The sequence below is a fragment of the Haemorhous mexicanus genome, chromosome 1 (genome assembly GCF_027477595.1).
Source record: "Haemorhous mexicanus isolate bHaeMex1 chromosome 1, bHaeMex1.pri, whole genome shotgun sequence".
Taxonomy (NCBI): Eukaryota; Metazoa; Chordata; class Aves; order Passeriformes; family Fringillidae; genus Haemorhous; species Haemorhous mexicanus.
The window spans coordinates 144244765-144525478 of record NC_082341.1 but is presented as its reverse complement, the minus strand read 5'-3'; the positions used below and the strand labels follow the sequence as shown (position 1 = coordinate 144525478).

General features: G+C 41.1%; 1 protein-coding gene and 1 long non-coding RNA gene across 5 annotated transcripts; one reads left to right on the top strand and one right to left on the bottom strand.

Moving 5' to 3' along the window:
- Nucleotides 1–63523: 63523 nt before the first annotated feature.
- On the bottom strand, nt 63524–88442 carry LOC132337297 (uncharacterized). Its single transcript, XR_009489143.1, has 3 exons — nt 88099–88442; nt 87433–87624; nt 63524–63708 (listed from the first exon to the last, which is right to left on the bottom strand). It is a non-coding gene; the product is annotated as an uncharacterized LOC132337297 (long non-coding RNA).
- On the top strand, nt 87913–272308 carry SAMD12 (sterile alpha motif domain containing 12). 4 transcript variants are annotated; one of them, XM_059865685.1, is made up of 5 exons: nt 87913–88029; nt 105869–106044; nt 133724–133853; nt 171244–171384; nt 272185–272308. In XM_059865685.1, exons 1-5 carry the CDS (start codon nt 88017–88019, stop codon nt 272298–272300), a joined length of 576 nt encoding a protein of 191 aa, XP_059721668.1. In that variant the 5' UTR covers nt 87913–88016; the 3' UTR covers nt 272301–272308. The 4 variants fall into 4 exon arrangements, with proteins under 4 accessions (XP_059721668.1, XP_059721695.1, XP_059721676.1 ...); XM_059865712.1 differs by lacking the exon at nt 272185–272308 and adding an exon at nt 255305–264210; XM_059865693.1 differs by lacking the exon at nt 272185–272308 and adding an exon at nt 249434–249519.
- Nucleotides 272309–280714: the final 8406 nt, after the last annotated feature.

Below are 280714 nucleotides of genomic sequence, written 5' to 3'. Positions count from 1 at the left end.
AAAGCCTCACATATTGCCACTGTGTTTAAAGGGAGTACAGAGAGGTCATATAAAAAAATTGTCATTTACCATTTCCCTCTGCTACAGAATGAGGCACCTACAAAGCCCTGAGCCCCATAAAAGCAGAACAGAGAATGGACGAGTGTCATTATCAAAAGCTCACAATTTTAAGGATCAGTGGTCATTCACAATACAAGACAAAGGCTTTGATGACTTCAGAGAAAGACTGTTCTCATGGGTTTTTTTCTTTAAACCATGTGAACAGAGCTTGAATAGTCAACATATTATTTTCCATTGTGTATGGAAAGGAAATCCATAAGCATTTAGCCTTGTATGACAAATACTCTTCTATTATAGATATGAGGATCTTAAGCAAAGAATGAGAAAGAGATTTCTGGTTGATAGGATAGGTGTTCATCAGAATTTCTCTCCACATAGCAAATACAAATGGGATACACTGATTTAAAATACTTGGGATTCATTTTTCACTGAATTCTCACATCACTTTTTTATCAAAAGGAATAAACTCCCTTTTAAATTTCACATACTATTGCATCTCATTTATTGGTGTAACTGAGAAATGGTGCTGAACATGAAAAAATTCCTAGTTTTGTGTTGATTCATTTGGGATAATTTACATACTTGCACAACAGAAAGTGGTTTTTTATGTAATTAAAAGATTATAGCAACAGACTCTCAAATTTGCAAAACAGATACCAGATGTTTCCATGACTCTGACAGGTGTGGAGGTTTGGGGTGTTCTAGGTGTTAAAGTGAGAATAATGATCCTACTGGCAACAAAATTAAGATCACACACAACTTGTAAACAATATCATCTTAATCCTTTCTACATATACAACAATTTTGAAATTGATAGTAGAGTTCCAGTATCAAGTAGCACTATAATTTAAAAATTTATTACAGAGATAAAGCCCTCTAGAGAAAAGCACGGTTGCTTCTTAGTACATGAGTTTTATTTTATACATCTATACTTCCATTTTTCAAGTAGTTATATGTAACTCTCATTGTAAACAATGCAGTGTTTGTGGTTCCTCAGGAATGGCAATAGTGAAGAAGGTGCTTGGAGCCAGAGCCTACAGTTTAAGCTGTAACTACCATGTGAACATGCTATGCTTCACTACAGGGGAGTATGGCCCAGACTGGATTTCCTGGGAAAATTTAACATTGAACTATAACCTGTGCCTTCAAAATAGAATTTTTTCCCCCTAAACACAAAGTTACACATGCTTAATTAATTATACCTCTAAAAGCTGATTCAGTTAATCAGTTGCCCATGCTCAGGTAGACACTTCTCAGCGAGTTTGTGCCTCATTTATGAATTCAGCTTCACTCAGCTGAAATGACTTGAACACATCCTGAGCAGGAGACATTTAAACTGTATTCCTTCCCCAAAGAGCCTCCAGCCCAAAATAGCCAAGACAAACAAAAGCAAGACCCAGGATAATGAGGGAGAGGGTGAGGCAAACAGAAAGTGGGAGGAAAGCTTGGAAAAAATGTGGGTTTGGGGGTGGTAGCTTGTTTTATAAGGAAGGCTGCAGGAGGAAGGTGTGCAATGGGCATCAGGTAGGAGAGGGGTCCCTGTGTCCCTGGCTTGGAGGAAATGCTGCTGTGGGGAGGAAAATGTGAGGTATGAGGGCTGGGGACAAACAACCAGAGCTGGGCCTTGGGGGTGACTTGAAGAGGGATTTTGTGCTCAGGGTGCGCTGACCTGCCAGGATTACAGTGCCTGCTCTCCTCCCAGCCTGGCTGCTGACCAGGCTCAGGAAGCAAATGTTTTGCCATCCTCTGGCCAGAGGTGAGGCCGGCCTTGCCTTGGGATGGAAAAGAGTAGAGGAATAAGGAAGCAAGAGAAGTGTGCTGTCTCTGCTGCGCCAGACAGGAGCAGGGATTGTCCTGTCCTGTCCTGTCCTGTCCTGTCCTGTCTGCCTCCCCTTCACTCAGAGAAAGGAAGCAGTTTTGGGAATATTTGAGGGAGACCGTGAGATGGGCTTTAAGGCAGGTTCTTTAGCTGTCATTTCCAGCTCTGCTCTCAAAGCATGGAAACAACCCTGGGCTATCAAAAAATACCATAGGTTTAAAGCACAGCCTTATGATTCCAAAATCTTTAACAACCCTGCTTTTTAAATGGTTTTTATATGCACTTGTCCTCCATCAAGGCAGTATTTTAAGTCCCAGAAAATGCTTTGGAGTATGGGGGAAATTAACGAAGAAACTAGACACTAAGTTCTGCAATAATATTTTTTTAAGCTCTGCACATCACCAAGCACACTAGACCCTGACCTGGTCCCTGACCATGGCCCAGGAATGCTCTTAGGGTAAAAATCACTAGTATAGTCTGCTATAGAATTAATGTTTTTAAAGCCAGGTATTGGATAGCTTTTTAAAAGTGTAGAGAACTGAATAATGGCATTTGAAAGTGGTGGCTGGGAATGGGCACAACACCGAAACCGAACACCACACACAGACTCACACACACCTTACACCAGGAACACCACTTATCCCTTCAGCACCCTGAGACACCCACCCTGCCTGTCCTGATATGGGTCAGACACCTCAAGGCAGAGGTGTCTGGTTTGTTCATGAATCGCCTTCAAAGTGCCCAAACTGTCAACCTTAAAGTAATTTAAAACCATGGCTCAGAAATAAGCAAATATTTATAGAAAAAGGTACCAGTAATTTCTGCAGACTATCGGAAACTATTCAATTTTGGACAAATGTCAAACATGGGAAAGGCCCACCCTTCAAAATATTTCTTTGTTGAAATAACATGGAGAAACAAAAATTGGACAAAAATAACTGAAAACAAAAAGTTTTTCATTTTTCTTCCTTTACCTTAGATGACGAAGCAATATTGGCAATAAGCTCAGTAGTGAGGACACAAAAAATATGTACAAAGCTGAGACTGTGGTCACTGTGCAACTACTCCCAGAAGAGTTCAAGGACAAATCTGTGGGAAAGGATTATAAGAATGGATGCAGAATTGCAATCAATTGAATAATTCTATTTTTATATTAGACTTTTGAACTGAACAAAACTTGAGACAAAATAAAGCAGATGAACACAATGTGAACGTAATTTATTCCACTGATCATCATCTTCATCCCTTGTATTTATGGCAAGTTTGCGTAGGATTCTTCTGTTTGTCTTTTTGCATTTAAAAAAAGTTCTTTCATACTACCAGGCTATTTTTTTAAAATCATCCTGACCTTTAGTACCTAGGAGGTTATTTAAAAGGAACCACATGATGAAAGTCTGTGGCTTTGGCAATATTTCTTCTATGAAGAAGACAGGGTGTGGTTCAATAATGGTGAAGACAGAACTTTCTGGAGAATATTTTTCTCCTTTATTTCTTTATCTAAGAAGGAAAGTCTTCATTCTCTTTTAAATAAATGAATACATTTTCTGGCAAGTAGGATATATATCGTTCTGGATACTCAGAACTTCGTCAGCAGACAAAACAAAATTTCTGTCTATTGACTGTATCGATGGTTTGGTATTTGGGGCGTACTACAGCTCTGTCTATGGCACTTTAGATGAGTGAAATGACACATCCTAAAGGATGATTAATTCCATTTAATACAATGGAAATTCAGTGTCAGTACGAGGTAGATCAGGTCTTTGCATTCTTTGAAGGGGAGACTGAGACATCAAAGACCAAGGTGCTTAAACACCAGCAGTTTTGCAGAGGCCTCTTTCTCCTGGCTACAGTTAGGGAAGACTAACATAGGCTCACATTTTTCGGAAGGGTGTCCACACTTGGGAGATGTGTCAATGCTCAAAGTAGGGTGTGTTTTTTGGATTGCAGCAAAACAAACTGAGAGTGGCTGGCAGGCTGGTGGAGCCATGGGGAAACTGGGCTATTCCAGTCTCGGGAGCTAGAGAGAAGTAGTTTGGTTTGACGCCACGTGGGTTGGGACCCAACACAGGGATACAAGGAGCGGGAAGTTACTGTAGAAGTGTTTTTGAAAGTCTGAGAAAACTGACATGTTGAAACCTCAAGAAGACAGAGGAATGATGCAGAAAAATTTTGCACTTTGTGCCTCAAAACCAGACTTTGTCTCTTGAAACAAACACAAAAGCCAAGTACTCAGAAAATAAGAGATTTCTTTGGCAGTTATTGACAAAGACCCCACAGCAGTATTAGGGTGATGTTATGTGGACAGAGGATGCTCACAGGCAAACAATGGCAGCATCAAAGCAGTTCAATACCCAGCTGTAGAACTGATGACCCACTGATGCTCCCAGGCTCTCTTTGTACCCTCCATGGACTTGACAATTTAAACGCAGCACAAGGGAATTCAGTCTCACCAAAGAAGCTGCTGCAAAGGTCTGTGTGCTGAAATTGGGTCCCTGCCTTCCCACCCCATCACTGTCTTAGTGAAACAGCCCAGTCTTATAGCCCGGCTCTCCCTTGGGGTGCAATCCAGCTGAGTGATTCCTTTGGGTGCAGATAATTGCTTCACTTTCCTGCCACTAAACCTCTCCTTGTCCAACAGCACACACAGAAGGGAGGTGGCACCAGGAGCGAACTTCTTCCTCCCCAGCCTCAGGGGATCCTACCCACCACTGCTGGGAAGGGGCCCTGACAGCCTGAAGACAGGGCAGGACACACCAGCCTCCAGCCTCCATCCTGGAATGGAGCCACACAAGTGGCTGAGTGCATATTAAACAGTCATAGAAAAATGGGCAGGCAGGAACTGCATTTGCATTAAACGGATAGAAAAATATGTCTGCTTGGACAAAAAGTGTCGTCCAGGAGCCACAACCAGGGAAGTATTAAAACCCTTTTGTACAGCTCTATGAATTCAAACTCTGAGTTAACTATTGTTAATTTAGTGTTCTCTTCAGTTAAACTAATTGCAGAGTATTTCTACATGCACAAAGAAATTAATTTCAAAAGGAACAGTATTGGGTGAAACACACAGGTCTGACTGCTCATGTCCCATCTTCCTCGCTCCCTTAAAACCATTCTAATCACACAGTAGCCCTATAACAGCTCTTTCTGCTTTCATGCTGCTTAGTTTGTTGATGCAATTCTTTTCCCTGCTATAGCAGAGAGAAAGGCTCTGTTCTTACATTGCATTTTACCCCTCTCCCATTCATCCATGCTGTAATCCTCACGTCACCATGCAGAAAATCTGCAAGGTACATACTAAGACTGCAAGGTGCAGCAATTAACCACGGAGCCACTGCACTCTAAATAACCAACCCTGCAAAAAATATTTTGTTACTGCAAAGGTTCCATCAGCAGTGATCAGGATGGCAGAGCACTTTGTTATTGCTCTGTGCTATGCTGTATTTACAAGCTGCTTTGGAAGTGCAGAAATTGCACCTATTCCCACAGAAATGTCCCTGCTCCCTCTCACATGATGATAAGAGGGTGGTTGTTGCAACATCCCACAGTGTAATCCTGAAGGGTATAGAACAAACTCAAACACCCACAGAGTACAAAGTAAAAGGACTCTGACAAACAAAAAGACTGGACTATACGTAGGGTAATGACTAGGAAAACCCTTATGCTAGGAGAATACATCCCTGTGAAGAATCATCATTGCTCCCACAGTGCAGGTAATGTAAGACACATGCTCCAGTTTTGCTGAAGCAACAATAAGTCTGACACGCACAAAGAAAGCATCAGTCCTGTTGCCTGGTTAGCCTTGCTTAAGGTTAAAATACCTACAAGCCCATTCAGTACAGTATGTTTTTAATCAGCAGTTTCCTGGGTTTGCTCTCATGCCCCAGAGATACCATTCCCATAGAAAGTTTAACTGTAGAAATAAATGTATATTTCCAGAGCTGGCTATTTATACATGAAATCAAAATAATTACAATAATAAGAATAAAGAAACTACAGTTCTTTGATAGCCATTTCTCTTCTTTCTCTGTAGGAGAATGCTGAGTTTGAAATTCAGCCCTGGAGATATTTTTCACTCTCTCTAGACTAAGTTAATGTTCAATCCAGAGATGCCTGAAGGGAGCTGCTTGCCAACTCTGGAGGAGGGCTTGGAGTAATTTCCCCACCTCCTGGGCAATTTACTACCTTCTTGGTAAGGTATCCTTTGGGAAGATAATGGGTCCTTGGCCATCATCTACCTAATGCTCAACGGTTGTTTTTGATGTTCCAAATGTAAGGTGTTTTCCAAAAAAATTCCCATTGAGACATAACAAGCTGGCAGTGTTTCCCTGAAAAATCCCAAGTACTGAATCTTGTGGGAAAGGATGCTGACTCACTAATTCAATACTGAGCCTTGATATGAAGAGTAAGGACAGTAGCATTATTCAGGCAAGAAGAAAGCAATAGAAATGAGAAAGCAAGAATGAGGAAAAGACAGTTTTATGTTTCTTATGAATGAAGTCATACTGTAAGAGTGAGGTTAGACTCATTTGTCATACATGGCTTTAGCTGATTGGCATGAATTTGTTTTATTCAGGTTCACTGTGTTGTGCCTAGGGAATACAAATTCAGTGTTGAATTTTAAATTGCAGGACATCTAACTCTGCTTTTATTCCAATCCATGAAAAAAGTATTCCTCTCCTTCCTCTCCACCAGACTCTGAACACTCTGTAGTACTCCATTCTCTGAGTAAAACCTGAAATGGATGAGAAAACCCTTCTTTAAATGAACATTTTAGAACTGCCCTTTCTGAATTCTGGCATCTGAATTATGGTATGGATTTATTTATGTATGATTTATCATAGCTTCTGGTGCACAGTTTATTCTCAAAAGTAAAAGGCAATCCTCAGGCCCACATCAGGCATAAAAATGTGTCTTACTTTTTATATTTCTTTTAAATTATGATTTAAGGTTTATGCCTGGAATTTTTCACATGTCCAAGGCTTACTTGTTTCTGTGGGATTTGTAAATGTTTTAGAAGAAGGACTACTGAAAAATTAAGTTTCCACAGGCAAGTAAAAAGAGTCACTGCACCACTGCCAGTGCAATTATTGCCAGCACAGTCATTGCTACAAAAGGAAATATTTTCAGCTACAGTGTTCAGACGAAGAATTATAAGGAAAAAATACTATTTTGGTGTTTATTCAGAGTAAGAAAATCTCCTTGCTTCTGGAAAGATGGGCTGAGAAGAAATGGATACAACTTAGTTTTAGCTCAGCTATACCATGCGGGATTACCCGAGCGATAACCGCAGGCACTGGGAGCCAGCCCAGCAGCCGACATCCTGCCTCGCAGCCTTCTCATCCCCCGAAGGCAACGCTGCGACTGACCAGAGAAATTCTTGTGGAAGCTCAGATTTCAGATCCACTGGCTTTTCACTTCTACCTCCCAAGCAAACATTGGCTAGTTGTGCCAGAGGGGAATTTTGAGTCCACAGAGACAGACACCTGATTATCCAAAAACTTTCTGGGTTATGCTAATGTGTCTGGTTTCAGACCGGTCTCTGCAAATATTCTGTGAACCCTGTTTGAGTTCCTCTTTTCTTGTGAATTTCTCTGACATTCAGAACAGAAATTTCAGTGGGTGCCTGGTCTTGCTCAGACTGATGTTGTGCAGCAGTATAGCTTGATTTGTAGCTTTTTTCATTTACTGACAGCATAAGTGAATGACCAGGCTCTGCAGCCTACCCCAGATCAACCTTGTCTTCTTGCTGCTAGAGCTCCACCAGTAGAAAGGGGCCCGGGGTAATATGAAAGAATAATGAATGAACTGTCTAATTCCTGGAGATGCATTTCCTGGAGATGCATTTCCAGGTAGAGGACAAATCAGGAGTTACCACTAAGGAGCAGCCTCTGGTAACTCTTGTTACCATAGCTTACCTGTTTCTGGAAGCAGCAGGAAGCTCAAGGAAAGGGTTAGTGCCTGCTTGCTGCTGGGTGATGGCAAGAACAGAGAATAAAAAGTAATCTCATTTTAAGTCCATGGGTCACTTCACCAGCTCACTCTGAGTCAACAGTCTGGTTTTCTTTTAAATGCTTGATTAAATATTAATATGCTACAAAGTATTTCATATTGTCTCTGTCAATTGCAGTGAACACTTCACATTTCTCTGCTCAGTCCAATGGCTTTGTGCTCAGAAAGATTTGGCACCAAGGTTTATTTGAATATGGCCAGAGAGGGAGTTTTGGCTTCAATGGTCACTAAGTGCATGTGTCTGGCACTCTGCTCTATTCCTTCCCACGGGCACAGAGCCACCTCACTCACAGAGCCCACTGCAACCACGGGTGGGCAGAGCCCAGAGGGGTTCAAAGATTTCATCTGATGTGAAATTTCCCCTTCCTCTGCCACCAGGGGTTGAGGGAACCCCAGCTGCAAGTCAAAGAGTTTAGATCATTCACACAGGAAAATTTGAAAGCACTTTTAAATTCAAAGCAAGAAGTGAAACTAAGCTTTCCCTTCTGAAAAGACTTATTTATTTGAAGTTAAACGGGTAATTCTGTCTCCCCCCCACCAAGTCAAACAAAAGCAAATGCAGTATGTTTATGCTTTAAAATGTTTAAAGCATTTTAAATTAAAACATAAGAGAAAAAAGATCAATTCTTTTGATAATCCTTGTTTTTACTTTGTAAGCATAACAGAGATGAGCTGAAGTGTAACATAGATGTCAACTCCACTTGACTGTAGTAAGTGGAGTGGTTTCCATTCACACAGAAGTTGAATTTACCTGTAAAATTGGTGGGAAAAATTATTTAAACCTTCAGAAATAATTAAATTGTGCATAAATTGTGTGTGTTTATGGTTATACAACAAGTGGTTAGATCTATTTGCTTAGAAGGCAGGGGGACCAAAAACAAAGTAGGATCTTACACAGTGTAAATATATTGTGGATATATTTTCTTATTTTAAATGGATACAGAACAGGTTTCCTTTAGCAGGCACTGTCACATACAGTTTATGGGACAAGAACAGAACTATTTAGTTGCTCTACACAAAAAGGACTAAAAAGTACTGGCCTAAAACTGCCTACAAAGAAGAAAAACTAAAGAAAATGGGGACTGAAGGTATCCCTAGGTTTCCGACTGTAGCTAGTCTTGTCTGTCAATTGCCTTCATATTCTGCCTGAGAGGACTGTGAGGAATAAAATGAACTGATTTACCCTTGGCTTAGATCAATTTATTTTTTTTACAAGCCCTGATTTTGTTGCATTATGGTAGGTTCGTTTGTGTAGGTCCCCTGAACCTGGAACAGCCTATCTTGCAGGCTGTTCTTTGTGGGATGCCTTGTACAGCCCCTTAATAAAGTCAAATTAGTGAATCAAACCCACTAACCATCATATCCAAAACAAATAGAGCCCAAAGTTGCAAAGTAAGAAGGATTTTGCCTGGACTCCTGAATCTCTTCAGAAGAGAAGCCAAACTTTCAACAGAGTTGGCAGAAGGTATTAAAGGAGCTTTTCTTACCAAGTGAGAGCAAAAACTGGGTGTTGATTACCTTCAAAGCAGCTCAAATACAGACATTCTTACATGTTTTTTTTTAACCTGGGTTATCCATTACTTTTTATTTCAGGTAAAATTAATGTTCAACAAACAGTAAAAGTGTCCTTTCTTTGCCATTGTGTAAGACTGTTTCTTTCTCAGAAGTGTAGCTGGTTTTTATTACAAAAATGAATAATTCTGGAAAGATCATGCATGAAGGAAATCAGTTATTTAGCCTTTTCTGGAAGAAAGGTCCTTCATTTTTAAATAACTGTTGATGTTTCTGCTTTAGCAGCCTATGTGCATTCACACTGTCCTGAATCAAAAAAGGCCTTTACACTTGAAGAGTGTAACTCGTCCTTCCTCCTGTGGCCCTGGAATAGATGATGAGGAATGATGTAGTGATGAAATGTTTCAGAAGAGCTGCCACACTGAAGATATTTGACCAGACCTATATCCTTGATCCAAGCTACCTTTCCATTCTGGCACACCTGTGATTGTGGTCCAAGCTTTCAGCTCTGCCCTGGTGTCTATAACCAAGTACACCAAACCCTCTCCCATCTTTTTTCTCCCAGCCATGCACTCCTCAGTGAGGCAGAAAGAAAATAACTATGTTTCCAGTCTAAAGCCTTACTGGCTTCATGGACATGGAGAAGCAGTCTGAAATGTGTCTTCTGCAGGCAGTTCCTCCAATTGTCCATGCTAAACAGCAGTTACATGGCTAAACAGTCTTCTATTACAAAATGTCAGAAAAGAAGAAGAGGTCTGAGGGAAGTGCAGGAGACTAGGACTGCAAGAAGAGTAGACAATAGTGAAGGAGCGAGGATAAAATAGGAGTCAGTATATTAAAGGAGCAGTTTGGAATACAATGCTGTGTTGTAGCTCTCACAAGGAGCATCTCATGTGTGTTAGAAAACCTCTTGGTCATAAAAGAGCTGTTCCAGAGGGGGCTGTAGGTGACCTGCATGCTTAGAGGTGACGACCGCAACTACAAACTGCACCCTGAGAAGGAAAGGAGGAAAGTAGAAGTGAACCACAATGACAAACTGAACCAGAATCCAAGCATAAGGAAGAAAGCAGCAAATTTCACCTTCTTTCACCAAAAATATGCAGGCTGAATATGCATTGACTTTACATATACTAATTTACTATATGACTCCAGACAGAATGTCCCAAGGGGTAACGGGCACAAACTGAAAACCAGGAGATCCCTTATGAACACCAGGGGTTTTATCTGTGTTCTCCTATGAGCATGAAAAAAAGAAGAAAAAAAAAAAAATTTTTTTTTTTTTTTACTGTGAGGATGACTGAACTCTGGAAGAGATTACCCAAGGAAGTTATGGAGTCTCCATCCTTGGAAGTATTTGAAACATTTTGGGATGCAGTCCAGGATGACCGGCTCTAGGTGGCCCTGTTTCAACAGGGGAGTTATATCAGTTGATCCCCCCCTCCCCCCGCCAGAGACTATTTCTGTCCCCAACCATCCTGTGATTCTGTGATTCTGTGAATGCCACGGTGTATCATTGTGCTATGCTGTGTCACCACGGTCCAGGTCACCTGGCACCATCTCCAGAGGGGGTGTGGCACATGCTTCACAGTCACTGGGGAAGAAACAGTGCAACAAGGTGTCAAACACATCTAGACTCCATTTTCCTCTGCTTCCCTGGGACTGTTTTCCCTCCCCAGGAAAGCCACTTGTATCTGCTTTTAAAGTCTCTACTTGAGGAAAAATTCATCTATTTATTCTAACAAAGGGGACCTGAAAATAAATGGTGTGCATGTATGCTTAGGTCAGAAGTGCACCTGCCTCAGATGATAATTATTCTGTATTTTTAGCATCAGGGTGGACAAATCTTTCTATTTTCTCCATTGAACATAAAAACAAACAAAAAAAATCCTTCCTGTTACACACCCAGTACTCACAAGGATTGTTATTCCAAAGGCACTGTCCACTTTGTTAACACATGCGCAAAAGTTGCTTTCAAGCAGACGGATAAATACAGCCTGGCTTTATTTTAGGCCTTTCATTTTTTTACTAATGTGACATTTCAGCTTGGTTGGAGTGATTGCTAAATTTTATAGTCCCTAATTCTTCATTTCAAATGCTAAAATTTTAATGCTGATCTAATATGTTTAGCTCAACATTCAGAAATAGACACTAGGTATATTCAGAATTGCACTATTGCTTATCTTGATTATGCTATTAAACTTTCCGTTTTAGTGAACACAATTTACAAGAAAATCCCTCATTTACTTATATAAAACAAGCTTAAGTAAATGTCTTTATACTTCTTTCATGTTTTCTTTTTCTGATTAAGATAAAGTAGTGATAAAAATGAATTAAGAATTAAACAATTTCTCACAAAAGACTTTTTTCCAGACAGTAGAAGCTTCCAGAGATTAAAGATGAAGGGATTCTACCTCATTAGACAGCTCAGTCTTGCCAATCTGTTTACATGGAGAACAAATGTAATACAAGAATTAAGATGGTTTCAGAATTCAAGTGAAACAGCTCTGCAAGATGCCAGAGAAAGCAATGCAGCGGAGCTTCTGTTGCAATTTCTATTTAGTAAGATATGATAAATCCATTTGCCTGATCATGAATCTCAAGATCTCCAGTCTGGTGGTAGAGATTTGTTCCACTTAACCAGCTGTAGCAAGTGTGACCTTGACTGGACTGAGGTATTCTACAATGGCTGTGAGACAGTGTAGAATGTCCACACTGCTTGTGCCAGTTTTTTGCTCAGCACAGGCAGACCAGGAGTCTGGAACTCTACTATTCTGTCTGCAGGTTTAGATATTAGAAGAGTTATATCACTTCCCTCTTCCCCTCTGTGTGCTGGCCTGTCCTCCATTTCTCTTCAGCACTCTTTATGAGCTGTGTTCAGTAACACTCCCAGACGGTTTTTAAAAACATGCTGGTTTAACATTTCTTCAAAAAAAAAACAACAGATTCCCATCAGAACTAATTTTGCAGTCTTATACAAATGTTGAATTCCCCTCATTATTCCTATTGACCTTGGCTTTACTTAAATCCTGCGGTTGTGCATTAGTGCTTCTGCATAATATAAGATCATTTCCCCTTAGTAAGATTTACACTGCAGTGCTTTAAAAATGACTAAGTATCTCCTTGCTCTTGCAAGAAAGCCAATAAGGTGTCTTTTACCTGACTGTCCATTCTTATTTGTTTCCAATTTAAACAGTCCTGTGATTATTTGCTCTTTGGTGTAGTGCATAGCCCATGAAGACAATTTCCAGATTACAGCAGAGTCAGGCAAGAGATGAGGAAAATGGACAGAAAAAAGCCAAGTATGGAGGAGCTGAGTATAGGAAGGGCTATGAATGACCACTGAAATTCTTCCTCAGTATGTTCTTTTGAAATAAAATTTGTTTCTGGGTTTCAGTGCATGCATGTTCCCCAATGTGAGTGGCAGGTAGCCTTTGGTGAGTGGGACAAGGAAGCAGAACAAAGAAAATTGGAGACAATTCAAAATTTTGAAAACAAAAAGAGACGTGAGGAAGATCTGTTGGCTTGTCTGATGCAGCAGGATCTAAGGATCTGATTACCAGTTGCAAATGGACAGCAAACAAATAAAGGTGGGAACAGACCAACACTGTATGTTGTTTTGTTCATCAGACGTGAGCATGAAGCTTGGGCAGAAATGTGACTTGTCACCTTGTCTTGCTGTCTGACCACAATGCTGTTGGCATGTTATGAATGATGGGTTCACATTTAACTTTTCTCTCGATTTTTGAGGTTGGGTTGGGGTTTTTTTCTTCTTCTCATTTTCTTGGGGTGCTAGGCACTGCATTCAGGCAAAGTGCACTGACATGAGCATTTCTGCAAGTACAGGACCAGCATGGAATTTTCCATTTTGTTAGAAAGTGTGTATTTGTCAAAAGCAACTCATTTCAGTGAGTGCTTGCATGCCAGCTTTCTTGGGAAGAATTTTGCAGTGTCTCCCTGGAATTTCCAGTGAAAACAGGCTGCTCAGTTTCCATAACTGTTTGTAAAGGCACATACTTGGGGTGTGAGAGATCTGAAGTCAACTCCTTGGCTCCCAGAAAGATACCACTGCTGGTATAAAGCAAAATAGGAGAGACCGAGAGAGTGTTATCCAAAGAAAGACAATAATGTGGTGTGAAGGCACTTACAGTGGGGAAGAACAGTCTTCAAGTCCATGCATTGAATACAAAATACAGACCTAGCTCCAGTCTGACACATTTTGTGTGTATTTCTTAGAGCTCCAAGGTGTTGAATTATGATAATCAATTTCAGTAAAGAACGTTGAAAAAATGTCAATATGCCCTATAATTCTGGATTAACTGACCTCCATGAACTAGCATGCAAAATAATGTCTCAGCTATGCAACATGATGATATTAACATGTCTCTATGTAGCTGAATAACCTTCCCCAATATTCCCTGATGGTGCTCACCATACACTACCACTCTGGGATCTTGTATCTTTAATCCAAGAACAGAACCCAAATGAGCAACAAAACAGATTACTGTTGAAACTATTCCTGCCTAAGAAGGCAAGACCTCAGAAAAAGCATATGCTGAGAGCCAAAAGATGCATTTGTGATAACAAAGCTTTTATGCCTACCTTGATGTTATTAACATCGTCTTTTTACTTAGGAAGTCCTTAAACTCTTCCACAAAAAACTGGCTTAAACTTAATTGAACTTAAAAACATAGTTCCCAATTAATAGTGATGTTCATTTCATTTTTATTGAGATGCCCTCAAGAAATGTACCATGGCCTAATTTATTGTGCCTATCTCAGTCTGAGCTGTTTGTGTCTGCATGTTTCTCATCTCCTCTCAAGATAAAATCCAGTCAGCTCTTATAACAACCAAACCATCTAGAGGCCATGACGCTGTCTTTCATGTTTTTACTGTTGGACTCAGCTCCCAGTAAGGTACTGGCTACTGTTGTCAAAGCACCAGAGGCCTGCAAATAGACCCAAGCTCGTTGCAGAGTTATTTATTCCAATAGCAAACCAGAAGTCTATTAAATCTCCCTCACAAGCAAATGATAATCCATCTAGTTATCATCAGAAAATTTTCTTTTAACATGAAGGGTTACACAATATGTTGTGACTGTGTCACATTTTCCACTCCATCATCTCATTAAAATATCTACACCTGAATGCTTGGAAAAGCAAGTGGGTCTTGCAGCCAATCATTTGGCTGAAGGTAAGCATCAAAATTTATTTTCCAAGAAGATTTAAAAAAATGGCTTGGAGTCTTTTGCAATTTCTTGCTTTCACTCATTTGTCTTGTTCTCCCTTTGCCACTTCTGGTTATCTCACCTACTTTGGCTCTTTGAAAGAACAGAACTGCTACAGCAAGAAGGAAACCAATAAAACCATTTTCCAAGATGCTGACAGTTCTGTGACTCCTGTGCACCTGGAAAAAGCTATCAGCATACTTCTTTGTCCTCTTGATAGTTAAAAGTGGTGAGCACAGTCTATACAGACTATGCCAGTCACTCTTGCATGAAGGTCTGATGACAATGTCATGGTTTGGGCCATTCTGCAAAACAAATCTCCCTTCTGCCAGGAAGAAAGCATATATTTATCTCTCGATCTCATATAATGCCCAAATCTTATCTTTGAAATGATACAGAAATGCATCTCTCTGGGAACAATTGGATCACACTGGAATTAAGAGTTGATTCTGGGACCAGACCACAATTTCTCCCACTCTGTGGCTCCCATCAGCAATGAAACTCAAGTTTGAATTAAACTTGATCAATTTAAATGGTATTTCAGAAATATAATGGAGATTAACACTGGTTTTCTTACTGACACATGAAAATCACCTATTACTAAGAATCATTTTGCAAGACTGAATGATATTCCTCGAAGCTGCATCCCCCAAACATGGTTAAATGCTTTCATTGTATGTCCTGAAGTACAACCCCCTTGTCCCACTTGGGCAGGTGTTTGGAGCATGTCCTGGCCCCATACAAACATGGTCTCTGGCTGTGGTGGCCTCTAAGCCATGTCCTAGCCTCAGCTGGGCAAGTACCATCTGGCCCTAAGCCATGTCCCAGCCCCAGCGGGCCAAGTACCAACTGGCTGTGACTGTCCACATGCTGGGGACACAACAAGCACTGGGAACAACCATTTACTGGTGTCCCAGCGCTATGGATTTCCCAAGCAGCCTGAGGGTACTCTGTATTTCTGGTGCCTTGGCTAGATTACAGAAGGCCTTGTGCCTCCCTCTACACATCTCCATTCACCCCTCCCACTCACACACCATTGTGTCTTCCTCTCTGGCCAGGCATGTCCCTGCAATGTCAGTCCTCTAGCGCCCCACATCTCACCACCCCCACGTCTTTCACTTCTCCCTCACACATTAGTTAACAACCAAATCCTTGGGCTCCTCTATCTGGATAAACTAATCTGAGTTTGTGGTAATAGTGGTGAATCAGGTGAACTAACACAAGTTTCCCCTCTAGTTCTATCTTTCCATGATATTTATCTCCCAGCTGCCTCCTCTCTCCTGCTGCTCCTTTCCCTACCCCAGAGAGAAGGATGCCCTCTGCACCACCACTGCAGACCCTGCTCAGCCCCACAGACTCTCCTGGAACCAGCATGAGGATGAGTGTCCAAACACCACCAAAGCAAACAGCCTTTCCAACATTCATTTCTCAACTGATCCACAACAGCCCCAGGTGTTCAGTGAGCAGGCTGCTGGGTGGGGCTACCACAGAGCAGGGCTGCTGCTTGGCCTTGCTCATGTCAGCTCTCCCCCAGTGCAGCAGGTCTCTATCCCAGCAGGCCATCTCAGGGATGTGCCTGGGTGTGTGAACACGTGATCTGGGTGAGCACAGGCACAGCCTGAATGGACATTTGGGCTGGGCAGCCAAAATCATCCCTTTCTGCTGAGCAGTGGTTATGGAAGCACTGGAGTCTTTGTGGAAAAGCTCACCTCTGCAAATCTGCAGGCCAAAATTCAAATGTTGCCCCTATCTACAGTTGTGAAAGCTCCCTCTTGTTTCCTGTGTTTTACAAGGGACTGAACAATTGCTATTTGGGTCAAAATTTAATCCCTGTGCTGCAACAATGGACCATAACAACCTGAAGGTGTTGGGGACTTGTTTTTTCTGTAGAAAGATGGACAGAGAATAGTGATTTTTCCTGGGGGTTCTCAAAGGAAAAATCAGATTTTGTTAAAGATGCCATAGAGAATGATTACTTCTTTCTCATTTTATTGCTCCACTCTGCAATGAAAAAATACATGAAACCCAACCACATATCTAGTCATATAACAGCAGTCAAAAGCACATTACAAATAATATATGATTTACCACAGTGCAATATCATTTATAATACAATTTTAATAATCCCAGAAAAAATGGAATTTTGCAGCCTATGAGATTTTCCTAACATGTGTGTAACAGCCACTGGATTATTTTTCATCCAGCCTTGTTTCCATAAGGCTGACACAAAACAATAGTAAGTTAATTCTGGAAGGAAGCAGGACTTAAGATTATGTGCAAACTGAGTACAATAAACTAAAGAAAAGTAAATTTAGAATAAAAATAGTATTAAAAGGATAAGGAGGCTTGACTGTAAATCAGAGATTTAGCAATTTTTGTATATTCAAACGTCTGCCATAGCCCAAGAAAATTAAAATCTAAAAGTGGTGGAAAGTGTTCATTTTTTTTTGCCATCTGGCAGGTCTGGGGTCCAAAGACAACTCTAGATTTTATTAAAGTCAATGCTCTGGCTGGATCATTGTCCAGGTACAACAGAACAGCCTGGGCAAAAACCACCAGAAATGAATCAAACCAGTTACTGATCCATAAATAAATAAAAATCCATGAGTTATTGGAGAAATGCTTTAGAAATCAGAATCTCTGAAATGCTTCATGTTTTCTTTGAACCAAGCAGTAAATTGAGACAACTCACTAATTGACATGTCTATGCTGTTCATTTCCCATGTTGGAAAAAAAATCATGAATAGGCACAATTTCATGGCTACGGGCCCATGACTGCATTTCAGCAATATCATACGCAACCTGTTGGTTGCAAAGGCCTGTACAAACTGGCTTTGAAAGTTAGGAAAGGCATGGCAGAGAACAATGGTTCCATGAGATGGACAGACAGCACAAGCATGTTTGAGTGCCCAGCTCTATGCACTGTCAGCTGTTTGCACCATTAGATATTCTGCCAATGATAGCAAAGTATTGAGCCACTTCAGAGACAAGATGCCTTGCAGGGGGATCTAGATACATTGGAGCTTTGATCTATGGTAAATGGGATAAAATTTAAGTATTGGACTCCACACTTAGGATGAAGTAATGCAAAGCACAAGAATAAATTGGGAGAGAAGCATCTTCTTCAGGAAAGGAAGTGAAGAGGGAGGTGATCATCTTTTCTCCCTAGTATCCAGTGATAGAACATGTGGAAATAGTTCAAAGTTGCAGGGGATGTTTAGACTAGACATTAGAAAGTACTTCTTTACTGAGGGGTGTTTAAACACTGAAATAGGCTTCCTAGAGAGATGGTCAATGCCCCAAGCCTCTGAGTGTTTAAGAAGCATTTTGGCAATGCCCTTAATAAAAGGCTTTAACTTGGTCAGTGCTGAATTGTTCAGACAGTTGGACTAAACGATTCTTGTAGGTCCCTTCCAACTGCACTGTAGTATTGAAATCTATTCTATTCTATTCCCTCTTTTCTATTCCATTCTATTCTACAGAGTCTGGTGAACTGGTAGGATGGATGAACCTGCTGTGTGTTCTACCAGCAGTGTGCAACTCCTCAGCTTGAACATTATCTGGATGCAGTGATTAAATATTAAACATGAAGGTGCTGCAAATTTTTTTCACTCTCTTCTTGCCAACCCAGCTTCTGCCACCCAGCCCTCCTGTTATCATACAATGACTTTGGGGGACAGCTGCTGGTGTAAACTGTGAGACAGGCTGTCATGGCAATCAGCTGAAAGCCAGGTGCTTGGTGTAAAGGGGAAAACCTGAAAGACAGACATGCTAAAATTGGAGAGACAGGGGAAAAATAACAGCAAAAGGGAAGACCTCCATGGAAAGTTGAAACATAGCTGACCGTTGTTGAAGATGGATCAATAGTTGCTATAACCTCTAAAAACATCTCAATGTGTTTCTTCAGGCTACAGCTGGATCCAGCAAAGCTGTCAGCATTTGCATGAGTGATGCAGCTGGAGCAAGGCCATGTGCAGGGCCATGTGGGTGCCAAGCAGGGATGAACCAGCAGGGGTAGGTGGGGTGACATTTCTGGCTGTCTGGCACGAAGGCGCCTTTTCATTCTTTGAGCCTAGGCCCATGCCAACCATGCTGCAAGGCTACCCGGAAAAGTATGTTTTGAAGCAAGAACAGAGCCTGCTTAATCCTCGTTAACGCAAAGCCTCTGTTAGAAATGATGTGCAATTTTTAAGAGTTTGTTTCAAGCTGGCTAAACCATGAAAAGGGGACATTCTTTATTACCACTTCTCTTTAAGTGGATTAATTTCCATTCCTCCTGAAGTGAGCCTTAGGGAGTGAGGAAGAATCACTTCCTAAGAGCTAATGGGGAAGGCGTTGCCTATATAACACCACCAAAAATATTCAGTTACTCTTTCTCCACAAAGCCACTGAGTAATTTAAAAAAATAAAACATCAGAACACAGGGCAGTTTGCTCCTCTGTAATTTAGAAGCATAAAAGAGAACTGATGCTGTAATTACAGGCTGAAAACCCAAAAGCCTCATTTTTTAAAGTTGTTTCAGTGGATTTTTTTAAAATTGGCATTAGCTCCTCCAAAGCAGGGACAAAACCTCCAGTCAAGGGCTTTGTTAAAATTTGAATTGACTTAGGAAAGGTGCTGGAGGGGACCCTGGCAGATCAGAGGAGCTTAGAGTGCCACAAGGTAGGGCTCCAAGCGAAGACTAGGATTTGCTACAGACAGAATTAAGTGCAGAAAAGGAGATTTGCCATGTTGATGGTATTTTCCATCATACCAGATAAGTATTCTCACTTCACAGATCAGACACTTGAGGCAAAGAAATAATAAGACTGATTAAAAAAAAAATGCTGCTGAAGAGACCAAAAAATTGGTATGCTAATACACCTTCTGTGTTTTTCTTAAACCTACTAATCCTTTGGGTTCAGATGTAGTTAGTGTATATACAGTCTAGTTAGCTATATATGTGTAGTATAGTTATATATGTGTGCATACATAGTACAGCTCAAAATTCGCTAATTCTAGAATTCTAGTAATCTTAGTATTCTCAAAATAAGCTAATTTAAGCTCAAATGCTGCAGGACCATCACAGCCTTTTGAGAGATCAGTTGCTATATCTTCAAACAAATGATACCAAACCTAGAGGGAAAGACAGATTTGCAGTGAATCTTTTCAGGGAAGCAAAGTTGGACAACATAACTTCAAGATTATTGTGTCTTTTCCAATGAAGTTCCCTGTTCTGAGGTAAGAGAAACCCACCTCCTGTACCTCGGTGCCCTTTCTCAGTAATTCAAGCTGATGTTGTTGGTCATTTTCTGTTAGAAGGTCAAAAGAGATGGTCTCCTCCCTCGCCTCAGGAACACACTGTCTCTTGCTTATGCCAGAACACTTTTTTAGGCAAGGCATCTGACTTTCTCATTTCCTTTCCTGTTTTGTTTTGCAGGGATTTTAAGCTCTTGGCTTCCAAGTTCTCTTTTGCCTTTGTTTATTGCCATTTAGATTTTAGTTGTTTTTGTTAAGATGCTTCAGGCGTGGATGCCCAAAAGTTAAAATGCATTATTATTATAATAAAGCTGCATCACTGCTGAAAGCCAGACTGGCCAACACAGACCTCTAAATAGGGGGCTAAGTGAGAAGTCAGATGGTATTGACCTGTACAACATGCAACACAGCAGAAAGTATCTAATCTGGGAGGTGGAAAATATGGAGAGGAAATGTACAAAGCGGTGCTCATATACACTTCTGGTGACCTGTAAAGTTAATCTTTGAAAACTGGGATGACCATGAAAACCTTTAAAACTTTCCTAGGAAACTGAGATGAATTATATGCTTATAAACCTGTGGTTGTTCTAAACTGTTGGGATTAAATGCTAAAACAGGCAGCATACTTTGACTCCCATTTCAAATGAGCCAACCAACTTAAGACAGCAGCGACTGTGCACTACCACAATTACAGGGAGAGGTTGCTTATTGCAGCAGCCATGTATGAAATGAAGAGTTCAATGATCGAATAAAACAGCCTGCTCTATTTTTCAAGCTTCTTTGAATATTCAAATAAAAAGTTTTCACTTCAGTGTTTAAGCAAAAATACCCCAGGTGGTTGTGCTTGTCGTTTCACTGCTGTGTTTAACCCAACTCATGGACAAACACTCAAAAACTTAGCAGTTCTCCTTGTAAGTGTGAAAACACTAGGTAGGAACCATCATGCACAAGAAGGGGCCCTGGAAATTGTGTTATAATTTTAGACCCTAAAAAGTAATTCTTACATGCCAAACTTGTCCATGAAGTAAAGGAAATGTCTCAGAAGACTTTCAGAACAAAATTCTTCTTTCTAATGCAGATGTGTGAGGAAGACCTCCATCCAGGGAGTCTTCAATAACTTGCTTCTCTCCATTTATTGTACAGGGAATGTTGTTCCCTAATATGTATTAGATTCCAAAGTTTAGCCACTAGTTAGTTGCCTAAGTTAGGTGACCTGGATTCAATGTATGAATATTTTTTATGTACATTTTTATTCTGGTGTGCCTCCCATATGGAGACCTAAAGGTATTTGCATATATAAAGATGCACCACACTACTATGAAGAAAACAAGTATTTCCATTCCCCCATAAGAAAACTGACCCCCAAAAAAGGGTCAAAATTACTTATGTTAGATATGCAATGCACACTTACAAACTCAAGTTCAATCTTGTCCTTTAATTTTCAGGATTGAAAAGGAATAAAGTCCAAACTGTAGTCAAATGCTGTCTGCAAAGGACTTAAAACTGGACGAATAATCTCCCAAGCTCACAGCAAATTTACTGAGAAAATACCTCCTAGAGCCTAAATTCTAGAACCCACAATCTCTCAGGTTAATGTGTCTTTTTAATTTGTAGCTTATTAGTCCTGTTCATGTTCCTCTATTTTAGGGAAAAATTGATGAGCTACCAGTAATTTAGTCCATCTGGTTGCCCTTAGGTCTGAAATGTTTTCTTACCATTTCTTGGCTGGTTTGATTTTTTAGCCTTTTCCAATTGAAACATTATGGGTTCTGGTTTTTGTTTGGTTTTGTTTTGTTTGTAAAATATCTGATGATCTAACAAACAGAAAAGCTTAAAAAAATGTTCCTTGGAAAGAAATTCTAAAAGTCATGTCCGATTTATCATAGATTTTCTCCTTGATATAAATAACATTTCTTTTAGCCAATAGGAATCAATGCAGCAGATATTAGAGGCTGATCTAAACCCATATGATAATGGCACTTGAATTCCTGCTACTTTGGAAAGTCCAACTTTAGGTTTTGCTAACCAGGAAACAGGAAGCACTACATAGTTGCCATAGTTGTTAAATTTCTGCATTAAGTTCCCTTTCTTCCTATTTTTAGCTGTGAAAAGGTACTCTGGCTTTTATGCACACATTGCTATCCTTGCATTGCTATCCAGAGAGTATGACAGTAAACATCTCTTTCTGCTGAGAAAGGAAAAGCTGGAGCATCAGTCCTTCACTTCAGGTTTTAAATATAAAAGCAACTGTGTGGTATCATTGAAAAATATATTAAAACCAGCTGAAAAATAGCACTAGCTTCTCCAAGGGAAATGAGCATCATGGCTGTTTTTATGGCTGCTCCTTCTGTTAAGTAGCTCTCAGCTGTTCCCCTCTAGATTTCTGTCAGAACCTGGCCATTGGTGCAACCTGAAGGGCCTGTCCTGGCTACTATAAACACTGACGCAAGACTGGTCAGCTTGCTATCTCACTCCCTCCCTCACTGCACAGGAATCTGAAATGTGCAGTAGATTCTGCACTTCAACAACTCCTCCTGTCTGGACCACTGCTCTGAGAGGGTCTTACTAGAAGTTGGAAGTCCTAGATCTCTCTGATCATGGCTCTGATCTGGTTAAACACACACAAAATTCACCAGGCTTCAACTTTTTATAAATATTTTGGGGCAATAATATTTTGGACCACATTAACTGAATCATCTGCCATGGTATTTTCCCCTTCTACTGAACTACAATTCAGTTATTCATACATGTTAATTAATAATCCTTCAAGAGCCAAAGCATTAGTACATCATTTATTCCTTGCTGCCAGGAAAATTATACAAGGGACTTTGTATTCATTGCTCTGTTGCCAGTAGAACTGTACTCAAAAAACAGAAAATCAGGGAGAGACAGACTGCCCATTCTGTAAAAGCATTGAAGGCATACATCAGACTTTGCTTATCGTGTCCTTGAACAAAAATACACAGCCTTGATGGTCAAATGGGAGACTTCAACAAACAAAGCTCATATAAACTGCCAATTCATGTGGGAAAACACCAAGTCCTCCCCAGGGCACTTTTCTTTCTTATCTGATATTGGAACTTTTTAACAGGTTACTTTAACCACAAGCCTCATTAATGAGGACTACTCAGCAATGGCTACATCACAGCTTTGAGATAAAGTCTCCAGCTGAGATTTAAGCAGGGCAAATACATCCCTCCTGCAAAGATAAACAAAGTGAAGCTTTCCCAGCAGTTTCTGTTCCAGTCTGGTGAAGAGGACATAACTAAGTGCCTATGACACTGCTCCTCTGCTCTAGCCACTTGTCTGACACAGCAGCTGAGCTGAGCGTGCAGCAGCCAGGGTGGTCAGGCTTGCCTTCATACACAGGCCATGGAGCTAACATTTAGGTCAGTTCCTTTAATTGTTTGTATCTCAACATTCTCCAAGAGTGGTTGGCTGTTTTCTTACATCAGTCTAAAGGACCTGTTTATTTTTTGTACATTTCTTCTCCTCGTGTGTCACTGCAAAATTATTCAAATGGAAAACTTGCATAAACATTTATTAAAATGTTCATTTTCATTCAGCAAAGCTATCTATTTATCAAATTAGTCTGTTTTCTCATGTGAAATGATCTTATCTGTCCACATGAGGAACTCTAAGAGATAATGAAACATAATTAATGTAGAGGTTGATGAATTCATGATATAAAATTCTTGTCTGTCTAGTGAAGAATGGCTCATCTTCATCCTAGGATGTTTATTTCTCCCTCTGTCCCCAGATAAGGGACAAAGATAGTATTTGTTTTGAGAAGGTTTTACATCTATGTCCAAGTGACGACTTGACTATATAAACACAAGGGTCATTCCTCAAGAAAACAGTTGCTCCTACAAGACTGCGTACTATTTGGAAAGCACCCAAGTAAGATCTTCTTAAAACTGTCTATTTTCTGGTGGTTTTGTCCTCAAACAAAACAGATGTGCTCAGGTTTTGCTGCCCTCCTCCACTGCAGGCACAAGTACTGTGGTAGGGAAAAAAAAAAATCTGGTAACCAAGCCTTTGATATAGAAAAACCACATGGAGTTGAGTCATAAACTGTGGACACAAGACAACTAATTATGGGTTGTGTTAGGCATGAGGAACAGGTTAACTGCTACATAATTACAATTGAGAGTGCTGTAGACACAGTCAAGGAAACCCAGTTAATAGAAAGAAGTAAATGAAAATGCACTGGTACCTATGAAGGAAAACAAGTCCTGTCTGTTTTCTTTAGGTTCTTCAGTGATTTCAGATGTTCTCAATGCTTTATTGATGCTTAAACATTATAGTTATGAAGCCTAAACAGAGGTTTATATTTCACATTCTGCAGGGAAGGAGCTAGCAAAGATTTTTTAATAAGGGTCCAGCACTGCCAGTTGAGTGAAACTCCAGAGATGAGTGACACAATACAAACTGGGAATCTGTGAAATGGAAACTCCTGTGAAATAGATCATCAAGTGGTGAAAAGGAGATGGGTGGTCATACCAAAAGTGCTGGTAGTCAAAAGGCTGTGGGTAAAGGAGGGGCACTGGGAAAAGGACACATTGCAGGATGCCATGGACAGCAGAGCCTGTGGCTGCCCTGGGCCTTCCTGCCTCAGCAGCCCTGCCAGAGCTAGGGCAGAGCTGTCTGCTCTGAGGCCACCCTTTGTGGAGAAAAACCTTCTTCTGACAACATCAAAGGAGTGAGGAAAGTGAGGTGAGCATCCAGACGGGCTACTTCCCTGAGGTTTCCCTGAAGGCCTGACTCAGAGTAGTTTGAAGGTTTCCCCATTTCCTCCTAGCTTGGTGGAAACTTTTATCCTAGTTCCTTGAACTCACCCTCTGAAAGTACACACCATTTCTGAGTATTCACCTATATATAGCCTCCTTCTGCAATGACACCTCACCATCACAGGCTGTTTCCTGTTGACACTAGCTAAATGTGGCATTGAAGTCTGAGACTGAGGGGTCTCTACCTGAGTGAGTAGGCAGGCAGCCAAATAGACACCCAGTGTGCTTGACCTTTCTGTGGTGTCACAACTTGCACAGTGGAGTTGCAATCAAACACTGTGGCTCTCTGGGTTTCTCTGTTTGCCACAACGTTTACACTTCTAGTACCACTGCGGGGATGCCGTGGGTAAGCCTGGGTGGTACTGTGCATGACAGCAGCACAGGGTATCCCTCTGCCACACCAGGCATTTCCTTCCAGCTCTGTGGCTGGGAATGTACTCTTGTGCAAGAGACCCAGTTGTGATCCTGGTCTTTCAGGCACTTGTCCTGGTTTTTGATCTGCAGCTGTAAAGACATAGGTCTCCTCTTCAGATAATCAAGGAGAATGTCACCATGTCCTTGAGATCTTCCATAAAAATTTTGGCATTTTTTGGGTCCTATATATACAGAAGAAGGTTTTTGTGTTTGAAGTACATTGACAGCAATGTATTTACACAAGTTAATGATGTGGGAAATTTCCAATGTGTACAAATCATTTAGCATCTCACAAACCTCCCTAGTTTTTATTACTGAAAACAACTTAGTCATCTGCAGACTTTAATTAGCTGGCTGCCAGCCTGCTCCTGCAGGTGATCCATGCCTGAGATACCCCCAATCCCAGAACAAATACCTGGCTTTATACTATGATTCATTTCTTTTTTAAGCCAAGGAACAGGCTTCCACTGTTTAACCATTTCCAAGCCTTTGCCAAGGGTTTCTTGCCCTAAGGTTACTTATGCTATGGCCATTTGTACTGTGAATATTTTGAGTGTCTATTAAAAATTATGAGGGGTCTTTTTTGAACACTAGTATAAATTGTATTTTCCAGATCAACTTTTCTACAACTTGCCTTCAGGCTGTACTATTCCAGTCACTGACAAACTGCTGTTTTTCCCCTCACCAAATCTGTGATTTAGAAAGACAGAAGCACTTCTGATTCCCCTCCACATGAAGAAACGTCTAGTTTCAAGAAGTCAGGAGTGAGTTATGAGCCTGTGGGGTTTTGCAGCCACTGTGTATTAGAAATAACAACTAATTATAAAATTGCAAAGCGAAACCTAATTACTAAGGAAGAGTATTTAAATGTCGTGTAGTTTATTTTGACAGATGAGCCTGTCTTGAAAATAAGGGATTTCCCAGAGGAGAAATAAAGATTCTCAGGTTATTTTTTGATCTAAAGGCAATTTCTATACTTTTCTTTTTATCACCTCCTTTAAAAAGAACCATGATGCAGTGAGGCACAGGGTTAAGTGTAGAATGAACATTAAAGGCTCTTGTCACTGCAACAAGACACTGGAAACCCATGAATTTTTTTGCTGTTTCTCCTGGCAATACTGTGATAGGACTGAAAGCAAATTTGGGCCCTGATGGATGACAAGTGCAGCTCCAAGAGAAAAAATAGAGATGATTTCAGAAAGCCTTCTATAACATCAAGCAAGGACTACATACATCAGGGTTCAGGGGTCCACTTCCTATTCTGACTAAGAGGAAAAAAAAAGGTAAAAAAAAAAGAAAACAAGAAAGCACTGTGCAGTACCTGGGAAATGTTAGTCACCCTGGCTACTTCTTGTACATGAAAGTGAAGGCAACAACTTTGCTTTCGTGATGTCTGTAGTCATTTCTGTAGCTGAAGTACGTGCTTTTGCATGTGTCTATCTGATGCTGGCTGGGTAAGTTATTCAAGGTTTTATAGAATGCAGGTGATCACTCCCAGCTGTGTGCTGTGCCCCTAACTTCAATGCTTTTCTGGGAAATGATCTTGAAATGACACTCAACCATAAACACACAGCTTTTATTTAATTATTTTAGGGACCTGAAGTTGTTTACAAGCCATTCCATGTCTTGGTTAAACTAGTATGTGTTGCAACACTAAAGTCATCTGATTGAAATAACCATCCTTAAACATCCACTGAAACTGAACTGTCTATCACTCCGAGATGCCACAGAGCAGCTCTCTCAAGACAGTTCACAGAAGTAAAGCTGGTAATTTCATATATGCTTCATAAATCCTCTCATATATGTTGCTCAAGTTTAGTAAGAATATTTCTGACACTCTCTAAGCATTGTACTTCCCTCTCTCTCCCTTTCTTTTTTTTTTACTTTCAAGTTTCTCTCCTTTTACAGTCTTATTTTGGTTGCAGGCACCCATTTCCTTCATGTTCAATTTAGGTACGGGCCACTTTCCCAGAACTAAAATGAAGGCATGAGTAAGGAAAATGGCATGCAGAATGTGAGCACTGGTGAGGAGTAGATGCTCTCCATTACTACAAGTGAAGCCTTTATTATCACCATGACAAGCCAATTCAGATTTACCATTAAGGCAGCTTTGTTTTGGCATAGGAGAAAATAACCAGTCAGTTCTTGAATTGAGTTTTAACTTTATAGACTAACACAGGGAGTGTGTTAGTCTATAAAGTTAAAACTCTTCATTTGGGCCAGACATGGAAAGTCCATTCATCTGGGTAGTACAGGTCTCTCATAGAGCATTGTTTAACTTTTAGGCTTCCTCCAGAACATCTGGAAATTTGTGGATTTGACTTAAGCAGTGTTTTTGGCCTCAACAAAATGTGGCCATTTTCCTTGCATGGAGCTACATCACATGATATTCACCTCTGCTGCCTCGATGAGTTCATCACCCGGTCTCCAAAGCCAGAGCGGCAGAGAAGTGTGCACCTGTATTTCATACTACTGCACAGAGAAGACAGAACCTGGCATGCCTTAAAAGTACCATTGGTTCTGCATCCCACAAATATCCTCCTCTGGTGATTTGTTTTCTCTGTGGGATATTTTTATTTTTCTTGCCATTAACCATATCACTGGGTCCAACATGTCCCTGATGGCCATTTCTGTGAAATACAGTAGTGGCAAATGTTGGAATTATATCAATGAAACTAAACTGCAATTTCTAAGGAAGCTGAGAAGTGAGTGCATGCAAATGCTTAGGGGCTGAACTGCTTTTTCATCCCATCATGGAGTAATATGTATCCCATTGAAATTCAATTATAAGGAGTGAGAATACATTAAAAAAAAAAAAAAAAAAAACTAATTATTTTTCCAAACCCATTTGCTTATTTACTAAAAGAAATGGGTAAAACTATCATCAGGAAAACACTGTTACATGACCATTGCCTGAAATGTATTCTTACCACTGGATCATAATTCCCTTTCTTTCCATTCCTTAAAAGTTCATTCAGTTCTAACTTCTACAGTAATGTTTATCTAGGGTACCTAATTATATAGTGCAACCTGCATCTGGAGTGCTGGTTCAAGGTTATTATAGTCCTCCACAGACATAACAAAAATATTATTTTAAACTTATCCATTGAGGAAAAATGGCTGCATTTTACCACTGATAGGAGCATATGAATGTAAAATAAAATCTTTGGTACTTAAGAAACATAACAGTGTTGTCTATTCAGATTAATTTTCTCCATGACACTTGCTGTCATAGAAGTATCTCCTTTTTATTTTTGCTGCAGACATAAGATCTGTCAAATTAAACTTAAAATAAATAAATTAAATGCATAAATCATGGATTATAGTGATAGGCAAATAAGAAAGGTGAATTTTTTGAATGCTTGTCAGTACGTATTCCTTGTTGGGCAGATTTGATAAGATTAACGAAATATGAATAATGGAGTAGAATAATAATTTGATAGTTTCTCAGTACTCAGTATCTGAAAAAGAAGCTTCTTCTTGACCTATATCATACTGATTATATGCAGAGCACCATTACTTTTACTACAAAGAAGAAAACTTTCTTTGGCAACAGTAGAAGGAAAGTGGGTAGATAAAACAAACTCTTTAATTCATATGTCCTTACTCATAGGTTTCCCGTCAAGCATGGTTTCGTCTTTATTTAGAATCAATACTAAGTAAGGAAAGGATAAATATATAAATCGCAAAACTCTTTCTGTGGGTGTATTGGTAGCCAAAGTAAATTGCCTGAGGTTTGGAGAGACCATGGGCTTGTTCTGTATTTGCTCTAAAATTCAGAAGTGATGAAGAAATATTTTGCTTCAATCCCTAGAATGAGGGCCACGAGCCCTGCAGGAGCACTGGCCATGTTTACAACATGCAGCATTCCCGACAGCGTGCTCACTCCCATAGCATCCATGGCCTGTGTGGAAAGGGTAAGGTCTCACACACAGCCAAAAATGGGAAGTCACGAGCCTTTGGCTGGAGCCCAGATATCATTTCTGCCATGCCAAGCATGCACAAGGCAGGAACACTATAGGCCCTTCTCCTAAGGGATTTAGAGTGTGGAAGTCTGATCTTGCTACCTCAGATAGTTATTAAAGTGCAAAGGTAAAAATAGTCCTTTAAAGTCAGCAATGACTTTAGATAAGGAATGTGATTAAAATTCTTTTATTGACAGTGGACTGAATTAATTGCACTCATACCAGCCCCCTACCTCACCAAAAAAATAATCACTGCTACCAGGCAAGTCACTTCTATTTTGTCCATGTCAGTGCCCTTATGTGAAATGGATGCAGTAAAAAGACCAGGTGATGATGTGATAGAGTTGTGAAAGTTCATATTTTTGGCATATCCTAAGAACTCCAGAAAAAAGTTAAGTAAGAAGTACAGAAACTCTGATTTTTTAAAAAATGCTTCTGGTTAGTTGCTCAGGTAAGGCAATCTTCAGATAATGAAGTCAGTTGGGAGAAATCATAAGTTTATTAAAGGTATGATTTAATGCTACTTGAAAGCTCCTGGGGCTTTATATGTGTGTCAATATTTCTTATTCCTTTAATGATCAGAAAGAGCTTTCACTTTTACTTGGGTAAAAATAGTATCAATATTAAAATAAGTTTGGGAACATGGGAATTGATACTTCAAGGTATTTGAAGTAAAGTAAGTTTAAAAAATAAAGAAGTATGAAATACATGTGTATGGCCTAGGTACTTCTCTCTTACTTTAAAATCAGGCGTGTTCACTCAACCATTCACGTAGATAAGCCAGGTCAAGTCACTGCAGAAAACTTCTTCACCTTTCATAAAAGATTTTAACACATGAGAGGTTAAATATCACTCCAAAACATCTGAGTGTAGTCATCTAACTGGTTGCGTAGTAAAAATTGTCAGAAATATCCTAAAGAATTATTGCTGGCATTATGTTAATGTACTGTTTGATCAGTCTTCCTTCCTTCCTTCCTTCCTTCCTTCCTTCCTTCCTTCCTTCCTTCCTTCCTTCCTGCCTGCCTGCCTGCCTGCCTGCCTGTCTTCTAGCATTCTGAAAATGGTAGGAAAATCATCTGAGCACTCAGGATGACCATAAGGCTTTACTGGGTCAGCTCCAAAGGAAATTAAATTACTTTGAGGAATTTTCAAATTTTGGATAAAATTAGCTGGATGCCAACCCACATGTTTAGAAGTGGGACAGATGAAAATTACTGTCACAGGAGATGTGGAAGGTCAAATGATCAGACAATGCACTCCTTGTGCTTGTGTCCAACAATGACAAAAACAGGAAGGAAGTGGTAACATAAAGGGAATTATCTGGGATTACAGGCTGCCAACACTGGCGAAGTGTTTTTGTTGCATATCTATCCATAACTAAAAACATAGTTCAATTTTCATAAAGTTGGTCCTTCGGCATGTACAAAACATTCAAATAAATGTATTTCTGGAATCATTTGGTTTCAGGGGAACTAACACTGAATTCACAGAATAATTTCCTTAGGAGAAAAAGTGCTAGTATATGATTGGAGATGACATGAAAGCAGTATTAGGGGTAGCTGGGACAGAGAAGTGAGTGGCTCAGAACTTGGGTGACAAATGTTCAAGAATTTGATTGCAAGATTTTGGAAGAAGGGTGGAAAAAAATCTCAGCCAAGATATATTATGGAACAAACACAAGGAAAAAAAGTGGTCATTGTAGAGTGGAAATTCTGAAAGATGGTGACATTTCCAATCTTGTTTTCATTGTTTATTTCAAACTTTAGAAATATTCTAAGTATTTGCTCTCTACACTACAGCCCACTGTACACAGAATAGGGCAAATAATAAGTATGACGATGTTTAGTCTAAAATAATACTAACAGTGATCTGATCTCTTGTTTGACATTTAAGACCACCCCCCCCCAACTCCTTAAAAGCCCTATGGGTCATAGGAACAAAAAACAAAGAGAAAAGTAGAAAGAGTTTGAAGCAGCAAGATTGGCAAGCAAAGGGAAGGTGGTGGCGTGTGTCTCTTCAAGCCTGGGACACAGTAAGTAGATTTCTTGGAGCTGAGAAAGTGCCTTATTAGAAATGCCAGGAAAGGAAGGAAATTTTACAGCCCAGAAACAGAGTATGGCTGGTGGACACAGGCCAGACTGGAGCAGATAGGATGCAGGAGCTAGGGACGAATTTTTGAGTGCAAAGGGATACGTGAAAGAAAACATTTCAGGCTGTTAGTCAAAAAAAGGTGGAAGAATTTCACCCCCGCCAAATAAATCATAGGAGACCTTGTGGTGAAATCATTCTTTACCTAGAGGGTGTGGTAGGACCTCAGCCAAGGAGGGTGCTTTCAGCCTGGGGCTCCATCCACAGAAAGACTGCCACAAAGTTGAGTGGTGAAAGCAGCCAAGCTGAGGCCAGACAGGTTCAAATTTGATAAAATTGTTTAAACCCAGAGATACCCCACATTTTTTCCAGACTATCAACAAAGCTATTACAGAGGTGATTGTGAGAACTGGCAAACTGCTGCTATGACACGAAACTCTTGCTGAGCCCAAGTGAAAGGAAAATATTTTAAAAAAAATTTTTAAATCCTTTGTTCCACTCAGAGTAGAGAAATCAGGGAAAGGTGCAGTAATCAATCCAATGCAGTACAATATCAAGAGTTCCCCTTAGTCTGAGAGAAAGCTCTACAATTCATACACTGTATAGCCATCAGTATTTTTTAAATTACAAGGAAAATAATTTTTCATATAAGATTTGCGCATGAGATAAATGTTCACACGACATCAAAATACTTCCAACTACACTAGGAAGGCTAAAAATAATTGCTTATCATCTGAGCTTCCAGAGCTCTTCCAGGCCTTCCTGCCATGCCAGCAGAGTGCAATAGATGTGATTTTTTTTTTGTGAGTTGCACTTTGATGTCTATCTGGCAGGTTTTAGAGTACATTCCCTTATTGTCCTTTTCACACCTACAGTCAAAAGCTCCTGAAGACCATCCCTGAATTCCAGTGAGTACAAAACAAAACAAAAAAAAAAACAAAAAAAAGAGATGAAACACCAGCCTTTTGTTTTCTGTGTTTTTCTATTTCCAATAATATCAAAATATGTGAGAATTGTTTGTTCCAAAGAAGAAGTAATGTAAGTGATTAATTTTATTCTACTTCAAGCTAGGGGACAACGGGATTAAGTGGAAAATTTGTCCCAGTTCCTTGTTTCTTCTTGAGTTCCACTAGCAAAAAATAAAAACATATTGGAATTTGTTTTTTCAATTTCAAATGCTTGAGAAGTTTTCACTCAGAAAACACAACACAAACCATAAAGCATGTGGGTACACTGGCAACCTGTTTGGGTTTTAATGAGCATCGTGTATATTTTTACTGGGGAGAAAGAAGTTCCTGTGTTTTTTTTCCAATATACCATGGCTTTAGTGGGATTCAAATGTGAAATGAAACCATGGTGTTAACCAAGAGGATACCAAGATGATAGTGTTCTTCAGTTGTTCCCAGCACTAATACCCACTTGAAAGCAGTTAGGAGACCTTATTTCCTTTTTGGGGGGTTTATTTTAGCATTTGAAATATGGTAGATAGCATAATTGGATTTTAAATATCTGATCCAAATTTATTTCAGGGGACTGAGTCAAAACAAATACAAATTCAAGCTTGTATAGTGAATCTAAAAACTGGCAGCACACGCATTTCAGGACCTCACCAATTACAGCACTTCACTTATTTCTGAAATATTTGGCTGCATATTATTTCTATCTGAAACCTGGTCCCACACTTTTAGGCTTAGTTGAGGATTCATAAGTGTTTGTTCTATTATTCAATCATATTATAAAATGAACCACATTTTCCAATAGCTACTTCATGTTCCCTATTTAATTTTTAATTGTGGTGTTTCTTCAAACATCAGTTCCCCCACAGGATTTCGGTTTTGGACCACTTCTGCAAGCCACTAAAAATGATGAATTCTTGAAGTTTGCAATCTGAGCTCTCTTAAGGTCCACATACCAAATTCTTATCCAAAACCATGTCAAAGAAGCCAGAACCAACCATACCACTTCCTAGGTCTGAGTTGCATAACAAATAGGTCTGAACCCTCCCAAAAAAAACATAGGTCCCCTAGCCTACTGAATTTTTAACACACAGAGAGTTATCTCAATATCCATGGTGCACTGTCTTGCACCATGAAAGATGAGCCTTTTGTCCATTGTATCTCATTTTTACTCTTGTATTTTAAATAATCTGATTTCCTGCGATCTGATGACACTATTTGTCCCTCAAATACAGAAAAAAATATTTTTGTGATGACTGACAGGGTAGTTTTTGTCAGCTAAATCACCTTTTAATCTTTGTTTTAATTTCTGAGTGTCCAAAACTACCAGATGCTTCTCCTCCTACACCCATACACAGTCTTAAGGACCCTCGTCTGCCCTGTGCTGCAACCTCTAAGACATCCCACACTCCCTCAGAGAAGTATATGGGTCTTTCAATGTGGTCCTAAAGAATTCACAGAAATACCTCAGGCTAGTAATTCAGCTTTCTGAGGAAAAAGACAGATCATTATTACAAAGTCCACATGTGAAGAGAACAATCAATAATAAATTTCTGGTGGAATTAAAAAAAAAAAAAGCTAGTGAGTATGAAGTTGATGCCATATGACTTATGGTGGCTGGGATCCAAGCAATCACCACATCTCAGGCAGGTCAAAAAGTACAGGCACCTCAGCTACATCTCCTATCACCATTCTGTTTGTAGCTTCTTGATGCACCACCAAAATTATCAAATTTTAATTTTTCTTCTATGTTGTAAAACTCTTTGACTAGAATTAGTTCTTTTACCTAAGTTCTCCTGAAAGGTTTTCATTCTGGGACCAAAATAATGAGTTTGTCACTGGGTTGCATTTGAAATTGACTCCAGGCTAAGATGCAAAGCCAGCCTCACATACTGCTGGAGATGCAGCAGACAGATCACAGAATCACAGAATAAACTAGGCTGGAAAAAACCTTTGAAATCATCAAGTCCAACCTATGACCTACCACCTCCTCATCAACTACACCATGGCACTGAGTGCCATGTCCAGCCTTTTTTAAAACAGGTCCAGGGATGGTGACTCCACCATCTCCCTGGACAGATGACTCCAGTGCCCAATCAGTCTTTCAGTGAAGAATTTTTTCCCTGATATAAGGAGCTGCAGCCTCTTCCAGTTGCCACCAATCACTGTTGGTTCAAGGGTCCTGTAACCCACTGAGCAGCATGTGGAGGCATGTAGGGAGCACTGATGGTGGCAGTGCTGCCCATCTCCAGGGTCTTTGAGCCTACTGTTCTGCACATTTCTGCCAGGTTCCTGCCATTATCCCTGCTGTGTCATGCATGGAGCCCATGTTTTGGTGATATCCCCGGCATCCAGGCTGGGGAGAACTTGTGAACAGTTAAAGAATAGAAACTGGGGAGATTTGCTGAAGTTCTAATATCCATCCAACCTGCTCCATATAGCAAAGCAAAAGCAAGTTTAGTTTTTGCTGAGCAAACTGAGTTTGCAGTTCATGTTTCCACACAGCACTTGAAACCCTTAGTCAGTACCTCTACCACTTTTCTACATTACAGTTACAGGCTTCTTAAATTTCCCTTCTGTCACACAGTTGCTCACCAAGCTTACCTCCTTACTGCACAGATCATTCCTGCCTCTTTCAGGCCAGGAATCCTCAGAACTTTCAGGAAGGTCAGTCAGAGCAACATGAGACTGTGAGTTTTGCTTTCATGTCCAGTAAGAGGTCAGATGCATTTCTTCCTACACTGTAATGAAGAATCTTTCCATCTTTGCTAATGGAAAGGCCTGGGCTAAATCCCTTTTTATCCCATTGAAAAAAAAAATAAATATCTCTTTTGGGAGCTGTAGTCCACAAACAACAGGTGAATAAATTTGCCTATAGGGCATGAATGAAACATCTCAGAATATTAAAAAATTCTATGTCCATTAATCTCAGCAGAAAGAAGATCCTTGTGCTGCCGCATGTGCTGCTCCCTCAGACAGGAATCTGTAGAGTCCCTTGGGACTTTTCACATGACCCTCCTCTGGGAGCATTGGGAGGGTCATGTGAAAAGTTTGTAAATGGAAGAAGTACAAAGGAAAAGCAAGAGAGTTGCTGAGTATAGAGAAACAGTTAAGGGTGGAGCTACACTCTGGTTCAGCAGTTAATTCATAACCTTTTAATACATAGCTCCATTCAAGCCTCAGCAGTCTTCACAATCTTCAGTATATTTATGACTCCTCATCAGAAGAGCATTACAGCAACCTCCTTTTGGGTGGCCAAAATGTTGATGATTGTTACAGGTTTGCATCTGGCAGAAAAAGTCATATGTGCCGTGACATGACCATAAAAATTGGTTCTGGACCGAGTTGCTCCTGGAGAGTCCAGGTATGCAGCTGGAATATGCTGAATGCTGTATTTCACCATGCTACAAGAGTCAGCTATGCTTTCTCAAGGAGGAGGGCTGCTAAATTCTGCCAACTCTTCTGGCTGCCTTCCTTGTTCTATTCCTCCTATCTGGCATGAGTCATGAGATCTCAGCCAAGGCTTAAGCTTCTCAGAGTGGTCTATCACTCATCATCCATGCCAGAAATGACAGTTATGTAGGAACTGAAGTCATCAGTGAATTGGATACACCAAAGTCAACATCCCTTCATAAACTTTCATATAAATGTCTACACAAAAAATTAAGCCAGAAACAATGGGATATAAGTTAATTGGGGACTACAAATTATATAGGTCCCAGCTCATCCCCTCTCCCAAAAGAAAGACTGGAGCTGCAGACCATTATCATGGGTACTTCCCTAAGATTTCCTTATGTTTACAGAGAGTCACAGTAATTCCATGCGAGCCTCCAAACACAGGTACAATGCCACACACTATAAGGGACAGTATAAAGTGAGTAAGATTGTTCTACCATGGAGTGCATCAGACACAGCATCTGGGCTGTGTCCAGCTGGGCAAAGGAGGGATTGTCCTGCTTTGCTCTTCACTGGGGCAGCCTCACCTTGAGTCCTGGGTCCTGGGTGCAGTTTTGGGCACCACACTCTTCAAAAGACATTAAAGTATTGGAGAGCATCCTGAGGAGAGTCACGAGGGTAGTGAACAGTCTTGAGGGGAAGCCTTATCAGGGGCAGCTGCTGTCACTTTGTTCAGCTTGGAGAAGAGGAGACTGAGGGGAGACACTGTGATCTTCAACATCCTCATCAGGTGAAGGTCAAGTATTGATGCCTTCACTCTCTCAACCAGTGACAGGACCCGAGGGAATGGCATGCAGTAATATCATAGCGAGGTTTAAGTTAGATAATAGGAGAAGTATTTTCATCCAGAGAGTGGCTCAGCACTGAAACAGGCTCCCCAGGGAAGTGGTCACAGCATTGAGCCTGCCAGATTTCAAGAAGGGAATTCTTGGGGTGTTCTGTGCAGGACCAGGAGCTGAACTTAATGATCCTAATGGGTCCCTTCCAACTTAGAATACTCAATGGTTTTTTATTTATTCTCTTTTTAATTATCTACAGTGCAAAGTTCCTTATGACTTCTATGTGCATATCTATATCTGGTTGAAAAACGTAGAAAATGAAAGCAGGAAATTGAATTCCAAGTAGAGCCATTCTGCAAGCAGCTACACAGAAGCACATTAAATTAAGATTACAGTTGGTATCTTGGTATCTGTAATTTTGATGCTTCTTAGCCTCTAATAAGCTGTCTTGCAGCAAGCTTTCTTTATATGAAGACAGGGGGGAATGTTGTTTGCAATTTTTAAGGTTCTTTGAAAAACCAGCAAAATCCTCTCCTCTATTCCTACATGTGGAATCTTATTGATAGCGTGGACCATTGGCAGGGCTGTCGCTTCTACCCAGAGAAAGTAAGACCAGACAGTCACCTTCTAAGTGGGCCAGCTTTCTAAGGGAGCATGAGAGGCAGTCCTTTTTTGTTTTTCTTTTCTCCCTTGGAACATTAATGACCTTTTTTGCTTTATCCCCTCTAATTCTTTCTTATCACAAAGCTTCTTTTACCTGTCTGTCTGCATGGGAAGTCCCATTCTCAAACACTATTCAGCATAACATTAAACTTTCTGTTGCCATCCACAATCTCCCCTGTTTCTGCTTCTTCTCCCAATTTCATTATTCTTTTCTTCTGTGTACATGATCCTGGCTCTACACCCAGCCTCACCACATTAGTTCTGTATCTAGTCAATCTGCTTTCCATACACTTTTTTCATCACCTAGGGTTCTTTTTTCAATCTTTTCTTTCCTCCAACCAGTTCTCACAATCTGCCATTCCTAATCCTCTCCTTAGGCTGCTCAGTCATCTCTCCCAAAGTCTCTCTTCATCCAGACTGACTTCTCAACTGCTCTGCTTTCTTTTGTAACTGGCTCTTCATTCCTACAGTGTCTAAAAGAGACCTATGTCCTTGCACTTAGCCTTCTTTATGGCTTTTCAGGTGGACAGCAGAAATTTCTTTATGCCTGTCTTTGTTCTGTTTTGAAATTGCCAGTCTTACCAGTTTTTCATATAGCCCATTCCTTCATACTGATTTTAGATTATGGTCTCCTTATCCAACAAGTTTATCCTTTTATTTTCTTTTTTACAAAGTCTACCAGCCCCCATGCTTTTCCAGCTTAAGCTCTTGGTCCTCCCTGGACATGTATCTGACATCCTGGTCTTTTCTCACCTGGACTGAAGAGTGATGGTCTCTTGCTCTCTGTGGACCTGGCAACGTGTGGGCACAGGAGGCACTAGTCACAAGCCTTGCTGCAACTTTTAAAAGCATCTGCAAGGAAATCCTGGGTTGTTAAGAATGCTGAAGGCATAAATTACTCTGTGGAGATAATGCAGTTGGCCTGCAAAAGGTAGCACATGCTCAGGACAGACAGAAATTCTGAGGAATTTATCTGCCAAACTCTGCCATATTACTAAAGAATAGGGTTTAAAACTCAGCCAAATATGGGCAAGTGCTTATGTGTCTGGCACCAGGGGGCCTCCAGCCTGCCAACCTCCAAGTCAAAGCATGGAGTAGCTAGAATTTCCAAAAAGGAATTCTTACAACCAATTCATTAACATTGGCAAAACAATGTCTTTTTTCATAATCTTTTTTCTGGGAAATAGTATAACTATTTTTGCTGAAACTTTCCAAAAAAAATTGAAACATAGGCAGACACCCAGCATAAAAATTCACAAAGTTATAAATAACCAGAATAGGAATTTATAATTAAAAGCATTGAACAAATTTGCAGTATTGGGTAGCATAGTATGGATAACAACTATTTTCACTACTGTAGCTCCAAAAATGCTGCTCAGGGACCACAGCTAAAATGCATGCAAACATGGAACAGGGATATGTCTGCAATTTTGTGTTTCCAAAGAGTTTATAACTCAAATTTTAGACAACAGAACACAAACAGATCCAGAGACATAGAGAGTCCAGGAAAACAATAAGAAAATTCTATTCAGTGTGACTGGCAAGTCATCCCAAGGTACCATCAGTCTATAGATTTCCCACTTATTTGGAAAATAAGAGCCTTTAAAGAGAGTGAGGCTTGATCAGACGACAATGAGGTAGTTTTGCAGATACATACAGAGGCATGGGGTCAGGATAGTAAGAAGTATGGGGGAATTTAAGTGGTAGTATTCAGTCATGCTGTGGACATATGAGACAATGACATCCAGCAGTAAGAAAGAGCCAGTAGGTAGAGGGACCGGGGACTGGAAAACAAGCTAGTCAAGGATGGCACCCAAGGAGTCGTCCTAATTATTGGGATTTCCACATGTGAGCATCCCTATGACTAGAAGGGACTGGACGACTTAAGGACTATAATTTTTCTTTCCTTTCACTTTCTTGTGAGGGAACCCTCTGCTTCACTCTTGTGTGCATTGGAAGGATCCTGGAGATCCTATTACTTTGTCCCCCAAGGGAGATTGGTTGGAGGTAAAATAAAGCCCACCTATAGCTCAAATTAAAGCGGGAGTTTTGGGGATAGAAATGACCTTATCAGCTTGACTCCGAAGCCTGAAACTCTCCACCATCCCAAGCGATGCTGCTCAGCGGGGCTGCCGCGGAGCCCGGGGGCTCTGGGCGCTCAGCTCGGCCTTCCGCGCGGGGCCGGCGGCGGGTGCCGGATGTTGGACCGGCAGGGACGCCGGGCCGGGTCACGCTGCGAGCGGCCCTCGCCCCAGCGGGAGCAGCCCGGACACCGGCAGGCAGCAACGGGGAAGCCAAGGGGAGCGCGGGGAGGATCTTGAGGGACGGGACCGAGGGGAGCGCGGCGAGGATCGTGAGGGACGGGACCGAGAGGAGCTCAGGCGGCAGCGCGCGGCGCGAGCGCCATCTGCTGGGCGGGGGTCGGCGCGCGGGGGCTCTGCACTGCCACCGCCCTGTGTGCCTGACACCTCCCGCCACCGCCTGTGACATGTGCCCAACACCGCCCTGTGTGCCTGACACCTCCTGCCACCGCCTGTGACATGTGCCCAACACTGCCCTGTGTGCCTGACACCTCCCGCCACCGCCTGTGACATGTGCCCAACACCGCCCTGTGTGCCTGACACCTCCTGCCACCGCCTGTGACATGTGCCCAACACCGCCCTGTGTGCCTGACACCTCCCGCCACCGCCTGTGACATGTGCCCAACATCGCCCTGTGTGCCTGACACCTCCTGCCACCGCCTGTGACATGTGCCGGACACCTCCTGCCCTGTGACATGTGCCCAACACCGCCCCATAACCTGTGCCTGGAACATTATTGGAGTAATGGTGCAGACTTCACAGGATTTGTTGTCTTTGTACTAGGTTGATTTCAGACTAAATTAAATTTCACAAAAAAAAAAAAAAAAAACAAAAACAAAAACAAAAAAAAACAAGAAAGAAGGAAAGGAAAAGTTGTCAAGTGGTAAAATATCCCACTGAGATTTTAAAGACTCTTACCCATGATTAACTGCTTTCTTAAAACCATTCAACTGCTCACTTCTGAAACCTTACCCTTCAGATCCTTCTCCATACAGAAGTACCCAAACCTCCACTTGCAATCTTTTTTTATTGATGTTCCTTGAAGCAACTTTTGGAAAATTTATGAATGGTAGTTTCAGACCATTTCTAATGATCTTGCTCTTCATCAGAGTCCCTGGATGCATCCTTCCACCATACTTTGAGATAAAATTGTGTTGCAAATCACTTGCAAATAAAACAAGACAGCAGAGGTGAAACTGAGAGCTTGAGGCAAAGGATAAAAACTGATGCTCACCTTGGTGGGGCATTCCTTCTCAGTAATAGAAATTAAAGCTGGCATGTAAAAGCTTGCCTTTTTCTGTTTTACTCCTCTTTTTGTTTTATTTTAAATAACGAGGTAGCCATGATTGGTACAGCTAACACAGTAAGGGGTTAGGGTTGGCAGAGCATGAACACTGCCCCTAACTGCTTGTTTTGGGTATGCCCATTTCCAACTTCAGTAATGCAGTTTGAACTGCCTACACTCTGGGTCCTAGCAGTAATATCCCTACTTTTTTGTGAGTCTGCACACCTAGAAATATGAAAGTGGGAAACCTTTCAAATGGATGTAAAAACATTGAAACCACAAGGTTGCTCTTCTCTTTCAAAACATGTCCTCCTGAAATCTTACATGGAAGGCATTATCCAAATGATAAACAGAGTGAATTAACCTAGACTTTGTCCTTGGACAGAGCCAGATCAATTATTTCTTGTTAGGAATAGAATGTTTTCTTACATTTGTCCACTTGCTCAGTGGTTTTGTCAACTTTGCTACATTTAGCCCAAGGCTATGGGCATAGGTGAGTACACTCTGACCTCCTAACTAGGTACAAGGAGACTCTCTACAGCTCCTTGTAAGGCCAGTTTTGAAAACAAAACCCTACTCAGGAAAGTAAAAAAACTGCCACTAATCTCTATGAGACTGTGTCTCCTCAACATTGGTGCAATCAACTAATTCAAATTCCTTCATTGTTGAGAACATTTTAATATCATCCTGTAGGGAGAAGGATATTTCTTTTCTACATCCTGGTTGCACTTCTCCTTAAGAAATAATTGATCTGTCTCTTCCTTTTCTTTCCCTTTCTTCCCTTTTCTGAGTGTGTTGAGGTAGTTTACCAAGTTTTTTGTGAATTACTATAAATAGTAATGTTAAAGGAACCTTTCTAATTGTCTTAATCCTGGTGCCCCGGACTCCTTGTATGCACACAGCACATACATTGATCCAAAGAGATTAGTCTAAACTGGATGTAGTGCATCTTTCAACATTTTTTTTTTGATTAAAAAGACCACAAGCTATTGTGGACCATGCCTGGAGCTGACAGGGGTGGCTTTGGGTGGTAACTCCTACCAGGGCAAGGAGTGATCTGGGAAGAAGGAGCCATCCTGATGCTCAATGCTCTGCACTTTTGACTACTTGGAACCATTAAGCAACCTGACAGCTTGTCCATAATTAAAGGATTTACTAAGACAGGTCTGTGATAGAGTGACTGCAAGGCTGAGATGCAGCAGCACTTTTTCTTTCTGCTATCATTTATATGAACTCCCAGAGGAAAATCAGTTGTGCTAATTAGGACTTGTAAGTCTAAATGCCAATATGTAACTGCAAGGTACAGAGGAAGAAGCTCTTCAGGAATGATTTCTTTCCTGTACAGAAGAACATGCAGCAAAACATTTTTGTAAAAGGTTAGTCTGAAGCCAGCGGAAAAGCAGGAAACAACCATTTAAAAAATATATTTGGTAACATTTATCTGTTGCAGAATGAATTTTAGACATTGCCTCTTCTTGAATAAACACTTGTTATTTGTTAATTTCAAAATATCCTGCAGTACATCTGAGTCCCTGTTGTTCATATCAATGAAGAAGGGAAAGCAAAAGAAGGTAAAAGACATTTTGACTGATTCTCTAATTCTAATGCTAAAGGTTAGACATTCAAGAACACAGAGATTTGCTTTTTTTATCTCCCTGAACTCTTACTTTTCCATGCAACTGAGATATAAAATAAATTACTTAAGAATAGTGAGATAAAAATAATTTCCAGTAAACTGCATTTTCATTAAGTGGTTGGTTAGCTATTGATGTTTAAACAGCTGTAGAAAGAAAATCAATAATGAATGCAGCAATTCTGAGGAAAGTTTTTAAAAATAGAATTTCTTTTAATGTCCATGGTGAAGGAAAAAAAATCAGTGATATTATTACTGGTCTAAAATAGCCAACCTATAGCTAATTTCTTTCGTTTGATTAAATATGATCTTGAACAAGTTATTTTTACTTTATTTGATATGACATAGCTTTAAAACAGTATTTATAGAGTGTGACAGCCAAGAATTGGAGGTACTGATTAAAACCAGCAGCAACTAAGGCCCAGGAAACAGGGTGAACTATAAAGTGCACAAACTCCCAAAAGCTGTACAACACAATATTATCCTACAGATTTGAAAAAAACCTGAGACCTACAGATTATTTGCAACATTTTTATGCGAAGACTCATGCAACTAGAACAAATGTCCCTTTAGCGTTATGAAAATTGGGATATACCTTTCTTGGAACACCCCTGACATCCATGAGTCTGCTCATCATGCCCACCCTTCACTGCCCACTGAATCCAGGCTCTCACCTGTGTTAGTCTTAGCCATTAATTTTCTCCAGTCAAGCATACAAAACCCACTGACCCCAGCCTGGATATGCTTTAACTCAAGATGGATTTAACACAGGGAAGAGCCTGCTAATATAGTTATAGAGACTGGGAAAATCCTAGAGTGTCTCAGCAGATAACACACCTGGACACTCAAGGAATGCAAAGCCAGCCAGGTTATAGTAATATATGTTGCACTTTGTTGTCCATTTTTATCTGGATTAACCTAGATTCTCAAAATTGGGTATCTGTCATACAAGCAAGAGCTAATGCTTGCTCTCATTCTCTGAAAATCATGCATTGTGCAACACTGCAAGAAAGGACTATGTTAGGAGATTTGATTCTCAAGAAAAATACAGGTTTGAAGTCTGTATATATTTGTAGCTATGACCTAACAAACCTATAACTTGCCAGATAGAAGTTTGTAATAACAATTTGGGCCTGAGCAAAGTGGTAACTTCCAGTTGAAACTATTTAGTAACAAATATTTTCTTGGCAAAATCAAAGCATTTTATGGTAAAAATAACAACTTCATGAAAAATAGAATTGTTTTTCTACTGGGCAGAAATGAAAATGAAGTATTTGGTTTCAGGTTTACTTGGATAAAATTGTTTTGTTAACCAACAGCATGTTCCAGCATCCATGCCCAGGACTCACAGCTGCCGACGTGCAAGCAGCAGCTCTAGTCATGGATGCCAGAACTCTGTCCCAGAGCAGAAGGGAGGTGTTTAATTCCACAGAGCAAGCACAGTGTTGAACATGATGTTCTCATTGTCGTTCCTGTTGTCTAACTTGTGGTCTCTTAACCTCCTTCCTCCTCTGTCCCATGCTGTCAATCCTATTCTGGGATTCTGGCTTCTTCCCAGCCCAAGTGCTCAAGCAATGCCCTTGGGTTTCTGAGTTCCTCCCAGTGAATGGGGCTTTCCTTGCCAGTTTGCATCCAAATCCCCTGATCTTTCCATTCTGTTTACTTACCCCAGGTTTTAATCTAACATTTTTTTCTCTTGCTCAATTTCCTGCTTGCACTTCTCCTCTTCCCTTGGCTGGTGCTCTGTTCTTTCCTCATTCTATTGACTAATCCTGCACCCATCTTTGTGCCACTGGAGAGCTTCACCCCATGTATGTACATGCCTTCTTCCAGGTCATCACTACACACCAGAGGCAGTCTAGCTGGCAATACTAATCCTGGGTAACTGAAGCTGGGGTTCAGTCTGTCAGAACTTACAGGACAGAAGAGTCCTGTAAGAGAGAGTCTTAAAGAGAGAGCTGACAGCAGGAAAGGGAAAGACTGGAGAACAAAACATCTCTTGAAAATACAGAGGAGAAAACGTTGGGAAAACAGTAGTGAGAAAATAATCAGTTTCAAAGTGACTTTGAAACCATGGCATGATAATGTAATGTAAAAAAAATACTTCCAAGTTCCAAAATTACAAGTCCTTTACTACTGGGGAGCCCATTTGTCTTTATGATGTACACTCCTTTAATTAGTTTGAGAGTCCCTGTCTTAGGAAGACATTAGAGATTTCTGGAGGTCTTTCTGTGCTCACATAAAGTTATTGTTGCCAAAAGAGTATCTTATATACAAACTATTGTCAGCACAAGAATTTTCAGCCTGCAGCAAATGTGTAAAATTTAATCTAGCTTAACCCTCTGCACTGAGGCTGACCTAATTCCAGTGGCTATGCATTTTTGGTGGGTTAAAATGAACACACAGCTGCTGTGACGAGGATGACATGGAGTGCATCATTCCTTGATTTACCATTTCCATGGATGTGTTTTGGAGAGTCTACAGGAACCTTGTCCAGGCCTTCTAGACTCAATGGTAACTTTTTCCTTCATGTGATTGGTCCTCAGGATCAGTCCAGCAATGACAAAAGAGGCCACTTTCTGTCTAATTATCCCCTTGCCAAAATACTTAATATCTTCTCATTGCAAATGTGAAATCACTGGGATGGGAGACTGCTTCCATTGCAAAGGTGATTGATATCACTAAACGACTTCTGCACGCTTGCACTCTGCCAGCGCTCTGCTGTCGATACAGGTCAATAACAGACTTATCACAAAATAAATAAATGACATGTGCCTGTGGTAAGCTGCAGCTCCAGTCTAGGTGGAGCAAGTAATTACAGAGGAAAACAATTTCTCCTTTAGAAGGTTTTTAAGAGCACAAAGAATAAGTCAACTCTGACACTGCTGATTTAGCAGGAATCTGGTGGACCTCAGTAGAGGAGAAATATTATCCCTTCTGCCTCTGGTAGAATTTTAACAAGGAGTTCCTAAGAGACCCCTCAAAGCACATCATTGCATGTAATTCATTAGCTCCGCTGCACCTGAGGTCTTGGATTTTCTGGACAGGGTGGGCTTCTGCAAAATGACTATAAAAAAATAGAGATCAGATTCAAGCACAAGTCTCCAGAGGAAGTCCAGATGGCTATTGTAAAAATGCAATCAAAAAAAGCCTCTGGCTTTGATAATTTGTAGACTGATTTGTAGACTGATTTTAATAAGAATTATCAGAGCATTTTCTCTCCCAAATTGTGAGAGGATTTTTCAGTACCAAAATAACAATCTGTCACTCAATTAAAATTTGTTTATGCCACAAACCACAGGGAACTCAGATGGTGAAGGATAGAAAGGTTGTCACTGACAACCCAATTTATCAATTTTATTCTTTTGGATTAGTTTATTCTCTTATCTTTTCTCTAGCATCTTTTAAAATATTTGACTAAATATTATGATAGTTGTGGGAAGGTTGGAGGAAGAATAAGTTTAACTAGATTTGAGGAAGTCAGGGCCTGAGTAATTAACACTTCAGTCGTGGTTGACCAAAGATACAATTTCAAAAATCTCAGCAGGTGCAAAGTGATGCTCCATGGGGAGGTGGTACAAGTCTTTGTTGCAATATTAGAGCATCTGAACACTTCCTAATGAGCACACGGGTAAAATTTGGAGGATATCAAGTAACAAATGTAGGCATATCTTTTGAGAAAAAGTTGCACAAGAGATTATTTTCTAAGGTTTGTGCACAGTGTAGCCAGCAAGAGCACTCTTAACCAAAATAAAAGGATTCATAATTAATGTCTTATCTTTCACAATGTATAATTAAACTGTGACACTCATTTTTACAAAATATTGAGATCAAGAGTTTAACAGCATTAAAAGAAAGATTATCTCTTACAAGGATAATACTAAATCAAATGGGGTGGAAAAAAATTCAGGTAATACACAACCTCCCTACTGCAGGCACAGACATCTCCTAATTAATAAGACAAATATTCATCTTGGTAGGTTATTCTGTAAGTGATCACCATGGAGATTCCTGATGCCCTCTCTCTCTGCCAAGAACAAACTCCCTGAGACAGTGACCACACCAGCAAACCACCACTGCATGCCCAGATGCCCATGTAGTTGAAAGGACTTCATCTAAAGAAGGGCCCATCAAAATTACTGTGACTTTAAGAGAAGAACAATGTCTCAAGCATGACCAGGAAATTACCTTCAGTTCTTGTATTGCCTGTTTTGTCTGAAAAATTAACATTTTATTCTAAAAAGAACCAAAGAAGATGGGTAACCACTGGTAGGGGATGGGATAAACAGTGCAAGGGATCTTGCCTCTACAAGGAGGCTAGCACAGAGAGAGAGACAGTACTCAGGTCTCTGAAGTGCTGACACACACACAGAGACAAATTGTTCTTTAGCTTCTTCCACTGTCACCCATAAGAAATTTGAGGTCATCTGAAAAGGCAGTGTTTTGCTTCAGATTGTCATGAAACATTCGTTCTATGGGAACAAAAATTAAAGCAATTATCAGTGAAATTTAATATACACAAAGCATTGTGCAAAGGTGGACTCTCACAAAGAATGGCAAAGGGAGGAGAGAACAGTCACAGTACATAAAATTGTGCTTTTGCTAAAAGCATCTTCTTCTGAAAACCAAAATAGCTGACCAAATATAATTTACTCGGGCATAAAAAAATTAAACAAAATTTAAAATGGAAAATTCCAGTGAAATACTTCCTTTAGCTCTGTGCACAGTTATGCTCACACATAAGGGGACTACTACTGAAGACAACAAACAAAAGAACATGCTGAGTGAGATGCATCAATTCAGTCTATGAGACCTGGTCTCATTTGCTACTCTTGATCCATTGACTTCTCCCATGAATACAACTCCTCCTTGATGCCCACGATCCTATCATGCCTCTAATTTACTTAGACTCCAGTTTCATATTTCCCCTATGATAACAGCATTATACTAAACCCCAGGGATTGCAGATGTAGCACGAGGCTCGCTGTGGAGCTGCCTGGGAGATGCAGTTGTGACAAGTAGTGCAGGAAGCTTCACTGAAGGATGAGACACTCCACGTGAGAATAAAAGCTAGGCCAGCAGCTACAGCTCAGAGGAGGACATCCAATGGGCCACAGTGCATCATAGGTGAGAGCGTTAAATTGGTTGCTAAGTGTGTTAAGAGAGAAATTCCCTTCTCCCATCCAGCACAGCCAAGGTGGAAGAATGAAGCAGCTGCCTACCAAAGACTGCTTTCCTCAGAAGCCTTCAGCATGCCCATGAGAAAGGCAGGAGTGTGGGCTTGCAGCAGTGTCCAGTGCCATCCAGTCCCAAGTTCAGAGCAAATACATCTGCCTCTTCAGGATGTGCAGGGTTTGGGTCACATGCAGCAGCTCCATGCAGATATCTCAGATGCTTCACTGAAAACCCCTTGAAATGGGGTGCCTGATGTTCAGGGACCCAGACTGAGCCCTGAGCTCCATTGACTGAAATAGGAGCTCAGACACCTAAATTTAGATGCAAATGTCATTTTCTAGAGAAGCAACTGGAACCTGTAATGTGTTGTCTGTGGCTGAGCGTTAACTGCTCTGTGATTAGAGGATATATGATGGTAACATATTAAATCCTTGCAAACCAGAGTGCAGGATCTCAAATGTCTTCACATTTTTGTGAAGAGGAACTGTAAATATTTGGTCTGTAAATGAGATTCTGGAAAAAGGAATTACAGTGCTGCTAAATATATCCTTTTAATCTTATCCTGTGAATCTCAGAAGACCTGAGTTGGCAGTGTTTTCTCAGTCAGAATTTCCTCTGCTGTTCATGGGATGATGTACTGTGGCTGCAAGTACCATTGTGGGCAGAGTGGGAAGCAGAGGTGAGCTCTTCCCATAGGCATGGAGCAAACCCAATGAGCATGACATTCCATCCATGTATGATCTGGGCCTCCCTGCCCCCTTTGGTTAAGGGGAATCTGCTCACACCTTACCATGCTGCAGAGACAAACTTTTTCTGCATCCTCTTCACAAGTTAATGGAGCACAAGGAATTAGATTACATTAACCTCTGTGTTCATACAAGGGAGGAGGAAAGACTCGCTTCCTTCTTCCTGGCTGCACAAGTCCAATGACATCCTCGCCCTGGGCTGCTGTCTTGGCTTGAGTAAACCCTGAATAAGCATGGACAGATCTGACTCAAACTACTACTACTTAAAACATTTTTGAAGGGTTAAAATAAGCAGTCTGAAAATCCCATATCAAAGACATAAGGCTATACATATGGAATAATGCAGAATGTTTCATTTTCAGATGGATTTGCTCCATTCTATTCAAATTCTGTGACCTTCAGGGAATCAAGTTAGTTCTAGCTTTTAGTTTATAGATTTTGTGTTTGGTATTCAAGGTTAACTTCTTGCTCGATTAGACACAGATGAATTCTTGCAGCTGCAGAACCACAGTGGAAATGTAGCCCTATACTGTATTTAGTCAGAAATGTCAAGAACCTACTAGTTATCTGCAAAAAACTCATTTTGTCTTCCATTAGAAGCAATAAAGTAAATTTAGTACTGTTTTTTTTTTCATGTTGCACAACATTAAAATGTCATAAAGTGGAACACATTAGATGATTTGAAGATGACCATCCCTATTTACACAAGGAGTACCATTCTGTTGTTAATTCATTATCACTATCAGAACAGAAACAGCAAATGAAAGTTCAAGCAATTTGGAAAACTATTTGCCAGCTGGAGGAGCCATGCAAACCATCCTGGTAACACTGTAAATGGATGCTAAAAATTCCAGAAAGTTGAACAAAATAAAATTCATATTATGTGGCACACAAAAACAGAAGAAAATAATCCAAATACACAGGAACAAGTCAGGTTCAGAAAAACTAGTGGTGTTGTGTTTGCCCTTGGATTAGTTGCTTAAGAATGCACTGGTGCTGGCAGAAGCTGGCCTGTCCAGACAGCTGCCTGTGCCAGTGTCTGCACAGAGTCTTGTAGGGACATGGTAGATGTCCTTTGGCCTCCTAATAGCTGCCATGGTTTGTGAGACACTTTTTGCAAATGCTGTGTCAGACACAAGTCTGCACCTCCTGAGATTATGAGGTGCTCCAGATGAGACCTGCTGTACCTGAAGCTGGGTGCTCCCAGGGGCTGCCAAGCTGAAGGCAGTCTCAGATCCAGCTTAAGAAAGTATATGCTCAAGACTGTTTTCAGGCTGCTTCAGATCTCTCTTGCCTTGGTAGCAGATTGTGACAGGGCTCTCTCTTCTAGGAGGGGGCCATTGCTGTGTCTGCTGATGGGCAATGACATGAAGCCAGGCCAGAAGAAATGGGTGAAGGTGTCAGGCCAGGCAGTGAGTGCCACCCATGGGCTGGGAGGGCAGCCCTGGAAGAGGGTCTAGTATTGCCCTTGGCAGATATCATTATCTTGCCCCAGAGACATTTCCCAAGGCCTTGCCTATGAATTGGTCTCCATTGTATAGTCATGTCAGCATTTCCAGGGAAATATCACTGTTATACAGCTGTTTCATGCTCCCAGCTCCAGTGTGAGCATCAGCTTCAAGTCAGACCTTTAACTTACAATGTTTTGTTTACAAATATTACTGACTTTATATCTGAGTGAAGAGAGACAAATTTAGTTTGCAGTGGAAGTAAACACCTTTGAAATGACCTTGGCTAGTACATGGCTGTTATGCATCAGTTTGAAGTGAGCTTGACAAGAGTATACACATTGGCTGCTTCTTTTGATGCACAGTTCAAGTGAAGACTTGAGAGCTTGTTGACTGGGAACATTTAGATATGGATCAGGGAAAGAATGTTTTCACATGCAGCTTCCTCCTCCACCTTTTATTTACTTCCTTTAATATGATTTTCAGATATTTCCCCAAGACATTGGCAATAGTAGTTGCTAGGTGGCAAAGAAACCCTATTTAGAGTTTTTACAAGCCATTCTAGATACATTTTCAAAAGGTATTTTGATGCTACAGGAATACAACTATTTTTCTTCACTTACTAAGTCAGGATTCAACCAGCTTTTTTATTTTTAGGAGTTGCCAGTGCAAACTAGAATAAAGAAATATAGTTTAATGCCTTGGTATTTGAAGATATCTGATCTTGCATCATTGCTGCTAAGGTGCTGAAATTTCAGCAAGGTAGATAAAAAGTACTCTTTGTAGGGAAGGTCCTAAAATTGTCATCAGAATTTCAACAGCCCTCATAGCTGTCTGTGTGGGCATGAAAGGGATCTTGAGACTCACTTTGTTTTTTGAGGAAGAAAAGGAAGGAAAATGTTGTGTAGAACTCCACTGTGGTGTGGCTATCCAGAAAATATCTGTAGCTCAAAATTGTCTGCAAGTCTCAGGGGGACCAAATAATATGCTTTTGATACCATATCTGAGACTGTCCTGTACCCATTGGAGGTAGTCATCAGTGGGGTTGGGTAGGCTGTAGGCTCTGAGATGTGAAGTACATGGCCCTTCTAAGACTTGTTCTGCCACTGTCTTGGACACACCCAGTTCAAATGTTCCCTTTTCCTTGTACTGCTTTGTCCAACAATGCCCTTCCCATCACTAAAACTATGAGTATCTCTCAGCTGTGGTGATTGAGGGATTTTTCCCCATTCTGCTGACTGAAGGTCTGCTAGATCAGACCCACCCTTGCAAGAACCCAGGGAGCACAGGCTGCTCCAAAGCAGATTGCAGAGCAAATGTAACCTGGTTATGTTGTACCCTGGGAAAGGTTAACTTAGTGCTGCTTCTGGGCTACTGTAATCAGCACTGGCCTCCTCACAATGCCCAGGAAAGCTGAACCTGCCTGTATTAAATCACTGTGCTGCTCTTGGTGGTGGGCTTAGCTTGTGCTCTGCTGAAAGCTGACAGCATGAATGGGGCCCTGACTGGGAGGGAGTGTTTGGGCAAACTCCTGTAGGGTTGGCTGAGCCTTGTGGCACTACATTTGCTGAGCAAAACATACAGTCCTGCTGTTGAATTGCAGCAGGAAGTAGTCCTCTAAAACACTGTGAAGATCCAGAGGAAGAAATACACCAAAACCCCATGTGATATGGAGGCTTCTCCCACTGGGCCATATTTATCATTCCCTGTGGAAGGGCCATCTCCCCATCATGGAGGGTTGGCTTCTCCCCTGGGCGCAAAGAACAGCTGTCATGCACAAAGAACAGCCACCTTCCTCCTGCCTGCCCATGACTCCCTTCTGAAAACAGTATCATACACAGTAGTTTGCAAGCAAATAAATCAAATCATTCTTTCATTGTAATCTGTGACAACTGTGTTGAACATGACAGTATTGCAGGTAAAGCAAAGCAGCAGCTTCCTGTCTTAGTGTTGTCTTAAATGACGGACAGGTGCTTTTAACCAGCATCAGCACAAGCTCATGCCACCATTCAAAACTGAGGGACACTCAAAATGTGTGTTGGTGATCCTGAAGAAGAAATATCTGAGTAAAGTGAGGACTAGGTATAAAAAAGCTCAAAGCGACACAGTATGCACAAGAAAGTCCAGATACAGAGTCAGGATTAAATGCTTGGGTTTCTGAAAAGCCTAAAGAAGAACCAAGATTTGGGGCTAAAAGCTAACAAAAACGAGCACAAGAAGACACATTATGCTGCATCATGTACTTCTTTTGGGAAAACAAGCAGGATTTGAAGATCAAATTTGCCAATGGGAATATTTCATGGCATTGCCTAATCCATGGACCAAAACTTTTTGGAGCATTAGCCTACAGTTGGTGGCCTATCATGTATGTTTCCTGGATGGCCTAATCTACTGATTTTGTATCTGGGAGCTCAACTGCATCTTGTTTAAAACATGACACTCAGCTCTTAGATCCAAGTGATTACTGGCTGATTCATATAAATGTTAATATGTATACAGAGGTGAGGGCTTTCCTTTCCCCACGGAAGGCTGCAAAATAAATAATAGATGCTAATGTTGATGTCTTGGAAATGAAAGCTAAAGTAAACTGCCAATGAGACTTATGTAAATGGCTCCAATAATTTTGTTTTGAAGAGAACTCAAACTCTAAGCATCTGCCAGCTGGCATGTAAAAAGTCTGTAAATATTAAAAGTTTTCTTTGGCAAGAATACCAAAATATTACTGGTATCTCTGGCATGTAATTCAAATAAAAATGAAGTCAACTGTAAATGTTAACAAACCTTAAATAGCCCTGATATCTACTAAATGGAGAGTTTCATTATGCCAGGCTGACATGGCCTCAAGTAGTGCTTGAATCATAAGGACTGTGTTGGGTGACTCCTGGGCAGGTGCATGAAGTGTTTAATGAGGCATGTTTTCTTAGGCAGCTTGGTACCTTGCCTTTTATGCGGCTGGCTCTGCAGTGATAATCCCCCTCCCCTCTGGCCCCTTCTGCAGCAAGCCCCAGGCTGCACTGCTGCATAGCATAGTTAGGTTTTCCTCTTTCTGGTCCTTGATATTTGAGACATCTCGAGCCTTTTGCATAAGACTAAAAAGCACACGTGCCCTTCAGAGAAGGTCAGCACAGCAGCACGTGCACTGAATGCTGATGCTGTGGATGCACTGAGGATTTCTGGATGTGCAGTGGCCCTTGATGGACATGTCCAGCCTGATCTATGAGCACTTGGGCAACTGCTTAGTGCATGGGAAGAGGCTGAGACATTCAGGGAAGAATTTCAATTAGAAATCCTGTAGAAATAGAGCAGTTGCCAAATTATGTGTGGAGAAGAATTGAGAAAGATGTTTCTGGAGGAGGCTGACTACCCATTAGCCTTATCCATTCCTGATTCCTAGAAAACATGTCTCTTACAGCCAAATAAGGATGTTGTACTTGTTACCTTCACTTGTGTTGATTAGGCCAGGTATATTTGCGAAGATGGCAGATGGCCCATTAATGCACAGGTCATTTCTCTAGTCTGAACTTTAGAACAAGCTTCAAAACACTGCTTGAAGGCTGTTTCCCAAAGATCCCTGTCAGTGGGAAGGAAAACCAGGAAATGTGATGGCTGCTGGCAGCCTGGGCTGTGATGTGTATTTCCTCATCAGCTCCAAATCTGCCTTAACTACATGAACAAGGGTTTGAGTCCATGCTAAGGTACTGTGTGTTCTAAGGTTCCTCATCCTTCTCCTCCCCTCAGCCCCCCAGAAGGGTAAAAGGAGAAAACTTGTGGGTTGAGATAAAGACAGTACAATTTAGCAAAGCCAAAGCCATGTGCACAAGCAAAGCAACACAAGGAAGTGATCACCACTTCCTATGGACAAGCAGGTATTTGGCCATCCTCAGGAATGAGGCTCCATCACGTGTGACTTGGGAAGACAAGCAGCACTACACTGAACATCTTCCCCTTCCTCCTTCCCCCAGCTTTAGATGCTGATCAGGATTCCATATGATTTGGAATGTTCCTTGGGTCAGCTGGGATCAGCTGTCTTGGCTGTGTACCCTCCCAACTCCATCTGCACCCTCAGCCTCCTCACTGGTGGGATGAGAGGCAGAAAAGATTTTATGCTGTGTAAGGCCTGCTTGGCAGTAACAAACACATCCCTGAACTATCAACCCTGTTTTCAGCACAAATCCAAAGCATAGCATCATACCAGCTATTATGAAGAAAATCAACTCTATCCCTGCCAAAACAGAACAGTCTGGAACTGAGAACCAGCAAACTAATAAAAGCATGGAGATGCCCCTTTGTTAGTAAGCCCAGAGACTGTGGCACTGTGGCTCATTGCATATGCTCCAACACACAAGCAGCTACATCTGTGCAGCAACCTGGCAAACCCCAGCAGAGCTCTCCATGGCACAGCACTTAGCCTGGGAAGACCAAGACCTGCAGGATCTTTATTTAATTTTTACAGCTCTATGGTATGGAATGATGAATCTAGCAGAAATTACAGTTTTGTGTTATTGTAAAATAAAAAAAAAAACAACAAACCATTAAGCAGAAAGAATACATTGTCAGGCACAATTATTTTTGGATAAAAAGCAATAGGAGTTGGTGTAAAAAGCAGACATTCATTTTTCCTGTCTTTTCAAGAATCAGCTTGGCAAAGGGTTAGGTGTATATATAATGCAATATTCCATGGCTATGTAGAAGAACAACCTGTGCAATATGGCATCATATTTTTCAAGGCTATATAATGAAAGAGGCCAAAACTGTGTCTAGATTATTTTTCTGCAAGTGAGTAATGTGGAAGATAATAAAATATTTATATTACATAACAGGAACCCTCTGGTTATGCTTTATTCTTGGAAATGTTAAAAAAAAAGCCAGGGTTTCTCTGAAATGAGCATTTACTAACTTAATGGGAAATGCAGTGTGGATTTAGCAGAAGCCATGAAAAAAGCAGCAGAGTGAAGTATCAAGTGGAGTGCTCTGGAGTTCTGTTGCATTGTACTTGCTGCAAGCCCCTGTCAAAAGGAGGATTATGTGCTTACCACATTTGCCAGGAGGGCAGTTTTTCTCTGTGTCCCCACAAAAATGTGTGTCTCATGTATGCTCCTCAGGCTTTTAACTGAGATGGGGTGTGTTTCCACCCTGCATTACCAGTGAGTAGTTTATACTCTGCCAGGGAGCAATACAAGAGAGGGAAACAGAGCTCTGAGCATACTGGAGTTGTCCACATTTTCCAAACAGGTTTGGAGGCTGGTTTTGCTGAACTATTGCAAATGATGAGGTGCAGGATCACCTGCTGCTGGTGATGTTGAGGTGCTTGTCTCTCCCATTGTTAACCCTGTGAGTGCAAAATAGGCTTTGACATGTTCTCTGATAACACCACATCATTACAGGCATACTTGGCCTTTTCCAAAATGATGCAAAAATACCACAGAAAGATAAATACAATGCCATTATCTACCTCCTGACAGGATATTATCCTAGGTAAGGGCTCAGGCATCCTGCTGATAAATTTGACAGATGCAGAAAAAAAAAGAAAAACAAAGAAAAAAAGAAAGAAAGAAGGATCACTTAGTGGAGAAAAGGTTGGTAGAGAGCCTGAGCCTCAAAATTCCACCTCTGTTGGTGATCAGGTTAGGGAGATTGGACTCACACACAGGCCTGTGTCATGTTACTGATCTTATTTATTCAATTACCAGTACTGAAATCAAAACAGCCTAATTATTTGTTACAAAAAAAGATATGTGAGACTCTGTTTTTTAGCACTGTCAGGATTTTTTCACCCCTACTTTAGCAGCTCTTTGTTTGAGGACTGATTGCACTAGCCTGTGACTGGCCACACTGGGACTGGTCATTGGGAAATCCAGATTTTGCATCTTCTCTGTAAATCCAGATTTTGCATCTTCATCTTGCCAAGTCTGTCATGCTAGGTACTGATAGCCAGGCTGTGCAGAGCTGCTTTTAGGGACCAAATTGGACAATGGTGAATAGACAGGGATTGTTGGTGGCTGCTCAAGGTTTATATTAGCTTTTTCCCCCATTCATATGTGGAAGTGTGTTCCCCAAAGCTGATGGTGACAATGTGGTTTCTTCCACAGCTCCTGTGTTAGAATTCAAAATATGGGGAAGATGAGTGCTTGAGACAGGAGGTTTTTATGGAGCTCTACACAGTTTGTGCTCACTGTCATCTGGAGAAGGTGCTGTTGATTTTCTGCTTATTTTCTGAGATCTGTGAGAAGGAAAAATGTCCACTGTAATCCAGTGTTACACAAGCAACACAATTCAAAGTAAACATCAGCTTGGATCAGGACAGTATGAGGTTCCCTGGGTCAAGGAGGAACAGTAGGATTAGTTATCAATATCTGCAAACTATTATTAGAGATGAAACTCAGAAAATTCACTGCCCCTGGCTGTCGGCAGATAGAGAGTGTGTGGCAGTACAGGGACAGAGACAGGACAGGGATAAGCCATCAGCTGCTGTGCTGATGGGAGCCATCACCCCACATACCCTCACTTCTGTGCAGTCACTTACTGCACTCACTGTGGCAGTGTCCCATACAAATGTTTCAAAGGCTGGTGGAACAAAAAACTCCAAGTATTTGACAGGCACAGAGGTACAGGGAGGAATGGAAAATTCTTACTAACATACCAGGTTGCCACAAATCATGCAACTATTGAAAAGTTGGGGGAGCAAGCTGCAAAAGTGATTAGCAGCATACAGAGTATGAAGATATTTAGCTGTTAGATTCAGCTTTCCATACAGCTTTCAAAGGCTGCTAGGCATCTCTGTGGCCATGACTATGTTGTTTTCTGATAAAGATATAAGTATTTGAAAAAAGATTAAGGAAATGTGATAGCAAGATCCTACTTTACATCTGCTACTACAATTCTGGGCAGCTAAGGAGAGGAGAGAGCCCCACTCTATCCAAATACATAGTGCACCATGTGGAGGAAACACATACTTAATTGGCAGGTAAGAGACAACTCAAAAGATCTCCAAGCAGCTGAATTTCCTTCTAAAATTTCCAAACCATGCAAAATCAGAAGAGCTTAGGCATGCTCTGTCTTTTCCCCAGTTTTCTGCCCATTGCCAGTACTTTCTATTTAAGACCATTCACATCCCAGTTCAGCCAGAGCTCTCTGTGTTCCTGTATCAGCAATGTACCAGTGTATGGCTTGAGCTTCACACAATTAAAAGTTTTAGAGGTCTGTGATACAGAAAGCAAGTTCCTAAATCAAATAAAAATATTCTTCATTTGCTTCAGACTGTACAATAATTTGTTCCAAATTTCATGCTCTCCATTGGTCCAATTTACACAAACTCACAGTAATTAGCTACAGAGATTCTTTTAAATTTACAAAAGCAATCATTCTCTGCGATAGCTTGATGCTATGCCCAACTCCCTCTGAATAGACTTTAATGACACAGTAACCATGGTTACAGTATATAAAATATGCAGCCATGAAATAGGGAAATGCAACAGTATAATATAATTTTCTCTGGAAAATAAAGGGGTTTGGCATATTTGCAATAATTAGGACATCACATTAAGTATTTCATGTTTGCATTCTTTACGAAAATAAAAGTCATAACAGGCAAAGTGATTTTTGAATTCTATTCAGTGGCATACAGTACCATTGGGAAAGCATTTTCCCCAATAAAATGGGACATTTTAACTGGACATCTATAAGTGCCATTCTGGTAAATTGAAGTTACAGCATGTTGGAAACAAGCTGAGAGATCCACTGCAACTGGAGCAGCCATATGTCACAGAGCTCAGGCTTTTAATCGGAGTGGCCACTGGGAGGAAGCAGCTAAACCCCTCGCCTGCACAGCTCAGCAGGTAACAGGACATCTGTGAAGCAGCACAGCAAATCAGCACTGGCTGCGTTGTGTTTTCAGGCATTCTGCTTTCCTGCTGCCATTTGCTATTACATCTGCTTAACTGGTATAAAATAATCTATAGCACACAAATCAAGACTGCTGCCAAACGATAATCTGTATATTTGAAAGCTGCAGCCCCCCCATCAATGCTTCATTTATCACACGACCCTCTTGCAAAGGGGCTGAGGATCCTGAGACCTCTCTTCTCCAGACAATATGTCTCTGCAGCAGACTGCATTGTACTGGTGGGCTAGATATAATCTGCAGCATTTTATCCCTCCAACTCACACCTTCAACATCTCTACTCTGGAGCTTTATTAGGAAAAGGGGGGAGGATGGCCATCTCAGGGCAAAGGGAGGGGCAAAACACAGCCCTGCTCTAACTTTTGCTCTAGCTGTATTTCATGCTACCATATACATGAAAAATGCAACAGGTTGGGTGCATCCTTCATCTCTAGTTTGGAACTGTAGAGATAATTTGAACCAGCTTAGCTGGTTAGCCGTGACTGAAACTCAAAATTTTACTTCCAACTGAGATGCTATCTGCTGCTCTGTCCTGTCCAGGGGACGACTTCAGTGTGGTCCTGACAAGCTCATCTGCTTAGTTGTACTTGAAGCAGAGATGCCATAACGAGGGGCAAACAGGCTTGAAGTGACAGTTTTTATCAATACAAAGGTAGTTACTTTATTTTCTCTTGAAGCATTCATCAAATGACATTAGATGAGGAATGTATTTATATAATCTGGTCTCTTCATGACAAACTGATTGCAAGAGAAAAGATTAAATTAATTGAAAAACATTGATTATGAGCAGGTCATTTATTTCTTGCCTCAAGCAAACCACTTCCTTATGAGTAAGGCATGGAAAGATGCTCTGAGTTCAGCTGTACCTCTTGTTCTCCCAGCTGCAGTCTAGTGAAGGAATCACAAAGGAAGGAAGATTAACCATAGAAAATACAAAAGGATGAAAGGTTGGTGAAAATCCTCCAGTTCCATTTAGGTCAGGCTGGCATTCAGCAACTACTTCTGTCCAATTAGGCAACTGGAGCGAATCTGCTTTTTGTCCCCATATTGTGCAACGTTATTGCAGAAACAGAACTGGAAGATAACATTTTTATTTCAGTTTCAAAATACAGCTATAATAAGATTCCATTCAGGGAAATGAGACAAGGTTTCTCTCTCTCTCTTTTTTTTTTTTTTTTTTTTTTTTTTGCTAGCATGTTATCTTTTTTTGTTTGTCTTTGATTACTTTTTTCCCCCACCATCCAGAGAAGATCACATAGAAAGCAATTAAGATTGACATGTATATGTTCTTTAAAATCTTGAACTCAATTTCCGAGATATATATTTTGTTGGTGCAGAAGGGACAAAAAGAGCAGGACTCCTTTCTGAATCTTCTGTGTGTTGAAAGGATTTATGAAATAGAGTCATAGGATGGTTTGGGTTGGAAGGAACTTTAAAGATCATCTACTTCCAACATTCCTGACATGGGCAGGTGTACCTTCCACTAGACCAGGTTACTCCGAGCCCCATCCAACCTGGCCTTGAACATTTCAGGGGAAGGGGCATCTACCACTTCTCTGGACAACTTGTTCCAGTATCTCACCAAACTCACAAGAAAGAATATCTTCTTAATTTCCAAACTAAATATATCCTCTTTCAGTTTAAAGCTATTCCCCCTGTTTGATCACTACATGCCCTCATAAAACGTCCCTCTCCTACTTTCTTGTAGTCCCTAGGGGTACTAGAAGCACTGGAAGGTGCTGTAAGGTCTCCCAGAACCTTCTCTTCTCCAGGCTGAACAGCCCCAATTTTATGAGCCTGCCTTCAAAGGAGAGGTTCTCCAGCACTTTGACCATACTTGCAGCTCTCCTCAGGATTTATTCCAACAGGTACATGTCCTTCTTATGTTTGGGGCCCTGGAACTGGATGAGTACTACAGGTGGGAATTCACCAGAATGGAGCAGAGGGGCAGAATCCCTCCCTTGTCCTGCTGGTCACACTGCTTTTGGTGCAGCTGGGGACACAATTGGCTTTCCAGGCTACAAGCGCACATCATGATGAGCTTCTCACTCACAAACATCCCCAAGTCCTTGTCTTCAGGGCTGCTCTCGATACACTCTCTTCCCAGCCTCTATTTGTGCTTGGGATTGCCCTGATGCAAGTGCAGCACCTTGGACTTGTTGAACTTCATGAGGTTCACACAGCCCCACCTCTCAAGCCTGGCCAGGTCCCTCTGGATTTCTCCCCACAGCACAGTGGGGATCTCCTTAAGATATTTTCAAAGCACTTGTCCCTATGGGATCAAAGCTAAACACCAGAAAAACAAAGGAAAACCTATTTTCTACTGCATGCTTCCAAAGAAAAAGAAGGACTAAGTAGAGCACCAGCTCCAAACTTCATTCTAGGTTTGAGCTCATTTCTAGCAAAAAGCACTATGGACAACCATCTTCCTTCCTCCCTTTCTTTAATGAACATTAAATCACCAAAGAAATCAAAGGACATTATTTGGGAAAGTAATGACTATGTACTGGTCTACCTAGTGTCATTCTGATAAAAAGCATGGTAAAATCCTAATCTCCATTGAGTCAATGCAAAAATTAGCATTGATTTAAATATTTTTTTTAATGTGAAAGACAGATTCAGCACTCTCTTCAACACTGAGACTTGACAGAAGTACTCCATGACTACTGGCCAGCCAGCCAGAATTGTTAGTCAGAGGACCAGAACTCATGATGGCCAGGAGTTCATGGCCTTTCTGAAGTCTCAGTGACATACTGATGGTGGTTCCTGCCCTGTCAATGCTGTGCCCACCTGTCCTGCTTCAGTTCTGCATCTCATAGAGAGTGATGGCAAAGGCACCTCCCACCCCTGTCTTACCCAGACACAGCACTGACATGCCCTGCTCGCTGAACAATGTGTCCTCAAACCTCATTCTGGTGTTCCCAATAATTCAAACCTACTATAAATAGATGTCATTTTAAAGAGTAATTACACACTATTATCATCCTTTGAAACTCAGAAAGTATATCAAATTATAGCAAAAAAGGGCAAAGATATAGAACTGTGAGCCTCTTCTTATTTTTTACTGCTATGTTTTTGAGCTATACATTTCCATATTCACTGGGTTCTGTAGCCAACAGCAATTTATGATATCCCATGGTATCATGGTTTCTTCTCCGGTCCCACTTCCATGCAAAAATGTCAGCCAGATACATCTCAGAAGCTGGCTGTTTGAAGACTAATACATGTTGTTTGACATTATTAATGTATGATACCTTTGTTTTATGATCAAAACCAGTACTGACCTCATCCAGGAACATCTCCTGATTAAGGGCTGCCCCACAGGAATTGACCCATGGCATTACTGAGGAGACTCTGAGATCAGCTGATGCAGTATACATCACATGCAGACCTGCAGTGGTGCTTAGGTTCTCCCTCCTCCCCAGCTCATGTTGAACTGTATTTATGCTTTTCTCGTTTTTTAAACAACTCTGCTGGTAGATCTTTTTCAGTTGCTTGGAATGAAGAAAGTCTTTGCTTAAAATTGCTGCATTGCAACATCGCTACTCCCAGCTATTAAACATCCCACGGCACGAAACGCCGAGTCCACACAGGCCTACCTCAGCAAGTGTTCCAGTCAAGCACAACATGAGTCATCTTCTGAGCTTCAGCTGGATGACTTGAGAGGAATTTGCAGGTGTGTGTGTTTGTTTGGATTACAAGGAGACTATTTCAAGTGGAGACAGAATGTTTCATTCCTGCTCCTCAGTCTCATATGCACATTATATTTGTCACTCCTGTCAACAAACATTTGTAAACTAAAAATAATGAGTTAAATATATGCCCTTTATTCCACTGCTCTGGAAGCCATTTCTGCTTACAACTTGAATTTCAGCTCTTGGCTGTCTCCTTTCTTTGGGAGACAGCACTCTCACTATGCCATTGGAAAGAAAGATCTGTCCCTCTACCCCCACCCATTTTCAGTTTAGGCACCCTTACTTCCAAATTTCATATTCAGAGAAGAGCAACATCTTTGAAAAGTCCAAAGGGTTTGTAGACAGCCTTGGGAAAACTGGCTTGAATGATTTTTCAGGGCAAATTTGTGAGACCTCATTTTCCACCAGTGGAAGTTACAGGCAAGCAAATGACAGCCTGACCAGGACCCTGTCAGGTTAAACAAACATGCTCATCCCTTCCAGCACAGGCTTTCCGTTTGCTCTGTGTCTATTCTGCTGGACAGCTCAGGCTCTCCTGAAATAATTGTCTCATTAGGTATACAGGATACAATTGTAAACTGCATTCTGTCATCTCACAAATAAATTATCCCCAAACAGCTACTGAACAGTGAGTGAGAACACAGTCTGGCACATCTATTTTGCATGCTTCTTGGAACAAGCAATATCTATATGTAATCACTGCCATTCAGATAGTAAGGTCAAGGTCAAATCCTTTGCATTGCCTGATCTCTTCCAAAGGCTTTGCAGAAGGGGTGCAATCATTATTCAGCATCACCTAACAATGCATCCAAATATTTTTATGAAAATCAGATCAGATCTGATTATTTACAAGATCTCCCCAGTGGCCTTTCACAGGTGCATGTGAGACAGGTAAAAAGAGAGGTGAAATGGGCAAAGTAGGAAAAGTGTCTATAGAAAACAAGGCAGAATCAAGAAGGAAAAAAGATAACTAGGTGAATGTTAACTAAGGATTCAAAATGGGATAAATATATAAAAATTCAAGCAAGAAAAAAAAAAGAAGTGAACAAGCACAGGATGCAAATACCACAAATTAAATAATCTCAGATGATTGCTACTATAGACAGCTGTCTTCTCTTCAGCAGATGCTCCAAGAATTTTGCTTCTGAAATAGTCTAACTGCAATTTAATTGTACTTCAAGCATACAACAAAGTGTCACAAGTGGAATAGAATACACAATTATTTTCATTTTTCTTAATTAAAGCAAAATTGCATTCAGTTTATACTCTTTTTTCTTTTCTGTAACACTTACAAAAAAGATAGTCAAAATAATTGGACCTTTTTGTCTTTCTTTGCATCTTCCCCTCCCAAAGAAGATAATTTGCCCCTAGGTGGTTTAAGTGTTTGATCGATTAGGAATCCCAGATGTAAAAACATACAAGAACTTCATTAACAGAACAGAATGAGAATAAAGGAATTTAGTTATGATTTTCCTGAAATGGACAGTGCTAGCAAGTGGTTCACAGGCTGTAGCAGGAGTGCTGCATCTTTTATAAATGACAGCTGTGCAATCTCAGGAGTCATACAGGAATATATCATTTTGCTCTGAGACACTGGTTCCACCTATCCATTTTTCTTAATGGTTCTGATAAGCCATTAAGACCTTCCCCCCCTTCCAGTCCTGCTCATCAAAAACGGTCACAGATCTCCAGTCACGCACTACAACATGGCATGGGAAAATGTGTGGGCATCCTCTGCTCTTCTCTCACGGTGCCTAAGGCAGATGTACTCTGATTCTGTGACTTGTCACCAGCTCAGTGCACATGTCACTCTTGCGAGGAAAGGGTTAAAACCAGAAGATTTGACAAAGAGGATGTAATAGCTTCTCTCAAACTGACCTTGCAGCTGGGAATGTTAAGAATGTCTGTGTGGGAAAGCTCTGTCTTTTATGGCTAGTATTGTTCTTCCTCTGCCTGTTTTGAGAGGTGCAATTCCTGTGTGGAGATAACTCTCAGAGTTACACTTGAGCTTCCTGCTGGGGGTGGGGGAAGGGGGGGAGAGAGAGAAGAAGGAGAAAGGGATCCTAAAGGCAGAGCCTTGTGATAAATTGCATGTGTGAGAAGCCCTTTGGAGCAGGCAGTTCCTACCCCTCTGCTCCACTGCAGCCTGCAAGGGTGAACTGAGCCCAAGGGAGCCCGTGTCCCCACGTGTGTCTGCTGTCCAACATTGTTAGCCAGGTAATGATAAAACCCCAATCTTTGTATCTCAGCTGCAGTTTGGGGTCACCATGGTTACCTGGATGGGTTGATTCACACAGTCACCGGGTGCTCATTAAAATAGTCTCAAGATATTTTCACTTGTTTAAACTCTCAAGGGAAAGTAATTTTAATTTGTTGTTTCTTTTTGCTTCAACTTGCTTTCTTAACACTTTTTTTTTTTTTTGTTAGGACAGATCAGTTTGGGATGGCACTAATGGGTTCCCTGATTCTGGCCAGACCACTGCTGTTGAAGAAAGTGGTTTTTTGCCAAACCAGAATGTAGGGTGAAGTTTCTGCTACTTTGAGGGGTGTGCACATTGCAGAGCTGTGGTCAAAGTGTTCTGGGTCTCACAAGTGCTACCAACAAGAGCAATGTGCAGCTGCAGAGATGCTTGTGAGATGCTCTTCATTACAGCCTGCGCCCCAAAAGCCAAACTCCTGTTGCTGAGTCTCTGCCATGGAGCTATTAGGGTTAATGATAAGAACAATTTTTCTTTGACTGATATCCTTCCATCTTCCTGAGGTATTTCTGATCTGTAGGAGGAATAAGAGGAGAAAGCTCAGGAAATATTTTTGTACCAAGCACCACTAGAAAAACACTTGCAGAAGATAATTTCTTTCAGCAGAAGACACATAATCTAGAAATAATGATTTGTAGTGCAGACTGTGCACATAGTTATGCAGAAAGAAAGAAAATTTTACAAATGAAAGAATGAAACTCTACTGCTGTGGGATTAATGGAAAACTCCAAGGAGACATTAACTCTGCCTGCAAGAGGTGGCAGACACTTAGCATGCTGAAAAGCATTTCGATATTATTCTAAAGGAGCGGCAAAAATACTGAAAAAATAAGCAAAAGGAATTGAAGATTAACTTTGACATGCAATATTCATAGCCAGAGAAAATAGCTATTATTATTTATGTAGGAAAGAGAGACAATATAGGATTCTTGTGGACATCCAGCAACTTGTCTAATAATGAGAACTAATTTCAATCTTGTTCTAATCATAGACAAAATAAATCCAAGTATTTCTAATACTCAGATGAAAAAAAATTGAGCAAACAACAGAAAAACCTATTTCACACATATACACCTCCTTCTGTATCCTTGTCTCCAAGGACTGAAAAGGTTTTGGTTTGTGACCCAGCAATCCAGCTGTATTTGGAGCTGTCCCTGGAGACAGCCTGAGCAGCCTGGGGTCACCCTAGGCCACCCCAGGCTGAGCACGGCATCCTGCCACTCTCCTCTCCTGCACTGTGGAGCCAGCAGGGTGGAGATCAGTGCTGGAGGGGCACGGTTCAGCCAAGGAGTCTGGATCACAGAGAAGCAGCAGAAAGAAGCTGTCAAGAATCTAGATTCCTGGGTCATTCTGTTTTAATGTCCACAGTCTTTTTTTTTTTTTTCTTAAGAATTTGGAGTTGAAAATTGGCTGAAGCCTTGTGCATTATTCCTGTTTGGTGTTGGTTTTTTATTCTGTTTTTTGTTTGGTTGTTTTGGTTTTTTAACCCCCAACATCAGTATTTTCATTTGGAGAGAAATCTTTACCTGGTGAACTCTAATCAAATGTGAAAGTTGGTTTATTTGGATGAGTAATCAATATAGATGCAGGAATCTGGGAGTGTTGTAGATGGTCATACCATGAGGCAGCTTTGGGAATCCCAACTGCTCAGGACGATGTAGTTTTAGGATAGTGCCAATCCTGTGATCAACAGTTCCTACCTTTGTGCAATTTGCATGCTTCTAAAAATCAATATTGTCATTGAGGGACATGGTTTCCTTGAGGGAGACATGCCAGGTATGTGGCTGAGATGCTAAAATGTGCTGTTGTTTTGCATCTGGGTGACAGGACATGATGCACACTTCAGCACTCACGTAGGCAAAGAGATGTCAAATGTGAAAAACTTAGGGCTGGATGAACTACTGGCAGAAAGTTGACTTGTAACTGAAGTTGTTTTTCCCACTCTTCCATGGAAATATTCAGTGGCAAGCATTGGTTGGACAGCAGAAGGAGTACAGAATGTGGAGAGATCAGAGATATCAATATTAAATATGTGTGTTCTGAGTACCAGGAATTGAAATTACCTAGCTCTGTTCATCGAGAGGGAGTAAATCACCATTTCTATGTTTGGGGTTTTATTAAATGCAACTTAAGCCCACAATGAAAACTCAAGACTGGCAAAGGCACACTTCATGGGTAAAGACCATCCCTGCTGCACTCGTGCTGGCCCTTTGGCGAGCTGCTGAGAGTGAAGCCCTTGTAAAAATCAAGTCACTTTGTTGGGTGCTTGAAATAAAGTTTTCCTTTCAAATCTTCATTTTACACCTAAGTCTGTGATAGATGAGAATATGGCTAAACATCCTTCCCACAGAAGGACTCTCTGAAAACATGTGAGAAGGGAAAGTAATTTTAATTTGTTGTTTCTTTCAGGCGATTTTTTAATAGATTGGTATCTATATCACAAAAACCACAAAAAAGTTTGATCATTTGATTTACTTAGAGCAACATGACTATGAAGTAAAATGGCTACTCCATCTAAAACCATGTTACTAGAGAAGGCCATCTATCCTGAAATGAAGAAATACTGTGAGAGTAAATAGGAATAGATTTTATAAAACTTACAGAAAAAATTTAATAGAAAATGCATGTTATTTTATAATAAAAATCACAGGTGATAGCATTTCATGCCAAACAAAAACCAATATTTATGTTAAAGCCTGAGAAAACAATGGTTTAGTGAGCCCTTTTGTGATATGTGCTACAAAATTGAACACTGATTATGTACAAGAAACTAACACAGGCTTATAGCAACAGCAGGGCTAGAAAAGTTCTCTAAAATTAGTGACATTTTGATTGTAAAAAGACAACAAAGAAAGGCTTTGGTTAAGCCAGAATATCTTTAGGAAAACCTCTATAGTAGAGGAAGCACTAAAAATACAAGATAAGAAAGGATAAGGGATTTCCTTTGAAAAGGCATTTTTAAACAACAGTATCAATTAAGTTATTTACAAAACAACAAGTGAAATAACTAATAGTGCAAATTGAATCAAATTCTTGACTTTCCCAACGTCAGTTGATTGGAAACTGCTAACAAAGGTTAGAACAGGGTAGAACACTGATTTCTTTAATAAATGCTCAATGAAGGACCAGGAAGCAGTGGTGATATGGACTCTATTTCAGTGGGTGTGAAGCTCTTGTAGAAAATGTGGCTGTAAAAATAACTATGGATAGGCTAAGTTCTTCATGTCAAATTGCAATATGAACAAACACAAATTTGTAACTAAATTAGAGAACCAGGGTTTCCAATGGAAAAAAAAACACCTTAGACCATATGATATAATAACATTTAGGATGTAGGAAATTCCTCTTCCACACCATTAAAAGAAATGGAACGTCAACTGTCAAGTCCAGTAGAAGGAACTTGGTGAAGCCATAAATGTTTTCTGAAAGGCTGCAGATGTAGTACAGATATCTTCAGAGAAAGATGAAAACATGATTCTGAGCAACACCAGCCTTTCAATGAAACTTTTACTGGGCAAAATTTTAGAACAGATTTTGGAGGAATGCATAAGTAAGAGCAGATTGGCAATACAAAGTAGAATAAATTGCAGCATAATGTTTTTTAAGATAACTCAAGACAGACTAATCTTTTTTTTCCATTTAATGTCAAATCAGTGAGTTACTACATAGAAGTGTACAGCAGATATAATCTAGATAGGTTTATGTGTTCATTACAACACTTTATAGGAAATTACTATTTAAGCTAAAGATATGAGGGATTAATGTGAAATGGATAAAGAGCTATTTAAGGGGAAAAAACTGCCCTAAATCATATTTTGGAAAAAGTTATTAGGCTGACAGTGGTTACTACCTCAATGCTCAGTATTGGGACCTATGCTTTTCATATTAGTGGCCAAGGAGACAGAATCAAATTATTTGCTAATGGAATTTACAGATGACACAACGTTGGGAGATATTATGAACAGCAAGAGTCACACAAGAAAATTTTTCTGCAGAAGACACTGAAATACTTTGGAATATAGTGTTCTATTCTCATCTATGTTGGAGAAATGCAAAGCAAAACAAAACTAAACAAAACTGGAACAAGAACACAGAAGGCTTTGGAAAATGGAGTTTTCATTTTATAGGGAAAAATGAAAATATTAGGTTTTATTTAGTTTAGACAAATGAAAGTTTGAAGAGGATTGACGGTTCCTTATATTCAGGGGAAATTGTTAAAAAGGGAAAAGAAGTCCTTACATGAATTAAAAATGCTGGTCTAATATCAAATGCTATAAAACAATAATGAGTATTTATTAGCCTAGAAATTTAGAAGATGACTTCTAAACATCCCAAAAATTAAATCCAGGAGAAGTTTTCAAAAAACAAAAAAGGTGGTGAGAGCCAGAATCTGAATTTATTTTAAGATGGAACCTGGCAAATGAATGGAACTGTTGTTTGGCAACCTAAGATGCCTCACTAAAAACTGAAGGTATATAAGTGTTAGTATTTGGTATATACGTCTTTGGTATATATGTATTAGTATTTGGTACTGGTATTTTGGGATCTTCAAGAGACTATGAAGGATGGCTTGCTGGTTGTTTGCATATTTACACTGTATCTACATGACATACATGTTATTCTATATTTAGATTTAGGTTATTTAAATTTAGATTTGGATTTATTAATATTTATATTTATTTATGAGGGTCATTCTTAGCAGAAGAAAGGAAAGTGTTGTTATCCTTGATAAATATCATCCAACTTCTGCAGTGGAATGAATGTGAAAGGGGATTATTTCATGTTTTCATGGAACTCTGGATGTTGAACAACCTAAGAGAATGTAAATGGAAGACAGTGGTGGTTCTAGTGTCATTAAATTCTTAGGTGATTGATTGATAGATTCTTTTCTTCTTATATTCTATATTCTTATATTCTGTTCTAATCCTCAGTGGTAAAACAAACGTCAGATTTGGAGTCATACTGGTGGTCTAGGGAAACTGATGTATTGCTCTTTCTTTTGTCTTCCCTGCAACATGTGAAAGTAGGCCACTTCCTCGTATAAAGTAAGAGTTTTATTTACTATTTGCCTTCCAGGGACACTGATGAGTTCTTGGAATTCTTTCATTTTTCCTATGGTCCATTATAATGGAGCTCATTCTTTATCTAATATAGGCTTAATGTTTAAGATGCTGGGATGCATTCTTATACTTTAGGCTATAGCCTGATGCAGATTAGGAATTTCACAAATTAACAGCTGTTACATGGTTTTCCCAGCTAGATAAAACAGAACTGTGTGACCCTTGTGGGTCATTACTATTACAATGCTATTATTATTTATTATTCTTTATTATTATTAATTATTATCAATTGTTATTATTTTTGTTTCTTTGCCCCACACTTCTGTAATTGGACAGATGTTCAGTCAGTAGTAAGGGGGACAGGTAGGTGGGTTAATCACTTGTGTTGCCTTCTGCTGAATCTTCTCCAAGAGCTCTGTGTCTCTCAAGTCCTGAGGAAACCAGAACTGGACACAGCATCTCCAGATGTGCCTCACCAGGGCTGAGTAGAGGGTCAGGACCACCTCCCCTGACCAGCTGGCAATGCTCATCCTGATGTATCCCAGGATATCATTGGCTGGCTCATGGACAGCTTGTTGTCCAGCAGGACCCCCAGCTCCTTCTCCTCAGAGCTGCTTTCCAGCCTGGGGTTATTCCTCCCAGGGGCAGCACCCTGAAGTTGTGTTTGTTGAATTTCAGACAGTTCTTCTCTGCCCATCTCTCCAGCTTGTCAAGATCCTTCTGAAGGGTTCACAGCACTCTGGGGTATTTGCCAGTCCTCCCAGCTTTGTGTCACCAGTGAACTTGCTGAGGAACCATCTGCCCCTTCATTAAAGTCATTGATAAATAAGTTAAAGGATACTAGGCCCAGTAGTGAACTTTGGGGGAAACAACTAATGAGAGGCCTCCAAATGGACCCTGTGTCACTGATTACAATTGAAACAAAGTAAAATATTATAATAATGATGATGATGATGATGATGATAATATTAGTAGTAATGATAATACTACTAATAATAATTGTGATTAAAAGGAGATGGATACAGGGAGAGAGACCCCAAGTAATGTAAGTGATGCACAATATGGTTGCTCACTCCTCCTCCCACCTGATGCCCAGCCTGTCCCCCAGAAGCAACTGGCCTCTTCCAGGTGACTCCCCCAGTTTATACACTGGGCAAGACATTCTGCAGTATGGACTATCCCTTTGGCCAGTTTAGGTCAGCAGTTCAGGCCATGCTCCCTCCCAGCTTCTGGTGCAGCTCCTCACAGGCAGAGCATGAGACACTGAAAAGTCCTCGACTCAGGGTAAGCACAGCTTAGCAACAACCAAAACGTCAGTGTGGTATCAACACCCTCCTGCTGAATCCAAAACACAGCCCTGTACCAGCTACTACAAAACAATGATATCTATCCCAGCTGAGACCAGGACAGCTTGCCATGCTAGGCACTTTCCATTCTGTATTTTCAGATCTAGACTCCATTTGTTCTTTGTCCCCAGACCAGTAATCACCAATGCTCTTAGCATGAAACCCACAGCCACATGCCAGATGGGTGTGGTGAGATGGGTACCATTGAGGCTCGTTGCATGCCAAGTCTCTTCACAGCTTTAATTACTACTGTAGGCTGTATCTATGAGGATATTTGCTGATATGATTAGTGAGAAAAACAATAATAGAAAGGTTAACAAAACTGGTCATGATGCTCATGTTATTATTATTGAAGTGGACAATTGAGAGGACAGATGTCCCAGTCCTACTTATCTTAGAAATTGTTAATAGGTGTTGGCAGTATTTCAGGATTAACCAGCTGGACAAAATTCAGTGTCTTTGCCCTCCTATCATATTTTATACTTCCAAATATTTGTTCCAGTAAACAAATTATTGGGTTTTACAAACATCTAGTTTATAGAATAGGTCATCTTCTGCCCACAGGAGAAGGAGGTGAACTTTGTGTTTCCCTAAGTGTCCATGCAGATTTTTGCTGGAGAAGTTGGGAGCATAGTTTCTCTGAATCTTACAGTATTTTTATCAGCAGGAGGTAATATGCTCTGCCAAACCCATTTTCATGCAAATCCAAAAGCCTAAAGGCAGAGATTTACAGAGGACTCTGTGAAACCAACTTTGCAATACTTGCCTGGTTCTGTACTTTATTAGCTTCTGCAGGAAATGCAGCTCATAGTTACTGCAGTATTAAAATAAATAATGGAGTTAATAACATAGCAAAGCATATTCAGAGCCCTATGATGCAAAATATATTAGATTATTTCAAAGACAAGACAATCTGAGTCTCTGGAGAAAACCAAATGTAATTAAAATTATTTCTACTCCAAAAATTCACTCCTCATTACAAAAGTTGCCATGGACTATTCCCAATGTAATTTTTATTCAGAATTAGAGATATTAGCCTTCCTGAAAACTGTGTTATCTCATAACATGTGTATGCCTTGCCCTGGGTGAAAGACAAAAGGTAAGTAGATGCTAGATTGTGTCAGATGACTTTCAGTCTCCACATTTTCATGTTCTTGGCAGGAAAATGTAGTATTTACTGATGCAGAGATGAGAGACAATCCCATGTGTCTTCAAAGTGCAATTATATGGTATTTAAGGAAGTTATTAAACATGTGGAAAACACTATGTAAGAAACAAACGAATCTAGTCATAAAAAGTGATGTCTGCTAAACAAAATCCTCAGATTACTTACCTAAATGAGAATACTTAATGATGTGGAATCAGGGTCAGCAGCAGCAAGCCATTTTATTTGACTTTTTTTTCATTCATTTACATTTTAGCTTCTTAATTTAAATATTCAGAGAAAGTGAGAATGAATTTAATAGATTCGTAGGGAATGTGAATATAAAATATATGCTTTTCACTGTTTTAATGGAAGACTTTTGCTGAGGAAGAAATGTGTGTATACCTTTTACTTGGACAGGATACTTAGCACTAGGTAGAAACACTACATGAAAAAACAGCTTTACAAACACTCACTCCTCCACAAATAATACATGGCAAATGCTTCCTCTGGGTGACAGGAACAAGATCGTGATTTCTCTAAAAGGAGACTAGAAAAGGAGATGTTGATACAGCAGGGAAGAGCTAAAAGGCAATAATTACAAAACAGTTGATACAACTATAATTGATATAGTTAAAAATACTTTGCCTCTGAGAACTCTGAATAAGCTTGAGATAGACATATGGCCGTCTCTAAAAACAAAACAAAAAACTCTGTTATTTCTAGTTAAGGCCAAGAGGTTTAGATTGTGGATGCTTAGCTGAAAAAGTGAACTATATCCAAATGTACTAAAAATACAGTATATTGATGCAGAGTGATGTCACAGAGCTCCTCACTGAAGAACTGGCAACAATCCAGCAGCAAATGTAAATATAGACATTAGCAAAAAGATTTGGCAGAGATCAAACGGGATTTCTATTTTCTTGCTCCCCAGCCAATCTTGTCCCGTCAACCACCTGCTCTCAGATTCTGCATTTCCTGACCATTGTCATTTCACTCCTAAGCAATGAGTAAGCACTATTTGCAACCACTTGGACAATTTTTCAATGAAACCCACAAAATTGCTTCCCCCCTTTCCACTTCTCCCTCAATCTCCATGGAACAATATGAAAAGACACTCCATCACCTGTAGAGACAAATAACTCTCACAGACACTGAAGCCCAGTAAGCACTTTGTGGTTCTACACTCCCAGTATTTCCATCCTCTTCTCCTTTATGGAGGAAGAGTGTGAGTGTGAAAGCCCTCCACTGTGATTAGAATCAGCTGCCTTCACTAACAAGCAGCATCCTTCAGATCAAAAGGATGGAAGTAAATGTTGTCTGGGTTCATTCAGCTTCTTGTAGAGAGCCAAACATCTTGTTGCAGGAGGATCAAAGCCTACTTTACTTTGTGTTTTACTGTAGCCTTCTAATAGCTGCCATCAGACATAAAAATTAGATAATCTAGGAAGATAGCCCAGCAGTTCCAGTTCTATGTGATGGAAAATAGTCATCTACTAAAAAAGATGCAGTTGGTGTTCCCCTTGTGAAGGGCATTGATCAGGCGCCCCTGGGCAGCAGGGGAAGGACAGACCTTTTCTCCTGACTGCCTTCTCTCCAGGTGTTTATTGTTCGATTCCTGTCTTGTAATTGCTGTGACCATGCTACATCAGTACTTTTACACATTTGGAAGAAACACTGTAAAACCTGGATTTACCTTCAGTCAAGATGCCAAATGATTTAGAAAAAAACAACGTTAGTGCACATACACCATTTCTCCAAAGTCTGAGAAATTCTTGAATTTGTGAACATTTGAAAAGTAGATACTTACAATACATAACATTAATCTTTCAACAGAGAAAAAGACAAATTCTCTCTGTGTATTAAGCTGGAATGCAGGAAAGAGGCTTCAATCCCTTTTCTTGGTGATAAATGTGATTTGGTATTGGGGCTGTTAGAGAACCTGCTGCTTCATGCATTGCTGCTTTTATGGCAGGTGGTTATGGGTGAACTTGCAAGTGTGGCACATGAAACACTGAAAGATCTGCTTGCAGAAGAGTGTCTCAGCTTTGCTGCAGAGAGCTCATACTGCCTGAACAAGATGTGACATGAAAGAACACTATAGTCATTGCCATCCAGAGCAAACTGATGACAGCACAACTAAGTGGGCAGGTGATTCACAGCTCACACTGTTCAAGCTGTAAGAGCAGTACGTGTTCTTACATGTAAGCAGTAAGGCTTACAGCCTGGCCAAGAGAAAATCACAATACTGCAGACACAACCCCCAAGCTCTGGGGAACACAGAGGCACAGCGGGAACCAGAGTGCTGCCAGCATCTCAGAAAATCTTCTTTGTATGACTTCACATTCTTGTGAAGAAAATTTAATGGGAACACTGCAAAAAACTGGTACTGACATGCTTGGGTGATACACATCAGTTAATGTTTGGCATTAGCACAGAAGCAAACTCAAATGCAATGAAGACACAACACCATGTCAGCGTTTCTGTTGTCATCAGGCAGACAAGAGGTCTATTTAATTAACATTGGATGTTGATTATTTACGTCCTGTAACATGAAACTGCTTACTTGGAATCTTTAAGACTTGCTCAGTTTGTGTGTAGACTGTTGCCCTAAGATGAAATTCCTGAGTGTGGTTGTTTGCATGTAGATGTGCTGGTAGGTATGATTTGTGTGCCTGCTGAATTCTCTACCAGAAAAGCACATAGGTATATGTCCAGGACTACCACAATAAATATGCAAACATGTAGTGGGAACTGCACTTCTTCACCATGAGATGTTAATGCAATGCAGAGCCCAGTCATTTATTATGAGCCATAGTTGAAGGAAATTCTGCTGAAGGATTTACTCACAAACATAAAATTTAGCCTAATCAGATACCATGTGACAGAAGTTACTTTAACAATAGGTTACAGCAAGAGATGATCAATCAGAAAAACTTGTGAATGACAAAATATGATCTGCAATGACAACAAAGTCATAGAGCACCAGATGGGACCTCTGTGAAACAGGGTTTTGGTATGCAGAGCTTGCAGGGCTGGGGGGGGGGGGGCGGTATTTGGGAAACTCTATGGTACAAAAATATATTTCAGATTGAATGAGTAAAACCAAAATATAAAGGTGTTCATGGCAAAGGACTGCAGATGCTGCTGCTTCACCATACTCTCACAAGCACCAGAGAGAGCCCAGGGTTTTGAGAGACAGTGGAAGGGTAAAATCAGGAAAAGGAGTAGGAACTGGAAAATGTCTATATAACAATTTAAACTGTATAAAGTCATCATTATCATCACTATTATTACTATTATCACTATTGACAATTCCTTTCTGTGTAAAATATTATTTTTAGTAGTTTTTCCTTTTTCTGAAATACTTAAATCTGAGCCAACAGTGCTTCTTAAATGAATCTATTAAGATTTCTATTGTAAAAACATACATTCCTGACTTTACATAAAAGGTGTGTTTCCTCTTTGTCCATAGACAAGCACTTAAATTTAACTAACTGCACAGCCTTCTGGGACAATTGTTTGAATGCTTTTCAGAAATAGTGTCTATGTTTTTCATTAAATTGTCTAGAATCCAGTACTGCTTGGGTGCAATTTTAATTTTATTGTATTTTATTTTATTTCTTTAATATACTCTACAGAAGAACAAGCAGTAGAGGTACCACTCATTTTATCCTGCACCAACTCAGCATTACAGAAGTTGAACTTTGCCAGATAACACTTCAGATGGAGAGAATCATCTTTTATTAGGAATGTAATTTTTCCAGCAGGACAAGAATTAAACCTTGACATTACAAATAGTTTGCAGGTATCAAAGTTTAGAACTGCCAGAAAAATAGCAGACAAACTGTTTTTCTGGCTTATTTCTTCCATGTTATTAAAGAAATTTTGTCCTTAACTCTGCAGCACAATTCTCACCTTATTTCATTTTGTGCTACTGCAGCTCTGATTCCTGATGCCTCATACCTCAAAGTCAGAACTCTTCTCACTTGAGCCCTTTGGGATAATAGTAAAGCCACTATATTTGATGCAAGAACACTTAATAAAACCAAGAGAGAGCATATTGCTCTTGAAAGACTTGTGTACATAAAAATAGAGGAACTGCCCCTCAAGCCATAGATGTGAACAGCATACAGATTATTTTCTTCTGAGAACAACAGAGGGATTCAAATGAACAGAGATATAAAATAGCTAATGGTCAGTGAGATGACTTGAATTTACAGACATAAATTCATATCTTCACTGAAATAAAAAGCCCATCAGAAACTGAACACAGGACAGATGTATCACCCATCTTTATTTTCACTAGGTACCTGAACAATGAAACCTAATTGTTGACAGTACTGCAATTGCTATTGCAATTATTTGAAAGAGAGTCCTTATCACATCTGATTCCACAGCAGTTAAGTGGCTTTCTGGCAAAAAGATGGCTTAACAACCTGAAACACCTTAATTTAAGATTGCCCAAAATGCAGTTGTGCAGTGTTACTCAATATCTTGTTATTTCATTAAACTGATACACAGAATGTCTACAGCTACACCTCAACTCATTTTCAGGAGAAAAACCTGACAGTGGATTGTGTATTGGATTCTCCATTTGAATTAATATGAAATATTAATTACTTACAGAGTTCCTAAGAAGCCAACAGTGACCAATATGTCCCTCTTATGGCCTGACTGACTTAAAATGTTCATCAAGGTGTGGTTGACCTGATGGGCCTATGAGCTGATGCACCACTGAAATGCAGCTCCGCTCTCCTCTGGGTAGGAAAGGACTAGAAATGGCTCTAAGGTCACAGGACACACCTGCTACCACAGCTCACTTTTCTTTCTGCTGTTTTCAGCCAGGAAGAAAATCTCAGAGAATCAACATCTGACCAAGGATCACAGGTCACCATCTTAGGATGTGAATTTCTTCTAAAGGAAGAAAAGCACGATGCAGGGGCACCATTGGAAGCTTACCTTCAGGAAACCAGACAACCTGAGAATGTCAGTAGAATTTGGAAAGAAATTATTTTCAGGAAAGCGGAAGGTCTTCACTGGAGACTTTCTAAAAGCTTTTTATGGCACAATGGCAAGAGGCATGTTAAGATGTGCTTGCCAAACATTTTGAAACAACCTATTCAGCCCTCAGTCAGTGAAAGAATCCTTGCTTCTGACATGGGGTGAACTCACCATGGGGCTAAAGGTCAGCACAGGGCAGCACTGATAGCTCTTTTGGAGGCCTTATTAATGGCATGGCTTGCAAGACAGAAGGATAGTTTTAATTTTGTGGAAGATACCATGTATTTGCTCACTGGTGAGAGCTATAGTACTTTTCTCACACCATACTGCTGTGTGCTGCATTGCCTTTCTGATACAGAGTCATCAGATAAGAGATTTGTAAAACAGATACACCAGTGAGCATCACCCATGTTGTGGTAGGAATCTTGCATCTACATTCTGCAGCTAATAGGTATTAGCTCTAAAGGCTTTTTAGTGTAGTTCTGGTATAGGCAGAGGTGAAATACAGAATAAAGGCCTCAAAATTTAAATTACAAAGACTTAAGAATTCACTTGGAGTATAAACTGCAGAAGCAACAGAGGAGCAGCTCAGAGCACAAAGGAAAAATGAAGCAGTGTTATGAGAGAAACCGAAGGAGGCAGATGGCAATTAGGTGTCAGTAAGTTCTCATTAAAAGTGGATGGTTTCCAGACTAGTTAAAAGAAAACTCTTTGAAAGCATTTTTTGGAGCAGTAGAAATAAAAAAGAAATATTAAACCCCTTGCAAGGCAGTTGTGTATTACAAAATATTTTGTTTTCACTTTCATTTGGGAAAAGAGTGAAAAAGTTATATGTGGAATCTGTAGTTCTGTCACATAACTCAGATTTCTGCTGCTATAGGCTTGCAAACCAGATGTGTTCAAACTAGTAGAAAAAAGGCAATAAAGTGGAAAAATAAAAGCATAGCTAAAAGATTGTTCTTTGTTTTCTTCCTGTGTGTTAAAAATAATGAAGTCGTTATAACTGACATTCCTAAAAATAACCTGCAGTAACAATCTTGTGGAGAAAACACAGATTTTTCACCTGTAAGACACAAAGTTTAAGACTCCTTTTGCCTATTATCCTCAACAAATAATGCTGTGAAAGCTGTTAGGCTCAGAGCATGGTTGCTTACTGTCCTCAAAAATCATATCAGTAATGTGACACCAGCTCAGGCTATGTGAGCTGAACCAAGAGCATCCACATGGATGACTGCAGTTTGCTCCTATTCTGCACACAAAATGTGCTCATCAGGGCCGAGCATGGGTCAGACCTGTGTCCCTGTGCACCTGACCTCCAGCAGGTCTGCCTGTGGCCCCACATGGGTCAGACCTGTGTCCCTGTGCACCTGACCTCCAGCAGGTCTGGCTGTGGCCCCAAACTGAATGCACACTGGGCATGTGCATGGCCTCCAGCTCCTCTGTCCTGCATGCTGGGAGGAGCGCAGGGTGACTGGCTGAAGGCTACCAGGACCTTCTGAAGGCTACCAGCAGCTTCCTCAGGGGGTGAAGGAGAAGAGAACTGAGCAGTTCCCAGCTCTCTGTTGTTCCTGGCAGGCATTTCTGTGCAGCTGGGACAACAAACGGGAAATACAGAACCGCTGGGCATAGCCTCTGCCCCAGGGCCCAGGAGGACAGTCACACATCTTCTGCTGCTCAGTAGGACACTGGACTGTGATGGAAAAGTCCACCACATAGTCATAGTCTATAATCATAGATGTCACTGAAAGAATCTCAAAGGACACCAAACACTTGTGTTTAGACAGCTGAGTTGATGCTGGAACCCCTACACACTAGAGTTACAAACACCACTTGAATTTCTGGGCTTACTGCATGTTTCAGAGCTTCTCCATTGCAATGTGTCAGAGAAGGGCACTTGGGGACACCTCCACTGGCTTTGGTACAGCTGCATAATGTCTGCAAGGGCACCTAAGTAATTTACTCAGCCTGCAGTGCTGCTTGGCACTGCTGTCTTCCATGATCTCCCCTCCCCTGTCCTCTCCCCCAGGCAGCTCACACAAAGCCAGTTGCCAAGACGGGCACAAAATAACTTAAAACTTATTTTCTGCTTATCTTTAGGATGGCAAAATCCAACTTTAGAATAGAATGGAGTTTTGCAGTTACCATAAAATGCTGGGCTAAGGAAGCAAAATGTCAGGGGATGGCAGGAGGTTTCACAGTCATACAGATGGAAATGGAAGAACTTCATGTTCTCTCATTAACAACACTGAAGGAACCTCCTCCCCTGTGCCCAAATAGACCATGTTCACCTTCAGATAATCTTGGGGACAGAGAGAATCAGTGGGCATCTTTGGGCAAAGGGAATCTTGAAAAGGGGCCAGAGAGCTGGAGGGACAGCTCCAAAGGGTCTTGGTGAGCTGGGTTTGTTGCTTCTCCTATTGGGCAATAATGGGAAAGGTGCACTTCCTCCCCAGAAACCAACACCTTTCACATCCCAATTCTTGCTGGGACAGCAGCAATGCCTAAGCTGCTCACATGGCTATGTGTGGTTCCCCAAGCCAGTCTTTTCTCCTTTTAGAACAGGAAAATAAGTATCACAGGGCATTATTTGGGTTATTTATATCACCCCAGCAGTCTGTGACCTATCCTTGGAACTGACAGCAAGACCCGTGTACAGCCAAGATCTCTGTTCAGCCAGTGTGAACAGAGATTTCTGTTCTCCTGAGCTGTGAGTCAACTAACCTGTTCTGGATACTTCACTTAAATACTCCTCTACCTTCTATGCCAACCTAATCTAAACCAACTCCATCTACTTTCCTGGGATGATGCTTTGCGTGTGTGAGAAAGTAGGAATTGAGGACTTGGCACTCTGAAAGCTTGTCTTCATTTGCAATCATTAGTTTAACTTAATACACCTGAATGACTTCATTTGTACTTAGCCTAGCTTTAGGGAGCACTGGCATCCAGGAAGCACCACTCCAGCTACTGGAGTGATTAGATTAGCAGAGTGGCTGGACAGACTGTTGATTACTTATTGTCATTCCAGATGATGTATCCCCACAGCACCAGCAGCTCATGCATTTGCATAGACAAAACCTGAGCATGCTTATGCTCCATGGTTTGTAATTCACAGCCTTGCCTGCAGCCAGTGCTTCTGGTCCCTCAGCTTACATGTCAGAGGTCTGTACCAGCTGCAAACTTTATTGTTAGCCTGGACTGGGATCATTGCATGGTGCTGAAAATGTCAGCAAGAGAAATTATTGGTTCTTTGTCATCACACCTGCGAAGACCTATTTCAGATTCTCTGGGTAATGCTGTTTCTGGAGTGATGTTTCTTGGCATGCAAAAGTGCCTCATTGCAGAATACTATAGTTTTTTGATGCTGTTACAAATGGCAGTTTTCACCATCTCTGAAGTTCTCCTATGTTCCAATTATGGCAAAAAAAGCTTCCTAGGAAATAACCCTAGCTTTAAGTTTGGGGTTCCAGAGATGTATGCGCTCACATTCTATTTGTGATCATTTCAGTTCAAGGACAAATGAAAATAAAGTGAGTAGGAAGTGAAAGCAAGATTTCTCTCTGTGAACCTAGTTCCCTGTTTAAGCTCACTGGTCACCTGGGCTGCTGAAGGCAAGCAAATTCAAAAGGCAGCATTCGAAAAAATGCTGCTTTTCTTCCCTTTGGTGTCTTCTAGGAAAAGCAGCTTTATTGAGTGCTTGATGCTTTTGTAGCTAAAGTTCAGTGAGATGGAAACAGACCTATGCTGCTGCTCCTCTGCCAAGAAATAGCAGACGTTATGTTTCTCCATATGGAGCAGCGTTCTGAACTATTGTGGAATTCCCTTTCTATTAAAAAGCAAACCAAAATAGCCTGTTCAGAAATAATTGAAATATTTTTAGGAATATGGAAGAGGTGTTTTACCCAGGATGCCAGAGACAATTTAATGTTCTGTTAGATTGTTATAAATTCCCTTGTCCCTACAGGTAGTTCAAGCATGTAATGTACAAAGGTAAAACATAAAGTAATGCTCTCATAAGGAAAAGTAGCATAAGAAAAAGCAGCTTTGCACTGCTCCTAGCAGTTGATTTTTGCACAGTAAAAAGATAAAATCCTGCAATACTGGACCTACACCTCCTCTGCACTGGGAATTTCACTATATGAGGTGTGAGGCAATGAAAAATCAGGGCCATAATATCCTACTGAGCTTCTGAGTCATCTTATTGCACCGAAGTAAAAGCACTTTAGAAAATACATGCCATCTGTGATGTTAAATGCAATTATCTGATTTGCCTTAATAAATGCTCAGAAATCACTGCCAACCACTTCAATTTTTCAACACCATTCTGAGTCATTCATAAGCAGGTAAAGGTCATTGTGCTCAGACCTTATCAACTCTGATCATTATCAAGTTATTATTTTCTGCAATAACACAACTGCTTCCCTCCAAATCCAGCACATAAAAGACCTTAAAAGGAGATGTAATTTTTTTTAGCTCTGTCCTGGTTTCAGCTTCGACCATGACAGCTCTGACATTCAGAGGCTCACACTAGGTATATTACATTGAAATGAACACAGTATTGGCTATTACTTATAGCTTCTTCCTACTGGCATCAAGGTAAGTGACAAACATTACTGTTGTTAAAGGTCAGATCCCAAGCTCTGTATTTCAGATTCTTCATGACTGGAGCTTCTGTACATTGGAAATTATCCAGATATGTCCCTCTTCTATTTTCACAATAATCCTGCCCAAGTGTGAAAGGGGCACTGTGACTGTACAAATTACATATTCTGGTTATAAGTGCATTATGCTCGGGATGTGGCAGCCCCATTGGACACATGCAGATCATGTTCTAGGCAGGCTCTGTACAGATGCACAAGTCCCACACTGCACAGGTTCATGTATTTCTTGCCAGGGAGATCTAGAAGAACTATGGTGCTACCTAAAGCTTCATTTCTCAGAAGTTATTTACACCTGTAACAAAAGTTACAAGTACAAATTTAAAAGCTATGTTGCATAAGTGTAAAAGTTTGCAGCTGGTCATCAAGAAAACCTGCATGTGTTACCCAAATCTGAGCACCCTGAGCACAAATATCAGGGCACACACTAGCCAGTGTCTAATGTGGGAGCGTAGCAGGAGTGAAAGCTCAACCAGTAAAAACCAGCATAGTAGCTCCACTACAGACCTGGTCCAGGGTCCTCAAAACAGCTGAGAAGAAAATTGTTATAATCAGGAGGAGACAATGTCCAAGCATGCAGAGGTGGTGTTAGGAATGCCAAAGCCACCTGGGGATGTGTCTGCATAAAGGACAACAAGAAGAGCTCTACATTTATGTTAAGAGGAAGACTGGGGAAAAATACAGGCCTGCTACTGACTGGATAACAGGCTATAGTGACCAAGTACATCAAAAAAGCCAATGTACTCAATGCCTTCTTCACTTCACCTTTACTGTAGGACCACCCTTCAGGAATGACAGGCCCCTAGAGCAGTGAGAACTGGCACAAGGAACACAGACCCTGGGGTGGATGAGGATTAAATCAGGGAACATTTAAACATACTCATTTAAACCATTACAGGGCTTGATGGTTTGCACCTGTCAGGTGCTGAGGGAGCTGGCAAACACCAGTGCAAGATGACTCTCAACTATCTTTGAAAGCTCATGACAATTTGGGAAGATTCCTGATGACTGAACAGAGCATATCTGGACAACTACAAGTCAGTTGGCCTTGCCTTGATCCTTGGGAAGGTGATGGAATGGAGAAACTAGTCTGGGAAACCATTTCCTGTATTTAGGATAGGAATGCCACTGTACTGGAATCCATGGTCAAAAATGGATTTGCACAAGGGAAATCAAGCCTGACTTGACATTCCTGACCTGAGAGCCTCCTATGAAGAAATGACTGGCTTTCAATTCTGTGTCCAATAACACTGTCTTAGAAAACTGATAAAGTACAGGCCAGGCAAGTGGTTGGTGAAGTGGACCAAAACTCTCTGATAGGCTGAGCTCAAAGGACTGTGATCAGCAGCACAAAGCCCATTGGGAAGCCAGACCTTAGCGGCCTACCTCAGGGGTTCATACTGGGGCCAGTACACTTCTGTCATTAATGAACTGGGATGATGGAACAGTGGGCACCTTCACCAAGTGTGTTGATAATCTCAGACTGGGAAGAGTGGCTGATACACAGGACGGTTATGTTGCCATTCAGAGGAGCCTGGACATGGTGGAACGTGTCCATTGAGGACCATGAAGATGATTAAGTAGTACCATCTTCAGGAGTAACTCTTATTCAAAAGTAGGCAAAGAGAGATGGGCCTATTCAGATCATAGAAGAAAAGTCTTTGGGGGCATCTCATCAATTTGTATAAATGCCTGATTGTGGGGAGTAAGGAATGTGGAAAGAGATTCCTCTCAGCAGTGTCTCAGAAACAAGGCAATGGCCACAAACTGAAATACAGAAAATTCCATTTAAATGAAAAAAGAAACTGAGGAGAGATCAAACACTGGAGCAAGTTACCCAGAAAGGCTGTGCAGTATCCACCCTTGGCAATACTCAGACCGAAATAGACATGACCCTGAGCTCTAGTTGCCCCTGCTCTGAGCACAGGTTTAAACTAGATGATCCCTAGAGCTGCCTTCCACCCCCAGTGGCACAGGGTTAAACTAGATGATTCCTAGAACTGCCTTCCACCACCAATGGCTCTATAATTCAGAACTTGCAGGTTACTTACACCACTGAATTGTTCCAGGCCACATCAAGTTGCAGTTCAGCAAACAACAGCATTAGTCAGAATTGTTTAAACAAGTTACCCAGCTGTTTGCCAACTGGTCACATGAAGCTGCTATAGTGGACTGCTTCTCTAGTTCTCTTTAAATACACATCCTCTATTAGGTATGGTTCTTCTACTTTTTATGAGGAACACTTATGTGGTAGGGTTCAGCAATTCACTCTTCCAATCATGAGCAAGGAGGGCACTCAGTGTGTTACTTTTCTCTGCAGGAAAGAGACACAAACACTTTTCAGGAGAGCACGAATCTCATCCACTGCTCTCAGATCTCCAGTACCAACTAACATGTCTGAGGCTATCACTGAAACAGCCAAATTCTGCATCAGTAACACTACCCTCTCTTGTTCCCACCTCACGCCACGCAATTCCTTGTGCTACCACACTGTTTGGGCAGTCACCAGTGAATGAGAACAGGTAACTCATGGGTGTAGCACTCAACAGGCTTTGCACTAGATTTCAGAATAAAGGAAGGCTGTTCAAGGTTAATGATAGCAGGAAGGTAAATCCACCACTTTAGAAAGAAGTACTGGTGCAGGTCAGCTAAAGGCATTCATGAGATCACAGCATGATTCAGGGTAAAAGGAAGAACAAGAGGTCTGTATCCCAATCTTCTGCTTCAAGCAGGATCAGGTGCAAGATCTGAGCAGGTTGTTTATGGTCTTGTGCCACTGGGGGCTTGGGAATCACCAAGGATGGTGGATGCAAAACTTTTCTGAGCACCAACCTGCTCTATAAATTACGGTCCACCAGGTGAAAAAGGGTTTCCTTATACATAGCCTGAACCTTTCTTTTTTCAGCCCATGCCCAGTTTCTCCCAGCCTTGCCCCTTTCACGAGTGGAAAAGCCTGACTCAAAAAGCTGCCATGTGAGGCAGTTACAGCTGTGGTCTCTGCCTGCAGCCCTGCTGCTGCTTTTGGACTCTACTGCTGGGAGAGTTGTCACAAACTTGCTTTGGGAGGAGAATCTGTGGAATGCTTCCACATTTGTATAAAAACTATCTGTAGTTTACCATAAAGCATAGAATAAGTCAGTACCATTCTTTGTGCATAAGACATAGGTATTATTGGAAGGTGGAATTAACTTCACACTTATAACAGGAGTGACGTTTTTATACAGTGCTGTCTGCCTCAGACATGTACTGATCATATTAACCCACCCACTTCCCTTCCCTGATCTTCTATCAAATGAAGTGAAACACAAAATCTTCTATGAATTTTCTGGGTATTTTAACACTCACATGCTATTTTCTTTCCTTGAAATTGAGAGCAGGGAACATGATTCTTTAAGAATAATTTATTTAAAAAAATAAATAAATAACTGAAAAAAAATCAGAGAAAACACCAGATAATGCTACAGTAATGATAAAACACACCTACCAGATATCTTGTGATGTTTTTTGAGTCTCCTACAAATCCCTAAATGCACTTGCTGTAGTATTATGGATTATCATGCAAAATACTTTTGACAATTAGGAAATGTAGGTGTGTAATATAAGCAATACTCAAAGTATATTTCAGCAACAGTACACACAAAGAATATTAATTATGTAATTAGACTACTACACTAGTAAAATCAGAATTTCATTGCCTTAGTATGTATTACATGTATTTTAAACATGTTTATCTACATTTTCCTTACCTAACAGCTCTTCTGAAATCATTCTCAGACACAAGAACACTCCTTCTGAACATTAGCCCTTACAGTTTGACGTCTACCATACCTTGGGTCATTTTCTGCTAGTAAGCCCGGATCCACACTAGCATAAGAATCTGCTTCCATGGATCAGAGCATGGGACTTATACCAAAAGTCTGTTTCTCCCCTTTTCTCAGTATATGCTTACATGGGTTAAAAATTTAGTAGAAAAAACAAACCAAACACCTATGCACCCAGCATTTTCTCCCTGTGCCTTCCATGTATTTGCATGCATCTCAGCAGGTTTCTTAGGAAATGCCACTTCCTAGAGAAAAAAAGAGAATCCAGAGAAACCCTCCTCCTCTCACTCCAGATCTGGCACCCACTATTCCTCAGGCTCTTTTTTCAGCTCTGTGGCTGATTCTGACAAAGGGAGGGGAATTGGAAGGGAATTTTCTACTCACTGCTTCCACACCTGAATTTCCACCTACCTCCTTCACTGTAGTGCCCACAAAACTTTCTTGTTTTTCATTAGCAAACAGGTGCAGCTCCCGGCCTAGGGTGGTGCTGAGAGTGTGAGTGAACCATCCACAGCCCTTCCCTTTTCTTCTTCCCTCCACCTACAGCCCTCCGAACTGGCAGAGGCATTGTAGTGGAAAGCTCCACTTCTCCTTCCCTATCAGTATCAAAACTGTATAGTCCTACACATATTCCTGCCACACCTTCTCCCAATCTCAACATACTTCTCATCAGTTACCTTTGAAATACACACCCAATTCCACATACTCTTTCCCAGCAATATGCAAGGCAATATAAGAGTCCAGATACTGAAATCTTAGGCACATGGTGTGGTCCTGTTTCTGTCATACTTGAGTTTGACAACAAACTTTGAATGGTTTTTATCTCACCATTGCAGTTTAGGCCCACTCAGCTAAGCAAATCACAGCCAAAAATATTCAGACATGGCTGTGCTGCTCTTCACTGCCAGAGACACGTGATGCCTGACTCGAGGTCAACAATTTTCAGATGTTTCTTAAACTGTTCCCGAAAACTTCTCCTGTGCATGTGGTTCGGGCACCAAAAATAATCATGTTTGAAAATCTTGTGTCACAATGATGTGGCAGAAGTACCTCAATAACAAGATCATCAGATGAAGATGAGTGAGAATTTCAGTGTTTTACAGAAAAGACTTCAGAGCACAAGGGGTTGCTTAAAGCTAAACGACTGTTGAATTTCTGAAAGGTGAAAGGGGAATAAAAAGAGAAAAATGATGATAGATGATGTGAAGTATACAAGTCTAACATCTTGCTTAGACTTCAGAACTCTTGCAGTAGAGCAATGCTGTTGATGGACATTCATCAACTGTACTTTCATCTGATGTTAGCTGAAGTCCTATTCAGAAATAATTAGAATGGCTAAGGAGCCTCTGGTCAGTATTGCCTTTTCATCTGGTGACCCAGGGCAAAGTACACAGCAAACTGACTGTGGCTATGACAAACCAAGTCTGTTTAAAGGAAGTTTGCTACACTTTTAGGAGAAAGTTTAGAAGAAATCTCTCTGAAGTGAGGCAAGGTAAAATGAGAAGCAAGAAAGCAAGGCAGAGACAGCAAGAAACAGCTCTTTCTGAGCAGAGAAATACAATCTTTTTCTACACTATAATTTAGCAGGGTGTTTTAAGAAGGTCAGCTCACTCTCACCTGATGCTTCTGAAAGCTCTTCTCAAAACAGATTTTACTTTACCATAGATTAATTCAATCAATTCCCACACTCCCTTGAATCAATTCACAGGCTCTTTTCTCTAATGAACAACATACCCTAAATTAAAATTTGTCTAGTTTTGACCAGAATTTGTTAAGTTTCTGATGGTTGTAGTTACTGTTAAATATTACATTTCATTAGCTATTAGGTATCACACACTACACCTTTTAGCATCTGTCATGCCTTATTTGCTATCTAGTCACAGCCACAATTTTGCTGTTCTTCAGCAGGCATGAAGTTGTAATTAAAAACTACAGGGCTGTTTAAAGGGCTTAGTAAAATTGATTAAATGATCCCCCCATCACTGGGGATGTCCTCAGGATCCAGAGCTGAAACGTAGTTACCAGTCAGAAATTCAGCATACTAACGGGGATAGGACTCCAGCACTTCATGTCCACGCCACTTTTAACTCTGAGCCTTGATTTATTCCCTCTATGGCTCCCAACTCACTCCAAACAAGAAAGCACTGCTTCACATATGCATTAGCCAGGCAATTACTCCAACATATCCCTAAATACTCTCACAGTCAAAGAAATGACTAATATTTGAATACATGAGCTTAATACCAAATGTTATCAAAATCACAGAAGATTACTATGCATTGAAGGCTGTATGTGTGTATTACATACATTTGAAAACTGGGATATTTACGAACATCCTATTTTCTCCACAGAAAACATGTGAGCATCAGTCCATTCTGCCAGCATATGGGATCAGGTGTGTGACTGTACTGCACTCAGGAGGACCAGCATATCCTCTCCATTTTTTTACTTATAATGCTCTGTGAGTGTGCCTATCATTTTGCAAACACATGAAAGACAAGGCTGCTGCTCCAGGACACTTGTATCTGGGCTCCTGTACAACACAAAGGCTAATAGTTCAGGTGCTTATGAGAGCAAACAACAAGTCAGGTCTTCAGGGAAAAGTTGGTTATTAGAAGGCTTATGGAAAAAGTTGGGCTTCAAGACATTTCTTATAGGCTCTGAGTTTCCTTCATAAAATAAATGAATACCCGATTTTTAATTGATTTAGATATTTCAAGGATGTCAAAATTCCTGGGGTTTGTGAAGACCATATTTCCTTGCATATTGTATATTCTTGTACTCTAATTTGAGGTTTGTTTTGCAAAAATAACCTGTCACAAACAAAACTTATTAGCCACAATAGCCACTACTAACAAAAAGAACATGTGGCACTGTCTTCGCGCCCTATCTGGGCTTGCCCTTGTATACTCAGTACTTTTGCTGTTATTCTCTTGATTTTAATGACATAACTTTGGTGAGTAGAGTAACTCACAGACTGTTTGTGAGTAGTTAATATTTACTGATACACTTAAAATGAAAAAATGTCTACTTGTGAATGGAAAAAAATCTTCAAAACCTTTCTGATATCTCAAAACTGAAAAGTGCACAAGCTGTTTTCCAGGACAGATGTGGAGGGCGGTGTTTGGTGTAAGATTTCTGGGGACATGAGGCAATGGCCCTGCTACTGTGTCCCTGATCTCCTTCGTTTTTGGGATTTGTTGTAGTACCTGCTAGAGTGGGTAAGACGGACAAAAGCTGAGGGCCTGACTCGAGGGTGAGGTGCTGACCGATGGTTCCCGGCGCTGTGCCTTTTTCTTTCCCTGCGGACAAACTCCTCCGGCCGGCCAGGGAGTGCGGTGGGGTGGGACGGGGACAGGTCGGGCTTATCCTGGAGCCGTCAGTCTGAGATCACTGAAATCCTGGAGAGAAACATCCCAGAGCTGTGAAATGAAGCTTCCTGGGGCAGGGTGCCCGCGCTGTCCCTCTCCCACACAAGCCCCGTGGGGGTCCCCAGCCCCGCCGCCTCTCGCAGCCCACGGCCGGCCCCCATGCTGCTCTCCCTGCCGCCGGGGACACGCGGAGGCGCCCCGGGGCCCCGCCGGCGGCAGGGAACGCCGGTGCCTGGCCGGGCGCCCGTTTCCCGGGACTACGTTTCCCAGGGATCCGCGGCGCGGCCCCGCCCGCTGTCAGCGAGCGCTGCAGGTTGATCGCCGCGGCTGCAGATGAGCGGAGCCCGCGCGGGCGGGGGGGCGGCCGGGGCAGCGCCGCCGGGGCCGGGTCGGCGGCCGGCGCACTATGCGAGGCCGGGAGGATGGCGGTGGAAGGTAAGGGCTTCGCGTCCCCTGCCCGCCACCCCCGGGGTCCCTCCCCTGTCTCCTCCCCCGGGCACTCACCTGTGCCGTGGCGGGGCCGCCCCGGCCCGGCCCGGCCCGGTCCGGCGAGACGGCAGTGTCCGCCGGCGGGGCCGCTCTGCCGCCCTCTGCCTCGGCCTCGCCGCGGGGCATCCCCGGCCCCCGCGCACCTCGGCCCGTTCGCCCGCAGCGCCGCGGCTGCCCCGGGCCAGGTGCCGTGGAGCCGGGCCGCGGCTGCCGCCCCTGCCCGCGGCAGGGGTAGGCGGCAGGGGCTGCCCGGAGGCTTCGATCGGCAACTTCCCGCCGGGCCCGGAGGTGCCGCCTCTCCCGGCAAGGGCGGCCGACCTGCGCCGCCTCCCTCCGGAGCGGCCCCGGCCCCGCGCTCAGCCCGGCCGCCTCCCCCGCCCCGCCGCCGGTCGGTCTCCCGCGGGCGCCGAGACGCTGCCGTCCCTCGCTGCTGTCCAGATCCCCGAAGTGCCCCCAGACCGCGATGCCCACGAAGCTCCAGCGTGCCCCGCTTGGACGCAGAGCTGTGCTCGGCCCCTCCTTCCCTGAGAGGGATGGAGAAGCCAAAGGGCCGAGATGCTCAGCTCCTGGGCAGCCGGGAGGTGAGGTGTTCATAAGGTGCCCGGATCCTGGGGAAGTACCCCGGTAACTGAGGAGATAGCTACCAAGACCTTGACAGGTGGATGCTTTGCTAGGTCTTCAATAAATGCTGGGCTCCCTTTAGCCTTCTAACATTGGCTGTGTTTTCCCTTTCCATTGGGTCTTTTGGGAAGTTGGAGGAGACAGGTGTATGAGCAAAGGCATATCTGCTTTGGTCTGCTTCCAAGATTCACTCGGTTTTCTAGTGCTTTAGACTGAGGCAGTGACAGTCCTGGGGTTTGTGCCTCGTCTTGCTTTATTTGGTGCCCTTGAGAAAATTTAAGAATCCTATGTAAACCAGCCATCTGACCCCTTCTGTGCTTGATTTAGTGTCTCCTGTGCTTAATTTAGTGTATGACAGTATTTTTGTGTGTTCGTCTTGTGACTACCATGAGTTTTGTTTCTCAGTTATGCTTAAATCTACAGTTCCATCAGAGACACTTGCTTTATTGCTGAAAATCATGCTGAAGCTGTCTTTTGCTGAGCAAATGATAGTCCAGCAAAAACTTAAACGTCCTGAAGGCAGTGGGGATCTTAACATCACTGAAAAACAGCTTCCTATGCAAATTTAAATAAAGATAAACAAGACCCCTCTGTCTCAAAAGGTGTCTGTCAACATCCCAAGGTGTTCATCCTAAGTGTAAGCCTCACCCTAAGGCAGGCATTTCTTAAGCACAGGCTGCTTTACCAAATGGCAGTTTTGAAGACTGAAATGATACAAAGAAGGAAGGTAGTGGTCCTGAATAAAAGCATTACTTCGGTGGCAAAAGCATAATGACATGAACTGGGCATGTGTGCCCGGTAGTGGGTAAGTAAGTAAATGAAATGGACTGCCATGCACCAGATGGTTCATATGCCAGCAGCAACCCCTGGTTCAGTGTGCTCGCTCATGTCATCCCACTTTATTTACCTGAAGTCCTTCTCAGTCTGTTTGCTAGATCTTTTCAGGTCTGTAATAATTCCTGTCATATCTGCAGTGCCCTCCATCTGAGAATCTCTAAAAGCTTTGTAAATATTAATGAAGGAAAGCTCTGCTAAAGCTTTGGGAAGCAGTGCTTTTCCCTTCTCCTGAGATGGAATTTTTTTCTTTAGCTCCTTCCCCCAGGATGCATCCTGCTGTGGTGTGTCAGAAAAGGCATTTTTGTCTGTATATTTTGCATTCCTCCTATTTTGTTTGTTTCTCCCTCAACTTTCTTGCCTTTGCACAATTCTGTTGCCCTCACAGTAACACAGCACTATAACTATTTCAGCACAAGTAGCCATGTGGCCATGACTGCTTTGTGTGTTTTGTACTGCATTCACATTTCAGGCCTTTTATTACCCATCATTTTATGTTGGAACCATACATGGAACCATGTTGTTTCCTTGTGTGATAGTGCTTGAAAGCTTGCTTTTCTCTTAATGCATCTTCTGCCTTGTTGGAGCCCTAGGTGTGAGCTGTGTTCTGTTCCTGAACTGTGACTTTTGGCAAGGAACATGTGGCATTACAGCTTCTGTTTGGAAAGCTGAGAGGTTACTTGTTCCTCATGACTCCGACCATCACAGTGCACAGACCCTGCTTTAGTCTAGAGTTGCCATTGAATCTTCTAAATAGATATTTTTGTACAAAAAAGTCCTGGACTCAGGAAGAGCAGACAGTTGGGATGTTTTGTTTTCTGTTTGTTTGATATGTTTGTTTTCTTTGGAAGCATGCTTTCCTGGTTTGCAGCTTGTGATCTTGAGAACATAACCTGCTGTACAACAGTTTTGGAAGCTTGGAAATAAGGTTTAAACTGAAGTTGTCTGGCCTTCCAGTCTCTGCAGTAGTCATCTGGAACCTGGCTAGGATGGACTTCCTGGGCTTGCTTTATAGACTGATGTAAGGCCTTTGAATGGTTGGGCTGAGTGGCTTCTTGTGCAGACTTGTGAGTGGCTCTGGGATGCAGCTGGGGGGAGTGGGAAGGTCCCTGGGGCACAGGGGAGGCAGGGATTCTGCAGCACGGGGATTCTGCAGCACAGGGATTCTGCAGCATGGGAGTTCCTGACTGGAGCCAACATCCGCTGCCCCACCAGCTCCACCAGGGCTATTGTTCTATGGAAACTGCCTGTTTGTCAGCTTCAGCCATGAACCCAGAGTCTTTGTTTTGTTTTTCCTTTCAGAAATGCTCTGCGTGGCTAAGGTGAAAATATTTTGTAGCTTATACTTTTTGGAAAATCTTTGAAAAATTTATTTTATCTAAAAAAATGCTGAAATCTTCTACAAATCTGGTTATTTTAAAGCTGTCTTAGCATGGTATGCTGGGGTTTAGCAATGTCAACAAATGTCCATCTGTTTACTTAAGGAAAATATCCAAACTTTTTTAATGGGATAGCTGACAGTGATAGACTTGTATATATGAAGTAGGAATTTGGGGAATACTGCAATTCTTCGCCATTCTTTAGTGCCCCTAAAGAGTTTTTGGGGACTGGGAGGTCCTTTGGGCTGAATAGTGCCAGTGCTTCCAGATTGATCAAAGGATTGGAGTGTGTGTATGAGGAAAGTGAGTTTGCAGTCCTTAATATGAGCCCGTTGAGATGGCAGCACTGCCAAGGTAAGTCTATTTTTAGACTTAACAGTTTTGACAATGTTCCTTTAAGTGTTTTTTCTCCTTCTAGTAGGAATGAAAGAACTAGGTCAGAGCCAGTAGAAAAAGGCTTTTGATCTCTGCAACAGTGTTCTCCTTTTTTTTTTTTTTTTCCAGTTTGCTCTTGTGCAGCAGAGGTAAAGGGGAAAAGAGAGAAATGTTGATTTCTTCCCCCACCCCTCAGTGTTTATTGCACAGGAAGGTGAGAGACTGACAGCACCCATCAGATGATGTCTGCATGCAGGTGATCCCACATGGTTTTGTTGGATCCCCTGCAGCTCTGATCTGTGGTGTTTTTGAGATTCCTTTGCAAAGAAAAGTACTAATTATTTTATGGAGTTCTTTCATGGTAAGTGTTTAATGAAATTTGGTCTAACACCTTTCTTGCTGTGTATAGGCTTTGCAAAGTGCCACAGAGATTTGTTGCAGGTTTCCTCCTGGAAGTTTATGTAAACTTCCAGTCTCCTATGGCTCTTCTGTAGTGGGCTTATGCTACTGAGACCCCGGATCTTCCTACGGGATAGTGTGTTTTACTAAGGAGTGGAGCCTTGCTGACATAAAATGACAATGACTGACCTTACCCCTAGGTAATCCTTAAGGAGTCTAAGACTCAAAGGAGGTTAGGGCATTATGTGGAGTGGCATCTAGGTTGACTGCTGCAGGGCTGAAGTTATTTGCACCTTGTAACCAACTTCTATCAGTGTGATCCTGTGCATTACTGCTATGTGATGTACCTTGGTTGAATGCCTGCAGTGCCTAGCAACTCCATGGATATTCAATTCTGCCATGTGTCTCTTCAGAGACTTGAAATATGGTGAGCTCATAGATGTGCTATGCTAACTCTGCCAAGAATGTCAAAGCAAGTTCAGGATCACCCAGAGGACAGCTTTGAAGCAGCTTTTAGTGTAGGTACCTATCATGCTGTTCCAGGGTGTGCCCAAAAGTACAACCCTTCTGACAGGTATTCAGTTACTCAACTTCATCTTATTTCTACACCCACTTTGAGCTCAGACTGGGTATGTCTCTATACCTAAGTTTCCAGGAAATGTGATCCAGTAGATGGTGTTTCAGCACACTTACTTGCCTATGGAGCCGTGTGATTCAAAAATAGCACATGCTTCCATCATGTTTTTGGTTTCTTCAGTAATTTCTAACTATTTCTTAGCCTGAGGGATTCAGTCATGTGGCTTGGAAATAGCTGCCAGTTGGAAGCAGGACTGAGAGAGACATCTCATTTCAACTCTCCAGTTGAAACAGTCACATTGGGTCATAGCAGAGGAGATGGATAAGACCAGTGCTGGAGGTGTATTGGACAGTGCGGCATAAGATTTGAACATCAGCCTTTGGTCTTGAGTTCTGTGTGTCACTTTCTGACCATTTATTGCAAAAATGCATCAGCAATCATGGGATTCCAGACTGGAAGATAAACCTCCTATCCACATTCATGTGGCAGCCTTCTTGTTGGGCTGTAACATCTACCCCGTTATTTCTTGCTCAACAACAGCTCAACCTCCTGCCCACCCCACACTGTGCATACAGCTTCGTGGTTGTGTGTGCTTCTCTGCTTTGAACCACTGCTTAGAGCTTTCTGATCTATGTTGCTACATTTGAAAGGGAGGCTGTGAGCCGAAGTTCAGAAGGTGTGCTCCATTGTGGGAATTGGAGGCCCCCAAAATGAAGCTGTGGCAACAATGAATCTCCCTGCAATGGAGGGTCTTTGGGTGTATTCAGCTTGAGTGGAGGGTGGGTGTTATGGAAGTTATGTGATCATTTTACCCTACCTGCTTTTACAAAGAAATCCATATTAGGCAGAGATCAAGGTACCGAGTATAGACTTGATGTGACATAGTGTTTCCTTTGGATTAAATTTGGTTGTAGGATAAGAGTGTTTCTGGAAACTCAGAAATACTTTCATATCAGCCAGTTTAGATACAGTTCCTTGAGTGTTTGACCTTACGCTTTAAAGTACTTGGAAGAGTTAGAAGCTCAGGGAAGACACTGATTAATATAAATGTACTGGTTCAGTACAATTGAATACCAACATAAGGTTAAAACTTGTCGGGTGGTTGTAATATGAAAGCAAATGGAAGGAGTGATGCTCTAAAAGTTTGTGTGCGTTCTCCACCAAGAAGGGAATGCAAGTGAGCAAATGACAAGAGTTAGACTTTGGATGCATTTCCTAATGTACTGCTGTAAAGTATTGACAAAACCTGTAGTGACATTGTAAGAGCTCATGTTTACTGCGTAAGTGGAAACTATAAAGTAGAACTGTTCTCGAGGGGTTTTGGAGGGTTTTTTTGTTTTGTTTTTCTGTTATGTCCAAGCATGGCAGGCAACATCCAAGGAGGTTGTGTATCTTTGTTCTTCTTGTTTACAGCTGAGTGTGTGAGGTCAGGGCAAGCTGCTCAGAGCCAGACTCTAGTGCTTCACAGTATTGCTGTGTCCTAAGGGCTATGGCAGGAGAGCAGCAGGGACAGGCTCAGAGCAAGGCACTGTAGCTGGATGGTGTCAGAGTTGCAGGCTGGTGCTGGTTGTTGAGCTGATAAGTATGGAGAGGTTTCTGTCCAAAATATCTTCTGTGCAGGCTTGCTGGTGGGTGCAGAACGCAATATCTGTAGAGCACTGTAAGTTTTACTTTAGCCCATTGGTCTCTGAAAGTAATACAGCTAGTAATACTGCAGAGGCAGTAGAGCTGTTAAAAGGCTGCTTTTCAGTTCACTCAGTAATGAGTCTGTGGGTCTGTTGGGATACTGTGCCTGGTTTTGGAGCCAATTTTTTCTGTTGTCCTGACTGAGACAGCTTTACGTTCTTGTGCCCTGTTTTGTCTCTTGACTGTCTCTCCTTTTGTCCAGACTGTGTGATCTCTTATACAATGCTCCTTCCTGTGGGCAAGAGATACTCAGAGTTTAAAACTGAGCAATTCTTTTGTGGGTTATTTCTCATAAAAGCTGTTGCCTATGAATGGATCCAGGTATTTACCCTTGCAGATTAACAATTGAACAGCTCAGCCCTCAATTATCTGCTCAAAACATGCAGAGAATGTAGAGGGAGTAGTTCTGGAAGGTGTCAAAGGCAAAAGGGCTAAAAAATTGAGTAATTTTGAGGTCTTCTGAAACTGTCTGGTTGGTGCTGGTAAAAATAGCAAGTCAGATCTCAAGAACTATGAGGAGAGCTCTGAACAAGGCAAGGGAGGTCTTTGTTTCCGTATCATTGCATATTGCACTTGAATTGTGTATTGCTCCCTGCAGCTTTTGCTTGCCACACCCTAAAAGAAGGAAAGGACTGGAAAGAATACAGAAAAACCAGTCAGCCAGTGAGAGACATGATGTGTTCTCTGAAGGAAGGTTACAGACTCTATCATTCTTTAGCTTGGAAAAGAGATGGGCAGGTTACAAAAATTCTGATTCTTTAACTTGGAAAAGAGATGACCATGGAGAGAATCCTTAGGCCTTGATGAATGGTGTGGAGAAGGTGGAAAAAGGAAGTAGGTCACAAGGCAGAACAATGAAGCTGTGAGGTTTTGTGCTTTAAATTAAAAAAGGAAATAGGTTTTCATATAACACAAGGGTTCCCCAAGTGCACTTTTAACCTTGGAGGTTGTTCTTAATGTGCCAAGGCTGGATCAATTCATGTATGCCCTGCTCTCAGGCTGTTCTTTAAGCAGTGGCATAAAGGGCTAGACTTCTAGTTTGACCCAGCTTGATGACTTTTATTACAAAATCTAGCTCATCTGCCCTGTGTCTAGAACAATTCCACTCACCACAAGAATTTGATTTGCGTTGAGTAGCTGAGACAGAAATTTGGTCAGGACAACCCAGAAACAGAGAGGTGGTGGGGAATTAGGCACTGAGCTATAAAAATATTAACAGGCAGGGTCATGATGTATAAGATATGTGCTTTCTTTTTCTTAGTTTATAAGAACTGATACTGCTCTGGAAGAGGAACTGTGTGCCTTGTCTAGTCAATGGGATTTGGGGAAGGAGAGGCCTGGCGTTAGGCTGCAACTGTAGAAATACCATCATGGAAAATACTGATTCTCCACAGCAGGTAGGGTTGGAAACACCTGTACTGACCTCTCTAAATGAGGTAAAGTATGATCTGAGAGAGATGTTCAGGAAAACCTGAAGCAGATTAGATTGGCAGATGTCAGCCTTAGTGGCTTCTGCCTTGAGAAGGTTTGATGTTCTCTCACCTTTGCACAGGATCCTCCTTCTCTCTCCAGAAGTGCCCTGTTGCAAAAGGAATACAAAAGGAGTGAGGCAGTTTCATGTTCTGTGTGCAGCATAAGGTAAACTTGTCATTAAAGAGCAGCTTCATTATTTGAACCAGTAAGAATTCACCCTAGTTTGTGCTCCTCCTAGATGAAGCAAGGAGGTGTGCAGGAATCTGAACTTGGGCTGAAGTGAACCCTGCATTCAGTTACAGGATCTAATGTGCTTGCAGGGAGTATGTGATTGACAGAAATTAGAGTGTGAGGAAGACAGTGTAGATTTTAGTTGGTCTTTAGTGCAGCCCTGTCCATCTCTATATGATGTGCTAGCTCCTGTTCTTCAGCTGAACATTCAGGTTAATACTTCCCTCCATTCCCCCACTCATTTGCTCCCCTCTGCCCTGTCTTTGTGACTCTTTTTAAAAAAAAAAATTTTTCTTGCCCCAGAGGGGATTTTGCTTGAGTTGATTTTCTTCTCTGCAAATAACCTAGTAAAAGCAAGAAAGAGACTTTTAATAATGCTGTTTCATAAACATAAAGAAAGAGAATTGTAATGTACATCAATAGAAGCTTTCTCTCAGATTGTCCTCTGCATGCTCTTGGCTGACGGTTTGTTGCTACACAAATCATCTAGGGTACTAGAGTGAGTAGGATACAGTGGTATGAGCAAGCAGTAGGAGGTGAAGAATTTTACTGGGGGAAGGAAAGAAGGCATTTCCAGACTCTGCAGTTAAGTGTACAAGGGAAGGGATATCCTTGAGCAGTGATAAAGGAAGTAACTTTTGGCAGTTGAGAGAAAGCCAGGACTGAGAACAGAAGTCAACTGCCAGATTTCAAGCTAGTTATGCTAGTGAGGATGAATAAAGATATTTTCCTTTGCATTTTGTAGACTGTGCCTCATCCATGGGACAAGAAATAAAGCCCAGATCCACAGCTAAATTGCAGCCATTTCTGTGCCACATGTTCAGCAGACATCAGCTTTCATGAGTATGGCAAAGGCAGAGATCTGTGCAGCCTGTGTGGGACAGTGCACATCTGATGCCATAATAAAGACTTAAACTGTTTGTGTCTGAGCTGTTCTTTGTGTGCTGGATAGGCTCGTTAGTGTTTAAAAACAGCTTTTGATGTAATGTTTGCTGAGTATAGAATTGAATAGTAGTACTCTTAGGACTTGAGAAAAGGCAGTCTCAGAAATGTAGCTTGTGGTGAAGCATGACTATCCAACTTCCTAATCAGTGACTGCAAGACAAGTTTCTTCCAAGATCAGTGGAACTAATGAAGACTCATTGCATACCCAGGTGTGTTATTACTCTTTTTTATCTCTCCATTTTCTCTGCAAAATCCTTAGGGCGACAGTGGTACCTGGTTTGGAGTTTGCCTAAGTTGGTTGGTGACTGACAGTTGTAATATATGGTGAATACTTTTCTTTGTGAGAGAAAATTATTTTAGGTCTCTGCCTCTCTATCTACCAATAGATTTTCTTTGTTTTTCCTTCATACAATTCTTATCTGTTGTAGCACCCTCTTTGCATGCAATTTTGTGCTACTCACAATCTTGAAATCCAGACTTCCTCACTATTCAAGAGAATCTCTGTAGATACTTGTACAAGCCTTCCTATTGACTAACTAGTTTGCAAAACAAATGACCAACTATTTTGTATTTTAATCCATTGCTTAAATTGTTTTCTTGTGTGCAGGTGATGCATGTTACTTACTGACCTTTATTACATTGTTCACTAAGGATCCATTTTGCTCTAGGTTAATTGCATTGTTCTCTTAGTCCCCTTATGTGTCAGTATTCTCCTGTTCATCTGTACCTGTTCAGGATTTGTGGTAAGCCTTATTTATTCACTGAATAGGTAAATTTTTTAATGAGTCTCTGTTGCTAGTGTGAATTCAAGAGCTGCTTGTACCAAGTGTACTTTTATTAAAACAGAACGATAAAATGCTTCAGAAATAATTTTGCTCTCCAGTCACTGTGTCTGCTTTTTATAATGAAATCTTGTTGCTCTTATAAAGGCTGAACTTGCATTACTGAGACACCAAGGTCTGTCTAGCATAGTGATGACATGCAGTCTGTCTCCTGAAGAGCAGGTGTAAAAGAAACTGTTTACAGCATTTGCTAAAGTCTGTACAATAAGAGATAGTAAGTGGATATTGCCATACATAAAATAAATAGTTTCCAGTAGGAAAACTGTAAAAAAAGGAGTAAGGAAGTTTTTTAGCTGAAGAAACTTAATTACATACATATCCTGGTGGGATGAGGGTCTCAGAAGGCAAACTCAACACACAGAAGAAGAGAATTTCTTATTCTGGGCTTAGTTTTTCTGTTCGGTAAAGAACTAAGGGGTTTCTCCTCTCTACACGCAAGATTTTTTTGGCCTTCAACCAAATTATGAGTTTGGTTTGATTCCAGATATGAAAGTGCTGAGTTACTAATTTGGATTTTTTGATATATTTCTGTCATCGTACAAGATTTTATACCATCTTACAGCTAAAGTTTGTTAGAGAAATATATGTGAAGTGTAGTAGCTTGTCTCAGAAAACATACATTTTCTGTGTTCTTCCTTGGCTTTAGTTTTGTGTATTTTTTAATTGTTTCTGGAGAGAGCGAATGGCTTAGAGTAGTAATTGGCTCGATACCATGGGATGACTACCCCATGTCTAGCTAGAGATTTTCAGGGATAATTGTCTCAGGAATGCCATTACCTTAAGTTTTCTTGCTAGTAGTAATTCTAAAGAGGTAAAAAAGGCGGAAGCCCAACAAGTCACAGTTACAAATTAACATGGCTGCTCCTCCTCTGAACGCTTTATCCCCTTCTGCCTCTATCCACTTTCTACACCTGTGTCCCCTTTGCTCTGCCCTTCCTGCCCTCTTGACCTGGCTCAGTGTCCACTTCCTTGCTGTTGGGATGTCACCTATCCTGCCCAGCTGTTGGGCACGTCCTCCTGCTTTAACAGGGGTATTGTAAAATTCATATCTTGTAGGAAGCCAGGTTTTTGTTTAATTGATTAATGATTAGTAGTCATTATAATAGAAGGCTAGAAAGACAAGCAACTCACTGGAGGGCCCTGCAGGTACAGGTGTTTGTCTGTCTGCCAAGCCTTGCTGCCTATGTCTGTCTGAGCTTTGTATGCAAAGCTCCAGGTACAGCTCATCAGCAGCAGTTTACAGTGCTCTCCACAGCTCAATACTGGCTTCCCTGTTGGCACAGCATGTTTGGAATTGCTTGATGCTGCTTTTTGATGCTGACCAACAGAAGCAGATAGCTAGGCACTAATATTATGTCAATTAAGTACTTTGGGATTTCAGCCTTACAGGAGGTTTGTGATAAATTGATATGACTTGTAATTAATTAGAAAAGGTCCTGACTGATCTGCTGGGCTTCTTTGCTCTGTGTTAATGCTGCTGATTTGGTGGCTAATAGACAGAGAGGTTTGAGCAACATAGTGGTCAAAATTTTGAATTTATTTGCTCAGCAGGTTGCCAGCAGTATTTACTAGGTTGCAACATAAGCAGCAGATTGTATTAATTGAAACTTTGACTGCATTTTCAGCTGATTCCAAGTGATGTGTTGGGGGAACTGTGCAAATTTACATTAGGTGGAGAGAGGAATGTATGGAGAAGTACTTCTGGTTGGCAGAAGCCAGACAGTTTCTCAAAACTAGAAGCTGATTGATGAGGCAGATGGACCATCCATAGGAGTTATAGAAACTCATTACTGTGGAAGAAATTTCTGCTGGACAAAGTAGTCAAAATAGTCCTAAATTTTATAGTACAAATTGAAGCTATCTTTATTTGCTGTTTTTAATCTTGTTTTTTTACTATTGTAGAAATGGTAGTAACTGCTCAGGTCAGATATTTTTAAAATAATTCCATGTTTACTAGGGATATGTAGAGCTGCTAATGAAGTGTAAGCTTCTTGAAATACAAGAAGGGCTTTGCAGTGCAGGTCCATCTTGCTTATTTGGTCAGTGTGAGGAGGCATCTCAATCTGAACAAGGCTTCAGTGTTTTCAGTGTGAATGTCTCCTCTCTGACCAACCCAGGTAAAGCAGGTTGCGAGTAAAGGCAAGCAAAAAGCCTCAGGGATTCTGTCTGACTACTCTGGATTGAAGTGTAGCCTCTGGAAGTGTATAGAACTCTCATTGAAAATGCTGACTGCAAAATTTGATGTGATTGGAGGTTTTATTTGCTTTTGACAAAGAAATGGGCAGTGATGGAAGGAACAAGTCCAGTGAGAGCTGCTGTCCAAAGGTGTTTTTCTGTAGAAATACTCGATAAATCTTTGTGACTACTGAAATGACTGAAAAGATATTTGGACCCTTTTTATAAGGTCCCTGCTATGTCCAACCTGAGTTTGTTAATGTTCAAGCTATACGGATGAAGTTTTGTCTGTCCTTTTCAACAATGTGGCATTTTATGGTGGGAGTAGTAGGTGGATTGTGTGGATTTACCTCTTAGCATTGTGCAGCTAGTCTGTGGAAAGAATACATAAAATGGAGCTTGCAAGGTTGCCAGTATTTGACACATGAAAGTTTTGTAAGGATTGTTAGAGCTTGGGTGGGTATCTCCTGTGCCTGCTTTTTGTCTCTGAATAGCAAAAGCTAGCATATGACTATGATGCACACAGAACAGGGCACATGAGTAAGAAGATGCTATTTTTTACTCGATCACTTTTTAGAATAGAACAATTGTTATTGCATGTAACTCAAGTACTTGCCAAATACGCTTTAATGTAGCCTTAATTGATCTGCTTAAAGTTTTAAGCAGCCAGCAGTATTCCCACTGAAACACATAGTTATGAAAGGTTTGACACAGTAGGCAGTGAGTGCACAGAGGTAGCAATTGATCATAGATTTATCTGCTAAGCCTTGAGCCTACAGATGGAGAGACAAAGACTTTCCATCTGTCCATGCAAAACTTTGGATATATCAAGGCTGTGTTTTGAAGAATGCCTTCAGGCTTTTTTCCAGACAGGATTCACAGAGTACCCTCTAGGAAAAGACAAGGCTTGCCCCAGATGCCAGTAACTTAAGATTGCTCTTGGTGACTTCTGTGTACCATCAAGCATGCTCAGACAAGCTGTCTCTTGGCTGCTTGCCATCTGGGAGGCTGGCGTGCATGGGAGGAAGGTGGCTGAGGGGGGGCAGAGCATTCTTATTGCCCTGTGAGCTCCTTTTTGAAACTGTGTGTGCACCCTGGAGAGATCTGTGTGGGCATGGAACTGGCTCACATGGATGGGCCAGCTTCTGCAGGGCAACAAATTATCTTCCTCTGTAAACATGGAAAAGACTTGAGTTTTTGTTCCACCATATATGAAAAGTACTCCGTGTATTGCATCCTACTTTTTTTAGGACAGATGTGGGGTAATTTTTCCATTTTGGATGCTAATTATTTTTCTCTGCTAACTATTTTTCTTACAGAGCTTTTCACTCTCATAACTTGGCAGATCTCAGCAGTCTTTTTAGATGCTGGAAAAGTGGATATTTTCCATTAGATTCGGCTTTACCATTAGGTTAGGAGTACAAGAGCACTTAAGTACCTTTGTTTTAAATAATAGTTTGTTTCATAAATGTAATCTTTGGATCTGTGTTCTTGTGTATGCCAGCACCATTCATTATGTGCTTGTTGCTGTGCAGTCAGAGCTCTACAGAACATCCACCCTCCTTCCTCAAAAAGAAACAAGTTCCCACCACAGACAGCTTTCCATACAAGTTGAACAACAATTGCTGGGGGAGCATGAAGAGAGATTAATCAACTGAGATGGGGTTTTCAGCAGGAAAAGGAGAATATAAGTGATCTGAATCTGATTGAAGGGTTTTATTACTGAGCTACGGATGATATATGAATATTGAGATTGTATGAAAGAATATTGGAAGAAGTTCTGTTTCAAAATCTAATGATACTGCTGATAGTGGTATTAGGCTGATACTGAGCTGATTTGGAGGGTGTTTGTTGTCTTGATGTACTGTTAAAATTTGGGACTGATCAGGTGGATGAAGTTTGGTGGAATGAAGAGGTGCTGAGGCAGCAGGGTTATTGTCAAAGGAGCAGTATGGGGAAATGGTCTGAATGCAGAGGGCAGGATGAGCTGGTGTTAGCCAGTACCAGGGTAAAGAGGAGTAATGGTCTGAACAATATTTTAGCCAGAAACTACTTTGTCTGGAAAAGCATTTTTTTTCCAGATGAATACCATTAAGTCCTAAAAGAAATTTAAGATGTGTCAGCTAAGAGAGTCAGAGTGCACGGGCTGTGCTGAAGTTAGTGATTTGTGATTATTTTCTAAGAGCTATTTAGACTCAGTTCTATGGGATGTTGACCCTGGGTGCTGTCAGCCCACCAGGCTCCATTAGGTTTGAGAGTTGGTTCTGGGTTTTGAGCTGACCTTATCTAGGTAAAATTATATAAGATGTAGATTTAAGAAGATAATAAATTATTGACCAAACATTGACCTCTTCCGCTACCTTTAACAAATCTTGAAAGGGAACCATTTTGGTTTGTATTGACATTTAAAAGGAGGCAAGAACTTTACCTCTGTCTGCTACAAAGATGGATCTATGTATTCTGTGTGGTAACAGGAAATAGCAGATCCATGCAAGGAAATATTCCTTGCTCCTATTCTCTGTGTAGCTGAGAGTTGGAGGTAGCACTAGAAGAAAATAATAGAGCTGGCTACCTAAAGATGTATCGTGACAAAGAAAGAGAAGCTTTTCCAAGTGACTAAGATACTTATTCTTCTTAGGAGATAAATGCCCTTAGAAAATAAAAAAGTTCTCTTTCCCCACTTACCCCCCTCCCCCCTTCAATATTAGCAACTCTGGAAAAGTCCCCTAGGACAGCCTGTGGTTCTTTTAACCACTCACCTGTTTTCAATTAAAAGGCAGTGGGCATCTCTGTAATTGCTAACAGCCTCTTCCATTTTTTCTCTTTTGTATCCTGAAGGAGCCCAGTAAAAGGCATTGCTGAAAAAGTACTAGCATTCATTATTCTTGAATGCATGATGGGCTAAGAGTCAAGCAGCATCTTGCCAAGTGACTTATTTCATTTTTAAGCCATCCAGGTGCTTATAGATTTATAAAACCATTGAAGTTGGAAAAGAGCTTTAAAATCAAGTCCTACCCTTAACCCAGTACTGACAAGTCCTCCACTAAACCGTGTCCTCAAGTGCCATGTCAACATGTTTTTTTAAATACTTTCAAGGATGTTGACTGCCCCACTTCCCTGGGCAGCCTGTTCCAATGCCTGAAAACCATTTCTTCCATGAAGAAATTTTTCCTAATATCTGATCTAAACTTCTCCTAGCCCAACTTGAGGACTTTTCCTCTGATCCTGTCACTTGTTACTTGGGGGAAGAGACCAACCCCCACCTGGCAACAGCCCCCTTTTAGGGAGTTGGAGAGAGTGACAAGGTCTTCCCTGAGCCTCCTTTGCTCCAGGATAAACACCCCAGCTCCCTCACCAGACTTGTGCTCCAGACCCTTCCCCGGCTCTGTTGCCCTTCTCTGGACACACTCCAGCCCCTCAATGTCCTTATAGTAAGAGGTCCAGAACTGGACACAACACTTGAAATGTGGCCTCACCAGTGCTGGATACAGGGGGACAACCCCTGCCCTGGTCCTGCTGGCCACACTGTTTCTCATCCAGGCCAGGATGCCATTGGCCTTCTTGGCCATCTGGGCACACAGTGGCTCATGTCCAGTCGCTGTTGACCAGCACCCCCAGGTCCTTTCCCAAGGGCAGCTTTCCAGCCACTGTTCCTCAGCCTCTAGGACTGCATGGGGTTGTTGTGACCCAAGTGCAGGACCCAGTACTTGGCCTTGTTGAACCTCACACCACTGGCATTGGGCCGACACTCTGGACTGTCCAGATCCCTCTGTAGAGCCCTCCTACCTTCCAGCTGATCAGCACTCCCAATCAACTTGGTGTCATCTGCAAACTTTCTGAGGGTGTCCTTGATCCCCTCATCCAGACTGGTGATAGATATTAAATAGAACTGGCTGTGGAGAGCTCCACTTGTGACCAGTGACCAGCTTGATATAACTCCATTCACTACCACTCTCTGGGCCTGGCCACTCAGCCAGGATTTTGCCCAGTGAGCAGTACCCCAAACCAAGCCATGAAAAGCCATTTTCCAATAGATGGCTGTGGGAGACAGTGTCAAAGTCAAGGTAGACAACATCCACAGCCTTTCCCTCATCCACCAAGTGGTTGTGGTCATGTGGTTATACATAGAAGGAGGCAAGGTAAGTCATCATGCTGCCATGTTATTGAACATGGCACTATATAATTTGCTTCCTCTAATGCATGGTAAATTAGTGCCATAACCCAGAAGGGTCTCCTTGTTGATGCCATGCCACCCTTCTCCCTAATCTCTATTGTTTGGGAGCACTGGGAAGGGAGGAGGTGCAATTCACAGGAGACTTGCTGCTGGCATTGTTCTTCCAGGCAGTTTTAAGTCCCACTGTGCTACCTAATTTCTTTTTGGTGAGCCCTGGAACTGGGCTGACAGCCAAAAACTGCCTGCTTCTGAATGTTGCTGTAGTGTGTTAGGGTTTCAAAGGTGTCTCTAGGAGTCTTCCTATTCAGCTAGGGAAGATCCTTGCAGAAGGCAGTTGGAGGAATTTTTATGGATTGCATTCAATACCAAATGTCTTTTCACTGCTGATCAGCCCTTGCTGGAGCAGGGTGTGCTGGGAGTACCTTTACAGGTCTGTTAAGATATATTTACAACTTTTGTAGAGGGGGGGAATTAATTAGGTTACTAACAGAACAGTTTTTATTCTCAGTGTGCTGTGAAAATAGTCAGTCTTGGTGGCTCAGATGTATCTTTGTATAGTCTGGAGGATAGGCAAAGTTGTTGTTAGTAGTCATTTCTTTCGGGTAGGTTAATATGATCTAGAGGAGCTAGATAATAGTAGGTGGATATAATCCAGGAGAGAGAGAATTTTTTTGGTGTCTTGAGGATTACTGATGTAAATATAAACAACAGAATCAAATTTATTTTTAAGTTCCCACAGTAGGTGTTCCTGTCCTTGGCTTGCAGATATAGGTATTGTAGTGGTTGCAGAGATCACTTATCTTTTAGAAATATTTGGATGTTTTTAAAGATCCCAAGGGAAAATGGTCAGCATTTTGGCCTCTGCTTTAATTCTGTACCAAGGAATTCCTGTAACTCAGGCTCAAAGTTTTCAATTAAGACTCTAGGATTTAAGCTGAATAGATTTTCAAAAGGTGCTATAGTTAAAGAACCCTTTGCTTTCAATGGCAGCTTGAGCCAGTTTCCTGTGAGAGGCCTTCAAGGGCTGATCTGGGAGCTGGTAGAAACTGGTAGTTCTGATTTCTTCCCCAGCTCCCCATCCTTTGCTTCTAAGTCAAGCAAGAGTAAAAGGGCAGCTTTTATTTTGGCTGTACATTGTAGTTTAGGTTTCTATTCAGATCTGTCAAACACTGCACCACAGTATCTGAGCAAAGTTCTTTTGTCCACAGGGGAAGCTGGGACCATTAATTACAAGCAGTGCTAAAAGTAGCCCAGTTATGCAGGAATATAAATGCAAAAGTCAGTCACATAAAGGGGAAGTTATCTCAGGATCCACACATTTTTAAAATTGCTGCTCTGTGTGTGAGTGCTGAAACTGAAAATTTGGGCAGAAAGCAAGCTACTGCTATAGCTCTAAATGGGCATTTCTGTTGTATGCTTTGCATTTGCTTTATTTTTTTTTTCCCCTCTGGATGCTTTCCTTATTCTGCTGTCATTAGTCCCTATCTCATTATATACTCCCAGGGAGTACATCTCTCTTGCTTGTTAGGATGGTGTAGGTGGTAACTTGCAGTGGTACAAAGGACTGAAGGAGAAATAATCAGCTGGATAAGTCATTACTCTGTGCAGAGACTGACTTGCTGATTTTTTTGTGCACGGCTTACTTATCCCACATTCTTTAAGACCTAGAATGTTGTAGGATTTGAAAATGTAATAGAAAGCCTTCAACTTGTTTGCCTAGAAAGGAAAAAAATGTATGGTTGGATGATGAACATTTAGTAAAAGCTCTAAGTTGAGGGTCTTGGATGCTCCAGTAAATCCAGCAAAGCACAGTTCCGCATGGTAGCCTGCACTAAATAAATTTATCCAGTGTGCTGCATTCCTCTCTTTTTCTTTCTCAAGTATCTCACCTTGAATCCACATCAAAGTACAGATGGTTCATTTGCTGTGGTCTGACACAGCTCTGGTTACCGCATGGTACTGCTTCTCAGTAGTTGGTGCTAAATGTTTGAACCGTTGGGTTCTTCTTTCCTAAAGCAATGTTTCTCATATTTTATCCCAGCTCTAAAGCAATGTTTCTCATATTTTTTCCCAGCTATCCATTGCAATCTGAATCCAAATGGTATTGATCACCCTGTCCCCACAGAAGGCATTAACCTGCAGCTTGAAGGCGAAGAAGTTGATTCGCTTGTGGTTAAGAACACCGGTACTCCCAAAGGGCCCGAGTCAAAAGACACACCCAAGAGACAAGTGGAGCCAGAAATATCTAAGGTAGGTAGGATTGCCTTCTTATTTCTTTCTGTGAGTCTTTAAGAATCCAGGTTTCTGGAAGTCCTGGCTTCTGCTTAAAAACCATTTACCATCTTGTTAAAGACATATAAAGGTTTAAAAATAGCAGCCTGAGGAAGTGCTTGTTACAGAAGCAAGGTACTGCTCTGGAGTTGTAGCATACACACATCTTGGATATTGCACTATTCTGTTTTTTCTCTAAATGAAGATAATTAAAGTAATGGGATCTCTCTTTTTCAGACACTGTGGAGACTTTTTCCAAATGACTTGGGTAACAAGCAGAATGGGCACAGAAATGTTTTTCTTGAGTTTTTTGTTTGTTTGTTTGCATACTTTTTTCTTGGGGCAGGTAAAGGAGGAGAAAAGTTCTATGGGTATATGAATATGTGGATTTTTATATGGGTGACTGATTTTAATAATCTGTTAACTCATTTTAGGTAAAATTCCAGGCCAGTCTTCCATGTCTAATATGACAGTGAGCAAACGTAGTTTAGAGTTGAGTTCCTGAAAAAAAAAGTGTCTGTTCTTACTCATAAGTTTCTACTTCTTGTATGAGTGCAGCAGGCCTGACTACCAAGTGCAAATGAATGTGTGTACTCAAGATACTTTGGTATAGGACAGTAGTTTGTCATATTAGATACACTTTTAACTGGACTCACAGAATATTCTGAGTTGGAAGGGGTCCCACAAGGATCATCAAATCCAGCTCCTAAGTGAATGGCCCACACAGGGATTGAACCCACAAGCTTGGCATTGCTAGCGCTAGGCTCTAACCAAGGAAGCTGGTCTCAGGGTCAAAAGAAAGATAACATAATGTTATAAAATAATTGGGAAATGTTCGTTAAAAGCCTTATCAGTATTTTTGATTCTTAAAGGCCTAAAACCAGGAGTTCGGGGGTAATTTCTGCAGAGTGGAAAATTGAGTCTTTATTGAATCTGACACTTTGAGAGTTATTAGAGCAAATAAAATGAGTGTCTTTTTTTCTAACAGGTTCAAAAAGGCAATAGAAATTATTTCAATGACTGTACAAATAGGAGTATTTCCTACTGCCAACAGTACAATAAACCTGAAAAATAATACACATATGGTTGTGATGTATTTCACTTTTAGAATAAAATAGTATTAAATGTTTTGAGCAATTTCCTTGACAATTAAGGTTTGGTATGAATTCTCCATTCTATTTTTTATCTAAAATATCTAGTTTAAAGTTAATCCAATAAACTCATTCTGACTTAATGCATCAAACTAGATCCTCCATTACAGGCTTGCAGCAATTAAAAAACTCCTGCTACCTGCAGTCTGTTTGGTGGCCATTTATCAAGCACCTTGCTGATTTGTCATGGACCCTTGGAGAACAGGTTTGTGGTTACTGCTTTGAAGAATCTATTTGGTAACAAGACCACCAGATTTTGGATGGGTTTTGAGACAAAGCTCAGCAAATAAGGCATTTGCCCAGCTGCTCACAAAGGCAAGCTAGCCCTGCTCATGTTTCAGCATCAGCAGGTGGATATCTGCCCTGTATTGAAGGCTGAGGAGCTTTGTTAGACTTGGAAACCATACAAGCTTGGGAGTGAAGAAGCTAAATGGTGCAATAGGGCTCCCAATTGAGAACGGGCTTGTATGTAGCTGACAAGGGATACAGTCATATCAAACTTGTCTTTGCTTGCAAAAGACTTATCCTAGTGAAAAATCAAGTGAAATACATCAGTGATTTAATGTAAGCTGTCTGAGCTGTGATTGTTGGACTGATGAATATAAAACAGGCTCTCCTTGCTGGAGATGGCTGGGGAAGAGGGGAAGTATGGTGCTCTCGAAGTACTGAAATCCAGTATTGGTTTCCCACATCTGATTGCAGTAGATTTATTTAGAAAACTGGGCATGCTTCAGATTTAAAATCAAACAAACAAAATGAATTTTTGCTTAATGGAATAAGCTTAGCATCATGCAAATGGAATGGGCTATTTTCCTAAATTTATTGCTGCCTTGTTAATAACTTTGTTTTTTATGTGTGTATTAATTTAGTGATTTTTTTCATCTGGATTCATGTTATAGCCTGAGGTGGTCTGTCTTTTCTGGCTTGCTCTGCCCTAAATTTAAATATTGGTTTGCTTTGTCCTCTAAAATGTGAGTATGGAGTTGGACTTCAGCTTGTGTAGCTTTAGGAGTTGAATTAAACTGCCATTAGGAAACTTCATCCATGCAATCATATATGTACAGTGGGTAGAGGAGCAGGAATTCAGGAAAGTTTTGTAAATAAAACATTTTGAGCAGAGCTATTTGTTTTATATTTCCATTGCACAGGGGTTTTAAAAAGGATTTCTTTGCAGTCCTGTGTATTCAAATAATATTAACACATACCTCATATTCACAGTAGTGAGACCTGTGTTGCACAAAACAGTGCAATGTATTGAATATAATTTAAGATGCCTCCTAGGCTCTTGTTCCTGCTTTCAGCTTTCTAATTTGTCATCAAGATCATGTCCAGCACTTTAAACATCTGGTTTTGCTGTCCAAAGAAGCAAACAAAATATCCTTTCTACTGAACTATGTCCTTCCTTTTCTGTCTTCAGCTATGGGGTTAAAGAACAGTAGTAACTCATGGGTTAAAGACAGATTTAAAGTTCTTAAAGTTCCTTTTTTTTTTATGCAGCTACTGTAATGTAAATATGGGAGTACAAGTGTTTGTTTCTATGTTTGGGATGCAGACAGCAGAAAGCGTAGCTCCAGTGAAGGGTCATTCATTTATAAGTTCCTGATGAATATGGAATTTAGTATTTATAGGCTGACTGAGGTAAAATTATAATGGAAAATGGAACAATGGTCTTAGTCTCCCTCAGCTGGTTCCCTAAGGAACCACCTTGTTACAAATATGAGCCAGTCCAAAACTAGCAAGATTATTCATAGCTAAACGAATGTCTATAATCTAGTCAGACTCTGAAAATGTACAGAATAGAATACAAATTAAGGAAAAGATATGAAGTGTAAAAATGTTTCATTTTTTATTTATGTATATCAATATACACATTTTCTTGATCAGTAACTGATTTTTCAGCATTCCTTGTATGTGAAAACAATTCAGGCAGTTGAGTGGTCACTTTCACAGAGCAGTAAAAGTCACTGGAGAAAGCAAGGATGGTTTTTTAATATACATTTTAAAAATTAAATTATTTCTTTACCACCTATGTTTAACCACTGTTATGTGTTTTTTCTGGAATTCTTATTATTTTCATTGAAGTGTTACTTCTGGCTCCTATGTCTCATCTGTTTGGTTTTAATACCATAGTCACAGAGTAGAGCTCTGTAAAAACAAGCTAACAAAGGTTTTGCTATACTTTTGGAATCCTGTACTTCTCTGTGTATAGGCAGCTTTTCTAAGGAGATTCAGAAAATGATCTCTTACAGCAGGATTGACTTTTATCAAGTCCTCCCCCATGATGCACTCACAAAGCCTTGTTGATGGTAAGCGTGAGACTCAAATCTGGGCTGTCGCTCATTAGGAGGTTATTTATTCAGAGAGTTTTCTTTCCTAAGTAAGGTGTGCATACCTGGTGACACATTTTGTCTCATTATGTGGTAGCAGCAATAGCAAATAATAAAGGCTTTTTAATGGCAACTACTGCTGTTAGGCTTTTTATGTTGTGTTAGCAATTGCAGGGGTTTATTATTTGACTTGAGAGAAATTAACAGTCCTTTAAAATGTTCATGAAAACTATGAAAAGAAACTGGTAAAAGAAGTGAGAAGCTTTTATCTTGTCTTCTGTTGAAGTGCTTTATAGACATCAGTAGACTATGTTTTATTGCAGTGTAGTTCATTAGATCTTTTGGTTGCTTTTGCTTTCTTAAAAAAACCTTTTTTTTTTTAAATTATACTGAACAACACTGAAGGGCTGACTGAACTCAGTACCAAGAGGATAAGAATTCATCTCAGCTTACCGGGCTCAGTTCAGGACTGACTGGGGTGCACTGGGAAGGGAGTACTCCTCTGGCTTCCCTGGCAGGGTTATGCTCTGCTCAGCAAGTGTTTGGAGGGGTGGGGGGTGTCAACCATGTGGTGAAAAGTTGAAGCACAGAAGAATAAAGATTTTAACTAATAAAGGTGTTACAGAATTTCTAGAAATACTAAAATTTTGTCAGTTATTTAAATAAGAGTCTTGGTACCGTTCTCTAACAAGAGACTAGGAAAAGTAATTTTCTAGAAGAATTCTCCAGTTTTTTAATCAGTGGCTTCTGCTTCACAGTGTTTATCCTTTTTGGTCAAGCTTTCCAAATGGGTTGGATGAGAAAGACAGTGTTAGGCCAGTCTGGGTGAGGCTCTAAGCAATGATACCATGGCAGGGGGCTGGAACTAGATGATCATTATGGTCCCTTCCAACCCAAACCATTCTATATCCCCCCCACACCCCACTTTTTTTTTAACCTTTTTTTGCAGTTGAGAAACACCAGTGCCCACTGAACTGGGGCAATGAGGTTTTACCATTTTGAGTTGTCTTCCTATTATCTTCCTCTTGTGAGACTTCTGGTGGCCACAAGATATGGGAAAAAGAACCCAGATCCGACTGATTAAAGTTAAGAAACATTTTTCTGTTGAAATGAAGGTTCAGCAAAACCCCAGCTGGGCTGTTCAGTTCCTCCAGACTTTGCTTTAAAACTGTATGTCCGGGTGTTTGAATTGCAGATCTCTGTGTGTTTCTGAGTGAGGTACTGACCCTAGATGGGGAAATGTCACTTTATTGATAGATAGTTTGCTTTTCTTAGCTTTCTTTTGTGGAGAAGTAGTTAACAGATTTCCACTGTCCACATCAGATTTCCACTGTCCACATCAGACCACCACAATGAAAGTCAATAGATTAGGTGTGAATTTTTTTCCTCTCCCAACTCTGACTGAGATAGTGACAAAACACCACTTACTGCACTGGGTCTTCTTTATGACTAACAAAAATGGGCACAGAATCTCAGTGTAGAATAAATCTGAAGTGGGTTTAAAAACATTTGGTAAATGTTGCTATCACATAGCTGAAATAATTACACTTCAGGATAATGTGCCTTTCTAGTGTCTCATTCTGTGATTATTAGTAATACACAATAATTAGTGTGCCTGCTTCTATCTTAATATTCAATGCTCTTTTCATGTGTTGCATAGTTATAAGTATCCATGTATATTGGGGGCTGGAAGGTGTGATGTGTATGCATTCCTCCCTCTCTCAGCCTGTCATTCCCAGTTGTGACCCCTGGCTGAAGCCTGAAGTTTCAGAGCCATGCAGTGAGCAAACCTCTTATCCTGAGCTGTGAAACAGCAGTGCTGGGTGACTTTGTGCATTTCAAGCCACTGAGAGTGATGTTTCATTTATCATTCTGGGATTTCACAGGAGAGAATGAAGTGCTGAAGTAACCCTACCTGTACTGCAAAATGTAGCTGCTTAGTTCAGAATCCACGCTCTCACAACCAAGAAAAACAAGAAGCATCTCTCTCTGTTGGGGTCCTGTAAGCCAGCTTACCACAGGAGGACAAATGTCTGATTCAAAATCCAAGTATATTCTTGCTGTAGCATGATTTTTGCCATTGCTGTATCACCCATTCTTGCTATAAATAGTTTAATATGAAGGCCCACATTTTTACAGCGAGGTTTTTCCATTCAGCATAAAAGATCTGGTTTTTCCTGTTCATTCTGTTCACAATGATTGCATGCCTAGAGATTCTGATAATGTCATCTCCTCTGCTGACAGCATCCATTTGGAAGTGGGAGATCTTGACAAGTTAGAGGGTTGTGCTCTGTCCAGGACAGTGAGGGAAGGGCAGGTGGAAAGGATCGTTTGTGTCCTTCTCCTTTGCCCGTCATCTTAAAGTGGGACTATTTTCCTATTGGTTTTCTCCTCACAGGAAATGAAAATTATAGACTAATTCTTAGCTCTTATGTGGTGTAAGTAGAACAGGTGAAGTTTATTCACAATGACACTGTTGACTGACCTCAACAAAAGGCCTTTATGAAATTCACCTGTACAAGCACACTCTATTTACGACTTCAGTCCATCAGGTCATATTAGGAAGAGGAATTTGTTAGGATTTTACAGCTGGATTTTTTAACATTTGGACTGCTACTTTTAGAAAAAAATCAAGGATGAAAACATTTTGGGTAGTTGCATGCACGCAAGTGCTTGCATGTGGAGGACTTTAGGTGTTGGCCCCTGGGAAGCAGTGCAGTCTGTAACCCTGAGGTGTGCTCAGGGCTGCACAAACACACAGCAGTGAGGTGGCTGCTGCTGCAGAGAGACAGTCCTTGTATAGGGCTGCCTTGAGCAGATGGTTACAAAGAGGCAGCTGAGAGAGCATAAGGAGGGAAGTGTAGTCTGATCTGGCTCCTGTTGTCCTGTGAAAACTATCAATGTGAAATTTGTGTTCTTTCCCATTGCACTAGTGTGAAAAGGAGCAGCAATTGCAGTACATATTAGCAAACATAAGCAGTAAAAAGCTGTGGTAGTACTCTAGAAATAAATGGGATGTTTAATACTACAGATGCATGTAGATACAGACACCTTATTTAAAACAACTTCACTTTGGGGAAAAAGAAATGTAGATAAAAAGATGGAGTGGCTTTTAGAGGAAAAAGCAATTCCATACAGCATGTGGATGCATATTGTACTTACAGTGCCAGTTCTGCTGCTTGCCTCATTGTGAAGCTGTTTCACAAAGCCATCCAAACTCTCTGCTTCCACTTTGAAGCTACTTTAAGGGCTTCACAAATAAAGCAGTATTTTAATGACACAGCTGCATTGTTGGGGATTGAAAAATACAGAATTCCCTGGTCAAGAAAATAATAACATTATGATTAGAGGGATTACAAAATGTACTATGGAACCAATTTAGCCTTTAAAATGGAAAATGCTCCACTGCTGACACCAAAGGTCTGGAAATGGTGTATTTCACCTGAGTTATAACTCATTAATATAATAAGATATTTTCTTAATCTGCCTCATGTGTTTGCTGGCAGTTGCTGTAGTCACTAGAGAATCATAGAACCATTTGTTTTGGAAGCAACCATAAAGATGAACTCGTTCTAGCCACCCTGGCATGGGAAGGGACACCTTTCACTGGACCAGGTTGCTCAGAGTTCCATCCAACCTGGCCTTGAACACCTTCAGGGATGGGGCATCCACAGCTTCTCTGGGCAACCTGTGCCAATGCCTCACCACCCTTACAGTAAGGAATGTTTTCTAATATCTAATCTAAACCTATTGTCTTTCAGTTTGAAGCCATTCTCCCTTCTCCTGTCACTACATGTCCTTGTAAAAAGTCTCCTCCATCTTCCTTGGAGGCTCCTTTCAGGGACTGGAAGGCTGCAATTAGGTCACCCAGAGCCTTCCTTTCTTCAGGCTGAATAATCCCAACCCTCTCAGCCTTTCCTCACAGGAGAGGTGTTCCATCCTGGAACATCTTGGTGACCTCCTCTGGACTCACTTCAACTGGTCCATGTCCTTCTGTGCTGGGGACCCCAGAGCTGGATGCAGCACTGCAGGTGGGACCTCACCAGAGTAGAGTAAGGGGGGCAGAATCACCTCCAGCTTCCTCTACAAGTGGGAATTTTTGTCCATTTTGAAAAATAACATAACTGGGGAGAACTGGGAGTGAGAAGTGTCATAGTCACAAAAGGAGTGTGGGACTGTAGTAGTTTTGATAATGTGTGGGAGGAGTTTCTTGGGTTATCACCACTAAGAAGGGGAGGAATTTCATTAGAAGAGCCTGGAAGAGGGTGGCCTGGGGCAGAGTGAGGTCTGTCTTTCCATGAGTTTCCATGGGTAGAGTCAGTTTACTGATGAGGGTGACTTAAATTACATGTCTGTATGTAAGCTAGGTATGTAAACTCCTCTTACATGTGGTGGAATCTCTTACATTTGGTCGGCGTGCTCAGAGGAGTAAGAGAGGGATCAGGCTTGGTCTGAAGTGAGCACTGCTCACCTGAAGCTGTCTGCATTTTGGGGATTGTTTTGACACTTGAGTTTAGGTGTTTGGATCTCAAACTCAGTTCTTTCCTCTCCCTTACTGGCTAACCAGCCTCTGCATTTGATATTGCAGTGGTTATCCATGTCTGATGGAGGTGAAACCTTGCATTAGGAGAAGCTGTTTCAGAAGCTGCATTTACGTCAAAACTCATACTTGGAGCAATTAGGATAGAGTACTCACATATATATTGTTATGTTCAAAATTATATTCTGGCAAACAAATACCATGTAATCTGAAAAAGGAGTCTTACTTTTTGGATTAAAAGCAAATCATTGGAGTGTGTGTGTTTCATTTTTACCCTCTTAGTTTAATTGATCTTGGACTTTAAGAAGGCAGTTGCTCCTCCCTAGAAGTGAAGCTTTTGCTGTCTGGCTCAGTTTACCCAAATATAGAAGAATGTTGATAACTAGACCAGTTAAAACTATTGTTTCAGTAGAAATCTGAGATATGGAATAAAATTGCTAAAAAAATTTTGGCTCTTGCATGTGTATGTACAGTTGTTGATTGTTTAGGTCAGGCTGAGAGTAACAAATGCAGCAGCACATTTGCTGCTGTTCCCATTCTTCTCCATGGGACAGATTCTCAAGCTGTTTTCCATGGTGGGTAGTGGTAGAAGGTTGCACTGGTGCTTTGTCATGCCTTTGGTTTTGACTGGAAGTATTTGGTGTATGGAGACTGAAGTAAACTGGTGTTTTGCTCTGAGGGGCCTCTAGGCAGTGCACAAATGCCAACGATAATGACCTTTGATGTCAGGGAGGATTTTCAGTATTGTCTCATGTCATATTTTTCAAATACCAGTTCTTTTTAGGTGTTTCTGAATGTGGACTTCAGTCAGAAGTGTTTTGGTTTTATCTGAATTCTAGAGTCAACTGCAGATTATTGTGTTGCTGTTGTACCACTGCAGGGAGCAGGGAAACAACTCTCAAATGTGCATTTTCTATGATGCTGTGTATCATCCGTGGGGCAAGCAGAAGATAAATGTTGTGTTTTAAACCAAATGTTGTGTTTAATGAGAGACAATTCTTCCCTTTTCCTTTTTAGTTTTTTTGACCAACTCATTTGTAAGTAGCATGTGGTTTCCTTGGCTGTAATGCCATTAAGTGAAACTTTGATATAGTGATTCAGCCTGGGGATGGCTTTAAGTGCCTGTGTCCTACTTCCAGTACTTCTGTGCTTCTGGTATTGTTGATGGTGTGCTTTTATATTGTCATTAGCCGCTCTTGGAACTCACAGGGCTTGTTCAAAAATGAGAATGATGTCCAAGTATAACAGACTCTTGAAATGAAAGAAGCATTGCAGGTGCTCAGTGAGAGGGCAGCTGGAGTGAGGAAGCAGTACAATAGCATGTTTCTTTGAATTTGGGAGGTGCTAATGTGCAGTTGAGAGCTTTGGCACTTTTGGTGAGGACATTTTCCTATCTGACCATCCAGGAGCCACTCTGGGAGTCACTCTAGCACGACCTGAGCTGAGTCGGAGGCCCTTCACAGCCACAGCCCCCACACTGAAATGGTCATACCAGGTTTCTTTACTGTCTCTACCCTGTCTTTTCCATAGCAGAATCTCAGACATGCAGATACTTAAAATAATTTCATTATTGTGCAATAACAAAATAACAACTCGAGCTGCTGCCTCTTAGGAAGGAGCCCAAAGAAAGGAAACCCTGGGCTTTTGTATCCTTATGGTCTAAGCAGAGGAAAGTCTGGGCTCTTCCTGCTGAGTCACTGGCTCCTGCTGTGTCTCTGAGTCACCTGGCTGGTGCCACAGGTCCCTGGGCCCTTTGCTATGCAAAAGGTGGGTGCCAGTTCTCAGCCTCTTGCCTCAGGCTCCTGCCACCCAGAGCTCAATCTGCAGCTCTCACTGCAGCTGCTCACTGAGCTACCTGTACTGAGTGTATTCCTGAGCACTTGGAAAAGACAAATACTATTGGTGATAGTGGCGTGAAACATCACAAGTAAATTTCCTTTTGGAGATTAGGGCATGTGTATCCAATTCTATCAACAAATCCACAGTTTAGGAAGAGAAAAGAGATTACGTTTTAGGTTTTTTACTTACTTTAGCTTTTGAACTGTCTCCTGTTGTGTTTGTGCAAAGTTGTGATGCTTTCCTATTCTCTGAATATTCCAGCTGCCATCTTCAGTCTGCCACCCCTGTCAGACTGTACAGACTGACAGTAGCCATCTCCTGCCTGCCAGTTCAGTCTCCGCTTTACCTGCCAAGCTGATTTTGTCACCCCTAAAGCCTCGATGAGAAGTGTCTTTTCCCTCCCTAGCTGATGAGTGTCTTTTCTCATCTATACCCCTATGGAGAGCAAAGAGTTCATTTGAGTCAGGGTTAGCTACAACAGTTAAGACTAATGTAAAACTCAGTTTTGCTTTGCAAATTGTTGCCTGAAATGGGAGATGCTGATCCTCATCCCTGTGGTGCAGTGCTACAAAACCCCATCACCTCTGCCTGATTCAAAATGAATAACCAGCAGAAGGTGCTTAGGGCTTCCCAGCTGTCTGACAGTGGGTGTGCAGTGGGAGAAGCTCACCATGGGTTCCAAGAGGTAGCGTGCCCATCTCATGTCACTCAGCAGCTTACAGATGTGACCCTTCTTGCAACCTCAAGAGTTGCAGCAGTAGAAGCAGTGGGAGTGTGCAGCCCTGACTGCTGGGGAGAGGGGCAACTCTTTGGGTTACAGGAAGTGGTTATATCGGCCATTTTTGCTAATGTAAACATTTAATTTCCTGTTCACACAACTGCTAGCAGTCACTAAATGGTCTGGAGCATCAATTCTTCCATTTCTCTTACCTCCTAGTTCCTTGCCCAGAGATCATAGTTATTACTGGTAGGGGCTGTTGCCAGAAGATTTACTTGGTAGAATGAATATTTCTAATTCTACCAGTGTCTAGGAATTAATATTGTGATGAGGCATCAAGCTGCACTTCTGGGGTTAAATGTGTCTTTAATATGCCCATCTAAAAATAGAAAACCTTCAGCACTGAACAAGGTAGAGTTACTGCATATCGTGAGGCCTTTTTTCTATCTTTAACAAAGAAAATCTCGTTAAGTGGGTATTATGTTCTGCCAATTTTCCTTTTTCCTCTAATGTCTGTAAGTGCATCCATCAACTTTGCTGACCTAGACACCCTCTACTTTTTTTGCCTTTTCTTTCCTTGCTTTAAACAGAAGCATGACAATAGAGTCTGTACCTAATGGTTTTAGAGCTGCTATTAATTCATCTTTCATTCAAGGCTGATTGCTTTCAATCTTAGCAGCATGCTTTAGATTGTGAAAGATGTTGTGAATGTCTTTTCATTATTAAAGGACAAATGTGACTGAACTTCAGCACACCTATGCTGAAAATACAGTCTTTTATCTAAATAAAGCTTGTGATAGGTTTGAAGATGTTTTTTTAAATAATCAATATTCTTATTGAGTGAATAGAAAAAAATTTTCTGGAGGTAAAGGCTATCACATAGTATGCTCTTCTTCAGATATGACTGTCTCAAACTTACTTCTCTTTTAGTAAGTCAGAATTTTTGCATTTTTTTAGGCTTGTCCTGAAGATCAAATAGCTTGTCAGAATTGTCGACATTTCTGCATTAGGTGGTAATATGTGAAGTTGATGAGGAAAACTGAGACAGGATAAAAAATGAGCTAACCTGCAAGTGCACTAAACCTTCCTGAAGCCTTTATTGTTGATTGTAGAAGAAGAATCTGAAGTGCTTGTTAAGGTTCATGCTTATTTAACTGTTACCATGGATTTTTTTTTCTGTGGGGAAGGCTACTTTGTGGCTTGCAAACTGTAGTAAGTGGTCCATAGTGACTGGTAGCAGATTATTTTGGAAAAAATTTTGCCTGAATAATTATCAGCTCTGTTTTTCCTAGCTGCTGTTTCATGTTCGCTTATTCTATCTTGAAATAATTTAGTGTTGGAAGGTCTTAATTTTTAAAGACCATTTTCTAATGGGAGAAAAAAAATAAAGAACAGTGCCAAATAAAGTGCTTAGATCAGGTAAGTGTTCAGCATGCTGATTAAACTGTCAAATTCAGGTGAAATTCAGTTGGTTGTATGTGTCCATTGTACATACTGCATTGTCCATTGTACCTTCTGCTTTTTGCTCTGAAGAAAACAGTATAAGACAGTACCTACCTGTTTGGTTTTGGTTGTGTTTTTTGTTTTGGTTTGGGTTTTTTTCCTGTTGACCTTTTACTCCCTGCTCTGATTTTCAGATTCCAAAGGACACAAGAATGCTGATATAAGCCAAGAAGAAGTATAATTGGAAAGGAAGTTGTCTTAGCTTTTGAGTCAAAAAGAAGACTGTACAATGTAGTCAGGTTTTGTAGCAGGGCTGACTTTTGTGGGAAAAAACCCACATCAGAGTGCATGCTGTTATTGCTCTACAATATTTTATGCAAAGTGTAAGAGATTTCTAAAACCACAAAATAAACTGAACAGATGAAATTGAATTTGAAAATTATGCTAGCTTTTCTATGCAAGGCACAATGATGACAAAACTGGGTCATTGTTGATGAAATTCTTATATAACTCTTTTCTGCCTGTTCATCACCTTCTTCCTCCCAGAACCCTCTCCCATGGTTAGGTTTTTGTTTGGGATTTGTGGATTGTTGTGTTGTCATGTGTTGCCACAAACCTGCTTCCCTTCGGGATCTAACAAAGGCTTCTACAAGACTGGAGAGGAGATGATATGCAGAGGAAGTGGAAGTGTGTCCTAGCTGAACTAAGCTGATGATGGAGCACCCCATTTAATGATGTAGCACATTTCAGTCCCCAACCCCTACTTGCTGTCATTTTACTGAGTTGGCAGCTCAGCTCTGACTTCAGTGAGTTGATCAGTTTTTCACCTACTTGAATTATCTCATTTTGGCTTTTATTAACAATAGGGTACTCTGTGCTGATGGATCAAGAGCAACCAGTGAGAGCTGTCCCCTTCGGCAGCACTTCCTTGTTAATTTGGCTTATTTTAATCGCTTTGCCATGCTGGCAGTAGTTAAGGAGAGCACTGCTTTGCTGCTTTTGCTGCTGGGAGGAAACTCTGTGGAAGTGCAATTTAAATAGAGCTAGTGGATGACTAAATCAGATTTGGAGGACGAACAGGGGATATCAGTCTTAAGACAAGTAATGTTAATAACCAAGTATATTTTGATTTTACACTATTTCACCATCTTTACTAAATGCTTCAGTTTGTTCTAATGCAGAAGAGATGAGAATTGCATGATACAATGAAACTTTGCAAGTATTTTTTATTCAGAGAAATGTAGCAGCCCTCTGCATCCAGTGTTACAATTATGTGAACAATGTAGTGGGATACAGTGGAATTACCCATCTCATGCATGTCAATGTATGATTGAGCTCAAAATATCAAAAGAAAAAGCCAAGGGAAGCATAGGCTGCCTGCAGGGATAGTGGGTGCATGATGGAGATCAGGCAAAGTAGCAGGTTGTGGGCAGCAAAACGAAATTTGACTGCAGAGGATGAAATGTAGTACAAAGGAAGAATAATTTCTAGGACGAGTCTGAATATTCCACTGTATTTATAAATCTTAGAATTGAGGAGGAGGTGAAAACAGGAAATTGTTGCTGCTGCATACAAATACAGAAAAATAAGGCTGCTGTGCTGACATAAGTGAGTAGGACTATGGAACAAGGCAGGACTTGAAACTTTCCTACCTATTAGAAAGTTCCTCTCATAGATTTGTTAATTGTTATTAATCTGCCATTATATTATTAATTATGTGTGCATATATAAACAGATTGACTGCAGCCTCTCTCTTAGCAAAGCTCCAATCAGTTGTCTTTCTTTTAATCCTGGTCTAAATAGATTGGCAAGGATTATTGTGTAAGAACAGTAAATTGAGTTTCGTTGGCCTTTGGAATCAGCATGAAGTATAAGAATGTAAGTGATGAGCTTGAGGTGTGTTAAGGATGTTTCAATCAGTGAAGCAACACAAAGCAAAAACCATATGTGAATATTTATTCTCTGCTTTCACTTTTCAGATTAATTATCACACAAGGTTTTTGTGATTATTAGTGAAAGTCTTAAAGACCAGTGAATGTTGTTAGAAAAGTTACTCTTATTTCCTCTTTTTATGCACTTGAAGCATATTTATGAAGGATTTAGCTCTTAGACTGCAATGCGAATCTCACATGGTAAGTAATGGCAACAGTGCTAGCAAGTACTTTCAAATGATGTGCCAGAGTACTTCAGTGCATCTTTACTGTGTTTTATGCCTGTGTTTAGAAGTGATCAAGATGATAGACAGCATCCTAGAGGTTATTTCTGATAATATTAGCCAAGAGAATTTGTTGCTATTGATAATATTTTCTTGTCTGTCAGGAAACAGCCTTTTCTTATGTGCATCTGCTAATAATTTGGTGTAGTAAAATAATAAAAGGTTGTAGTACTGTGTTCAAAGTAATAAAACAGCAGCAGGATAAAAGTTAGGAAGAAACATCCATCTCCATGTAATCTTCTCCATGAGAAGGGTATTTCATTGCATGAAGTAAGCCTTTAAAGGAGGTGATTGCTTCTCATCCAGGGACAGTTCAAATGTTTTTGACTTAAGCGTGGAAAACCCTTGTTGACTAAGGAGGTTTTGGAAATGTCCTCATAAACAGCTGGTGATAGCATGATAGTTTATAATTGTAAGGTGGTGGTATAGCAGCTGTGTACAAGAGGTGATCATCTCCCTGTGGGAAACTTCAATCACAAGGTGAAATGAGGAAGAAACGGGAAGGTGAGCTACTGCATCTTGGAGCAGTTGGGCTCTGGTCAGCCACGAGCAGGAGAGCAGCTTAAATGTATTAGGTGAGACAGGGCAGGTGAGAAAATGTGAAAAGTACTGACACACCTCTTAGAGAAAGCTGAATTCCTAAAAGATGAAAGACAGTGGAATGCAGTGCCCAGTGCCTTGCAAATCTCCCTGGGGCTGTCAAAGTGCTGCCTGTCAGTAGATGGTGCTCTTTATATCAGCTATTTACTGTTGCTGCCTGTGTTTGGCCATGTTTTCATCTAAAAGGTCTGGTAACATTCTTTAACAGTTCATTTCTCTGAATTCTGATGTGTGGGAGATTAGAAATTGAGTTTTTTGAGGGACTGCCAAAACAAACAAAAATAAAAAAGTGTTTTCTAGGTGCCTTTGAAGCATCCTCCATCCTTGAATTTTTTCAATGACTTTTGCTTGTGTTTGTGTACTGTTTTGAATTTGGACAAATTCAGAAGCTCTCAGCATAAGACCCTTGAACAAACATTGTGGATTTGAGAATGTATAGCAGACTAATTCAATTTGGCAACTGACCTGTAAAACACTGCAATAACATGATCTAAAATAAAATTGCAAAGCAGATTTGTCAAGCCATTTGCGATTTTTAAGTTTTCTTTTGCACTTTTTTACTTTGTAGTTTTACCTGCTGTTTCTGGATAGATAAGAATAAGTTTATTTTTAAATTTAATGCTTCTTAGAAAGGTCTTAATTGAATCAGTGCAACTGTGAGTTTTACCTGGAGTCATTTATGCATCACTAATTGGATGGATATAAAAACCTGCATAAAAATGATGATTTCCTTATTAATGTGGTTGGAGTATTATTGGCCCTGTCTGTATATTTTATTATTCAGAAAATATGCCAGCTCTGAAGGAAAATGTGTTAAATGTGTTAACTGTTTAAAAATATCACTTGCCAAAGGCTGCTGTTGAGACAAAAGCCTTGATCTGGGCATCAGAACAGCATGGCGGACCTAATGGGAAATTTGAGATGTTTAAAGTTGTGTGTCTTTATGCTGTTTTCTTACAGAACATCAGCTACTTAGCCAAGAGTTAAATTTTGGCTTGTGAGATGAATTTGCCCCTGGAGTGAATCTTGAGAACTGCCTGCTGTTCACTGTCTGAGCTACTGGTCTTTCTGCAAACAGAAACTGAAGGATTAGTCTGAATTTTTAATGTAATCTTAAACTGCAATCAAATATTCCAGGAAAGAGAAGAGAACTGAGTTTTTTCAGAAATCTTATTAAAATACTTCCAGTTCTTATTTAGGGCAAGTTTGTCCTCCCTGGACATTAACTTAGTTATCCCTTCACAATCTCTCTCCAGAAAAGATTCAAATGTAGTCAACACATTAAAGCAGATGAATACTGTTCCTTATTATGCTTAATTTACCTTTCTTTAGCCCTTGTCTCACTTTCATCTGCTTATGTTGTAAGTTCCTCATATTGAGATCAGGTAGGCATAATATTTTTATTGAAAGCCTCTGTGCCACATTTTTGTGTTGTCTCATCTCACAGGTGCCTTCTCCAGGAAGATGTTGTTGGGACATTTTGGGCATATTTGGGTTTTATTTTTTAATGATACCTGGAACTGAAGATGCAAATCTTCACTGGCATTCCTGCCCTGCTTAGCCTCCCTGTGGTGCCAGCTGGATGTTCCTGGGTACATCCCATTTTCCCATGTGGGCTGGTTTCAACACCAGCAGGAAGTCAAACTCCAGAGCCATTCCCCATCCAGTAAAAGAGGGGCACAAAAGGAGAGACTATGGGTCTCCTATAGCAATATGCTAAAAGCCCAAAACAATGGAATAAGACATGCACAGTAACAACAGTATTAATAGCAAAAGGGCCTGGGCTTCATGGATCCCAGTGTGGGGGGTAAAAGGGTACTGTAGTGCTAAAGTTCTTTTTGTGAATATAGGACTTCATAAGGATGCTAAGCAAATACAGGAATTCCCTTATTAGGGAGAGAAGATTAGTTTCTCAAAAGTAATTAGCAATAAATTACATTGACATCAGAAGTGCTCTGCTTGTTTTGAAAAATAAGTGATGGATCTGCCCTGTAGATAATTTATTTGAGAAATCCATTATGACCTTCTATACAAAGGTATAGCAATGCTCATGCATGAATCAGATGGTTAGGCTAATCTGACTCTTCTGTCAACATCTGTCTTTTTTCCTCCTGTTTTTGCTAAATGTCTTATTTGGGAAGCAAGAGATTGACCTGTCAAGTCAGGCCCAGACCTTTTCTTACTTGTACTTACATACTATAGAGTTGTTCTCCTCAAAATGTATTTGGCTCAAGAAAACATAGTTAAGCATCAACTGGCAAAGCTTTCTAGAAAACTTTGATTGCTGCTGGGGTCTAAAATGCCTTGGCTGCTGCACCTGCCTTCTGCATATGAATGAGCCTATCCATAAAGATTGAAAGTTGGCATGGAAAGGTTATCCTACTTCTTACAGTGCAAGCCTCTTAATTGGCACATCTGCTGGAAGCAAAGGTGCCAAAAATGTGATTCACTTGGAAGGAGCAGACCTTGTAAGAAAGTCTGTCATTTAATAGGGATTAAGATCCTCTCAGGATACTGGATGTTCTCCTTGTACAAATGTACTGTTGTTGAGCTAATGGTGGAATCAACCTCACTACTTGCTAACACTGAAGTAACAGCTTTTATAGCTCTTCTCTTGTAGAAATGCTTCACTGTTTGTGTGTTTAAGATGAAAAAATGGACCATCTACCTCTGATATACACCAGCTATTAAAAAATACACAGTGTTGAGTATCTTCTCAACAGAATACTGTAATTATAAATGAAAGGAGTGAGGTGTGGCCAGTGCTGCACAGATTTATTATGCCAGGGAAATTCCATTAGTAAAGCCCCAAAATAAAAAATAATTAAAATTGTCAGAATCATTAATGACAACTCCCCAAACAAAGGTAATATTGCCTCAGCAAAATCAATATTATGCCATTGATGTGTAATTCTTTAAAAAGCATGTCACCAAAAACAACAAAACCCCCACTGACACTCTTAACTATATGTTTCTGAGGTCAGGCTTAGCTTGTATTTGAAAATATTTTGATTAGAATACCCTGAAGATTTTGATACTGCCAATGTTACCTGAAATCTCTGTAAAGACTAGGGTACTGCTCTGTACAACCTCTTTTTTCTCCCCCTCCATTAAAGACCTGTTTGTGTTGTAGCTGAATCCCTAGTAAAGGAAATTATTTTTATAAGCCTTAGAAAATTCTGCTATTAATCTCCACATCATAATTTTAATTGCCACATTTCAGTTCATAGCCATGATAATATGGATTATGTGAATATGAAACAAGTACATTTAGAACTGTCATGGTCCTGCTAGTTCTTCTCATTTTAGGGCAGCTTGTTTTGTGATTCATACTGCTAACAATTGGTCATTGAGCTGTAATTGGAAGGGTTCAGTTAAATGACTGAAGAACTGTAGATAAGGTATCATTAAATACATGTACTTATTAGTCAGATGTAGTCTTATGATTTACAAAACAAATGCAGGCTGACCAACTTCCTTGAACTCTTTTTACTGAATTTGCAAGTGTAAATTCAGGACTTTGTTCTGTCCTTCGGATCTCTACATTTTTAGGTCTTGATTTTAGCTGCTAATTTTTCTATAAGTAAATAAATCTATAAGGCAATAAGATTTTAGTGTATTATTTCTAAGTTTGTGCTAATTAAGCATTTTTCCAGTCTAGTTTGGCCAGTGTGTTTTGTATTTTAGGTAATAAATTCTTCTGTGTGACCATCTTTAAATAAGTGTGTGAGAAATTCTGAGAAAATCAGTGTACCTACTTATATACTTGTTTTGTATTTATTTTAATGGAATTCCTGATAAGCAGTCTTGGTTTAGTTCAACTGTAGATACAGCTGCCAAAGCTGTAACTTGCAGAGGTGCCAGAATTGGTTAAAAAAAAAAGAAAAAGTGGGAATGGAGACTCATTTGTAATTGTCAGTTTTGTAGTACAGGTAGATTTTTGAGTGTTTTTATTTATTTTAATTTTTATTTTATTCTAGACATGGAGAAAATATTTTTTACAAATACTGAACTTCCTCAGAATTGGAATTTCAGTTGCTGTGAAAGTATTTCAGAGTTCAGGAGAATCTGTTGGGAAATGGGGAGCTACATTTCATCACCATTTTAGTTATTGCATATTCCTCTTTGCTTTCCTGTATGTTCCTGAATGGATTTGAAGTTATAGCTCCATCAGGATGGGACACTCTCCTGTGACTAATCTGTGTCTGAAGAGAATATTCTGTGATGAAAACTTATGCCATGATTCTTCTTCACAGTGTGTGTAGTTCTTAGTCCTTGAGACAGGATAAAAAATGAGCTAAACTGCAAATTGTGTGTGCCATGTGGAGGATGAATGTCTCAAATTTTGATTTTTGCTGAGGTGGAAGGTCAAGTGCAGTAAAATCATGTGCTAGTAGTAAAATTAATTAATTGTTGTAAATTACTGTTCATCCAACACCACTAACTAAAATTCATTCTGTTTCTTCTTTGGCTGAATAGTTTTAGTAAGCAGGCTAGAGCAGGTCAAGGAGGAATCTTTTCTCTTCATAGCTGTACAAAGCAGGTTAGTTGGGCATCTGCTGTGTAAGCAGAAATTGTCTGTTCTCCAGATCTATGCAGGATACAGAGTAAGTTTCTGTTTGTAAAACAAGAAGAATTTGTATTTATTTGTGAAGACTGTAATCTGTGATATAAGGTAGTGGTGGTCAGAGCCAGATTTGGACAGGCTTGAATGGTCTGAGGTAGAGAAGGGGAATCAGAACCACATGAATGAAGAAGTGTCAAAGAACTGACATGCCTTGTGAGGTAGCAACCCCCACCTCAACAGAGCAACTCTTCCTCTCTTCCTTTTTTGTTTTCTCAGCAAATAGACAAAAGCAAATATTTAATTTTTGTGCTGGAAGAAAGCCACTGTGGTGAGTGAAAGGCTCTTAAATCTGACAAGATTAAAAATACAGGTTTTTTTTAATGAAGTGAATTTTAAAACATTATATACTTTGATTTGGATTTGGAGGTCAAAGCCTAAAATTGATGGTATTCTTGGTCCTACTTGTGATTTTGTTGTTGGCCTGTCTGTCCCAGTTGTGGCTTTCAGGATTTTTGATAGCAATTAGAATGATGTTAGGCTTTTGACAATGCTGAGGAGTGCTCTGTCTTATCCTTTCTCATTCTGACATTTCAGTTCTTCACAGTTTGCTGATAGTGCCATTGCCATTTTTATCAACACCTGTGTCAGCCAGCCATGATTCTTCCTTTCAGAGTGGGATATTTTATGGAAAGAGAGAGCTCTCATGGGAAATGTGTCACCTTATTTATCTCTGCCTGTTGTTTTGGTTCTGTCTTTATCCTGATAAAGGATAAAGCTCAGTGATATTATTTGGATACCTTTAGCCTTTCCTATTGGTGGTTATATTGGCGACAGCCTTCAGAGGGACTTAACTCCCTCTTACCAACTTCTTACTTTTCAGATGAGTCTTTTTATATTTCATAATTTGTTTCTCCTCCCCTCCCACCTCCCTCCCTTGCAGTCTGTTTGTAGTACACCTGTTTGTGGCACAGGTGCAGAAGGTGCTGGATTGGGTCAGTCCTGCTGTAGCTTGAAAGGCAGGGAAAGCCTCCCTCTGTTCAGTCCTTGAGAAGTGGTGGTGCTACATGGGTTTGGGACCCTGGGGTTTCTGCTTGTGCAGAGCTGGCTTTAAACACCACCAGGGCATTGTCTTGGCAGGGACAGCCCTTTATAGTCCTCTGGAGGCAACAAAAAGCAGCTGCTGGGTGAGTTGGGCCGTGGTGGTGTGAAAAGATAGAGAGACTCAGGAAGAGACAGGAGGCAGTGAGCCACTGCTGCTCATGTAGGAGGGAACCCTGTAGCAGTGGCATTTTTTTCTCTCCTTTTCCTTCAGGAAGAGGAAGGATAGGAACAGAAAATCTACTTTAGAGTACTTTTTACACTTTTCTTCTACCTTCCATGACTTCCCTGCCAGTCTCCAGTCTTTCCCCTACCTGGTCCTTTCTGGAGTGGTCCTGGTCCTGTTCACTGAGTGCTCAGAGCCCTGAGCTGCTGCTGCCCCAGTGTCCTCATCTCCTTCTCTAACTTTCTTCTTTCCCCCTCCCCCAGTACCAGAAGACTGTCACCATCTGTTCAGTGTCTGGATTTCTGATCCAATTCAAGTTTAAAACATTCAGTCTTTTATCAGCAATCTTTTAACATTCAATCTTATAAAAGACGAGCTGTCTTATAGTATTTTCTTTGTTTGTTTGTTTGGTAATAAACACATTTCCTTTGGTTTGTTGTTTTCATGTCTTCTTTGTATTAAAATTCTCAACAACATAGATGGGAACCCAATACAATGGAGATTTCAGTGGTTTTATGGCATTTCTTATTACTGTAATTTTCTTCTGTCTTTGCTGGAAAAATCTGTAAGTATAAACTATCTGACTATCTGAAAAATTTTATTTCTAAACCAAAATGTACCCTTTCCAAATTTTTCAATATTTTAAGATAACACATTCACAAGTGTGGTTCATTTTTTTTTCCTAGATGTAAAGCCACATTTATGTTAGCCATTGATTCTGAATTCTGTATAAGCAGTTTAATGTTGGAGAAGTAATTTGGAATATATGATATTTTCTCAGCTTTAGAAATATAACTCAAGCATGTTTTAAAATAAAATAATATTTTTAAAATTCTTACTTGGCATTGCTGCTCCTGCTGCTTCTTGTCATAAAATGATGAAGATATTGTTGTTAGTCTTGATTCTGGAGCAGCCTGAAAGATTTTCTAACTTAGATTGCTCCTGGAGCTGTGTAGTAAAGTTCCCTGCTTTATGTATCTATGTCAGATAAACAAAAAAATTTATTTTTGTAATTTTTAAATATATCATTGACCATTTGTACTTTGCTTGCAGGAGGCATTATGTTTTGGTTTAAGAAATATTTCCTTCTCTACTTGATGTATGAAAATTCCTTGCAGTCTCTTCCTCCGAGCACAGACATGTCAATGGTTTTCTGACCCATTTTAATGTTTCCTGCCCCAGCTGGCTCTGTATTATTCTTGTGACAGCCACCCATACTGCTCACTGTCCCTGCTAGGTCACAATGACCTTACTGCTTCTTTCCTTTGCTTGTCTCATATTGCCCCTTGCAACTGAGTCCCCTTTTCCCTCAAACTGCCTGACTGGGCTGACATAATGGTTCAGCATTGAGCAGTTGTGTCTGAAACACAGCTGGAAGAACCCACACTGCTGGTCTAATAAATTGTGGTCCTTCTCCTTGTAGCCTTGCCTTGCTTGTGTTCTGTCATATTTCCACCTGGAATAGACTTGCTTTTCTTCTTAGTCACTGGTACAGTGCTTTGTTTTGGATTCAGTGAGAGAATAATGTTGGTAACACATGGATGTTTTGGTTATTGCTAAGCTGTCCTTGCCCTGAGTCAAGGACTTTTCAGTGTCTCATGCTTTGCCCATGAGAAGCTGTAGCAGAAGCTGGGAGAGAGCATGGCCAGGACAGGTGACCTGAACTGGTGTGTTCCATAGGTTATCCATTTTTAGTATGAAAACACAGGTTTTTGTACTAAAAATGGATATCCTATGGAATATATTCCATTCCATAGGATATAATTTTTAGTATGAAAAGCTGAGTGGGAGTTGGCCAGTATGCTGGTTTCATCTTGGGTAGAGTTAATTTTCTCCACAGTGGCTAGTATGGGACTGTGTTTTGGGTTAGTGCTGAACACAAAGTTGATGATATTGAGATGTTTTTGTTATTGCTGAGCAGGACTTGCACAGAGCCAGGGCCTATTCTGCTTTTTATATGGTCATGATGGTGAGGAAATTGGGGGTGTCTGGGAGGCTGGGAGAAGACACAGCCAGCATGGGTGACCCAAACTGGCCTAAGGGAAATTCCAGACCATATGACATCATGCTCAGGATATAAACTGGGGGGAAGAAAGGACAAGGGAGGATGTGTGAGTGATGGTGTTTGTCTTCCCAAGTCGCTGCTACATGTGATTGGGCCCTGCTCTCCTGGAGATGGCTCAATAGCTGCCTGCCCCTGGGAAGCAGTGATATTAATTCCTTGTTTTCCTTTGCTCGTGTGTGTGGCTTTTGTTTTCCCTATTAAATTGTCTTTATCTCAACCCATGAGTTTTCTGGCTTTTACCCTTCTGATTCTCTCCCTGACCCCACTGGTGGGAGAGGGAGTGAGTGGCTGCCTGGGGCTTGGCTGCTGGCTGGGGTTAAACCACAGCAGCCAGAAGGAGCCAAGTCCTGGGGATGAGCTAGGTATTGCAGAGCAAGTGGTGAGCAGCTATACTGGGCATGGGGCATCACTTGTTTTACTGGGGGGTTATTTTCTTTCTCTTTCTTCCCTTCCTTTAATCACAATCATTAGTATCATCATCATTATTATCATTGCTACTATAAACATTAATGCTATTGTATTTTACTTTGTTTCACTTTATTAAACTCTTCTTATATCAGCCCATGAGTTTAACTTTTCTTATCTGGTTCTTCTCCCCATCCCACTGGGGGAGCAAGTGAGTGAGCAGCTGTGTGGTATTTACTTGCTGGCAGTCTAAACCGTGACAGTCCTTCGAACAACACGGCTGTAACAAAATTGGTTCTGCTTTGTCTTTTTCTAGTTAAACTGAAAACCCCAGAGCAGAGTCTCTCTAGATGTATATTGGAGCAGAATCTGCTCCAGTAATGCTTTCAGCAGTGCCTTTTTTTATCCATCTGTTTCATAAAAGAAACTGTGGGGTCTGACTTTGGGTAAATTTGAATGTAAATATGCATTGACCATGCTTACATGTCAGGATCGGTGTGTTGGCAAACCGGATGTTACAAACACTATGAGACAGCCTTATTCCAGCAAACCTGCAGCCCTGTTTGACTGGACACACTCATCTGCACAATCCCTGACTTTTGTAATCTGAGCAGGTTTGTAAATACACAAAATGTTAGAGTTGGAGAAGCACTTTCAGATAGCTTGTCTCAAAGTATGTAGTGTAGTTAAATTATGAGATTGAATCCTTTGTCACTCAAAAATACAAAGGCCCTTTCTTTGTGGAGTAAAATATGATAAATAAATACAAATAAATTCTGGTGAATAAATTGACCTTCAAAGCTAGCAGGCTTGGTAAATTGCACCTGGAAGGCTGAAGAGGTAACTTGTCCATCATTGCTTAGGAAGAGCAGGACTTGGTATACTGAATACTGAATACTGAAATACACTCTCTAGTAATGCACAGGCTGTAAGTTTTAGTTGTTTGTTTACTTATTTATTCTTGAGTTAGTGATGTTGAGTACTATCTTCCCTGCACCATGGAACAAAGAGAACATGAAATTTTGTCAAGTAGTAAATATGTTTTTTCTTCTTCTTGGCAGTCACTTTTAGATTTTGAGATACATGTAACAAAAGCTGGGTTTGGGCAATCTAGAAGAAAAAGTTTGTCACAAAATCCTGAAGAAACAGGTTTTCCTTCAAATATACAAGAAAATACCAGAATACAGAATACTGTGGACTTTTATTCTCATTACATCTATATCTGGCACAAGACTTGGCATAGCGTTTGGCAAGATTAAAACTAATACAGAGTTGCCAGCAAACAGTGATCTTAGGATGAGTTTATGTCAGGAAAATTGAAAGGAAGGCCAGATCAAAGGTATTTTTTAAAATACATTACTTTAATCAGTTTGGCCCTATTTATTGTCTGAGCTAATAAACAGAAATAAAAGAAAACATATTATGTTTTTCACCTGTCTAGGTAGTTCATATGTAGTTAACAGCAGGGGTGTCTTTTAGTAGGTATGTTTAGGGTACAGGTAATTTTCTTTGGATTTTGGGAGGTTTTTTTGTATGAGATCTAGCCTTCAGAGCAGGGAAGAAACTAAGCAATGAATTTTGTGTGAGGAAGGAATATTTTTAGGAGCCTTTCATTTGGAGCATCTGGTTAGAAAATATTTTGGGTATGATGTTCCAAAAATAAAAGTGAAGACATACTTTAGAACCATTGCTTCAAACCCCCTTTATTCTTCTAACTCATCAAGTCCTTAGAAAATTAAACCGAAAGTTTTTTATTGTCAATGTAAAAATGTTCTCTTTGGACTGTAGTTATAAGTGTAAATGTTTCTATCACAGTTCCAAACACTGAAGAAGTCAGCATGTATGCTTGCTGTGCAGTGATCTGTATATGGCACGGCATAAAAGCTACATTTGAAACCATCTTCCAGTTCTGCAGGCACAGGGCAATGTGTTAAATTTGTACTGTAATTGTTAATAAACTTGTATTTTGGATATTTAACATGACGGTGCTTAAACCTTTTAAGAGGACAATAGCTGCTCAACTGAAAAGTACAGCCTCTTGGTTTAAACAAACATTGGCACTGCTTGTGTACTTTCAGCTAGGAATAAATAGATTGTAAGTCCATAGCCAGCTGTATATATTTGCAAACAAATATTTATCATTTAAGCATTTTTGTGATGTACCAGAAAATCTATTAACCATTTATTTTTCAAGGACTGACAGACTAGTCTTCAAAAATTCCAATGCAAAAACAAAAAATCTTAACATTTAAGCAGTAACACATATAAAGATAGATAGTGAAGTCTTGAGCCTGTTGCTCAGGGATTTCTATGGAATCAGAGAGACTGCTTGTGTCACGTGGCTATTTTTGCTTGTTTATTTCTTTGATGTAATTTGTGGAGGACACCCATTTATATCTGTGGGTAGCAAGAAGTCAGTGAACTGATCACATAATATCGGACTCTTCACTGAAATTCAGTTTCTTCTTTGACTTAAATAGCAGTAACAAGAAGACCAGAGAAGTTTTAGGGCCCTTTGATCTCTTGAGTTGCATGAGGAGCTGGGGTTACGGGGCAGTTGCTCTCCTTACAGAGGCTTTGCCTTCTCCAGACCAGTGAGGGATCCTGTGTGTGTAGAAGACTGATGAGCTTGCTCAGAAAGGGCAGTGCTGGGGCGAGTGCTGTCCTGGTTTTTGTGCACCCTCAACACCTCTGGAAGTTTCTTTTTCTGTGAAGAGCAAGTCTGTCAGTCAAGCTTCTGTATTTTGGTGGGTGGCAGCAGCAGATGAGACCGATTCTTTGTGGTGGTTTTGTGCATTTTTATTACACCTCTAAATATGGATGATGCCTATTAGTGTGTTTAAAAGGAGATTCCTGTTTCTGATGAGTTTATTTTTCTTCAAACAAAAAAAGGCTGAGCTATGGGATGTGCATTGTATTATATATTCAACCATGATTTTCCTACTGTTTTTTCAACTTCTACACAAGCAATAAAAAAGAAATAGGGACAACTGGACATGAGAAATTCAAGGCACATTTGCCTGCTGGATTTTTAGGTCTGCCATAATCCCTGGCCCTAACTTACTATCTTTACATGACGTACTTTATGGATTTAATAGGACATGCAAAGCACTAGCTTGAAATTGCTTTGGTCTTTGAGGCTTCTAGTAATGAAAAATTTCAAAGCAACTTTTTGAAAGTCTGACAAAGTGCATCTGAGTAAATGCTGGGATAAACCCTGCCTGGTGACGTTGAGGGAGTCTGCCATGACTCCTAATGGAGAAGATGGGTTAAGATGACATAACTCAAATTTGTGCAGAGAAACTTCTCTTGAAACTTTTATACCACCAGGGAGCTGGAGGACAGTATTCTGCATGCATAGCATTGAAACAGACACTTTGATTTTATTCCCTAGACTCATTACTTGGCAAAATACGAAGTAAATGTATACATTGATGTTCACACCCACTTACATCAGCAGCGTCCAGTGAAACATTTATTGTTGCTAATACATGACAATCTGTTTAAAGTTTCTTTAGTCTTTTAGGCAGATCGTGTTGCAGGAAAAAAGAAAAAAGATTAAATCACTTAGAATTTTTTTTTTTTGTTTATTTTTTTGCCTACTTTGACAAGAGGTTTTAAATTCCTGCAGTTCAGGTAGCTTAGAACTCAGCATTCTTACACAGTTAAAAAAAGTGTATGAGCTAAAGTGAATTGTTTGATTAAATGAAATGTGACTTCATATATATAATAAGGCAATCAATTTATGAATATTTATTTATAAACTGGTGATCTATTAGAAAACTGAATTCTAAGGAAAGTATTAAACAGTGTTATTTTAAAAAATTATTACTTGTTTATAAGGGAGCAACTGATTGAAGTGGGAGTCCTACTTATTTCATGTAAAGGTGATTGTACAAAAGTTAAAGGTAAAAACAAAACAGAAAAACTATAGCTGCTTGTGAACATCATTAAATTAGGAATTTTGTCAGCTGAAATGTTCAGTATGAATCAATATCACCAGCTCCATGTCCATTGCTGTGTAGTCTCCTCTTCCCAGACAAAACCAGTCTTCAGGTTTGCTGGCACCAAAGGCCTTTGTTGCAAGATCTTCTGTCATTGTAGTTGAGGACCATGCCTGGCCAGAGGGTATTCCTGGTCTTCTGTGGTTATATCCAAACTGGGGCACAAATGTACAACTCTCCTGTGAGTTTGAACTACTCAAAGTGGGCATCTCTTATCCTTTGGCTGTAGTCATTGGTCACTCTTAAAACTATTTATTGAAGTGCAGTATGGTTCTGTGATGCAAGGAACATGAATGCAATGGAAAGTAATGTTAAAGAACATTCCACTGTGTGTGAGTCTTCTGTGAGGTACTTGAACAGCAGGGTCTTGTGTAATGGGATGGATGTTACTGGACATCTGTCAGAGCAGCTCCTGTTTTGCATTTAGTATTTTAATATCATATATGGAGTGACAGATTAATATTTCCAAAATTTGTGTGTAGACTAAACATCATTTCTGTTCTTCATTCTTTGTTCCTAGTCCGGGACTGTGAAGCTGACTAAGCCTGTGGCGTTATGGACCCAGCAGGATGTCTGCAAATGGCTGAAGAAACATTGCCCTAATCAGTATCAAATCTACAGTGAGTCATTCAAACAGCATGACATAACTGGTAAAGTATGCACTATCAGCAATATTTTACTTACTTAAAATGTGGTGAATTGTTTTACTTTGCTGTTAATAGATTGTGACTGTGCATCGAGGGCTTTTTGTTGAATGTGTGACTAGAGAGTTACAAGGTTTAGAGCAGAGGGAGTATTCCAGCTTTCAAAGGATATGATAAGTGATATCCTCATTTCTTTAAAATACAATTTCAGATAGTTCAGGGTCAATATAATAAGAAAAGAAATCAGTCTGTATGTGGTTAAAGGCCTCACCCTGTTCATTCCAAATAAAAAAAAAACAAAACCCAACCATTAAGAAACATCCTATGAGTAAAATGTAATTTATGTAAATTTTCTCTTTTACTGAGGTGTTTGACCTTGAATTCATATTCTTTTTTTTGTGCTTTTCCCCACTCTTAAAAAAAAAAAAATCTTTGTATTCTTATTATGTATTGTAGGAAGTGATGCCAGCTGAGCCCCTCCCTTAGACTGAAGCAGGATCAGTACAGCAAGTTCATTTCTGATGGATGTTTGTCTAGCTTTGTTCTGTAAATCTTGCAATGAAGCAGATTTTTTCATCTCTTTATTCCAGTATTTTATGGTTCTTAAAGTTAGTATTCTCCTAGGATCAATCTCAAATCAATCTGAACTATTATTTCCAGCCAAAAAACCTGATTTCTGTCCAAAATGTGGCTTGAGTACAGCCAGTCACTCTTTCGTACAGTCTTTCCTTCACTGTGCAGGGTGCTGCTTCTCAGTTGCACATACTTTCCTTCCCTTGTCTAAAAAATATTTCTTTGTTCTATCATGGTTACTCAACAAATACACATAGGACCTCCAAACCTTCAAAACTGGGTCTCTTTTCTTAAAAGACTATATTGAATGCAAAATTGTATTGTTTTCTTATTTACTTTGGAAATTGATATTGATCCTGTTGATCTGCTTGACTTACTAACTCCTGCTCAGTTTGCTGTAGTTGTCTTTTGGCTGATCGCTTTGAATTGGCATGAGTTTAGCAAATATAACTTGGGAGTTAAATAGCATTTTTGCTCATATACCAAATAGCAATTAATCTGCAATTAATTGTAAGTTTAATGTGGAACACTGACTTGTTCTCTGCAGTGGTGGTATACAAAACTGGAAACTGGCGTTCAGCCATTTAAGATTAAGCAGGAATTTGAGTTTCACATACAATCTCAGTCTTAACAATAAGTGTTGTTAACTATTGTGTGTTTCAGTCGCTGTTTGATCATGTACATGTGTACTGATCAAACAGTAATCCAATTTTGCCTTCATTCCTGTTGCTATTTTCTTTCTGATAATATGTGAATGATTGCAAACATGACAAACTGCCCATATTTGTTTACTATGTAGCCATGAGTACATGTACACAAATGTAAGAGGTGGTTTGTATTGGTTTGCTAGGTGTTAAGGTTTAGTACCATAACCATTGTGCCCATTTCCTCTCAGTCACCATCTGCTGAATGCAGTCTGTGGGAATTTAGTCTGTGTCTCCACCCATGTGTACAGCGCTGACTGCATCCAGAGCACTACCAGAAGAAAATGAAGCTATTTTAAAATATTTTCTAGTACTGCTCTACTATATTCTCTTTCTAGAATTAAGGCACTGTGAGATGAAGTTGAAAGGAAGACATTTTCATTTTAGCATAAACACTGATGGAAACTGTGGAATTTCATTGCAGATGTGCAAAACTTTGAACTTCATAGACCTCTGTGAAAAAGAGGAATTGAGATCAATCTTTCTTACTTTACACAAAAGAGGTATAGGGAAAATATTGGTACAAATCTGCAGGAAAGAACTTCAATTCAGCAACTAACAAAGAAGAAACACAATCAATATCTGTACAAATTTTATAAAAGTATATTGTGATAATATTGTGCGTGGAATCATTAACTCAGGAGGATATTTCCAGTGCTGTTGGTCCCCATGACTCTGATTTTTTGAAATCTGATAAAGGGAATGAACAGAGGATTTATGGCTCAGAAAAAGTAGAGCATGGAAGAAGCCTGGAAACTAATATGAAGATTAAGCCAAGGTAGTGTAACTGTTCCCAGATATGGCTGTGGAAATCTGATGTGATTGTTGAAAATTTCTCAGGAGTTAATGTGACTTTACAGGCTGTTCTGAGATGGAAAAATATTATGGAAAAGTTCTTGAAGAAAGTAACATGAAAATGATATTTAAACATTATTTGAAGATAAAATCTAAGGCATGGTCATAAGCCAGGAAGATAATCTTGAGCAAATATATCTAACAGTTGTTAATATAGATATTGAGAAGTGTGGCTTGTACTTGAGACTCTTGCTGATTACATTTTATTGAGTTGTGGACAAATATGAAACCAAAACTATCGTTTTTTTTGTGGAGATTTATACCTTTTGACTACTTTTGACAAGGGGCGGCTGCAGATGTATAAGAAAAAATTCTTCATCTGGAAACTTACCTAATAAGAAAAAAGATCTTCATATTAACAGTGATCTTGAGGACATCATGGGGTGGGCAGAGTGTACTCTCATCAGATTTGCAGATGACAGCAAATTGTGGGTACCAGTCTATAGATTCAAGTAGGGATAATCCATAGGGATCTGGGCATGGGGACCAGACACTGGCAGGAATGCATCAATAGGACCCTTATGAAATTCAGCAAGGACAATTGCAAAGTTGTGCCGCTGGGAAGGCTGAGGCTCTTGCAGCCCACTGAAACTGGAGCTGACTGGCTGGGAAGTGGCTCAAGTGAAGAGGACCTTGATAGTCAGGAAGACAAAATGAGCCAGTGTTGTGCCTTGCAGCAAAGAAAGCTGTCACTATCAACAGGAGCATGGTAACCTGATCAAGAGTTATTCCCTTTACTCTGTACTTTACGTAGACTACAGTTCTTAGATCCCCAATTCAAGTCGGGCTGAGGGCTGCAAAGATGCCCAGGGCTGGAGCTCTTGCCATGTGACCAATGGAGTGAAGGAGCTGGGCTTGTTCAGTCTGGGGGAGAGGCAGCTTGCCAGCATGGGATGGGGGCAGTAGCAGCAGCTCCCACTATACAGAAGGATTTGTCAAAAAGATGGAACCCAACCCTTTGCAGTGATGTATGAGAGACACGAGGCTGAGGCTGAAAATAAGGTGAAGCTTTCTTTCCCTTTGAGGACTTTAAAGCTTTGGAATGGGTCACTCAGTTTCTGTTCTGGGAAGGTTTCAAGCCCCAGCTAGATAAAACCTTGAGAAACCCAATCTGATCTCATAGCTGACCTTGTTTTAACTGGAGGTTGGACTAGAAATCTGCTGCGGTCCCTTCCAGTCTGAATTCTTCTATGGTCCTATGATTTGCTGAGTACTTACTAAGTACCTCAGAACCAGCCAGTGAAATGCATTTTGCAGCCAGTTAGGGAGAATTAAATATGGAATAGTCTAATAAGAAACTGTGAGACTTTTAATACATTAGGTCCTTGGATTCAGAGAGTGGAGTATGTGGTTTACTTACTCAGCAACAGGTGAGAAGTATTTTTAAGGTGCTGAACCCAAAGACAAAGTAGAAAGAATTTGAAGCAGTTATACTGAACAAGATATAAGGGCACCTGACAGGAATTAGCTGTGGTGGGAAAAATAAGAAAAGGGAAGAAAAGAAATGACGGTGGCCTGTACAACAAAGAAGGCAATGCCATGGAAGGGTCATGTCACTAGAGGCTCTACAATGGATTTTGGCATTTACACCAGTGTGAGGAGACATAAAAAGTTGCACTGACCTGCCAGTTTTTATACTGGTATATTCCTGGAGATAAAACTGAGAAAAGGACCTTGCTCTGTGTGCATTTGTGACTTTGAATTTGCTGGGCAGCAGTACTTTTAGATGACTGGTGAATTCTAGAGAGATGAGTTCTTTGATGGTCTTACACTGTACCATTGAAGCAAATGAAGATTTTTCCAATGTCTCAGCATTAACAGGAACAAGACTGGGCATAGAATGACTAAGGAATAACTACTTGGGGATAAATGGTCCATTGACAAAGTAAGAAGGCAGATGTCTAAGTAATTGTTTATGGATGTATGATTTAGAGGGAGGGAGGCAGGCAGGAAGGAAGGCAGGAAGGAGGGAATGTTCAAGTTTTGTTTTACACCATGTTCCCCAGTGTGCTAGTGCATGTCTTCAGAGTAAGAAGTTTTAATGCTATGATCATTAAACAAGCCTCATTCTGTCAAAGTAATACCCAAGAGGTACCTTGGTCCAATTGAAGAAATTTGGTAGGAGGTACTTGAAAGGACTTAAGCCTTTTAAAATTAAACTTTTAAGAAGGAAAGGAACAGGACTCAAGAAAATCTTATTTTAGTTTTAGAAGAGACCAGGACTTCTGAATATTCATTAAATACCAAATGGCACCTTGGAAAATGAAATATTAATTGATACTGAAAACCTGCTGCAAATAGTCTTAAAATCTGCTCATTCTAGATCTTCTAAAAATGCTTGCATTAAATGAGCTTTATTGACATAAATAAGCTTTATGACATGAAATTCATATAAAATCATGCTTTCAAAATCAGCATTGTTTAATTTTTTACTTCAGTAATATATTTATATATTTATATATTTATATTTATATTTATATTTATATTTATATTTATATTCTTTATATTTATATTTATATATGTTAGCATTTATCATATCAGATGAAATGTTCAAGTTATTTAGTGTTTTAATGAAGAGATAGTCTCATGGTTTAAGACACTACACTGGAATTTGGAGATATCTTGTCTCTATTTCAGTTTACTCTGGAAATACACTGGAAGTTTACTTTAGAAGCATACTGAATCCTCAGGGTCTAAATTATTCTCTCACTATACAGAGAAAGGGTTTTTTTAAATCAAAGTGTTCACAGATATCTTTCCAATTTTTAAAACATATATAATTTATTTCTGCCCTTTGTTTCATGGGCCTCAGGTGAGTTTTGTGGTGCAGCCAGTGCAGTGACTTGGGGATGAAAGGTGTACAGTGGACTGCAGGGGCCTGTGTTTCATTCCTGGCTCCAGGACAGGAAGGGTGACCAAAAGCAGGTGGGTTTATTTACTGTGGTGAGACCTCCTGAACATATTCATCGTTTGCTGTATGTTTTGGTTGATGGACAACAGAGATAAAGATTGCAGTGTTGTTAAATATGTTGTGATATGTGTATAAAAGATGCTAGTTGAGTCTGCCAAGCCTTCCTGTTAACAGGTCTGTTTCATTTGGAACAACTGCTGGTCACTTCCTGGCCCTTCCCTTGGCAAGTGATACCAACATTATCTTTCATCCTTCCATTATTGATGAGTATTACACTTACTCAAAATATCTCTTGTGCCAATGATATAACACAGCTAATGTGAGGCCTGATGCAAGAAGCAAAATGAGGTCTTCTGTAGTGGCCTTTGTAGGTGTCCCCCAGCTGTTTCCTTGAGAGTCTTCTCACAAATCCTACTGTTGTTACATTGCAGAAGACTGCATAAACCAGCACCTTTTCTTAGACTATCTCATTGGACATTGTTTTACTGTCCCTTAAAACCTGTCACAGCCTACTTTAGGTTGTTATTGGTAGAGACGTGTTTATGATCAGCTGGGGGACTGATACCAAGCAGTGAAGGTCCTGGGTCAGTGTGTTGTAGGAAAAGTACTTAAAGCTCCTTTAAAAAATTATTAAAGTATATCTTTGCTTTGTCCCAAACTTTAAAAAGTTTTGAGCATTCTTCATTCAGCACTGTCATATATCTCAGAAAGAACCTTCATTGTGTCTAAACTGAGGGTACTTCCAATAAAGTATTAGTTACCTTCCTTGTTTTGCATGTGACAGTCTCTTCAGCACAACAGATGTCTTCTGCCAAGCAGAGTTAGTCTGATAGTGGAGAGCAGAACCAACTTTCATCTCCAGCCATCTCTGTGAAGCCCTTCCCTTCTCTGTGCTGCAAAGTGTAAACCAGCCTTACCCTCAGTCCTTATTTATGCCACTTTTCCATGCTCTTTCTGTGAGGTCTTAACACCAGTGTTGGTTGATGGGCTGTCAAATCAATGCTGGCTACATCCATCTGCAGTTTAAATTAAAATCATGGCTTCACCCTGGAGAGAGCTTTTATTCTGCTGTCTTGGTAAGGTCAGGCCTATTTGCAGCATTCTTTGTAGAGCTGTGATGCTTGTGTTGGAAAATGTGAGGGACTGAAGAGTTTTCCCTGTTTCATACTTGGCTGCTCTCAAATTTTTAACATGTGGAACACATCAAAGAGTGATGAGTGTTGGGATAAGGCTTCTATTTGCATAATATGTGGCAACTGTTCTTTTTGCATGGAAGATATCAGAAATATATTAATGCAACCCTGTGTTTATATAGTATAGAATTAAAAGAAGTTGGAAAAGTAGAAATCTTTTTTCAATATTCAACCTCCTACTGACATAGAAAATTTTGTGTGAAAGTAATCTTTTCTCATGTCTCAGCAGTGGTTTCTGAGTCTGTCTTTTCAGTCAGGTGATAGCTCATAAAACATATGGCAGAATTCCACAGCATGAGACAAAGCTGTGGTGGCTGCTGAGAGATCTGGTTTGGCCAGGAAAGCTCACCTGCAGTTGAGAAGGGGGCAGTGAGGCATTCAAATACTTCACAGGGAGTTGTAACTTAAGTATTAACATAGTTTATTATTTTCTGATCAATTGTCTTTTCTGTGATAAATAATCTGTGGCATTCATCAATTAGTAATGAAAAAGATTTTTTTTTTTCTCCTCTGTGCACAAACCAGTGGGGAGTGTTTGGTACTCTTATTTGTTACATAAAATTCTGTGTGGAAGAAGTGATAATATAATCTGTTCTGTTTGGTAGAAAAGAGAACTTGATTAAGGACAATGGAGGCATTTTTGGCTTTGCTTGTCAGTGATGTTAAATTCCATGTCTGCTAAATTCAGAAAGAAGTTTCCATGCTCCTAATTCATTATCAGCTGTGAGATGTGCTGTGCAAGTAGCTGGTGAATGTTTTGCACAGTTTCCTGTCTTAGTGGATACTTTTTGGGTCCAGCAGCTTCTCCTTGGTACGCTCTATCCCCTTTACCTGGGAAGATCTCTCACGGTCTCAGTAAACAGTTGCTCTACAGCATAGTCAGAAGTGAATTGCATTCTAGCTGCCCCTTTTTATTTCCTTCAGTGTTCAGTAAAACTGGGGTAGCCAGATTTGCTGTAGCTGTTACTCCTGCCTGATGGAGAACACAGAATCCAAATCATCTTTGAACTGAAAAGCATAATTCCAGTCCTTCAGCTTTAGATCTGAAATTCCTTGTCAACTTAGCACAGATGAGTTCTTCTGTACTCTTAGAGTATGAGCATTTAGGGGAGAGAAGAAAAAGGTATATTGCTCTTCATTTGAACCAGTGTTTAATTGTTCCTTGGTTCTTACTCTTCATATGCTGTCAGATGGGGAATTAATATTTCATAATTATACATGCAATGATAATTGGATTACTCCTTTCCTTTAACACAAGGGTTTTTCATTTTTAATTTAATCTTGTTATATTTACTTTAGTAATTTTTTCTAACTAGAGATCCTATCATGTTTTACTGTATTCCTTGGAAAGATCTTTGTTGTACAGTCCTTGTAAACCCAGTCCACTGTATTCTCTACAGAACACTGATTCACATCATGTACAATGCACTGCCAGAAACTCTCACCATGGCAGCCAGTTTCAAAATCAATTTATGTTCCTTACTCAGAAGAGATCTAAAAATGTGAATTAGGGTGAGATATGGAAAAGTGTATCAAATGTCTTAGCAAAACCTATTTCAGGAATTCTCAAACTACATTGTAAAGCTTTGTGATATTTCCTAGTTTGCTGATAAGGCTGCACAGTGTATCTACAAGAAGAACTGAACACTGATTGTGATCCACTGACAGAGCCAAAAAGCATAAGAGCCACTGATGTAGCCTTTGGGTGCTTACCCATCTATCTTTGGTAAGTCAGGCATCCACCTTCTGTGGGATTTGTAAAACCAAGGGTAAGTGGGTGAATTACTGAAGTAGTAAGTGGAGAGGAAATGATTACCTTCAAGCAGATGAATTTAGTGGAGTTAATATAGCTAAGAGAAGATGTTATGAAAACAACCCTTTTATGTTCACTCTATTTCCTTTGTTCACCTTTTGTTTTGTATCCCTTCTCATGTTCTTCATGAGGCCTGTTTTTTATCAACTATTTTGTCTTTAGCTGCTTTACAGGGATATTGATTACTTTATTAAAAGTTTAACATTTTGGTCAATATCAAAGCTCTACCCTCTCATTTTATTTCTTAGGATTTTTTTTTTCTACATTTTTGGATCTATCACTGTTAGTTAGAGTTCTCATTTCCCATCAAGCCAGGCTTCTCTGCAACACTTCAGAAGTTTTGGATCCCATTCTGGTGTACCAGGAAAAGAAATGGGAGATATTGCAGGGTTTCCTTTCAGGTAACTTCTGCTGTTGTTTGGGAAGAAATATTTGTTGCTTTTGCTGTGCAACTACAACATCAATTTTATGGCTCAGTTGTAGGTAAGGAAAACTTAGATGAGGAAAACTAGACTGATTAAGTGGAGGAGTTGTTAGAAGACCATACAGTTCTTCATTTTGAAAAAGTGAATTAATTTGCTGCTTAGTGGGTGTGTGTTTGTGATATCAGTGAGCAGCTAGAGCTGGTACTTTTTATTTCAGCTTGTTACTTGCCAATGTGTGCTATTCATGATACAGTGATTTAGTTTTAGTGTAGTCTTATAATTATTTGGTAGTGTTCCTCAGTCTAATAACACATCCAGCCTGATGGTGAAATGCAGAAGGAAGCTCCTGATATCTGAACCTGGATGAAGCGAAAGCCATGGCTGAGAGTTTAACTTCTGTTTTGAACAAGGAAGAATTTCTTCACTGAAAGGGGGTGGTGAGGCATTGGAACAAGCTGTGCAGGGAGGTGTTGGAGTCCACACCCCCAGAAACGTTCAAGAAATGTCTGGACTTGACATTTAGTGCTGTATGGTTTTGTTGACATGGTGGTGGTGTTTGGCCAAAGACTGGACTTGATCTTGGAGGTCTTTTCCAACCTTAATGATTCTGTGATTCTAAGTGTGTATTTAATCTCTCTCATCCAGCTGGTCTGCAATATTCTGCGTTCCTTCTCTCACTTCTGACTTGCTGTTGCCTCCAGATGCCTTCCACCAGTTATGCTGTGATTCCAGCTTCTTCATGGTCTCTGATTTATAATATATATGTAGACAATGACTCCACTCTTGCACCAAGTCTCTGACAACTGGATTAACCACATCTGTCACAGCCCTATGTTTTCTGTGTTCTGTTTCCTCTGCCGAGACCCAGGCACGGCCCACAGGAATTGGGCTGGCTTCTGCTGCTGCCCGCTCCCGCATTCCGTCGCTGCGGCTGGGCAAATGGCCCCTGCAGCCCTGGGCACTTCCCCGCAGCACCTCCGCCCCTCGGAGCCCCCTGCAGCCCTGGGCACTTCCCCGCAGCACCTCAGCCCCTCGGAGCCCCTTGCATCCCTGGGGACTTCCCCGCAGCACCTCCGCCCCTCGGAGCCCCCTGCAGCCCTGGACACTTCCCCGCAGCACCTCCGCCCCTCGGAGCCCCCTGCAGCCCTGGGCACTTCCCCGCAGCACCTCAGCCCCTCGGAGCCCCCTGCAGCCCTGGGCACTTCCCCGCAGCACCTCAGCCCCTCGGAGCCCCCTGCAGCCCTCGGCACTTCCCCGCAGCACCTCAGCCCCTCGGAGCCCCCTGCAGCCCTCGGCACTTCCCCACAGCGCCTCAGCCCCTCGGCCGCTCCGGGCTGGTGTCGGACAGATCCGGGGCTGCCCTTGGGAAAGTCTTGCCGTGCACGGCCCGCGACCGCCTGCAGGGGGCGCCTCCGCACCGGGAACGGCCCGCGCGGGCTCCGCAACGTGCCGGGACGATCCCGGCGTGATCCCAGAGCGAATCCGGGGCGATCCTGGCGTGATCCCGGAGCGATCCCGGGGCAATCCTGGCGTGATCCCGGCGTTCGTGCACCTCGCTCAGTCCTGACCATTGCGCTTGCGAGGGCCGTCCTCACGCGAAGCCTCCCCGCTCCGCTAATGAGCTTGTCAGCTGATGAGGTTTGTCGTGTCTCTCCTTGATTCTGTTCTTGGAAATAGCCCAGCCAGCTGAGACTTCTGCAGAGAGCAAAGAGACTGGGGAAGAAAGTATTTCTTCCTTCTCTGCCTCCCCCATACTACAATAAAAATAAAATCCAGAGGTGTTTTGGGTTTTTTTTCTTTTCTTTTTGGTTGCTGAAGTGCTAAAGCAGCTGCCCTCTACTAAGTCAGGGTTTGCCAAAGGAATAGCTTTCGCTAAAAAGAAGTGCCTCTCGGTGCTCCAGTGGAAATTGTTTGATTTGATATAGTTAATTGAACAGGTTGAAAGTCTGACAGGGTCTAGGGCAGTGCACCTGACCCCAAGCTCCATCCTTGTTATAGCAGAATGCACAGGGCTGGGAGGTCACAAATACCTGGCTCTTCAGAAAACATGTAAGGACCCAGCTCCAGAATTTTCCTGTGGATTCTGTGGAAGGAGCTCTTTTCTTTTTGAAAAAAAGGTAAAATAAGGCTGGATTCCGTCCAAGCCCTTACTGCATAGTGAAATTGATTTTCATCCCTTCACCCAGCAAGGATCTGCACACCCTGAGAAGTGTTTATCTGATTCCTTAGATCCAAGTGGTGGCCAGCACTGAACTGATGCAGAAGAAGGCTTCCTGTCCTGTGGGCATCCAGACAAATGCTTGCTGTTCAGAAAGAGAAATCCACTGTGAGAAACTCATATCTTTTAATTGCTTTTGTTACCTGTGAACCGAAACCCCACACTTAGAGATGTGAGTCTACTGACACAAAACCTTGTGATTGGTCTGAAGCATGTATATGTGGATTTAGCTGTGAAACTTTTTAACAAGGTGGACTGAAGACATGGCTCCTTAAAAAAACCCACGACAGAATACAGCCTTCCCTCCCCTGAGGTTTCATTAATGTTACTGAGCCCCAAAGTACTTATTAGAGGCAAATTCTTGTTATTATAGAGCAATTAACACTATGTGTTTGGCCTCAGATAAAACTTGGGGCCTCCTATTCTGGTGGCTTCTTGTTAACTACAGCTACTATCTAACTTAATCCAATATATTAGTGCTTCATTTGATAGCTGTGTTGCTGCTGAAAATCAGGCACTCTGTTCTCTGTTGGCTGCAGTCTGCTGTGGATTTTAGTCTTTCTTTAGTCTTAATTTTCGTCTTTTAACCCTGAAGATAAGGATGGGGGGGAAAACCCATAAACAAACCCAAATTAAAAAAAACAAACCAAACCAAAACCAACAAACCAAAGAAGACCAAAAATCATGTCAAAACATGAGCTGTCCCACAGAAGTTGTCAGAATCTCAAGAGCCTGCAATCCATCAGGCTGTGCAGACCTTACCCTGCTTCCCAGTATTTCTGCTTGAAGCAGGAGGAATTCATGCCTGTCAGGTTGGTAAGAGAAGCCTCCAAGTTCCACAGACAAAAGTGTTGCTTCTTAATCACTGAGTAAAAAACCCAAATGCTCTCCCAAGGGGAATTTGAGGTTTTGTTCAGTTTTGTGAAATGCTGAACAATGATGCCCTTGAGGAAATGTGTATCTTTTGTCAGTGTGCCATGTGTTTGAGACAAGCTGTCAATGTAATCCCAGTCCTGTCAGCTGTACTGACAGGGCACCTGCATTTCACAGGGCCTGGTGACATTGTGCTGCGATTACGGGGAGGTCTTTTACTCAAATGTTTGATCCTTAAAAGAAGTTTATGTGTATAAGCCCCAGTCAGTCTCTCTGCAGGTTCTGTTGGGTACAGGGAATTGCTGAATTGAGATAATTTACCTGTTTGCAGGTCAAAATCACCAGATTCTGTAACTATTTTGGTTCAAAGTGTCCTTTTGAAACCATCTAGTCCAACCCCCTTGCTCAAGCAGATAAAACTAGAATAGATTGTCCAGGAGTGTGTCCAGTTGGGTTTTGGATGTCAGCACAGTTGTTCTATTTAATCAAGGTTTTCCTTGGCTACAACTTTGAAGTTACAGTTTTAATGTTTGTTGTGCATAGGTTATGTAGATTTTATCTTAACAGTATTTGTTCTTGATCTAAATATAACATCTCAGAACCTGAAGATGGATTAATAAGGTTATTCAAAAAACAGTGCCAAATGTGCAATGATCCCAAATGGCCTATAAGGAAATGTTGCATGTTCCCAATTTTTGCTGCTGTTTTAAGGTATAAACACTGTCTGGAGAAATGCAAGGAATGTGGCAATCTGTTATGAACATATCAAACCTATGAAGTACTGCAATCCAATCTGCTGTCAAGCTCCAGTTGAAGTGCCATGCAAAATTGCTCATGTCCATTGGTTTATGGATGCTCTGTGCATATAGATAAAGCTTGTAATATATTGGCTTATCAAAAACAAACAAAAGACAGCTTGATTGTGATGAATGTCACCTGTAACCATTATCCTAGGCTAATCTTCTGCTGAATTTGCCATCCACAGATGTGTGCAGTCCTTTTTTATGTCCCATTAAGCCATATGCAGACCCACATCATAGTGACTCATTCTGAGTCTGTCTCATGGAGAAAGCTTCTTTCTGTTAATAAGTGATGGTCTGCGATTTTTTTATTACTCTCAACACAAGGGAGCTACAGACCTGTTAGCCTCTTGCCAGTTCTGCCAAAAGAATGGAACAGCTAATTTGGGCTTCTGTCAACAAAGAATTGCATTGTGTAGGTAATACCAGTTATCTTGATGCTCAGCTTGTCAAACTAACCTGGCACATTTTTCTTTCTTTCTTTTGTTTTTTTTTTTCCATTGGCGAGGGTACAAGTTTAGTATTTAACAGCTACCATGCAGAATACATGCCTTTTTTTGCCCTGAAAGCATACAGCTTAGGATCACATGACATCTTAATTAAACATGTGCCTTTTAATTCCTTATGCTGCATGCTGGAATGAGGCTGGTTCATTGACAGATGCCTGTACACAGTAGGGAGACATTAATGAAAAGGGCCTTTATTGGTGTCCCCTGGTTTAGCTGGTTGTGCAGCATCGTTCAGCCTTTCTGTGTTGGTTGCCTAAGTGTAGCAGTTGACGTGGCAGCAAACAATCAGCAGGGTGTTTTAATGGTACAGGTGTGGTATAAATAATCCAGCTAAATGGAAATCCCTTTATCCTGCGGGTACAGCCTCCTCTCCCTTGGAAAGCAGGCTGTCAAGGAAAAAAATGAGTTGGGAGTTCGTGTAGGTAGACACATTATATGTACTCTAAATGAAAAGCTAATGGGACTAATGTAATCTCTTGTTATAAAGGTTGAATTGAATAGCAGGGATTGTTGTAATGTACACAGGTCAAGCTGCGTAAATCTACAAGGACACTGTGTCCAGTTGTGATGTTTTAATTCTAAGAGTAGCATAGAAGTAGATAAAAAGCAGAGCACAGCCTTCTCCCAAGCCTGGAAGGTGAGCCTTGTCTTGTTGTGTTACAGGAGATGAAGCTGCTGAAAGGAAGGTTGATAGGTGGCTTGATAACTGGATATAGGGGCTTAGCAGGACAACAGTGTGTGTTCAAAAGCTGAAATTGGAAGCTGGAGTGATTCAGTAATCAGAAAATGAATCCTGGCTTTGCAGGTCATTCAGCAGTGGAAGTACTTATTAGGAAAAAGGGTAGACTTTGACAAATTCAAGTTTTCAAAAGGTGAGAAAGGTGGGTGGAAAAATACATGGTAAGCTTGTGTACATGCAGTTCTCAGGCTGCATGGTTACAGTGATCCTTCAGCAGAAGTATCAGCAATCTCTAGATTCCAGTACACTCTGCAACCTCATTTTGTGAATTTGGATTGGGGATGATTTGTATTTGCAGTTTTATTTTTCTGCTTCTTGTGAGTCTATGCCTTTAGAAGCAAACCCCCCTCAGAAGCTCATATGAGCCTTGAATTAGGCACCCAACATAGCAGAAAAAACTAGTTAGCAAACTACAGGTAAAATAATCTACCAATTGTTCTTTCTGTGCTCTACACATGTTTTTTCCTCCTTGTTCAATCAGTATGTCAGACTAGTTCTAGGGTAAAACATCTGATACGCAGACACTTGAGGCTGAATGTAAGCAGTCCTGCTTACTCCTGGATGTAGCCCTGTTGTAACCATCATGTGTGGAGTAGGTACTTGTACTTAGGGAACTGTATGGTATTTTCCCAACAGCTCTCTCTTATATTTTCCTGTGTTTGCCTAGAGAGCAAGCTAGGCTAGATACACATACTATGGAAAATCTAAATCTGAGATTTGAAGTTCTAGTCTGTCTTCTCTTTGAATTGCCCTGTGACTTGCATTTTGCAAATATATATAAAATGTGATGTGCAAAGATGATGCCTGTAAACAATCTTATGAACCCAGTTGGATGCTGATGCATGCTCACATACCTGCCATTCCTTTAAATCTCTTCTTAGGCATTATTTCTGTACAAGCCTGTTAATACCATCTGTTTTCCATGTCTATGTACACATTATTCTTAGGGCAGATAAACATGTTTTGCTGAAGATGAATGTGATCCTCTTTTGCTAGGACAGGTACCAGAACTTGCAGTCTGGTAGGAGACTGACTTCTTGAGCTGTTGCCTGGGAATTTCTTTACATTTGCCACTACAGAAGTGGTTCTTGCACTGTCCTAAAAAGGATAATGGAAAATAACTATTGAAGACGATTTCTTCTGAAAGCAAAACCCTTTGAGTATGTTTTCTGATTCAGAAAATATGTGGCCATCAGCTAATGTAGCCTGGATCAGATCGACAGAAGGATTTTAGCCATGGAACTATCTTTGGCCTCCATATGCGACATGCAGTATTGCCATACTGTGTTGCTGGGGTGGGACTTAGAGCTGCAAAGTGCAGACATAAATCAATCTGACAGAAAGCAAGGTTCACACTGGCTGTGTTTGTTACATTTTTAGGCAAGAGTATATTCTACTTGTGGAAATGCTCTTGCTTTTTTTTCTGGGTTCATAGCTTCTTTAGGTTTAAATAGACTATATAATCTCAGGGTTTGAGATTTTGCAAAAGCTCTTGAGGGATTCAGATTGTGTAGTTTGGGTGTCTGTTCAGAATAGTTCAATGACTGTACTCTTCCAGGAGGTTTTACTTTGGGGTGTAAATTTTCTTTAACAAAAGCAGAAACAGTTAACCTACTCAGGTCAGAGAATATCATCCATAAAACTGTCCAAGTTTTTTTCTTGGTGATAAGGCTAAATCTTAAACTACTGCATAAATGGTTCAAAGAGAAATGGAATCATCTGAGAGTCTGATTTCCTGGACCTCGTATTTTACATCTGCACTACTGCAGCATGGCACAGCTTTGCCTGAGCACAGCTCTCAGGCAGAGAGGATCACATGGAGTATTCATTAGCAGTCTTCTCTCTGGCCTGTGAGTGAGATGGAACTTTGAGGCTAAGGTGTGTGATACTGCACTGGAGGAATGCATTCTTCAATGCACGTGCGCCTGCAGACTGCAGCTTCAGCTCAAAATGTTGAACTGCATCGATTCCCCCATTGCTAATTATCAGAGCTGCATTTGGTGGAGCTGTCCCTGAATCAGCTTACACTGATTACAGATGTAGGTGATCGTTTCCAGTCTTCTACAGGGACCAGTCACCGGAGGACAATGAGTGCTTTATTTTGCCAATGAATTTCGCAGCAAATGGCTGACGGTAGAGGAAGTATTGAGAGTCTTCTATTTCAGATACTGATTAATGTCCATTTAAAGCACTGATAATTCAGGATCTAACTGGGACCTTCCAGTGGTTTTTTGTCCTAGACTAAGGGGTTTTTTTTCCTTCTGTTTTGAAACTTTTTGTATTTCTGTTGAACAGTCTTCCTTTCCAGTAGTGGGAACCTTTAGAAGTACAGGCACAACAGTTCTTTCATTGTATCCAGCTCCACAAAGGCACTACCTGGCTTGGATGATTCCGTTCCTCAGCCTGGGGCTGGAGCATGCACAGTCTCTTGAAAGGCTCTTAGAGTGGGTCTGTTGAGTGGTTGCAGACTGAAATGCTTTTGAAGGTTCTAACATGAGCAAATTTACATTGATCTTGTGCTGAAGACAGTACATTGGCACAAAGGCTTACTACCACGTTGTACTTTCCTGTTAGAAACTGTGGGGTATTTTTCTTCTTCCCAACAGTTACTTAATTCTTTTAACTGAACTGCAAGTATTTTTCCTGACCTTGTGTTGAAAATCATTGAAATTTTGGTAACAATAATTAAGCCTAAAAAATCAGTTTGATACAAATAACTGACATGGAAGTTTTCAGTCTCAGCAGTTGAAGTTCAGCAACACTTGATGATTATGAAAGGTGTCAAGCAGCTATAATCATAGTCATCAACACCTGTGCTGTATGTGTGTACCAAAACATGTATTTGGTCTCCTTTGTAAGGAATATATGTAATGGCTCATTGTTGCAAGTCTTTCTATTTGGCTGCATTGCACATTTCTGTCTGTAAAGGGAATGTGTATTTAGAGAGACTTGCTATTCTGTGGATCAAGTCTATACTTTTATGGAAGCTTTCATTTTCTTCTCATATTGCTTTATTTAACAATGAGTTTTTCAAACTAGAAATGCACTATCATTCCTTATCTAGAAAATAATTAGCAGTAAATTGTATTTCTTAGCCTTAACATGTTGTATATGCAGTTTCTGTGTGTAATGATTTTCATGGATTCTCTCTCAAAACTAAGTGTACATGGTTTTCAGATCTGTTCCATATCCACATCTTTAAAGCACTGGCTTAGCTCTAGGTATGAGTGTGCTACATCAAGCTGAGGATGCATCTAGAGTAGAATCCTCTCTGTCCAAAGGTAATGCTTATGAAGGAGTGTGAGTATGGGACAAGCATATTTCCTCCTAATACCCTCCTGCCTTCCAACAGTTTGAACACATAGCCCAAATCTCAGTGGTAATATGTATGAGTAAAGGACACGGAACCTGAAAGCTGACATTTCTTGATTGCTGAGATCTGAGCAGTGCAGCTTTAGCATTGACTTTGTGTGTGCTGGTGGTGGTGTGTTTTGTAGTAGAAGAGAGGAATATTTAAAGATGCATGGGAGTAATAAGAGTATTAAAAAAAATTCAAACAAAACATAAAAACAAACAAAAACCCACCAGGCAGATAAATTAGAAAACTGTGTGCCCCTTGAGTTTGTTGTTTTTATTACTGTTTAGTTCGTATTTTAGTTTAATTTTTTTTTTCCTGGATTAGTTGATGGAACATATACTCTTATGTCCAGAAAATTCCCTGAATGAGCAGAAAATGCAACCAAAATGCTCCTATGAGTCTCTTTCACTTTTCATATATTATCTAGGTTTGTGGTGCTTGATTCATACAATAGTTTTGGTTGCAAGAGTCCCTTAAAGGTCATCCCATAAGGATCCCAAAAGTCCAACCCCCCCTGCCATGGCCAGGGACACCTTCAACTTGATCAGGTTGGTCAAAGCCCTGTCCCTTGACCTTGAATGTTTCCAGGAATGGCGCATCTACAGCCTCTCTGGGCAACCTGTTCCACTGTTTCACTACCTTCACTAAAAAAATGTCCTCCTTATATCTAGTCTGAATCTATCCTCCTTTAGGTTAAAAAACAGGCCTCACTAAAAAGTTCGACCCTGTCTTTCTTATAGGCCCCCTTTAAGTACTGAAAGGCAGCAATAAGGTCTCTCTGGAGCCTCCTCTTCTACAGTCTGAGCAACCACAGATTGAGATATTTCTGTCAACATTGATGGAAGTTAGCTTTGAAGAACTTGCAGTATTTACTTACAGATCCCTACTGCTGCAATACAGTTCTGACCTTCAGAGACACCACTTCTGAAGAGCTCACAGAGCCTTTTTATTTTGTTGAATTTGATGAATGATGCCTGACTTTCATTTCCCTGACAGACTGTTTATTTTCACCAGGTGTGCTTCAGGGCTGACTCTCTGTTTGTTTGTTTTTCTCCTTTATTAGAGAGATAGTTAGTCGTCAGTAAAATAACAATTACAGTATCTGCGCATTTATTGGGTGTTCTGGAATGCCAGATGTCAGAACACATCTTACAGAAAGAAGAAACTTCATCTCTTTTTAGTCATAGTAGTCTTGAAAATATAAGGCAAATATGGATATGGCTTTTTTTTACATTCCATCTGAGTGAATCCCTCAGTAGTAAGCAACTATTTGCATACTCTTTATGTAAGCAAGCTCTAGCTAAACAGCATCCACTAAATCTTGTGCAGTCTATTGCTGACTTGCAAGAATTGCTGGGAACTGTTACACCAATATGATCATCCATCTGGCAGAAAAACGCTGTAAACTGCAGTGCCATTAACACTTTTGTATAGCAGAAGCTTTGATGTGCTGGATCCATTCTGTACCTCGATGAATTACCCACAGTAAAAGAAAAGTATGAACAATTGTAGTCTGAAACATTCTCTTGTACAAACCTGCAGTTATAATTGGTGGTGAGAAACTGTGGGAAGCAGTATCTTTCAATGCTATCTCTCAAAAATATATCAAAATGATTAAACAGATTTCCCAAAGAATTTGAGGACATGCTAATACTAGACCAATATGTGATTTTTAAAAAAACCAAGCATGCAGCTTGCTGGTTTTCAATAATTAATGGCTTTCTTGAGTGCAGAAAAGTCAATTTGCCAAATTTGACCTTGGACCAAAATCAAAGCTAGAATATTGAACTTGTTTTGTTTTATGTAAACCACAGCGACGAGTCATGTACTTGTCCTCTGTAGGAGGTTTTTGAGAAGTCCTTAAACTGATTGCAATTGCAGTGACCCAACATGGACAACAAATTAGTTTAACTCAACTTCAGATTGTTTTGCACTAGCAAGCCCTGTGACTAAACTTTGAGTGTCATCTGGTTGTCAGCCCACACTGGAGTGGATTAACTTGGGTGTGGGTTGGATTTGCCCTCCACAAAGTAGGTGTGGATGCCCTTGTGTCCTCTTGCAATCCTTGCAAGCATACTAAGTGTTCCGAGTAGTTCCTTATAACTCACACAGCCAGAAATGCAGTAGCTCAGTGCAGACTGATGTGCTCTCTCCTGCACCAGGGGCATCAAGGCAGGATTTCATCTCCAGTTTTTAATATTGGTGTGTAACTGTGACCATCCCATGCAGTTCAAGTTTGTGGGGAGATCACATGTCTTTGTTGCCTCAGTCAACTGTATTGTGGTCATGTACTGGAAATGCTCAGTGTAATTGACCCCTGGAGAGGGGAATTTTATCTTTGCCAGGTGTCAGGCAGAAGTTTAACTGAGCTATAAAGTCAGGAGTCAGGCAGGTTCCAAACAAGGAGGGAGCCAGGGCTCTCTGCCTTTGTAAAATGGCAGAGCTGTGGTCACACTGTATTGACTATTGCCTCTCAGCAAAACAGTGAGAGGTGTGATCCTATAACTTAAAAATCTTCGGCATCTCTTGTTAGAGGTGCCATTTTGCTTTCAAATCTCGCGGTAGTGTGAATAATATAACTCTTATGCAAATCCATGTGCTGCTGCAATGTGGAGTCATAGAAATCTCTGGTGAGCCCAAATTAGAACAAGAAAAGCCTGGACTGTACTCTCTACCTCAACCAATAACGTTTCCAATTCCTGTAAGTATTTGAGACTATGTAGAAATAGAACTTAATGGAAGGAGAAATTATGTACTTAGAGCCTTCCTGCCCCACCACTGCTGGACTGAATGTACCATTTAGAGGTGATGCCAATTCTTTATTCTTCTTTTAGGGTGATAAAAAAGCTCAGAAAAGTTATACTTGTCTTTCCAGTGTGTGGGTTTTTACCACAGTCCAAAAATAACAATAAAAGATAAAAAATAACAGTATCACCTGATTGAAAGATTCTTAGGAAAGGTACTGGAGACAGCTCATGTGGTTTTTTTTTTTGTTGTAGAATCAGTGTGAGAAGATATAAATTTAATTGATAGAGAAATAATTTAGCCTCCTTAAGCAAATGCTGTTCCAGCTTTGGACAACCTTAGGACTCTGCAATAAAAATGTTTTAAGGGAACAACTGTGGTATTCAGAACTATTAAGGTTTTATTATTAAAAATAATAAATAATATACTGACATGTCATTTGATTTGTCATTTGATGGTTTTATACTCCTTTCTATTTTTGAAGCACAACTGCCATAATATCCAAGCAGGCCCTATAACAAAACAGAGAAGAATTATTTGAAAATAACTTTGTACATCACAGTTCATTAAAATTGTAGCTGTACAATATGAATGAGAGCGTGAATGCCTCAGTTATGAGTAACACTTTGTATGAGTTCACACTCACATAGGTAATCGTTGTCCTGGTTTTGGCTGGGATGAAGTTAATTTTCTTTTTAGTCACTGGTACACTGCTATGATTTGGTTTCAGTATGAGGGTAATGTTGGTTACACACTTATGTTTTGGTTGTTGCTTAGCAATGCTTACCCAGCGTCAAGGACTTTTGATTTGCACAATAAGATGGGAGGGAGCATGGCCAGGACAGCCATGAACTGGCCATAGGGATATTTCATACCATAGAACATCATGCCCAGTGTATAAAGTGGAGAAATTGGCCAGGAAGGGCCAGTTGCTGATGGGGAATGAGGTGGGTGTCAGTCAGCGAGTGGGGAGCAGCTGCAGTGAGTATCACTTGCTTTCCTGTTACAATTATTGTCATCAGTAGTAGTAGTAGTAGTATATTTTACTGTCACTAGTGTTATTATATTTTACTTTGTTTAAATTATTACATCATTGTTGTCTAAACTTGCGAGGCTTTTTCCTTTTCCTGCCATTCCACAGCTGTGTGATCCTGAGCTGCTAGCTGGGGTTAAACCATGACAGTGTATATGGAGCAATATTTTATTTTATCACACAAGTAAAATTTCATATCTAAGAACATGGATTTCCCATTAACCCCTCCTGGACTTGAAATAGCAGTCTCTCACTCTCTCTCTGTTTAAAATCACTTCATTTCATAGTGCCTGTTTCATGTAACTGAGATGATGTGATACTGCATGTTGAAGTGCAGGTCTCTCTCGCTTTCAAAAATTCTTGATTGCATTGCTGAAGTCAGCCATAGCAAGAAACATTTCTATGTTAAGAGCCTGGTTAGCTGCTCTCTGAAAGGCCATTTTCCTTGATTGTTCTGGGGCTTCTTAAGGCAGACTTGAATTGATTCTCTTTTCTGGGCAAGGGTTCAGTGGAAGGTTTTGCAAACTTGGGGAGTGCATTGAATGCCTGGCAGTCTGAAATGCTGCAAGTCCACACTGATCTCAGGAGAAGATCAGTATGGACTCTCTCTGTGGATGCAAATGTTCTTCTTGTCAGCATGTCTGTGGGTGTAAGTCAGGGTCTTTATAAAGTCCCAGCATTGCGGTACTTTTTTAACCTCTTTCACCACCTCTCCAGGTGATCAGAGTGTTGTTTTAAAGCTTGATGAAAATATCTGTGGTGAATCTAAAAACTTTGAGTGGAAAGTGGCAACGTTTCTTATTAACAGCTTTGTACCATTCAGGAGCACTGAGAGAGCTCCATTAGGAGCTTTGTTTTTACCACTTTTGTGACAGCAGAGTAGTTTTATTGTCTCTTACAGCGGTCCGGTAGCAGGTTTGCTGTTACCCAGCCACTCTGTTACAGGAGGAGGCCCTTGGCTAGCAAAGAGGAGGTCCTTTCCAGTACTGGGGAAGTTACTAAGCAGAAGGTGTTCAGTCTGCAGAGTTGTAGGAAGGTGATTAACTTGGATCACATAGTGTTTATCCCAAGACTGGAAGGATATCCCAATAATTACTGTGCTTAGGTAAAGACCAAAACCTGGTGACTCTCTCTAGAAGTAACAGATTTTTGTCAATCTTCCTTTCCTTTTATTGCCCTTGCTGAAAAGCTGTTCCTGTGGAGACTGTTCTAGTGATATAATTGTACTCATGGGTGGGAGGAAACCAATGGCATTTTTTCCATGTGTCCTGGCAGTGCTTGAGAAACAGTGCTGGCTTAGAGGTCAGGATTGCAGAAGATATTAAGGATGTTCCAAGAATTATGAGTGAACTGACATAGGCACACCCTACAACTATAATTAATGGTCCCTGTGAATCAGGCAGAATATATGTGTAAAAATCCTTGACAGCTCTTCTGACTTGTGCGATGTGATATGCAGCATGTTGCCCTTCAGAAGTAATCCAGAATTGGACCTGACATTACTGCTTTTTGGGCTCTTTTTCACACATTGTCTCTTACAGGACTTCACAGAAGTAGCATTCCTCAAAGAAATGTGTTGCTTTCCTCAAACATAGTATCCCAGTCTTTTACACCTCTTCTCTTTTGCCTTCTCATTTCTGGTATTTGAAAATGTTGGAACAACTTTTTCATAAGTAAGACCTGAGACAAGGCCTAAAGCCAGCAGAATTCTTTAAATGCCTAGAAGTAAAAATTAAATCTAAATGAAATTGCTACTTAAAAAATTTAACCAGACATCTCTTTTCCATTGCTTTTCATCATTTTCACTGTTGAGAGAACAAAGTCATTTAAAAGTTTAGAACAGGTAGAAAGAACAGGTGAAAAACAGCAGAGGAAATCCTTTCCAGCTGCTCTGGCTTGTGCCAAGGGACACACAGAATTCACAAGAAAGGAGGTAATTTTGTCTCTCCTCTGACCTCTGATTTCTGAGAAACCAGCTTATGCTTGTACTTTTCAGGAAGAGTGAATGAATCCTGGAAATCCTCTTGTCTTTTAAGATTGAACAAACCCTCATGCAGCAGATGTACTATGTTAGTAGAGCTGGTTGGGTTTTGACAAGAGAACTTCTGGCTCTGTAATGTTGCCATGTTGATGTCAGTGGTGTTTCTCAAACATCATTTGACACTGAGGCTAATAGTAAGCAATTATAACAACTTGTGCCCATGCTGTTAGGAGTTCTAACTCTTAAGGATAGGATGGTTGAGTTATGCCATCTGTGGAAAATAGCCCCCAGTCTCTGCTCATTCCTGAAATATACCTGGAAGTTTCTGAGGAACTGTTAAGGTGGCCCAGGTCAGTATCATGAAATCTCAGGGGTGATTTGATAGTACAAACAACTGAGTTCCAGCAGATGAACCTTGGTGGCAGTGGTTACTTTAATGGTGTGGACAGCAGTGGAGAATGCATGTCCTTGGAACCAGATGCAGTCCTCTTTTCAGAATGGGTGACATCAAGTGACCTTCAAAGGGCTGAAAAATCCCACATGTTTTACAGGCCTAATAGGCTCCATCCTTCTGCCCTTCTAACCTTGCTACTTATAGCATTTTCTTTAGAGAAGTCCAATGTCTGGATGCTGCTGCTGCTGAGGGATTCTGCAGGTGGTGTACATGTGCATCTAAACAATTTTGAGTGTAGGTAGGTATTTTTTCACCTGACTCCTTGGTTTGCACATCTCAATTGAATACATCGATACTCAAATTACGTAAGACTCTCATATTCAGTACCTGGTAGTTGTGACCTTGCTAACTCTTTTGAAGTTCAAGCTGCCTGATTTGCCCCTCTGTACATTTATGGAATAGAATCACAGTCACTGTGGTTAGAAGGGACTCTGAAGATCATCTTCCAACCTCCTGCTCAAAGCAGGGCCCACGAGAGCAGATTGTCCAGAGCTATGTCCTGTCAGTTGCATCTCCAAGAATGGAAACTCAGCAGCTTTTCTGAACATTTGTTCCAGTGTTCAAGCACACTCAAGAAAGGTTCTTTACAATTAAATGAAATTTCCTTTGTTTCAGTTTGAGGCCATTGTCTCTTTATTCCTTCTGTTAGTTGTTTATACATGTTGGAAAGCTCCCCCTGAGCCTTCTCTCTTCCTGTCTGAGCAATCTCAACTCTCTCAGCCTTTCCTTACCTTATAAATGCCCCAATCTATTAATCATCTTTGTGGTTTGTTGGACTTGCTCCAGAATGTTTATGTCTGTCTTGTACTGGGGATTCTAGAACAGGATTCTAGAAAGTATTCCAGGTGTAGCCTCACCAGGGTCAAGTAGAAGCAAAGGATCACCTCCTCGGACCTGCTGGAAATGCTATGTCCTACTGCAGCCCAGGAAAGTCTAGAATTCTCAGTAACCAGGGTTCCAACAGCTGACCTTCTTTGCTGAAAGGGCACATTTCTGGCTTACATTCAGCTTGGTATTCACCAGGATCCCAGGTCTTTTCTTGCTCACTGAATAACAAAAATGTTTCTTAGACCATTATGAATGGATCTTATGTGATCTGATCCTTATCACTTAAGTAGAACATGGCTGCTGAGAGCAGATACAAGGTCCTGAGGCCATGACTGGGAGTACCCATGTCTTACTGTATGTTGCAGAAAGAATCTTGGCTTGCCCATCTTCAGAGGTCATCAGAAAATTGCTTGGGAGCAGACAGGAAATACCTTGATTTACATCAGCTTCTTATGCAACTGTGCCAAAGGATTTGTACTTGATACTTCAATCTATAGACAGCTGTAATCCTACATACCATCCAGCTGATTTAATTCAGGGGTATTTACAGGAATTCATACTGTCAGTGCTCACATATGGCTTAACCAGGGAAGCTCTGTAGTCTGAGAAAACTGCAGAAGAGAACTAGTTTCAGTGGGAAGAAAACAGAAAAAAGCTGGTGGGGAAAAACCTAGCAAAATGGATGTCACAAAGGTGACTCAAAGGAGAACATTACAAAGAAATATAAGTGAATTGAGTGAAGAGTATTTACATATCTGGATATTTGATTTAGAATTTTAATTATGCACTGGAAGATGAAGTAAATAATTTATTAGTATCTGTTGTCACTTTTTTGGTTTAGATTGCTGCTGTTCAGCTCTTGATATCTGAATATTGTTACTTGCTGGAGTTTCACAAGACAAGTGTCTACAACCCAGGAGAGAGAGTTAAGCCTAAATGTTTCTTTATAACATAGAAACAAGAAGTTTTCTTTTGTGCATAATCAAAATCACATTTGAAACTAACCCTAAAATGATTTGGCTTTTGTATTGAAGACTGAGTGCAAGCTAATGAATGGAGATGAAGATAAACAATTTAGTACTTGACTGAGGATTCAATTTGTGGCTCAGTATTCAAAAAATATTCTCTAGACTCATGTGGTTTATAAAAGTTTTGCCAGGCTGTACATGATGTTTTCCTTCTCTGTTTTCTTTGTGTGTGTGTGTGTGTGTGTGTGTGTGTGTGTGTGTGTGTGTGTGTGTGTGTAAACCAGTGGAAAAATTATTTTGCATATTTGTGTCAGAGCACTGGTACGAGTGACAGCACCTTCATTCAACCTGTCAGAATAGTCCCTCTCTGCATCAGTAAAGCATCTCACCCTGCACTTAACCAGTGTATCACTGGTTCCTAATGCATATTCTGTGAGTGAAAGAGCTGTGCTTAAAGACTGTGACATCTGCTCAGTGTGTGAGGCTGAGATCTGCTCATCTACTGCAGTGTCTTAGTCTGCAGTGTTACTGTAGGAAATTTCTGTGATGATTGTTCCAGTCTTTTCCTCTATATAAATTATTACAGGCAAATTGTCAATAAGGGTTATAATACATTCACTAGCCATAGTTGTTGCTTTTTCTCTAATCTGATTTTATAGGTTGATTAGTGTTTGTTCAACTCAGTGCCTCTTTAAAGAAAGACTTAAAGGTGGATCATGTCATGCATTCAAATGTGTCCTCTCTATATATATTCTTTCTAAAAACAAGGTGTAACTGAAGGTTTATACATAATACAGTGATTTAATGTTTGCTGTTCTGTCTGAAAGGAAAAATTTAATTTATAGTAGAAAGAAAACCCACTGAAGCTATCAGAAAGCCAATATAATATAAAGCAGAAAAACACCCCATATTACCTGAGGTTTGGGAGTTTACTGGTACTTGTTTGATTTATATAAATTTCCTTGTCTTGCTTTTGCTCTTTCCCACGCTTTTTTCCCAAGGTTTTCTTCAATGTTAGAGCTCATGCAGAGATAAAGAGCCCTCCACTACTCCTGACTCCCTCTTGTACAGACCCCAATAACCTGAGCTCCTCTGAACAGTCTCTTCCAAAACCTCAATTTCAAGACCACAGGGACCTGAGAATCACCCATTTCACTGCTAGGTGGCTCTGATTGTGAATTAGCCTCATCTTTTAGCTAGTGTTTCATTTTAATTAGTTTGGGTTTACCTTGCAGCACTTTTTTCTTGTTTTGCCCCTTCCTGCTAAATCAAATCACATTGGAAATGGCAGAATTACTCTGCCATTTTAAAATGTTGGTGAAATTCCTCTCACAAGCAGCTCTAAGTATTGCTATAGTCACTGGAAGCCATCCACTGACCTTAGGCTCAGCTGTAGCTAAAATTAGTCCACTCTGGTTTTGTTAATTAGTTGCTAAATTACAAGCTTTTGGGGAATGAGAGAGTATTTTGTCCCAAGCTCTTTTTTAGACATCTGCTGCTGAACAGCCAGTGAGTGACACTCACAGATCCCATTATGCCTAACTCAGGTCCTAGGTACAATGCTCTGGATTGAAAAGTGAACTCCTAAATTATCATCCAGAATAGTCCCTTCTGTGGTTTCTGAAAAAGCCTGGAGGCACCTGAACATCTGGTTTCCCTTTTTATTTTAGCCATGGATTTACCTCAGTGCCTGCAGTCGATTCTTTATGCGTGCCCAACATTGTCCCAATCTCAGCAGGGAAGCAGAAGGGAGAAAAAGTCTGGCCTCCTCTTCAGACTGAGGGCTTTCAAATCCTGTCTCCAAACTATCCACCTGCCAGGGCAGTTGGCCCTTTCTCTAGCATGTAGGAAAGGGAGGGCTGGGGTGGGTTCTCTGCCTGGTCATGGAAAGAGGCTGGGGGTTGACAGAGCTTGGAGCCCTTGCACCCTGCACAGAGATTCCCAAGTGCATCACAGGAAGGTCAGTGCAGTCCCACCTCAGCAGGACCTGGGCCAGCCCCCTGCCTGGAGCCGGAACTGGGCTTCTGCACGTTCTGCTGGAAGTTTGAAGATGAGCTGTCTCCATCTCTTTGGAAGAGCTCCCTTGCTCCTAGCTATAGCAGTTATTTTATTAAAAAAGGTTCCACAACATTTTCCTGCATTTTGTAGTGGAAAACAAGTTTTTATTTTTGCTTGGGAGAATGGGACCCAAAGATAGAGCCGGCGGCTGGGCTGCAGCCTCTGGTAAGGCTCCTGCACATTAGTTCTGGATCATTATTGTTAATATTATTTTTGAGCCAGATTCTGGAGGTACAGAATACAGAGTTTAAAAAATAAGGTCTGGATTCTGTTACAGGGATGAGTTGCTTAAGAGCTAGCTGCAACAATTTGTTGCTTAGGTATCTGGTTTTTTTCTGATCCAGAATGACTGTCTCATAGTGTTCTACAGGTCAAGTGTAACTATGAAATAGGAGGAATAGACCGGCCAAATAAAATCCTTATGTCCTGATTCTCCTCACAGCTACAGTAATAAAAGCTGGAAGAAATGCAAAGTTTGGTGTACTACTGAGCCAGCAGTGCAGATTAGTGCCTGTGTCTGTAAGACTGTGCATATAATTGAGTAGAGGTAGCTTTTATCAATGGAAAATTATTTTTTCCCAGGTTATAAAATGGGCAGCATAGACAGTAAGGTTCAAGGCATATCAGAGGTGATGTGTGCCACCTGACAGGTGCCAAGCTTCTAATTAAAGCCCCCAAAGAAAAATGCTAGAGCAAAACATGCATCTGGAGAGATGTGGCTGGTTCCTCCTTCAGGTTAGGAGAGTTGAAGCAGTCTGCAGTGCTTAACCTATTAGCATGTTGCTTTTAATTTTCCATTTTTATTAGTATGAATTATTAACCAGATGAATATTAACAAAAAACCTTTCTGATTTTTTTTTAATTTAAAAAATTAAGGATAAAGCTAGTATGAGTGTGGAAGAAAGCATCACTTCAAGCTGCTTGGAGATAACAATGGAACAGGAGAGAGCTAGGGATATAGACTGGGAAGTGTTTTAATACTATATGTACCTCAGCTTTAGGATATGAGATCTTATTTTAATATTTAATAAAATTTAAATTTTTCTCTTTTTCTTTTAAACAAAGCTGTGATTGGATAATCTTATTAGCAAATGCAAGTTCTCAAATTCTGGTGTGCTAGAGCTTTGATGGCCCACAGACCTTCCGCAATGCAGTACAGTAAGCTGTCTGCTCACATTATGTCTGTCCTCCTTGCTTCCCACTAGTTTGGCATTAAAAGAAACTCAGAAAATGAATTAAACATGTTTCACATACTTCTTCTTTGTGTAGGTTTTTGCCTAAATGCTGTGTGGCAGTTAGAGTAATCAGGAGGAAGAAGGGATGGCTGTCCCCAGCAGAATGAGTCAGATGGTCCCCAAGATCTCCTTCCGAGGCGTGACTGTGGTGGGTTGATCTTCACTTGACACCAGGTGCCCCCCAAGTCTCTCCTCTCCTCTCCTCAGCAAGGCGGGGGAAGGAAATAAGACAGAAAAACCCTCGTAGGCTGAGATACAGGCAGTTTGCTAAAATAAAATGTGACATTCAGGCAAAGGAAAAACCCCAAAGATTTAATTCTCTACATCCCATCAGGAAGTGATGTCTGGTGACTTCCTGGGAAGCAGGGCTTCAGCACATGTAGTGGCTGCTCTGGAAGGCAAACATTGTGAAATAATGAATGTACTCCCTTTCTCTTCCTATTTCTTAGCTTTTATGTCTGATCATATGTCATGTGGTATGTAATATCACTTTACTCAGTTTGTGTCAGCTGTCCTGGTTTTGTCCTCTCCCAAGATTTTGCCCATCCCAAGCCTACAGGTGTGGGGGAAAATGTTGGAAAGACAGCCTGGATGCTGTGGGAGGGAGAACTGCTCAGCAGTAGCCAAAACACTTTGTTCTCAGTGGCTTCCCAGCTGCTGCCACAAAGCACAGGCTCTGAGGGATGCTGAGGAGAAAATGAGCTCTGCCTCAGCCAGACCCAAAGCTTGAAAATAATGTAGGATTTTGCTTATAAATGGATTGTCTTCTGTGTGATGTCAGGGATTTCCCAGTTCCATTTGGGTTAGTCACTTCAAGAATGATTGTTGGGGTCTTTTGGTGTGTATGTTTGTTTATGGTTTTCTTGTGGCAATCAATGATCCCTTTTTTCTGCAAGAAATCTGATTTTTGTAAGGTCCACCATTAGGAGTTACAGCAAAAGTTCTTGTCTGAGTTTGCTTTAAAGACTTCAGTCAATTCTAATGCTTTCCAAATCATCTTTCCCTTTCCTAATCTGTTCTGTGTAGAAGCTGTACATTATAATATATGAATGTATTTTTACTCCTGAATGAATTAACAAGACTTGCCAGCAAGAACGATCTAACGTGATTTTTTAAAAAATTAATAAAGAAATGGGATATATAGTGCATAATGTGATGCACAGGGAGCAACATTATATTAACTAGGAATTGAAGAACTGCATGTCCTGCTGATGCTGAACAAAACCAAATGTGTTGACAGATTCACTCACTCCATCATGAGCAGGAAAGACCTTGAGAATGTTTATTTGAATAGGGGGACCATAAATCTAGCACACAGGTACCAACAAACAATAGTCCTAGGGTTTTTTCCTAAAATATATGATGTGCAATATAATAAAAGCTCATCATTATATGTCATTATTATGTCTCTATATAGCTGTAGATAATATATAATTTTGTATGTTCAGGAAGTAGGGTGGCAGATGTATGTACAACAAACAATGTTGATTTATAGACTGCCTGCTAAAGGTTTACATTTATCCTTAATTTACTTTGTGCGTCCTATTGGGTCCTTCCTGAGAGCACTAAAAATGGTTGTCTCACATTTTACAGTACGCTTGAAAAGTGCTGTAATATGATTTGTGCCTGAATTTATATTTCAGAAGGGAATTCAAGTTATTACTATTTCCTCCTATTAAAATCATCAGGTGCTGAATATGTTCATCTGAAAAACAGGACCATCTAACAGTCTTTTACTCAAGACTTGTAAGAAATCAATATAGTTCCCATCAGTACAGTAAATTACCAACTGAACCACTTCCAGTAATCATGATGCACAGTCTCTCATTAACCCCTTCCCTTCTCTGTGTTGAGATTTGTATTCTAGTATTGTCTTAGAACAAAGATATTTTTGAATATATCTGTAAATCATTAGACACTAGAGTAATTAATTCATTAATTTCAAAAAATTTTATAACTAAGGCTCTTAGGTATCTCTAGCAGTTCTGCTTAAGACCTTCATTAATGATCTGGACAAAAGGATTGAGGGCATTCTTGGTAAGTTTGCAGACAACACCAAGTTGGGTGGGAGTGTTGATCTGATGGAGGGCAGGAAGGCTCTACAGAGAGATCTGGACAGGCTGGGTTGGTGCTCCAAGCCAAATGTATGGTTCAACAAGGCAAAGTGCCAGGTCCTGCACATGGGTTACAACAACCCTACCAGAGAAGATTCATATTGGATATTAGGAAAGATTTTTTGCCAAAAAGGTTTGTCAAGCCCTGGAATAGGCTGCCTAGGGAAGTGGTGGAGTCACCATCCCTGCAGGTATTTAAACGGCATGTGGGCATCTCTTAGGGCATGGTTTAGTGTTGGTCTTGACAGTGCTGGGTTACTAGTTGATCTGAAAGGTTTTTTCCAGCCTAAATGATTCTATGATAGAAGGATGTGTGATCCCACAAAGTACGCAATTAAATACTTCCTTGGAAATGTGTGGGTACGTCAAGAAGCAGGAATTGCTTGCTTTATTTATGGGAGGAGTTGGGAGTCAGGAGAATTTCAGTTCCAGAGAAGGATTGTTGTCTTCAACTTATTTTCAAGGTACCTGGACTCTTTTGACCTACTTGGCTGGAAGTATCCACCAGGGACAAAGAAGCATACTTTTAAATTGCAGTTCCTAAATTGAATATTCCAGATCCATGCTCTGTTAACTCACTGTCTTTCAGTGTTCTTACATGACTTCACCATTACCACAGGTTTTTTGGTTTTGTTCAGTAGCACAAATCCAGTGTGGCTGTGACTGAGGTGATGTGCATGCCTGAGCCTGTGTCAGAAGCACAGCATCCTCCAAGAGAGAGGCCTGGGGAGAAGCAGCTGGGGGCAGCTACCTGGGAGACATCCTTGGGAAGAGGCAAGGAAGACTGAGTGTCAGAAAAACATCTCCTAATTGAAATTTCAGAGGCCATCATTGAATGGGAGATACATAGCTCAAAGGACTGTATCAGAATTAAGAGAATAGAAAATGACAGTGGTATATGATAGAATATGGTGGGAATTGGGAAAGGCAGCACTAAGGTGAGAGGAAGTTACATCAAACTAAGTAATCTGAGTTAAATAGCTTGACAGATGCCACACTGACATCTTAGTAAGTTTGTCAGAAACAAATTTAGAAACAAAGCCATGTTTTGGTTGTTGCTAGTTTTATTTTTGATAACACAGCTAAGTTAAAGATTCTGTTGAGTTACTTTTCTTTCATATTCTGTTCCAGCTTGTGGTTCGGAAGTGTGGAGGAAGGAAGGATGGGATGGTGCAAGAAAACTCTGAGCTGAGAAGGGCTTTATGGAAATAAACTTGTTTTATTGTAGATTTATTGCCAGAAATAAAAACAGCCATCACTTCGTCTTGTCAGAACTATAAACAGACATCATGTTGAAACAAGGGATGCAGATGATATTCAGAAAGTGCCTTTGTTTACATAGCTGCTTCTTTGAGTTTGATCAGATGTTTATTGACCAGTATGACAGTGTTTTCTTTGAGAAACTCTATTATAGAATGGATGTCATCCAGATCCAGCAAATAATGAGTGAGAAAGAGAATCATCTTTGATGGTGCTAACAAATAAAAGCGGGTCCAAAGCTAGTTTGATACATGAGCAAATTGATACATGAGCCTTCCTATGGGTTCCTGTGCTTCCCCTGGAAACATACTGGAGTCATGGGCTTCTTCCATTCATGTGTCTTAAAGAAGGTAATTCTGTGGCTTCATAGAAGTTTACTGATTTTGTTAATAGGATGCTGGCTCAGATGTTGGCTCAGATGTTGGAGAATTTCCTCAGGTGGAGATCTTTAATATTCTTCAAGGTTAAATAGTCTTCTCTGCTTCTCCTGATCCCTATCATCAGAAACTATTGTTCCTTCTTCTTTATTTCTGTGCCAGAATCCCTTGTGTCTCCTGTCTATTTAAGCTGGTCCCCAGCTGAGATTTTTTCATCACATCAGAAGTACCAGTAGGTGCCAGTAGCAATTTTGGGAGCTGCTTAGGCTGGCAGCTGCTCTTACGCTAGCAGGTAGATCAATAAGGTGTTTTTGTTATGGTAAGTCTGATGAAAAATGAATCCATTTTTACTTTTGAAGCAAATAAGTCTTCCCTGATTTGTGACATATTAGATATCTGAAGAGGGACAAAGAGGATGGGAATGCAAGTTGTAGTTTGCCAGGGGTCTCCATTAGTCTTAGAGCTAAAATGATTAGTAAGACAAATCAGATCTAGCTGCCTTTGCGGAAATAGCTGTAGATTTGCCAGAAGGCATTGGTGACAAAGTGGCTGATGTGTCTGGTTGACTAGTGATGAGACAGGCATGAGGAGAGACAGGGTCTTAAATTCTCATGGGAAAGGCAGAAAATGTAGGACTGTAGAAGATCTGATAGGTTATCCAGAAAAGCATAATGAAGTCATACCAAGTTTGCTCTGAAAATTTGATTGATTTCTGGTGTGTGCTGTTTCTTTTAAAAGATATTTCTGAACTCAGCATCTTCAGTTGTAATCACACCCATTTGTTCTCTTTTCAAATCAGTTACCTAACATAGTCAGGGATTATATGTATTATATGTATTTATATATATAATATATATTATATATGTATTCAGCCCAATAGTTCTTCTCTTTTCCCAGTGTTCATCTCCCCCCACTGCCATCATGAGGCTAGTCTCATTCTGTAGATGACTGTTTTTTTCTTGCCTCCTCTCATAATTTTGCCATTCCTCACTATGAAATCATAGCCTCTTTCTCTGCCCATTCTTGTTTGCATTCTTTTCTGAGTATATGATGAGAGTTTTATACTTGTGTCTCACCAGCACCTGAACAATGATGTTTATGCCTGTGTCTCTATCATGGAAATTTCTTACATGATATGTCCAAGGCAACCAAGAGCAGCCAACAATCAGGCTGTTTAAGCAAGAGGAAAGCTGTGATCAGTCTATTTCAAGTAAACACAAAAGCACCACGTTTGAAAAACTGGATAAACCCACTACTATCTATTAACTAAGAATAAAATGGCATTTGCAGCATTTAAGTATAAACTTGAAAAATTTTTCATCTTACATAATTTAGGGGCTTAGTAAATCTCATTTTCCTATTTTTTTCAGGTTTTACAAGTAAGTAAACTGTAGATCTTGTCTTGACAATCAGGTATACCTTTAATACTGTACTTGGAAGACAAGGTGACCTGTCTTGGCCATATTTCACACTATCATTTGTTCCTACTTGTGGTTTATCATTTTCATCAGCTTTAAATTACTCATACTTTTTGTCAGGGTTTTGTGTCAGATCAGCCTCTCACTAGCTATCTGCTCTTGTTTCCCTGTATTTCTTCAGTTCTTTCCACATGTTAAATAAGCCCTTTCTTACCTTTCCCTTTGCCTGCATTGCAAGTGTTCTTTCAAGGCTTCTTGTGAGGTGTCCCTCTGTGTGTCCGTAAACTGGCACTTGGGGGAAGAGCAGTAGGATAGACCAAGGCAGGGAGGGCTGAGCATTTCTGATTAGGTACAGCAGTCTGTGCTGCCTTCCTTGCTCAAGGGCCAATGCCAGCCCCACTGGACCAGTGCTTATACTCATGCTAATGTTCTGTGGCATGCAATGTTTCTCCCTCCATTCAGATTTTCATCTAATCCCAGCTTGATTCAATGAGACCTGTAGCAGCTAAGTCATATTAGAAAGAATTAGGCCATCAATCTATTATTAAGCTGGAAAGTGTTTTATATTTTGTATTTGCCCTCAGGGTAGCTCAGAACATTCCACGGCTGATCTGCCCTGAGTATGAGAGGGCTGGGGTTTAGGTGTTAAAAGATGTGTACAGATACTGAGGGCGTTGTGGAGTTTTGTTTAAAACATTTGGTTTCCAGCTTTGCAAACTAGCCTGAACCAAGGCCTAGGTGTTTGTCACTGGGACCTTTATGGTTCTCTTAGTTTAGGTGCTTTTGAAAAAAATGTCCTGTTTGAAAAAAATGTACCTGCTGGGCAGGTAGCTACTACATCTAAGAGGTAGTGTCTGTTCTGTAGTGTTGGGAAATTTTCCTGCAATGGTAGTTAAGTTCATTCTACTTGTGTCTGAGCAAAGATCAGTGTATACTCTTAGAAAATGTATAGAATAGAACAGTGTATACTCTTAGAAATGTCCTGCTTTTGATAATATATTATATCTGCACTCTCTGAAAATTAAAAATCTACCCCCAATTTTTACTTTATAGCTGTCTCTCTGTTTAACCATGTTGCTTGATAAAATGGCCATCTTTTGTGTATTAATTTCCTTTGTTAATCTTAGCTTTTTAAAAGAAAATAGGTATTTAGATCAAGATCCTTCATGCAGGTTATTTCACAAAACAAATGATGTTGGAAGGCACCTCTGGCAATCATCTACTCAAAGCGGGGACAAGTGCGGCTCAGGACATGGTCAAACAGGTTTTGAATGCTTCCAAAGACAGAGACTCCACAAATTCTCTGTGCTGTTGAACATCTCTCGATGTTCAATAGCACAGAGTTCTCAGCACAAAATGATTACTCTTTCAGATATGCATAATACAGGAAGTAAGACAGGGAAGCATCCAAAATCATTAGGTGATTGTCAGGATCTTGGTCTTAGTGACTAATTGGCTTTAGTGACTGGTCCAGGCACTAAAAATATCTTTTCAAAGGCATGATTAAGTGTCAGAATGAAAATTATTCCACTTGTGGCTTGGATGTTGTTGTTCTAAGTGTTGAAGGGGAAGAAGGTATGAGGAGGGTTGAATTTTCACAATCAGGTCCCTTAGTGCATTCCTGAAATGCCGCATTTGGATGTTTGCTTTCTCACCTCATCACTGCCTCAACATGTCACTTTGGATTTGGTGCAAGAAAGGGGTAATTTAAGGCAATTTGTGCAAGCTGCTACAGAGAATATGAGTCAATAGCATCCTGCTTTGAGCCTAAGCTGCAGAAGAACTGACATGCCAAGAGTTGAAAAGAGACTCTCTGTTTTGTGCACACTCAACTTCCAAAGGCAGTGGCTGGGGTAGAAAAACGATTTGAATGTGAAGTAAAGAGTTGCCCAGAGGAAGGAAAGAGTAATGACTGTATCTATGGCCAAAAAGAAGTGGAGGGCATTGGAGGAGGTGCATGACCTCTGTCTGTCCTTTCATATTACTGTTGCTGACTCCCTGCCCTAAGATGACATATGTGTTGGCACTCTTTATACTGGTGTCTTGTATTTTTATTTGCTTTCAGTTGCTAATTTGACATTACAGATCATGCTCTTGAACTGGTGTACATACTTTATAAATTGCTTTAAGATATTTTAGTGTGATAAGACAATATAAAAATTGAAGTCATTATTGCTGCCTTTATCACCAGGAGAATTCGACAGCTGGCATTGATCTGCAAGAGACTTAATTTCAATAGTTTGTTATTACATTAACCCTTAGAATTCTTCTTGTTTGTGATTTCAAAGAAAGGTTTCCTACTCAAAAGGTCATCCTTTGTAGTGTGTAATGTTTGAGAGACACAGAAGGGCTGAACATCTATGAATGTTGTCATTTTTATCTGATCAATAACATCTTGCTTTATTAATAGTAATATCCCAGTATTTTACATTGTGTCATATCAAGAACTTATGGAACTGCTTGTGAGTAAAATCTAGCAGTTTGTGAAAGGCATACTGCTAACTCCTTGGTTTGGGGCAGATATTCTGTGCCCCTTTAAATTTTTGGCATTTATCTTAAATTTTTTAATTAAAATAATTATAAAAATTCTCTCCTCCTTGCTAGTTTGCAAGGAAAGACATTGAATAAGGGCCTTATCTTACTGTATTGAGTAACACTTTCTGATGAGCTAAATTGTACCATTCATCCAAAAGCCACAGTAATGGTAGCACAGAGGCTGCTGTGCTGCAGAGGGAATAACTTGCTCTTTGCTATCTTCTTCTGGTTTCAGAATAAGGCCTGAGAAGTCAAAGAAGGGATTTTTCATAATTAAAAAACAGAGGAGGTAAAAAGTTGAACCTATTTAAAAAAGTGAACCAAACATGTCATTTTTAGGGTAGTATCAATGTAGCTCCAATTTGATTTGTTTTTATTGGCCAGGGCACCTTTAGAAAGCAAATGTGTACAGTGGCAATCAGGAGTCAGTAGGGGGCTGCACAACACTCCTCCCTGTACTACCTCACAGCAGTGGGGAAGACCAAAGAAAGTAAGTTTTCATTTTCTTCCTAGGGTAAAATTCTGCTTGATGCTTTGGTTCTCTGCTTGTTTAAGTAATTCCTTATTGTTGGTTCAGCCAGTGTACAGCCTTGCTCCTGTTTATTTATAGCACAGCCATGCCCAAAAGATGGAGTCAGAGTTCCACTAGCAAAATCGTAGATTGTTTGATTTTTTTTAACATCTACAGTCTGCCTGGGGCTATGTTTCAGCATTAACCTAATACTAAAGATAAGTCACAAACTGGGAGTGAATGCCTGCAAAGACCATAGGCATATGTTTTTTTATAGTCAGACAAAATATTTTTTTTTTGAATGTTTTAGATATAATTGATAAGAAATCTCTGGGGTTTTTTTTCCATTTTTGCTGTGATAGTTTGCTGTTAAGAGGGATTTGGAAGGCTGAACTGTGAAGTACAGAGCCATCCTGGGAAATGGTGCTGCTAAACTATAGACATATCTGAATTGCAACAATATTCATCACTGATATAACTTAAATTGAGTTAATTTGTAATACCCACAGTCGTTGGTTTTCACTCATTTCTTGACGTGATGTTTGAAAATAGGTGAGAGTCTATTTAGGCACCTATGTCAGTTGTAGACTTAAAGGGGTTGTCCTACCCATGGGAGACCAACTGGTCCTTAAGGAACAGCAACTGGTTGTCTAAAATGACACAAGATACCTTTTTTACATGCCTGTATCTCACAAAGCACCAAAACAATACAGAAAAACAATAGAAAGGGGGGGAGTTGCACATAGGTCTCTAGCTGTAAGGGAGTACCTAACAGATGGAATAATATCTGCTCAGAATAAGGTATTTCAGGGCTGAGAATTCTTCTGTAGTGAATTATCATGTCAGAGTGAGCTTATTGCAGTAATGGAAATCCTTGGGTGATTTTTCTTCTTGGCTTTTTCTTCCAGGCCGTGCTTTGCTGAGACTTACTGACAAAAAGCTTGAACGAATGGGCATTGCCCAGGAAAGCCTGCGACAGCACATTCTGCAGCAAGTCCTTCAGCTGAAGGTGAGAGAAGAAGTCCGAAACCTCCAGCTGCTTACACAAGGTATGGAAAATAGTTTTGATATGGACAGTTACTGAGATCAGATAGGAGAAGTTTGCCTGAGGGCATGAAAGGTGACTTGATGTTCTTCTACAAGAAATGATGCGTGAAAGTGTCTCAAGGATTCCACATGCTTTCCAAGGGGGGATCAAAAGGTAAAACAATGCATAAATAAATAGAGATGTTAAGCTGCCTGCTTTGTGTGATGAATAGGCTCCATCTATCTACAATTTGATGGTGGTCCTTCTTAAGTGTCTGCTTATTAAGATGAAAATAATGATGTATATAGGGCACAGATGGAGGGCTTACTGTCTTTTAAAGCATTATCCATTTTGCATTAATTGTTTACTTTCAGTGTTAGATAAAACACAGTGTTCGATGAAACACTGTCGTTTCTGTCACCTGTTTTATGGTAAGAGCTGTCAGTGGAAAATTACCTGTTAGACTGTTTTTTGCAGATGGCTGGTTCCTTCTTCACGTTGCAGTAATTTTATTGACTTGAATAGAGTTGCTTCTAATTTTTGCTGCTAAGAATAAACAAAGCTGGGCTTAATATTAGGTCTAGATTAGAAGACAGAGAAGAAGAAGTAAGAAAAAAGGTTATATATATTTTCCAAATGAGGTTTAGATGTTTTATGATGACTTTTGGTGTTAGCTCTCTAGTAATGGCTGTGGTAACATGAAAGAAAAGCAGTTATTGTGGCAATGCTGTAAAGGAACATTTAGACATCCTCTACTATATATCTGCAATCCTTTCTCAGTGTTAAATGTTGTTTGGTAGTTCAATGGTATAAACCACATACTTCTGTGGTGTTTTGGTTCAGTGCCTGTTGTATGTCACACAGAGTTCCTCAGCACATGCAGTGTATTTTTAACAAAATGTCCTTCACACATTACATTATGTTCCTAATTAAGCCTTGCTCACTGTGCTCACAGGGAAAACTCCGATTAGTTGAATAAGCTGCATTTTATCTGAAAGAGCTGAAATCTCAACTGAATTGTTTCTTCAGGCTTGGTGTCTTGTGGATTCTGATGCAGAGTTTTAGGGTTCCTTTGTTTTTCCATGAGCTGTTAATAGAAGCTCACCTCATCTTGTGTCATGTCATGCTGAAGCATGAATGCCTTCCCCAGATGTTAGATCTCTTTTTTTTCCCCTTTATTCATTCATCCATTATTTCTACATCCTTTTCTTCAGTGTTGGCCAGGTTCTCTCTTCCACCGAATCTGGAATGTTACTTGAGAGTTTGATGGACTGCAAATTTCTGGTCATCCACCAACACTGTTATGGGCCTGCTTATGGAAGTTGGAATTTGATTGATATGGGACAATGAAGACACATTAGCTATAAATTTGGATCAGTTGATCACTGCTATCCAGATAGATTCCTGCATAGACTCGTATGTTACATTGAGAGCTATGTATTTCCTGTGATGTGAATTGTTTATCTCTGGTTCCCCTCTGGACACATAACTGGTGTATGACTTGGGCTCGCTTAGGCAGCAGTGACTCCCATTCCAAGGGATTCAGGGCAGCACCCTTTGATGCTGCATTCTTTGCCCATGCAGTTGAGGATACAAGTTTGGACTTCAGTAAGAGAAGGAATAAGCATGTGCTGGGCTGTGAAGGACAGATCAGCACTGGATGCATGGATGTGTGTTTCATGTAGTCTCTGTGCCGTGCAGAGGGAATGTTCTCACATACTCTGATCCCCTAATGGCAAGGCAGTGTGTGCTGTGTGAAAGGCAGCACAAGCTTGACAAAAAGCTGGAGGTCTGCAGCTCTGGCTGCCTTCTCCCACAATGGTGTTGGCCATTGTGCTGCACTTCAGAGCCGCTCCAGTATATCCTTGGGGAAATGGCTCAGTCTGAGAACTTCTGTCAGAAGAATTTATTCCTTGCTTTGCTGGGGTCTATTACAGTGTAACTGTGTGAGCCACCGCCCAGATGGTAGTAGGGTGGGTCAGCTCAGAGAGACAGAACATGCTGCATTCAAAGCTGTGATTTTTAGGGTTGGGTGGCCACTGGCGTGACCACCAGCCACAAGAGCTTGTGCTTGTTGCCCTGTGTTCCAGAGCTCAGCTGGGCATGACTGTGTGAGGGAGCAAGAGCTCTCTGTCCTTGCAGGGAGGAAAACAGTGGCGCTAATCCAAACTCATATCAGTGAAACAATACACAAATACCATTTTAATACACAAATCTGTGAATGGACCTGATGGACTGTAAACATCTTGTCTGAAAGCCAATAATCTTCATGTGTTATTGGTCCACCAGGGATAATATGAAAGCAGGCATCTCCCAGGTGAATAAAAACAGAGTGCTTGAGCAGACTCTTTCTTTCAAAAAGCTAGGGGAACCAAAACTCTGTTTACTTCCATCTTCCTAAATAGAGCTGAAGTTATGGGCAGAACAAGAGTTTATAAGAACATTCCCCTGTGCAGAAAAGCCATGTTCATTCTTTGATTCCAGGGTGGGGGAACAGTGAGTGACAGGATGACAGCAGTTCTCTGGTCCCTTATCACCTCATTGTCCACCTTCAGTGGATAAGCTGGAGTGTGTGTCCACTGTAAGTGCTTGATGGAAGTGCTATGCTTAAGATATTATTTCTCAACCACAGTACAACTTGTAAAGCTCTTGGTATGTCAGTTGTTCTCTAAAAGTGGTTCTGTCCCCATTCCCAGTTTCTCCAAACTGTGTCCATTCATATTCTTATTATGATTTATATGTTCCTGATCCAGGTTACTGGAATAGTTTTTTTCTGTAACTTTGTTTTGTTTTGTTTTGTTTTGTTTTGTTTTGTTTAACACTTGGAGAACATTTTTCCTGTGAAAAGCTGTTTCTGCCCTTTGGAAATTGCACTCACAAAGTCCAGATCACACTGTAGCTATTGCTATGCTGTGCTTTGCTGTCCTCCAAAAAGAGGGGAGGACAAGCCCTCTGTCTCTCAGTGCACAGCTCAGGAGACTGTTAGGTGAAAGAAGCTGTTAAAACCCATTTCTGAATTAATGTAGCACACAAGCTGGGTTGCAAGGAATGAGGTTCTAATTCAGAACCCATTGATGTCAGCAAAAAGGCTTCCACTGACTTTAGTACATACCCCAGTTGAAGCCGGATCGAACAGGGAAAGTTTTAAAAGAGCATTATATAATAGTTACCAGATATTTTAAGTGGCTTTGTGTTCTGTTGTCTGCAGAGAAAGTTAACCTCATTTTTAAAACTCAATAGCATTCTTTTCTACTCCTGTTTCAGAAAGTGACTTAAAACCATTTCATTCTTCTTCATTCAAGACACACCATCCAGTCTCTTAAAGCCAGAATAGTATGTGATTGTGTAATTGAAGTCTTGTCTTGAGTTTTAGGAAGACTTTTCTTTGGAGCAAGAACTGCCTGATTGCCTGATTGAGGCTATTATTGGTAGAAACACTATTCCAACCTCCACTAGGATAGAAGGGCACAGGCCCAACTACTGATCTGTGCTTTTTTCCCCAGACTTAGTGATGTTGAGGAACTAATTTGACAAAATATCTTCCAGTGTCTCTTGGGGAGAGCTGCACACTGTTGGAAAACCATTATTACACTGTTATCACTGTAAGCCTGAGTTGAAAGATCATTTTTTTATAAAAAGCCTTACATAACTACACAGAGAAGGAAGAAGTTATTCTGAGATTTTTCAATGTGAGTCCTGCTTTGGGCTAGCAGAGAAGAGACTGTCCTCAAAGTGGTACAACAGTGCTGTGTGTGTTTCTCTGCAAAGCATCCACATACAGCAATCTGCTCATAGGGCTGAGCTTGAGAAGCATTTTTGGATTTGGATTAAATGATAACCTGCATTTAGGGTGATGTTAGGCCCCCTTCTAAGTTCCTCTCTGAGTTTCATATAGGGCAGAAATGCTACTTGATTATCCTGCCAGGATAGTAGTTCTCCTAGCAAAACATGTTAGAATAAAGCTTTGTGCCTCATTGAAAATCATCTCAGCAGTTGATACCTGTTGAAAATATTTCTTCACTAAGTTTTCTGTTCATCCTGCACTGACACTCAGTTACTGAAATACACATGTGCCCAATGGGAGTCACAGTAACACTGATTCCCTCCCTCCCTCCCATTTCCAGCATAGTCCTATTCAACATCTGTTAAGGTACCCTAGCACTGTATTCTTCCAGAAGCGAAATTAGAGGGCCTTCAGAGTTGCATCTCATCTGCATCTAAATTCAGGAGTGATGTATCCCAACAATAAAGAAATCAGGCAAAAAATGCCATAAGGCCTGCATGGATAAATGAGGAGCTCCTGGGCAAACCCAAACACAAAAAGGAAGCCTTACAGAGACTAGAAGCAAGAACAGATAGCCTGGGAGAAATGTTGAGAAAGTAAGAAGCAGGAATCAGGTTAGGAAAGCTAAATCTCTGATAGAATTAGAGCTGGCCAGAGATGTCAGCAGCAACAGGAAAATCTTCTATAGGTGTACCAGTGATAAAAGGAAGACTAGGGGGAATGTGAGTCTTCTCTGGAAGAATATGGGAGATATGGTTACCCAGGACATGGAGAAAGCTGAGGTACTCAACAAATTTTTTGCCTCAATTTTCACTGGCAAGTTCTCCAGCCACAGAAGGCAAAGGCAGGGGCTGGGAGAACAAAGAACCAGTTGTAGGAGATCAGGATCAAGGAACCTGAAGGTGCACAAGTCTGTGGGACCTGATGAGGTGTATCCACTGGTCCCAAGGGACAGATGAAGTGGCAATGCCACTATCCATCGTATTTGAGAAGTTGTGGCAGTCCAGTCCGGTTCCAGTGATGGAAACCCTAATTTTTAAATACAGAATAAAGGAAGACTGGGGAAACTACTGGGTGGTCAATCTCACCTCTGTGCCCAGCAAGATCATAGAACAGATGTTAAGGAAACTTTTCTGTCCCACCCTTCTCAGGCAGTCACACTCTTGCTACCAGAGATTTCAGTGCTGGAAGCAAAGCCCCTCTACAGTGGGTGTCTCCAGGCTGATGTGTGCACAGCTTGACTCCCTACACACACACTACTCTCACAGGCAAACAAGGATTCCTTACCAGCTCAGCCCAGGGTTTCCCATAGCAGAGTCTCAGATCACAGAATTCTTAAAATAGCTTTATCATGGTACAGCAACAAAATAAGCTCAAGCTGCTGCTTTGGAACAAAGGAAACCCTGGGTTTCTGTATCCTTATGATACAGAGGAAGGTCTGGGCTCTTCCTGCTGAGTCACTGGCTCCTGCTGTGTCTCTGAGTCAGCTGGCTGGTGCCACAGGTCCCTGGGCCCTTTGCTATGCAAAGGGTGGGTGCCAGTTCTCAGCCTCTTGCCTCAGGCTCCTGCCACCCAGAGCTCAATCTGCAGCTCTCACTGCAGCTGCTCACTGAGCTACCTGTACTGAGTGTATTCCTTAACACAGATCTTTCTGGAAACTGTGCTGAGGCACACAGGAAGTAAGGAGGGGATTTGTGTCAGCCAACATGGCATCACTAAGTCCAAATTGTGCCTCACAAATTTGATGGCCTTCTATGATGAGGCTGCAGAGCTGATGGGTGAGGAAAGAGCAACTGGTATATTTAACTGGATTTGTGCAAAGCATTTGAGACAGTCCCACATGACATCCTTTTCTTTAAATTGGAGAGACATGGGATGGATGGATGGATGGATGGATGGATGGATGGATGGATGGATGGATGGATGGATGGACATGGTTTTGATGGATTATTCACTGGATAAGGAATTGGCTGGATGGTCACGCTGAGAGAGATGTGGTCAATGGCTCAATGTCCCAAGTGGAGACCAGTGGTGAGGGTCATTCCTCAGGGCTTGGCATTGGGACTGGCACTGTTTGACATCTTTGTCAGTGGCATGGACAGTGGGATCCAGTGCACCCTCAGCAAGTTTGCCATAGACACCGAGCTGTGTGGTGCTGTTGACACTCTGGAGGGAAGGGATGCCATCCAGAGCGGCCTGGCCAGGGTGGAAAGGTGGGCCCATGCAATCCTCATGATGTTCAGTGAGGCCAAATGCAAGGTCCTGCAGCTGGGTTGGGACAATCCAAAGCATGAATGCAGGTTGGGTGGAGCATGGATTGAAAGCAATCCTCAGGAGAAGGGCTTGGAGTGTTGGTTAATGAGATGCCCACCGTGAACTGGCAATGTGCACTTGTGGCCCAGAGAGCCAAACATGTCCTTGGCTGCATCAAAAGCAGTGGGACCAGCAGGTCAAGGAAGGTGATTCTGTCCTCTGCTTTGCTGTCATGAGACCCCACCTGCAGTGCTGCATCCAGGAATGGTGCCCTGAAGAAGAAGGACATGGACCTGTTGGAGTGAGTACAGATGAGGACCATGAAGATGATCAGAGGGATGGAGCACCTCTTCTGTAGAGACAGACTGTGAGAGTTGGAATTACTCAGCCTGGAAAGGTTCAGGAAGGACAAGACTTTACATCAGCCTTCTATAGTACCTAAAAGTGACCTACAAGGTGCTGAAGAGGGACTTTTCAAGGGCAAGGATAGGACAAGGAGTAGCGGCTTCAAACTGAAAGACAGTAGGTTTAGATAGTATATAGTATATAAGGAAGAAATTCTTTATGTGTAGGTGGTGAGGTACTAGAACAGGTTGCCCCGAGAAGCTGTGGCTGCCTCATCCCTGGAAGTGTTCAATGCCAAATTGGAATCTGGTCTAGTGCAAGTTGTCCCTGCCTATGTCAGGGGTGTTGGAACTGGATGACCTTTAAGGTTCCTTCCAATCTAAAATATTCTATGATTCTATAACTGAGCAAGTAACAAGTAAGGGCCTTGTGTTCTAGTGTTGGGTCATTGACTGGGTTTTAGAGGATCTTTGTAACAGAAGCATTGCCTTCAGGATATGTGTGGTGAGCAAGTCAGGACCATGAAACCCTCATTTACAGAAGTGTTTTCCTAGGATTTTGGCAGCATTATCAGCCTGTTAGTATTAAAGGCTGGCTTGATGAAAATTTGGAACCCTCCCACTCTATCAGAAACATGATGCCACTTCCTTTTCGCCCTATCTGCTTTGTCCATATGGATATCAGAGCTGGGAGGAACCTGAGCACTGTCATACCAAGTTTCATCACTACCATGTGAGATTTATTGTCATTTTCCATAATCAAAACTTTAGAGTACTAGACTCAGTCCCATCTTCTGATTTCCCACATAATAAGACCTTTCTTGCTGTGGTGGGTCCAGTAAACAGCATGAATGATTTGGAGTTACAAACCTGACTGAAAAGGGGCTTGAGTGGTCAGAAATTTTGAGAATATGGGAACTTGCCAAGCACAGGACTAGAAGGTCAACTTGTTAAGAGAAAGCAATTGCAGCTTGCTGTCCCCCTCCTGTAGACTTTATGGGTCCTGTGGTGTCTGAACAGTTATTGCCTACTGTCCTTCAGGTTCCTTGAAGAAATGTTGCTTGAGATCAGCACAATTCTTTGTCACCCCTGCAAAGAAGTACATTCTGTGTAGTATATTCTGGACTCAAGATTTTGGCATCCAAGGAACCTTAGTTTCATATACCTGTGGTGTTTCAAGGCCTGCAGCATTTGAAATCTCGACTGTCTTCTTATCAGACATCACTTCTTTTGTTTTCATTTTTTTGATCTTACCTTTTTCTTTCACCTAACCCTGAAGCTTCCAGCTAGTCAGGAAGGGCCTTTCTTCCCGGAGCACAGAGTACTATGCAACTATTTCTTGCATATGCTGCATGCATGGCATCTGTCTAAGGCACAGAAAAAAATACTTGCTTTTTCAGAAGAGCTTCAGCAAGCATAATTCCCAGCCAGTTTCCTTTGCTCTGCGCTCCTGTTACGCTCCAAAATGTCTGAGAGACCTTGTGAGTTGAACACAAAGTGTATCATGAAAGCACTGTCAGAAATTACCCAATAACAGTGGTTTATCCCTTGTCAGAACATGAAAACTGTGTTCCAGAACTCAGCATGATAAATTGCCTGATTACAGGTAAAGAAATCTTAACCTTCTTCTCAATATGGGTTTATTTTCACTAAATGTCCATATCCCTTTTACTCCTTTCTATTATATGTCCTTTTTTCCTGTACAACTGCGGGAATCATTGCACTTGTTCCTAACACTGCTTTCTAGGACTGTAAAATGACTTTGCCACCCATTAGACTACAAAAGAGCAGTCTTTGTTGTATTTTTCCCATTCCAGTCAAGGACAGTTTCATCACTTAACAGAGGATGTAGCTCTGGAATCAGAAGCCGTGGTTTTTCATGAGAGACTTTTCAGACTTTAGCCACTGTAAAGATGTCTGAAAATATTTTTTTCACGTTGCAAGTATGCACTGAAGGGTTCTATATGGTTTTCATTTGTTTTAGCTGAAACACAATATTGTATGTGGAATGTGTATCTGAGCAAAGATAAAATATCTAATGTACATGCATCAGTGATGATAAATATCAAGTTCCATCTTTGGCTTCAGTTACTTGAATTTCAAGTGTCTGGCTTCTAACCTGAGGAATATACTTTGCAATGCAGTCAATGGTCCCTGGCAGACCATTGCATTGCTGTGAGACTGTTAGTTACCTTTAAACTATTGCTGTGATGCTAATATATATTCATATCAAATAACCAGGTGATTCAGCTGACAGGTAAAATAAGTTCCAATACACTGGACAATACATTGTAATGCACTGTGGATAGGTTTAGCACAGAATTGTCCTTCAATATGTGTAGTATATTACTTTAGAATGTGAATAAGGAAACATAGGACCTATGAAATTTGTATTGATGAACTTGTCTGGCAAGATTTTAGCTGTATAATGTTATGACGTGCTTGTATTTTTATATGTTTCTATACATAGTATTGCAACTCAGTCTACTGGTAATGTAGCATTAGCTGCTTTGTATGACTGCAAGAACATGATTGCATTTGTCTGCTTTTCTTATTATTTTATTGATGTTGATGTGGTTTTTTTTCATTCCTCATTTTCAAATTTCTCAAAAGTCAGCCTACTGGTCAGTTTGATCCAGAATGCTTAGTCCTTCTGAACTAATGCATGCCCAATACTGTCTTACATGTTTGGTGAATATATATATATATATTACATGTATATAAAAGCATACATATATGTGTGTGTATATATATAGATACATATATATCTCTATATATATCTATATATATAATATATCTCTATATATATCTATATATATATACACTGTATGTATGTATGTATGTATTTTCTCACTCGTGTAAATTGGAAAGAGAAAAAACAAATTTTCTCAAAGTTTATGGGAAAAAAGTAAACTACTGCTGTTTGTGCTGCAGCCAGCCATGAAAGACTTTTAGCTAAATAGGAAAGCTTTCAGCAGTCAGTCTGTTATTTAACAACAGCTGTTTGTGATCAGTGCCAGTGGAAATCACTTGTTTTCACCCATTCACAAAGAACAGGCTGGTAAAAGGGATTCCAGGAATAGGTACAGTCTTTCACACAATGTTTAAATAAATCATATTGTAAGATGGTGCCATTTACAATGTAACGTAATTATGATTTCTAATGAGATTTTTCCAGAAGTCAAACATAGAATAAAACTAGGATTGATCATAGAATGGTCTGGTTGGAAGGGACCTTAAGACCATCTAGGTCCAACCCTCCTGCCATACAGGCACATCCAGCCACCTTCCACTAGCCCAGGGTTCTCAGAGCCCCATCCAATGTGGCCCTGAATAACTCCAGGGATGAGGCATTCACAGCTTCTCTGAGCAACTTGTTCCAGTGTCTCACCACCCTCACAGTAAAGAATTTCTTCCTGGTGTTCAATCTAAAGCTACCCTCTTTTCAGTCTGCCACTAGCCCTTGTCCTGTTCCTTCCTGCCTTTGATAGTTGTTTTATAAAAGAACTGAGGAAATCAGAGTCCTCACTATACTTCTGACCCCTTAGAAAGTACATGGAAATTTTCACGGCTGTGCTTCTGTTTCAATCCTTACTGTCTTCATCAATTAACACTTTTTTTGGTCAAGCTGAGTGTACAGCATTGGAAATAAGAGGACAAGAAGTGCCATTCTCAGTTGGATCCGGTATCCATCTGTCCCACTACTCGGCATCTAACAGTAGTAGGTGATGTTTAGGCAGATCCCCAGATCCTATTCCCTCTCTATAGTCCCATTCCCTTGGGCTCTCCAGCATTCAGAATTGATGCATTTGGAAGAGTATTGCCCTGCCTAATTCTTTAGTATCCATTGAAAATCTGTCTCACAGTCTTAAGAAGCAAGTAATTCACAGGAAGTTTTTTACAAACTAAAATATCGTCACTGGCAACCTCAGTGGTGACAAAAGTGCCAAAGCCTAACTTGGCACACCTTCAGTTGGGTGCTTCTGCCTTCCACGGAGACTCTAAGCAATCCTACTATCATGTTCATTCAGTAGTAGCTGCACATCCTCTGTATTTGAGATCCAGCAGTCACACCTCAGACACATCAGATGAATTACACCTGTTGCTCTCCATCAATTATTACAGACACTTGGAATGGTTGGCAGATATATTTGTCTACACAGTAGATGACTGAATGTGGATCAGATAAATTCCCACTTGCTAAGACTAGATGTAAACTCCCATGCTAGGAAAAAAATGGTCTGAAAGCTGGATGAATTGCCCTCTTCCCTCAGATGAGTTTTGGTAACATCATCTTGCTGATTTTATGAAACTGGTATAGCTATGCCTACATGAATGTGTCCTGTTTGTAAAGTGCTTCACGATATTGGCAGTTCCAACAAACATGAAAGTCACTTAAAGCTTTTTTGAAAATGTAGAATAAAGTTTTGCTGTTTTGAATCCCTGAAGGTGAGTGTTGCCAAAGAGTTCAAAAGCATTTTTCTTCCTGTTGTTACTAGCATTTATGGCCCGTGCAATAAAAATTTCTAATTACTGGAAAGATTCAAGGGAGGCAGGAAAAAACCCTCTCCTTTTTATCCCTTTGTGAAGTTGCTTTTCTGTGTTGTGTAAAAAGAACCTGTTTTATTTAAAAGCTTCTCTTTTTCTTCATACACATACTTTAAAAGCTTTTCTGTATTGTAATTTTAAAAATGAATGTAGTTCTATTCAAATAAAAGTTTACTCTTAATGGCATTTATGCTTCATATGATAGAGCACCTTCATTTACTTAGTTATACATAGGCAGTCAGCAGTGTTATGCACTGTTTCTTTTTTACTAAGCAGTATGCAGATATCTGGCATATTCCACAAAGGAAAGGGTGGGTTATTTTAAAGCCTTTATTTTACTTGATCATAAAGCATGGGTACTAGCCTAGTGTTTTATGACGTGCTCAAGTATGATTAATAATTTTAACTATGCTGGTTCTCCCATAAGATCAATATTATAGAATTTTCCCAGTCACCATTTCAATGTATTTTAATTGAAATTGATTTCCTATAAAATAATAAATTGAAGCCTATTAACAATGGTCTTATGGTCCTTGACATTCAAGTTCTGACTTCTAACAAAATTCTGAGCCGTTTTTAAAAAGTACATTATTTACCTCTACAGAGCATAAGTACTCATGAAACACCTGTAATTTTTTGGTGTTAATTCCATAGATGACAGCATAAATACAGCAGCCTTAATTTGAAACAGGAATGTGAATGAAAATGTGGCAGAGAATTGTTATTTTTAAAACAACTTATTTCTCTGTCGGCAGTTCAACTACAGCTCTATTGTATGATCTTAAAATTGAAAATTATTTTTATCAGTAAAAGTGCATGCCAGTCACATAAATTATTAGAAGTTCCCTATACAAAGAAAAGATACATTGAGAAAATCAGCAGTGAGCAGCTCTGTAAGAACTTCTGTTTTTCCAGAGGTATCACCTGGAGAGCACTGAGTCAATATTTGATTATTTTTCTCAGGGTCAGCATGATAAGTTGAGTTTTAGGCAGTTCGCACTTGGCAGTACCACAGTTCTGAAGCTCCTCAATCCCACTAAGTTTTCATCCACATCTTAGAGCTTATTCTTGGTTATGTTTATCCACATTATTGGAATAGTTTGTTTATGTACATTTGGCTTAATCAGAGGCTTCCACCTGAAGACAACCTGATTAGAAAATACTCAGGGTCAGGATTGGCACAGTGTCTTGTATCCAGCCAGCCTGGTATAACAAACATGTCAGGACTCTGACTTGGCATACTTGTTCAGCTGCACAAGAGGGCTGGATCTCTTCCCTCAGCGACTGTAGAGATAAGCAAGTTAGAGACTTTTGTATGTGAGCAAAAAGGCATGTCAAGGTTCCCTTGCAAGCTTGAGCAGTCTGAAGGCATGTACATTAACATGGTCTTGGAGTTTTGAGTCCTCTCCACTAGAAAGAGGATTCACATTTTCCCAGTCCGTTTGTCTGGCACACCCAGCTGCCATCAGCTGGCAATTCATGAAATGAGATGGAGTTGAAGCAGCTCCAACACCTGGGCCTGGAAACAAGTAATTTTGTCATATTCTTTCTTTAGTGAGACCAGTTAAGAGGCTTACTTCTGGTAGCATCAGTCAGCAGACTCTAGCTTTTCCACATTGAAAGTCCACTGTTGTGTAGGACTTTCAGGAGCTGGATTTTGAGAGAAAGATTTTAAAGAAAAATAGGTCTTGCACAGCAAAAGGAGGAAATTCTTACTGATTTCGCCTTCTTCAGTGATGCAGAGTTTCTGTTCTTAAAGTTTACTCTCCAATCTCCTGTGGTTTTTGTTTTCTTTCCACTTTGGCATATGTCAGAGGTAGAGATGGGGAATGAATGGTGATGCCATTTCCTTCATTCGTTAAAGTGTTAGGTAATTCCAGTCTTTCTTAGGAATAAAGAGAAAAGCCTTCTTTCTTACTCTATTTCTTTTGGTTTTCATCCCTTTAAGAATTCCTGAGGAACTGAGGATTGTTGTTAAAGTTGGACCAAGAAATTAATATCTCCTGCTCTAGTTTTATTTTATTTCTTTTCCCCTAGTCTAAATGTTTAGAGGGCTGATTAGACTACAGTTGTCTGCTGAAGACTTTCTTTACTTTGTTCCAGAGAGTGTAGCTATGTGAAACACTTTTCAGCAGTTCCTTGTAATTTTCTGTCATAGGGTGCCAGGATAGTCCAACTGTGTTTTAAAGAATGTTGGATGGTGGAAGGAGCAATCATCTTAGACAATGGACCAGCTTTTAAAAGTATCAGGCAATTAAGAATGCAGATAAACCTTTGAAAATTCCCCACACTGATCACTCCCAGTATCACAACAGTTATAATTCTCAGTCTAAACTTGAAATACTTTGAAGCAAACAAACTGTATTTCAGATGAAAGAGATAGGAAAGAGGAAGGGAAGGATACTTCTACCTCTAAAGCTCCACTGATAAATCAGTTGTCACCTGGGTAGGTTCTGAACAGATCTTTCTGTAGACTCCAGAGCTGCTTTAATGCCCGCCTGCGTGGCTCCCATCCATTCTGTTACAGCAGTTGACTGTGACACTAACTACTGACGGTGTTGACTTTTCTATGTCTCTCCTTAAACCTGGGAGGTTCTGAGGGTCATCAAAAGGCAGCCAGCCCTTATAGCCCATCAAGGTAATGAATGTCTTTTTTCTGGGATGTATCTTCATAATTTGAGACACCTATGAGCTTTTTTGTCTTTTTCCTAGACATGTTTCCTTTAGGTGTAGAGGTTTATCTCAGATTGCATAATAAAAATTGTGGTTTATTTTCTTCTAATCCTAATAAGCTCTTTCCCAGTGAATTATTATTTTTTACTGATATTTGCTTGCTAGATTTGTTTGTTGGTAAGTTTTCTTTCTCCCTTCTTAAATATCAGCTGCTGTGATAAGCACTAAAATGTGTGACTGTTGCTTTGTCAGCAACTCATGTTTTCCTCTATTATACTGTTACTGCTGTTCTTGACAACTTTTTGGTTCTCTCTAGTAATGGAAATGTCACTGTGGGAATTTTACTTTACTTCTACATGGCTTAGCTGATCACAGGATAATCTGGTGTGAGAATATGTGTTTTACAGATTTCTTTACCATTTTCTTTTAATCCAGATGCTCTGAACCCAGGCTATTTAAGTGAGGAAGGAAAATAGATGCTGGGACAAGAAGAAAACTCCTTCTATCAGGGATTTCTCTAGAACTTAGGAGCACCTAAAGATAGTGGAACTTCCTAAGGAAGATAGATCTTCCTTAAGTTTCTACTGCTCATAATTAATTTGATTAGAGTCTTTGGGAAAGTCTTTAGCTGACTTAAAACTGATCCTTACTCTTCGTGCACACATTCTGTACCAATTCTAGCACAGTAAACAAATAGCAAGACTAGCTTCTCTAGTAAGAAGAATCTAAATTTATGTCTACCACCAGCTATGATTTGGCTTTATCCCAATTATCTCCCTTTGAAAACTGGAGACCTCAACTTTGCTCTTGGTTCTGTGTGGGCAAATGAAAAAAGTAATGCTCCACTGATTGCAGAGAAATTGAAGCTAGTGAAAATGAGAACAGGATCAACCCCATTTTTCCTCTACAGCGTGAGACTGTAAAGCCCATTCAAATCAATGAAGGGTACCAATGACTTTGCTGACCTTTGGATCAAATCCATAAACCTTTTCATAACTTAAAACCACAAATACAAAAACATAAGGGTTCTACTCTTTAACCCAGCATAGGTCTTTGTCAAATAGAAAAATACAATTTGTTGCCAGTTCTACTGTATCAAAAATATAGTTTTGATATTTTATGATATTTAGAAGTTTTTTCTTAACTATATAAGACGTATTTTTCACTTGGTCTCAAAATCTCTTTTGATGATGTGCACTGCCTATGTTATTTGCAATCCTAATTTCATAATCACTGCTGGAAATGAAAGTAAAAGCGGCACTTTTATCTTATACTTTATAGTCACGCTCAATGCTAAAATGCCATAATCAAAGATAAAAACTATTATGCTGTCTTTTAGCTTAAGCAGTTTGAAGAGTCTTTGTCACATCTTGTGTTATCCAGCTAAAACTTTGGTGTCCAGTTGAACTCATTGTTCACATTCCTCAAATAAGCAACAAAGAACAAAACCCACTGCCAGAGATCATTTGTGCCCTTCTAAAACTGGTGCCTGTGGTAGGTGCAATATATTGCCCTCTGGAACTTCCTGCCTCCGTAAGATGGAGGACTTGCCATTTAATTTGGGACAACTAAATTTAATAGGAGAAAAGTAGGCAGTAGCTTTTCCTACTTTTTGCTTTTCAGAATCAGGAGTGTAACAAGTGATGTTCCCACTGCTAATTTGACAGCAAACTTGCACTTAGTATAGTAATTTTATTTCTTTATCGGTATCTGTTAGTAAAATCTGGTTATGCTATGCCTTTAAATTGCACTTTTTTCTACAAGTGATAACATCATCTTTCTTATTATATTAACTTTTTTTTTTAATTAAGCCTAATTACTATTCTCTGGTAGTGGAATTAAAGCAACATTTAGGTGTTCATAGGTGAACGTTTAAGGAGTTGCATGTTCTGGGTTAAGGGTTTTGGTTTTTTTCTTTTTAGTTGTAATTTAAATAATTCTTTAGTCAGAAGCAGACATGGACGCATTTTATATATTGTCTTGGGATAGGTTTATAACTTACCTTCACTTCAGCAATTTTTCTCAGACATGAGTGCTTTAATAAGTGCAGTTAGACAGATCTTAGTCCTCTGAGTTCTTCTTTCATCTGGATATGGTTGAGCCTGATATAAATATTAAATAAGGTTTTTTTGTTTGTTTGTGGATTTGTTGCCTCTGTGGAGCTGATCCAGTCTTAGACAGGAAGGCCAGGACCAGGCTAAGAGCCCCAGATGGAATGCCCACTAGGAACTGAACTTTTACCTTATAATTCAGAAAACTTGCTGAAAACTTCTTCTGTTTCATATGATTAATTAGGGCATAGTTTCAATTAAACAGAAAAGCCAGTAAAAGCTATCAAAAATGAACAGTGATACAGAAGGGTGACTGAAAAAACCAAACTTCTTCATATGTCCTTTGTTTGGGCTTTCTTTGTCTCCTTTAAAGCTCTCTTGCATTCTCATGCAGCTCAGTCTTTTTATTGAATACTAAAGCCTTTACCATCTGCCAAAAGGTTTTATTTTGGGGTTTCCTCTTATGTGGGAGGGTGATTTCCTCCTTCCCTTCATGCTAGTTTCATTGCTATCTTTAGGACTCGGAGCCTACTGGAGACCTTCCTGTCTCCTTTTTATTACACAGTCTCCTCCTTCCACGCTGCAAGTTCCTGCTCCCAGGGGCAGAGAAGAAAACAAGAGCTGAAGCTGTCTTTGAGCTGCCTGGCTGATGCCAACAGCTTTTGTTTGAAACACAGGAGTCCAGTTCCTGGAGTGCAGGGCTGCACAGACTCCTCACCAGCGTTCCTGGGCTGGGTTTTTTTAGGAACAGTTCCTGTGCAAAGGCCATGTGCAGCCTCCCTGTGCTCTGGCTGCAGAGTGCAGTGGCTTCTGGAAAAGGGTGCTGTAATATGTAGCATTTATGCTAAAAGCAGTTTATCCTTCTCCATTTGTTAGTCTTTTACCTCAGCACATTAATCCAACCTGTTCTGCCATTGTTAAGACATCTATAGCTAGAGCCCTGCAGTTTCTTCCTCTTATGGGAACTTTAGATGTTTATTTTTTCTATGAACATATTGATTTCCTATCTGTACCTTCCTTGTGCTGCAGAGAAAAAGAAGTGAAATTGAAGGTATTATATTTGCAGAGGGATAGAATTACATCTTTCCCTTTTTTTTTAATTTCTGAGAGCAAAATAAAGCAGATGGCAGTCTGGGCTTTTCAGCATCGCTCTCAAGGCTGCAGGGAATACATGCAGCTGTAGTGGGATGTGAGTATCCAGCTGTTGAGCCATGAACACAGCAGAAGAAGGCTGAGCCCTGGTTGTATAGCTCCATTTAAACCTTTGCTGTGGAGCTCTTCAAAGTACCTGCCATCATCTCTCCTTGGAGGAGATGCTACATGGGAGAAACAAAGGCTCCTGCCTTTTCTCTTCAGCTTCTGCCTGCTGGGAGTGAGAGCAGTCTCTGTCTGAGGATTGTGCAGTCCTGTTGCTGCCTGTCCTAATTTGCTGTACAGCTGAGCCTGTGACTGGAGGCAGTGTGAATGTGGAAGGCACAGGGAGTTGTGCTGGGTGTCAGATCACCTCCTGAGGGCTCTGCCAGGATCCATATCAACCAAATTATGCCTCTTTTTGAGTGCATTTCTGGCACTCCTTTTTTGATATTTTAGTTAATCACTGGCATTACACCAAACAGCATGTCAGGTAGTAATAGGAAAGTAATATTATTTTATTTGTGATTAGCTCATCTCTTGGGCTCTGAGATGTTCTAATCTCTGTCCTTCCATCATCACCCAGGTTTCTTTGGAGCTCTATCACTTGGTTTATTTACTCTCACTCTGTAATTGAAAACTTTATACTGTTGATCATCGTGAAAAATTTTCAGTGCTTAAAAATAAATGGTCCATTTTCCATCCCTTCAGTACATCTAGTTTTTCTGACTGCAGGAATCTAATACAAGATTGAAATGTAGATGAGGAGGATGAGGGTGACCCAGGGTGTTACCTAAATGCCTGATCCACAGATAAAAAGCAGTGCTGAGATTTCTGTCCAGGAAAGTGCCAGAAAAACTGCCCAGTTCTTAGCACTGCCTATTTTAATGACATTCAGTTCCAAACTCCAGGTACAGCATTGCACAGAGAGGTCAGTGGTGCCCATTTCTAACAGGAGAATGGTGCAACATAACAGCCTGAGATGACATTCTCCTGGAAAATAAGAGGGCTGTGTGAAAATTTTTCAAGCAGGAGACACATGTATCTCATAATTTAAAAAGCAAGGCTTTGTGCTTCTGATTAAATGCAGGTTTCCATGTTCTCCCTGTCACAGATGCACACACATGCACACACTTTAATTGGATAAAACTGTAAACAGTAAATTAAGGATATGATTAAAAATTAAACAGCCACTGCAGAAACCATCAGTAGTAAATGCTTATTAACTTACACATAACAGCATGCTGGTGTGATAGCTTCAAATTGCCTGCTGAAACTGATTTGCAGCAAATAAGGCCAGCTTTCTAAAAGGTATTTCTGGGTTTCAGTAATCAGACCCTCAGCTCTGATTGCTTGGTTTTTTCCTTCTCAATTTTTGCCAGGCTTTTTTAAGCTACTGATAATGTGCCTGACTTTCTTTAACTACAGTGGGTGATGTACTTAATCCTTTGCTTCTGCTGCTTAGTGGAGTGAGTCAGTATGGGTCTGATCCAGCTTTGTCCTCTCTCATGCATTGCAAGACTGCCGTGGTTTGCCTGTGGTTTTATAGGGCTTCACCAGAGCCTCTGTCCATTCTAGAACCCACCTTGCTGGCTATTGATGCGCATGTTGCATGATGAGCTGGAGGGCAAAGCACATTTATACAAATTCACTTGCCCTTCTGTACTAGTTTGAAAACAAACCAGTGGGAAATTCAAAGTCAGAACTACAGTTAAGTAGGAAAATTAAAATAAAGGCAGAAGACACTGGCTTAAACTGACAGACTCAGGATACAGCCTGACAGCCTGTTTGTCAGAGTGCTTGTAGTCATCCAATTAAATGATGGCTGCAGTCCTGTTGAAGTGATAGATGTGGTTCTGTTGAAGCAGTGATCCTTTACAAGTGTCTGGTCTTCTTCTGAAGGTCCACTGGTAGTTATGTAGCTTTTGTCCTCTGGGAATCCAGTCGGTAAGGCTGCTCATGGTCTTCCAAGCCACAGATTATAACCAGGTAGGAATGCTTGGTTCCTCCCCTGGGCAGAGCATTTCACAATGGGATGATGTAATTTCATGAGTCATGCAATAAGACTCAATGGCCCATTAGCAGAAGATACCCTCCCCCTCAATGGAGTTATCAGGGAGGGTCATGGACAAGATAAAGAACACTGCCACAACTGGTTTTAACAGCTTATGAAGATGGTGATAGAATACAGATGTTTGGTTACGTCTGACATTGTAACCTAAGACACCATCCGAGTGCCACATCCACGTGTGCACACCTGGCATCTCCAGATCAGCTCCACCTGGCAGTGCATGGCAGAGGCTGCAGTTTCTGGAATGGGCATCCTTCCAGCTCCATGGGCCCTTTCCATCTCATCTCATAACATCTATGCCCTATTTTTGTGTGTCCTGCTCGTGGAGTCCTTTGTGTCAGACGACAGGTTGTTTGGCCATCCTGCTTTGTGAGAATCAGCCTGTTTCCAGCCAGAGCAAGGGATTCTCACGAGAACTTTTACAACCTTTGTCAAACACCAACAGCTCAATGCTAGCTTTAAGTGTTTAGGGGAAAGTTGAAACAAGGTTTAAAAACCTCTCAAAATTGGGACTAATCTGGAGGGGCAGAGAAAAGCAGAATCTTTTCCAGTGAGCTGTGACTTCTTGGATATTTGCTTTTCAGGTGGGTTCTGTAATATGGATATTTAACCAGTATATGGTATAAAGGAGCCTTTGCATGCTTATTTCTTACATTCATATGGCCAAAACAGAGGGCTGCTGTCTCCAGAAAGCAGCTGAAGTTTTTGCATTTTATCTGGGGCTCCTGTGTTCATGTAGGCTGGAGACCTACTTCCCTCTTTTCTCCTGCCAGTCAAAATCAAGAAATGAATGGGTGTTTCTTGAGAGAAAGATAATTATAGTCTGCCCAGTATCAGAGGGTTCTATATATCCTGTAAAAAAAACTTTAATTCTACCTTCCTGTGAGAAAGTAGCACATCCCCTGAATCACTGCCAAACCCCTTGAATGTGGCTGCAGGTGGCTGAAATGTGACTTTTGTTAAAGCACTGCTGGAAGATGATTTCTGTCATTAACACCTCAGCCCTCTCAGCTGTTTCTGTTCTTGTTCTGCTCCAGCTGGTGTGGTCCATGTTGGAGCCATGCAGTGGGTGGCTCTTTGGTAGCTGCCAGAGTTGTAGCTCAGCATTGGCTGCAGCCACACTCTGGTGAGCTGGGCAAACGGTGGCACACACTGGAGCAGCTGTTGTCTGCTCAGGGTTGCCTTCAGTTGTTTAGATCATTGACTGTGTTTTGAGGGCTATACAGGCTGCCCTGACTGGTGAATTTACAGTTTCATTTCTGCAAGTAGAAGGACCATCGTGTGAGAAGGGATGCTGTGGCTCTGAAAAAGGGGAGGAACAAGGGGTGGGAATCAGGTCTGAGATGCAGAGTGAGGTGCCTGCAGCTGCAGAGTGCCACAACAGGAGCCAGGATTCTGGTTGAGGTAGGTTCAGTATTGGCTTCACTCTCATTTTCTGGGTTTTGTTTCTTCACTTTGCAAGGCCTTTCCAGTATAGTTACATCGTTGTCCCAGCAACCAATTCCCACAAGGGAGAGGAAGCCACAGGTATACAGTGTGCCCAGGTAGAACACAGGGAGCAAGGTTGGAAACCCACTGGCTTAGGCTGGTGGAGCTGAATTGCTGTCAGCAGCAGAGGGAAACCTCTCCAGAGTGGTCTCAAGTGTACAGAATACCACAGGGAGCCATCCTTTTTCTTCTCAATGTCCTGAAGAACAGATGGATCTGACATGTTTATTGCCGTAAGCTGTCTTGTTTTATCAGCACATCAGATCTAGGTACTTGACAGATGTGCCAAACAGAAAATAAAATCCATCCATGCCCAGAGTTATGTATTTTAGCATCTGTGTTTTCTATTCTGAACCATTCTCTTTATTGTCCAACTTAGCCTGTGCAAAATTAGGAGGAATTTTCATTTATAATTAAGGGAAGATAGAGACAAATAAACTATTACAAGTACACACCAATTTATGAGCTTTAAAAGCATTGTTTGGCACATTCAGCTTTTTGGTTCAGAGCTGTGTCTGGGATAGCAAAAATGTCAGATTTGATGCAAAGAGGCCAGGTTGAGCCGTACTTGCAGCAGTGAAGCAAGATGTATATGTTACAGATTGAATAGCTTGATATTTTAAAACCTGTGTAACAATTGCAAAAACATGAAATAAAAGCTTTTTGAAGCCAGCAACATGTTTTCTCAAAAGTTATTTCAATGTAGTTCTAAATATTGAAAGATACAGCTACCCCATTAGTGTTTCTTGCCCTCAGCATGCACTTGGATTCTCTGTGGGATGAGGCAGCAAGTGCTTCTCTGTCTTTTTTCACACCAAGTTCTCTGTCTGTTAGTTTAGGGACTAAAAATTGTATTAACATGCTGTGGTATTTCCAACAGTTGCAAACTGTGCAGTGCAAAGTGGGTATGGAATATTTAATATGATTTTAAATTAAAACTGTGCTACATATTTACTTTTTTAAGGAAAAGTACATTGGATTTATTTGAATTTTAGACAGCAGAGTGAAGTTAGATCATACAGGTTCTTGTAATTACCTAAATTTCTATTTACCCTTGTATAGCAGTGGCTGCTGCTGAAACACAGCGGAAGTCAGACAGCAGGCTTGGTGAAAGTCACTGGTTAAACAACTGTTGTTGAAGAACTAAACTTTTTCTACTTCTGCAGGTGCAGAGATAATATCTTTTTCATGTTTGTTCAGCTATTTCAGTTCAGTGACTGGTTCATTCAAAAATAAGAAACCACTTGGGAGGAGAAAAAAAGCTGAAAAGCTTGTTTTCCTCTTTGAGTCTATAAACAAAATCTGTGTGGTAGAGGATGAGATCTGCCAGTTCTATGCTCTTGAGAAATATGGCAACCAGAACTGACATGCAGCTCACCAAGGTAATGCTTCCTTGTTGAATGAGACTGGTTCCTTAAAAGTTTAATGATAAGTTTATTTTTGCCTTGATTTTGTAGCTTATTTGGAAAATACTGTTCTTCAGCATTTTTATTGGATTTCACTTCTACACTAACACCTATTTTATAGCTAGAATATAACATGCATCCCAAGTAATAAAAAAATTACCTAGAATAATCTATCATTACCCGTGTCTAAATATAATGAAACTGTAAGGAATGGAAATCAATCAAAAGTTGTGTGTGAAAGTGCAAACCATGTAAATAAATATGTGTGGGTTGTATTAACTGAATAAGAAATGCTATACATATTTATACATGCTGTCTTTAAGTTTATATCAACAAGCTGAAACATTCACTAACATTTGTTTCCTACTGCCCACAAGCTTAGGACAAGTCAGTCACAGTCATCATGGCTTCATGAAAGTCCTGCTTGTGAAACCTGATTTTCTTCTAGGCCAGGGTAATCCACCTAGCTGATCTAAGAAAGCAAGTAAAATGTAATTTATTTTTAAAAAGGCAAACCTTTTGGATACTGTCTCACACAGGATCCTTGTGGACAAAATGTCCAGCACACACCAGAACAGGCATGTTATATGATGGGTGGGCAGCTGACTCAGGGGTCAGGCTCAAAGGGTTACAAGTGAATTGGGGTCGCATCAGACTGGCAACCTGTCACTAGTGGGGTTCCATGGGACTCCTTCCTTGGCCCTTTGCTCTTCAGCATCTTCATTAATGACCTGGAGGCAGGACTGGAAGGAATAGCAAGTAAGTTTATTGAAAATATTGAATTGGAAGGAGCTGTCGACTCTCTCAAGGATAGAGGCCCTGCAGAGAGACCTTGACAAAACAAAGGGCTGGGCAATCACTGTGAAGTGTAACAAGGGCAAGTGCTGGATTCTGCACCTGGGATGGGGCAGCCTCAGCTGTGTTTGAGAGGCTGGAGAGCAGCAGTAGGGAAAGGGGTATGGGTGTACTGATAGATGGAAAGATGAACATGAGGCAGCAGTGCCCTGGCAGCCAGGAGGGCCAGCCCTGTCCTGGGGGGCATCAGGCCCCTGCCAGCCAGGCAAGGCAGGGGATTGTCCTGCTCTGCGCTGGGGTGGCCTCGCCTCAAGTCCCGGATACAGTTTTGGTCACCACAGTATAAAAAAGGCATTAAGCTGTTGGGTAGTGCTTTGCTGGAAAATACCTTGGGGTCTTGATAAAGAACAGCTTAAATACAAACAAGCAGTGTCCTCACTGCAAAGGGGGACAAGAACATCCTGGGCTGTACAAGTAGCAGTGTAGTCAGCAGGTCAAGGGAACTGATCATTCCCTTCCATTTGGCACTAACCTGATGGCATCTTGAGCAGTCTGTGCAGTTCTGTGCTCAGCACAGGAAAGACAATGTCAATCTGGAGTGGGTCTCCAAGGTAGTCAGGGTCTGGAGCACATGATGAAACAAAAGAGGGTGAGGGCTGGATTTGCTCAGTCTGAAGACAGGGTTCTGGAGGGTCTTATATCTGCAGCAGTCTGTTGGGAGAGTGGAGAAAAGGCAGAACCAGACTCCTCCCAGATGCACACAAGACCAGAACAAGAGGCAATGGACCCAACTTGTAATGCAGAAAATTCTAACTGAATATAAGGTGGGGAGAAAGAGTGATGAAACAGTGGAATGGGCCTGGGGAAGGGGTTGATTTCCATCCTTGTAGACATTTCAAACTCATCTGGACACAGCCCAGTCCAACCTGCTCTAGCACTACTCCTGCTTGGAGCTGGACTGGAGACTTCCAGAGGTCCCTTCCATCCAGCACAGTTCTGTGATTGATAGGTGCCAGTGTGTGAGCTAATTGTCCACTGCGGGTCACTCTAGGAAAAATATGAACCATTTGAGATGTTTCATATGATTTTCTTCAGGCATTTACTACATTGTAAGTTGACTTTCAGTCTGGGAGGCTGGTCTCTTCTCTGGGGTGACAAGCTGAATACATGCCTACCCTTGGTAAAGTGAATCTTGTCCAGGCTGTGTAACAAGAGTTAAAATATAAAGAGGTTTACTTTTGTTTCTGAGGGCAATGGAAATTAGTGAAAGAATTTACTTTATGCTTTATTCTGAGTCATAAGAAGAAAGTGTCTGAGAATTTGAAGACAGAAGACAATGTGAGTGAAAATGATCACAAAAGGGTTTCTGATCTACAGGAAAGGAAGGAATGAGTAAAAGAAGCTGAATAATGTCAAAGGACTTTAAAAGAGCTTGTTTCTTTGAACTTTGAAATTGATAGGTAAGGGCTAGGAAGGGAGGGAAAAGAAACTTCAAACGAACTGGCAGATGTTTAGAAGGCAAGATCCTACAGACATGGCAGCAGACTGTCCCACTGTAGAAGGAAAACACAAAATATCACAGGTACTTCATGCCCTCTGCAATTACTTCAAAATCAGGAATTCTGTAACTAACGACAACAAGATAATGCACTGGTAAAGGAAAAATTTAAAAAGTAACACTGACAGTTCAATGAATGACAACTACAACAGGTATTAAAATTGAGGTGTTTCAATGCTATAGAAATAAAGGAAAGATGTTGGAAGTTAGAGTTCTGTTACTTTGTGGACAATGAGAGGAAAGCTGGTCACGAAGAAGAGGATGAACACCAACCTTTCCTGGATTCAATTTTCCCAAACAGACTAATTGCCATGGGGTGCTTGGAACAGTTTAGGTTAACTTACACTGAGGGAAAGGAATACAGGCTAGAATGGGGGACAGAGATGAAATAATGGAGGGAAGCTGGACACAATCTAATCATCAGGGTCTCTTGAAAATGTCCCTTGTGTGCCTCAGATGAGACCATTCATGAACTTTAGCTTTTAACAACTTGTGAAGGATGAGGAAGGGCAAATTTAAACATGAAAATGAGGAAGCCTGTCAGCTTAACTTTGATACATGGTGAAATGCTCCTGAAAATTATTAATCAATTTGTAAACACCCTGAGGGTAATAAGCGGATGGAAAAACAGTCAGTGTGGATTTATTATGGTAAAAAAAAAGTGTCAAGCCTTTCTAATTTCCTTTTTGAGTAGAAAAAGAGGTGTAGGAGATAGAAATAGGTAGGTCTTTAGTACAGATTTTGCCGGTGTTGTGGAAAGCTGTGTAGCCTTCTTACAAGTAAACAGGTTAAAAAGTAATCCAGGTGAAATTATTGTGAGGCAAGTGAAGGACTCCTTGAAGTACTGTGTCCAAGGAACAGTTATTGTTTGTTTGGCAGATGGGGAGGCAGCCTGAAGTGCAGCGCTGCTGTTGTTACAGTCTGCCCCAGGTCAGTGCTGCTCATGGATTCCATTAGTGTCTTGAGCAATGGGCTGGAGAGAGCAGTGTGCAAGGGACTAAAAGCTCCAGTAGCCTTTGGATATTGTGGAGGTCAGGTTTAGAGTCCTGAGTGGTCTTCATAAAATGCAGAAATGGTTAAAATTACTAAGATGGGAATTCAGCAAATATAAGTAAGGCCTTCAGTGGAGTGTTTTCCCCAGGAAGGGAAAACAAATGTGTGTATGCAGACTAGGGATATCTGAGTAAGTAACAGTGAGAGACCATGTGATGTTGGGATATCACAAGCTGAATATGAGTCATGCTTTGATATGGCTGGCAGAGAAAATGGGGAAGAAACCAGACTCTAATCCAAGTCAGAGTCTTGTATGCAAGCCATAGGACATCCTTCAGGCTTTTCTGCTGACTGGCTGTCGCTCTGCTGGGATAGTGTCCAGAACTGGCTTCGCACCATGGAACAGTATAGACTAACTGGAGCATGCCAGAAAAAGAGCAGTAGGAGTGAGCAGAGATTTAGAAAAGACCAGTGAGAAAATATTGAAAGAGTTGGGCCCAGGTTGCAAGGACAAATATGGAAAGAGAGACAATCTTTGAAGTATATTAAAAGTTTTTTAATATTAAATCATAGGGTGTTTTGCCATACCATCTCCACTAACCAAAGGTAAGAGGAGAAGGAATTAGTTCAGTTTGCACCTAAAGAGGTTTAGTTTGGGTATTAGAAACTTAGCATAAGCATATTATAATGGAATAATTGGGGGAACTGGAGCAGAGTGGTAGGTGTGAGGAATAAGTAAGATCCCCTGTGTGGATATTTGTCTTTGCCTCAAGTCAAGGGGTAGACTAGATGATTTTTTTGAAGTCCATTTCAGTTCTCTTTTGTGGTTCAGTCCTCTAAAGAAATATACAGATTAAAAATGTAAAACAAGAGTAAAATTGATTTAAACCAAGGGTATCTTTGTGTTAATTTGAACTGTGATTATATTGAGCATTTCACATATTCCTGGTTTAAATTAATCCCTTATGTTCCAGTGTTAGTATCATCTGATTATGGAGGTCTTTTACAATGCCTTTTTATTTATTAAAAAAATACTCCTTGGTGTGATAATCTCTTTGAGTATGAGTTATACAAGTAATGGTGAAGAGACTTCCATGTTCTTAAAATTGTTCTCAGGTATTTGGTGAATGCCCTAGTTTTTCAGTAAATTGGCTGAATCCATCATGTAAAAACTAGACATCTTGTGAGACAATATGTACAAATAAATGCCAATTTCTTAAACATGTAACACTTGCATAAAGAAGTATCTGTCCTCTAAAAATGATCTGGTCTCCAAGCATACAGCTCATCTAGTAGCCTTGTATATCTTCCTTTATCCAGTGTTGTACTGGTGACATTAATTCAATGAGGAGAGCAAAATGAAAGCCTGATAGTTATTTTTCATGTTTGATTTTCTTCTCTATGAATTTAACATAAAGATATTTATGTTAAGCTAATTATGCCTTGGCTTTTTGTTTTCTGCTGCTGGATGAAATCATGTAAAAGGATTATTTTTTTCCCTTTTCCCTGAAGAACAGAACATTCAACCACAGATGCCATTTTTTACATTAGATAGAGAACCTTGCTGTCTATTGCTGCAAGCGATTTATTTGTACATAGGTCACACTGAGGAACAGTGACTAGCCAACAGGTCACAGAAATCACACCACACAATGCCTGCAGAATCAAATTTTGTTTGATGTTTAATATTAACCCAAACTGTAAAATGAGACTTAAACAAAAATCCTCAAAAAAGGAAAGCCCAAAGGAAAACAGAAACCAGAAAATTTCTGGGATAAATTTTCTTCTTACAGGAAATCAATGCTGAGCAGAGTGTCCAAAGCAAGGGAAGAGCTGCTTTTTACCCTTCTGCATTCTCCTGCACCCAGCTGTCCTGCTTCCTCTGTCTGTCTCTCTGCACATATGTGCCACCCACCTAAGGAAACAAGTAGAAATAACTGGTCCCAGTGTGGCACTCCAGTCCTTCAAGTTGATTCAGGCCAGGAAGATTTTTTGTGTATAATAATAGTTTATTCATACCCCCCCAAAGCCTCTGCTTCTCTCAGTGTGGTGGCACATGCTCACCTCCTGGCACAGGAGCCCTGTCATCCACTGAGCTCTGTTTAGACAGATGCCAAGCACCTTTCATCTGGGAAAAAAGCATCCTTAACAGCCACAGCTAAGAATGTTACTGACTCAGATAATGTATTAAAAGCGGGGATGAAAGAGTTAATTCATTTCTCCATCCATATTTTTTTTTCCTTTGTAGAACTGATTTGACACAGTCTAGCAGGGGGCTGTTACCGAAAAATTGAAGCACCAGGTGTGATTAAATAAGACCACACTTTTCATTCCCTCTTTAATTTCACATCATCTTTCAGCAGCTGTACCCTTTGCTTTCTGATAGTTGGAGAGCACATTGCTTTTACAGCAGGCAGCTTGCTGCATTGGTAGTGTGTACCACTGGGCTGTTGTGAATCAAATCTATTTGTGCACACAAACCATTTATTGTCTGATGGACCAAACTTATTAATCTGTTTATTTCTCTAGTAGAAAATACAGAGTGCATTTGGGTAATGGAGACAAACCTAGCTTGGCTCCTTGGTATTTCCTGACATTCATCCATGCAGCAGAATGTGTCATTCCACTGTAAAGAGAGTAAAAAGGTAAAGTGTAAAGACAGTGGTGGACTTGAGAACTTTCTTCTGTTTCTACAAATCAAAGCTCTGCAGGATCTGATGAAGTCACCTGCTTTGCTGAGATTCTGTGGTCTGCCACTGACACAAGGAGACTGAATCACTGCTCTCCTGGCCACTGCAGGGCAGTTGTACTGGCACTCTGCAGAGATTGTACCCTTGTCCCTTTGCTGCTGCACTGAGGCCACAATGGCTATTTGTGGTTAGAACATGATGCCACAAAAAGAAAACAGTAATATTTTTAACTGTCTTTTGCTTTAGAATAGTGTTCCTATGTAAAACTGAATTGGATCCTTACAATATTGCTGGTAGTTATTCCAGGCAATGTTTCCACTTAAAAACTTTGGCTGGCCTCACTTGTCAGCCAAGAGCAGCTCTAAACAAAAACATGTATCTTTTAATCTTTTTCATTCCTCAAAGGAATGGGGATTTTTTCTGTAATGCTGTGACACTGTTGCCTGCAGTAAAAAAAAGGTTGTGCAGAAGTGACAGTGGCCTGGTCTGAGGTGTTCCAGTGCAGCTCTGCCATAACTAATCCAAAGAACAGAAGTGTGTGTTCTGTTGTGCATCAGTTGAATCTGATGTATTGTCCTGTGGTGTCAGCTCCAAGGCATACAATTCACAGGAGCACAGGTTTAGGTGTTTCTGAAGAGGCCTCTTAGCTCTGTTCTCCTCCTGTATCTCTGGGTCTGCACTCCATTTATTTCCTGCTGCACTCGGTGGTCACATTTATACAGCTACTGTGGTGTTCCTGATACAATGTGCCGGCCCTTCTCAGCAAGTTTGAGCAGCACTTGGTTGTTGCCTGTTTATGAATGTGACAGTGCAGCAGTCTTGCCTGTCCTCCCGCACCCTCAACCCCCTGTGTAAACCAGCCGGTTTTGCTTTCCGAGGACTTGTCAAAAATGCATCCATCAAAATGGAGGAGTTAAACAAGTAAAAAACAGATGAGTTAAACAAGGAAAAGGGTGCCTGAATGCTATAGCTCTTTTATTCCCAAGTAAACAGGGTTTTGAATGCTGTAGCATTATTCCAACATGAAAGAAAAAAGATGCCAGGGGACAGTGACAGAAGAAGTTTGTAGGTTCTAGAGATGCATCTGGGCCTGTGTTTCAGTATAAATAATGCCTATGAACACATGTCCCTTCTTAAGTTTGATTTTGGAAGCAGCATTGGGACCAGCTCTTTTTATGTCTCCTCTTTTTTAAATTGAGTTCTGCAGATAAAACTGGCTGCCTGTAAATGCAAGGGTGTCCTTAAAAGTGAGCTGGCATTTATGGAAGCTTGATTTCAGTTATGCAGGAGAAGATATTCTTTATCTATGAGAGAACAAAAATTAAAACTCCATTGAACTCCAAAGGAATTTTTTTTTTCTTTTCATAAATAGACCAGTCTTCATGGAGATGGAGAATGGTGCTCTGACCTTTGTTCCCCTTTGTGATAGAGCACCATTGTTTCATCCTAAGTCTGAGTTGTCTAAAGTTTATACTGGTGTTAACACAAACATTATTATTTCTTCACTGTGTATTCACATATATACAAAGGAAGTGTTTCAAAAGGTGAAATTATATTCAAGTAATTGTTTCTTGTTATGCTGAAGAATGTTTAAAGTTATTTTTTGAGGTCATGATGAAGAGCTTAGGGGATCTTTCAGATTGTGAAAATTACCCAGTAATGTCAACCTAAAGTATTTAAAAATACAGTGTTGATCCCCTACAGAAATAATGAGGTGTAAAGGGAACTCACATTTTGCTCTGGATGTTTTGGGAGGTGGAGTCTGTAGTGTATTCTTGGTTTGAGGCTGAAGCATTAAACCTTTTATAAACCCAAAGTAAACGTTTTCAGGCCATTCCCCATTTTGCAGAGCTGTTGCTTTAAGGGAAATGCTAGATTATTACTGGGAAAGTCAGCAGTAGCCCTTGCTCCTCTTGCCAATGCAAAGCAAGGTGTTATTATTTTCCCCACTGCTTTCTCCATATCCCTTCTTTTCTTTAGGGGAATGAACTTCTTTCTCTACCTCAAAAAACCCCGAATGCTTTTGCCATCAGTGCTGCTTTTCCATCAAAGTCCTTTAATGCAGCTCTTTTCCTCTCCACACACAAAGCAGCCTTCACTCACACCTGCTCTGTGATAGGATCCTTCTCCCTGAGGAGAGCACAACATCTGTTTTGTTTCCTCCATGGAGAAAGAGAGAGACGCTCAAGAAATTCTTCTCCTTTCCTGCTTGCTAACTGCAAAAGAGATTTTTAAGGCATTTGGTGTTTGTGGAAAGAGGAAAAGACAGTAGAATACTAGACAGGAAAAAACAGCCATGGAAAAATGAACTGAACATAATTTCAGCTATAATTAAAGATCTTAAAAATAAGTCAAACTGCCAAGCTGGAAAGTAAAATGTGCATCATGAAATGAAGTACCTTTATGGAAGGATGTGCTTGAGGTTATAGTGTAGGACTGCTCTTTGGGACATCTTGGCTTTAAATCTGCTCTGAACTTCTTGGGTGATACCAGACCAGAAGCTTAACCCATATTTGCTTTGATGGTCCATATGTAAAATGTGGTGGAATTGTGACTTTTGGTGTTTTGTAGTGCTTGAAAGCACAAGGAAATGAAGTTTCCTAAATAGAAGCAGCTGTGCCATTGCAGTGATGGCAGTTTTTGTGTATGATACTAAAAAGGGTTTTTATCCTTTAAAGTATGGGAAGAATTGTGAAATAGGTTATAACTGCATCCCTGGGGAATCAGTTTGTTGTTAGCATAGTGGGACCTGCAGCTTCAGCCTACTTGAGAATGAGTTAAAAGGTGTAAAGTGAAAGGGAGCTTCACAGAGGAACCCTGGGCGCTGCCCGCTCACGCTGGCCGTGCTCGCTGCACGGATTTTGAAAGCAGTGGGTTTTGTTGCACACAATCTACTTGCTAGTTAGAAGGCACACTGAAACCAAAGGCTGTGAGCTGAGCTGTTTGTGGGCTGGATGGGGGAAGATTTCACATCTCTGCGGGTGCTTCTGCTGTGGCACATAATAAGAAGCTGTGATCAGTGGGAGATAGGGCACTCTGGCTGCTGCCTGGAAAATCCACATGTGCAGCTTTAAGCTTCTAAATAAACATTGCAACTTAGAAAAGCTCCCACTAGTGATATTGTTAGAGCTGGTGTCATACAGATGACTAGTTCCATCATTCATAAATTCTTAAATAAATTAAAAGATTTTTATCTTTTAAAGTTAACCCACAACTCCTTAAACTCTCTTTTATGTTTACAGTTTAATGCTTTAGCCCCTGACAACATTACCAATTTGAACCCATCACATGTGGATTTTTTAACACTTACGAAATGTCTGTAACGTGCTGCAACTTCCTCCTGCAGTACCTATCAAAACAAACCAAAGATACTCTGTTTTTACTACTGATATCAAAACCGTCTCCAAATCTGGAAATGTGGAATCTCCAATTTCCATCTGAAAATGTGAAATATCTCCAAGTATGGAAATGTGTTTGGAGGAGAAGTAAGATGTGTATTTCAGTGGCATCCTGGTTTAATCATTTTATAGCTACATTAGCAAAAATGCCTATTCCTTGGTGGTTATTGTGTGTTTGAAGGGCCAGTACAAATAACATTTGCAGAGGTGTCAGAGTAGGAGAAAGTTGTTAGTAGTGTTTCAGGACCCTCTTAATTCATCAAGTGTATTCTTTGTCTTTCTGCAGATCAGTTAGAATAGTCTTCTGTGTTTAAAAATTCACCTACCAATATCACAACTTAGAAGCAATCTTGCAACATGGTATTTGTCCTAATCTGATGAATTTGTGACTTGCTGTGGTTTAAAATAGTCAGGCTTTCAGGTCCATTTGCTGTAACATTTCCACAGTGTAACATTCAGGCCAGTGGTGGCAGTTCTGTCCTCTCTCCAATGCTCGTTGTGATGGCCATGTACATTTCCCAAACCTGCCATTCACTTCCATTGTTAGTTGTGTTTGTTACTAGGGGAAGCCACCAGATTCCCATCATCACCATCTACATGTCCATCACTGAGGACACTATAGCTTGTGCATAGCCAACAAAAAACAGGGGAGCAGAAACACTTGAAAAAAAGAGAAAGTAACAAGCAAAGAAATTCTGACTGCTGAAAAGAGAAGATTGGTTGAGTTGTAGCAGAAGTAATGAAGTGTGAAATGTGCTATTCCCAACCAGTACGCCATGCTGCTTTAATTTACAGAATATATAATTATACAACATTAACATTCTGGTACATCAGTCTTTGACAAAAATTGAAATGAAAACAGCAAAATGCATGAGTCTGTTTTTAAGACAATTATTGTAATAATGGTGGATAAGGCTACAAACTTAAATAATTTTCCTGGTTTTAAGATTATTTCTTTAGGATTCTTTACGATTCTTTATGTGTTTAAGATTTTGTGCCCTGGTAAATCTTTGAATACTGTTAAAAAAACCCACTTAGTTTAGTAAACCTTTACTGAATACTTGTGGAAGTCCTTCCAGCCTACATTGAACACACGCCACCCCCCCCCGCCCCCCCAAGAAGATGTGTTTTAAAAATCAGATTAACTTTTATCTTTCTAGTACTTGATAATGATTTATACTAAGCCCACAGACAGCCCAGAGGATACAGAGTGCATACACACAGACCTGGTTGGGTCAAAAGCTGACCTTTCTGAGCTGCTGTCTCCAGAGGAAGGAGCATTGTTTAGTCACTGAGATGCTAACAAGGCAGTGCTGAGAGACAAACTAATTTTGGTAGCTTCATGCAGAAAAAAAAGCCCCTCTGAAACTTAATGACCTTCTGTAGGGGAAAAAGGCTTTAGGCATGAAGATACAAGCAGAAATCAACAAGGCAGTCATCTGGGAGAAAGTGCAGAAAAAGAAACAACTGGAATGCACTGTATGTTCTAGTTTAAGTTACTGTTTTGACATAGGAGCACAGTTGACAGAGTATGTAAGGTACAAAACCATCACTGTATTTAAAACACAGCTCCTGATCTTTCACAAGGAATAAAGTGGGATTTTTATTAACAAATGCCCAATGTCTAGATGTGTTGTGTGCACACCATCAAAGGCAGCACTAAATTCTCAGAATCATGAAGAAGTATATTATATGCAGGAGGAACCTGGGGAGCATATTTAGAGGTTTTACTGAATTTGGGGAAGAGGGATGTTTCTGTTCTCACAGGAATAACAAGAAACTCCTGTTATTGAGTTTATTTTCAGTCAGATAGCCAGACTTCTATGGTTTTGGGCATATAATACTCAAAGAGGTGAATGGTTTAGAACAGCTGTTCTAAGGGTGTTTAGAATATTTTTATGAAGAAATAGCTTTCTTACATGTTCAGATTATGTCAGCACTCATACAAGAGTGGATGGCAGCATGGCATGGGGATGTTTCTTAGGAAAAATGCCTAGAAAACAGACACCCAGGTTTTATGGACTATGTAGTCCATCCCTTTGCACTGAAACAAAATCAATGCATAGAATTTGTAATTCTGGCTGGAAAATAGATATAATTACTTTTAGCTGGCAATATTAATGGTTTGATAGCATATCACAAATATCAGTTAGACAATTACAGTACTAAGTGATCATGTCATGTAGCAACCATACAGTTGTTGAAGGACATGATAATGGGATGGTGACTTACTCAGATTAATTTGTAGGTCACCAACCCCTGGCCATGCACTTTGGTGGTGACCAAAAGAAATAAGTTCATTCTTACAGCAATGACAATACTGCAGATCTTCAAGAATATAAGCCTTTGTGCTGATCCAAGGTATGTGACTCAATGACATTTTTCTTATACACTGGGGGAGACTCTGATACTGGAAGCTGTATTAGTGCAGAGATTGGGATATTGTGCCAGAGCTGTGACTCAGAGAATGAGTTGCTGTGGGACTTCTCTAGCTGGTATTCCACATTAGACAGGTGGTGCTGGTCTCGCTGAAACTCCCACTGTGCAAAAAGCTGACAAATGCTTTGGACTGACACAACAATAATACCAGCTTTTTGTGGTACATGTACCATAGGAATTCAACATATCCCTGAACTAGCTCTATTCTTTCTATGTTCTATTTAAGGGATATTGACAAAACAGGCCACATTATCACTCAAGTGATTAATATGTAAGCTATAAAAGGACCTGGACAAAAAGAATAAATAAAGGAAAAACTCTAAACCAAACCTATTTTCTGCTCCTATGCTCCTACTGCTGGTTATGCAGAAGCAGTAAACAAGCCCTATTCCCAAAGCTGTGCTGACAGCACTGATGATGGTGGTGCACAAATTAGGAGGTAAACAAAAAGCCGTGTTAATTTCAAGCTCCATTAGAAACACAGGCGGTTAAAAAAATCAATGTCTCCCAAACAGAAAAGGTCAAAATTGGTAGGGAAAGAAAGTTGGTTTTCCGGTAGGTTGTAAGGCTTTTTAATTATGATTATTATTATTATTTATTTTAAATTGTGTGTAAGCAAGAAGAAACCACTGGTCAGTGTCACATTAGTGACTAAAACTCTGAAAATAAACAACTAGCAAACTTTATTTTGCTAGAACTATACTCATCTTTGGCTCAGGTTAAAATTCTTGTATTTAAAGGCTGGTTTCTATTTTAAATTTTGTCTGTAGGTTCTGTGGATATTCAGTTACATTTATAATCTTGGCATGACACATTTGAGGGATCATTCTTTTGAAAAGTGTAATCATCAGATTTCACTGTTTTCTCTTGGCGTAGTATATTCTTGGATCCAAATCCTTGGGGCCTGTTAATTTAAATTTTAGGTTTTGTTGTGCATCCAGATTAAGTCTGGAAATACATGTGTGTCATTTTGTTATCAAGTTGTCTAGCAGAGGATGACAGGAAGAACAAATACTGCTTTGTATGTTTTTGTTTTATGGTAGTGTGTCACCTTCAACTCCACTCACATTAAATCCTTATCACTTCATGTGATCTTTGCTTTGCATATTAAACTAAGTTTCATATGGCCATGTTAAATTATGTATGGAGATAGAGCTTTGTGGTATGGTGTTGGGAACCATTTCTTCAAACACCAATGCATGTGTAAACACCGTGGAATATTAACACGACAGAGTTTGACCTTACAGAGACAAGTTGCTCACTAAGTGTTTGAGGAACTGGTGGCCTTACCATGGCCACAGATTTTCTGAAAATTATTATTCTTACACTTGTAATTTATAGAACTGCTACAGTTATATGTATTTAGTGTAAACTCTTTTGATCAAAAGGAATGTTGCGAAGAAGGCTCCTAGTGCTTCATCCTTCTGCATTACCAGCTAATCACAGCATTTTTCTAACACAAATGTCCATGTGTAGTGGACAATAATCTGCTCTACAGAATAGGATCAAAACGCAGGGAGTTCAAAACCCATGGTTTATGTACAAAAATGTATTAATGTGATAGATATTTAGATGGGTTTTAAACCATTTTCCACCGAAGTACAGCCAATATTTTTGTAGTAAGTCAGGATCTCTGGTAGAGACCAAAGGTAAGATCCCAACTCAACACAGTTTCCTTCCAAACAGCTGCATCTCCTCATTGTCTCTTCAGCTCATCCTTAAGACACAGCTTGTTCCTCTAATTGTCATTCTCTTCAGTGAACATTAGCATACTTATTAAATTGGCCATTTGTGTCCCAGAAATCCCCTGCCTGTCCGGTGACTCACTCAGACCTGCATTTTGCACACCCTGGGGAGGCATGAAACAAGTCATCTCAGTGCTTTTAGCTCCAGCTCCTAAAACTGTTGAGCATCAAATTCAGTCCTCCCTTTTTGCTTCATTAACTATCATTGTTGTTAGGGAAAAAGAAGCTTTTCAAGAGGAAGAAGTCTGAAAGAAGTCCTAAAAGGACTTCTTCCTTTTAAAGAGGAAGAAGTCTGAATCTGTTCTCTCCTATGGATTGTTTCAACATCTTCTTTGGGGATTTTTGTTTTTGCAAATTACCAAAGGCCTTCTTCCTGGCTGCCATGTCCGGCCAACCTTACCTGCCTGCCTCATGTTTCTTAACATAATCACCACCAAAAGAGACCTACTCTATTTGGTGGTGTTGCAATTAAGGTATGAAGGTGGCATGTAGAAATCCTGAAGGTGGCATGTAGAAGTCAGTTTGCCCATCCATGGTTGCACTGGGAAGGTATTGCTGACAGCAGTCAAATCTTTAGCCAGGAAAGGAAGCAGTAGTGATTTGAGGGTGTGGAGAAGGCTGGGATGTTCAATGCCAGCTTTTAAAAGTTGCCATGATCTGTTTGCTTTCATGTTCATTTTAGCTCCTCATCTCATAATCATCACTCATTTTGAGAACAGGACATTTGTATTTGTTTCAGAGAATAATGCATTTTTTTTTTCTAGAGACAGTGTTGTCTTTCATCAAAACTTTACACACAGCCTCCCATTCACATGTCTGAGGCCAAATACTGCCCCTTGGAGTCATTAGAAGTTAATGTCAGTGAGTCTTGGGGTTGCTGGCTGGTTTTTGTGCCTGTCTGAAAATAAATTACCATCATGTTGAAGACTTTGTGAAACTACCCTTCATGAAATCTAAGAAGTAATGACTTCAGTGAAGCTTGAGGGCAAAGTGCTCACCGTTTACTACTGCAGTAATTCTTTCACAAGGCTTTCCTCTCTTGCAGCACAATTAATTTTACATTTCATTTACTGACATTGGCATGCACTTAGCTTTATAATATTAGCTAAAATTGGTTTATGATGTCGGGGGTTTTTTTTCAGCACATTGAAAGCAGGGGAATAATTGAAGTGTGCTATTGTACAATTTAGGGCTTTTGGTGGACTTGGAGAGGTGAGGATTGCCATTCCTGCTTCAACTGACCTAGAGGGAATAACTCTTCTCTTTAACATTTCATTGTAATCTTTCTGATGATACCTCAGAATGTCAGCTTGTGCCTCATTGCTTAAGTTAAGGTCCCAAAATAACTTCTAATGGACCTCAGAAGTTTAAAAATTAAGTCTCAGTGATATATACCAATAATATTTTAATATGAAAGGCAGTTGAAGTTCAGTGTATAATTTATTTTGGTTTAGTTCTTTTTTTTCAGTTCAAAGTTGCCTCTTGGAACTCTGTCTCCTGTATGTTAATGCCAACAAGTTGGCTTTATGGTCTGTCACAGGATACTCTGCTGGTCAAGCTGAAAAGCTTTACCAGCCTGTATTCTAATGAAGTTTAGTAACTTTCTAGGATGAAAGGGAATTAAGACATATTTGGCCTGGAGTTTCCTTGCTCGCTTTACAGCATAGTGCTTTGGTTCTAAAATGCCAGTTTTTCTAATTCAAGTAATTTTAAGCTTTTCTATGAAGAAATGAATGCATTAGGTCAGTCAAATACTGATTAAAATTGGTTTGGGGCTCATACTAACTTCTACACCCTTCCTTAATTCTTGACCTGGAAAAAGGGACATTCATAAATGTTTCCTATAAGGAATGATGCTTCATCAGGAGTTTGAAGGCGGAAGAATACTCTGAGACATCTCCATGTGAGTAGCATCCTACTTGAGTTGCCTTCAGGGAAAATAATATGTATAGATCATACGGTTGGTCCTGTCTTTGGAGTTTATGGAACATTTGCCACTGTGTTTGCTTTTCCCTATGAGATAAAGCAACCACTGGAAAGCATTGAAACTCAGTGTGTTGAGAATGCACAACACACAGAGCTTGAAGAACAGCAAGACCTTCATCAGCCAAGCAAGGAGGTCCATGTGCTGGCCTGACCTTGCTCCCACTTTTTCTGTTAGGAGAGTGGATTATTTGCCAGTCATTCTGAACTCTTACTGTCAAACACAGTTTTTCTGCTGTGCTTGTATCTAAAAGCTATCTACTTTTATTGCTGTCCCCATCTGAAATATTTCAGGCTAATGAAACAATATGATTGTTTTTATCTCCAAAGTACTTCATTTCTACTGATGAATGTCATACACAAGAACTCAAATCTCCATCTGAGTGGTTATCTCTGCTAAGCTGCTTTTAAAAAATGAATTAGCTTAGTAAAAAGCTGGCAAATACACGCCAAACATTTTGTGAGGATCGCTGATGGTGAAGTTTTGTTAAACTGCGCTTTTTCCAAGCAAGTACAAAAATAGCAGTTTTGGAAAACATGAAGCTGAGTCTTTTGCACAACTAACACTAGTATGAGACTGCAGGTAGCTTTCTTTTTACCTCTTTTCCCCTTTGAAAGCTGAATATCCTCTCGGAATTGTGAGAGAGAAGTAAGGTTGATTTATGCTTAATGTATCTGACTGCTCAAGAAATAGGTACTATTTGCTATTTTAAGCATTAGCCAGTAATTAGGATCTGCAGCACTGAGTCTCGTTCTCTTGTCATTAATGAGGTCGTTAACAAAGATATGATACAGTCTTTTCCTCCTGTTAGCCATGTAACTGAAATAAGTGAAAACTTCAAATATTTTGAGGCCAGTGTTACACTTTTTATGAACCTGCTTCTGTGATGCCTGTCAGCACAAGCAAAGTGAACTTCTGTAATCCTTGGGAAACTGCCCCCCAGAGCCATTGGGAATCATTTTCACACCTCACTCTTACATATTAAACACAAGATGCTTCTCTTCTATTCCAGGCCTTCTTGGGCTCCCTCCCTCCCTCTCTCCCTATGGATTAGTGAGATCATTCCTCATTGCTACAATTCCACCTCCCCCCAGCCATGTCTGAATGATGATATCACCTATGCTGTTCCTTGGGAAGAACTCCCTACCCAAAAGTCACCCCAATCTCCTCAGACCCTACCTGATGACTGTGTCTTGCTGGCTGAAAGTTTGCCAGCATTTGAGCTACTGGAGAGTGCTGACTACCTGCTGCCTTGCCAACCTGTGGCTCACTGTTTTCTTGTGTCTCTGCATCTGCTGTTTGTCTTGTCTTTGGGTATGTCTGTACTACCTTCTGCAGTATGTCAGGAAGAAAGATTACCCAGCCAGGCAGCTTGGAGGAGGCTACCTGCAGGAGGGAAAGCTTTGTGCTCTGCCATTGTAGCTCCTTTTCTTGAGCCAGCTCATTTAGATTTGCATCACTCTACCGTACATGAAACTCTAGAGCACAAACTCTCTGTTTTGCAGTGGGAATGCACTTGACATAAGGAGTAGGGGAATAGTTCCATTATTAATAGATAAATATGTTTTCACATTAATTGGACAAGCAATATATTTCTATAAATTACAGATATGCACTATAATGACAGGAAAAAACAGGAATCCAGAATGACAGGTTGGAAGAGACCTCAAGGATCATCTGGTCTAACCTTCCTTGGCAAAAGCATGGTCTAGACAAAATGACCCAGCAGCCTGCTCAGCTGAGTCTTAAATGTGTCTGATGCTGTAAAATTCACCATTTCCCTGGGGAGATTATTCCAACAGCTGATTGTTCTGATTGTGAAATATTTTCCTCTTGTGTCCAGTTGGAATGTCCCCAGGAGTAACATGTAGCCATTACCTTTCCTGTTTTCCCTGTGACTCCTTGTAAAAAGGTAGTCTCCATTTTCTTTATAGCCATCCTTTAAATACTGAGACACAATATTAAGGTTTCCCCTAAGCCTTCTTATCTCAAGGCTGAACAAACACTTATCTCAACCTTTCCTTTTTCGTGGCCCTTCTCTGGACCCTCTCCAGCCTGTCCACATCTCTTTTGTATAGCAGGGACTAAAAGTGAAACCAGTATTCCAGGTTTGAAAGTTTCAGTGGCCTGAAAAGCACTGAGCCGGGCAGGATAGTGACTTCTTCATCTCTCCTGGGGATGCATGTGTTGATGCAGGCCAGAATTCTGTGGGCTTTCTTTGCTATAGCAGCACACTGTTCACTCATCTTGAGCTTATTGTCCACCAGGACCCCCAAGTCCCTTTCCACAGAGCTGCTCCCCAGACAGACCTGTCCTGGTTTAACTTTATAAGGTTCTTGCTAGCCTACTCTTCCAGCCTCTCCAGTCTTCCTGCAGGCTGGCTCTCCCTTTCAGAGTGTGCACTTCCCACTCAGTTTGTATCATCAACAAACTTCATTGGGGCACAATTATCACATCATCCAGATCTCTTATGGAGATATTAAGGATTGAAATGCCCTTCCCCCCCCACACTGGTGTGCTTCTTGTGTCTCATCTGCTTTGCCTTGCCACTCTTCAGGATACCCATAGTGTATTGTAAGTATAGCTTCCTGTCAGCCTCCCATATCTTACAATAATACAGTTATTAGGAGTATGATGTAAGAATTTTAATTTCTGATGTTGCTGCCCAAAGACCATTACAGAATGAACTGTTAAGGAAATGGCTGGTTTGGTGGTTCCCTGTTTTCTGTGTGTTTTAAGAAATGTGTTATTACAGAGTAAATTTCCACTTTTTTTCCCTTTGATGCTGTTCACATTGGATCTAAGAAATTCCAAACTGCTCTGCAACGTTGGTTTTTCTTACTAGCTGGCTAGAATAGTGAGGGAGAGGGACGGAATACAAAAACTTGACATTTGAAGGTATTTTCCAGCTCTTTTAGCTATTATTTTGTATTTCTGTTATACTTGCCACCCCCTGGTGAGAATGGCTGCATATGCATGGTAGAAGGCAGTGGCTGTCCTGCAGAGCTTGCCTACTAACCAGGGCAAATGGTAGGGGGTATCACCTGAGGGTTGCTCTGTGGAGGATGAGCCACAGAGGCGCCAAACCAAAGGCTTTAGGTGCTGGAACCAGAACAGAATGGCAGCTCAAGGTTCCTCTAACTTCCATTCCTGAGGAAGAATCTTCTTCTGGGGGGTTTTCAAAACCCCATCAGAGAAATCAATTCTCTGAGAGTCCATATGTGTGAAAGCAAGAGCAGTGCCAAGCCCAGTAGTGGCTCCCTTGTTACCTCTGCATGGCTTGCAGGAGCCCTAATGAGACCTACCAGCCTTTTTCATCCAACCTGTCCACTGAAGACTGGAGGAAGATGTGATTTATTAGCTAGGAACAGGATGGATGGCATACTAAATTTCCTCTAGACAGCAACAATTAAAGTTGCCAGGGCTCTCTGCGTTGCCACGTGGAGTCCAGGCAACTCTGTCCAGATTTGACTGGCTTATTTTGCTAAATGAGGGTGTTGAAATGACCGTCTGGATTTTATTAATAAGTGTATAAATCTGAACCATAAGGAGAAAGAAGATGAACTGGTGCTAGTATATCTGTGACATATACTTAATAATAAAACTTAAACTCTTATACAGCCTGATACAAATTACTTGCTCTGCTGCGCCAGTTCTGCCACAGCTACACATTTCATTTTTGTGATATGCTCTGCGACTGCTCCACTAGTAAGTGCTGAGAAGGGAGAGAAATAGAAAGATAGATGCATCTGGTATTTATAGAGGACTGTTTTAATGGTGCTAAAAAACTGATGTGCTCAGCATTCCTTGCAGCTGCAGTCGTGTTCGTGTCAGTAAATGTATCAGGAGGGTTGCTGGTTTCCAGAGTAATTAGAACCCTGAAGCAAATAAGCAGCAAATGAATTCTCTTCTTTTGAAGTTATCTTCTTTTTACCCCTTTTTTAAATAGCCCTTCTCTGCTATAATTATGTACCAGTCATTATAGCATTAAAAATAATTTTAAGTGAATGAGTGCTATTTTTATTGTTGTTGTTCATCGCTAATTATTATGAACTAATTGTAATTGAGGATAGTCTTCTGAAAATCTCATTTCATTAGAGAATGGCTACTGACTTAAATTGTTTCCTGCCTTGATCCCAGGGAGAGGCAGGAGCTCCAAGCTGGGTTCATCTAAGCTGTGCTGGTGGCTTACAGCATGTTGGGTAGAACACAAGTTGTTGCTCAAAGCCTTTTTGATAAACTTCTGCTCTTCTAGTGCTTCAGCCATAGGTTAAATATAAATTCAGAATACTGTATGCTTGCCACCAGGGAAGTGATGACAGAGATACTACATGATAGTATAGGGAGGTAATAGCCTTCCTATCTGCTTTTGTGACTTTGTCTGGGATAATACATTGTGCCCCAAGCACTCTTTCCTAAAAAGATACTGGCAGGAGTTCAGAGGACACTAACAAGCCATGTAGTTGTCTAGGGAGGGTTTGACTTTAAACAGTGGAATCTTCACCATTTATCTGGGTTATTAATTTTGCAACATTTGTGGCTTTAGTCAGATGTTTTCGATTTGTGCTCACGTATGCTGAGTTTTGGAGTATGGGCACTGGGTCATCGTTGTGTAAACTCTGTAGTCTGGTTTGCATTTTTTGGCTCTTGATTTCTAACCAGTTTCAAGATTAAAAACCAGAATAATAAGGATTACTTACAGCTGCATAAGCAGTATATATTAATTGATGTTTCCTGGTAATGAGGTATGAGAATGAAAAGCCCACCCTACCTCTCAGATCCCAGCTTGAGTTTTTAAGATGGCTGTTAGAAGAAAAATGTTTTTGTACTCACAAATTGCACACATTCAGCCCAGAGTTACTAGCACATAATAAACATGGAAACATCTAGTGATGCTTCCTTTAATGGACTCATTCTTTAGACTAGAACCACAGCTTTTGTAACTCAGATTCTTAAAATGCCTTTTATAATGTTGTTTCTTAAACAGCCTTAGCTTCTGTTGTCCTGTAATGGCAATTCTTTCCTACCATGAGGATCAAGACAGTGCAGCACTCTGGCTGTAACCTGGCAGGTTCACTGAGATACCTGAGAAAGATGATGGGGAGACCAAAGCTTCTGGGGGTTCAAATATTTCTAAACTTCAGTTCAAATTGGAGTTCAGGAGATATTTCTATAGCATTGACTGCTTTGGACTTCCTTCCTTTCCTCACCCTTCCTGCAGTTATTTTTGGGTGAGAGATTTATAGCAACAGAGCAAATTGCCATGTTAAATCTGAGCTCAACTTTCAAATCAGTGGTCTCTGGGCAGGACCATATATATCCAAATACATAGGGGAAAGATAAGCCAAATCTGCTAATGCTTTAAGTCAATGCATCTGTGATAGAGCTCATAAAATTCTCTAAGGAGAATTATGATGTTGAGAGTTATGACTACTTTCTGCTTGAATGAAAGCATCCCCTAGTTGGTTTGAGGGACACAACCTCCTACACAGTGACTTCATTCTTTAGGGTGATTTATCTTAATTTCCCTCAGTGTTTCCATATTCTGGAGTTCATGTATGCTGAATTATAGTGTATAGACCTTGGGTCATCTTTTTCTGAACCCTATATTTTATCATGCCTTTTTTACCTCTTGGCTTTGAAAGGCATTGCCAGAGGAAAGAATGTAGTTTTGTGCTTGTGCTACATCTCAGAGGCTGTTTAGATAATGGTTTCTTGACAAGGAGGTGCTTATGTTTTAAGGTTTTTTTGCTAAGTGTTTTTATTCCAATTGTGATAAATTTGTGATGTATAACAGTGGAAATAAACCCCCCATAGTTTCTTTTGAAATGAGCTTAGGAGTGTGCCATCCAAATGCCTCATGCTGTCAGAGAATCCCTTAACACCTACTGTTGCTGACACTTCTGCTGATCCAGGAGTTTCTAAGCCAGGAAAGCAAGATTCTTCACAGATGTGTATCAGCCCCAAAATGAAGAGAGGATACATTTAGATGAGAAAATTTTCTCTCAAGGAAAAAATGATATTACTGCAGAAAGTCTTACAATCTTGTGGTGGTCTGCCAGGCAGCAAATCCCAGGAAGATATCTGATGACAAATGGCACTGTATGTCTGGTACGGGCTTCTGATTGATATTTCAGTCAGCTAGATGGAGTGAAGATAGAAGTGAAGCAGAGGTAAGGAATCTCATCATTCAAAAAACACATGCTCACACAACATTATCTCTCTTCTGAGGGAAAATGAACATAGCAGCTCACTTAGACCCATGGCAGGCACGAGTAAGTAGTTTTCTAATTCAGAGAAAAGTTAACAGTGTAGAAAAATATACTCTTAAGTAATTTTTACTCCTAACAACACTTTAGAATTTGAACAATTTAGATGCAATTAATGGGACAAGAAAATAATTGTTAAAAACATAAGCAAGACTTTGATATTGTGCTCCTTGCAATTATTTTTAATGCTAAATAAACACACTGGTGAGAAAATTGTAATTTGTAGTTATTGCACAGTACTAAAAAGAGCAGTGTGATAGCCAGTGCCAGGTAAGTCCTCAATGAATAAACCAGTTTTTTATTGCATTCTGCAATGCTGCATTCTGACAGTGTATAAAAGGAGTGAATTTCGGTGGTGATGTAGGTTCAGTGAAAGACAAGCATGCCAACCTGTTCTGGACTGGTTTTTGGAGGATGGAGAAAGGGGAGGGGAGGGATAGCAATGTCTGTCACAGAGAAAAAAGGTAATGAAATGTGACCCTCTTTTAATTAAAGGGTCCCACAAAATAATTTCCCCCTTTAACCTGTGATAATATGGTTTTGGCAGGAAGAGTAATGTGAACAAAACACTCTTCTTTAGAAAAAAATCAAGGAGGGCAGGCAAATTGTATTCAGTAGCAATTTGTTGGGGAATTTGTCATTTGTTTTTGAAGAGTGCTTGGAAATGGACAGCAGGAGTGGGGTGTTTTGCTTGTGCCTTGTGAATGGCAGCAGCAGTGGGGTTTGAAAAGCTTTTAGAGAAGTCAGGGGATATTTTCCCATGGGAAATTATAGAAAATACCTGTCAGTTGTAATGGTAACTCATCATTCCAAAAGGAGACTAATGTGCTCTTTGGAAAGATATTTTATCAGCCCAAAGTCCTCTTTGTGGTAACATAAAATAAGGTAAATATAGTCAAGGCAGTGAAATCTTATAAACATCTTTTCAGCTTGGGAAATTTAAAGAAAGAGCTATACAGGTTCCCTCTGGATTTTTGAACATGTTGTAAATAAGTACAAAAATTGTCTTTTCTCCCCCATTTTGAAAATGTCTGATTTATCTATTCCTGATTTTCTTCCCATTTATGACCAGACTGAATCAAGATGCTTTATTTCCTATTTTCCAGCCTAACAGTGCTTTCCTTGTGAGAGGACTATTAAGGGCATATGGCCAGAAGAGGTGGGGGGCCCTTGCTTTTCCCCCACTGGTTAGTTACACTTTGGTCTGTATCATTAGAGCTTTTGGAGAAATAGCACCAAGCATCTTCTTTTTGGAGATGTGCACCATTCTTTTATATGGGATGTAAGAAGAAATACAGCTGATGTAACTTAATTAGTATATCATGTCTCTCATTGTAGGGTCTGGCCTAGGAAGGTTTTTTTTATTAAAGTGAAATGCAGTATCTTGTTGGGCAGAGAGGCTGAATGACCCTGAAGTGGGTCTGCAATTAGTGAGCCACAGACAGGAGAAACTGTGCTGCATCTGACACACAACACTGTGTTTTCCAGCCAGAAGAGACACATGCACAGTGCTAGGGAACAGCTGACAGCAAGCCTTCCTGGAAGAACAAGCTGTAACACAGCAAAACTTAATCAGGGCTGTCCTCCCTCTTTCCTGCTCTGTATGTCTTTATTTCTGCCTTGTGCATCTGCTGCTTCTATTGGAGACATTATTTTAGACATTAATGTCTAAACCAGGAATCCTACAGAGGAATCTTGCAGGGTGATGGGTTTAGGTGGAGGCAGTAGGCTTTAGGAAATGGCCAGAGGTTAGAGATGCAATACTTGTTGTTACTGACAAATCTGTTAGAACCAGAGGGAAGTGGAAGTGTAAAGACGTGAAGAAAGGCTAAGTGCTCATACCAGATTTTACTATCCTGAAGATAACAGCAGGGTTAGGTTCAAATAGCCTACCTTGAAATAAGTGGCAGCAGAGTCCTTTCCTTTGATCTGCAGATCCATTTTGGCCCATTTTCTTGGGTAATCTCACCATTAAAACAAAAATAAAATATAATCATCCTGCTCTTAATCTAGCCATTCCAAAGCAGCTGAGTCGCTGTCGTTGTGCTTGTCCTGCAGCCAGGTCAGAGAAGCAGCAGCGCTCACATGTGAAAAGAGGGGCAGAGGAAGGCAGGTTCTGACAGCAGCTGTAATTAAACCACATCATCTTCCTGAGCCATAGCTCTAGCAATAACAAAGCAGTGGATGTGTCCCACAGAAATACCAGCTGGGCTTTTCTCTAGTGCTCTAGACAGATTTTCACTGCAAGATGCTCTTTAGTGCAGCTCAAGTGAGAGTGGTCCCTGTGCAGACAAAAATAAGCTGTTGTGTCCATATTCTAACTGGAGTCACACAACAGCATCCTTCGTGCTACTACCAGTAAATACTCAGATAACCCTGATGGAAGATATACTGTGCTGTCTTGTTGTTTGCATGTGTCACAAGATGATGGTAGGGATTGTGTTACATTTTTTAGGGACTGCTGCAGTTGCAGAAGTCTCCAGCGTCAGCCCTTTAGTTTCCAGAGGACACTCAGTCACACTGCCAAGCTGAACTGTGGAAGGGGAACTAAGGCAGAGGTTGATGCCCTATTTTAGAGTTTCTCCCTCTTCCTGGCCCTCCAAATGTACTCAGTGGGGCAGTGAGGTGGCTGCATATTTGGTGAGTGTGAAGCAACCCCGATGGACCTCTTCAGGCAACAATTGCTGCTGCACTAAGCCTGATGATCCCTCTGTGAATTTTAAAACTGATCCTGATCTTTAATACTAATACCTGATTCTAAGTCTGGATTACCATGTCCATCAGCCAGCATCTCCCATATTTTTTCCCACTTTTAAGGATGTTTGGCTTGTATCTGTTTTTGTGAAAGGTGTTTCTGTTCTACCATTTATTCATATTTGAAATGTTCCTGGGACTGTTTCTCTTCACAAGTCCACTGGTTCCTTTGACAAGGGCAGAGGCATTTCTGGCCATCTAGAAATACCAGAGGAGAAAGGAACGTGGTACCTTTGCCTCCTGAACATCATCTAGCAAATTACAAAATTTAATAGCAGGTGTTCCATTACTACTACTACTACTACTACTACTATTATTATTATTTTATTGTTGTTGTTATATGTTTATTATGTTTGTTTATTTAGTTTGTTAGTTATTTTATTTTATGAGTCTCATTACACCTATTTTTGTTCCGGTTTTTGTGAGCCACCATATGGCATCAGTGGAAACCTGGTGAAAATGTATTTATCCTCTCACAAAACATATATAAAAATGTCAAACACATAATTAAATTAGAAGAAGTCATTCTCTTTAAGATATAGTCTTACCAATTAGTCATTGGGAGCTTCTGGACCAAGTCTTATCAGCTGTCTGTCAGGGGATATCGTGAAGATATGTGTCACGAGTCAGGATGAGGTATAAAGGAACTGTAAAAGTAGTGCTATTTCAGGTATCACAAACCAGTTCTGAGTTCTTGAAGATCTTGAGTGAAGTATTTCATTCTTATCACTTAGGAAAATCTCTCTTGGAACAGAGGAGCAAATGAGGCTCAATGGAGAACTGTTTTCTTGGTGCTGGAAGTGCACAGCTGTGGCATAGTACAGTCTGGGCATCTCCCACCAGACTTGCAGTTTACATCTGGAGTTGGGAGTCAATAAATGTCTTTTAATCCACTGATTCAGATGGGCTTCCTGAGGGCAGTTCACATTTGAGGCATTATTATTCCTCCAGTACATATAAAGTAATCAGGTTCTAAATTTATGAAGTAATTTATTTAAATGTTTTCAGTTTTGTGCGATGAAGCCAGCCTGTGAGATCTATCTCTTCAACCTGGCTGAAGTTGCTTGGACAAGAATTTGGCTTCCAGGGAGTGAAGAGTTTATGGAGAAGCCAGGGAGAGCCTCTTTAGAAGAGGAGAGCTTGCTCCACAGCTCTCAATTTATGAAAGTGTTTGGTACCACTACTCCTTTGCCCATTACTTAGGTCAGTCGTTTCTCTGGTTAAACACTCTTCCTAAAAGTCAATTGCATAATTAGTTCTCCATGCATTAAATAGGAAAGTAATAGGTTTATTTTTTGTTTTCTTTGCTGTGAATGTTACATAAATTCATCTGTGAAGCCAGGCTTGGAGCAGGTCTAGTCAGCATCTGCTTTCAAGTGCTGTGCCCCTTCTGCTGTAGACATGTTTATGGTGGCAGCAAATCCCCATCACAACTTTCCATCTAACATAACAATGGGAATATTTAGTAGATTGGTTCCATTTTTGAGATGTTTCTGTAGCAGTTTAATGTCATCTGGTGGACACTGCTGCAGCTTGTCCATCCAAGCTTCTGGCAGGTTTCTAACTCCTCTTTTGCAACTCATACAGCAATGTGGAGAACTAATTTAATGAGTTGATCCAGGCAGAAAATAGCCACTGTAAAGACTAATGGCTACTAAAGCATTAGGGGATTGTGTATTGAAACATTCATCATTAGCAAGCTTTGCATCATGCAAGTGTGTTCTCACCTCCTGCATGCACAAAGGCTTGTTCATGTTCCATTTGGGGTTTCTGGTCCATGTTCCCAGCTTCCTCTGAGAGACAGTACTGCCAAAAGCAGAAAGACCTGTCCTTTTTGAAAGATAGCACCTTTTGTATTTGAGCTTGCAGGAATAGCTGCAAAAATTCCAGCTCTCTTTCCAGACCACCCTGCTGCATGTGCAGCGTATTTGTGTGGGAATGGTGCATGCTGGAGTTGGCCTTCTTTGAAAATCTGTGCCAAAATACTTGCTGTCAAACTGATCCAGACTCCAGTGGTGGAGTTGCTTACCCCTGTAACCAGCAGCACTGTCAGTTCAGTTTGCTTCCCTAGGGTCCACAGTACCCTGTTGTTCCAGAGGCAGACAGGGTGGATCAGCTGCAGGTTCTGTCTATGGTGGAACAGGTGTGGGTCTCTTCCCAGAGGAAGGACGGGCAGTTCAGTGGTTCCCTCCATCCACACATAGCTCTGTCAGGTGGTGTGGATGAGAAATGGGCAAGTGGGCAGAAGGAGTGATGAGATAACCCTGGGACAGGTCACCAGACATCACAGACCTCACCTTCATGTGGGCCTCTTTTTGTGCTTGGAAGACAAATAGGCCAAAGTTCATTCTTTGTATATTTAGGGAGGGGGCTGCTTTCCTGGACCCATCCCCCTCATACCAGAGCTCTCCCCCATGACTTTAGTAATGGCTATTCACTGTTAAAAAGTGCCTTTCTTCTTTTGTGATGTTATTTAGCACAGGCTTCAATTAAAAGCAAGCCCAGGGAACATAAGGAGTGGTTGCCTAGTAACCAATTGCCTTGGGATCTGGAAAGATGCAGCAGAAATAAGGGTTAATTTTTGCAGGTGAAAGTAGGAATGTCCAGGGATGTGGGTGATGGAAGTTTTAAGCTAAAAAGATCTAGGATTTGGTTCAGAGAAGCAGAGTTCCCACTGGGTTCTCTCTCCAAATAACAGCACAAGATGAATGATGTTTGTTTAGTGAGAATCCACACCCATGGAAAGTTAGAGAGAACACAAGATCACTCTTTGAGGGTGCTTCCTTGTGTGTTTTATTTACATAATTTGCCACAGTATTGCAAGGTTTTCTATCTCTGCATCTCATTCACAGTTCAAAGCTTGCTTTAAATAAGCAGCTGCACATGGTCACATAGCCTACAAAAGATAGTGACTGCTTTTGTACACATTTCCTGGGGTAGCCTGGTTTTCCCAAGGCACCCACAGGTGTCAAAAGATCAGTGTTAAATACTTCAAGGTTTATTTTGAGAGGGTCGAGGCATGCAAAGAGCTTCTGGAGGCTTCATACCTCTGAAAATCAAGCAGCAACCATGCTTCTTCAAAACTTCCTACTCTGCTGATTTTCCCTTCTTTCATGTATTTTAGGTAGTTTTAGAATAGGATAAATAGAGAAGAGAGATGGTTTGGGTGACAGTGCATGCCACTCATGAAAATATCCTTGATTTATGTGTCCAAACAATCTTGAACTGAAGAGCATGAATCCAGATGTGGAGCTGAGTGACCTTTTGGAACGCCCGTGTCCCCACCCCCAGTGGAGAGAGCTAAAGTGAAGGAGCTGAGAATGCAGCAAATCAGATGTGAAGGTACCTAACTGTGCTTCAGCTTGGACTGTCTCTGATGGTGTCATCATGAGGTGTGAAACTCCTCTGCAGATAATGCAGCTGATTCCCTGTAAGGGAAGGTAATCAGGCATCCTGTGAAAGCCTTTGCACATTAACTGATACATGTGCAATATGCAGTGGTTATTTTGTCTGGATATTAGAGTCCTCTTTTTCTCACTGATGAAAGCAGAGGGTAAAATGAATCCTTTTCACATGCTGTTGTTATTTCTTTGTGCTTATTTATATTATGACAGCATTTTAGAAGCCTTCCTTGTGGGCCCTCCCCGCTGCACTCAGTGCTTTATGGGTATGTACTGCAAAGACTGCAAAAGATTACATGCTGACTATGTCAGAAATCAGCAGATAAATGCAACAAATAGATATGGGAGAAGAAAAAGACAGTAGCTCTCTCTTAAAGTAAGTCATGATCCCAACAAATCTGTCAGGTTTTTTGTAGACATCATGCTAAAGGGAAATCTCTAGATTTCTTCCAAGATTTTTCAAGAAGACAGTAAGTTGTGGCCTCACAGGTGTTACGAACAAACTTTGCCCAGAAGCAGGAGCCTCTTGGGAGAAAGTCTGATTGTCTGATTGAGATTTCTTTAACTGGGTAACAGAGGCAGGTATCTCTATCAGAGTTAGGATCAATAGCTTGGTAACAAATAAGAAATTATGGGTAAAGATAGGTTCCACTCAGAGGGACCATGAGAGTCTTCAGACATTTCTGAGTCTGCTGTTGCAAATCTGAATCCATTATTATCAAAGCAAGGAAACAGAAATTAGTCTCCATGGCAGCATTTTGAATGGAGGGAAAGCAGGACCAGGAGAATATGTGAAGTGCTACGACACACAGTTGATGGACCCTGTTTCTCAAGATAGCCATAAGCTTGGACAAATCTCCATTTGGAAATGAAAAATATTGTAAGGCTAAGAGGGAAATACTGCCAAGATTTAAATATGTTTTTAATCTGCACAAGATTGCCCAGGTCCTTGGCAGAGCACTGTTTGAACTGTTAAATGATGACCGGATTGTTGTTCATCAGATTTTACATCCTTTGATCCAGGTACAGTTATCTAAAGACATCGTAATGCTACAAGCTTCATGTTAGGTGCACCCTGGAGAAGAGGGGTGTATGTGTTTGGGATTTTTTCAGTGTTTTATAGTAAAATCCTTTGGAGTATAATTTAAAATACTGTATCCCTTCACTCCTTCTCAGAGAAGGATATGTGTGCTGGGCTTTCGTGTGGTATCCCACTTAAACCACAACAGCCACTCTGTAGAGAAGAGCTATCCTATGGGACAGCTGTATTTTGCATCAAGATTTACCAGTGGCAAAGCATTTCCCTGTTTCCCCATTTCCAGTAATTGAAGTTTATAAGTAATCAGCTTGTTCCTGAGCAAAGAAGCAACTTTGTTCATGATCATATGAGCTTCTAAGCACAAGGTGTGCTCAATGCTATTTATGAAGGAGCTACAGGCAATAAGTTTTTTTAATTAAATTACTTTGACCTAGAATGAGATTTAATTAAATACTATATTAAACAGACTTAAACAAAGAGGCGTTTAGTAAACCACTATGCAAATTTAAGGGTAATTAAAATTTGAAATCTGTCAACTTTACGTTATTTCTGTAATTGATGCTAAATGTGAACAGATCAAATACACTTTCTTATTATTGTTTCTTTTTAAAGTTTTTTCTGTACAAGCTAAGATTGCTAATGATTCCTTTGAATTATTTCTGTATCTATCTGATCTATTGGATTCATCATTAGAGTGGGTTTCTTTGGGATTGGTAGTTACTGGTTGGTTTGGATGCACCAATAATACAGAAGTGACAGGGCACTCATTAGAGAAAATAAGCTAAAGTATTAACTGAAGACAATAACGAAGAAAGTACTTCTAACCAGAAATTTTGACTATTGACTCTCCAAGTTAGGCTGAGAAGAGAGGCTCAAAAAGTACATTAAACCAATAAAATAGTTAAACATCCTCCAAGAGTTTCTAGAGTTGGAACTGGACCAATTCCACTAGAGCAGAACTGTGTTCAGTCGACCAAGACAGCTGACTAATGTAATCTTGAGACTAAGGTCAAGAAAGCTTTGAGCAATATTCATAATTTTCTATCCAAGAATGACTGACCCTTGCTTTGAGTGATAAATAAGCAGTATGCATATATCAAAAGCCTTTAATAAATGCCTGCAGTTGGGCAATAGGCTCCCAGATGTTGAGAAACCTGGTTCTGCTGTTTGAACCCATAGATAAAATGAGTGCTGAAGGGAGTCCCTCTGCACTCAAACCTCACAGGGAGTCAGAAATGAGCGTGACGTGTGGGACCAGTCTATGTCTGCCTCTTAACCAAGCCAACATATTTCTGTACTGGTGACATCTGTTCCTACTGCTCCTGCTCTGCAGCAGCTGATGTGGCCCAGCTGTGGATCAGCATTTATGAAGGAGCTGAGGATTATGTGCTCAATATCTTTTCAATACATCCTGCTGCAAACTCTGCTGATTTCCAGGGCAACCTCTGGAGAGCAATCCAAATGTTCAGAAAGCTGCCAGCTCTCCCTCTTGCTGTCCTCTGCATTGTCCTCCTCTCCTGCTCCCCCGCCTGGCCCCCCCTTACCTTGGGAATTCATCCATCTCCAACCACCTCAAGAAATGATTGTGGTTTTTGCTTTCAGAATTGCAGTGTGCATCTCAGAAAATCATAAAATACCCACAGCCAGTTGAACAGCCAGGATTTAAGATGACCTGCAAAAATCTGGGGAGAATAGAATATAACCATAGATAAAAATTACAATTAAACTTCTATTTTCTGGAAGAGAAAAACCACATGAAAACCACACGAAAACAATGGGCTCTCCCATTTACTCTCCAGATTACAAGGTAACAGAAATCAGTTCTTATTGTATTGAGTCCTTAAAAAAGATCTGCCTTTCTCAGCGTATTTATAAATTAGTCTGACTTTGAAATCATGGCATGTGAATGGTTTCAGAGGTGAAAAGATGAGCAGTATTTGCATAATAAAATCACAAAAGGAGTGAGTATGCAAAATGTAATTCATTTAAAATTCACCCATCCAACGTGCTGGGCACAGGTGCAAAAGATTAATAACAAAAATAGTTACCTTCTGCATATGAATTAATGGCAATGTCCAGAACTAAAAGCTTCCTTTCCCACACTCAGAAAAACCTTTGGAGAAGATATATTCAGCATGATCTGACTGTGATAGATCCTGTTAGAGCAGGGAGGGTGAGGGCAGGCAGTTCCATGCTCCCCTGTGCCAGCAGCAGATTTTCTGAATACTCCATGGGGTTCTAGGTATGAGCAGCCATGGGCCAGGGTAGCCAAACAAGCAGGCCTGAGTGGCAGCAGTGCCTCTGTCAAATGAAGCACATTATAAGTGTTTTAAAGGATCTGCTCATGTGTTCCAGAGACATAAGTTTGTCCCTTTTTTTTTCCTTAATCAGTGTCTATGTGGTTGGTTGACGCAAAATGGATGACTGGAGGGTATTTGGTAATTCCAGGATCTTGTAAAAATAACTTCTTTTTTCTATTACAAGCAAAGGTGACTGTAATGGTTGCAACAGTGACACTACATTTCTGACAAAAACTTGATGAAGAGATTGGGTTTTTTTACAGTTTTGTGTTACGTGGTTAGTGATGCGTTACCCTTGAAAAGCCCAGACTGAGACAGCCTAAATTCTTCCTGCACGCCCTGTATTTTCTAGTAAATGGTTTCTGAAGCTCTTACCCCCAGGGACTACTTGGCCAAGGCACAGGGAAGGATATTGGAGCTTGGATTTGATAAAGAATAAGTTTGAGCTCTTCTCTCCTAACTGTAGACCCAATGATGTGACCTGCATCTTGCCTAGTTTAAATGTCTACCTCCAGATGGAATGAGATGAGCTACACACCAGAAATGTCTCTTGCTGTCTGTTGTGGAAGAAAGGAAGGTAGCCACTGACCTCTTGGCTGTTCTGCTCTGTGGAATGCTGCTGTTGGCTAAATGAAATCTTTCCTAAGGGGATTGAATAGTGGCCTGGAAATGGTCAGTAAATAACTGTTCATGGTATTGGAAGTAAATCTGTAGGGGCATGTCCTAGGAGGCTTCATAGCAGAGATTAAAGCATCTGAATATCAAAGAGTATGGGAAGAACAAAGACTACTGTTAGATTTTTAAATGGGTTTATGGTTTGCATATATGATTTGCAAATATTACTGGGTTTATTTCAGCTGAGTTTTTAAAATCAAGCCCATGCCAAAAAGCACATTTGAAAATTCCACAAGCAGCTTGAAGTAAACAGGGGTTGTCTGTAAATCACTGTTTGGCTTATTTTACTGCTGTGTGATCCATTGATATGGCCCTCTCTGCTCACTAATAATGTTGGTGGTATCCATACTGCATCTATACTGTGGGATCTGGTGCTGCTTTCAGCACTTGGGTATAGCTACTTCTCAGCTCCTCAGTGGTGGAAGGCTCTCATTTCCTTCTTCCAGTAGTCTCAAAAACTTCAGTTTACATATGGAGAAAGCCCAAGTAGCAGAGCATCACAGGACACTCCATGGGCCCCTCAGGTTGGTCATCAGATGGGGAATAATTATAGAATCATAGGATTGTTTAGGTTGGAAAAAAATTTTTTTGTCAAGTTCTACCCTTAACTCAGCGCTGCCCAGTCCACCACTAAACCATGTCCCTAAGTCCCACATCCACACATCTTCAAACACCTGGTCACTCCACCACTGCCCTGTAAAGCCTGTTCCAATGCTTGAGAGCCCTTTCTGTGAAGAAACTTTTCCTAATATCCAGTCTAAAGCTCCCCTGTTGACACTTGAGACTGTTTCCTCTTGTCCCATCGCTAGTTATTTGGAAGAGACTGACCCCCACCTGGCTACAGCCTCCATTCAGGTGGTTTTAGAGAGAGATAAGGTCCCCCCTGAGCCTTCTTTCTCCAGGCTAAACACCCCCAGCTCACGCAGCTGCTCCACGTAAAGCTTGCACTCCAGCCCCCTCACCAGCTCCGTTGTTCTCCTCCGGACAAGCTCCACCCATCCATGTCTTTCTTGTAGTAAAGGGGACCAAAACTGAACACAGGATAAGTGTGGCCCAGGTGCATTTTATACCATGTTTCTGCCCTATGTTATAAACTGAGCCACGGTACAGTTCATCTGAGTCCTAGATCAACACAAAGAATAGTACTAATTTAATGCTTGGCTTTTCTCCCAAAGTCCATTGTTCAAAGGTTTCTAGAACAAATCAGCAAAATTTTTGTTATGATAGATAACATGATAAATTTTCCTCCTGCTTTGCTTTCTTCACCTTTCCATTTCTTGTCCCTCTTCTGAACTGGTCCATATTGCCTCTTTCTGCTCTGCTTCCAGTTCTCCCCACAGTGCAGAAATGCCACGTAGGTGTCAGCTGTGCTTTCCTTCTATAGTAGGGTTACCTGCTGCACAGCAGGTGCAGCTGCAAAGGTGTTTGCAGCACCAGTCCAGGGGCTCTCAGCCTCAGTGACTGACAAATCAGTAGATGGCCGCTGAAGTGGGTCTGCAGCTTGAGGGGAATCAGGTGAAAGAGAACTGGGAAAGAAGAGTTGTACCCTGAGCATGGAGTTGCTCCACCCAGAGACCTATTCAGAAGCAGCAGCCAGAGAAATTGCAGTTACCATCTCCTGGCTATTATTAAATGGTATTGATCAACAGGAGTGATGGCTAATGCTAAAAAAAGCCCTGGGCAGCAGTAGGTGCTCTCTCCATTCAGACCATGAGTTTCTAACATGGGGGGGCAAGCAAGCCAGGATAAAATTAGTGTGTTCAAGTTGAAACATCTCTTCTAGGCACGTTTTGCCTAGGTCAGAAGGGCATCTCCCTGTGGGAAAGGCAGAGGTAGGCTGAGGTGCTGAGCCTATAAGGGCAGAGCTGTCAGAGGTATATAAAGATCATGGCCCACACAGCAACATTTGGAGTGCAGAAGAAAATCACTGGGCAATAGGAGTGGAAGAGGAGCAGGTGGCAGGCAGAAAATGCATGATGTGGTCAGAGAGTGAAGGATAAATTTCAGTGTTGACAGCATATGGATAAATAGATCAGCAGGATCTGCACTTATAGAGCTGACACCAAATGCTGTCACTAAGAGAGCTGCACAACTAAAAAAGAATTTAAGAAGGGAGGCATCAGTAGGAAGAACTGACAGAACAGCACACAGGTAAAATGAGGCAGAGAGAGATCATTCGGCTTAATTCCTTCTACCTTCCTTCTACACCCAGAAAAAAACCCTTGAGGAATGAGACAGGAACAAAAACAATTACCATAATTTGCCAGAAATCTCCTTTTGGCCCTGCTTTCTCTTTCCTATGCCAATGGCAAAATGGGAGGTCATCTCCTGAGAGCATTTCCTCTACCAGGTTTTTAGAAGGTGCAGAAAAAATACGTTCACTGTGAAGTATGAAATGTGGCTGATGCCCTTTATAAAGGAAAATTGTTAAGGGTAGATTTGAGCTTTAGTAGTGTTGGTAATACATAGCATGTGATGCTGTCCAGATGTGGAGAATGGCTTCTTATTTATTCTTGATGGAAAAAGTAGGAATGATACTAAATACTGCCTGCTTCTGAAGAGATTTATGGCATGAGCCTAATGTGGGCTTCTCAAGAAGTTATGAGAGAAGAACATAAAATGAAACATGGCTGTTTATAATTGAAGAACATTCTCCCCAGGGGATCATATCACCATTTTTTTTTAATGAAAATTCAGTCAACTAGATATTTAGTTAGCCCAAGGAAACGTTTTCAGTTATCAATTAAAGGAAGTATGGGTGTTCTGTTGCTTGAAGATGTCATATCTTAAAATGAATCAGGATGCTGGATAATTATCATTTTTCTCCTTATTAAATTGCTTATTTTTCCTCCAGCAGTGGCTGTAGCAGCTGTTTAGCCACATTCATTACATTTGTAGAGTAAAAGTTTTTATTTTAACCACAAATACCAGGACTAACATTAGTTTTTTAAAGTTAGTTTTTCAGCTGATAGTTGAATACTGAATCAGTAGGAATTTAGTCAATTTACTGTTTAAGTATCATTTAATATAAAGACAAATTTCTAAATGGGAGTTCAGTTTGGAAAGGACTTAATCTGAAGTCGCTTTTAGTGCTATTGTAAAGATCTGCATTTTTGAGAGTTTATATTAAACATGCAAAATTATTTGCTTGCATTTGAAAGAAAGTGAATTAGAAAAAAGGATTTGGACATGAAAGATGCTTTTTCCAGAACATTAATAAGGCATGGATGAAAAAAAAATATTTATTGAGCATTCACTCAGAATTTAAGTCAAAGCACAATTCTGCTGTAGAAGAGATGTTTCAATGCACTGGCCAAGGTGGGATTTCATTGATATTCACAACTGCAGATGTTTCAAAACTCGGTGGTCATGGAGTGATGCGCTGAAATAGTGCTGCAGAAAAGTAAGGAGCTACATAACAAGCACAAGAAGAAGCACTTAACTGTAACATTTGTGTGATAAGGACTGAAACAAGGACTGAAACAAATTTGTATGCACAGCTTTTGCAGAGACTGGGTTGTAGTTCCACTCACTGTCTTCCACATCTGCGCGCTGACTCTTGGCCTGCTTTGTCTCGGGTCTCGTCCTAAGCCTCCCATGGGTCTCATAGGGTTTGTAAGTTCTCCTTCTGAATTTTATTTGAAGACATTTCTATGCAGCTTCAGATCTTAGGTTGAGGACAAGATGTTGTATATTGGATGACTACATGCCCTCGATGATGAAGCTGGAGGATGATATGCAAAGAATAAGGACTTGGGGAAACTATGCAGCCGTAAGCACACCATAGGGTACTTTACAGTTTGAGTTTGCATTTAATGCATTTCTGCTTTAGTCCTAAAGTATCACACTGTTTTACTTAGAAAATTAGAGGCTTTTGAGTAAAGTACAGCTACAAATCATAAACTAATTTGCATTGTCGGAAAAACCAGTTGCAAACGAGACTAGCTGAGGTGGGAAGGGATCTCTTGAGATTGTGTAGTCCAAGCCCCCTGCACAAAGCATGGTTAACTAGAGCAGAGTACTCAGGACTATGCCCATTCAGGTATTAAATCTTTCCAAGCATACAGACTCCATAACCATTTCAGACAATCTGTTCCAATGTTTGATTACCAGCACAGTGAAAAGGTCTCTTATGTCTAAATAGAATTTCTCCTCTGTCAGATTCAAGCCCACTGCCTTTTGGCCTGTCACTGGGTGCTGCCTAAAGGAGCCTGGCTCCATCTTCTTTCCTTTTTCCATCAGATGTTCACACACAGGCACCTGTTCCCCCAAGCCTTCTCTTCCCCCAGGCTGAACAGGCACAGCTCTCAGTCTCTCCTCGTATGACAGAAGCTCCAGTCCATCATCTTTGTAGCCTTTTGCTGGACTTGCTCCACAAAGTCCCTGTCTCTCTTGGACTGAGGAGCCCAGCACTGGACACAGCATCCTGACCTCAGTGTGTCACTGATGCTGAGCAAAGGGAAGGATGAGCTCCTTGCCCTGCTGGCAGTGCTGCCCTGTGCAGCCTGGGAGGCTGCTGGCCACCTTCACTGCAAGGGTCTGATGCTGGCTCGGGCCATTTTTGCAAGGCTGCTTTGCTGACATTTGCCTGAATTGTGGCATGGTGACTGGGGTTATTCCTCCCTGCAGGCAGGATTTCATGCTTTCCTTTACTGAAATTCGTGGGACTGACACTAAAACAACAGATTGTGAGACTCACTGGAACTAGTTTGTTTCCTAAGGAGAGGTGGACAGAATACATTGAATGTTAGATAAAATTATATGATTAAACCTTGTCATTCCTTAGACTGGCAGACCAGGAACTCGTTTCCTGAACCACCAGCATTTGGCTCTCACAGTCAGATGGAAGTTTCTGATTAAGAAGCCTAAGCCTGCAAATGCTGGCAGTCTGTGGGTGCTATTCCATGAAGTGGAATGTGGGAGTGATCCATCTTTTTTAATGCTGGGTCATTTCTAGATGCAAAAATAAAGTGGTTGGGTACCTAACTTTCACCTCCTCTTTCTGCAAGCTTTTTCTTTCAAAAAACTTAAAGAACACTTTTTGGCTGATACATGTTCATATCCAGATAAGCCAAATGTACTGCAGCTTTCCCAAAAACTGCAATCTCGACGTTACAGCTTTCCTGGCATTCACAGGCAGTGCTTGAAGGCAGTCTGACATGTTCAGTCCAAGTGAAGGTGTTGTGCATACAATGAAAGACCTCTCATTGTTTTTAACCTTAACTGCAAAATAGTATCGAGCAAGTGCATGCAGGTTTTTCTTTGTGTGTTTTCAGCCTAACTGTAGCTTGAAAACAGATGAACTGAATTGCAGTGTAGAGGAGAAGACCAAAAAAAAAAAAGAGAGAAAAGAAATTAATAAGCATCTGCTTGATATTTAAGGTCATTATTATGAAAAATATCAAGATACATAGGCATTGTATGCTATTAAAGATTTAAATATGTTAGATCATAGTTGGACCAAATATTTTTCTGAGAATATCTGCTCTCCAAGAAAACTGTTTGGCAAGACTGAACAGTGTCCTTTCTTCAGACTTGCCCAAAGGCACTCAGTAGTTTGCCTTCTGAAAGTGTGATGAAGGAATGCCTTCTACTTAAGGAGACTCTCATAATGAAATGGCTCAAAATCACTCAGACTACCAGTAAGCCTTCTTTTTAGCTAAAAGTTAATCTAGGATGATGGCATGATGCATCATGAAGAGCTTACTTTTGCTTGTCCTGAATAATTTCAGTTAAAATCAAGTTTCTATCTTATGTCACCTTCTGTTTACAGTCCTCCCAAAAATTGCACAGCAAGTCCATTGCTGTGTTGACAAGCCAGTTGTGTTTTCTGTTGGGTCTCCTTGAAACAAAATCTGTGATAAATCTTTGTGTATCAAGTCTGTTGTAAGTGAAAGAATGCAGGCACTGCTCACTGTCCCAGGACCAGTGTTGCTGTATATTGTTTTGAAATGTAACACAAAGCCCAAAGAATCGAGATTTCTTGGCGTGATAATATATTCTCCAAAAAAATGTTGGCTGGTGTCAGGACTTGTTTTGAAGTGTTTGGAAGGGGCTCAGGGAAGGAGACGGGGAGCATACGGGGGATGGCTATCTTTTCCAGACAGTTGACTGATGCTGTGAAAAACCCAGTTCACGCACAGGAGGCACGACTTCACAGCTCTGCTTTTCACATGTTGCTGTCAGCAAGTCTTTCAGAAAGGATCAGTACAGAAATAGTCAGGTTTGGTGCCCGCCACCCATCCCACCCTAACACCATCTGGTGAAAACAAGAAACCCTGGGAGCAGTTTGTGCAAGTGGGTTTGGCAAATGGCAAATAACCTCACCTGCACTGCCTGGGAAATGCTGCCTGGTGTCATTTTGTCAAAGGATAATGAAGAAAGGGAAAATATCTTAATACTACAAAAAGTAAATTCTTGTGCAAATATGCAACATCATATTTAGATCAAGCTCTTCTCATGCTATGAGTTTTTAATTAAATGAGTTACCCAATCCCTAGGCAAAAGCAACTGAGTATTTTCTTTCAAGTTTGAAATTTTTGGGGTTCAGCATTTATTTTGTTTAACTTCATTTCTGTTCACTGAAATACAGGAAATATTTTAGATTCTATTAGGAAGGAATTCTTGACTGTGAGGGTGGTGAGACACTAGATCAGGCTGTCCAGAGAAGTTGTGGATGCTCCAACCCTGAAAGTGTCCAAGGCCAGGCTGGATGCAGCTATGAGCAGCCTGGTCCAGTGGAAGATGCCCTGCCCATGGCAGGAGGTTGAAACAAGATGATCTTTAAAGTCCTTTCCAACCCAAACCATTCAATGATTCTATGATTCTCATAGGGTTGAGATCAATATGTTTCAAACACCTCTTGCCTTTTTTGGCCAGACCTGGCACAGACTGTGGAGAATTGAATGGGTCTGAAATTCTTTATTGAATGGTTTTTGGTCTTTTGTTGTCCCTGAAATGGCAGTCTGCAGAACAGGTGTTTGAATGCATTATTTCCTATGTAAAAGAATGTAAAGTCATTGGTGCACTTTGGGAAACAGGGCCTTTATATAATCATAAAATAGGTTTTAGCAAAAACTTCTTAGTAATTAGGTATTTCATGTTTTCTAAAATTTCATCATCATAATTCATTTTGCTTAACAGAGCAAACAGTGAGAGATATATAGTGAAATTCTTTTACCTTTTCTCTGAGATGAGAAGTCAATCTTTGAACATTAGCTGTGGTTTTATTTTTCTGCTTTCAGATCCACTGATTAATCCAAGCTTAGCTGTAAATGAACATATGACTCATTCTCTAGATAGCAGTTTGGAAGGGGAGTCTTTACATGCCTAGCTTGTTATTGTTTCACTTCCTTTTAATATTGTAAATTCTGCCTTCAATATTAAAATAGACTGTGAGGGAAACATGGTACTTTTTCAGAAGCAGTCTTTACCCTAAAAGTCAGTTTTGTAAACAGAAGTGGCTGCTGATCTTTTAGAAGTATTGACATTTTTTGTAAATTCTGCATTGCATAATTATGGGAATGGCACTTTCTGTTTTCATATTGCAAATCTTTTTCCAGATTGCCACTTTATGAGAGGAAATTTTTAAAAGTTCAAGAAATCAGTAGGCTGGAAAAAAACTAGAGGCCAAATAGTAGTGGTTTAATTTTTTTTAGTTCTAAATACCTGGTATTGCTGTTACTTTTCTGAATCAGTCATATATTACAGTGGAAGAAAAATTAATCCAAGTGCTTTTGAAATTAACCCCCCTACTCTCTGCAAAATTTAAACCCTCTAATCAGAACAGCAGTTTGAATATTGTAAAGTTTACTGACTTAATCATAAAATGTTGCAATACAGTAGCAAATGCAATCAAGAACCAGGAAATACATCTGATTCCATGGGAGAGCATGGGATATCAGATGCATTACTTCCTCCAAGAGAAATCTCCTACCTGAAAATATTTCTACATGTATTGGGTAAAAGCAGGTGAATTTAAAAATAAATTGTGATTGCTGCATTCCCTGCAGAAAAGTTTATAAAATATCCATGCAGTATTGAAGTTCGTTATAGAATTGCAGTATTCTCTCTTTTCTCCAATGAAAAAATTATTTTCCAGGTTTTTTTTTTACATCTCTTGCCTTGCTTAAAAGTCTGTCTGCATGACTTGCTTCTGAAGGTAGCACTTCAACCCTTGAAATCTTGAAACTGTGACCAATTGTATGGTTTATTGTGACTGTGACAATATTTGTTATTTCTCTTTGAGCCACTGCTTCTGAAGTCATGTGAAATTACAAGTTTTCAGCTTTCATTAAGCAATAAAAAAGAAGTTTCTGGCCCTTCATGGTCTGGAGAGAACAGCTTGGAAATGTGACTGATAACAAGTAAAAAATCAGAAATCAGGTCAATCTCTCAGATTGATTTTTCACCCAGCCTTATGTTTGTGTGGAGGGGAGTCTGACTCTCATCTTCTGCCAAGGCTGACAATATTGTCAATATTCTATGATCTCTGGCAGTGTATTTTATCATGTGTATCATCAAGATCAGAGTTTCAAATTTCATACAAAGATAAAACTTGATAGACAAAGGTATAGTAGAAATATGGAAAAAAGTGAATACTTTGAAAAGCAATTTTGTGTCTATGCAAGAGCTTCTGTTTTTAAATGTGCCCTGGAAGTTCCTTTTCTTCTGGGTTATTTATCTCTGCATATGTAATTATGGGTATACGTATAAGCATGCATTATATATATAAATAATTATACATATATATACATATATATGTGTATGTGTGTGGTTGTACACACAGCTGATCTTGCAAGAGACATACCTGCACAGTCCTGGATAAGGCTGTATGGAGTTTTACTCAAGACCTTTGATTGCTCAGACACTTTGAGATTCCTGTCCTTCAGCTTGGTTTCACATAATAGATCCAAACTTGTCTCCTCCAGCCAGGAGAGAAAAGTACAGGGCAAAGTTTTGCTGTAATTATAGATGTAATAAACCATTTTTATATTTCTTCAGAGCAGTTAACTGAGAACACCCAAAAGCTTAGATCCAGCAATCTACTATTTTAAGATTGCCCAGAACAGGTTAATGTTAGGTTTAGTGCTTTGTAATTTAAGTATAGAAATGCACCTAAAATTTTTAGATTGAGTTTTACAGACCTTCAGAAGATTTGCTTCTCTATTTGTATTTATATTAAAGTGTGTTTAATAATTTGCTGTTAGGTGCACAAAACTACAGCTACAACCCAGGTTAGTTAATAGTAGTTGACAGTGTCTTTGTTTTTTCTCTGGGCTTTAGAAAGAAGCCTTTTTCTCTGGGTTTTAAAGATTCTGTACTGCAATCTTAGCCTGATCTTAATGAGATCCAGCCAGGAGTTAAAAGAGCACTATCCCCTGCATGCACACACACACACACATGCTCCAGAAGTACTGATGTGGTTGTTTTATTGCTCAAAGCAGGGACTTGGGAAGCCACTGCAGCCTCTGGGAGCTGGGGTTTGTTGTGGGGGGCTGGTGAGAGGTAACTGAGACAGGACTGACTGTGGCCACCAGGCTTCAGGCTACAAACCAAAGTGGGCTGAAAACTGATCTTTCAGCTAAATCTAGAGGGAAACATCTGTCCATGGTGCAAGACTAATCTGATAGTCCCCACTAATAACAACCCTGCCTTCAGCCCTGGCTTAAGAGGACTCAGTCCTGCTCCTAGAGGAAGGATCCCACCCGTGGAAGCAAACAGCCCTGATACATCCACAGCTGTCTCACTTTATGCAACAGAGTGTAAGTTATGTAATAAATAATCACTGAATTGCATTTATTTGCGCATGGGAAGAGAGCAGAAGAAGAGACAGGGGAGCATTAACTGTTATGGTTTTTGTTGTAAAAGGCACAGAAAGGTGAGTCACGCCTGAGCAGTTGTTCATGAGGCTGCTCTCAGTTTGATGTGGACATTCAACTGGTTTGAACCAAGGGCTATCCCACAGCCAGCCTCCAGCTGTTAAATTTAACTCTTCTGCTTGGAAACCTGCTTATCTGAAAGTGTCTTTATACACAAGAGGATCAGGCTGGACGGAGTGCATGGCATGAACTTGCTTTTCTGCCTGTGGGTGCCCTTCAGACAGGTGACATTGAAGAGGAAAACTGATTTCCACAGATCCAGGGAGGCAGAAAAAAAAAGTAAAGAATGAATGAACTCAGGATGAAGGCCTGAGTGTCTTTGACTACATCTTACCATATTAAGTAGAGAAGAGTTTATACCACTAAAAAAACCAACCCAAAACCAAAACTTCAGAAAAATCCCAAAAGCAAACAAACAAAACCAAAACCAAAAATCCCCAAAGAAAAAGTAGAAGGAAACATGTTTAAACAGCTAAGGTGAGTCAGCATACTGGAAGCTAATGCACATGACTGATGAGATTATCTGTAAATCTCTTTTTCCACTTTCCCCCTCTTTCCCTAAATTACAGTTTAATGAATCTGCTTTTTAAAGCTTGTTGCTTTCCTGATGCCCAAAATCTCCCCCTGCCCTGCAAAGAGGTCTTCTCCCTTCTGCAAGGCACAGAGCTACATGCCCATAGGCTGGGGGCACATTTTAAAGCCTCAAACACGTGTTAAAGCTCATCTGCTAATTATTAGCTTCAGGAGAGAATAATTTTGATTTCACAGTAAGTATTTTCAAGGCCATTTTTTTAACCTTGCACGGAAAGGATATTCAGTACCTTCAATCATGAGTGTGTGTAAGTGCAGGGCCTGGATTTGTAGCGTGTGCTGAGGCACCAAATGCCAAGGATAACCACACTTCTAATTGAGAAGTGCCATCATTCATTCAGGTATCTCATGTAATTGATAATCATCATTAGTTAAGGTATAAATTAGGTGGGGTGAATGCAACAGTAAGGTTAATCTCTGGTGGATCTGATTTATCTGTGTAATGGAGGAGTCTCTAGAAGTTGTCTAGCTCCCATCCAAAGATCTCCTATAATGTACCTTGCACAGTTACCAATGCCTAAACCCCTCACAAACCCCACACATCCCTAATTCAGGCTGTCAGTCCAGCATCTTTCACAATTGTTAATCTTTTACTAGGGAGGTGAGGAGCTGGGATTTTGGGGTTTCTTTTCCCTTGCTTCTTCAGAATAGCAATACTTGCTAGAATGGTTGGAAGCACATGCACTGGCAAGCCCGGTGTGCTAATCCTCATGGGATGCCCAACTCCCTCATTTCCTGAGTACATGGTGTTCATCAGCGTAGGTTGACTGTGATGCAACTCCAGCCAACACCCTCAGTGTTTCACAGTCTTGACATAACTTGATTGCAGGAATGACTAGAGCCAAATCTGCTTTAACTTTTTTCCTTCCTCCTGTGTACTTACTTCAATTTTGTGCCTGTGATCCAAGTTTGTAAATTCAAACCACTGCTCAGGAGAGGAAGGTGTGGCTTTCTGCTTTGTTCCTGAAATAGGAACAGGGAGAAGGCAAAGTTTCTCTTCCTTTAAAGAAATGCACTAATTCAAAGCTAGGTACTTGCTAGTGTTTATCAGCCCGTTCAAACAAAGCTCCTATGTCTGCTTTCAGGTTTAGAACCTTGTTCCTGGGTACCAGTGAAAATTTCCAGTGAGGGACGCCTAGTACCACATTATTAAGCCTTTAAATAAGGTGCTTAAACGAGTAGCCCCACTTTTATGAACCCTCAAGCTTCAGTATAAGTGTTTGAAGCAGTGGTAGCTGCTGTAGGTTTAGCGTTGTGTTAAACAAAAAAAGCCAAAACCCAAGAACCACCACACCTGCCCTTTTCTGAAACTCTGTTTGTGCCTGCAAGGCACAAAATGCTGGATTCTGTTCACCTCCAAGCAAAGGGTAATAGCGGATGTTGTGTTACTCTAATCTCACTGATGACTACTTTTACAAAACAGGCTACAGTACATTTACTAGTACATGATGGAAGGGCATAAATAATTTAAATAACAGTTGTCAAAATAAATGAGCAAAGTGCATTTTGTGATAAATTACACTTGCTTTTTTTAATGTGTTTCTCACTTAGTTGGAAAATTCAGTAATTTGCAGTGGATCTCCCAGTCCTTAAAGTGAATTATCAAGCGTCTACTCTCTTAGCCATAATTTTAACCTTAACTAGAAAGGAATTATTTAGTATAACTTTGGCGAAGGTTCCTCCTTAATATTCTTTTACAGCCATAGCCTTACAGTGTAATGTAAGTTATGTATGTATCCCAGGGACTTGGATTTTAGAGCTGAAAGCTGACTATGGACAGTAAAGAATTTCAGCTAGCATAAATATATAATTGTACTAAATAGAATTTTAACAACAATTTATATCACTGGCTTCTTCATTCCTTCCATTGGCATGCAGATGCCAACCAAATTCATAGTGGCTTAAGGAGTGTGTAATGGGAAGTTACTTTTTAGATGTGCAATACCAACATTAATGTATACACAGAGCACGCATTTTCTTAATTTGTCTACTTGTGTGTTTTTAGGTAAACATAAATGATGGACCTCTGTTGCCACCAGTCTGTTTTTTAACATTTATATTCAGCTATGCTTGATCTCCTTTACATTTGGGGTTGTTTTTTTCACTTCCTCTCTCCTGAAACTAAAGGAGGCTGACACAGTTGAGCATTTCTGCAAATCAGAAATTAAATCCTTTTTCACTACCATTCTGTGGGTGCCTGTGATGGAGTTTGTTTTGAGACTGGCTTTAAAGAGAAGAAGTGGCAGACAACCTAAAAAAATGGCAGTAGGTTTCAGGTGCACTAGTAACAACCAAAGTACTTTTTTAAAGCATTTAGCTTGCATGGGCTAGTTATGGAGATGAGAATATGTTTTTAAATAAATCATCCCTGATTAAGTATTACTGAGAGTCCATTTTAGTCTTACCTTGAAATCAAAGAGCAAATTTCCTATGTGTTACTCAGACAAAACAGAAGGACTTAAATACAGACTTTCAGAGGTAGGTCTGGCATGCATCGTGACACACCAAGGATAAGCTGGAAGAGTGAAAAATATTTTTGTTTGGATCTGCTGACAAGGTGGGTGTACCCAGTAATCAGTGCCAACACAGAGAGACAAGATAAAAGTCTGGTATCCAGACAGATAGACAGATGTCAATAAGAGGCAGATTTGATTGTCCATACAAAGTTGTCTTCATGCAATAGGCCCAGATATCATGTTCAGAGGTATTTTTGTCCTTCTGGACCTTCCATCTTGGCCATCAGTGACTCGAATTGGGACAAATCGTCAGCATTAAAAAGACCTTTGTTTGAGGGAACAAATCTCTAGAAGTACAAAAGGAATATTCCCCAATCTAGATATCCTACATTGAAATTGAATTTAATGTTTTTACTGGAATGAGACTGGCTGTTTACATAATTTGATTTCACATTCAATATTAAGTTTGCAGACAGTTCCAAATGTGTAAGGTGGGGAAAGAAACCAGCTTCTGGCTGCTCTCTGATGCAGCACAGTTACAGGGGATGCTTTTAGATCCCCCAGAGCTGCTGGAGAATTTCCTGTATCTTCATTCATAGTGTCTGCATGTGTACTGATGCCTTGTGAAGGCTGACCTAGAACAGAGGCTAGACAGAGCTAAAGAATAAAGTAGGGATTTAATAGAAGGTCTCAATGGATCCACCTTGGGCAGCACAAGAGCCCAGCTGGGGCTACAGCCAAGATGAACCCAAAATGGTCACAAAATGGATGACTGGTCACGGGGTCTCACACTTTTATGAGTTCTGGTCCATTAGAATATTGGAGTTAATTGTCCAGTTATAGCTTTAGCCCATGAAGTCCCTCCCTTCTTGTTTTTCTCTCTTCAGTCCACATTGTTTATGCTCTTGGGCTCTTAGGATCCAAATCCTGAAATCTGGATCATTTGTCCTTGGGTCCCCAGCTAGAGAAGGAATTGTTTTGTCTAGCTACTCTGTGAAGAGAGCTTACTATCCCCTAATATGAAGCCCAGACCCACACACTAAAGCACACACATTTTTCAGAATATGAAAAAGTATAAAAGCTAAAACCTGAAGCATCAGTACAAAAACAGTTCTGTGTGTTTGTTTTGTCCCTTACATTAAGCAAGTGCTATGGCATGGGGAGATTGTAAGTCCGACGTTATAAAGTCCAAAAAGCTAAGAGGATTGAGAGCTACTCTCTGTTTAGGATGGTTGTGCTTCTGGGTAAAGAAAGCTCCATCAGTACCAGTCAGACTAGAATGAGGTAATTTGCTGTGCAGTCATAGCAGGACATTTAACTGCTGGCAGATAGCTGGTATCAGACCATCACAGATCCTTATGTAGAGAAAAGAGAAGCCCAACAATCAAGGAACCTGTTTGGTATTAACGGGGAAACTGGTCAACAGGGCACAACTTCTGTTCCAGTTTTCCAAATCCTTTGTCTGGTCCTTAAAGTCTCAAATAAAATGTTACCACTATTTATAGCCAGCACTAGAGTTAACAGTGATTTATTATAACTTGGTATTTAAGCAGGGAGTCTTGGTCATTCCCAGCAAAGTCAGTAATTCTGCTGCCATGCAGAGATGCAAGCACCAAGCAAGCTACTATGAGAAACCTCCATTTCAGGGAGACTGTTTTTCACCTTTGTAGTGGTTGTCATGGTCTTCAAAAGGCAAAGTTCCCAAACGAATTCTGTCTCTCACAATAACTCCTATAAAACATTTTTAGAGTGTGCTATTACACATCAGTATGTAAGAATGGCACTGTGTTACTCAAAAAAATCTGTTCTGTGTGTCTTCAGATCCATGAATTGAGCCTTGGTTAACTGGAATAGTTTTGTTACTTTTTTCCCCCTCAGCTCTGTAGATGCAGCACAGCTCACAGTTCATTTTCACAAGTGTTAACTGAGATTATGGTTGGACAGGTCAGGCCATTGGATTAGATGATCACTGTAGGTCCCCTCCAACTGAACTATGCTTTCAGTGAAAACCTTGCTCTTCTGCATCACTAAATCAAATTTTGAGGCTCTATCTCTGCAGGTATGTCCCAGATTTCTTGGTGTTTCCACTGTGGCCAGCAGTAAGAATCTCCTGAGAGCAATCAGGTTTAGTGCTGGGGACCAGAGGCAGGGCCTGGCTCTGCACTTTGTAGACAGTCTGCAGACATAAGCAGTTAACAGCAGTAGGTGTCTAAAAATAGTTGAATGAATCTGGGCCACACTTTCATTTGCAAGACCTTTGCTGGTACAGCAGCCCAAAAATACCAAGTGTGGTAGGTAGACTTTGAGTTGCATGTCTTACATAATATAAGTAACTAATGTTGTGTAATGGGGAACAGATATTTTAAACAATCAGCTGCTGTGACCTTTAGTGGTGCTTCTGTCCTGGGCTTTGGTTTCAGAATTGATTCAGATCCCTACCACAGATTTTAAAGACCATTTGGAGAGATCCAATTGAACTTTTGGCTGTCAGAATGCCTTAGTTTAGCAGAAAAGGTTATCAAACTTTCTAAAAACCTCTTAGAGGCTGCTGCAAGTGTTTTGGAAGCAGAGTGTTGTAATAGGAGGCAAAAACATGGTCTCAAAACAGTTTTTCATGTTGGATCAGGTGAACTGGAGTTGTGTGACTACATTAGCCACTCAGTCCTGAGCTAATATCCTAGTCACTTGTCCTGCAGGCAGTCTGCTCTGGCAATAGGGGTCATCTTCTTTAAAGGTCATTGCAAATGATATCTTGGCATGGTGCTATGGATGAGTTGCTGGATTTGGGGAATGTAGGTATTTAGTCCTAATCACTTGTGGTTATTTTATATATATGAAGTCATGATCAGTAGTTTGTATGTGTTATGTATGTGTGTGTATGTATATATATATGTTTCTTGTGACATTTTAGCTAGAGATACTGTAGACATGTAGCCTGTCTAGATTCTAGACACAGAACCTGTCTGTATTTTGCATTTATTGTGCAAAAGTGTTTTTAAAGTGCTGTGCATGCTTCTGAGCACCTCATGCTGTCGCAGCCGAGATGATGGCTGTCTAGTGATAGACACAGTGAACTCCTTTGTTCATGGGCAAATGAGTATGTGATTGTGCAGTTGGTTTGTAAAGCACACCTGGATGAACAGCACTTGATAGAAGCAAGATAAACACTGTTCATTAAAATTTGGTTTAAGGTCATGTACATATATAGACTTTCATTTCTGTGTATTCTGCTCCAAATCAGTATCATTAATGAAACTGAATAATTTGCTGTTAGCTGGCAATGTGTTTTCTGAGTAGCTAATTTTAAATATCAGGACTGTAACTGCAGTGCATATTTTTCCCACATAGTTTCTTTAGAAATGGCATATGCCCCATTTGTCTAATCTCTACTTCTATGGTTACAAAATAGCCAGGTTACATAAAAACAACTAAATTACATATTTGCATATAATACTGCTGTGGCTCTGCAGAAGCCATTTTGGGCTGTTCAATGCTTACAGTTTCTTTTATTGAAAGGGCTTTATTTCACCAGCAGCACTACAGAGTTGTTCCAGTCTTTGCTTGGAAACTTTTTTTTCATCATTCTACTCCAACTGCTGCAAAGGAAGTAAATAATGTTTAGTAAAATAAGTAATAAAATACAATAAACCAAAGTACTGCTAATGTAGTTCTTTCTGCCATTTAAACCTATGGGATTTTTGTAAGTTGGATTTCAGTCTTTGGGCAGAAACCAGCCTTTATTTAAGTGTTTGAATAGCACAGTGGGACCCCAATTCATGGCTGTGCATTGACAAAGTAACACTACTAAAAATAGTTTGCAGAGTTGGGCCCTCCAGTAGCAAAAGAAAAGTCAGAGAATGCATAATTTGAAGAAATGCTCTGGCTGTTGCCAGTGGGTCTGCTGTCCCTATTGTTATTTAAAACCAGAATTAGCTGTGCCTGTTATCTACAGCACAGTCTATCCACTTGCAGCCTGCTGGCTTCATTCTTTATTACCTTTCTAAATCTAGTTAAACATCTATGTTCTTTGAGAGACCATGGTCAGCATTTGGGGAGGCACAAGCCAGGACTCCACGTTCTGAAGACTCCGATTGCAGGGCTGGCTGAGAGGCTCTGCTGCTGCCCATGGCCCTTCCTCCCACTCCCTGCCAGGACCACTGGAGCCATGGTGGAGCTCTGAGGCAGTTCTGGGAAGTAAATTGTTTTACAGCCTTGGTCTAGCTTTTCTGATGGGCTTATTTCACAGGTCCATTGTATTGTGCAGCAGCATTGGGCCAGCAGGAGGGCAGTGGAGGAAGGGGAGGAAAGACTGGAGAACTGTCTCTGCCACTGAGTGATTCATCACATGGAACGGTGCTCCCAGCATTGAGTGCATGCTGGAAGCACAGCCATGGTCTTCAGCCTGCAGGCTGAAAGCAAATCTCTTTCTTTGCTTTAAGGTGCAAAAAGAAAACTGGTTTAGCAGTGAACAGGATGACTCCCATCAGGCACCCCCAAGGAACACTGAATGTACACACTCTTAACAGCAGAGACACCAAAATGCCTTGAGGAGTTTGCATAGGTAGGGATATTCCCTGTCTTGGCATTGCATAAACCGTGTTCTTTAGCATGAAAAGCTAGAACACACATGAAAATTCTTTTTCTAGGAGAGAAGGGTAGCTATTGGATCACCTTTTTAAATACCAGATTCAGAAGTCTTACCTCTTTACCAGCAATTTCACAGGTTATTTCCTGGTGAAATTCTTGAGACTGAATCAGAAGCAAAAAGGCTTTTTTAAAAGCTTTTTTTTCTTTCTACATAAAGCTATTAGTATCTGCAAGAGGAAAATCTGGGGTGGATTTGTAGCAGTGGATTTAGAAGTGCTTACTGGAGTGGCCTGGTCTGTGTAATAGCAATGAGCAATAGTCATATGCAATGAAGAAATAAATACCTTTCATCTCTGTCAGAAGATGTAATTTCCTGAGACATTAGAATGACTTTCTCATTTGGAATCTGGGCCCGGAGGTTAGACAAAAGTTCTTGTTGGCAGGCAGTGCCCAGTGATCACAGAGACGTCTCCTGGATGCTCCACTAAGGCCACAGATAGAGTAATCTCATGGGATTCTCTAACCAGAGAAAACTGGAAAAAACAGGGAGCCCTGAGCTGCAGCAGCATGTTGTAGTTACACCCTAGTGAGGTGAGATCATTTCTCTTTGTAATCTCAGAATGGAAAGCAGAAGCTGAATGATATGATGAATGTCATTAAGAAGTTGATATTTAACACATTTACAGCTCTCCCAGTTCCCATACCCCTCAGGGCCAAACTCCAGAATCCTCAAATCTGAGACTTTTCCAGAAAAAAACCTTTTATTAGTAGCGCAAACTGGCTGTTCCTGAACATCTCACACTGTTTTTCTGAAAAGTTCACGGTTCAGTTTTGCAGTATCTGCAACATCACAGCTTCCTTTTTATGTCCATTTAGGCATTTTATGTGTACAGTGTTTAAATAGTGGCTCTTCAGGAACCTAGGGCATGGATCCTCCTAGCTGAACTCTTAGCCAACCAGTCCCAGCATCTACTTCTTCATGATTCACCCAGCCTTGTCCAGCCTTAGTGGGGCTGAGCACCAAATAAAAAATCCTTGGAGGGTGTGTTAGAGGTGATGGAGAACAAGTTAAAAGATGGTTTAGCAAAAGATGTTCTGGTTGTGTTTATTCTTGGGCAGTGTGTGATGGTGGCTGGGCTTGTGAGACAAATCTGTCAGTGTGGCTACCTGAGCCAGGTACAGTGAGGCCACTGGAAGATGGCCATTCTCTCATGAATGCTGGGCACGTGTTGCTTGCTCCTCTCCATGGGCAGTGCAGTGCCCTGGGTTTGCCACGGGGCGAGGGCACGCAGAGCATCTGTTCTGCTGCACATCTACTGTGTTCACAGAGGCATGCCCTTAATTACCCTAAAGAGACAAATGCATGATGCAGACTGAAAATTCCAGACATATGGACATGCCAGAAGTTTTGTGTCTCTTGTGGGTGAGGCTTTAGAAATGTCTTGAGGGGTTACCAAAACTTGTTGCTATCCCAGATCTGCTTTTGAATGATGTGTCAGCACTTGTTTAAGATAAATATTGAAAGACTTGTAGGCATCATCAGAGAAAATTTTCACAAGTAACTTGGAAATCAAAGTCTTGTTGACTTTAATAAGACTTTGGTGTGCAAATTACTTGGGGGTTTTTGAATATCTTGTCCATCTTCTTTCTAGCCAAAATCTGTTTTATGCTCCAGTGGCAGAAATCCTTCCTTCCTTTCTTCCTTCCTTGAAGCAAAAATTTAATTGGGATGCTTACTATTCTGGCACTGAGGGAGAACTACCACAGCCCATAACATATTTTTCCCTGATTTTTGAGGCACGAAAATTTGTCTGCACATGAATTGTGATAAACTGTTTGGCCTGAGATAAAATGGTAGAACTTTTCCAGTTACAAGTGCTTACCAACCTAATTTCCTGCCACAGCTAAAATATGAAAGGTGTTTAACAAACAAACCACTATTTTTGTTTACTCAGTTTTTATTTACCTATGTGAATTTCTTTTCATTTGTTCATATATTCCAAGTGGAAATGAAAAGAAATCAGTGGCAAATCAAAACAATTTGGCAGCATAGGCACAATAAATTATCTGGCTACAAAATGATACCAGTAGTGCTGAGTAAATAATTCCTCTACAAAACTTTAGTATTTTGTGGATTTTTTGCAGGAAGCATCTCATTATTTCAGTTACGTGTATGATTTTTTAAGAAGATTATTTGGTGTGTAATTTCCTTGTCAAATTCCAATATCCAAGGCCTCAAAGGAATTTAAGGCTCTTATCCCTCCCCAGAATCTATATTGTTCTTGATATCAGTAGAAATGTAAGCATGAAACGTCCTAATCCTGAACATTGTGGTACCTACACTTCACATGCTAATTAGAAATTGTAGCAATCAAATTAGGCATAAAGTTGCAATTCCTGTCACCTCTTGTTTGCCATTTAATTGGTGGATAACTACTCTGAGCTCATCATTCAGCTTTCTTGGTAATCAGAGAAGAGAGGAGCTGCCAAGGAATCGTTTATCCAATATGACAAGTGGGTAGGTGGGTCACTCTTTGAAGGGCTCTGTCTTTCTCCACTGCTTGTGGAAGAAGTCCAGATAGCAGTGTAGGCTGGCTGCCTGTCTAGGACAGGTGGAATGAGTTTGTTCAGCCACCACACAAGCTTCAGAGCCAACTGAGCTGGTGCTCTGCACGGCAAATTGCTTCTCCCAGCTCAGCACAGGCAGGGATGGACTCTGCCATCCCAGTCCTGTCTGTGTTTTGTATTTTTCTGGGGTTCCAGTCTGTAATTATGCGTGGAAATACCCAGCTGGCTTTAATCAGACTATCTACAGAAGTTAAAGTGAATCATCTCAGAAATCCACACAAGCTTTATTTATTTACATCTCTAACCTAAAAGACGAGCTTCCAGGTGGGAGAGAGATATGCTGTATGTCTTTTTTTTAATGCCATTCCAGTTTGTGCAGAACAATTACATATTTATTTAACTAGACAGCAAAGGGAAGTCTAGTGATCTGTGATATGGCAGATAAGGCCTTTGCCTTAACCACTGAGATGCTGCTCTGCTGCATATTTCACTTTCTTGCATCCATCAGTGCATACTGTTATGTTCTACAAGCAAAGAATCTGAATGAGGAATTAAAGTTTTTTTCCTGATAGGACATTTAACCCCAAACCCTTATCTTTAAAGTGTAGGAGTGCCCTTCTGTTTGACTTCTAAAGGTCAATCTCTACATGGTATTGAATTATTTTCTACCACCAAGCACATTGGTCCCATCCTTGATTTACACTGGGGATGCTCTGCTGCAGCACCTGAGAGGATGTCCCAGCCCTGGGTGCTGGATGCCCAGCCTGGCCAGTGATGGTGGCACATGAGGGTGAGGATGAGGAGTGATCATCTTCCTGGGCCTGGGCTTCCTTGGGAAGGCAGGCAGGGCAATGTGGATAATTCCAGCAGGTTCTGCAAACTGTCCCACAGGACATGGTTGATACCACTTTGTTTGGGCAGAGGGAGAGATTACACAGCATTTTTCTTGGGATGGCAGCAGCCACACACAGCATCATCTCCACAGCATATGGTGTGGTCTGTCACCATTTGTATCCATTTCTGTGCAATCGTCTTTTCAGGAACATGTGCAGGATTCAAAAAGAGACAGAAAAATATGCAGGTGCTTTGGATAGCCTCCAAATTAAAATGATAGGAAATGGGCAAATCAGAGTAAAGCACAACTTGCAGCCAGTCAAATAATCCCTATGCTGAAAAGGAGCTCCCCAAAACCCTGAAAGACTGAATAGCTCATGCATTCTGAACACTGGCTTGCTTTGTTTTATACATGTCAGGTTTCCATGACTGACTTCTTTGCTTGGCTCTGTGGTCAGTACAGCCCACATAATTTCAGTACTTAGACTTCATGCATGACTTAAGAACTTCTTTGATGCAAACTGCCCATCCTTTGTTTATCAAGCCCTTCTGCCAAGGCAGCATTACTAGTATTTAGCATCTCCTTTGGGAATATGTCCAGATACAGTCTTAGTCATCACCTAGGGGACTCTTCAAATGTGGTAACTCATTTTGGTCACTGTCGTTCACTTTCCAGCTGTTTAGACAGAGACATGAAGCCCAAAGTGCAGAGGGAGAGCTCTCTCTGTTGCCTTGACACAACATCAGTCATGGGGTAGAAGAGAATCCCTGCCTTGGAGAGGACCTGCCCTCACTGCATCTCTCCCTGAGCTTGGTCCTGCAGCTGGGAGGAGACCAGGTGCCTTCTATTTGCTTTTATTTTTAAAACAGTAGTGGCATATGCAACATGCTAATTGTTGTGTAGACCTTCCTGAGGATGCCTGGGAAGACTTGGTCACAGTGAGATTGATGAGGCTAAAATAGCAGCTGCTTTTTCCTGTACAACCCAGTGGTTGGGGAGGGCCATAATGGATTGCTAACATTGGTGGTCCAGCAACTTCACTTTCAGATGACAATCAGTAAAGTACAATTTTGAGGTAAAATCAGACTTTGGGCCAGATTAGGAGAAGGCATCATTGGCATTCTGGAGTATGTATTCCAGAAGCTTCCTCAAACCTCCTTTCCTCAGGAGCCCGACATGGCTCTGACAGCCTGGAGCACTTGTTGCTGGAGACAGGAGCTGGACAGACAGCACCAGTGCAGCCTTGTAACTCTTTGTACTTAACTAGGAGCTGTAAAATAAGGCCATGTCTTCTCACTGAGGTATATTGAAATTCAGGCCTTTTTTTTGTGACATGTTTAGACACTGTGTCCATGGGAATAGCAATAGTTATTTTCCAGATAGAGGTTGGACATTGTGCATTAAACAAGGTGGTGGGGCACATGCTGAACTGCAAGAATAAAGCAAGTACCAAATGGTACCAAAATGCTCTTTGTCTGCATTCTGTCTGTTTGGTGCTCAGAGCAGTGCAAGGGTCCTGGAGTAAACAGTGATAACACGAAGTGATAATACAGGTAAAGGGTATAAATTGATTAATTCCTGCAAAAAACCAAACAAATTTACTTGTTCAGCTAACTAAGGAGTAGGGACTAGTTTTGTAGGTTTCATGAGGCATTTTTGTTTTGTTGTGTGGTAAATGTGTGTGTGCGTGTGTGCAGTCCTTTGGTGGTTTTAGTAGGTATAATTTCCCTTTTTGCTTGGTTAATCACAGAAAGGAAATTTGCATTTCAGGGAATCTCACAGTAAATATCTCCCTAAAGGTGGATAGTTTGTTCCACCTATTAATCCTGCATAAGCTCTGCAAAACCAGTGAGGGAGTTGTAGCTCCAGAAAGTTTCCAAACCCTTTTGCTGTAATACTTCCATTTTTCCAGTGAAATCTTTAGTTTCATCTGATTGTGTTTCTTAACTTAATGTATATTTCATTAAGAATCCTAAAGCAAGTAATAGGATGATATAGTGCACAGAATCATTCCCAAATGCTGCTGTACGCATCGGAGCAGGGTAGAAGGCTTGAAAGTGTGCTGCAGAATCTGCAGAATAAATGCAAATACAGGTTCCAGCTGGTAATCAGAGCAGCCACCAAACCACTGGGGACTGTGTGGTTCAGCACCTTACATGCATGCTGAAGTACCACTAAAGGCTATGTCTTCTTTGCGTTCACTGAGTCTGTGCAGTTCCTGGGGGTTCATTTTAGAGCCCAGTCTCTGGAGGTGAGAGCAATAGACATGCAAAGGCTCACAATGCCGTGCAAATGGCTGTACAGAGCCACAGCCTGGCAATGCCATTCATCTGTGACAGCCTTTGTCACTTCCTGCAGAGCACCCCAGAACAACTTGGGAGACCAAGCACTGATTACAGCCAGGCAGTGAGAGAGATGCATGATAAGGCATAAAGTCAGCAATCTCATATGCATTTTCAGTTTCAGACAGCACCAGATAAGACTATTGGACTCCTTAGGCATCACATTCCTTTATATTGTTGCTTGCTATCATTTGAGTTTCTTGGGCAGAATGCTTCAGGACAGCCAGTTCACTGCTCACAGTGATAGGCAGGTGTGCAGTAGGTCAAGAGACTTCTTTGAAAGAACCCATAAGCATTAAGGAAGCAGTTACATATAATTTTTCAAAATATTGTAACGGCTTGTTAGGTGAAGGATATCATCATAATCTGTTGAATGCAAGTGCTTTTCTGTTTTCTTTGAATGTTTGCAGCAGCAGCAGGTGGGTGGTGGGGTGTATGAAGCATCTTGAGTTGAGATGAATGAACCACTTTGAAAGAAGAAAGAATCTCTCCTAGGATTTTTCCTGATTTTTGAACCAAACTTCTAAGCTTGGGAAATTTTCACAAGCTGGTTAGGCGCTGGCACAGAAAGGACTTAATTTCTTGGGACAGATTTTTGTCCTGACGTTTTCAGATTACACTGTAAAGTCAAGTTCAGAAAATGTAAAAGTCTTTTAAGATATTTTTCAAAACAAGGCTAGAGTGTGAGCTCAAGCACTTTAGAGAGTTGTCCACCAAGAACTCTAATTTTTGAAGGAAAGGGCAAAGAAAGAACCAAAATTCCTGCATAAATAATCTGTACACAGAATCAATGTGTTTCCTCATTTTGTTTAACCAAGTAAAGTTGATGAGAGATTTGCTTTGGTAAGGAAGCTGGGGTTGTGTGTGACTCATAAAGAGGCTCTTGGCTAATCTGACTATTTGATGGCTTTGAATAGCTTAGCAAAACACATTTTGGACAACTACATTTTCAACCCATTCTGTGTGAACCAACTGTGTTCCACAGAGCAGCTGCAATAACCTCTGACTAATTGTCTTTTCAGAAGGTTACCTGCTGAGAGCATCTGCCACGACATCCATTCTCCCAGAAATGTTTCATCTCAGAAGTGCCTGATGCAAGCTGCAGAGCCCAGCATCACAGGCAAGAAGGGAGCTATCTCTTGAGACAGAGCACAGAGGATAGGATTTGCCTGACCTTGTTGAATGTTCATCATCTGTCTTAAAACTCTGAGCATCCTGTCTAAACTGCTTTGGAAGGCACCCTGAAGCCTTCCTTGAGATGAGATGTGCTGTTGATCTGGACAGCACATGTGGGAGTGAGCCAGGATCCCACATACCCTCGAACTCGCCGTGCCCGTGCAGGCTGTGCCCAGCTGTGCTCCAGCTGCCCCCTCCAAGCCCTCGTCTGGGCCTGGGACACTCAGCGAGCAGTGCAGCAACACATAAATTACACCAAGGAGTTTATTGCTTGTAATGTCATTTTCTTCCCTAGATCTCATGCAGGAATATTTATTCAGGAGCGTATTTATGGTGATGGTATCAACAGATATTAAAGCTCTATCCAGGAGGATTAAGAGTACCTGCTTATGGGAGCAAGTTGTCCAGAAGGGGAAAAAGAAACCTTGAATTTATCCTTGCAGAAATAGCAATTTATATGTCAGCTGCTGGTTGTTTTAAGGACTCTGCTCTTGGAGTCTTGTGATGATACATCAATGTCCCTGATCATTTCAACAAAAAATGTTGTGTTTCATGGTTGGGTTTTATAGTTAATGACAAATATGTCCTAACTGTCCCCTAAAAAGTAGGTGTGAAGGGAAGACAACATTTGATTCTACGTTTTTTTGGCTTTCACAGTTATTTTGCATGGATTTATTAAAGAATATCAAATGCTTGGGATTAGGATTACTATGTTAGATGCTCTAGGTGTTGTGCTCACAGACCCACTTTTTCTGTCAAAGGTACTCCAAAATCAAAATCTTGGTTTCTTGCTTGGCAACCAAATTAAAAAATAAAAGTAAGAAGACAATTCCTTCCTTTCCTCCTTGGTACTTTTCCACCATTTGACAATTGCATTTGACAACATTAAATTACCTTCAAGACTGTATCAGCTACTAGTTTTTAGTAATGAAGGGAAAGTCAGGCAAGTCGGACTAAGTCATGATTGGTTGGGAATCAAAACAAAATTGGCATTTTTATCAAAAAGCATCCACATGTCTGTATTCTCTCAGCTGCTGGGTGTTGCATTCAGTCCCTAGATTAATGTGCCACTGTTTAACATGGGCTGCCGGGCTGTGGCACTGCCTGCAGCCCTGAGGCTTGACCTGCAGCCTGTGCTGGGATGCAAGGAGGGGTCGGGGGTGGATGGAGCGGGCTGGGGCGGTGCTTTGCCACCCACTGGCTGCTGGCTCCAGCTGCCTCCACACAGGCAATTGTTTGAGGTAACCTTGGATCTCTGGCACTGTTGACTCTGGTTATCAGCGACCTGTTACATAAGGAGGATGTGCAGCAGTAGCTGCCTTTACCTGCAGGTTAAAAGAACAGAACTGCTGTTCTCCACCCGGAGGAGGAATGGGATGACTTTGTGATAGAGTCAAACCAAATGCAGGTACAACTTCATTGGTAAAGTACAGGGGTAAGTGGTTTGTGTCCCTGCCAAGGCTGCCCCATGGCAGCACTTACCAGCCCCTGCCAGTTCTCCTTCCACCATGGTGACTGACTGGGATCAGCAGCTCCCCAAGAAGGAACTTTTCTTCTTACATGAACTGCCGTGAGCCTTACAGAGACACCTCCTTCTCCCACACCTCAGTGCTAATAATAACTCAATGCACAGTAAAGAAAAGGGTAAATCTATGAGTGGGCTGCCAGGCATTTTCTTTTATCAGTGTCCAAAACTCTTCAATGGTAATGGTATCTGTTGGGGGCCCCAGACTGGACACACACACCATCTGGACTACTGTGTCCAGCTGTGGAGTGTACAAGAAGGACATGGACCTGTTGGAATGAGTTCAGAGGAGTCCAGAATCACTGAATTGATCATGGGGCTAAAACGCCTTCCCATGAAGACAGGCTGAGCTGGGGCTCTTCAGCCTGGCAAAGAAGAGGCTCCAGGGAGACCTTACAGCACCTTGCATTATCCTAAAGGGGGCTACAGTGAGGCTAGAGGGGAACTTTCCGCGATGGTGTGACAGAGCCTTACACTGAAAAGAGCAGGTTTAGATAAGGTTCTAGGAAGGTGTTCTGTACTGTGATGGGGGTGAGGCCCTGGCACAGGTTGCCCAGAAAAGCTGTGGATGCCCCATCCCTGGCAGTGTCCAAGGCCAGGCTGCATGGGGCTCTGAGTAACCTGGTCTAGCGGAAGGCTCCCTGCCCATGGCAGGGGAGTTGGAGCTAGATGATCTTCAAGGTCCCTCCCAAACCCAATAATTGGACAGTTATATGAACTCTAATTAGTTAATAGCAAGATGCAACAAGTCTGCAGTAATGTACAGCATATTAAAATGTCTCAAGTGACATGAGACACATGAAGTGAGATACCTATGTCCTTTCTAACACAGAAAAAAATATTTCAAAGTGAACTGAAATTAAGCTGAATGCAGTTTATCACAGACTCCAAGGAATAGATGGTTGAAGGATGTTTGGAAATAGACATATTTCATTATAATCCTGTGTTTGAAATGTGCTGACTTTAGAAGTTTAGTATAAAATTAGTTCCAGGAGAGTAAACCTAGCAAAGATAATAGATGCTTGTTTTCTTTATCAGAATCCCTCAATTATGGAAACATGGCAAATAGGTAATACCTCTAGGTTGAGTTGAATTAACATGTGTTCAAAATGAATCTAAAATATGTCCCTTTCTCAGACAAAAATCACACAGCACAGATCCTCAAAAACTGAAATACATCTCTGGCTTTGAAAAGATAGTTGTTTTTCTGCATCAGCTTCTTGAAAATGTCATGTGAGATTAGATCTGTTCACTGTTCTGTTGGTAAGCATATACACCCCCTGCAAAGGGCTGTCTTTGATTTCAGAGCTTACTGTCTCAGGCTGGGTTTTCAAAGGCAACTGCTCATTTGTGATACCTTTTATAAAGATCTTTACTTTCTGTAAACACTGGATATGAACTGTTACAAAACCAGGGTCCTTAGAGGAGACTCCAGCTGGGCATGAAAAATGATGCAGGTAATGAGGAAGAATAAGTGTTTCTAAAACCCTGTCCTCAAAAGTGAGAAGAAACAGGCTAGATGACCATTAAAGCCTGAGTTTGTTTGCTCTAAATGCAGAGCTTGACAGAGCTACTACTGTCTGCTTGCTCAGTGTTGCCAGTTGTATCCAGACCCTCTGCATAACTCAAAGTGGTTGTGCTCCCTCTGTGGTGTGGATGGAGCTCAGGTTGGCATCAGTTGCATTTCTCCTCATTCAGGGTTTCTGTCTGAAGGGCCAGCTGGCTCATTTCAGACTTAAGTACAAGGACAAGCTAATGACTGAGACAATGGGGATGATTGGGGAATTTCAGCATGAGTGCAGTCCTGAGGCCTGACCTGATATAATTAGCCAGTTTGCCCATTTTATTTTAGTCCTCCAGCTCTGTGGCTAAGCAAGGTATTTTCCATTGCTTGGGAGAGCTTTTAAAATTTTCCTTTCTTTACAGCAGATGAGCTCAAAGAAAGAGAGACAGGTCTTTGTGAGACAGGCTTGTCTCCACTGGTGCTACACAGATAGGAGACACCCTCTAATTCACCTGAAATCAAATACTTTGGAGATTAAGTACCTGTTTGCTGCTCTCCAATTTTAAAACCTCCCCCTAGATTTGCCCTTTGTCTTCAAAATTGCTTATGTCACCATTGCTTTCTTTTCTGTCTTGGGGGATGCAGTCAGTTATCTGTCTAGACCAGCTGAAGGCTGAGAACCTTCCTGTATGTTCTTCCATGGTGTGAAACCAGTTGCTGCATCTTTCTCAGGCCACTACTGATGTGAGCATCTCATGTAGTAGATGACAGTAGGTGGTGTTGGGAACATTGCCCTAGAGAATCTTGAGGATAAAAGCAAAGCAGCTATAAAAATAGAAATGAAGAGTAGCACTGTAATCAGGTAAATATGCCAACATAAGGAGGGAAATAATTGAGGAAACTAGTTTTTACTGTTTCTCTATTTCATAGGGCATATTTACACTCAGGGGTCAGGTGCTCATGGCAGGGAGTGGGTGATTTTTTTAGTCTTGTGCAATACCTACTGATTTATCATCCCATCCTTTCTCTGCTCAATGAGACCTTCATGTCCATTGCTACAAGAGCTTGGGGTTGGTAGAGGCAAATATGGGCCAAGTGACAGCTTGGCAGAGCCAGTAAGCCCACACCCCACAGAGAAAAGCCTACCAGGAATGATTTTGAAGGAGTGAGAAGCAGGAATCCACTGCCAGCCTGAGTTTCAGCTGATGTGAATGCTGCCTTGGCAGCATCAGTATCCTGTTAGCTTCACAGTTAGGAATCTGGTCCCAAAACCCCAACAATGCAGCTCTTCCCACACATACAGATACATGCATTCATGCACTAAGCAGGATGTCAGCTGGAAAGGGTGCAAAGCCCATCCATGAGTCCCATCCCAGCACTGCCGTGGTCAGAGATCTGGTCCATGAAACAGGTGATGACTGAGGGCTGGGTGATAAACAAAGCTGCATCCTAAAACATTTTAGTGGTGGCCTTGGCAGTGCTGGGTTAAGACTTTGACTCACTGATCATAAAGGTCTTTTCCAACCTAAATGATTCTATGATTCCATGAAATAATACGGTGAGCTTGTCTCTGCATGGCTCCTCAGCCCCAGAAGATTGAACCTGTGATGGGTTTACAAGCATTTATGTGCTACACACTGAATTAACAACTGAATGTGCTTCAGTGTGAGCAGTTCTGCACAGGCACTCATCTCTTGTTCAGAAAGGCAGAACAAGGAGCACAAATCCCCTTCAGAAAATGTACAAGCTTAAAAATATTTAGGTTGGAAGAAGCTTCAGGAGATGGGTTCCAGTAAACTATGCTCAAAGCAGGCCCACATCAGGTTGTGTGGGGACTCATCTGGTTGAGCTGCAGATATCTGTGTAGGTGGAGGTCCCACAGCCTGGTCAGGAACTTAGTCCAAAAGGTAACCACCCTCTCTTGGAAGATTTTTTTTCTTTGCATCTAACTGGAATATCTCTTGTTGCTTCTTGTGTCCATTGCCTCTTGTCCTTTTGCTGTGCTTCTCAAAAAAAAGTTTGGGTGAAGGGGAGGAGAAGTTACAAGTAACCTCCACATTCCCTTCCTTGATTGTGTGATGGCACTCTGCAAGGGTTTTCAGGCACAGAATAGCAGCCCCCAGCACTGTGTGCTGCACTGCTTAGCAGGGGAAAGAGAAACTCTGCAACCTCCTCATCCTATGGGGTCTGAAGGGGGGAAGGATATGGCTGAGCTGTTTTCACACCTGTGCACAAATGGCCAGTTCTTACCATCTTAGCCAGCAGAAAGGGTGCAGGAACATCAAATTCTACTTGGACATTTGGCAGAGCCTTTCCAGCTTTTGGCTATCAAGTCCTCAGTAGTTAGTGCAAATCCAACCAAACAGAAGAGCCCTGCTCTCTGGGACTCAGACTACAGGAAAAATAAGCAGTGCTTTCAATGAGGCAATAAAATTCAAGTAGGATTTGTTAAATCATGCAAATGATTGCTGGTCTGCACTTTATATTTATCTAAGGAATGGATTAAGAGTTTTTTGGTTGGTGAGTAAAGTTGATTTTAAAAAGTTCTAGGGTCACAATATATATTCTACGAGTACATCTACTAAGCTTAAACCTGGCTTTTTTCATTTTAGTTGAAATGCATTATAATTTCTTTGCTCTGTTGTATACTCACAGTCTGGTTTTGGATTTCTATTTTGTTTCTCACAGCCCCAGCAGAGAGCTCTCCATAAACATTTCCAGCCTCTAAAGCTGCTGTCCTGCCACTTGATATGAAAGTGAACTTTCCTTCATGAAAAAAACCACAATAAATGGCGCTGCCAGAAGATGACCATGGAGGATTGAAGACAAACTTGAAGTAAAATCAGCCCACTCAGCTGATACATTCTGGGGAGACCTGGTTTGCTGTGGAGCAAATATGTGGTGCAAAATATCCAAAATATCTAATTTGTTGAAAATGGTCATTGACAGACCTTTAGCTGGAAAATTTCTTCCAGTCTTCATCACTGTGCATAACTTTTGAGTTCCCTTTAGGGGACTGTCTATGCCCTTCACTAGAAGTCCTGTTTTAGCATGGCAACTACTGGATTCTTTTATTATGTATGCAGATGGCATGATGTTTTAGGAAAAATTACAACAATTCTCCAATCTCAGTGGATATGTTCACAATATTACACCCTGATAGGAATGTAAACGTCTTGTATGTGTTAGTTTTGCAGTCTAATGGTATTCTGTTAAACAATATCAGCACTTCATATGTGCTTTTCTCACAGAACTAGCACAGTCCATATATATATATAATGGTCCTTTTTTAAAATACAGAGGATATGTTTCAGTGTTTGTGCTGAGACTGCATCCAACCTGAAGCCCAGTACTAGCATCCCTTCACTGATTCACAGTAGGTTGTGTAGATAGATTTGCACGTGGCAGAGATGTGACTTCTTTTATCAAGACTTAGGGAAGAGCTGTCACAGAGGTAGCCAAGAACAGGGTAGTTTGAATGAGCTGTAGGATACTGTGTCTGCTCTCCCTCTCACCCACCAAATATCAAAGGGTCCTGTTGTTGGTGTGCCAGTGTGTTTTCTAACTCAGCGAGGGAGAGGCAAGGGAGAGAGCCTTTCTCAGACATGTGTGTGACCCTGGGTTTGGTCTGCAATAAAACCAGAATAAACTGGAAGAATTCAGGTTCTTTATGCTGGCCACCACTATGTTTTGGGCAGGGCTGGGAAATTGTAGTCCAAACCAAACTCTCTAAAAAGGTAAAGTGTAAGACTATACTTCTAAGGAGCAAGACACTCCCTTTGGAGAGGGCAGATTTCTTCATTAACTTTTTCCACTTTCTACTCAAAACAGTATTTTGGTAGGAACTGGGAATAAGCAAATGGTTCCAATAAGCCTTTCAATATACTGTAGCAGGCTCATGACTGTTGCATTCAATCTGAACGTTGTTCTTTGTTCAGTCTCTGAATGGCTGACCTCATCACTGGTTGTATCACAGCTGGCTGTGGTGCTGTTTCTTCCATGGGGACTCAGTGGAATTAGTGTCTGTCCCTTACATCAGGACCTTCTCAGCACACTCTTTATAATGAACTGATGTTATCAACATACTGAGGGGGCTTACCACTTTGTTCCTTTTTCTTTAAAATCAAAGGTAGCTTTTTTGTGTGCTTAAATACTGTCACTCTCTCCAGCCTGATAAGAGTAGAGTTGCTGTTAGCATTTATTCCAAACTCTGCCTGAGACAATGCTGTGTGAAGATGCAGTGATGGAGAGAATGTGCAGTTAGAGTAAGTCACAGGCACCTTTCTGGAGGAAGCTCCTGTGTTACAATCCTGAAAAATTATTGTGCAGTTCATTGCTAGAGAATGGAAGGTCAACCACTGAGGGTGCCTGTACAACAAACAGATAATTATCTTCAGGGTTTAATTTTATTTTTAGATGGTTATGGGCTTAGGTTTCAGCTCTCCACCCATCTCAAATTCAGCATAGTGGATAGTACTATAGTACTCAGTGCAAAAGCAAAATATTTTTACTGGTGACAAAGATTTTCAGAAGTTGCTAGTGATTTTTAATGGTTTGGGTCTTTCCATGGATTCTCAAATGGAGCTCCCAAGAATTACAGAATAGTAAGCTTCTACATTCTCTTTCTGAAAATCCTGGTCCCTAATTTCAAATTAATTGGTGTAAAAATTCTCCTTAAAACATAAGGATCTTTGCCAGTTGCAACATTTGCACTTTTTAGAGCTTTTCATAGGGTTGCAGGTTGGAATCTGATACCAATAGAGCCATCCATGTGCATGGCACAGGTCCACTGTAAGCTTCAGCAAATTTTACAGCTCTTTCTGCTACAGGTTTTAAAAACGCACTCTGACAACTGACATCAATTTCATGTTGGTAAAGCAATTAAAACCAAAATACTTTGATTGATACGTTAAATTAAAAAGAGAATGCTATACTTCTACAGTAGGAGTTCTCTTATTTTACTACCCAGTGAAAAAATCCAGAATAATTTGAATGATAAAAGAAGAGTTTATCAGAGAATGTTATCTTTAAAGGGTGTGTGAGAAGAAGTTGCGTTAGGCAGAGACCCACTAGAACCTTTTTTTGTATCAATGTTAGTTTTGAACATCTTCCAGTGTATGGGCATGAATTTAGATGTGTGCACTTATCCTGTTAAAACAGTTTGTTTTAAAAGCTTCCCAGGATTTTAGCTATGGTGACCTAGAAAAGCAGTGTTATAGGCCCTGAGAAATGTGAAAATCAAGTCCAGACCCTTGAGTAGCCAGACTCGGAGAGACGTCGGCTGTAGGTGCCTATCGGACAAACCTCCCCTGAAGCTGCTGTAGGCTCCATCCTGCAGCCAGCCTATGCATGTGGAGAACTGCAAGCATAGCTCCCCCGAGCCCCGTGACACTTCTCACGTGTGTAACTGTCTGCCAGAGCCATAAGGAAATAACTGTACTTTTTGGCTTGTATTTAACTATTCATTGTGTTTGGATTTTTTTAATCACTGTTATTCTCCCAAAGTAGGCCATGCTTCCTCAGGGATATTTATGAAATTGTTCTACATCTCCTGAACAACTATCTGGATCCCAGCGTATTCTTCTGAAAACTTTTTAATATAAATAAACATGTGGGAGAGGTTTTTGTTCTTATGAATGGGGGCAGGTACTGCATTCTCGGAAAGGCTGTTGAGTGCAGACAATCAAGTCTATTGCATTTTTTATGCTGAACACCTTATTAATACCAGACATATCCGCTTTTGCCTGGGTCGCAGGAACAGTTCAGGGGAAAGAATGCTTTATCTCTAGTCAATAAATCATTTCTGTCGAGAGTGCCAAAGACCAAGTCAACATGAAAGGGAGCAAATAAGTTATTCCGGCAAAGGAAGTGAATTTAAATATGCTCAGAGCCATTAGTTCGCTGCAAAAGAGTGGAAGACTAATGCTATTTTCATAAAGCAGCCATTATCAGCCTGTGGAGACAGATAAATTCATAAAGGCCATGCTGCTGTTACATTGATCACCAGTTATTATCTCTGAGACAAGGCAGGGTTGTGACCAGGACCCTGTTCCTGTGCAGACCTGCAGCCTTCCTCCCAGCCCGGAGCCTCCCCCTGCTGCCACGCTCCCCTGGTTTCTCTGTGCCCAGGTTCAGCATCAGACCCCTCCAGGAATCGCTGTCAGAACTCAGCCATTCCGAGTGCTTCCCACCGTGAGACGGCCTCCACCAGAAACCTGAAGGAATTGCTCACCCCAGAGAGCAAGCTGCAGCTGAGATCATCCTTTGCCCTGTTTTGTTCCTTGGTTTTTTTCAGCTGGGTGGCTTTCTGTGCCTGAACACCTGCCATTTATTCTGTTCAGGGAAAGGCAGCCTTCCGGGAGGGGAGTTTGGAAAAGCTCCATGAGCTCTTTGGTTTTGCTTGTCCAGATGCATGGCAGTGCTGTACCAGTGAGTCCACCCCTCCCTGTCTCTTCCTTAGGGTAAATGTTGTCACTCAACTGCAGCTGCAATGTCATTGAGGAAATGAAACCATTAAAAATTACAAAATTCTGGGTTTGCCCTGAATTTTCAGAAGACCTTGCCAGACCTCCATTGGCACTACTCCATTGCAGGCTCCAGAGATATGTTGATTAGTGCCAGCCAAGGAGCCAGCATCGAGGTGGCATTTTTTTGTGATCACTAAAATGAACGTCCCTCCACCTGCCACAAAGCTAAAAGATGTGTATTATTCAAAATAAAACAAAAAGTAAAACCCTGCATCTTTCCCATTGGTCCCCTTTAACAGTTACCATCTCTGCCGTCAGAGTCTCCTTGAACAGCTCTGCTGCAGGACTGCAATTAACCCTGGTATGTCAATAAGATCTTAATTTAAAAAGAGAAGGTCCTTTGGTATAATTAAAATTGATGGGTGAGGGGAAAATATGACCAGCATTACCTGCAACCTCTCATAGTAAAATTCAGGAAAGTAATCTGGAGTGCAAAAAAACCCACCAACATAATTTATGGGTGATTAGGCAGGCTCATGAGGATAAATCAGCAAGAAAGGAAAGTAGATGCTTAATGAAGGAAGCCAAAAATGTATGGGAAGTCAGTGGCAAATAGGTTAGGGCTGGTTACACCAAAGAGTTTACATATATCCTAATAAATACTGCCATAGCAAAGCTAAGTGTGATGTTAGACAGGCCCAGCACAGAGATTGCTCACACTACATTGGAAACCCAACAGTCTTGTTTTGTATTTGAAAGCAGTGGAAGGAGAGAGTCAGATTACACATTAAAATGTAATTCCTCCTACTTCATCAGTAATTACAGGTAATATTAAGCAGTAACTCGCCAAACATAACTTTAAATTTGTAGAACCATTAACTGAATCCAAAAGTGAAGGAAAATTTGCCTAGGACTCCTCAGAACCAGAAAGCATAAAAGAAGCTTCAAATGACACCAGACCCACAATAATTCAGAAGAATTAGTGGTTTGATACAGAAAACTATTGAGTCATTAGCTTCCTATGAGTCTTAGGCAAAATCATGGAAAAGTTGATATGGCATAATCATTAGAGCAATTAAAAATTGATTAAATCCTCCATATTATTTTTATAGAACTGTATTATGCCAAATAAACTTGCTATTATTTTCGTGGCATCAAAGGATTGTTGAGGAATGAAGCTCTGCTTGCATACTATACTTAGCCTCCTATAGAGCATTTGATTCTGATAAAGAACAAAATAGCACAATGCAAAATCAATATCACCCATATTTAATGGATTAAAAATGGATTACAGGCTGATCACAAAAAATAGCTGTAAATATGAATTATCCTCACTGAGACTATTTCTGATGAGCTCCTCCCAAGGTTTGCTCTATTTTCAATATACCCCCCAGGGAAAGAGAAAATTACTGTTGCCAACAGCCAGAGATGACAAAAACGGGGGCACAATAAATAATGATCTGAGCAGGTCAGTAGTGGAGAATAACCTGGAAGACAGAAAAGTTAAAAATCCAGGAGAGAAAGCAGCAAGTCCAATTTAGTAGCATGTAGAGTATGTCTGCAATAATACAGTGGCTGTCATAAGAAGGTGTCATAAATTATCTGCTCAGCATCAGCCCCAGAGATGCTCTTGCCAGCTGGGATGTCAGACCTGGCCATAGTAATGCCATTCCATTTGTTTGATCACTGTCAGTCTTTCAAAAAAGGTATCGACAACTTGGGAAGATTATTTTCAATAGTTCCCAGTGTCGTTCAAGGGCAGGAAAACAGGTCTTATTATAGTGCCAAACTAATGAAGCTCAAGCTATTAATTTATCAGAGGCAATTTGAAGAGGTGACTTGATCTCCGTCTGCAATCACAATCTCCTACCTAGTCAGGGAAGTACTGTCTGAAGGCAGGTAGCTCTTCTGTTTAGAGGAAAAGGGAATGATGTGCTCTGCTGGTTGGAAACTGATTTCAGGCTAGAAATTAAGTGCAAATACTCAACAGGGAGGATGATTACCAGTGGAGACAACTTACTCAGTTTAAATGTACGCAGAGTATTTTTCTAAGTCAATAAGCTCTACCTCAAACTGAAATCCAGGCTCGGTGCAGCAATTACTGGATGAAGTTATTAGGCATGTGTTATGCAAGGATTAGACTAGATCATCAGATGTAAACTTCTGAATTAAAAATATCCTGAAGTTTCCAATATTACAGGAAGGCAGGGCAATCTATATCCTTTTTTTTTTCCACTCCCCCACCAAATGGTATTAATTTAAACAGCTTCTGTGGAAAGCTGTGCATTTGGTATGAGTATCACTAGGTCTGCTCACAGTTATAAGGTTCTGCTGCACATAATTAAAGTAAGAGAACTGGACAAGAAAGGACAACAAAACCCTTGGACATACCAAGAGTCTGTAGCCTTTCATTGATGGCAGCCTGGGACAAAATGCTGCATGCAAATGATGGGGCCATGTGGATGTGTAGTCAAAGCAAGGCATAACAGCTGTGGGTTTGCCTCTGAAGGAGGTAGCATCTTGCTGGCAAGAAACAGATTTTCGTGCCTGCGACAACTAGCAGAGAAGCTGCAGTGCTGGTGGAGAGGGCGATTGTATCGCTGTGCAGCTGGGCATGGTACACAGGTTCCTTGCTTCAAAGACAGCAAACTTCTGTTCTTATGAGGAGCCCCATTGGAGCTGGTTAATAAAGCCCTGGAAGTGAAATTGCATCAGTGGGATTACCCAGAGAAATGACAGCTGCTCCCAGCAGTGGGTTTTTGCCAGATTGGGTCCTGTTACCATTGGCTGGTTTGAATGTTGTACTTCAGAAATAAGCAAAGGAGTACTTGGTGTCTGATTCAGATCTCACAAAAGCCCTGTTGATGTGCACAAGGCATGTGTGAACCACTGGAGTCATCTTCCATGTGCTTCATCAGCTGTGGGGAAAGCACAAACTGGGATGTACAGTCTAAAGAGTAAACAGTTCACACAAACAAGGGAAACTATAAAAGCAATGCTTACTGCAGATTGGTATTAGACACCTTGCAGCTCTGGAGGAGAGTGTTCTGTGACAGGCATGGCTGGGACCAGCTGGGCAGGGGTAAAGCTGAACTGGCACATGACTCTAACATCTGCTTCTGCCAGCATTATCACAGCTCAGGCTCAGACCAGGCTCAGTCTAAGAAGGAAATGAGAAACTCCTTTCTGGTACTAATTCAAAATATATTTAAATAGTTTCTCAGAAAAAAAAAAATCTCTGTAGTTGTTACACCTCTAATCACATTCCTTCTATTAAGCATTTGCCTTGAATTTATCTATTTAATATCATGAGTCACCAAATTAAATAGCAAAACACAGGGGGTTTTTTATAGCAGAGAGATTGGTATTGCAGCAAAACTGCATGTAAGCAATAAGAAGCTGTGCAGGGAAGGAAAAAAAACTCAGATTGTCCCATCAGATGCTTAGGGGACTTGCTGAGTTGGTTGGGTTTTTTTCAATATTGAGAGGGCAGCTTTACATCTCAGCAGAAGTTTTCCTTACCGAGCCAGGCTTTGGTCTCAAGAGCAGATAGATAAAGAAATGTTTGGAGTCCTTTTAGCACTTTGTCTGCTTCCCTTGTATGTAAGAGACTCCTTCTCTGCACTTCTGAGAAAGGTGGAAAAGAGATTAAGTGACAGTAGAAAAAGCACACAGAGGGACAGGAGCTTCCAGCCTATGCAAAGCATCTCAGCATGAGACTGGCATCTCGTCCTTCTCCCCTGAATCCAACACCACTGACCAAGGGGAGGAATGGAGCCATGCTGGGCTAACCCACAGGCAGAGAGCAGTGGTCTGTGCTGAGTAGCTCCTGCAGCCACAGCAGGAGACATTTCCTGGCAGGACTGGACAATCCCCTGGTCATGGGAATGACGAGCATTTCCCCAAAGGGGATGTGTCCTCTGAGGAGAAGACTCCTTTGCTTTGCACTGAGCTGCAGGGATGCTTGGCAAGGCTAAAATGTGTATTTTTAAATTTCTCACAGATATTGCAGAATCTGAAGGTGGCAGGGCAGTACTTTGGGACATGCTGGGCTTTGCATTCAGTTTCTTGTAGGGGCTGCAGCTACCTGGACCTGGCCTCGAAATTATTGTTTTTTTCACTGTCTGGGTTAAGATGGGAAGAATGCCTGCCTGGCTCTGCACACCATAAACCAGCAAAGGGGGCTCTACATTTGGGTCCTCTGCTTTGGGGAGTTCAATTTAAGGTTATTTGAACATGACCTTGAGGAAAGCAGGCAGCTGGAATTGCAGTTGCACCTGAGTTGTCTCCAAAGGCTGCTTCCCAAAAAGGAGCCCATGGACAGAATCAGATACCAGGATGTGCTGGTGCATCCACATTGGCCGCTGATGATGGACACGAGCTGCAGGGAGTGAGAGGGAGATTGGGATCAAGGTCCTGGGAGATCTGGTCACCTGATGTAGGACAGCTGGATGCAGAAAGGCTGACTGCAAGCCCTTGGCCATGGTCAAAGCAGTCACTTGAAGCCAGCAAGTTGTGTCTGGTCCTGCTGCCTTTGGACTGAGTTCTGGTTTAGATTCACTAAGGAAATACTCTAAGCCAGTGATCTCCTTTTAATGTTAACTTGGTTGATAATCTAGGAAGATGCCAGCACTCTAATGCTTATAAAGTGACACACTGTTACTCCCAGTACATCTATGGCTGAACTTTTTAATGATGGAGCCAAATGAGGTGGCATGAGACAGAAGTGTGCCTTTTTGTTTGATGTACACTGCATTTCCCCAGGCATCCAAGGTGTTCAGCTGCACAGCAGTGCTTTTTTCCCAAAACAAAACTTATCATGCAAACTAATTTTTAGCATACAAAGTGGCCATCACTTAATTCCAACTTACAGCTTTTATATTCAGTCTTTACTTCCTTCTGTTTTCAAAAATCAACAAAAATAAAGCCCGGGTGGGAGGGAGGAGTTCTTTTAAACAATAAAATTAAAACCAATATCAAGTTTTTGGTATCTTTGGGCATGATCTCTGGAAGCTTTGGGTATCTGCTTTATCATTTTGTATATTTGACAATTTTGTACTCTGCATTGTTTGACTTCATTTGTGCATGGCAATGTATTAAAACATGAATTTTTATTATACAGTAAAAGTATTTTGTTTGATTTAAATAAGATCAAGCTTGATCCAGGTCATGAACAGGAGGGGAAAAAACCCCAGAATTTTCTCTAGCAACAACTCTCACCTGACAGTCTGAGCATTCTCATTCAGGTTGTTTCCAACACCTGAAGGTGGTCAGAGCTCTTTTGCCCACCCTCAAGTCTCCTTCCCCAGTGGCATCCCTGGGTCTGTGCAGTGAATTGCTGCACGGGTGCAGGGGTTGCCTGAATGCAGCACAGCACAGCTGTTACCTGAGCAAAGGGCTCTGCTCTGCTGGGCAGGGCTTGGCTGTGGATCCAGAGCAGCTCTTCTGAATTTGCTTTAGTGCAGTGCAACAGTGAGCAGACACTGCACACAGTGAGGAAGAATTCTCCTTTCACTGCCCTTATTTCTCAAGACTTGGGGGATGCCCTTGTCAGTAGTGAAGCATCCTCTAAGGGGACCAAACCACAAAAGAAGCAGGTACTAGACTGTTTATGCTGCGAGGCATTTCACTTCCATCCCACCCGCCCCATTTATTCTCAGTGTTTATGGCATGCAAGCAATTTAAAAGTCAATGGATTAGGTAGGTTTCACAAAAATGCTGAAATGATGAAATTCCAGCATGATATTATGTTCTTCCATATATGTAGGTTTTTCTTTTCCGCCATGATTCTGAATATTCTCACATTTGTAAGGCAGATACTGATGACATGTTTTGGTCAAACACAAAACACTGGATTAATGCAAAATAGTAGAGCAAAATTACATCATGTAAGCTATAACTGACAAAGACAAGATAATTTGTCATCTAAAAAAAATCATAAATCATGTTTTTTTATTTTAGCATCTCATGATGGGACTGCAATTTACTAAATTCTGTTTATATCTTTAAAAAGCTTTTTACTCCATAAACCTTGTCAGTGAGAAGACTGTGTCAGCAGGGAAAGATCTGCTTTTGAACACATCTGTGTGCGTTACTTCTCGGGCTGAGGGAAATTAGAACAAGAAAGAGAAAGTTGCTATGCCACATACCCTTTTCACCATCAGGGTCTCCCTGGGGGTTACAGTGGTGCCATATTATTACAACTCTGTGTGCTGCACACTAGGATTTTTTCCATTATAAACAATATGCCACCTAAACCAGATCTGCTTTATAATGAAACAGCAGCTGTCGTGATCATGAAATATTTCTCCCTGGTGACACAGAAAATATTAGTTGAAGCTGTGGGCAAGGCGTTTCCATTAGTGCCCATATGGGTTTAGCATTACAGATCTTGGGGATGGGGCTGCATTTTTTTTTTGCACAGTTTGTCAGAAGCTGTCAATGGAGCAACCAATTGTACAGTTCATTTTTCCTGGTCATTTTCCTTCCAGTGACAATTGGTCCTTGATGAAACTTGCGTGACCTTGTGTTATACCCATGTCCATCCTGTGGATCAAAGCTTACCTTACCCTGAGCATTTATCAGGGGTTACAGGCCCAAGTTGTGCTGCTTGGAATGATGCCTTAAGTTTTAGCTTAGGACCCATTTAGCTCAATGCCCTGTCCCTGTCCAAAAATTGTATTCTTGAACTAAGATTGTGTTAGCTGAGCAGATCTGTGCTCATTTGAGTAAAGCCTTCTGATGTGAGCACATATCCTAAGTCCATAGTGAAGTCCAGAGAATGAAATCCAACCCAAGAAACACACAGGATATTCCCAGTCCCACTGTTTACCCATTGCTTGTGAAAGGACAAAAGGACACGTTCCCTCACATCGTCTCTTCATGTCCCATCTCCTTACTGTAGAACTGGAACTGCATTTACCTGTCACTGCTAAACCTTGAAAGTCAACAGAGGAGCTGCAAGTCTTCCAAGAAGACTCTGTTACCAGTTGGATTGTTTGGAACAGGCTGGGCACTGTGGTGCAAAAGAAACCCCTTATGTGGGAGACAAGAAGGTGCCATCCACAGCCCCTGCTTCTCCCATGCCCCCTCTCCCTGCCCCCAGGTGCTGATCTGTGTGTGCAGTGACACTTTCACGGGTGAGGTGTCACATTGTCCCGCTCTTGGCATGTCTGAGGTCTGCTCCTCTCTTATGCACTCCTTTGTCTCATTCATGTCGCTGCCTTGTCATTGCCTTCTTGCTTCTCTGCACCTGATGTGATTTCTTGCCTTCTACTGTTATTAGCATCACATGGGAAGTACACTGAATTATTGCATGTGAGAAACACACTGTCAAAAAGAAGAGTATTCCTTTTAAAGAATGGCACCAAGGCCTTGGCCTTGGGAGGAGATAGAGCAGAGAACAAATTGCTACAGGGGTTTTTTAGGGAGACAAGGGGATTAACCTCATCTCCATGTCAGTGATGGAACAACAGGCTAAAATAACAGCAAGGATGCACACTGGACACTTTCTAGGAACAAAAAAAAAAAAAATCCTTTCTAGGAACAGGGATGCTGAAGCAGCTGCTTAAAAGGGATGGAGAATAGCTTTGAAAAGCATTCCTCAGCAATCCTGTGGTACGACAGGACCAAGGCATCTACCAAGACATCTTTCTCAGTTCAATTTTCCTGCAGGTAAGACTTGAATGGGAAGCAAAGAGTTACCTCTGTTAATTATCATTACTTTACATTTCAAATGGAACTGCTAATGCATTTTCTACCTCTTCCAGGTAAAAATCTGCTACTATGTAGCTGTGACTAATTCCAGACTCATTTAAGTCAATACCTCGGGCTGTCAGCTGAGAAACTGGGACACGTCCCCTGCAGTGGCCAGTTCAGATGCAGAGCCAGAGCCTGGGGTGACAGCAGGGCCCACCTTCCCATCCAAAGCCACCGGGTTCTTGTGCTGTGGGGTGACAAACGCAGCTCTCAGTGAGACCTGCGACACAAAACGGGGGGCATCCTGCTGACCAGGGTCAGCCCAGCTCCTTACATCCAGGCTTTCATCTGCTCTTTGTTAGGCACCATCAGAAAATTAGGGATAGGTAGAGAAAAGCCTTGGAATTAGGGGTTAAAAACAAACAAAAAATTGTATTGAGCCCAGTTATGAGCTGAAGAGAGGCAGCATTCTATAGCCTCGAGAGCTTCAGCCATCCATTACAGAGGGCAGGCTGAGGGAGTGTGCGTAGCCACCTCCAGCCTCCACCAACAGCTCTAGGCAGATTAGGAAAACTGCTTTTCCTTCACTGGGGAGTTTTACTGCAGAGAAATGAAGCACTTCAGGGCACATCCTAAGTCTCAGCTTGAACACTCTGCCCTGGCGCTTTCCAGGCGAGACGGGAGAGCCTGGTTGGTGCTGAGCGCCGGATGCTCAGCCTGAGGGGTGCTTTGGCTCTCCTCCATGCTGGGAAATGGGACAGAGCAGACTATGTGGGAGGCAAATTGTTTTATGGAAAATATTGGAAACCATTGTACTAAGCTGATTAACTCATTTTAACAATTTTACTTAGCTGCAACAGTTGCCCCACACGAAAAGTGAAGCTGCAAGGATTTGCACAACAGAAACACTCCCACATGCAGGAAAGCCAGATAAGCCCCTGCCTGTTGTCATTACAGCAGGAAATTTTAGTATTTAGGGGACATTGCAGGGTTATTTCTGCCTCTGTTTAAGTTTTAATCCAGAGCATGGAGGGTACTGTTATGCTGGCTGATTTTGTCCACATCCCTTAGGTCCCAGACTCAGCCTGATTTTGGCAATTCTTGGCAGGTAAAACTTTTGTCAGGAACATGAGAAATTGTGGGATTCAGGGCTCCCACTGTCTAATTCCTCCTGGGGACAACAGCTGCTTGTTTTACCCTGAGGCAGCATCTCTTTTGCCCTCCTCCACTTCCATGAGTTGTACAGTATTACGCAGGGGAAATTAGGCTTTCTTCATGCTTCCCCTCTTTCTCCATGTTATTAGTCCCATAACAAGCTGCCTCTTAATCTCAAAATATGAACCTTTTGGACAATGTTCTGCCAGTCCCATGAGGGACTTGGCAACCAACAGGAAAACCAAGATTGTCTGGAATATTATCCAAACACGTCGGACCAAGGACCACCCTCAGCCTTCAGCATTTCTCTTGGGTCACCAGTCACACACCCCTCCCTGTTAAATTAAAACCACTCTAAAAACAGTGTGGTTTTAAGCACTAGCAGCAGGGCATTTGTATGGAATTTTCAGACTAATACTTCTCCATGGGCCAGTTTGGACCTCCTGAGAGTAGGATATTGTCTCAAAATATTCTCTGAAAACCATCAAGAAGCATTGGTATCTAAACACATCAGTAGCAGTTCTGCCATCTCTGCAAGCATTAGCTGCAAATCCGTTTTACCCTCTCTAGATGTTTGAGAGCTCATGGCTGGTGCTTTTGCTCCAATTTCCTGTGCTTCCAATTATAGATTTGAAGCAGCAGCAGACCTCCACCAGAAACAGGAGCTGGGGTGGCTGCATGCTCCCTCAGTGCCAGCCAAGGCACAGAGCTGCTGTAGGGAGGCAGAAGCTGTGGGCATGCATCTCCATGGAAATAGGTCCTTGGGAGATCAGAGCCATGCTGGGGGTTGCTTTCTGCCATTCAGTTTGTTCTGAATGGTAGCACTGTAAAAATCAATATGGCACTTTTAAAAATGGATTATGAGGCAGTTAAATGACAAGTCTCCAAAGAGGAGTTGCAAATGAAGGGGGATCCCATGGGAGTTTTTAGAGAGAGAATATTCAGGAAGCTCTTCTTGGCTGTTTACCTAAGAGGTCACCACAGATAAGCAATTGAATACAAGTTCCATGTGTGATGCTCTTGTTAAAGGGGCCAATATGACCCTAGGATGTATAAGTGGGAATATTGAGTAGGAGGGGAAACTTATTAGCTCTATACATGACATTAATGAGACAAAATGAGTCCAGTTCAGCTGTCAACACTTAAAAATCATGAAGTAACACTGAGGAAGGTTGGGTGAAGAGCTGTAAGCCTGATTGAAAATATATCTTACTATGACCCAAAGGAGCACAATCCATTTATATTATCCAAGAGGAATATAAGGGATGAATTGATCTATAAGTATCTATACATGGAGAAGGAATACAGTACCAGAAACTACTTAACTTAGCAGACAGAGTCATATAAACCAGGAAGAGTGGAGCTAAAAAAAAGTGCAGTTGAGAGTGAGGCACATTTTTCTCCTTAATGGTCTTGTAATTAACCACTGGAGGAGCTGACATGGGATATGGTAGGTTCTCCATCACCCCAACAGATACTTGAATTAAGCATGGATGTCTCTGTACATGATGTAGCTCATGTATCAGTGTGGGAATTGCTGGGCAAAACTCCATGGTCTGCATTATGCAGGAGGGCAGAGGAAACCACCATGGTGGTGCCTTCTGGCTGTGAAATCTGTCAAACTATCAAAGTGATGACATCTGTATATCACATCCTGGCAGCATCCTGCCTATTTATGCAACACACGTTATGAAAAGAGTCTTTTAAGGATATTTAGAGGGCTTTAAATATTTTATTAGAAGTTTTTTAATATATTCTACCTGTAAAACTAGGTAGATGAAATAAACCCTAAAAAATAATAAAAAAAATCCTGAAATAGATTTTCTATACCCCCAAATCCCAGTCTTAAAGCAAATATCTCAGGATATTCTGGGCTTTCAGTATGATGCTCCAAGGACTCAGGCCTTTATTGTGGTTTAAAGCTTCTATTTCACAGATTTATAGATGCTAAACTCAGGAGAGACTACTGTGAATATCTAATCTGACCTTATACATAACAGAGGCCACAGGGCAACCCTTGATTGCTTCCAGGCCACACTGAAGCCTTCCAGATTCTTCCTTCAGCCCATAGCCAAGACACAGCCTTTCCCTCCACCCTCACGGACACACTTCAGATCATCTCACATCTCACCATGGCATCCTTCCTTCTGCCCCTGACTAATGAAATCTTTCCTGGCACATGTCCATTCAAATTGCTGCTGCAAAGATCATTTGCCATTCCTGTATCTCCTTGCTGCCTCTCCCTTTTGCCTTTTCACCAACACATCTGCTCCTCCTAGTCCCTACCTCTGCCTCTTCATCCCATTTGGTATCAGCTCACTCCAACCTCTCATGGCCCCCTTTGCTACCTTTTCTCTTATACCCCTTCCTTTTTTCCTGAACAAGCCTCACGTGGTGAAGCACCAATTCGTGTGGAAGGACCCTAAGTCACATCAGTGCTGCTAAAGGAGAAGATTCTCAGAGCATTCACACCCCTCGGGGGACAGGGACTGGGGGCTGTGGTCAGTTCATTACACGTTGTCTCCTCCCCTCCTTCCTCTTCAAGAGGACAGATGACACTCCTCGCCTTCTCCAGTGTGGAATAGTTCTATGGGACACAGTTCTCCCCAAGCTCACAACATGAGTCCTTCCTATGGGCTTCACTTTTCCACAAGCTGCTCTAGTGTGGGTCCCTCCCATGGGGTGCAGTACTTCAGGACCAAACTCCTCCAGTGTGGGTCCCTCCCAGGCTCACAAGTCCTGCCAGCAAACCTGCTCCAGACTGGGCTTCTCTCTCCATGGTCTGCAGGTCCTGCCAGGAGCCTGCTCCAGCACGGGCTTCCCTGGAGTCACAGCCTCCTTTGGGCACCCACCTGCTCCAGTGAGGGGCCCTCCACGGGCTGCAGGTGAATCTCTGCTCTGCTGTCTGAAGCACCCCCTTCCCCTCCTTCCTCACTGACCCTGCTGTCTGCAGGGCACTTCTGCTCACATATTCTCACTCCTCTCCCCACTGCTGTTATTCTGAAGAGGTTTTTCTTCCCCTTCTTAAATACATTATCACAGAGGTATTACTGACATTGCTGATGGGTTTGGCCTTGGCTGTCCTGGATTGGCATTGGGACTGTCAGACACGGGGGAAGCTTCTGGCAGCTTCTCACAGAAGCCACCCCCTGAAGTGCCCCTGCTACCAAAACCCTGCCACTCAAACCCAACACAGTTTATCAGTGACAGATTCTTGTCACTGGATTTTTGTGCAGGGAGAAATCGTTCATGTGTGTTATTAAATGTCTGTATATCATTCCAAGGCATACAACAGTGTGGTACAGTTTCCATGTAGAAAAAGCCTGTATTTTAATGCTCTTTGTTCTTCTGAAAGAACCCAGCTTGATAAACTTCAGTGCAGGAGACTGGCCTCATGGGACTGTGGTCAGGGGAGAGCTGGGGAAAGGAACAGGAGGTGACAGAGCAGGGGAGCAGGCTGGAAAAGTCACATCATGGAGGAGCTCATCCCAGACTTTGCTTTCCAGAGAAGAGCTCCTTGCCCTCTGTGTGTGAGTGGTGTTCTGCCTGGGGTAACAGGTAAGTGAGGAGAAAGGATGCACAGGAGAATCCACTGGCTTCACTGCTTCTGCTCCAGGAGAACTGACAAGCATCCTCTTTTACAAAGCCTCGGTGCACAGAGATTTTTAACCTAATGCTGCTCTAAACAACTGCACAAGGTTACCTTGCTTTATGTTACAGCAGATTTTAATCCTTCTGGAGCCAAACTGCATAAAATTGCCAAAAACTGACACATGTCTCCACTCAGCACTGCCTACTGACACGCAGGCACCTCTGGCCAAGCTGAGAGGAGCACATCTGTCAGTAGGTGTTAATGAGACCATCACATGTAGCAGGCAAGACCCAACCAGCTCAGCAAGATCTGACAAAATTCATGTTCTCATCAGGTGATCACATCTATCTATGGTTCCACTCAGCAGTCAGGGAATGACTCGCACACATCCTTCCTCACACGGACATTTTATGAATTTTAGAGTTAGCAGGATGCAAATCTGCCTTTCGAGGATCATCTGGCAGAGCAGAGCTTTGGCCAGTACCTTGCAGGGGCTTCTGCAGGAAAACAAAGAGTATTAAAGAATGCCCTAAGTGTCCATCTCTCTGAGCCAGCACAGTTGAAGCCTGGGGGCAGGAAGTACTTTTTTTAGCAGAGATGTGAAGTTAAATGCCCCATTGTTTGTAACTAGTCCTGATGCCACGTTGTTTTTGCAGGAAGTCATGGGCAGCTTCAATCTTTATACCTGCCAGCAGTCCTGAAGGAAACACTGCTGTTGGAGAAGGAGTGTGGCATGTTTTCAGGCTGTCAGGCAATGGCATCATGGCTTTAAACACTGGTGAGTAAAAGCAGAAGGGAGGGGGCTGGGGGGAAAGGAAGAGAGGGGAAGCAGTAGTTCACAGAGAAAGTTTTCATTTAATTAGCTGATAATTTACATCTCACTGTACAAATCAGAGCTAAGCATATCTGTCCCAGCCAATGTATATGACTCACAGTTTGTCAAATAGATATTCTGGAAGTGAGAAGTTACAGAAATAAAAGTCATGAATTATCAGTTGTTCTTCTATTCTTGTGGACAGCATCTTTTTATTACGCATAAATTCCATATATAGCCATTGCAAACAGAAAAAATAGATTAAGTCAAGTTTGCATGGATAGAGAAGTGACAAAACAAGAAACTGAAATTAAGGATGGATTTCACCCTGTTGTGTTAGAGGATCCACCTGACCAGCACAAAACATCTGCACAGTCTGTTTCCAGGCTCTGCTTGGGAATTCCCCATCCAGTCTGCAGCAGACAGCTGCAGTAATGATGCACATCCTGAAAGCTGCTGTTTCTGCTGACCACCTGAGGAACCTCAGATAGAGACTGTGGTTTACTAAAGTTAATAAACCACAGATGAGCCCTACTTGCTAATGCTTCTTGAAGGCAAATTCATAGACAAGTCCCAAAAAAATTTAAGAATTTCCAATGAGGCGCTTGGTTTGATGCATGAGCCCTTCTCTGCAGTATGCTGAGATCCTGCCATGCTTCCTACAAAGATAAAAGCAGCAAATGCCTCTTCACACACATTTAAAAGTCACATCACATCACTGAGCTAAATAGCCAAAAAAGAAATGGCTCATTTTAATGTGAGGTCCATGAAAGGTTCACTGTGGACATAACTCAGCCCCGTCCTGCTCTTGAGAGCCAACATGGGCTTTTGCCATGGCTCGTTGGGAGGACACACATGGTTTGTCTGCAGAGGGTGGTAAGCTCATTACTCAATGTTTCTTTAACATGTCAAGAAATGCCAAGGGTTTGCACGGTAGGAAAAAGAGCCCCATTCCAAAACATCTCAAATGAGACACCCCTTTCAAGGAGTTGCTGCCCCATATCTCTCTTCTAAAGATGCACCAAGCAGGAGGACTACATTGCGCTTTTTTTTTTTTCCTCTGGAGTACATCTATGGAGTCAACAAACATATGGATATAAATTTAGCTGTTTAACTGACTCAACTGTTTAGAAATTTAACAAACAAATGCACATACCAGTAGGTATCTGGAAACCAGTGTTTTCTGCCTGAGACAGCAAAATGAATGGAGAGCAATATCCAAACACTGAAAGTTAGCAGACTAGGTACAAAAATATACCAGTTGCTAGGAGATGTCATTTAATCTGGAATTTTAGGCCGTAAGTAAAAATAAAGTTATAAGAAGAAATATTGTTTAGGGCAGAAATCAGGCTGAAGCAAGAGGCTGTTTAGGAGAGAGAGCACAGCAAGGATGCTGCCCAGCCACATGCTGTGGGGCTGGAGGTGAAGGGCAGGGTTATTGACTTCACTGTGGGAACAAAAGCCCTGCCAGTAAAAGACAGTGAGGACAAAACTCATTCCTGCTACTAAAGTAAATAAGGGCTGTACTTCAACCTGCAAATATCACCTTTGCTTGTCATGGAAGTCCAACCAGAAGCTAAAATGTTGTGAAACTCAGCCCATTCCTCCAGTTGTGAAAAAACACAGCAAAGTTCATTGCTTGTGAAGCTAGGTCCCCAAACCAGATTCTGCTGGTTTCTTTCACCACTGAAAGCCCTACCTTCTTAATATCATTAGAATTGATAAATGCTGGGTTTTAAGACTAGACTATCTTGCGAGACCATATGGGTTCAACAGCAAGGCCAGCTGGGAATGAATGGGGCTGGCTGCTCCTTACAGCAGCCCAGTCCTTGGTGAGAACTGTCCAAGTGGCATTTTAGTCCTGTTGAAATACAGGGCAAAATTGCAATAGATCTCAAGAGGTCATTTTTTTTACACAGGTAAAGGGTTGTGTGTAACCTAGTCCAGCCCATGGCAATCACCTACACATACAGAGGACAAGCCCTGCTTCTGGTTCCTCTAAGTACATGCAAGTATTAGAAGCAGTGTTTGCCTTCAGCACCACCCCTGGGTAATTTCCACCTCAGACATCACTTTGACCAAGGCTGGTAAGCATTTCTACAATATTTGTTCACAGTGATTACATTCATTAGTCAGATCAAACTATTAGGGTCCCAAGGCCAAGACAGAATTCTGACTTTTTACAGCTTTGCTATTACCTGTAATCCTGATGCTGGAGCACTACTTGTTTAGACTTCCTTTGGATAGTGCTTGTCAAAGTGATTAATAATTTTCTCTGGGCAGCAGCCAAAGATCAGAGTCCATGCTGACATCTGCAATCTGCCAGAGGGCCTTGATGTTGTCAACAGGGCTATGGTGAAGCCTAAATCACCACTGGTCGAGGGGATATGTTCTCCTTGCTCAGAAATCCAAAGGACTGTCCTCTCTGCTGACCCAGCTTGTCTTCCAAAGAATAACTACTGATTGCAGACATCCACTGGCCTCTGCACAACAGAGTTTCTGGCAGAAAGGCAGTAATGTGTCTGCTGTTACATCAGTGCTGATGGTGGCACTGGCATCTCCTCTTCATGAAACACAGAGAGCAGGGTCGGTGCCATCTGGATCTGCACCCTTGCCAGGGTTCTCTGCAGTGAGGAGGGGCTGGACCAGGACTGATTGGTTGTTGTTCAATCCTTCTGATTGATTCCACTGCTTGGGTGGCAGAGTATCAGCCAATGAGGGTTGGCTGGATTTTTATCATTACCTGTGGTTAAGAGCCCAACCACCACAGTCACTCTCATATTTTATCATCTCTAGATGACCCTGCTCAAGTGGGAGGATTGGACCAGATGCCCTCCAGAGGTCATTTTCAACCTCAGTCATTCTGTGATTCTCTGATTTTTATGCAAGCAGTGATTGCTGAACTTACAGAGCTCACTGCAAAGCTCAGTGTGAGACTTTGGGAATCTGCTCTTGCACTCCTGTGAGAGGCCCAGCCTGTGCTGCAAGGCTTTCCAGTTGCATTGGGAAGATTTCCAGGAAGTACCTGGAGGATGCTTTGAGGAGGGATGATAATGGTAATGTACACCTAGTGCAGGAAAGCAGGAGCCCTTGCAGAAGTGCAGGGATGAACGTGGGTCACAATAACCCCATGAAACACTCCAGGCTTGGGGCAGAGTGCCTGTAAAGCTGCATGGTGGAAAAGGACCTCGAAGTGTTGGCCAACAGTGACTGAACATGTTCAATCACCATATGCCTAGATGGCCAAGGCCAATGGCCTGTATCAGAAAGTGTGGCCAGCAGAACCAGGGCAGTGGTTGTCCCCCTGTTTTGCACTGGTGAGGTCACACCTGAAGTGCTGGTTTTGGACCCCACTTTTGGGATCCTCACTTGAAGAAGGATATTGAGGGGCTGGAGTGTCTCCAGAGAAGGACAATGGAGCTGGGGAAGGATCTGTGAAGCAGCAAACTGTCTAGGAAGGCTTGTCCCTTCCTTTCGCCCAGCAAGCGACCAGCACTGCTTGCAGCAGGGGCACTCTCCTGGGTCTGGCTACCCGGGACAGCACCTAGGGAAACTGCTCCATGGTATGGTGGAGGCAGCTCCCTGTCATGGACGGGGCTCGCAGCAACAACCAACAGAAGAAAAGAGAGTGACTCCAGCCGAGGGTAAAATCAGGCTTTAATAACTCTGAGGGAATCCCAGAGCTGAAGCCCCGAACACACAACCGCAGAAGCTTTTAAGGGACAAGGGAAACAGGGGAGGAGACAACCTCCGGACAAATGGGGAACCAGAGGGGAGTGGAATACAAGGGATTGACATTAGGGACAGACCAACAGGAATACATTGAGGGCGGGACCCTGGCCCCGAGCCAATCACTCGACGCTCCAGCTAGAAGTTTCTAGAGGGAAGGGAGGGAGCGCCGAGTGACAGACAGGGCACCAGGGAGGGGGCAAAGGAAGGATACAGGGGGTTGGAGAGGAGCAGGGTTGACGGGCAGTGAGGAGGAGAAGGGCGGAGTGAGTCAAGCTCGAGCCATGGCAAGCTGAGGGGGAAACAGAACAGTCCAACATACAAATTGAGGGGGAAACAGAACAACCCAACACAACACAACAGGTCTGGAGCACAAGTCTGGTGAGGAGCAGCTGAGGGAGCTGGGGGTGTTTAGTCTGGAGAAAATAAGACTCAGGGAGACCCTGTCACTCTCTCCAACTCCCTAGAGGAGGTTGCAGCCAGGTGGGGTTGGTCTCTTGTCCTAGGTAATAAATAACAGAACAAGAGGAAATGGGCTTAGGTTTCACCAAGGGAGGTTTAAATTGGATATTGGGGAAAATGTCTTCACAGAAAAGGTAGCCAGGCACTGGAACAGACTGCCCAGGGAAGTGATGGAGTCACCATCCCTGCAGGTATTTAAAAGATGTGTAGGTGTGGCACTTAGGGACATGGTTTAGTGGTGAACTTGGCAGTGCTGGGCTAGCAGTTGGACTTGATCTAAGAGGTCTTTTCCTAATGATTCTACAATTCCATGATGGCATTGGCACTCTGGGTTGCAGCCAGCTTTTCTCCCAGAATGACTGCAACTGCCATTGCTTCTGCTGGCAGCAAGCACAGATTTATCAGTGGGTGATGGAGGCAGTAACCTTCATCCCTGCCATGTCAGGTGCAAGGGGCCAACTGCCCACACTGTCCATCTGTCCACACTGTGGCCTAGCCTGGGGCTCCCTTCAGCCCAGTGTGGGGGTTGAATGAAAAAGAGAAAGAGAAACATAAAAGAAGCATTTGGGAAACATTATGATTTTTTCAGCTTATTTTAAAAGAGTGTGTTCCTGCGCTTTCAAGGGACAGCAGGAGGAGTTTGTCCTTACAAAGTGGGTCACAAAGTGAAAGAAAATCCCAGAGTATCCCTACTCAGTTTGCAATTGCAGTGATTTCAACCTGGAATATTGTGCTGAAGCAAATCATATCCTGGGCTGCATTAGAAGCATGGCCAGCAGGTGATGCAGGAGCTGATGCTCCCCTTCTGTTCTGCTCTTACAAGACCACACCTGGGGTACTGCATCCAGCTCTGAGACCTCAAGTAATGGAAAGGCATGGACCTGTGGAGCAGGTCCAGAGGAGGGCCACAGAGATGAACAGAGGCATGGAGCATCTCTCCCATGAAGGCAGTCTGAGAGAGTTGGTGCTGTTCAGCCTGGAGAAGAAGGCTCCAGGGAGGCCTTCTAGCAGCCTTCCAGTCCTAAAGGGGGTTTAAAAGAAAGAGACTCTTTACCAGGGCCTGTAGTGACAGAACAAACTGTAATGATTTGAAACTGAAAATTTGATAGGTTTATATTAGATATGAGGTGATTTGACCTGGGCTAGATCCTAGGTGCCCACCAAAGCCAATCTATCACTCTTCTCAGCTGGACAGGGGAGAGAAAATATAAAGAAAGGCTTGTGGGTTGGAATAAAAACAGGGAGAGATTACTCAGCAATTGCCATCACTGTCAAAACAGACTTAACTTGGGGAAATTTGTTGAATTTATTACAAATCAAAATAATAGAAGGATAATGAGAAGCAAACCTAATCTTAAAAATGCTTTCCCCCACCCCTTCCTCCTTCTCAGGATTAACTTCATTCATTTTCTCAATCTCCTCCCCCACAGCAGTGCAGGGCAACAGAGAATGTGGGTCATGGTCAATTCATCTCAGGCCGTTTCTGCCTCTTCTTCCCCCTCAGGGAGAGTCCACAAACTTCTTCAACATGAGTCTTTCCCACGGGCTGCAGTTCCCCACAATCTGCTCTAGCATGGGTCCCTTCCATGGGGTGCAGTCCATCAGGAACAGGCTGCTCCAAGTCCTGCCAGCAAACCTGCTCTCCAGTGTGGGCTCCTTTCCATGGTTCCAGAGTCCTGCCAGGGGCTGCTCCATGCAGGCTTCAGCCAGGCTTCACCCTTCAGGGTGTCTCAGCCTGCTTGGGCATCCACCTGCTCCAGCATGGGCTCCTCCATGGGCTGCAGGTGGATCTCTGCATCCCTGTGATCCTCCATGGGCTGCAGGGGCACAGCTGCCTCACCATGGGCTGCACCACGGGCTGCAGGGGAATCTCTGCTCTGGCACCTGGAGCACCTCCTGTCCCTCCTTCCTCACTGACCTTGGGGACTTCAGAGATGTTTCTCTCACATATTCTCACTCCAGTCTTCTCTGGCTGCAATTACTTCCATGCAATAACTTTTTGTTTCCCTTCTAAAATATATTATCACAGAGGCAGTGCTACCACAGCTGATGAGCTCAGCCTTAGCCAGCGGCAGACCCATCCTGGAGCTGGCTGGGATCAGCTCTGCTGGATGTGGGAGAGCTTCCAGCAGCTTCTCACACAAGCCACCTCTACAGCGCCCCTGCTACCAGATTGCCATGCAAACCCAAAACAGGTATTAGAAGAAATTCTTTACTGTGAGGGTGGTCATAGCATAACTGGTTTCCCAGAGAAGTTGTGGGTGCCCTATCTCTGGAAATGTTTAAGGTCAATTTGGATGGGATTTTGAGCTTCTGAACAACCAGATCTATTGCAAGATGACCCTGCCCATGGCAGGGGGGTGGACTAGCTATTTGTTGAAGGTCCCTTCCAGCTATTCTGTGGTTCCATGGTTTGGACACGTTTTGATTTGGGGGCACTTTGCTAACCTTTAAGTTAGCAAGCAACACAGCTCCTGAGAGGTCTGGGAAGAGGCTTCTGTTTCTTTTCTGGTATCTAGAGCTGAAAAAAAGTATCTGCTTGGTGAGATAAGTACCCTCCACACCCAGGGACTGATACACAGACCAGTCAGTGAAACCAGCAGCCACAGGGCTTCTTGCCCCCTGGTGAACAGCAGCTTCAAAACATTAGCAGGATGTCTGCCTGCCTTCAGCAGAGCTGACCCCCCACATGCACGGACTGTGGGCTGGCTGGGCCTGCTGCTCTCTGCTACCCCTGATTCACAAAGCCTGATCTGGTCTGGTGCCCTGTGTGAGCCTGGCAAAGCCAGAGTAAGCACTGCTCTTCCAATGGAAGCTGAAGAAGAAGTAAAAGCAGAAGGCACTGCCAGGGTCCAATACAGCACCATGTGAATTTAAGAAATATGAAAGGGGGATAGAATTTGTTACCACCTTCCCTTGAGTTTCCTATTTCTCTTCTTTTAAAATTGGATGTTGAGGAGATGTGTTAATTTTGAGGGTCCTGCTGTAACGCCAGCTGTAACTCGATGTGCTTGGGGGAGGAAGGGGACAGAGAGAGAGGTTGGTTCCTTTTCATGTGGGGAAAAGAAGAGAATCCAGGGCAAAGTATTTCTGAGGTCTACTCAAGGCTCAGTGAAGATCCAAACACCATCTTTTAAACTGGTTTAAAGCCACATGAGCCAGCTGTGCACACCCTGAAGGGAGCAAGGACATGCCAGTGAATAGAAGTGACTGCTAAAGGTTCCCTTTCTGCAACAGCATGGCACATTGAACCCAGGGGACAGCTGGGCTGGGCTGAGCTGAGCTAAACTGGGCTCAGCCCAACCAAGCCAAGCCCAGCCCAAGGATTCTCTGCTTCCCTGGCTGAGCTTGAGGAGCCTTCTTATTTCCTCAGCAGCTTCTCTGGGTTTATACTCACCACCTACCTATGGAAATGGAGATGAGGGCTCACACCCACTTACTCTGTGCAGCAAAGCAGGCTGTGAAGAAAATGGATTACTTTCATCCTGGTGATTGTGTTTTACCTTTTGATGCCCTGGATGTTTATTTCTTTATCATGTATTAGTTATTGGCATTCTCTAGTCTTCCTTCTGTCCTAATCTGATTTAAAACAGATATTTGCATTTGAAAAGTAGCTAGCATGTAGAGCAAATCATCTCCCTTGGTTTGCTATTAATGCAGCCAGCTTTGATGTATTATATTAATGCTGTTTGCCAGGGGTGAAATCAGCACACCACCTATGGAGAGGCACTTCCTTGGTGAACCTACTGCTTTTACCCATGGGCAAAGCATCTACCTACCCTGGTGAAAAACCTGGGTGCTGACTGCAGCAGCATGGTCACACACCTGCTCCTCTCCTTGCTGCCTTCCACCTGCTTTTGGGAGCCTCAGAGGCTCTGCACAGTGCACATGACGACCTAACCTGAGGACTTGCCACATCCATGGAAATGGAAGAAGTGAGAGCTAAATGCATGACAGGGCACCAAACCAGCAGCTGAGGGCTGTGCAGGGAATGAGGCAGGCAAGTGCAGGGTCTTCCTGAGGGCTGTATGCACTGAGGCTGAAATGCATGTGTGCTTCAAAATGATCCAACTTTTATGTAGCACTATCTCAGCCACTTGAGGAATAGACTAAATTAATCCTCTGGTGAGTTCAGTACCAGTATTTCTTTTATTTCCTTTTAAATTTTTTTTTCTGTATTG

Coding starts and splice junctions, on each gene's coding strand:
- SAMD12 (XM_059865685.1), top strand. Junction 133,854..171,243: donor CAAACAGCATGACATAACTG/GTAAAGTATGCA, acceptor TTTTTCTTCCAG/GCCGTGCTTTGCTGAGACTT. Junction 171,385..272,184: donor CCTCCAGCTGCTTACACAAG/GTATGGAAAATA, acceptor TTGTTTTTGCAG/GAAGTCATGGGCAGCTTCAA.